Source organism: Tasmannia lanceolata, unplaced genomic scaffold (assembly GCF_043159265.1).
Source record: "Tasmannia lanceolata isolate RefF3 unplaced genomic scaffold, GAP_Taslan_0.1 ptg000015l, whole genome shotgun sequence".
Classification (NCBI taxonomy): Eukaryota; Viridiplantae; Streptophyta; class Magnoliopsida; order Canellales; family Winteraceae; genus Tasmannia; species Tasmannia lanceolata.
Window position 1 is genome coordinate 47,171,603 of NW_027518692.1, and position 264,901 is coordinate 47,436,503.

Genomic DNA, 264,901 nt, shown 5'->3' on the forward strand with positions numbered 1-264,901 from the left:
AAAATATGGTAGTGCGGATAACATTTTCCTATATTTATATGAGAAGAAAGTCGGTAGCATAAACCAACAACAAGAACAAATGCAATTCTATGAAGCAAATAAAGAAATGAAAGCAACATTGCCGTGGGAACCAAGGAAAAGAAAAAAACATGGCAAATGTGATGCCCAGATGTACTGCCTCCATGAAGGTTTGATCTTGTGCGGTGCTTCAACTTGGATGCGTTCACATCCACGTGACACATCTCGTACAGACGGGGTAGATGAACAATTCATATCTCTGATGTTCCCATATGCCCATTAATCACATTTTGTTTTCTTGTATGTGTTGTCTAAAGTTAGGGAATGAGTAATGGAGCATTGTGTGGGAGATAATGGGAGAATAAGACACGTGGCATGATGTCGGGTGATAGTAGACCATCCATTTTGGCAGGACCCACTCCAGTGGGCCCTATGAGAGAAAGTTCGGTGTGGGGCCACATGTAACATGTAATTTCCGACAGTAGGAAGCAGCTTTTTTGTGGTGGTTTGAAATTTTGAATAGAGTTGGGAACGTGCAAGTGACTCTGAATGAAATAAGATAAAAGTTTGAATTTGGTTGCAGAAAGAAAACCTAGCAAAGAATCACAAATGCTTGCCTCTTAAAACACAGGACTAGAAAAGGTTTAGAGGAATTCTAAATTGAAGGGCTCACTTGCAAAAAACAACTACTAGGGTGGCCCCCATTGGACCATCTCACAGAAGTACATATGTAATGGCACTTAAAATATAAAATTAATGCACTTTTGTGAGATGGAACAATGGGGTGCTCTTCAATTTAGCCTTCCTTTTTCATGAATGTAAATTTTCATATAGCTATTAAGAGGAATGATAAACTGCAGGACACCCTGCAAAAGACAGCCCCAAGGGAAACAGGCCCCTATTAGTCCACGGTATCTATTGGTAATCGGGATTACCACTTCATCCAATTTCTAGTTTACTTATATCACAAACACCTTATAATGCCTTGAACCTCTTTTAATTTGTTCTTGGGCTGGAGCCCAAAACCTCTATCTCAAGCCATTTTGGTTCCAGGAGGCTCATAATTATGGAAATAGGATCTTGGCAGCATAGATATGCCAAGAAAATCAGGCCAATGACTTGTCCTTTGAAAGAATGAAAGGAAGACTAAATACAGCAGGAAATTAATAGAAAGCAGATAATTTATCAACCAGCAATGTAAGATTGTATCCACCTTTCTGACCGAATCAAGTCTCATGTTTTGATCTGGTGAATGCAACTAATAACTTAGTTTATCATTCCTAAAATAAAATAAAGAGTATGGACATCATCTCCTTTTGTATATTAAACTTATTACAGTTGATGTTTCAATTTCCAACAATCTGTTTTAAAGATGTAGTGGTCAACGAAAGAAATCAAAACAAAGAGAAATATCAGCTCCCCTTTGCAGCTTTGTGAAACAAAAAGAAAAGGCTTTGTTGCATTTTCATAAAAGTGATGAGAAATGCGAAATGTTTTCTTTGTTGAGCTTTTGTTTTATTGGGTCTTGACTCCCTTAATACATGCACAAGTGGTTGCGAAATAGAAGTAGGGAGCTCCATACAACCAGGCCTGACCACGAAAAAATTGGATCTTTAACTAATGAAAGGAAAATTCTTGATTGCTACAAGATGAAAACATTCACAGCAACACCAACATAACAGAAAATCAAAAACTACTTTTTTCCATTATTTCTCCTAGCCACTTAGCTTTCTAACACAATACAATGTCACATATCTAATTATTTCAATGATCCCTCCTCCCAAAGGGATACAAAATAATAAAATTCTGTACATGTCTTGCATATACAAATTCAAAGATAGCCCACATCAAGAATTGAAAGAAAAAATGAAAAATAAGAAACCATACTAATAAGTCTTACAAAAATTTTCACTTATGAGAAAAATAGGGGTCCACTAATGTCCGACACCAGGGCTTGGAACCGATTTGAGAATCCTATCCATACGGGCGATATGCATAACGAAGAGCTTTTCGTTGACGATAATTGCATGGCCCTTCTTACTTGGGGCAGATGGGGGTACAGTTCCCTTGGGAAGGGCACTTAGGAACAAACTACTGTCAACTTTCTCCGGGGTATTTTGAAACTTTCGGGCATGTAGAGATGGGGCAAGCAAGAGGAATAGAGAACAAAAGAAGAAGATAAGCGGGCGAGAAGCCATTGTAGAAAGATTGAACAAGAGCAGGGCTTGTTTTTTTTCGAAGAGAGAAAATGAAAGAGAATTGGTATATGAGATTGAAATGGAATGAGTAGAGCAAGGGAAGGAGTATGGAGCTTTTTATAAGAGAGATGTGGGACCAAGTTGGTTTGAAATGGGGTACTTCTCTTTTTGCTAGGTCCATGCGATTCAGTGCAATTGCCACGGGGAGGGGTTAGTGGGTGATTTGAGCTAAGCACCACGTCATTTTGTCCCCTGCTCTCTCTCTCTCTCTCTCTCTCTCTCTCTCTCTCTCTCTCTCTCTCTCTCTCTCTCTCTCTCTAGCTCGCGTACAACATGAGCATGAGGATGATTGATCTATTTTGTTAGATTTTATACGGTGTAAGCCCTTACAGTCCCTTATTTTTTTAAAAGTACTGTACGGACCACACAATAGGATGATCCAAACCGTCCATATGATGGACAATAACGTAAATAGATTGTCCCCCAAAATTCATTTCCATAGGATGATCCTAGCCCTCCGATCTATAGAGGTTTCCATAATATGCAGTTCATCTATAGATCGGAGGGTTGGGATCATCCTATGTAAATATTTTTTGGGCATAATATAGTTACGTTATGGCCATCATATGGACGGTTTGGATCACCCTATAGTGTGGTCCATACAGTACTTTTTGAAAAATAAGTGACTATAAGAGCTTACACGGTATAAAATCTCATATTTTGTTTCCACAACTCGAGATTTTATGTGGTGTAATAGTCCCTTATTTTTCAAAAAGTACTGTATGGACCACCCTATAGGGTGATCCAAACCGTCCATGTGATGGGCCATAACGTAAATAGGTTGTGCCCAAAAAATCATTTCCACATGATGATGCCCTCCGTTCTTTTGAGGTTTCCATAATATGCCGTTCCTCTATAGATCAGAGGGTTGAGATCATCATGTGGAAATGAGTTTTGGGCACAACCTATTTACGTTATGGCCCATCACATGGACGGTTTGGATCATTCTATAGTGTGGTCCGTACATTACTTTTTGAAAAATAAGGGACTATATGCCGTTCTTCGATTTTGGTGGAAAACGAAATGAAATTCACAGTGAGTCGAAAAAGTACCAAACTTCGCCGAAACGTTTTGGAAATTTCGGCCGAAACGAGGGTAAAATTACGGTGAAATTTCAGAAATTTCGGTGAAACGTTTCGGAAATTTTGTACCGAAACCGAAACCGAAACGTTTCGGTTTCCCTGATGACCGAAACTGAAACCGAGATTTAAAACCTTGGTTAGGTCCCGTCAGTCTCTCAAGGATGACCGCCCTTTGGTGTGGTTCAGAAATACTCCAACAATCGAACAAGTCCAGTGAATCCTTGTGGTTCTGCCTCAAGCCTCCAATATATCTAAAAACCAATTGCTCGTCCAATTCTGACAAATCGTTTGGGGCAACCAATTGATGGAATTTCTCCATGTACTCATCCACTGAATTAGCCTCTTGTTTCAAGTTCTGCAATTGCTTAAACAATAGACGAGTATAATTGTAAGGAACTCCGACATCATCTTCTTCTTCAATTTATCCTAGGCAATGATCTTCTCCTTGCACTGCCTACGTCTGGTCACTTTCACCTGCTGCGAATATGCAGCGGCTCTTCCACGTAGTCGAGTAGTGATCAAAGGAACCACTTGATCTTCTGGAACCTCCTTGAACGTAAGTATCTCTTCTACGGTTAAAACCCAGTCCATGAAATCTTAGGACGTCAACCCTCCATGGAACTCGAGGATCTCAATCTTGAGACCTGATTCCCAACGCATAGAACCATCCCCGGTAGCCTCAGCCCTAGCTGGTCGTCCTGGCAGGTAACCTTGTCGCTGGCTCGCGGCGTCTATGTCTGGTCCGCCATCTCCTGCTATGGAAGAAGCACGAACTGATCTCAACAGTTCCGTGAGTTCCTCCACTTGCCTCCTTGGCGCTAAGAAGATTTCACACTCATTTCCAAGGAAAAAGTCATACAACGTTTATAGAAATCTCAAAACATTCTCAAAATCGTGCATGTGTGAAAACTCCTTCCCAATGCATCTTAACGAGTGGCGTTAGGATGATCCAAACAGTTAGGGCAATCGTTAGCAAAACCCTTTAAAAAATACTGGATTTCACCTCACCGGATGATCCAAACTGTTCATTTTTTGGGCCACAATGTAGATTCGTTGTGTGCATCGTGAGTCATCTCCATATTATGATCCTAGCCCTTCAATCGACCCCTGTAGATCGTCAGCTACAGATCGGAGGGTTAGGATCATACTCTTAAGGGGTTAAGCCTCTGTTCTACAACCTTGAGGAGGTTCAATCTCAGCTTACCTGCCAAAAAAATCATCTTTTGTAGACGATTTACATGTTACAGCCTATATATCTACATTGTGGCCCAACAACTGAACGATTTGTATCAACCTATGAAGTTGGCCCACATTTACTTTTTTGGAAAGCATATCGGGTCCCACTTTTGCTTCGTTTATGTGTCGAATCCAAACCCGGAAGGGTGTGGCTCTTTCGTGTAAAGTCATGGGTTTGCTCCCCAGTGACGAGCGTTCAAATCCCCCCTTGCTTACCCGATGCGCGTGGTTTCTGGGTGATTGTGCGCATCTGTAGGGAAATAGTCCTACCCCCGCAGGGGGTGGGGACACCCTTCGTTACAAAAAAAAAATAAAAATGTGTCGAATCCAATGACCACAATGGCAACCATAAGTCTGCAAAACGCCGGCGAGAGCACCTTGATCGGGTGCTCCTAGACCCTTGATCCAGCAAATCTCGTTAGGGTTCCACCAAGAAAACTAAACCGTCCTTTTTTTTACTCCATTATCATAGTGGATCTCCACATGGTAGTTCTACAGTATCAACGGTCTAGATTTCACATACATGCCCTTTTTGGAATCCAAAAATTCTTTGTCGGCAGTCCTCTATTTACACTCCTATATGTTTTACCGGATACAATCCTCTTTTTCTAGATCTTATATCATTACAGAAACATGATTTATGCAAAAAAAAATGACTAAGTTTTATTTTTTGAAATGATGAGATTTTATTAAACAGTAAAGCTACGACCGTGACAGCCATGGACACATCAAGGATATGCAAGAAAAGATAAAACAGTATAGAAAAAAACATAGCTCAAAGGGGAAGAAAATCGAAAATCGAAAATCTCTAATGCCGTTCTTGTCACTACTGCATGGGCAAGCTGGTCCGCCTCTCCGTTATGGGTCTCCTATTAAAATTATTTTCATAAAATATTATGTATTAACAGTTTTGTAAATAATTGTTACAAATAGTCTTACAAATAATAAACTTAATGTGGTTTTCAAAGAAAAATTAATGTCGCTTTTGTAAATAAGATAAAATTAAAATAATCTTATTTTCAAATAAGTACTAACTTTAGTAGTTAAAAGATAACTGATTTTCAAATAATTAAGTACCCAAAGGAGCCCTTAACTGATTTTTGGATCTCCGTGAGGAGACCTACCCTATCGTGGTTCCAAGCCACATGTGTACTCCATGTCTAAGACCAAACTTCACAAAGATATTAACATCTTTTTTCAAGTGGTTAAAAATAGATCTCTCTCTCTCTCTCTCATTGGATTTGGACAGCCCAACGTACCCATTACTTTTATACCTCTTCCTCTAGCGGAAATTTGGTGATTTGCGATGAATCCTAGGTCGCTCCGAGCATTTTCCTTCCGCCTGTTGCCTGCTGTCTAAAGTATAGAGAATGAGGTGCATTAAAGAAAAATGTTAAAGGCGGTGAATTTATCCTCAAGTAGTGAACCATTCTCAAAAACCGTTAAAGGGGGATTTTATCTGTTTAGTGTTTGGGGGAGAGGGGGATCATTTCCCAATATTTACTAGTCATCTGTAAAATAATATTGACAACTGCTATGAATAATATATCCCTTTTCTGCCAAGGATTTCCACAACAACCCTCCCTGTTCTGCCATGTTTTCAGTTATGCACTAGTAGCCATATTTTATATAACAGAGTATCCTTATTTTGAGGAATGCTAAATTAAAGGGCTGTGCCCCCATTGGATCTACATGCCTATCTACATTTATTATGGCAATGAAAAATATAAAACTATTGGCACCACCATATTTTAATAATTGCACAAGCTCAACTTGTTGTTTTTTTTAATTGGCTTGTGAGAGCTTTATAGGAACCCTAATAACAAGGGGACTGATAAATGGACTCCCAAATAACACATGGGGGTCGATTTAAGATATTTGGGAGTCCCAATAACAATGTTTAAAAAAGAAAAAAACAAATTGGGATTTTGCAATTATTACAACATGGTAGTGCCAACATCAGTACAGTGCTCCTAATTTGGCACATGTGGCAACAATATGCAATTTGGCTCGTGACCAGTTATTTTTTTACCTCATAATTACGTGCACATTTACCATTGTGGTTTTTACTCGTGCCGAATTATACTCTTACTTCAGTGATTGTTACAATTTCCAACGGTTAAGCCTTCCGTTGTTGAAGGAAATTTTATTTTAATCTCATTGGAAGAAGAAGCAGACATTCATGTCCCTGTTTATCTTAAATTTAAAAGTGTAACGCACAAAAAACATTGGGGAAATGATAAATGCGCCCCTTTTCATCACTTGGGACACCCTTCAATTGTTAATTACACCAGCCCCTTTGCAGTCAAAGATGCACTGTTGCTGGGTGTCCCATGTAATGAAAAGGGGCTTATTTCATTTCCCTTATGGTGACTGGTGAGTGTCTGGGAGAATCACGTTATAAAAATGGTTAGAGAGAGGGATAGAGAGAGAGAGAGAGAGAGAGACTCCTTATAAAAATGGTTTGATTAATGAAAGTGGAACAATTGGTGTGGAATCCCTCCATTTTCTTACACCAGGCTATGATGGTCTGATCAGAGGTTGGAACTTGAAACCAATAAAGTCTTGGGATTCATCACGAAGAGTTTTTATACTGTGTGCGGCCATGTATAGTTTCAAAAGGTACCATATAGCCCATCCCATAGGATGATCCGAACCAGCATGTGAAACAACCAGTTACTCCAGAAGCTTAAGCTGTTGGAGAAGGTGTTATTATTCTTTTATACTTTTAACATTATGGAAACCTCTATGGCGGTGAGTTCACTCCGTTTTCAAAACATGGTAGTGTTAATATCTGTAACCTAATTCAATTTATATAAATATTAACATGTTGCAATTAAGTTAGCGTTTAACTATAAAATTCATTATAAGATGCATCTGATTGAGAATGATCCAATGGTTGCGAACTCCCTAGAACATCTTGAGGTAATTAGCTTGCTAATTCCAAAGGCTGCTTACAGATTGAACGTGACAAATCTTTGAGGGGCTGTTTGGATCTAGGGTAACAATGTTAATTGGTTGTCATCTTTCATGGAATTTTTTCCAGAATAAAGAAGTTTCCTTGTTTTCTAGAAAAGGTGCAACCCTATTGGACCTCGGAATTTTCTATCCATGAAAACTTTCATTTTCCATGAATTTTTCATCACTAGATCCAAACGTTCTCTAATTGTCTTTAAATTTTGTGAAAATTTTCAATTTAGCGTTATATTAAAATGCAAGCAAACAGAAAAATCAGTGTAAGAAGGGATAAAAAAACACAAGATAATATGGTTCCCAAAAGGTGAAGATAGAAAGTAGACGATATACTAAGGCCGTGTTCATTTTGGATTCTGAGAATCGATTTTGAGTCCAAAATGAATTATAGAACTCAAAATTATTCTTAAGGCCTATTTGTTTGGGATTTTGAGAACATATTGTAAGTCCAAAATTTATTATTGGATGTAAATCTGAGTTTAATAATTAGTTTTGGATTCAGAATCGGTTCTCAAAATCCAAAACAAAAAGGGACTTAATTTTGACTCCCATCATCAGTTTTGACTCAAAATTCAAAATGAACAGGGCCTAAGAGGCTATTTGGATACAAGGTAAAAAATAATTGGAAAAATGAGTCTTCCAATATTTGTCTAATCTCATTTCTGTGGATTTTATTTTTATTTTTATAAAATAGTTAATTTTAATCGTTTTGTAAGAATAATTCAACCATATTGGGCCCTTACAATTTTTTTCCATAGAATTTTTCAATGAAAATTTATGGATTCATATGTCAAAATGGCCGATAAAGGTCTACCAACGAGACTTTCGGGGGGCCAAAACCGGGTAGAAATCACCCCTAAAAGCTAGTCTTTAGAAGGAGGGTGCCCATTCCCTTATAACCCATCCCATCACTTTATTGATGTGGGACTATTTGCTTTTGCGTGGAACCCTAACAATTTCCTCCTCCACACAGAAGCAACATGGACCATCTTGCCCCGTCACGTGGCGGCAACGTGGGAACCATGAGATACTACACTCGCCCCTCCACGTGGGGACAACGTGGGAACCACGAGATACTACACCTGGGTTTCCGAGATCTTCCCCGAAGGGCATTCCCGCCCTCAGAGGCAAACTGCGGTTACCACGTCCTGAGATTTGATACCATTTGTCGGGGGGCTAAAACCGGGTAGAACTCACCCCCCTAAAAGCTAGCCTATAGAGGGAGGGTGCCCATTCCCTTATAACCAGGGGCGATGGCACTTTAAAGGGAAGGGGGACAGTTGCCCCCCTTAATTTTTTTGTGAAAAAAAAGATATATCTTTATTTTTTAATATTTTTTTATACTCACCACCTTTTTAAAAAAATATGCCCTCCTTTCTAATCATCCCTAAGATAGAAAATAATTTGTGCCCCCCTTGTGCAAAATTTTTGGCATCGCCCCTGCTTATAACCCATCCCCATCACTTAACCGATGTGGGACATTTGCTTTTGCATGGGACCCCAACAGAGCCTTATATAAACTTTGTTTCTTAGAGACCCTAGAGCCCATCTGGCCAACAACTAAAAATTGAGGGAGCCACAGCCCATAGGAATATACGATGGATAGACATCCCGACATAAGAATGCTAAACTCTAGGGCTCGCGGTGCAAAACCCCAGCCATAAGGGCGCCCTATTGGATCCAAATCACCCAATAGCAATTTGTATTTATAGCCTGCACTGAAAAGACAAAAAAAATAAAAAATGATACATGTAGTTGGGTGACGTTGATCCAACAGAATGACCTTGCGGCTGGATTTTTCTAAGGTGCCCTTCATTTTAGCATTCCTCCACGACATAAATGTAACATCACATTATGTTACCACGGTGACCATTGGCTTGTTTTAGATTGCCCAGTCATTCCCTATACATGATGTGATCTCGGTGACCATTTCGTCCATAACGTAAATATTCAAATGCCGACACATTTATTTCCACATGTTAGTCGATGGGATTCCATTGAGCCGAGCCAGCTGGCCAGGCTCAGCTCGTTAAGGCTCGATAAGGATTATATATATATATATATATATATATATATATATATATATATATACACTAAAAGGGTTGTCCAGGGAGTGAAAGGGCAAGGCAAAATATGTCACTTTTTTTTGGAACCCCATTTGTTACTTGGACCACCTCCGTGGTGAAAAAGAGTAGTCAAATTATACTAGATAGGGCTGTCTAGGGAAGCTGAGGAGTGTGAATATATCATTGCCTTAATATATCCCGAGCTCGGTAAGGCTCGCGAGCTTGACCAAGCCAAGCCGAGCTAAGCTCGAGCCTGGTTGAAGCGCGAGCCCAGCCTCAGCTGAGCTGGGCCAAGCTCGGCTCAGGTCGGATTAGGATCAACCTGCGGAAATAATATAGAGGGTTAGGATCAACCCTCTAACATTCCTATCAGAGGGTTAGGATCAACATGTTGAAATAATATTTGGTGCACAACCTATTAGGCTGTGGCCCATCTAATGGACGGTTTGGATCATCCTATGGTGCGGTCCGTACCGTACTTTTAATAAAGTTAGGAGTGCTCTCATCAAAATATAGTAGTGCTGATAACATTTCCCTTTCTTTAATGCAATCGCACCGATATTGTGAAATATTGAAGATTTCCACTAACCTTTGCTTATCTTACAATCAAGCCTAATGAGTGTTTATATAGAACACTTAAGAGGATAAACATAGAAACTAGTATCACAAGATTTATGGAAAGAGATTTGACAAGATATGACAAGATAATCTCAATACATAATCGAGCCTCCCTGCATAATCCTCCTCAATTAATCCAAATCAAATATTTGAAGATGTGATTTTATTCTACCTAATCAAACCATAGTTGCCTAATCTAACCTATTGGTGAGATCTCACATATTCTAACATGCCCCCTCAAACGTATATGGATTGAAAATCGATATACGTTTGATTATAATGAATACCCAAAAAAAAAAGTAAAAATTTGCCAATTTTGTTGCACGTTGTCACGATTGATGTCTGCTTGATGTATGTTGCCAATATTGTTGAAGATGATGGATGATGGTAAAAATGAATAGAATAGTTGGCAATTTATCTGATATAGAACACTCATATCAATAAAATGATTTGAACCATTTATTGAAAAATGAAAAAAAAAAACCCAAGCTTCATCCTGGTCGTGGATAGATCACCCAGGTTCGGGTCCATAAGCAGTGACAATTGCCCTATGAAGACTCGCTTTCGCTACGGCTCCGGTGCCGCCTGTTGTTGAAGAATGTGTCGCATTAAAAAGGTGAGCCGCAAAAAGCATCAATGAACTGGATTGGACTCAAGCCTGAATGGGCGAGTCATTAGGCCGATTAGATTATCGAACCTTCTGAAAATGGGTCACAATGGACCAATGCCAGAATGGGCAAGAATGAGTCACAATGGACGAATGCCGGAATGGGCAAAAGAAAGCCCCAACGGGCAGACTTCACAGGTCAGCTTGAGATACTGATCCTTATGAAAGAGAGAAATTGCTCTATCAAGCACGAACCTCAAGGAGAGAGGCCCCTCAATTGAGTAGAGCTCCTATTTCAGGCAGGCACCACAAAGAGTTACCTCAACCGAAATAGTCGAAAGACAAAAATATAAAGAAAGAGAGGAAAGAAATAAAAGAGAAAGCGACAAATAGCGGCTAAGAATGGTGGCAACAATTATCGACAAAAAATTGGACATTGGAAAAAAGTGTGCAAATATCAAATATATGTTTTGAAAATGCAAATCCCTTCTTTCTTTCTTTTTTTTGGGTGAAGGTGTTGACAGCAAAATAAGGAGACCGTGTAATTGGCACAAGATGATGAGAGGGGCACATTCAAGAAGATGAGGGGTTATTGAAGGCAACTAAGAAAGTCTTGAAAATTAGATGGCAAAAAAATGCAAGGAGATCGAACAAGATTGCTAAGGAATTATGCTAAGGATGCAAGGAGATTGAAACTAATGAAGCTGGCAAGGAAGGCACTACTAGTGGTGTTAATTTGAGAAAGAGAATGTGGGAGCAATGGTGGCCGGGCGGACGGCTAGATCGGCCGTCCGCCGGAGAGAGAGAGACCAGCTATTTGTCTTGTGGTCACTCCAAGATAGGTGGCTCTGATACCATGTGAAATATTGAAGATTTTCACTAACCTTTGCTTATCTTACAATCAAGCCTAATGAGTGTTTATATAGAACACTTAAGAGGATAAACATAGAAACTAGTATCACAAGATTTATGGAAAGAGATTTGACAAGATATGAGAAGATAATCTCAATACCTAATCTAGCCTCCAAAAGCAAGAGAGATTAGAAAGTAGATTTGATTAGGATTATTTCCTTCCATAATTATCTTGATTTACTTTCTATGTTCATCATGTAAGTGCTCTATATAAGCACCATTAATTCTCTTTGTAAAGCATTCAAGTTTAGTGAAATCTCCTAAACTTATCATGGTATCAAAGCAGAACGATCCTACGCCCTAAGCACAACACTAGGAATATTTTCCTCCGGCGGACGGCGGAAAGAGATTTGACAAGATATGAGAAGATAATCTCAATACCTAATCTAGCCTCCAAAAGCAAGAGAGATTAGAAAGTAGATTTGATTAGGATTATTTCCTTCCACAATTATCTTGATTTACTTTCTATGTTCATCATGTAAGTGCTCTATATAAGCACCATTAATTCTCTTTGTAAAGCATTCAAGTTTAGTGAAATCTCCTAAACTTATCATGGTATCAAAGCAGAACGATCCTATGCCCTAAGCACAACACTAGGATGATTTTCCTCCGGCGGACGGCGGAAAGAGATTTGACAAGATATGAGAAGATAATCTCAATACCTAATCTAGCCTCCAAAAGCAAGAGAGATTAGAAAGTAGATTTGATTAGGATTATTTCCTTCCACAATTATCTTGATTTACTTTCTATGTTCATCATGTAAGTGCTCTATATAAGCACCATTAATTCTCTTTGTAAAGCATTCAAGTTTAGTGAAATCTCCTAAACTTATCATGGTATCAAAGCAGAACGATCCTACGCCCTAAGCACAACACTAGGAGTATTTTCCTCCGGCGGACGGCGGCGCGCCGTCCGCCCGGCCCGTTTCAATCAATAGGTATCTTGTTTCTTTCTTCTTTCCCATTTTGTTTCATCTAGCACCCACTACCACTATCTATCCTACCTCCATACAGACCCCTAATACCAATCAGTGAGCCAAGGCATTGGCGTCCACAGTCCACTCCAATGGCATTTCCACGCTGCCTCTACTTTTCAATGCCCCGATTGGATTTTGAAAAATTCCTCTTCTCGTATGAACATATGGAAGTCAAGCTGCTGGGTGGATGCACTCACGATGGCTACAATACAAGATGGAAGTTGATGGTTCATAAATGTTTCCTCTTCTCGTATGAACATATGGAAGTCAAGTTGCTGGGTGGATGCACTCACGATGGCTACAATACAAGATGGAAGTTGATGGTTCATAAATGTTTAATCTCCCGTTCAATATGGATGTAAATGAGGTTTGAATTCCAAAACAGAAAGTTTACTGCCATTTTACTCGATGTGACCTCCCTTCCATCTTTAAGACAAATAGCACTCCATTATTGCTCATGACATCCACCTCTTTTGGCTTAGGCAAAATATCTCCCTTCCTACGTATCGGAATAACACCTTTCCCTTTACCTCTAGCAAAACAGTACCCATCCAGTTGTCTTAAGAAGGATTTCACATCTAGTCATTGATAATGGCACCCTTTTCCATTTCTAGTGCCAATTTTCTTGCAAATATTCCTTTTGCATCATCCTTTGTGAAAGACCCCCCGAATTTGATATCAACACTCCTTTAAAAAAAAAATCGTCGCATTGTCCAAATTCTTATGATGTTCGTACTGCCATTGATAATTGTTGTGAGCCTTTTGTTGTCACTCATCTCATTCTCCTTTTCTCACAAATTTTTATTTCAGTTGAGGTGCCTTTCTTAAGGTGCGTGCCTGAAATTGATCGCTCTACTCAGTTGAGGGGCCTCGATTCTTTGAGGTTCGTGCCTGAGAATGTTTCAAATTCCATGAGGATCGACTCATGATGTCTCATTCCATGAGAATTGGTCCATGATGTCCTGCCCATCGAGGCTTCTTTTTGCCAATCAAGGCTTTGGTCCATAGTGACCCACTTTTATGAGGTTCGGTATTCCAAAACCGGCCCATAATAACTCGCCCATAGAGGCTTGAGTTCGATTCAGCCCACCGAGGCTTTTCGCAACATATCAACAAGCGGCATCTTATTCAGTAACCATCATCAATGATCATTGACAGCAACATCAGTCTTCATCAAAAGATCTTCGTCATCGACTTTTGGAAGTGTGCATCAAATCAGTTGATTTTGATTACATTTGTAATTTGGAGAATTCTATTGTATTGGGGAATTTTTGTTGTTGTTGTCAAACGTATATCGATTTTCAATCCATATACGTTTGAGGGGGCATGTTAGAATTTATGGGATCCAACGGTTAGATTGAGTTAGGATCTCACCGTTGGATCATCTTGGAGGTGGATTGGGTAAGTTGGCTAGATGAAGCAACTAAATAAATTAGGCAAGTAGATTAGAAGGGGAAAGCAAGAGAGATTAGAAAGTAGATTTAATTAGGATTATTTCCTTCCACAATTATCTTGATTTACTTTCTATGTTCATCATGTAAGTGCTCTATATAAGCACCATTAATTCTCTTTGTAAAGCATTCAAGTTTAGTGAAATCTCCTAAACTTATCAGATATACATTCCGATCGCACCCATCATTATTCCAAACGTACCTTACTTTGTACTCGTAGATTCCCGCCTCAACGGCAAAGATTATTTATGTCTTTACAATTACAGTCACAACGTTACATTCACAACGTCGACATTGACATGAAATGATTTTCATTCTTTGGCGGATTTCGAGGTATATTTAATACAAGTTGAAAAAGAGACGCAATGAGCAGGAAAAGTTGGATGTGATTTACGAAGGGTAAAATGGTCTATATTTAATCTGACACATGTCCTCTGGCTATGTCAGGTCGTAAAGTTGAAAACCCACCGCCTATGGAAGTTCAGAAAATAAACTAGCCTCCTTTGGTGTTTTCCTCCGGATGACAAGAAAAAAGCCAATCAAACGTGAAATTAGGGCTGGCAACGGGGCGGGTCGGGGCCGGATGTTGGGGTCCCCTACCCCTTCCCCTCTGCGGGGAATTCCCCCCCTCCCCTTCCCCTCCCCTCTGTGGGGATGGTGGGGAATCCCCCTCCCCTCCCCGCGGGGAATATCTAATCCCCTTCCCCTCCCCGCATCCTTCGGGGACAAAATCCCCGCCCCGCCCCGCCCCAACATCACCCCCTCTTTAGTCATTAATACAATAATGCTGGGTGTCCCTAATCAACTTGATGCAATTTCAATATATAAAAATAGTATAAACTAACAATCGATAGGCTAGCTGTTAATTAAATTAGCAAGAGATTGATATAAGGAGTTTGTCTTCTTTTCTTTATATATTGATTGAAATGCTGGGCAGCAACGAACATCCAGATTTCACTTGTTTACAGTGTTTTTTTACTTGAAGATTTAATAAGAGAGGGCAGATCCATATTCGGTATTTGTGTGTGGACGATGGATGGATGGACCCATTGGACTGACAGTAGCTGTTGTTGGATGATGGGATTTCCGCACATTGCTAATTGGATTCGATCCAACTTCAATTTTAGATCAAGTGGTATCATAGCCTGCCACTTAGAGTACCCAACATCCAAACCCCATTTTGGATAATTAATTTTGGGAAATGTTATGAGCACTACTGTATTCTGATGATCGCACTCCTGACTTTATTAAAAGTAAGGTATGGCCCGCACCATAGGATGATCCAAACCGTCCATTAGATGGTGCACACCCTAAATAGGTTGCGCCCAAAAAATCATTTCCTTAGGTTGATCCTAACCCTCCGATCTGTAGAGGTACTGAATGATCCTATTCCTCTATAGATCGGAGGGTTAGGATCAACCTATGGAAATGATTTTTGGGGCACAACCTATTTAGGGTGTGCCCCATCTAATGGATGGTTTGGATCATCGTATGGTGCGGGCCATACCATACTTTTAATAATAAAATGCAATTTATTTTGGCTACCGATGTTGGCACTACGATTTTTTGATAATTGCATACACTTACTCACTCAGCTTGTCTTTATTATTTCAACATCTGTCAAAAGGTTATTATAGTTCCCAAAATGCTCTCAGAAGCTAATTAAAAGGAAAAGACAAGCTAAGTCTATCTTTGGGGGAATCTTGTAGCCGATCCACAGAGTTTCTAGTAGTTTTCCTAAAAAAAAACACTTAAAAATATACAAAAAAATGGCATTGATTAACGGGGCGAGGCGGGGACAACTCCATCCCCTTCCCTTTCCCCTCCCCGCATCGGGGAATTTTTGAAATCCCCTTCCCCTTACCCTTCCCCTCTCAAATCGGGGAATCCCCGCCCCAAACGGGGCGGGACGGGGCAGATCCCCGCTTTTTCGGGTGAAATTGCCAGCCCTACGTGAAATTGAATACAGTAGTCGCCTAGATTGACATGATTTTTGATGGAAATCTTTGTCTTGTGTGCTTCCACTACTACCCTCCAAACAAACGTGATATTTAACTTTCTCACTGTGTTTCACCTAGTTTGTTTTCTTGCCGTGCCAGAACGTGGCTATGTTAGGTTGCAGGTATTCACCATAGATTAATGGAGTATATAATCAACAGGGAGGAAACCGGCATTGACTCTCGTTGGTTGGAGGTATTTACCTCGTAGTGGTACTGGGTGTCATTACAAATATAGTGAGAGAAGAGAGGAAGAGGGAAGAGGGAAAAAACTACATTCCCAAGAAATAAAAGCAAAATCCACCATTTATGTTGGTTTTGGATTGGATATTATAGGGAGAGGACAATGGTGACACATAAATGATACTATAGTAACCCCTCTCCAACATCAACTTGGTCAGCGTGTAGGTGATTTTAGATGGAGTTGGTGAGTAAATCTGAGTTAATTGTGAGAACAGATTGTAAGTCCAAAATTTATTATTGGATGTAAATCTGAGTCTAATAATCAGTTTTGGATTCAGAATAGGTTCTCAAAAATCAAAACAAAAAGGGACTTAATTTTGACTCCCATCATCAGTTTTGACTCAAAATTCAAAATGAACAGGGCCTAAGAGGCTATTTGGATGTAAGGTAAAAAATAATTGGAAAAATGAGTCTTCCAATATTTGTCTAACTCATTTCTAAGGGTTTTTTTTTAATAAAATAGTTAATTTTAATCGTTTTGTAAGAAGAATTCAACCATATTGGGACCTTAGAATTTTTTTTCCATAGAATTTTTTCAAAGAAAATTTATGGATTCATATGTCAAAATGGCCAATAAAGGTCTACCAACCAGGCCAAAACCGCGTAGAACTCACCCCTAAAAGCTAGTCTTTAGAAAGAGGGTGCCCATTCACTTATAACCCATCCCTATCCCCATCCCCATCACTTTACTGATGTGGGACTATTTGCTTTTACGTGGAACCCCAACAATTTCCCCCTCCACATGGAAGCAACGTGGACCATCTCACCCCTCCACGCGGCGGCAACGTGGGAACCACGAGATACTACTCAGAAACAGGACTATTTGCTTTTACGTGGAACCCCAACAATTTCCCCCTCCACACGGAAGCAACACAGACCAACTCACCCCTCCACGCGGCGGCAACGTGGGAACCACGAGATACTTCACCGGGTTTCCGAGATCTTCCCCGACGGACATTCCCGCACTCGAAGGCAAACCGAGGTTACCACGCCCTGAGATCTTATACCATTTGTCGGGGGGCCAAAACCAGGTAGAACTCACCCCCCTAAAAGCTAGACTTTAGAGGGAGGGTACCCATTTCCTTATAACCCATCCCCATCACTTTACTGATGTGGGACTATTTGCTTTTGCATGGAACCCCAACAGAGACCTTAAATAAACTTCGTTTCTTAGAGACCTTAGAGCCCATCTGACCAACACTAAAAACTGAGGCAGCTACTGCCCATAGGAATATACGATGGATAGGCATCCCGACATAAGAATGCTAAACTCTAGGGCTCGCCGTGCAAAATCCCAGCCATAAGGGCGCCCTATTGGATCCACATCACCCAATAGCAATTTGTATTTACAGCCAGCACTGAAAAGACAAAATTAAAAAAAATGATACATGTAGCTGGGTGACGTTGATCCAACAGAATGACCTTGCAGCTGGATTTTTCTAAGGTGCCCTTCATTTTAGCATTCCTCCACGACATAAATGTAACATTACATTATGTAACGATCACGGTGACCATTGGCTTGTTTTAGATTACCATGTCATTCCCCATACATGATGTGTACCCTACGATTCGTCCATATCGTAAATATTCAAATGCCGACACATTTATTTCCATATGTTAGTCGATGGGATTCCATTGCTATAAGGCTAAATCCCTGGAAACAGACTCCTTTTTTCTTGACAAGACCTTGACAAGACATAATACTGGTGCTCACTTGCTTTCCTGAGAAAATAACAAGCCTGGGTGGAATATGTCAAATAATGATATGGAATTGCCAAAAATGATGTGGAAATGTCTCTTTTCTCACTAGAGTGGGAAACCAAATCCCATTATTTTGGTCGGATTTGCTTTTCGGGAAAACTAGTGATAAAAGGTGGGCAAGCAGTTTCTCGGGAAACATTTTCCTGCATAGATCATGCGCACGTGAACAGGCGCGGGAAACCTTTTCCTACACAGTTTCCCTGGATTTCTTTTCCTAATGCCACGTCAGAATCCCGGGAAATGTGCAAAAATGGGACTCACATGCACTTCTTCCCTTACCTTCCGGTTGCTTCTTGTCTTAGTTTTCAAATTTACCTAAAATATTTATAACTCTGCCTGGAAGGTAGAAAAGTCCCTTCAGGTGGAACCGAGTCTAATCGAAGCAGTAAGACAAGAAAAAAAAGAAGGCAATCAGACATGAAAAGCGCCAAAAGGCCGGTAATAGGCCGCAGAAGACAAGAAAAAGGGCAATCAGACGTGAAATTGAACACAGTGGTTGCCTAAATTGACTTGATTTTTTTATGGAAATCTTTGTCTTGTGTGATTCCACTACCCTCCAAACAAAACGTGATATTTAACTTTCTCACTGTATTTCACCTAGTTTGTTTTCTTGCCGTGCCAGAACGTGGCTAGGTTAGGTTGCAGGTATTCACCATAGATTAATGGTGTATATAATCAACAGGGAGGAGACCGGCATTGACTCTCTTTGGCTGTAGGTATTTACCTTGTAGTGGTACTGGGTGTCATTACAAATATAGTGAGAGAAGAGATAAAGAGGGAAGAGACAAAGAGCTACATTCCCAAGATTCAAGCCAAATCCACCATTTTTGTTGGTATTGGACTGGATATTATAGGGAGAGGACAATGGTGACACATAAATGATACTATAGCAACCCCTCTCCAACATCAACTTGGTCAGTGTGCAGGTGATTTTAGATGGAGTTGGTGAGTTAATTGTGGGGACATGGACACCTTAGCCCTTATAAGCCTTACGACATCCATTCACTTCTCCAATGTGGGATCTTTTATATTATTTGAAGAAAATGGGCCCACTCTGACGTCCACTCAAGATGGACCCAGCATGCTTGATCTCACATGCATGACCCCCTATGCTCACTTCAGCAGCATTGATGGTAAAAGTGACGTTCGCGCTTTGGTTTTTGAGGAATTCTAGACTGAAGGGAGCCCTTGCAAAAACTGGTGAAAGGGCTCTCCTATTGGCCCCACATCACCATCATGCATTAATAAAGGCTGAAAAGTCAAACATGACAGTGGGGAGCCCTTTCACCCCTTTTTTGCAAGGGCTCCCTTAAGTTTAGACTTCCTCTTTTGTGAAAGGCTAAGATTAAAAAATAGAGTAATGCTTAGGGAGACCTAGAGTAGGACCTAAAAGGGGACGTAACAAGTTGTTTCACGAGCAATCCCTTAAGTTTAGGGAAACAATCAAAAAGTAAATTTTTCTTTAACACATGGCGTATTTTCATTGCAGGTCCCGTTTTAGGTCTTAGTCTAGGTCTCCACATCATTTTCCTAAAAACTATGCTTGTAGGAGAGATTAAACTTTGATATTTGCACAGACACAGCTTGCCTTTTCTTTTATGATTGGCTTTTTGGAAACTGTAGTAACCCCTTTTTATGTAGGTAGGACCCTTACCATTGTATTAATATATATATAAAAAAAGGAAGATATTAGAATCAATAGCATAAAGCACCACGCCTATTCCTACGTACAGATGATAACAAATATAACAGACAGGATGAGTTTGTGCAGTCATTAAAACATGGTTGTGCTGATATCATGTCACGGTTTTAGGGAGGAAAAGAAAAAGAAGCTACGGCACGACAAAAACAACCGAAACCCAGCTAGAAAAAAACAAATTAGAAAAAGCAAAAGCTAAGAGAAAGAAACTACATGATTCCTGTACCACATATAAGGTCTATAAATTGGGCGGAAAATATCAGTATCTAAGTCACATGATGTCTATGCCGCGCGTTTCTTTTGAAAGGAAACCCAAACCCAAACACACGTTCTCTCCTCGCCGATAACAACTCCTAACCGATTCCTAACTGCACAACTCTCTCTCTCTCTCTCTCTGAAAGAGAAGACTCTTAGCATTAGAAAGAGATGAGATGGAAAAGAGAGAAATCATCACCTGGCCTTTCAATCTCTCGTGTCTTGCCTCTTTCCTGGCTTTCAAAGCTCAAGCAGATGAGCGGAAAAAATCATTCCGAACCTGCAAAAAAGACAAAATCAAAGTCACCTTCGAGTTCTACCGTACCTGCTTGTTTCAGATCTTCTCCACTCTCAAACTCCCTCTCACCAAAGATCCTCCTCAATAGAAGAACTGACAGTAACCAGATCAGATATGAAGATCCTGAACATGCTTTCTGGAGCTTCTCTTTCAGAAAGAACAATTTCGATTGTAAGAAGAATGGAGCTTGCTCAGAAGATGAGCTTGAATTCGAGTTTTCCAATTCGGAAAATGGCAGATCGAACAGGAGAAATGCCAGAAACGAGCTCAATCAGGAGTTTTTAGAATCTCAAAAGTTCAAAAACATGCTCTTAGGCATCAGCAAAAGGCGTAACTCGACTGCGAAATTTGACATTTTGCAGAAAAATCAACAGACAATAAGTTCAAAAGAACCGAAAGGTGCGAATAGAAAATCAAGAAGAGCAGTTGGGAGAATTGAAGAAGAACACCAGATCTCGCGCAGAAAACCAGTTCGAGAAGATCAAAGATGTATAAAAGGAGATCAGAGAGTTTTGGATTTGATACCGGTAAAAACGGAGAGGAAATCGTACAAAATTCAAGATTACCACCTCCGAATCGTCTCTCCCAAATCAAGATCATCAGATCGAATGATACCAGAGGTAAATCACAAAATTTCGGGGAAAGATTCAAGAAATCCTGATCGATGCTCCATTTTGACGAATTCAGAGCAAAAAATAGAGAAAGATCCAATGATCGAAAATCTCCTATCAAGAAGCAAAAGAGCGAGCAGAGTAAGCAGAGATTTGCAACTGAGAAAAACAAGACAGAATACAAAAGGTGGAATGCATTCTCCGAGAACCGCTTCGAGAATCGAGATCTGCAAAATAAAAGCTCTGGAGAAGCTAAAGAAGAAGACGAAAGAGAAGGAAATAGAGAAATGGAGAGGTTTCGATAGCTTAGCTGTGATGAAGCGCTCGTTTAACCCTCAGAAGGATTTCAGAGATTCGATGGTGGAGATGATCGAGGAGAACAAGATCGGACGGCCAGAAGAGCTTGAGAGGTTGCTGGCTTGCTATCTAACTCTTAATTCGGAAGAATATCATGACATGATTGTAAAGGAATTCCGACAGGTGTGGTTCGATTTGAACAGAGATTGTTTCCTTTCCGAGATTGAAGGAGATAAGTATAATAATTAGGGTTTACATTGTCTTTATTCGTGTTTAACTGTCAATGTAAAAGTTTTAGTGTATGTTAATTTGAGATCTGTTTTATTTTTCTCAGCATTAAAATATCCAGCTTCCAATCAGGGGATTGGGTATACTTACAGTTGATCTTTGGTAGATACAAACACTTGCTAGGTTGGGCCCACACTGCAAGTAGTTTTAGATGGTGGTCCCTGCTTGTTATTATCACCTGATCTTTGATTATATTCTACTAGGTGGACAATCACTTCGAGATTAGTCCTAATGATCAATTTTTTGTGTCTTATTCATCGTGGGACATGTGTGTAATTGGGATTGTTCATCTAGTAGATCATCGTGATGTGATCTACATGATTTTTATCCTATGCCTAAGAAACATCCCATCTGTAAGATAAAGGGACTACGAAAATCTAGGTTTTCATTTTTCCTGATTCAACCATATAACAAGGTTTGATGCCTCAAAGGGCTAGGATCCTCCGATCAATGTGGGTTCAACGGTTATGGGCCAGGCTTGTGGTTGCTGGTTGGATCAATGCAGTTCTGATCACACCAACTTCGATCCCAGCTTACCAAAAAGTGGCTTGAGCAATCTTCTTTTAATGTATATATATTTTTTTGGTAGGTAAGCTGGGAACGAAGTTGAGAAACCAAGCGGCCAAGCCTCATTGAGCTACACATTGAGCTTCTGTTAAAAAAAATTTCAAAATTTGTTTTGACCACAAAATACTTGATTTTGAAAAAATTTTATGGGCACGATGTGACGGGCAAAATTCAAACCGAACTGGAAAGACACTATTCAGGGGTGCTTTTCACACTGAAAAGTCACGAGAGGCTCAATAAAAAGTGCAGAACCCAGCCATTTCAAGATAGAAACGAATTTACTTATTTCTAGTGCAATTCTCAAGACTTCCAGTGCAATTATACTCTCTTTTCTCAATCCCACCAGAGTTATTTTCTAATGTTGCATTCTTGTTTGTCTAATTACTGTTATACTGCAGAAACAATAATTAGATTGATTCTCTAAGGCTTGTTATTCTTTAAAGGGCATTTCGGATTTGACTCTGCTTGTGCATAGCGTCGTCAAATATAGTAGGACATTCCTACTGGCTTTATTGTATCTTGGAGGCAGTTTGCGGATCCCCTTTGCACACTTCTAGTGTGGGCGAAATCTGTCTTAAGGAAAGCGATTTTGCGCCTTGAAGCAAACTGGTTTCTATTCTTTCTTCTCCAACAGATACAAATAATCCCCAACAGCTTCATCATGGGACATTTGTTGTCGAACATCCCAAATGGACATCATTAAGATTAGGGCTGCAACTCGAGCCGGGTTTTACCCGACCCGCATCGACCCGACCCGAAAATAGCCTGGGTCGGGTTCAGGTTTCATGGGTTTCGGGTCGAGCCGGGTTCAGCATTCAAAAACCCGCATGAATCTCGGGTCGAGCCGGGTTTGAAGGGGCCCGACCCGACCCGAGTTACATAAGTTATAGTATGTACATTTTTTTCTATTGTTAGTTAAAAGTTAAAGGGATAATTACATTTATACCCCCTCTAGTTTCTGACACATCCACTTCCACCCCTATAGTTTAAAATGTGACAAATACACCCTTGTAGTTTCAATTTGTTTAAGGTAGGCCCCCTCAGCTGAAGGTTCGTCCATAGATTGAAGGGTTAGAATGATCCGATGGAGCTAATTTTTTGGGCACACCCTATCTATGTCAGGACCCATCAAATGAACCCTTTGGATCATCCAAACAATGTGGGCCCAGATTATTTGGATGATTTTTTGGTAGTGTTTGGATTCGGGCAGGGGCCCACATTATTTGGATGATCCAAAGCATTCATTTGATGGGTCCTGACATAGATATGGTGTGCCCAAAATATCAGCTCCATCGGATCATCCTAACCCTTCAATCTATGGACGAACCTTCAGCTGAGGGGGCAAACCTTAAACAAATTGAAACTACAGGGGTGTATTTGTCACGTTTTAAACTATAGGGGTGGAAGTGGATGTGTCAGAAACTAGAGAGGGTGTAAATGTAATTATCCCAAAGTTAAAAGTGAAAACCCACGCACCCACTGTTACTGTATGTGAGTGTAATTTGTGCTTCTATGAGTTGAGTTGATTCAAGTGTTTGATTCAGCATTGTTTGATTATAATTACAACATTGTTTGATTACAGCATTGTTTGATTCAAGTGTGATGTGAGTGTAATTACATCATTGTTTGATTCAAATGTAATGTGAGTGTAATTTCTGCTTCTATGAGTTGAGTTGCCTTGCCAAACAAGAATTTTCCTTAAAAATTTGCGTCAACGTGAAAAAACCCGACCCGACCCGAACCGACCCGAGATTTATCATGGGTAGGGCCGGGTTTGGGAATCGTGGGTTTTCCGAAAAAAAACCCGACCCGACCCGAGATATTTCTCGAGTAGGGTTGGGTTCTCCAAAACCCAACCCGAGTTGCAGCCCTAATTAAGATAAAAGGAAACGGTTTAACTTTCGTCGATTGTACACATTGATTTAGTGGGTCAACATGAGATCTACTATGCTTCCATGTCCAACAGTGAATGTGACACTCTTTTTTAGGGTTTTCCCCATGCGATCCTGTGAAGGCCCACCCGATCGACATGGATTTGGTCAACACACATGCGACACTTGAGCACATGCAAAAGAAACAAAACAATGGAAAATGTTTAGTATTGGGTGTCAGCTTTTATTTATCTCGAAGGGACATTTCCTTCCGTAGTGTGACGGTCCCCTACAGATGAAAATGAGAAGATTGAGAAGAGACAAACCGGCCATAAAGCAGGAGGTTTCAAGAAAATTCCGCGCTTTTTTAAGTTTGCGACCTGCTATCAAACACACTGGCGTCGCGAGGGTTCCTAACAGGGCTCTATGTTTTGCCCCGTGCTGAACACTAGATTAATAACTATTTTTATATGGGGTGGAGCTTAGTGCAGATCGCAACATTGTGATGGCTGTTTATGATCGCAACATTGGGTAAGCTACTATCCAGGGAAAAAAATCCATGGTAGCCAAACGTGTCCTAAATCATTTTCCTGACTCTAAATCATTTCCTCAGTTACCTGGAGAGCAGTTGGCGAGACAAGCTTTGTAGTTACCCCGTAGTTATCTAGTAGAATAGTGGTAAAAACTGTTTAGACTGTCAAGCCCCTACCACCTCACCTCATAAAGTAGTGGTAGAGGGTGTCATTACCAATATAGAAAGAGAAAAAGAGAAAGTATTGTTCCCTAAGAAAATCTAGCGGAGAAAGGTAATTTTTTGCTTGGATTTTGTTGAGAGTTTCATGAAGCAATCAAGAAACATTTATAGTAGTCTTTCGGGATTTCAATGCTATATTGGCAACCAAACAAAAGGTTTTTGATGACGTGGCACCAGAAAACCAAGCAGGACCACTAACACAGCACAGCTTTTGTCCAACCAAACAGACCCTAAGGCTCTATCTTCTTATTGCCCTCTCAACAGGGAGAAATTGTGATTTTGAAGCTAAGATCACTTTACCAGTCGGCTGAACTGAGCTGGCAGGAATCTCTTCCAGCTGCAAAACCTCCTGAAATCTGGGAGATATTGAGGATATCTTCTTCCTCCTCCAATACCATTTAAAACCTCATGGATGTAAATTTCAAGATTTTAAATACCCTATAAATGTAAATTTCTTCAAATATATATTTTTTGAAATGGTAAAATATTTATTGAAAAGAGGAAAAACCACGACCAAAGATGCCTATTAAATACTTAACAAACAACTATATTGGAGGAATATGCATATTATTATATACTGTAAAATAATATGGTTTAATATATGCACAGATACCACACAACCCAACAAAATTACCTTAAAAGAAAAAAGAATTGTCAATATAAAAAGAATAAAAATAAATCCATCTCACAATCTTAAGTTTTAAGTCCTCATGGGTACATAATTGAATCTGTAGAACCGGCGGATAGCCCTAAAGTTTAGTCCATTTCAGCTGGTCCCACCATAATTGGAGAACCCTAGAACCTTGATCAAATAAGACGCCTTTAATGGCATGTGAGAGGAAGCTAAATTTTTTATTTTGTCTGCATTGATCTTACAGACGAGATCTGCATGTTGCATGGTAACAGGATCACAAGGTCGAGATAGTGGTGGATGCAAGTTCAGGTGATCTAAGGACTACCTTTTCAGTTTTCCCCTATTCAAGAACTCAGAAAAGAGGGTACTAACTTAACAATAGCAACACTGACATAAAAATCAAGGGGTATTAACTATAAACAATGTTCCAACTGTTTTGATAACTAATCTTGAGAGTATTCCATAACGGCTAGAAGGATAGAATGTGATTGGTGGCCAGTGGATTTTACAATGGTGAGGGTTGAGCTATAGTCAGAAATAGTCCTCATTGTATGAGACAAATGGTCATAATCGAAGTGGTAGTTTCACTTGCAAATTGTAATATGTGGGTTCTCAAGTAAATGAATGTAAAGTGCTTTTTCCTTCATGCGAAGTAAGGTGTATGGAAGACTTTCAGTTACAAAAACTCTCTTGCCATCTAAATAGACTGAAGAAAGCTAGTTATGAGCTTAAATAAGCACTCTAAGTCATGGTTTAATATATTTGGAGATGGCCTGCTAGACCATGTTGATTTTCAAAGCCTACAACCCCAAGATAACACAAGAGATGACCAATTGGTTCAAAAACTCGTCCTCTTCATTGTGAACCTGATACCTCCAAGAACAAATGAATAATCAACTGTCAGGACTTTTTTTTCTCAGTATCAGTGAATCAGCAAAATGGAACAATTGTAGGAAAATGTAGTGGTCGGCCATAGCCTACTCATTTGAGGAAGACTTTCCCCTCCTCAACAACCGAGACTCGATAAAAAGGGCCAAGGATAAGCTGAAAGGATCTTAATTCCAAACCCTCCTGTTCCCCCCACTTCTACTTACAAGGATATTTGTTAATTTACCGAGCCAAAGTCTAAATTTTTTACTAAAAAGCAGTCATTCCATTTGAAATGATTCAATATCAGAGACCACAAAAATGGAACACTCCCAATATTTTGGTAAAGTTAGCGATTTGTTTCAGAATGCTTTGACCAAACATTCCACAACAACTCAGTTTTAAGCCCACCCGAGCATAACACTTCAACCAATCTATACACCTCATTAAAAACCAGTCTCCAGTCTACACAGGAAGGAGCATAACTAGAACATGGGTCTTTGTCCCAGTACCTGAAGTGTGATCTACCACACCCAACAAATCGCCACCCACGCCCCAACCTCACTTGCCTACTCATCCTCAGCAGCTTAACCCCTTACTAAACCCCATAATATATGATCGACGGACAGATTCACGTGTCATAGTGTCCACACAGGATGCAAGTAGCATGACACCGCAACCCCTAAAAATAAAAAAATTGCAACACGCCCGTACATACACATAAAATTATCAATAAATAATCATAATTTGCAACAAGATAAATGTGGTATACATTTAACAAACTGAGAAATCTTATGATTAAGCAACCACAACTGTAAAACAAACATGTGATAATCAGTTAATAATGCATTTGATTCAACAATCTAAGTTAAAATTATGGACTTCTCATCTTCTCTTAGACAAACCCCATGAGGGCACAACTTCTATAGTTCTCTTCAAAAAAAAAAAATGAATGGTCTATTCAATTTTTAATACACAGCGGGTAAAAGAGACCAACAAGCATGCGATGAATATAATATTTGAAGGTTTAGGGGGTAAACAATAAATATTAATTACAGAATAGTTAATAATAAAATAAGAGTTAATAACAAAAGAGGAGTTAAAATAGTATTCAATTAATAGGAGCGAATATAAATATCCACACTTGACATGGTACTGATGTAGGATTTAAGGGAAGATGCTACTTACTAGTTCTTATTGAATAAATATCCAATTAAACAGTGTAGTTCTGATATCAAATTGATGTAGGATTCATAGAGAAAGTTCAAATCAATCTGTAACTTTTATAAAAAAACCAAAATATGATAGAAATTTAGGATTTAGGTAGCTTTCAAAAAATATATGAGATCCAACCATGATTTCAGATCTAAAGTTAATAAAGCAATCTAACCATCCAGTCAAATGGTTCTTCATAATAGTCATAATAAATCCTAATCACCCACTAGAAATTTAGATCTCAAATTACAGAAAATAGAACATCGCTCAATTCTAACGATTGATAGTAGCCCAAATAATCCTCAGATTTATGATTTGGCCCATTCAGATTGTTATCCTTGAGGATCTTAATAAACCCTGCCAATCAAAAAAGGGATCCTAATCAAAAAAGGGAGAACCCCGCGACTGAGATGGTCAATACAAAAGAAAACAAAGCAAAGAAAAAGGACCAAACAGCATAAAACCAAAACCATAAGGAGGGAGAAAATAAAAAATCTCTGTCGACTCCTGACCAGGCTAATATATCAGTTTCACTATTAGCCGATCTTCAAACATCCTGGAAAGAAGTGGAGCAGCCCGTCACTTGATCCTGGATTTCGTCAAGCATATGAGCGAATCTCCAAGGATGGGGTGACTCTCATCCAGCCACCTGATTACATTGAACCTAATTACATTGAGGGAGTTTCACTCAACGATCAACCTACCCAAGTCACTGTTCTATGTAATAATGATATGAAAGAACCGCTCTCGCCTCTGCTTCATTAGAATCGGTGATCCTAATTAGTCCCGAAAAGACCCATCTAGTCAAATCCTCATATCTAAGAACGTAACCTACTGCTGGCCCAGGGTTCCCCATACTAGACCCATCAAAGTTGAGCTTCAATTAACTTGGACCAAGAGGATCCCCCTCAAGAGAACGAGTCTCTACCTGCTCACTTATAGCACAAGTCTCCCTCCAGCCCGCCAAAGGTCATAAGCAGAGACGAACATAAAACTAGGAAGGATCTTAACCCAAGATATGGTCAAAGCGATCAACTTTGAAAAGATGAAATGCAAACCCTTGATTGAGCCTTTAAAGACCTGATCATTCCTTCCATACCATAGAACCCAAATGGTGGCCAACAGGTCAGCATTCCAAAGGATCTTCCATTTCTTCCGCCAAAGGAGAAAGAATGAGAAGTCCAAAAGATTAACAAACGGAGATAGGAACCGAATCTCCTAACAGTAAGTTTGGAATGAATTTGAATAAAGAACACATTAAGAATCGGGTTAAGACCCTGAAACATCCTACAAGGCTCTGAGTACTTTACTTAACCAAAGTGGTTGTGGTTGGTGGGATAGCACGGGAAAGAAAATATCGGTCTCCCAAGAAGTGTACAAGAGTTATATAGTCGTTAGCACAATGTAGATACTATGTTTTCTTATGAATAATACTTATTAAAACCACAGTTGCATTGAAATTTGACACTTGTTTGATATAGACTCACTCGGATTCCAAGAGATTTTTTACTTAACGACATGAGCTATATGAAGAAATGAGACACGTTTTTGGTGAGGCTTATGCGACTGGATAATGTAGAGACAGATATTCGACTACTCAAGATGTTTAGAGTACGTTTCCTTCCATGCAAGAGATAGGCGATGATATTTTCGAGTACTACCTCAACGACCAGAATCCGTTGACCCCACAAGGCACTCAATCAATTCCAGAATTTCCTTTGGGAGAGACCAGCAGAGGGTTTACTAACTCATCTCCAATTGGAGCTTTCTCATAGACTGTAGGACAAAGGCGAAGAAAGTGACATACAACTCCATATATGGGTACCATGGGAGATCTTGCAGCGAGTATGAAAGAGGTCGCAACCGCCATCAAAGACCTTTCGAAGGACATCGTTCACCTTCCTCAATTTCAAGCGGTTGTTAAGGGAGTTGACAGTTATGAGTCATCCGGACTAATGAGAGCCTTGGAGGACCTCCACTTTAACCCTAGGGAGGTTCAATTCTTTATGCTCTTCGATGGTGAGGGGAGGAGGGAGTTCATTGGGAGGAACATGAGTTGGTGTATTAGTTTATTTGAGTGAGAATTGTGACTTTTTGACGAAAACTTGGTAGATTTATACATTTCACTGCCATGTGTGTTGGCTTTTATTTGTTGCATGAACTTATGAGGATTTTTATTTTGAATTTGACGAGTAATGAGATAGAAAGTTTGACTACTGCATGTTATGACGTTGTTATTGCATGTTAATAATGATCGCTCATTCATCTACAGGTAAATGATGGGCAGACAAGTAAGGTTATTTTACGCTTGGCCAGAGTGTCAAGTTCAAGTGCATGGTTATAGATTTATAGTGGAGCTCTTCACTGTTCGTATAACAATAAGGAGGCAGCAGAAAAACATTTCAACACATATATGCAACAAAATGTGGTACTCACATGAAGAAGTGTGTTTCCAGGCTATACCTACACCATGGAGTTTACTATCTCTTTGTCACAGTCATTTTTCTTATTTTTGTCATCGCATTTTTCTTAATTTAAATTTTAGATTCTAAAACATATATCTGGCCCACTTATTTTGGGAACATTTGGGGTGTATATTATATGTGGTCCCCATACAACATGCCTAGACTGCCACATTCGGTTCCAGATGATGGCTGGAATCAAGTTAGTAAAGGTTTTTTTTTTTTTTTCAATCTGGTGTCAGTAAAGTTTCTATGGAGTTTCAAAACATATGAACACATCATTTTATATTTTCTGCTTAGTTTATGTAAGGTTTCCTGACAACTGAATTCCCATCTGGCAGGTTTTCCATTATATTTCTTTTCCATTTTGCCATGTCAGTTTTTTCCCTTTCTTTTCCTTTCCTTTCCACAGAAACCAACCGAACGGACCCTAAGGGAATATTCTGCAACAATTCATCATTCATAAATAGAATGGTCACAAGGGCTTGTTGTTTAAGACATACAGGGTAGGCTCCAATACCAAGTGAAAAGAAAGAAACATTGAGCCACACACCTTTACATTCTTTTGTTTTGCCAAACGTATATTCTACACAAGCAACAACAAAGAAATGCCCTTACTTTAATTCCCATTTATCATTAGAAACTTCATAGACAACAAAGAAAGAAAATGTTAAAAGGAAATCACTGCTCTCAAATGCTGCTGACCAAACAACATGATATCCGCTGAAAGAGAAGGCAGACACATGTAATTGCAACATTCATGAGCGAATAACAACATCATGCATGACTGCACATTTCAAAATATAGAAGAAGCTCTAAATGCGCTTCCCATAGGTCAGTATAGAACTTGAGTAACAGAGAATGAAAGAAATTAACATTGGAAACACATCCAAACAACTGTGCCTTGTCAATTAGTGGAATCCATCTGCACGCGTTTGACATAAATCAACTTCATGTTCAAAATACGGTGGCAACAAGAGAACAATTATAAATATATTATCAGTGCAACATGAAAACAATCATAAATATAGGGAAATGATAGCAGCACAACCATGTTTTAATACATGTACGGTCCTAGCTTGTCTTTTCATTTTTAATTGGCTTGTAAGTGTTTTTTGGGAACCGTAATTACCTTTTTACAGCTCTTTCAATACTAAAAGACAAGCTAGGACCGCGCATGTATTAAAACATGGGGTGCTGATATCATTTCCCTAAATATATTATCAGTTTTAGGTCAAACAGGGCAGACCCCAAATTGCACGAAGCAGTAATATGTGATTTAATCTATCGAGGCACACAGGGAGTTGGATTTCTTTCCTTAGAGCAGGCAGTCCGTTGCATTTGGTTTTACTTAACCTTTAGAGTTTGGATAACAATCCCAAATTGCACAAACAGTAATATGTGATTTAATCTTTTGTGTCATAGAGTTGGATTTCTTTCCTTGAAGCACGTAGTCTGTGGGAAGTTACTGCAACAGAAAAAACTATATTTTTTCTACGGGTTCATTTCTACAGGTTTGCATTTGGTTTTACCTACCCGTCATAGTTTGGATAACTACAAGTTATTGACTGACACAGGTAACATCCCACAATTAACCTAGTAATTGTCACTTCTCATAGTCTTTCAGAGGGCATGATGAGTAACACGCATAGCTCTAAAACAGAACAGCATAGGACTAAATGAAAATTGGTAAAGAATCAAAGGAGTTGGGACAAATGTTTTGAACGAGGACGCAAAAAGCACCTCAGTACCAAGAATTCATAAATTAGTAAACAAAGAAAATCAGTAATTATAACATCAAAACCTGTTCCATTTACAGCAGAAGCAGCAAACTAATAAGCTCAAAACATGGAACATCTTTATATTACAAGATCTAGCCAGCCATACCTCTTTACTATGATCAATCAGACAACCAACACACCATCTCAAGAGTTGCAACAGAGAATTCAACCAATACTAGGTTCTTTCAGCTGGAGTGAGTTGCCCCATTTTCTTAGTAAGGTGATCTATCTTCTTCTTATTCCACCAAAAATTCCCATGACCAGCTAGCTCGGTTTCACTCTTTCCGACATAAGTGCCCCTTCTTTCTGATTGAACCTCCTGTGGAGACAAACCAGGGGACTCCGTTAGGAACTGTTCCCAGAACACATCGTTCATACCTGTCGGAGCGGCAGAACCAATGGTTATCTGTTCCTTTGGTGAGTGAACCTCAGCAGCAGCAGGTTTGGAATTCATGTCTATCCCCGACGCTTTAGGCTGAATATCTTCACGAGGTTGAACAGGAGAAGTAGACGGACTTTCCACATGACTTGTAATTTCCGACATCTCGGGAGAAGAAAGGATATCTCTTGAACGAGGGGAAGAGGAATATAACCCAGAAGGCTGCCCTTGAACATCATCAGTATATATTTCTTCACCGGAAGCACGAGTGACCCCACGGAAAAAAAATTCCCACGAATTTATGGATGATTCCATCTTATCAAATGGCTCGGTATTTAAAACCTGAACAGAAATAATAACAGGTTTCTGTCTCGCTACCGTCTGGAGTGTCATGATCCGGGTATCTTCCAGATCAACTTCATCATAGAGATAATCATGTTTCTGAAGTCTCCTCTTTTTGTTATGGTCTTCGAACGGTTGCACAAGGTTAGAGAGATACTCGGGTTTGTGTACAATTCGCGCCATGAAGGCCATCATTTGTCGTTGACGCTTTTCCATGTGTTGCAACCGCTCCTTCAAAGTCTGCATCTGCATATCCATTCCATGCTGGTTTTGTGTGTGCCTCTGTAGCTCCAAAAGAAGCTTATTCTTCTCTTCTGTCAACCTCTCTATTTCCTCCTCAAGCTCTTGTTTTTCTGCCTCAGGTAATGCTCCTGAAGAATTAACTTGTGATTGGAGATGCTGTTGCGAATGGCTGTGTATTGGCTTGCGTCTATGGATGTTTTTCAGAAGGTATTCCTGGCCTCTTAAAAACTCATCGTTTGCGAATTCCCACTGATCAGGATCGATTTTTCTGAAACCCTGATTTTTTTTTTTAAAAGAAAAAGAGGAGACACTTAAACTCAAATGACAGACAAAGGTGGAGAACTGAAAATTCGTCAAACGAGGAATTGCCCAGACGACAAAAACTAGTCTTTCAGAAGTGATATTATGAAGCACACAAAAACTTATCAATAGTAACTAACATCATCCCAGGTCAAACTGGGAAGTGGAGGGTGGTGATTCAATACAGCGTTGAAAAAACAGAGAAACAAGTGAGATTTTCAATGGGGCATGTTACATTCCCAATTGGCTGTAACACAAATAAACAAAGAAAAAGATATAAGAAGAGGAAGGCGGTGGGGTGGCGTAGGGTGATTTGAGGCAACCGGACCTCCTAACAGTTCAATTCAAGAGGAACCATAACTCTCTTGAAATAAAGTTTCTTTGTCACCAAATTCTCTACCTTTTCATTAAAATACAAGTCCTTAAATACAAAGGTGTGCTACATCACCAACCCATTTACCCACTTACACGACACTTAAGTAACTAACACCCACAAATCTAAAATGCAGGATCCAACAATAACTACATTATACCTACATCATATACACTATAATGTGTATGTATTATGGTATCAGTCCCAACACACCCTATACTGGCATGTTACTTATTTCTAGTACCCAACTAATGCAGAATCAGACACCAGACCTGTTAGACATTGGTGTGTCCTTTTTAGTCAATTTTACTTGGATATGGTTAACCATCGATCAATACCAGCAATTCCTCAAAGAGCATCAATAGAAAATCAATGAAAATTATAAATTAAAAAAGATGCCATTTAAAATCAAATAAACACCCATTTCTTTTCTTTTACTTACATATGTATTGAGCTGCCTGACGAAGCTGGAGAAATTGTTGTGCTTGAAGTACTTGGGCAGCAAATCCCTCGACAATTCTAGCAGATTCCACACAATGAAACTGTTATTAGAAGGACTCCAAGAGACTATAGAGTTGGTGGACTGGTCATCAACCATATCATACGTCTTAGTAAGAAAGGGCGGTGGCGAATTCGAACTGCCACCATGTGATTCATCCATCATAGAAACAGAACTCGAAATCTCAACCTCCCAAATCCAAAACGCAACAACATGATTCCATCTCCCTACACTTTGTTATCCTATAATTCAAAATTATCCCAAAAGATCAAAATTTAGGGTTGCTCACCTCTATGGAATCAAAAAATCAATGGAGAAAAGCCTCTCTTTTTTTAATCTTGAACTTAAATTCGATCATACAAAGCTGTTTCTGTATAAGAAAAAACTGTTTCTACAAAGAAGATAAGGTTATCTATCTAGGGTTTTAAGGCTTGCCATGAAAGAGAATGAAGGTATGATGTTTTAAAAGGCATTAAAGGAGAAAAGAGGAGGTCGAACTGAGCTTCGTAGAAGCAACAGAATAACTGAAAAAAAAAACGAAACGAATTCAAACGAACCTTCGTTTTGTTCGAAGGGGAAGACTTTTTAAGTGGGGTTTTCTTCTTCTTCTGGAAGGATTTTAGGGTTTGGTAGGTCGTAGAAGTTTCTAGATCACCCATCTAATATGAGGCTCAGGTAATGCTGAATTTTCTTTCTACAAGTGGAGGTGTCCATGGATCCACCTTCGTCTCTGTCACTATCCATTCGGATTCCGTACAATTCCACTATTTAACACCATTTCCGAAGTGTTATTTAACATTACATGTGACACAAATGAGGATTTGATCTGTGAAAAACAAATGCCTATTTTTCTAGCCGCCCTCTTTTTATTATAATGCACCCTTTTTTTTGGAGTATTCATTGAATCATACTTTCCAGGTGTGTCAAGGGATTGTTACAATCCATCTGAATCCCTTATTGGTCGGATCAGATTTGGAGTGTTCTTTAGATCCTACTCCTCACAATAATTTCATATCGGACCATCCATCATAGTGTCCTAGTAAGTCCTGCTTACATTTTACACGGTTAAAATTCTCAGAAGAGGGTGAGGGCAAGGTTAGCAACAGTGCAGGGTGCAAAACTTGGGTCTGGTCGCGTTGCCCTTTTGGTTAAAAATGAATTGTAATCAATCCGAACCAGACTCAATTTAAGGTAAAATCTCAAGCCAAATTCCCAAAAATCGACCCGAGTTGCACCCATAGACTGGGTGGGGGAGTTAGGGTCTAAGGTTAGAGAAAAAAGAAGAGATGGCGTGACCTCGAGTCGTAGAATGAGTATAATTTTTCCACTAAGCAATGGGTGTAAATTTTGTTTAGGTATGGGCACTACGCTGTAGTGGACGCGCCACATAGTATTACAATTAAGTCACCACTTTGACATAAACAAGCATAATATTTCCATTGAAAAGTGGGTCTAAAATTTGTTTTAAGCCGATTTTAACATTTTCAACCTCTTTTGTTCGTCTTTTCCTGTAACCAAGAATAAGATTGATTAGAGAAACCTTCAATCAGAATGCTCATGTGTATTAAAAGAAAGAAAAAAAGATGAGTGCTAGACTCAAGGCCATCCTTGCCAAAATCAACAAACTGCAATTATAATGGCTGCAAAGTCGAAGAGTTTGTTGACGTGCAGCCAATGGAGGCGTCCTTTCCCCTGAGTTTTGCAAGGGCACCACTACGTTAAGCATTCCTCATAAAAAAATATTTTACTGGTACTTTCCAAATGAAGGGGAAAAGGAAAGTTAAGAAATGTGAACCTGTTTTCCTTTCTTTCTACTAACAAGTTACTCAACTATAACCATAAAACGAATAATAGTAAAAATAACACTTACAAGAGCAACCTCTGCTTAAATTAGCATCTTATGTGGCATGAATAATTCTATACACATATAGCATGAGTTTTCTTCAGTAACTTAAATAGAAGTCTATTTATGAATGCCATAATTTCCTTGGATTTTTTTCACTGTACAACCGCTAATTACCAATTGCTATACAAAGAACCAAAGAATAGACAGAGATTGAACAATATAGCTGCTTGAAAGCTAACAACTAAGAGTGTTCAAAGACAGAGATGGGGACCACCTTCAGTTGTGATTATTATCCGGACATTATGCTTAAGTCTGACTATGGGTGCAACTCGGTTCAATTTTTGGAAATTCGGGTTGAGCTTTTACCATAAAATCGGGTTGAATTCGGGTTGATTCCAATACCTTTTTTTTTAGCAAAAGCTCGACCCAACCCGACCCAAGTTGCAGCCCTAAATCTTATGAATCAATTTTCATACTTCTGGAATAGATCTGAAAGTGCATGGTATAGCATGGCTGCGGCAGGGGGCTTAGGTAATGAACCCAGAAGAATCTCTGATGCTTCAATGGATGAACTACCATAGAATCGAGAGTTCTCTGTTGTTCGTGTTGTGACCATACTTCCTTCAAGCGAACATCCTACAAAGGCACCTGCAAAATAAACAAATAACATGACTGAACTTGTGGTGTTGGCATTACAAATGCAGATTGTTCTGCGTGAAGCTTGCAGACTACAAAATGTCTCTGAATGACTTGCTAGGCAATTTTCGTAGAAAGCCATTTTGCAGCTGACATTTGCATGAGAGAACAGCAACCTCAGCTTTCTCTTGTGCAAAATTCAGCCGCGAAATGGCTTTCTACAAAATTGCCTAGCAAATCCCTCTGAAGAATATTATTTGTATGGAGCTCCAAATTATGGATCAATAAGGAGAGGGGAGCGGAGGAAAAGGCGATTTCATCTCCCCGCTCCCTAGGTCGATGGAAACCCTAGGAAGGGAGGCAATCTCTCTCTCTCTCTCTCTCTCTCTCTCCTTTTTAGCTTTTTTTTTCTCGCCCCTTTCTCTGGTCTCTCTCTCTCTCCTTTTAGCATTTTTTATCCCCTCTCTCTCGCTCGTCTCTCTCTCCAATCGATCTCTCTTTCCCTCTCTTTCTCCCCTATCTCATTTCTTTCATTTTTCAGACCTCTCCCTGATCTCCCTCTTTCTGTTTTTTCTAATCCCCCTCTTTCTATCTCTTTGGTTTCTCTTTCTCTTAGATCTATCTCTCCTACTTTCTGATCTCTCCCTCTCTCCCTTAATGGGCAAAGGAGGTATTGGTGGCCGAATGATGCTCGGAGTCAAGCAGATCTCACAAGAGATGCAACAATGGTGGTTGGAGGTGCGGAATGGCCGGATCTGGGTCCGAGTGGGCTGGATTTAATGGGGAAAGGATCAAAACTGGATAGAGTTGACGGAGAAAGAGGGCTGGTGAGTCGTCAAAAGTGGTGGACGTGACAGAGTATGAAAAAGGGTGGCCGGATTCGGGGGGAAAAAGAGGAGGTTGGATGTGGAGGTGATGGTGGAGAAAAAGTATGATGAAGGATGCGGACGACGGTATTGAGACAGCCGATTATTTCAAACCCTCATCTTCCTCGTAAAACGCGGAAGGCACGTGGAATGTCGGAAATGGTGCGGCGGATGATCGGCGAAGGGCTTTGGGAAGCAGTGGGTCATCGGATCTGAGGGTCGTGTTGAGTTTTAGAAGCGATGGGTAGCCGGAGATAGCGTTGGGGTTGCCGTCTGGGGATTTGAGGGTAAAAGATGGATTTGATCGAGGTGTAAGGTTGGGGCTAAAAGAGCCGGGTTGTTAGGTTAGGGTAGATGTTTTGGGTTACAGGTAGTTAGTTGGAGTGGTGGAAGGCAGTGGCTGGAGAGGTAGTAGTTGAGGAAGGAAGTAAGATTAGGGCTAGCTGGAAGGTAGGGTAGGGTTAGGGATTTAGGGTTTGGTGAAAGTGAAGATGAAGATTTTTAGGGTGAACAATGGTGGTCTCCAGGGTTAGGTGGAAGGAAGGGTAGGGTTAGGATTTAAGTTCTGGTGGAGGTGACGAGGAAGAAGTTAAGGTGAACAATGGTGGTCTCTAGGGTTAGACCAGGGTTAGACCAGGGTTTTTTGGAATGGTGGTTTAATGGGGATCTCCTGGAGCAGGCGGTGGCACAAGGTGGAGGCCGCCGAAGATTAGATTCAATGGGTTGGCTATCGTGCACGGTTAGGGGCGCACCATAGCTTCAGGCCTTTGAGAGGGATTTTTGAAAATCGAATTCGCCAGCTAGAAAGTGGAGAAGTCTGTGTAACGTGGCAGGTCACACATATGACTTGACGGGGCCCACAAATATGGCACTTTTTGTTGGATTCGTTTCAATTGAGACCACTGAGCAGTGTAAAGGAATGGAAGGGGGAATGGTGAAGGCACTCTCGGCTGTGGTAGTAGATGAAGAATTCGAAAGGGAAGTGAAATAGTTATTCGGCATGGTGGCAGCGCATGGAAGTGTGGACCTCACTGTAGCGGTTGACCCAGAAGATCATTTCTTTTGGTTTTTACTGGCCTAGGAGTATTCTCCTGGCCACCCTTAATTGATTATGTGTGATGCAAGTAGGGACCCTGGTCCCCAATGTAATCTTCATAGTATCAATGAAATTGTCAATTTAAAAAAAAATATCATGAGCAATAGAAGCAAAAAAGGCTGGAAATTTCTAAGGAATATTAATTGTATGGAGTTTCAGGATGCCTAACGTACGGAGATGAAAATTCAGGAAAACTACCATGGAAGTAAATTATTGCTCAAAAAAAATGACCTAAAACATTCATAAAGTTAAAATGCCCTAAATCATTGAAAGGGAAAGGGAATGCAAATGGTATTGTTAACACACAAGATCGAATTGATTAAATATCAAGAAATAAAACGCTCACATCAGAATTATTATTGTGTGGAAATGAGACTTGAGATTTAATAAATTTCCAAATGTCGGAGAAATGCAAGTAGGCATTGTAAAATTTGGGAAGTGATATTTCTTCACAGTTACTGTACCAGTGGGAAAATGAGAAAACGAGTGCAGGCATAACAATTACAAAAAAACACACAATAGTGACTCACAGCTATAGATTTTTTATTTATTCGAAAAGATAATTGGATAGATGGAAATAAAGATCACAATATGGAAAAATTATTACATATGCACATCAACAGGCAAGAATGCCGGGAATATAAAATAGGTCCAGTGGCACCAACTTGGCAATACGATCAGTCAAGTTGCTAGCACTTCTAAGAATGTGAAGACAGAAAAGAAAAAAAAAAACTCTCCCAATAATTGAGTCGATAATGTCTTCAAAGCACTTGGCCAATTTTCAGGGCCCTCTCCTAGTACCACTAAACAAGGAAATAACATTGGAAAGTCACATTCCACAAATGAAGTCCCCTGCCAAAAAGTTGATGAAAATACAAATTCTCATGTGGAACGCTCGTATCTCCACCTCCGTCGAGCCAGTGATACCAATGGAGCTAGAAAAGAGTGAACAATGGCGCCACTATTATTCCTGAGAACTCCTCCAATACCAACTAGATCAGGGTTGCCAAGAGAGCAACTGGCAACTGTAAACTTAAGAACTATAAGAACAGCCGAGGGATGGGTTTGACAATTGGGCAAGCTTTCAATTTTGGAATTCTTGCCATTACAATGGTTTTCCAATTTCCAAAAATACCGTCAATAAAGTAACCCCAGAAATCTTTGGTAGTCAAAGCCCAATATATAATATTGAGATGAATATTCCAAAATAGCTGATTGAATTGAAATATACTTATCTTAGAAGGTACGATTATTTCTTTTCTTCCAAATCTCCCAAACAACTATGAAAGGAAGGAACCCAAAGAATCACACCTAGATCACCCAAACCTCCCCAACTGCCAACTCTGCAAAAGGGGTGAGATAGTATCCATCACTACCCAGTGATTTGATTATTAGAACCTCCTAGGGTTTGCACATTTGCATGGGCGGCAATTCTAGAAAGGATTCGGACAATCGACTTCTTGAGGAGGCAGAAGAAACTTATTATAGACCATTGTGCTCTCTGTTTAGAAGAAGGAGAAAATCCTATGGAAGGTATCCTTCCTGGCAACAATATGGTTTCTATGGAAGGAAAGAAATGCAAAGGTCTTTAAAGGCTTTTCAAAGAGACCCATGTTCCTATTCAATAAAATAATAGCAATCACTATTTCGTGGGTGATAGCTTTGCATTTGTGTCCTCTTATGACTTATGGTACGGTTGGCAAGTGACTTGCAATGGAGTAAGGCAAGAACCCAAATTGGACCAAGTTTGGGAACCACCTACTCAAGGTTTCTTGAAACCTAACTTTGATGGATCTAGCACGGGAAATACGGGCCCTTCAAGAATTGGGGATGTTTTAAGAGATGATTAAGGAAATTTCATTTGGGCCTACTCGGGTCCTATAGGAGTTTCTGATGCAAATGAGGTGGAAGTGCGGGCCATCCACTATGGTATTAAGCTTCTAACCAATATCGGGATGGAAAAGGTTGAGATGGAAGGAGATTCAAAGAATGTGATAAGCTGGCTTAATGGGACACTCAATACCATGGAGATTTGCGGCTTTTTTTAATGAAGTTCAAGATGGGGGGGGGCCATATTTAAATGTTTATCATGTGAAAGGGACTGCAAATGGCGTAGCGGATAAGCTAGCTAAAGATAGGGTATTTAGAGAAAGACTAGAGGAGTTTGATAATCTTCCCCCTTAGTTTTTTCCTTTTTGTTTTTCTTGTGGCTCTTCTTGTATTATCTATTCAGGGTTCCTCAGTCTTTGAACGCTTATATTAATACTATTCATCATTAAAAAAACGAACAAAGGGACTAATACTTCACTCTCGTACCTGATGCAGGTAGATCGAAGGAAGCATCAATACTTCGGTCTGATACCAAATCTGATGTAGGACCAAAGCCTATGAGAAAGATTTTGGACCTCAAAGAGGGCTTTGGAGACGCGTGCAGACACAAGTCAAGAAGTTGTGATTTACACTGGGATAGTATAGAGTATGTAAACTGTTGTGGTTGAGAATATGAGTGAAAATTAGGGGTTTGCTTCCTAAAACAGGGTATTAGATTAGGAAAATATTTCTACAGGGTTTATGATGGGCTTGGAGTGGTGAAAACATGTGACAGACAGGGACAATGTTACCGGGATCGCCCTCCCACCCTCCAACCTGTGATCAAACGCAGATCGCCAAAAATGGCAGCCCACAGGAAAGAAAGAGATGCATGCAGAGAGAGCAGAAGAGGCAAAGCGAACAAAAAAAAGAAGCTACTCTCCTTCCAAGCTTTAATCTAATCATACCTTATTGGAGACTGAAAAAAAGAAGAAACTGAGAAAAGGTAAAGAGACCTGAAACAGATGTTGTTCCAACAGAAACTTCTACTAAAGAACGCCAATTGAAATACAATCTATGTACAGTATTGTAAAACCTCCTTACCTGCTTCGTTGCTTTTGCAGAGAGTGGGGGTTTGTAAATGGCATTAGAGAGGAGTGAAAAGGGAAACCGTGGAAGGCATGTGGCCACTTAAAAACCCTAAACAAAAAATCCAACCACAAGCCTACCGATATTGGCACTACAAGTTTTAACCTCTTTTTTTAAACAGTTGTCAAAATTTACCGTCGTTCCCAAGAACTGATATTTGCACTACAAGTTTTAATCTCTTTTTAAAATAGATGGCAAATGTGATTACATTTCCCAAAAACTGTCAGCAGCCACCAATTGATATGATTGATTGACCGTCATATTTAAGATAAGGCCTGCCAATGCTTTAGCATCTCTTGGAATAATATTAAATGAGAGGGAGAGAGAGAGAGAGCGCAATAGAGCGGCCTGGATTGGCGCTCCAAACCGACCCGCGACCCCATACAGCGAACCAACTTAGCCTACCCTCATCGTACCACGTACTAGACAACCATCATACCCCGTTCTGTTCCCGTACCGCGTACCAGAACGAACCACGTTCCAGGTAACCTTGGCCAGGAAGCTGTCAAAGGATGCCTTGAGGGTGTAAAATTAGTTTTGGGACAAACCAAAAAGAACGCGGGATATGAACGGATTTGAATGATGTTTCTAAGGTTTGGGAAACTTTTTATTTTTTAGAATGGCAAAACGTGAATTATGATTTGGGAAACTTTTTAATAGATATTTTAGGGGTGTTGGGTAGAAGATAGGTGAAAAACAATGCAAGTTGGGTGGGATTAATTGAGGTTTGGGTTCCCGGAAAAGTGGTTTACAGGGGAAAAAAAACATGAAAGAGATAGATCAACGCATCACACCTTGGCAAGGAATAGGCATCACATCCACACAACAGAAGAAGCTCTCAAAATTTTTGTTCAATCATCATTATGGCTAGTGTCTTGAGGCTAAGAAAAGAAAGAGAACTAGAGAATTCTAAAACCCTAAACGAAAACTTAATTTTTTTGGAATAATATACCCACTAATGACTTGAAAACTTGCTCCCTGCTTAAAATTCCCGTAATACATGTGTGGGCCTATGTAAAAACTCATAATTAAATTTTATTTTTATTTTTTAAAAAAAAAACACTATAAAGAACTTGAGGAACTTAAAAAACACTTAAAAGACACTTAAAAATTAAAATATGAGCCCGATGATGGTCCCCATCACTAACTATAGTGTTATAGCATAAAAAAGGAAATTGGTTATCATATCTTGTTTAGAATGTAATGAACATAATAAAGTGGGGTATATTTATTTGTCATGCATAAGCTTTATTTGTCAAAAAATGTACCTTTGCTGCAGCTGTACGTATAGCAAGCTGCATAACCACCATCACCAATGCGAAAATCAGCTTCAGCAGCACGTCCAACAATGCCAGCAGCTGCACTGAAACCTGCACCGGCTGAGAAATGCACATTTCCACTAAATGTCTTGACAGCATCCTTTGTCCTCAACACAATGATGAAGTCGGTCAATTCTCCCCCACCCTGTAAAAAAAATAAAAAATAAAAAACAACTAGTATACCAAACAGTACATAGAGCACAAAAACAGTGGGATGGAGGGAGGGACGACAAAAACAAGAGAAGCATAGACGGTTGGATCTTACTAGTACCATGTATTTTTGAAGAAAATGCATATTCTGGTAATTTATTGGTAAATTTTGGGAGTATATCTAACACTGAAATATCAATGATTTCATTCTCTTCATGAGAGAAAAGAAGGTACAGCATATTACGTAATTATGATAATATCTTTTTGTAACTTCGAAAAAAGGTACTTCAGGTATTTCTGAGAGCACATGGGAATTCCAGACATATGGGGTAGCCACGCTCTTTAAAAATAAATAACTAAAATAATGGGCTTTAGTTGTTTCTGGAAAAACAGGGGATTGGTTCAAGATTTTCAAAATTACTTTACCAGTTCCCATAGAACCCAGGGCTAACTTTCTGGCCATTTCTTAGAAAGAGTGGAAGTATTATTCATCAATTCCCTACAAGTATACTCAGAAGCTTTAATTTTTAAATAACCGTGATAAAATTAAAAAAGGAAGTCTACTCTCAAATCCTAGAGCCAGATGAACTAACAGCCAGCAATACATAATTCAATATCTGTCTCTTCGGAGACATCTGATAAAATTGGAATGATACAGAGAAGATTAGCATGGCCCCTGCGGCAGGTTGACACGCACAAATTGAGAAACGGTCCAAATTTTTAGTTATAAAAAACATAATTCAATATAAATAAATGATTTACCTGAAGTCCCCATCCAAAACCAAAAGAAGATATGGCGGAGGGAGGGGACCATGATCCATCTTCCCTGCGAGCGATAACAAGCCCTGTTCCAACATTATAGGTAAACCCCAATCCCACCTTCACAACAGTAAGTATAGCAAGGCCTTTTGCTTGTGTTAGAATAGCATCTGGAATCGACCTTTCAGGTCCTAATGAACCCACCTGAACAATGGTTTTACATCAGCTGTGAATCTATTGCAAATGAGAACACATGCAGCTTATCAACGTATCATCACTCTTTTCCAGAACATAAAAGTATCTTTAATTCTTGAAAAACACACTAATTGAGTCAACGGATACCCAAAAACAATTTCAAAAACATCAAAAAAATCCTAGGAGAATTAAGGCTGTTACAACTTCTGTAAAAAGCTAAAGCTATTTTGCTGATTCTTTTGAGAAATTTAAAATCAAATAATCAATAGTATCTTGGTTCACATTTCTCGTTTTATGTCACAAAAGCATTTTGGTCAGTTCAGAAAAAATATGAAGTACCAAACAGACTGGCAAAACTTCTAAGAAATATAGAAAATATACAATTATAAGGGCACCAGTAGGTCTTGATATAAGCAGCAGTTAGGAGAGAAGGATTAGAACCCACAAATCTGCCAAGATATTTTCAAGATTTTGACAAAGGTAAGAAAGATGAGAAAGCTTTATCACATATTATTTTGAGAATTGGGTGCTGAAACATCTGGGATCTCAACTACTGAACTCAAATATTCTTTGGTGCCTTTGAATATTGTCCATCTCCCTTACACCAAAGGGACGCACCTATATTACTTGATTCATTAATTCTCTTGGTGGGTTTGTGTTTCACAATTTCTCATAAAAACAGGGTTCGTTAGGAGTAGATTTCTCCAGTTCGCTGGTGGAGTTCCCTCTTCCATTGTCGTTGGTTGTACTTAGAGAAACTAATCAAGTCCTCAAGTCCCTAAATCTATTGGAAGTGGAAAGTCGAGACGCAAATGTAGAAGTGAAAAAAAATAATGGGACCTGGAAATAAGAAATTTGAAAGTCAAAACTACGTGTCAAACTGCTTGCCTTTCATGCTGTTCCACAATTTGCTGATTTTGATGGATTATAGTGAACAGTATTGTGAATCATCAGTTGGCAATATGCTATGGCAAAGAATGAACCAAGTAACCAAAGTAGCCCACATAGAATACAAGGAAAATACATAAATAATTCAAAAGTAGCAAGCAGGTGTCTTCGAAAAAAGCTCAAGAAACATGCCCATAATCAGCTTAAGCAGCTCACGAGTTGGCTTACGACTTGATTGAGAATGAGGTTTGGCATGTGAACTCCAAATGTTGACAGAAAACGCACTTTCAAATACTCAAAAATTAAGTAGTCTTAGTCCCTGTTTGTTTTTTATTTTGAGAAGCAATTGAGAGCCCAAAACTGATTATTGGACAAATTTTGAGTCCAATAACTGATTATTGGACTCGCAATCGATTCTCAAAATCCAAAACAAACAGGGCCTTAATGATTCACTAATTCTTGTTAGGGTTCAAATTACAAAGAACTGGTACGAAATGGGAATATGCACAGGTGCAACTATTTGATAGGATAATATTGCACAGGGTACCATGCATAGTGTCAACAACCATATACACAAAAGCATTCTTAACCAAAACCAGAAACAAAATTTTTAAAAGATTTCACCGGGTAGGACCAAGAATCACGTCGATTACTACATAGAAGGAATAATAATTTGAGACCAAGGGCGTACCTTATTATATCCTCGAATTGTATTTGTTGCTTTGTAAATCTCATATTCCATCGACTGTCCCCATGGAAAGTTCACCCAAGATCTCAAAGTACTGAGGTCTGTCAAATCATGGGTCGGCAGCTGCGCCGCATGACTTACTTGATCCATTAAGTATGTCTGAACGGACTCAAGCCTCACACAACACACATCACAGACTCGTTGTGGATCGCTTGAGCGGAATTTCACTGGCAACAAACTCCTCCCTCTCGAACACTCACTACAAAATATCCCACCACAAAAGCGGCAATGATGCCTAGAGCACATGATTGGATGGAAACGGACACTACACAACATGCAGGCAGAAGCAGCACTATCAGCCAACCATTTTGGTGGCTCTGTTTCGAGAATTTCCTTCACGTTACCAATATTTGCCTCTGTGAGAGTCTGAGCCATCTCGTTCCAAGCTTGCTCAAGGAGATGGGTAGATATCCATGACATTCTACATCTTTGAAGCTCTCCAGAGGCAAGCGCACTCATTTTCCCTCGAGCAACAAGCAACATCTCGACTACCACATCCCACATAGTCAGCTCCTTATCTTCTCCAACAAATTGATTCCACGCCATTTCATCTTCAGGAAAGTACCCGCCGTTACACCCAAAGCCTCTGCTCCATTCCTGATGATCACTTTCCGACATGGGAGGAACAGAAACTGGTATCCACATGCCAGTTTCTTCATTGAGAGGCGAGTCATAATAAAAGTATCTGCCCGGTTTCTGAGGGCCCATGTCTCCCAGTCGGCAATTCTTCAACAAATCTAGAGGTGTTTCAGAATTTGATTCTGGGGCCGGGGTCGTTTCTTGAATTGACAAGTCATCAATCTTCATGGAAGGGCTTCCTTCTCCTTGTTCCTCAGCCTCAGACAACTAATTACAAGTTTCAGATAGTTGCATCCAATTTTATTATCAGTAAATATGCCTTGTTAATTCAGAAAAAGGCAACAATTCATTTTCCATTGCAGAGAAGTAAACAAAAAAAAAAACAGTCTAATAGCATATCAATAATCATCTCATATGTGGATATGGATTCAAGGGTGATATCGATTAATCATGTCTTTATTTATTTATTTTTTGAAATAGTAATCGTCTTAAAACTTTAAATATTAAGTATCCTTTGTGTTCGATTTATCATTCAGAATCAATTTTTAAAACCCTAGGCCGTTTGGATACAATGATTTTATAATCCTGGATTGTAAAACTTGGATATTATAAGCTAAAACCAGGATATTATAATCTAAAACCTGGATTTTGTAAGCTAAAACCTTGATTCTACATTTTCAGGATTGTAAAATCCAGGTTTTAGATTGTAAAATCATGGATTTTAGAAAATCCTTGTATAGTTACCCGTAATAGAAATTCCCCTCAGTTTGCTGTCAACAACAGACCAATTCAGAAATATGACATGATCGTTCTCGGTAAATACAATTAGAAAGATAAAGAAATTTAAAAAACAAAATTCGCATGAGGGAAGACAATAATAAAGAGAAACCCTAGGAATCAAGGCCGAAAAAGTTCACAAACCAAAGCTTATAAATCAATCAAATTCGCAATACAAATCGATTCCTAGAGAATAATCAAATTCACAAAACCTACATAGAGATGGCCTAGAAAAATATAAAAAAGTTACCGGTTGAGGAGGTGAAATTTCGATTTGGTTATCTTCTACGAGGGTTTGATGAGAAACCCTAAATTCGAAAGGCTCGAAATCTCCGGCTTCGATCTTGGGGTAGAGCTTGTTCTCCTCCATTGACGAGCGAGAGAGCGAGCTGACTAGCTAAGTTTCGATCTAGAAGATCAGATGATCAGAATCATGGTCATGAATCCTTTAATCTCTGCGTCTTTGGAGGAAAAAAGGGTTTGAGTGATAGAATAAGAAACCCAAACGAGAGGGGGTTACGTTTATCCCACTCGTAAAATACGATAGGGAGATTTCGGGGATATGAATTGGGGCTCGTCGGATGTTTCACTTTCGCACCTAAGAGGTGGTCAGACTAGGGGTGCAACTTGGGTTGGGCTCAACCCGGACCCGATGGGTTCGACCCCACTTTGGCTCGGGTTAGGTTGGGTTGGAAAAGGCCAACCTGGTTTTAATTTCGGATTGGGTCAGGGTTGAGGTCTTGGAGCCCAAGAATCTTTTAACTTTAATCAGAAGATTGTTTTTAATACAAGGCCACAAACAAGTTTAGGAAGTCTTAAACATAGAAACTTACAAGAAACAATTTCAAGAAAATAGGAGAGGCATAATCCGAAGTTTCATTTTCATTCCAGTTCATCTGACCAGGGCGGATTTTGGCACCAACAAAAATCAACAAGGATCATAAGGTTAGGATCATCTTATAATCCATGTATCGGAAAATTCAAGTTTTAGCTTATAAAATCTAGATTTCAGTCCCCATGTTACCAACCAAAAAAATTTCCTAAATTATAATATCCATGTATCCAGACTGCCCATGAAGCTTGCCTCAGTCAACCATTGACTTAAAATTTAATCTGATTGGACAATCATAATTCCTAACTATTCAATCAACTTCAATCTGAGGTATGCAAATAACAGATTCAGAAACAGAAAGAGAAAACAAAGTCCTCTAGTTGGACGGTTAAGATTGTCCGGTGAGAGAGCAAGAGCAAATCTATCGGTGACGGACGACCGTAGTCTTAACCAAAGGCCAAGAGGGGGCTGTCAAAGAAAATTATCTATAAAAGGATGATGCCGATACATATGTAATATCTTATTGCTTTCTCATACCTTCCAGACTTCCTAATATATATTTTAAGTAGGAGACTGATATCCACACTATCATATTTTGATAATGGCACTTTTCACATTTTTTTATTTTATGTTGATGACATCTTGATTCTTGAGGATTCTCACAGCCGTAGAAATTTAATCAAAACAGTGTAAAACAAAAGTAAGTAGTGCCATTATAAAAAATATGGTAGACCTGATATCAGTCCCCTTTAGAATAGATATTATGTTCGTCCACACCCACTTGATCCATATCAAATCTCGGGGGGGGGGAGGGGAGAATTCGGGAAGGGCTTCCAAGCTGGTTGGAATTTATCTGAGGAGGAAATTTTTTCAATTGTGGCTCCATTTCTTTCAAGGTTAAAAGATTGGTTTAAAAAAATTTACGACCATTTTTCTAATTAAAATTGGATGTAAATTTTGTTTTACACCCATTTTACTTTCGACAGAGCCTTGAAAAAAAAATGGAAAATAAGTAAACCAAATGTTGGGAAATTTATTTTCCATAAAAGATTTTCTTATTAAAAATTTCCCCAGGATCCAAACAAGGCAAACAAAATAAAATGTAATTGCGTAAAGATATACAAAAAGAAAATGATTGGCTCCCAGGGTATGCGTTTTTGGATGGGTTGCAGTTTTGGAAAGAATTCAGACAGTTGATTTCTTGAGAGCGCGCAATATGGTGATAATCGATCATTGCGCTCTCTGTATGGAAGATAGAGAATCGGCGAATCATATTCCCATTCACTGCAAGTTAGCGAGAGAGGTTTGGAGTAATTTTTTTCCAGGTTTGGCATCTTTTGGGTTTTCCCTGCAAAACTCATGGAATTATTAGAAAGTTGGTCGATGGCACCTCGGAGGAAGAAGAGAAAGATCATTCGGAAGATTTCTCTTCTAGCGACTATTTGGGTGTTATGAAAAGAAAGTAATGCTCTAGTTTTCAAAGGAGATTCCAAAAGCTCGCAATTCCTCTACAGCAAGGAGATTGCGTGTACCATTTATTGGGTGAGGATATTACCTAGCTTTCGGTTTGTGTCTGCTCATGACTTCTGGTATGGTTGGAAAGAAATTTGTTTTGATGTAGAGAGAATGCCTAAGATCAACCAAGTGTGGGAACCTCCTCCCCACGGGTTTCTTAATCTTAACTTTGATGGCTCTAGTCTGGGCAATCCGAGTCCAGCAGGAATTGGGGGCATTCTAAGATATGAGATTAGCAATGTGAGATGGGCTTTTAGAGGTCCCATTCGGGAGGTGGATGCCAATGAAGCTGAGGTGCGTGCTGCCCATAATGGAATTGAGCTTCTTCAGGTTGAGGAATTAAATAAGGTGGTCATCGAAGAGGACTCCCTTAATTTTATTAGACGGCTGCGTGGTTCTACATCGGTTCCTTGGAGATTTGCCCCTTTTTCGACGAAATAAAGGATCGTGTGGGCGCTGCTACAACATCTTTCATTCATGCTAGGAGGTCAGCTAATGAAGTGGCTGATAGATTGGCCAGGGAGAGTGTGGTAATGGCAGGAGTAGAACAATTTGACTTTCTCCCTCCTTGATCTGCCCGTTTCTTTTTTCTTTATTGTATTTTCTTTCATGGTTTCGATCTTGTACGCAGAAACTTTATTGGTCTTTTGTTTTTTTAATGGAATCTTTTGCCATTTCCCCAAAAAAAAATCCAAAAAGAAAATGAGAAAAACAAACTCTTCTCCTTGGAGTATTCTTTAATGGCCATTTACTATAAATAGTGGCTAAATCTCTTGCATGTGGCCATTTACATGCTTTCTATGATCTTGGAGTATGAAGGGTGACCATTGTCCACACCAAGAGATCGGATTCTGTGAATTACAGAGGCTTGAAGGGGGTGTTTATTTACTGAATTTTATTGGAAATTCTGATCATCGGTATTTTATCTATCTATATCTTTACTATACATAATATGGCTGTTCTTCACCAGGATAAAACCCCATATATGTGAAACCTCTCAACACCCAATTAGAATGATGGTTGATAGTTGTTGAGAGCATGCAAGAACATCAATTAGGTAGGGTTGCAAATTGGGTCGGGTGGGTCAGGTTTTCACGAACCCTACTCTACCTGCCTAAGAAATTATCTTGGACTGGGTCAAGGTTGAATTTTTTATGAGAATACCCGAGATTCATGAACCTGACCCTATTCGTGATAGTTATTAGTGTCAGGTAGGGTTTTTTAATGTTTAATTTAGAATAATGACTAATTTGAAAGATTGGAGAAAACAATGAATCTTCACACCAAAAATCTCTAGATTTAAGCAATAAAGTGCATGAATTTAAGAAAAAAACCACATCAGAAACCTGATCACCTCAATGAAAACAATTATACCCTTAATGAAAACAATTATACCAATATACTGAAAATTAATTTCTCATGTTATTCAATAGATATTTAAGAAAGCCACAGTACACCTTAAAGAGTCGGATCTTGTTTTAGGTTTTTTTTAAAAATCCCGACCCAAGTTGTAACCTTCTTCTTCTTCGTCGTCGTCGTCTTCTTCTTCTTAACTTGAGTATGACAGTAATGTTGATTATTGCTCTAACATTGGTTTTAAGGAATTTTTGTAAAACTTATAAGATTGCGTGATCAAATCATAAGCATTAGGTTCAAGAAATTAACCACAAGAAGAAATGGGACAAAAATACTTCTTTCGATGGGTTTTGAACTTTTGGGGAAGATGAATTCTAAGTCATTGGATGATTTTGATTCTCTGCAAAACAAAAACAAAAAACAATTTGAGGCAGTCTCTCAACTTTCTTATGTATATAGGAAGAAATAACAACCTTATATGTGAGAGCAAAGACCAATCTCGTATTTAAAATAACGATTATGGAAACCTTCGGATCTACCAATTACGAACTCTTATTTCTCAAATAAGCCCACTAACCTTGTCAGGTAAGGGTGTCAATTTTGGCTCGGGCTCGGAAGCTCGCTCAAGCTCGGCTCGAATCCTTAACGAGCCGAGCCGAGCCCGATTTAGGCCAGGCTCGGCTCGGCTCAGCTCGTTAAGAATTTAATATATTTAAATATATATATATACACACACACACACACACACACACACACACACTAAAAGGGTTGTCCAGGGAGTGAAAGGGGGAGACAAAATATGTCACTTCATTTTTGGAACCCCATTTGTCACTTGGACCACCCCCCATAGTGTAAAAAAAGTAGTCAAATTACGCTAGATAGGGCTGTCCATGGAAGATGAGGGGTGTGAACTTAATATAACCCGAGCTCGGTAAGGCTCGCGAGCCGAGCTTTTGAGCTTAACAAGCCGAGCCGAGCTTGGCCAAGCCAAGCTCGGCTCGTTTACACCCCTAATTATATCAGGCTTACATCGGGCCCACACAAACTATTAACCCATTACGATACCCCAACATTAACACACGTGGTTAAGGTGTTCTCAGCTCAAAACCTTATCGATCACCACAAGAGCCAAAACAAACATGTGCTATGCAAATCTAATAAAAGTCCTTACAATTTTTGCTTTATTGAAATTGATATTTATCCAGATATCCAGTGACGTGGGAGCATGTGCTTTGGTTACCACCAATCAGGTATAAATGCAGCCTTTACTTATGTGATATTATAATACTAGTAAAAAACCCGTGCGATGCACGGGCCGACAAAGAACTGTACGGACCACGTCATAGGTTGATCCAAACCGTCCATGTGATGAAACACAACACAAATAGGTTGTGCCCCAAAAATCATTTCCATAGGCTGATCTTAACCCTCCAATCTATAGATGTTTAATCGGATGGTTAAGATCACCCTATAGATTTTTATTAAAAAACCATAAAAAAGGGGGGTAAGATTGAAATTATATGGCTTTAATGGGTGCCTTTGTTAAAAGCATAAAGGAGGGGGTAGGATTGAAATTATATGATTTAATGGGTGCCTTTGTTAAAAGCATAAAAGAGGGGGTAGGATTGAAATTATATGAGTTGAATGGGTGCATTTGTTCAAAAAAGTAAAAAAATGTGATGTGTAATTCTCATGTAATTTTAAAAAAAATGGAAAAAACTCTATTCTTTTCATCGCAGCTTATTGTATTAGATAAGAAGGGAAACACTTGGCACAGATATCATTTCACTATAAGAAGCTCTTAATTAATATGTGAAGCCATAAGAAGCTTGACTGCTTCCAGCATGATCCAAATCCTTCATTGTGAGGGGGGCCATTGTAGATGAGACATTTCTAACCATTCATTGAATATGAACCAGTGTTCATTTTTTCTTCTTTACTATCCACCCACACACTATTGAACAAAACAATTAAGTACACTTTTAAGGCCCTGTTCTTTTTTGGATTTTGAGTCCAAAACTGATTATTGGACTCAAAATCAATTCTCATAATCCAAAAGGAGCATGGGGTCGCGTCACATCACGTCATTAGATGATAGAGCCTACGGAATGAAGGGTTTAGATCGTGCTGATGTAATGTGGGTGGGCTTGGATCAGAATTCTAGTAGTACTATGGTGGGGCCCAATAAATGAATGGTTTGGATCTGTGAACAAGGTCGGCTCTATTGCATTTTTTTAAAAAAAAATCACACACCTACTTGGATACACCATATAAAACTCTTTTGATACAGAAGAAAATTGAACAAAAAAAAGGCATCAGCTATGTTTGGCAGCTATGAAATTTTTTTTCATGGAATATTAGTTTATCAAGTTTCCAGCATAGGGAAGCTAATATTCCATGAAAAAAGCATGGTTGCCAAATATGGCCATTACTGTATTTTACATTATTTGCTTCCTATTTGCTTTCATGGGCTTAACCGATGAACCTAAATGATGTAAGTTATTACATATGCTTGTGGAATCAGGGGAAATTTTTCTCAAATGGGATGGACGTGAAATATTTAAGAGACGCTAGTAGAGATGGAGCCATGGTCAGTAGATATGCTAATTTCTTTTTCTTTTATAGAAAAATGCTAAAAAGAAAGTCACTTTTACGGTCTTTCATAAAATATATTTATTGGGGCCTGCTTTTGAGTCGTCTACGTGATCAAATCCGTTGATCTGAATGGCAACTATAAGGCCAGCCAAATGTTGCTGAGTCACGCTTTTGATTTCACATACACTCCCTCCCCTCAATACCCCCTTCACGTGAATCCTAACTGTCCATTTGTTGGGCCACAACGTAAATAGGTTGTGCCCAAAAATCATTTCCATAGGATGATCCTAACCCTCCGATCTATAGAAGATTTCGTGAATGATTTTTAAGGCAGTACCTCTATAAATCGGAGGGTTAGGATCATCCTATGGAAATGATTTTTAGGGCACAATCTATTTATATTGTGGCCCAACAAATGGACGGTTTGAATCATCGGATAGAGTGGGCCGTAACATACTTTTTAAACTTCACATGTTTTCACGGCCACCCATCATATAATTTCTTCTGTATGTGGATACTGGAGTTAGTTTTATATATTTTTGGCAGGAATATTTACTAATGTTTCATAGGCTTGTAAGCAAGATTTTGACTCTTTGCGTCCCTACCGTAGCAGTTATACGGTGAATTGTTTGGATCACCCAAACAATGTGGGCCCCCACTGTATTTTAAGGTAGTGTGTAGGTAACTTACCTACACAAGTGTGTAGGAAATGTTTTCTCTCTCTCTCTTTATATATATATATTTTGCTCATAAAATCTTACTCCTAATCAAAACTTTAAAACTAAAATTAACTATTAGTTAAATTAGGAAAAGCATCGCTAGCAAAATGGGATCCCATTTTGTGAAAAGAAACGGGCATCGACCATTGGAGCCACGTCCACTGAAAGACAAAGGAAGGGAGCTCAAATCCCCATAAAGCAATAAATAAATCTTGTAAAGGGTCAAGTCATCAGTCATATCACTCCCGTTTTTATTTTTTCACACAGGATCATGTTTTCAAATTGTTTTCCAATTGAGAAACAAGGCACGTGCCCAATAATCTTCACCGTCGCTTATTTTGGCGGTCACCCGGATGATTTAATGTTAGTCTCCACTTGTAGGTACAGACACTATTGAATCAGCTCAGGCTCTACTCGCACACGCGTAGTTGTCCCGAGTCAACTCATCTAGTCAGCTATAGAGATTATACAGATGTGCTTTTCATTTTATCTCTGTAACACACAACTTCTTTTCATTTTGTGCACATGGTTTCTAGCCACTCAACGAGCTCATAGCCTCATAGTTAAAATTTCAATCCTTGAAAAAATCTGTCAAGAGATGTTAAGCTAATTTAACATGGAGAAAGCTAGAAAAAAGTTAATGAGATCTTTTAAGACTAAATTTTATAATTAATACAAATTGCACATATATATATATATAAGTATGCATGAAACTTCCTGTGCGCCTGTAATTTATATATTGTTTAAAGCAAATACACAGATCATCTGAGATTTTTTTGTTTTTTACATTCTCCATCTGTACGATGTCATTATTGTAGGTTGATCTAGGCATGTCCTTAACACCGGGGAATGTAGCTGTTCTTCGATTCAAGTTACCCACAATTACTTGTCAGGAAGTCATGCTTACGGGGTATGAAAACAATGAAATTATCTAAATTAATTATAATTCACCCGTGGTTTTAAATTTGCAATAAAGTACTCAAATTAGAAATTTTCAATCAAATGTCCTTTTTTTACTGATATCCCAAAAAAATATATAGAGTGAAAATTCAAATTGTTTGAAATTTCAATTTTGAAAATGAAATATAATTATCAGTACTTAGCCAAGAAACTTTTGTTCAATAAATTTGGATTTATGGCATCGGCAGTGATAAGGTAGGTATCGGTCGAGATCCCGTGAAAGTTATTTGCATATAATCTTATATGCAGATAATGGTTCAATAGCTTAGTATCAACCATAGTGGCTTTCAAAGTGATCCAAGACTGTTTAACAATCATTTTCTGAGGCGCTTTTGTGCCTTTTATGTGAGGAGTGAGAAAAGGGAAAGAATAGCATTTGTCAAACTTGACTCGCTCCATCCATTCCAGAGAGTCACTTTGGGCCCTTAATGTCCGAGTAACAACTAGATTAGAGACGTGAAGTCCTAGCCCTGGTGGGTTCGGATCACCACATGGAGATGATTTAAGGGGTACAGCCATTGTGGCCCATCAAATGAATGGTTTGTATCATCTTAAGTGGGCCATCAAACGAATGGTTTGGATCATCTTAAGAAGTGGGCTGCATTGTACTTTAAAAAGGGCTTCACGCGGACACATCATGTAAAATCTCATGAGATTAACTTAAAGTAATCTTATTTGCAAAATAAGATATCATTTCCACAGTAACTAAAGAGTTCCTACTTGTTACCGGTGAGAAAATAAAATGGGATATGATAAATGCTCTCCTTTTCATTACTTGGGACACCCGGCTACAGTGTATCTCTAACTGTAAAAGGGCTGATATACTTCACATTTCCCAATAAAACATCTATCAAGCCCTGCTAATCTTTCTTTGTAATATAGGAAACGGTATAGCGGCAGAAGCGCAACTGCATGTGGCCTTGTTCACGCCACAGGTCTAAGCGCAAACCTCGTACAAGAGGGGATAAATAAAGGTTCATCTATCCCTATCGCTGTTGCACATTGCTTTGTCACTTCCTTTCTCAAAGGAGATTTGACTTTTGTGTTCTTTTAAAATCTCAGATGTACTGTACTTCTTTTAACCTAATTTTTCTATGTCATATGAAGCTACGGAGTACAAATATAGGAACTGGAAGGGAGATGTCTACCACGCACTCAAAGTAATTAGCTTTCTCTTTAGCAACTTGAAGTTAAAATTTCAATGGTAGTTTGTTTCTAGCCACTCTAACTTAAAATGCAAGTTTTAAGGTCTCAAACATGAAAAAAACATTCCATGGAATATTCGCGGGCCCAATTGTGAAAGATGGGCAGAGAAGTAAGAATAGGGAGAGACTTGGAGAGGAAGGAGTGAAGAGATAGTGAGAAATCCCCAAAAATGGGGAAAAAATGTCATACTTAATTTTTTTGTTTTTTTTTTGTTTTTTTCATATTTTCGGAAGCTTTTCATACTTCCCTCACACCCACCACCCTCCCAATCTCACACTCTGGCCTCACAAATAATTCATGGAATAATTTTTCATGGTTGTCAAGCATGTCCTTGCAGTGAAAAATAAGAGAAACCACTAAAAACAGTGAAAAAATATGCTACTTCAAATTGGGTTGTTTTTCCCTTAAGGGGCTTTCCATGCTCCCTTTGCTCCCACCCTCACAAGAACAAGTCTGTCCTTCTCAGCCCATCTCCCACAACTTGTCCCACTAATATCCCATGGAATCTTTTTTCTTTATTACCAAATATGCCCTTAATGTTTACACAAAAATTGAACCCAAAATGACACTTGGGCTAAGGAGATGGTATCATTCATGCTATGCCTTGTTGGGGGGTTTTGTAGATGGAGATGTTCAAGAGCAGTGTTAGAGCTTGAAAACGGGGGAGTGGGATTTGCTTCTATCTCATGTATGACTATACTTGCATACAATGACTAATCCCGTGTATAAACTGTAATAAAGTAGACCAAAACTTGGACAGTCCATACAAGTTTACGGGTAATGTCTGACATATGAAGTCTGGATTGGACGATTGGGATCATTTGATTGTTGGGAGTTCACCATTCATATGCTTTTACCAACAAAAAAATAATCTAAAATTATGGATGGTGGGAATCAAAGAAGAGATAGTTTGGGAGGGGATCAAGAAATGGCATGTTTAGGGTTACATTAAGAAGGGGTAGGTCTTATCCTTTTTATTTTATTTTTATGACGTAGGATGTCCCTACCCCTTCGGGAGTAGGACTAGTCCCTACGGATACACGCAGCGACACACACACCACGTGTATCAGGTAAGTCAGAGGCGGGTTCGAACACTCGTCAACGGGGAGCATACCCGTGACTTTATGCCGAAGAGCCAACTGCTTCGGTGTGGGTAGGTCTTATCCTGAAACCTCATGCATAAGATAAAAGACTACTAAAACGGTTTGACATTTCTAAATGTAACCCTAAACTAGTCATGATTGAGGCTTCATAGATTAAGGACTTAGAATCATCCAATCAAGGTCCTCTCAATGATGTTTGGCTACGCATACAACCATGTAAAGTGGGGCCCAATAAAAAACCAATGGCAAATGAGGTCTGATCGAGGCTAGCTGGATCAAGGGCTAGGATCATTCGATCAATGTGTTTTCATCAGCATTTTGCGGCCTTCTGGTTGACATTCAAATCAACGGATCTGATCACACAAATCAGAAGCCGGGCCCAATAATCTCTCTTCAGGAAGCAGCTTAAATGTAGACTTTCCATTTATATTTTCTCTCAAATCTAGAGTTCTTAACTTCTTATCCATGGACGCACCAACAACCCCGTACACGTGTTATATTGTCTAATAGTCGTCAGATTTTGATCTTACGGTCAGTTTCGTTCTCTATTCGTTACTTTATTTTATTTATTAGTTAGACTCAAATTATTACAATAAGTCTTCCCAATTACGATCTTGGCGGTTCCATGTTTTCTCGCCCCTGTTTTTCCTTTTTACCGCCATTTCTTGCCCCTGTTTTTCCTTCTCTTACCTTCTTAAAACTCTCCCAAACTCCCCGACATGAAATTCAGTGGGTTGACTTGAAACGTGAAATCGAAGTTACCCCAAATGGCATGTTATTATAAGCCCTGAACCCAGCTTGGCATATTTATAAAATTGTTAGGGTTTTGAGATTTCTAGGGTTTTGGAGCGGTGTCTTTATCCATGGCGACGAAGAGGGACGAGGGAATTCAGACAAGGGGGGCGAGGATGAAATGGGGATGGGCGATTGGGGCTCTGATTATTGTATTGGTAGCGACAGTAACAACATCAAGAAACGCTCCCAAGATCTCGTTTTTTGGGCATACGAATAAGCCTTGCCAGTGTTCGGTAAATTCCTCAATTCCAAGTCCCCTTTTTGTATTCATTAAAATTTGTTGCTTTCTGTTTTCTTTTTCTTTTTTCTCCTGGATTTGAGATAATTCAGTTTTTTCTGCTGAATGTTGGTGTTAGAATTAGGGCTTTTAAATTTCGGTTTCGGTGGAAATCTTGTAAAATGATGGATACATGATGAAAAATCTTGTAAAATGATGGAAACATGATGAAATTTTAAGATGAAACTTTTGGAAATGCTAGAATAAGCACAAATACATAATTTCGTTTCGGTGGGATGAAAATGGAAACATTTCTGTCATTTTGGGGAAATTTTAAATCATGTTTCTGATTAATGATCTAGAGATAGTCAATGGATCGATCAGATCATTGGTTAGTTTGAAAAAAAATGAGGAATTGAGTCTTTTATGTACAGTAGTGTTGCGGTGTGGTTTTGGTGTGTTTATCATTTTATTGTCGTTTAGAATGAGGGTGTCATTTAATTTGAGGGTTAAAAGAATCTAAGAGACCCTATTTTTTCTATGGTTAATGTGAATTTAGAATGATTCATTATCTTTTAGTGTGCCTATTTGATGAGCTGCTGATCTTTTCTGATGAAACTCGTACAGGATTCGCGTAAATACACTGGCATTGTGGAGGATTGTTGTTGTGATTATGAGACGGTTGACAACCTTGATAAGGAAGTGTTGCATCCCATACTCCAAGAACTTGTTACAACCCCATTTTTCCGGTATTTCAAGGTTACGTATGATCTACCAAATTGTGCTATTTTATCAAGTAGAAATGGGAGCCTTGAGAAACATTTAGATGTCTTCTATCTGATATTTTCAGGGTCTGGTTTATTGTTTCTTGCAATAGGTTAAGCTGTGGTGTGACTGCGAATTCTTTCCTGATGATGGGATGTGCCGTCTCAGGGATTGCAGTGTATGTGAATGTCCAGAAAATGAGTTCCCTGAGCCATTTAAGAAACCCTCTGGTAAATGTCTGGAGGGAAAACCAGAGGCCACGGTCGATCGTACGCTAGATAGTAAGGTTTTCAGAGGCTGGATCGAAACAGACAATCCCTGGACTTATGATGATGAAACTGATAATGGTAGGCCATTGGTTTTGGTTCTGATTGTTCTCGCCCTTTCTTTTTATTTTTTTTATTTGCTTGAAGAGTGCTGCTATAGTTCAGCCTAGAATTTCAACCTTGACAACAATAAGTGGTATTAGATAGCTAATTTCCTTTTTTTCCCCAGCTGAGATGACTTATGTGAATCTCCAACTAAACCCTGAACGCTACACGGGCTATACCGGCCCATCAGCCAGAAGAATATGGGATGCTATTTATGAAGAAAATTGTCCAGAATGTGAGTCCATCTATTTGTTTTAGATATTTTATGAGAACTTGAGTTGTTGGTTTTAGATGCAGAATCCTATTTCTTGGAGCGTAATAGCTAATTTGTAATTATCTTGTTTCATGGCATTCATTTGAGAGACGTTCCTACTCACTTTTTCATATTATTTTCTTGTTTTATAGCCTTTTCTCTATATTGTTGTCTCATCTATCTCTGAGTTGTAGGCTTTAGTTCATGGAAAGTGCTTCAATTAGGACACTGATGAGGTCAATTAACTTAATTCTATATTACTGCTTATAGGTATATTTTAATGTTATTGATTGTACCGTGTTATTTATGGCTCTTGATGGTTTCATTGGACGTCATTAACTTATAATTGGTTTCCATTGCATAGGGTTTACAATCATTTAGTGTAAATTGTTCCTTAGTCGTGTCCTTTTCTTGAACCTGTGACAGTATGACATTTTTCTACGAGTCTTCTTTTCTTGCTGTTGAGAGATTTTCTGAATTAGACATATCTTAATTAAATGTTTTCTGTCTCCAATATTGAACTTATATTTTAATGAGCTGAACATTGAAAAGTTCAAAAGACTAGTTTGAGGTACATCATGAGCAATGTTGGGCACCTGCATATCAGATCATTGCTTTCAACACCTCTTTTTAAATCTCAAATTTTCTCAGCTCTCCAATCAAGAACTGCGGTGAGGTACTGACTTTCCCTTTTTTGGTGTGTGTGTGTTTCATGGTTAATGATAACCGTAAAGGCCTTGTCCCTTTATTTCTTTCGCCGAGTAAAAAACGGCCATCCTTATCTAATTCATTGAGAAATTATGAGAGAAGGTTAGGGGAGTGGTGATTCAGAACCATTGCACCGAATATATATATATATATATATATATATATATATATATATATATATATATATATATATATATATATATATATATATAGAGAGAGAGAGAGAGAGAGAGAGAGAGAGAGAGAGAGAGAGAGAGGTTTCTACACTCTAGCTTAAAATACAGTGGGGCCACATTGTTTGGGTGATCCAAAGCATTCATTTGAAAGGCCCTTACCCAGATCGCGGGTCCACAAAAATTCAGATCCATAGGATCATCCTAACCCATCCAAAAGTGGAGGGAAAAATGGTCAGATTTGTGGCAAACAGTGTCTGTCCATTTTTTTCCATTTTTCCCTCCATTTTTGGATGGGTTAGGATGATCCTATGGATCTGATTCTTTGTGGATACCCTATCTAGGTAAGGGCCTTTCAAATGAATGGTTTGCATCACCCAAACAATGTGGCCCCCACTGTATTTTAAGCTAGTGTGTAGATAACTTATCTACACTAGTGTGTAGAAACTCTTTTCTATATATATATATATATATATATATATATATATATATATATATATAGAGAGAGAGAGAGAGAGAGAGAGAGAGAGAGAGAGAGAGAGAGAGAGAATGGTAGAATTCATTAAAAAAGACCGAGATGGACAAATAATACAGAAAAGAAATAAAACAGATACAACTAAAGAGAAAACACCCTCAAGGGGGAAGATAATCAAATTTCTCCAAAGACTCCAATGCAACCCCCTCCTAGCTTGAGAATCCGCCACTTCAATTGCCGACCTCCTAACATGATTGAACTCAACCTGAGAATCTCCGATAATATCTAGGATCTCATTAAATAAGTCCGCAAACCTCCGCGGAAGCCTGTGAGAACCCGATAACCATCTGATAATATTAATAGAATCACCTTCCACTACAACATTATTAAGATATTCCCCTTCAAGAAGCTTTATTCCTTGATGAGCCGCCCGCACTTCCGTCTCATTCGAATCGGCAATCACAATAGGACCGGCAAATGACCAAATCATCTCACCCTTATCATCCCTCAAATCCCCACCAATACCCGCCAGGCTGGGGTTACCTAAACTTGACCCATCAAAATTAAGCTTGCACGTGCCTTCCTTCGGAGGAACCCAAGCTTGAACAATATTACTACTCCTTTCCACAGTTGAGCACACCTCTAACCATCTACACCATAAATCAAATGCGGATACAAAATCAAATAGAGGCAATGACTTCGCCCAAAATATAGTTTAACGTCATAGCCTTTGAAGCAACAAAGATTGCACTTTTAGAAATGCCTCTAAAAGTTCTAGCATTTCTTTCTCTCCAAAACAACCATATAATGGCAAGAAAAGATAGCTTCTAGAGCACTTTCCCCTTCAATCCCCACGGAGCAAATTGCCAACTCTCGAGAGCCTAGGCAATGTCCCTCGGAAAAACCCAATGCACACCAAACTTTCCCAACACCATTCCCCACACTTTTCTTGTAAAACTACAATGAAGAAGCAAATGGTTCGCCGACTCCCCATCTTCTTGACAAAGGGTACATAAATTAATAATGATCATCTTTCTTTCTCTCAAAAAGTCAATCGTTTGAATTCTCCCTAAAATGGCCGCCCACCCAAAAACAACAACCGAAGGGGGGGTTGGGATAGACCACACTCTAACAATATCATGAGTAACAGGAGAGGGCAATAAATGGCTGTAAAAAGATTTAGCTATGAATTCCCCTGCAGTGTTCCAAATCCAAACCCTGGCATCCACCCCATCCCTCTTAATATAACAACTCTCAAGAACATCAAAAAGCCTGGAAACCGATATTATTTCTCTATCAGAGAAGTTACGCCTAAAAGCAGGTGCCCATATAACCCTTCCTTCCATCCGCAGAAAACAATCCCTAACCAAAGCACCCTTAGCCGACGCCACCAAAAATAAATCCGGAAATGCGTCTTTCAATAGATCCTTTCCACACCACAAATCCAACCAAAATCTCACGCGATCACCACTTTGCACCCTGAATCTAATAGCCTCTTGAAAATCCAAGGAAATGCCCAAAATGTCCCTCCATACCGTGCGTCCTTTCCTCGAGAAACTATCTTCAGACACCCAACAAGACAAATCCGAACCATACTTACTAACAATAACTCTCACCCAAAGAGCACTCACTTCTTCTCCAAACCTCCACAACCATTTGCCTAACAAAGATTGATTCACTATCCTAACTCTTCTAAAACCCAACCCACCTGCTTTGATCGGCATACAAACCTTTTTCCACCCCACTAACGAAATACCCTTCTTCTTCTCAGACCCCCCCCCCCCCCCCCCCCCCAAAGAAATCTCCGCTGAATCTGTTCAATTCTCTTCGAAATACTCATTGGGCATCTAAAACCCGACAATTGATAAATCAGAATACTTGCTAATACAGCTTTAATCAAGGTAATACGCCCACCCCGAGAGACGAGGTTCCTCTTCCAGGTATCTAATCTCCGCTCTCTATATGACAAAAGTGTTCCTACACGATTGTGTAGGAAAGTTTCCTACTCTGTCGGCTTAAAACACAGTGGGGGCCCACATTGTTTGGGTGATGCAAACCATTCATTTGATGGGCCCTCACATAGATAGGGTGTGCCCAAAAAATCAGCTCCACAGGATCATCCCAACCCTTCGATTTGTGGAGGTTAAAATGGACGGGTATAAATCTTCATAAAATTGTCCATTTTTACCTCCATAGCTCAAAGGGTTAGGATGATCCTATGGAGCTGATTTTTTGGGCACACCCTATGTATGTGAGGACCTGTCAAATGAATGGTTTGGATCACCCAAACAATGTGGGTCCACTGTGTTTTAAGCCGACAGAGTAGGATATATAAGAATAAAAGACACTAGTGACTGGTTCCATTATCCTACTTAATTCTTTATTGATTCTTGTGAAAGATGGTCCCCCCATCATATGCCATTCATACAAATGCACTCTTTGACATGAAATTGAATTTGATATATTGATGTTACTTGTGTACACTATGTACCCAAGTCCATGGACGTAACAATTTCTATTCCAGTCAGTAGATGGCATGATTTCATTGCACTGTTTTTTTTAAAAGTAGAGCCACTACAAATTCTGTGCATACTAACATATGGTTTCATATAAGAAGTTTTGAATGTGAACGACACATTTTGAATGCACATGCTTTCAAGTAGCTCATTTTCTGCTTATTCATCATTTGTCTGTATTGAGCTTCAGTCATGTTCTGCAGATTCATCTGGAGAAATTTGTCCTGAGAAAAGAGTATTGTACAAGTTGATTTCTGGATTGCATTCCTCTATTTCAGTCCACATAGCTGCTGATTATCTCCTTGATGAGGCAACCAATTTGGTTATTTTCTTAACTTGTGCTCTGGAACAACTAGCTAGTTATTTTAAGAAATTATCTGTATGCTATAATTGTAGTGACAGGATGTCTCACAGTTTGTTCTCTTCTCTGCATGATTACAGTGGGGTCAAAATCTTGAGATTATGTATGACCGTGTGTTAAGATATCCAGATCGTGTCAAAAACTTGTACTTCACTTTTCTCTTTGTTCTCCGAGCAGTGACTAAGGTGAGTATTGTCTGTTTATTATTATTATTATTTTTTAAACTGCTTTATTTTTTATAGCATACGTTTACCTACTCATTGATTCCGGTCTTGTAATCAATGCCTGCGCTCAAGTATCATTCATTGAAGGTTGGATTGACTGTGGTCCATTTGGTCTTATTTCCCAAAGTACAAATTGCTGATGTTAATTTCTTGAGAAGAATAAAGAATAATTGGTAAAACCGCTAAATTTTAATCATAAAAAGTTATCTGTGAATAATTTGACAAAAGAAAAAACTCGTAGCTAGGTCTATGCGATTAACTATGATACTAATACACAGCGTACGCACACACATATAGATCGATATAGATACAGACACACACACACATAGTATGTATGTAGATTTCAAATATGTAGGGGGTAATATTGCTACCTCAAAATTAGCCATGCACCCCAAAAAAACTGGTTTTGGGGGTTTTAGCTGGTAATCCATTAAAAAAACAGCAGCAAAAAGAGACAATACTTCTCCCCCACTTTCCATCACCCACCACCACAGGCTCTCAGCATCGTGGCAGTGATGGTGCCAGTCATTTTCTACTCTTAATCCCTAGCCGGGGAGCGGCATGATAATTCAGACAGTCACATCTACTCAGATTGTAGAAATGTACACTAGATGAAAGTCCCATTCAAATCAGAAGGTCACTCGTACATTGTCCCAGGCCTTTGAAACTGTGCAGTGGATATTACACCTACTATTCCTAGATTGTGAAATTGCACATGCTCTACAAATTTCACCCTGAAGGAGCTCCTCACTCCTTACTCCTGATCTCCCTACTCCCTCCATCTGTTCTTTGGCCAGTGAATAGTAAATAAATAAATAATTTCAAAATGGAGATAAGAAGCTGTGTTCAGGTTGGGCAAATGGAAGATTAGTAACTCATAATTTGCTTGTAGGATGCTAATGTGCGCAGTTGGTTAGTCTTACAATCGAAATTGAGAAGAAGATTAACATGATCAACACAAAACGTAGCATTTCCTTTATCTCTTCCAATCTCCTGCCTGCCTCTTCCTCTTGAACTTGGGTAAGCTTGAAGGAAACACCCAACAAACACACCTCTTCTCAAATAAATGAAACCCTCTGTATTTTTTTTGTTTTTTAATATTTTATGGAAAGTATTCGGAGTGTAAAACCATTCAAAAAAAAAGAGAGTATTCGGGGTGTTAAGATGCTAGAGAAAAAGGAATTGCAGTAGCTGCCGTGACATGCCTTGCTAATTGTCCAAGTTGGAAAGATGTTGCACATGTCAACTTGGAGAGATATGTTTAAGAGTTGGTATTGCTGATTGGCTATTGGTAGATTAAACCCTCAATAACAAAAGAATCTTTGGGCATTTGAACCAGTCGCTTGGGGTTTTCAACGGTCAAAAGCCTCAACTCAACTCAACTCAACTAAGCCTTTGTCCCAAACTAGTTGGGGTCGGCTAATGAATCCTTTAGAAAATTTTCATGAAGAAGGTGAAAGACTACCTGGCTGAAATTGACTAGGTCAAAAGCCTACTATAGAAATTTGAATGCCGTGAAATCCTTAGCTGTTGGGTTTTTTTTCTCATTCATGATGGAGAAGTTTACAAGACCGGTTTTGGATGTTTGGATGGTCGACACAAACTCCACCCTGTTCTAGCAATTTTTTCTTTTCTACATAACATCAAGTATCTAATCCAGTAGTATCAAAGCTTTCCACCGAGTTTAGTGAAAAGGTAAGGAAGATGTGCTTTTCTTGAAAGATCATAAACAGAAACCTTTGGAAAAAAATGGATGGGCGCGGCTTTTGAGAGTGGAATTAAATTGTAAGCACACTATTTGGCACCCTATATGGTGGAAAGGGATTTCCGCCATATGCCTCAACACATTCACAATTGTTGAAATTTCACACACATGGGGGGCTGTTATAGGAAGTTAGACTCCTCATTGAACAGGTTTGTTTATCTTGTGTTACCTTCATGTTTGAATTTAGCAAGTTAAATTGAGTTTGAAAGGTAGTACAAAATCAATGCTTGGCTGGTACTTGGTAAGGTCCCTTGAGTTCCTTTGTTGCATTTCCATCAATGTTGAATTCAGAAATCAGTAACATGTGTACTTATAGAGAAGACAGTGTTACCACGTATAATATATTCTTTCTTTTTTAAGAATTTTCTTGCTAGATACTGCTATGGAAACTTATTCTATCTTTTATTCTCGTTATTTAATTGGTCCGTTCTAGAAATTTGTTAGTTTTCAACTTGTGCTGCATCAACATTTCAGGTGGCTGTTTGCAGCCACCTGCTATTCACATGCAACCCTAACTCATGTTAGCATTCTTCGTGTGTCTAGCTGGTTGGTTGTTCTCATATACATATGAAAGACATGAAAAAGTGTGAATAAACAGTTGTTTGAAATTCAAGTCTTTCTTGGTAAATAGTGATGATTGGATTTCTTGGGTAACTCTTACTCGATTAAATAGTTGTTGATAATCAAAAGTCATGGTTTGTTTAAGTGTAACTAAACAGTCATTTTGAAATTCTTTTTCTTTATTTTGGTGGGATATTTGTCATGTGTTTCCAGGCAGCAGATTATCTAGAACAGGCCGAGTATGACACCGGTAACCCCACAGAGGACATGAAAACACAGTCATTGGTGAGACAGCTACTCTACAACCCCACGTTACAAGCCTCGTGTCCATTGCCATTTGACGAAGCCAAGATGTGGCAAGGACAAAGTGGACCTGAGCTAAAGCAGCAGGTTCAGAAACAATTCAGAAACATCAGGTTTGTCTCCCAACTCAAGACTGTTGGCATGCTTTCATTTCCATAAAGCATGTTGGCCTGGGCGGGTACTGGACCCAGATCGGAAGTTGGCCGTATGGTCCTAGGCCTTGTGCCGGCAATGCCCCGGCGCCACGACGGTGCTACTGAATAAAGATAATGGTTTGCGCCTTTCCCATCACCAATCGGTTTTGGGATAGTTGGTAGCGCCACGGTCAACTATTGCAAAGCTGAAGGCTTTAAAATAATTTGAGTTGCTCTACATATTGCAGTGCATTGATGGATTGTGTTGGATGTGAAAAGTGCCGACTTTGGGGGAAGCTACAGGTCCTTGGTCTAGGGACTGCATTGAAGATCCTTTTCTCTGTCAATGGCCACAACCACTTGGATCAGCCTGTAAATTACATCCTCTCACTAATCATTCTGAATTTTTCCGTTCCTGATTACTTCTCGCACATATGGGCTCTGCTTAATCTGAATCCCAAGTAGTTGACTATAATTTTTTGTACTGTTCTTGTATATTATATTAAAGTGTTATAATTGCTTTTCAGCTGCAGCTGCAACGGAATGAAGTGATTGCCCTGGTGAATCTTCTGAACAGACTCTCTGAGTCCATAAAAATAGTCCGTGAGATGGGTCCTTCAATCGAAGAGATCATGGAACAACCGGCTTCTGCGCCTGTTAGTAAGAGTCGCAGTAGTTAAGGATACAGGTATCTATCGCATTTGTGTATTCTACCCACAAAGCATTATTACTAATGCCCTGTTTGGATTGCAGGAATTTTCTCGAAAAGTTTGGAAAGGAAAAAATATTTCTAAAAGTTCCTACTGTTTTTACACACATTGGTCAATATCCATTTATGACAGTTATGGTTATAATTTTATGTGCTATTTTAAATGGATATTGTCCAATGGAGGTACCATTTTACCCGTTTTGCAAGGGCGTATAGTGTAGCATTCCTTTGATGATAATATCTCTCTAAATTAACCATAATTATATCATTTTCATCTAGATAGGGGAAAGAAAAAGAAATTTTTTCCTGTCAGAAATGTTTTTCTTGCAATCGAAACAAGGCCCAAGTTATCTTATCAGCCACAAGCTCACTGTTTTCTTGATCTACCAGAAACCGGATGTCTCAGTTTTGAAAAGCGAGCAGTTCACAGATGAAAGCAGTTCACATTTCATGCATTTTTGAGAATGTATTTGGCCTGTAACATGTTTCTTGACAGTTAGGGTGGGAATATTGCACCCCATTTGAGGAAATGTAAAGAGCATCACCAGTATATCATAATTATATTGATAGAATCAGATTAGTTCCCCAAATGCTCTTCCTAGAACAATTTCTGAATGGGTACTTTTGTTGGTATTTCTTCCTAAAGAACTCTTCACTCACTCTTCTGTGATTCACTACTAAGAGGCCTAATCTGCCCCCATCTCCACCGTTCAATCATGGTTGATACTGTGGGCCCAACAGGGATGCGCCGTTGAAACAAAAAATGGCATAGATTCAGTAAGCGTAGCCCGTTTCATTGTACAGTTGCAAACACCCGATTTGGAGTGATAATTGGATCGAGGCCCACAGATGGTGGGCCCTTTTGGATGATCTGATCAGCTATGGTAACTATTTAAAATTTAGGTGAACTGGAATTAAAATTAGTCTATGGTAGCTAAAATCCTTGAAGGTAGGGGTGCGGACAACATGGCGACACAACTCGGTTCCTCAACATCTTATAATCATAAAATGGATATGAAAGTAAGGCTCAATTTTGGAACATTGTTGACTTTTGTGTTTAAAATTGATTTCAAATTTCACGAATTATCTTTAGACTACAGAGTCTTAGATAAAATAAGTTTCGATGAGAACTCTGGAAAAGCAGGTAATTTTCCAAAGATGTTGAAGAATTTGAGAAATTTCATTAAACTCGCCGTTGGAGTGCCACCAAAACTAATCACCAATGCCAGGTCAGGTCGGAACAAAATAAGGTGTCTACATTAGTTCTCTAATGACATGTTCAGAAATGCCAATAGTTAGAAAATTTCGACTCAGAGCCATTAGATATAGATTTGAGTGAACTAATCCACTTGCACAAATAATTTTTTTTATCCGGAAAGCATCCAAAAATTAAAAAAAATCACAGCTGTAGAGTATCAAGCAAGAACCATTCAAAAGAATGCAAATTAGCATTAAGATAATGAAAAGGTCGAGGGAAGAAAATGTGTCCCGAGGAATTTAAAGAACACCCATTCATCCTAAAATTAGAATAGCCATATCTTATCATTATAGGGATTTACTAGGGACCATAGCAGAAAAGCATTTCCCGGCTGGTTGTTGCATGTGAGAGCAACCACACAAAGCTCACTTTTCAGCAGATTTCATCTTATTCATTTAACTCATCTGATGTGGCCGACCCCAACTAGTTTCGGACAAAGGCTTAGTTGAGTTGAGTTGAGCTGAGGTGACTGCTCTCACATGCAACAGCCAGCCGTGAAATGCCTTTCTGCTATGGTCCCTAGCAAATCTCATATTTATATATTGAAACCACCCTAACATTTAGATGTAGTAATTTTTATCTTGAGTAGCAGCTCTGGTTAACACCATAATGACCATTACTTGAAGTAAATCATTTTTACCAATTACTCAATTAAGATACCAGCTGAATATGACTAAATTACTCTGCCCTGAAGTTTTTTACTGTTATGTATTCAACACATACCAATGAGGATCAAACAACACAAAAACTAATTTTAACTAAACCTCAAGTATACTTTCTTTCATTGAGATAAAGCACCCATCTCTTCATTTTTGTCTGCTACTTGACTTCAACTTCAAGATTATCTTGTTGACTGTCTTTTATCTCAAGTGATTCAATTAGTGACCTTCTTCAATGAAATAGAAGACAACTACAAGGTATGTAGGATGATTCACTTGAAGGGCCGATCATTGAGGCTTTGAGAGGGTTAATTATCACGTCGGTGATGACCAGCTCGGTTCTCCTGAATACGACCAAGATGCCTAAGGACCTGTCAAGCATAGTAACAAAAGTTGATATTCAGTCACTGTCACAAGTGACTCAGGCAGAATTATTCCCACAAACATTCATACTACAAAACTTTTGAGTCTTGATGTGGTTCTTTTTATTACTTTATCTCGTGAATTATGATTTGAACCTAGATTTCTGATTGGTTGTTTACGGGCGTTATCAGCACTTAACATACTCTTCAGTCATCTGATGGTCATTTAGAAGGGTTTACATGGACAGCAAGCAAGACGCGAGAGCCACAAGATTTGGTCCTGCAGTGGCCGACACATACGTTGTCCAGCGAGAATACAAGGTTAAGGTGAAGAAAGGGGGGTTAGAGTCGAAACAAAAGCTCGAAGGTTTTAATTAAGCGGTGGAAGAGACAAGCAGGAAGAGATGCAACGGTGGGATCTACGATTTTTTAGTGGATGGCTAGATCAGCCGTCCACCGGAGGACGAGCTCCAGAATGTCGTGCTCATCGCAAGGTTGGATCGACCTGCTCTGATACCATTAGAGATTTTTCACTGCTCTTGGTTGATTACAATGAGTCCAATATTTAAATAGAACACTCAAATGATAAACACAGAAAGACAACAAGCCTTGATTATGGAATGAGATAAAGATAGAAAGATCATAATCTAATCTAATCTAATTTTCTAATAAGCCTACCATTTTAATTCCTCAAGGTTACCTCTTCTAATCTACTTGCCTAATCCACCTCCAAGATGAACCAACGGTGAGATCTTAACCCAATTCAACCGTTGGATCTCACATATTCTAATAAACATTGACTGTGAAATTAACATTTTTGTGAGGAAGTGATACATTCGCCCTGTTTTTTCACCAGGGACAGGCCCCTCTAGTGTACTTTTATCCTCAAGCAGTGAGCCATTCTCACAGAAACCGTTAGAGGGGGCATTTTATCCGTTTAGGGGGTGGATATCATTTCCCATTTTCTTCAAGAAACATTTTTCCGCAGTAGTATTCTTGGGGTGGAAGCAACGTGCTTTCGACTCCAGTTTCCAAAAAGATCTCTCGACACTTTTGATTTACAAAAGAGAATGGGAAAAAGAAATGTTCGAAAAAAAAGGTTAAAATCGTGTGGTAATCAACGCTCAATTCAAGGGTCCCGCGCCAGCAAATGAATGTGCAATCGAGACCGTTGATCTTGTAGAGCAACATTTCCCGTGGCTTTGAAGGGACCAAAGCCAAAATAGTTAGCTAGGTTCAAGACGGGTGTTGTTCTTTCCCAAAAATTTACTGTCTGTCTTTCAAAAAACAACAGAAAAGTCTCTCTCTCTCTCTCTGGCTTCAAAATCTAGGGATTTCTAATCTCCTTGTAGGTTTGGAATTTGTGTATTTTCATCCACACTCTTCTCGCCCTTGATTTTGTTTTCCTTATTCTTATACTGCATTAGGGTTCTGTAGTGTTTGACTCCGCGAAATTTTGTCAAATGATTTTGCAGAAGCATGGCGGTTGCAGTTCATCAATTTGCGCAATGCATCACTTGCCATGCTTGGAGCCCCGATCATACTAGTAATTTCTTTTTTTTTCTTTTTTCTTTTTATAATTTTGATCCTCGATTCACTTTCTTTCTTGATTTATTGAATTAAATGATCAATTTCGATTTTTTACTGTTTAATGTATCAATAAATTTTTTTTTTTAAAGGAATAGATCAATTTTTTCCTTGTCTGAGTTCTTCCTTTTGCATGATTGTCGTTGAAATCATATATTTTCTTGTTTTACCCTTTGGTTGATGTTATATTTTATAGGAAGATAAGTATGTGTGTCCTATATAGGATGTTTCTCTAATTCCAATTAACTTCAAGCATTTTCTTCCTTTGATTTTTTTTTCTCTCATAATTTATTTTCTTGCAAGTTTGTGACACGTGGAGTTTCCTTTTGTAGTGGTTGCAATTTGTCCAAACAACAATGAAGTTCATATCTATAGATCCTTGCTGGACAAGTGGGAGAGAGTACATGTTCTTCAGAAGGTACCTTACCCAATATTCATGTTTCATTTCTGTAATCTTTGATTGAGAAATGTCAAATTCTCTACTTGCTGATCCAGAGAGGTGCAAACCAGGGTCCACAGATCGTTTTTTTTATAACTTTGGAGCTTCTGCAGTTAGATTTTTCATAAGATTCAGAGCCTTAAAAATAGTTCATCAATATAAATGAACCCGTCCAAGCAAGTTCTAATCAATGGAAAAATCAACTAATTAATCAAAAGAACTCAGATCTCAATGTTTGTGTATCAAATAAATCAGATCTGCTAAACAATACGTGACTATGGCCAAAAGTATCTAGCCAGATATAGAAATATGGGAGGTTGATAGGTTCATTGTATAATGTAAGGAAAACAGAATGGGAATGATTGGGGTGTTAAGGTTGAGGGGAAAGATTCAAAGGGGAAAAATAAGTAGGCTAATGGGAAGAGAAATATAGGATTTATACCTGAGATGGCGTGCTGGGCCTTGGGCCTAGGTTGTCGTGCTGCAGCCTGCTACTAGTCTCCAAGAGATAAAAGAGGAATAGCTAGGGTAGAGATGCAAAGGGCTGAGCAGCCACAAGAGTGAAAGGAGGAGAACATAGGAAAAAATAAGGGGAGAAAATATGGGAGAAGTAGTAGAGAAAGAGAGAAAAGAGATTGAGAAAGGAGGGGAAAAGAGAGTATCCCTTCCACCCAATCGTGAATGGGAAGGGGGAGAAGGTGGAGGGAGAAAAGAGGAAGAGGGAATAGAAAGGAGGAGGGAAGTGAAGTGAGGGGGAGGGGGGGCTCCTTTTTTTAATTTCTTCAATGTGTTTAAGGTTAGGGGGTTGAGGGGTCTTTATAACAGGGTGGTGTTGGGCAAGTGGTGAACCCTATAGTTGAATCGATATGATAAAAGATAATATGAGCTTAGGTTTAAGTGATGTGGTAGACCATGGTATGGGCTTGGGTTTCAGTGATGGTAGGCCATGGTAAAAGGAAAAAAATAACAGTCCATGTGTGGTCTATCGGAAGAAAAGGAAAAGGGTAGGCATATGTGATGTGGATCACATCATAGAGTATGGGAAATGAAGCCAGTGATTTATTTCTTTGCTCCATCCCAATTTTATGATCATCTTATCATATTTGGAATTAAGAGAATAAAAGATAAAGAGAAATAATGCTTTATACTCAAGAATTTCCTTCAATTGTTATTATTATTCAATGTTATGTGTTTTATATATTTTGTATCAATATATTCTTTTTTGTCTACATTATATTGAAAAAAATGGAAATATTTTCTTCATTAGATAATGCAATTCTCAATATTTAGGTTCCCTCACTTCCTATGTAAAATTTAGGTTCGCGCGATTTCTATGACAAGTACTATACTATATGTTTACCTTTCAAAAAAAAAAAAATGACAAGTACTATACACTTATCCATGCGGCCCACAATTTCAGCAAAATGTTGATGTGGATATGGAAATGCAGGTGATACTCCGTAGCTTCCAAGACTTGATATGGAGTTGTGTATGGGATTCTTGTGGTCAATAAAAACTATAGTGTTCATATTAATTTGATGATGAGGAAACTTATTACGAGATGGAAAAAGTTATGTATTACTTTTTTGCATTGTTTTGGGATAGGGGGGAAGGGGATGGGGGAGGGAGGGAATTAGGTTTTGGGAAAACCTTTTGGGTTGGTGAGGTATCTATGTGGCATGCATACTTATGCTTTCTTCACTTGTTATTTTTCACTCATCATTTTGATGCTTTCTTCACTCGCCATTTCGTCACTCACAGATTATTTCCATTATAGTGCTAGATTTATACTTAACCACTTACTTTCACCCTTTGAATTCTCTATGAATTATTGCTCGAATGCATCCTGATCTTTTTTTTTTTTGAATGGCAATGTCTTCTGATCTGTTGATGATGTATTTATACTCTTGATTACATTTTATTTAACATGGATAAGAAATTTTATCATAGATATCTTAGCTTTTCTGAATTTATCCTCTCACAGCACGATCAGATTATTTCTGGGATAGACTGGAGTGTAAGGTCTAACAGGATTGTCACGGTGTCACATGATCGGAACTCGTGAGTATCTGCTTGGATATTTAATTGGATACTTTGAAATTTCTTTGTTGGATAAACTTTTTAAAGTGTGATAGTCTGGCTATTTTTTTGAAGAATATGAAAGTATGGGTATTTAAGTCTATATTTACAGGATTTTGATTTCATGTTATGATATCTTCTCATTTATGTTTGGAATTAGATGCACATGACTGGGAACTGACACTCATCATACATAACCATAATTCTATGTTTTTTATCTTTTTTTTTTTTTTTAAATTATGGATTTCATTCCAGATATGTTTGGAACCAAGAAGCATTGGAATGGGTACCCACCCTTGTTATTCTTAGGCTTAACCGTGCTGCTCTTTGTGTTCAGTGGAGTCCTAAAGGTAATGGAGTCCAACTGGTTTCACAGATTTAGCTTTTCCTCGAGCAATTGTCTTTATCTTTTCTGAATTTTCCATTATCTGGATGATCTAATGCAAATGGGTGTACCTTATAAGTCCTACAGTTTTTCTGTTTCCACAGTGAATCCTGTAACCTAGTACTCTTTTGTCCTGTTTATCACTGCTGGGACTACTGGGACCGCTGGGTTTTGTAAATTTTCATATTCAGAATAAAAGTTGCTAGTATAATAGCCTACTGTGGTCGGCGGCATGAAGATGTGAACTCTATTACACAATGGTTGAAGATACGTTCGCTCGAAGTTCTGTATTATGTTTTTAGGATTTTTTTATAAATTTATAGGATATTAATCATTCTTCTTCAATATTAATTGTTGTATTAAATAGAGTGTTGCTTGATCGGTATATATTCAAGATGTGTTTAGAAATGTAATGTTTATGATAGTTTGTACCTCATGGAGTAATTTAGTCACTGTTATTGCTTATTATTTCAAGGCATTTTTATTTTAGCTATTGTAACTTTCATGTGTTAAACTGTCTGTAGTTGGCGAGTTTGCCATGCCGTCATAGACAAAGTGCTTTAGAAATTATCTCATAGGTGGTTCAGCAGTGGACATTTTGCATGGAATTCATTGTTTGAAATTGGAAAATGCATGTTGTAATTTGAAACAAGTGGAAAGAAACCGAACAGGAAACTGACTAGGGTTGGTAGCTCGGGCATTTTCTTAACAGGACGTCTGGGAAGTCAGAACACAATGTCATTTAATCTCTCTTATAATCATACTAGCTTGTATTCCTTTAGTTTCATATCTGCCTATTATGGAAGGTTTTGTTTTTCTTTTCATTAAATTAAGATTTTGATGTGCTTATAGACTATAGAGATAGATTAGTTTTACTATTTGTAATATGTGCATTTGAAATTGCGCTTATAGAGATAGAATTCATTTTATTATTCAAATGCTTCGCATATAATTTTGATGAGTTAGTGACTCATTGTTCAGAAAACAAGTTTGCTGTTGGAAGCGGGTCTAAAACTGTTTGTATCTGCTATTATGAGCAGGAGAATAACTGGTAAATCCCTTACTGCCATTTTTACCATCTCCTTTTCAACTCTTTGTGCGTAAAGTTTGTTAAACATGTAACTGCTAAATTTTAATTTGTGTAGTGATGCACTTGTTTCGTTATGTTTTCGCCTTTTAGGACTTTTTCCCATCCACAACAGTTATAGAACATTCTCCCACTTGTCACGTCACTAGTGTCCATTAGAGTAACATGTCCTGTGAAAAGTCTATCTGCCCCTTAGCTCCCTGAAGTGCATGTTTACTTGTAAGTTGTGGAAGTAGACAAACATAATATACCTTCATTTTTGTGGTAGTGGCTTGGTGCACTAGTTTAGAATCTTAGATAACTAGTGGAGGCTAATTTACATGGTCTAGTCACATAAATGGGCATCCAGACTAGCACCAAGTACCCCGGGGATTGCCCCACCGCTAACCTACAACCAAAGCTGTGGCACTATCTCTAGTGTCAAGCAGCCTTTCGAGCACATCATACATATGTGGAGGAACAAGGACCTCACTTTATATGATGCCAATCCACATATCCTAACATGGCTCATGAAACATAGCAAATTTTAATTAAAAATGCGTTGCATGCCACAAATTTCCTGTTCAAAAGGCACTTTGTATCAGTCACAAATATTTTTCCTGTGAATTTCTCAGGAAGGGTATGTCTCGAGCTTAGTTATCAATTCTGTCCCGTTCTTTCCAGAATGTTCCATTATGGAGCAAAAACAAAACAAAACTAGAAACGAAACTTACAAGGCAAATTTTTGCCTTGTTCTGGTCATTCCGTCCATTTCAACTCAAACAAGCCACTCCACCCGAAGCAGTGCGAAAATTTTACCTATTTCCAATTTTCCAATTTTGCAATTTTCCCCCCTCTTTTTTGGGTTTTTCATTTTTACCCCCTTTTAGTGGTTTCTTTCTAATTATTTGAGGGGCATTTAATGTCTTAACCTTCCAAACGAATTGGCGGGTTAAAAATTAAAACACATCAAAACCCTTCATTTTCATGCTCAAGAATTCCATTAATTCCTAAAATCCTTCTTGAACTTGTAGATGACCGTTTTCGTGCCATTTTTTCTTGCAATTTTTTCCACCGGTCGTAGCGTTTTCTCCTAAATGGAACACTGGAATGTTTAGATGCAGGAGAAAAAGGGTACAAAATGTTAGGGATTTTCTTTCTCTTTTTTTTTCTTTTTTTTTCGGGTTTATATTTAAAAAAAAAAAAAACTGGAAAAAACCATCCCGAAGTTTTCATGGTAAAACACATGAAAATATCGTAATCATTTCTGTTTTTTGTGGTCTTATCAAAATGTCACAAAAAATCATAATATTTGGAAAAACCAGAGACATATGCTTGGTGTACACTCAAAAGATTCAGTTAAAAAAATGCTTCTCCCTTGACTATTACGATATTTTCTGTTTGTCATTGAAGGTAGTCAATTAGTCATGCTTTCACAATAGATCCATGATATGTTTTGTGATAACCATTGGGGACATGTAGTACTTCTATACATGGGCACGTGGGATTCACTGGCTAGCTGGAGATATTTGTGACTATGCTTTTCTATACACTCAAAAGATTCAGTCCCTCACGATTGCGATATTTTCTGTTTGTCGCTGAAGTTTGTCATGCTTTAACCATAAATCCATGATATTCCTAATCACAACTATTGAGGGACATGTAACACATCTATACTTGGGCATGTGGGATTCAACATTCTAGCAGACATCTCCAAAATTGTTCACTGGTTTATTTTCTATATTCCCAATGTTTGTGTTGTGTCTGTTATGATTCGTTACATTTTTACTTTGGCAGTTTAGAAGTCAGAGTCTTGTTAGAAAGTATCATGTAATTTCTTGATATTTGCTTTTGGTGTATTGACTGCTACACTAGTCTGTGCATGGAAGGATTTGCATGCTTTTCTTTTGAGCATGTTTATTTTCTTAATGCCTAAAGCATGTTGCAAATTGTGTGAATTTTGGGAAAACATTTTTTTTTGGTAACGCATGAGTCAAAAGAAGAGAGTGGCGTAGGTTGGGTATTATCCGTTCTCCCCCCCCCCCCCCCCCCCCCCCATCTCTCTCTCTCTCTCTCTCTCTCTCTCTCTCTCTCTCTCTCTCTCTCTCTCTCTCTCTCTCTCTCTCTCTCTCTCTCTCTGCGCGCGCGTGCGTGTGCATGCCTACCATTTTACACCTCAGGTTTTTATGGCGTGGGGCTCACTCTTTTACATCCATGCATAGCATGGGACCGGAATACTAGTTTATTTACACCCGCACCCACAAAAGAATGCTAAATTAAATTGGCTTTTGGGTATTTTCCTGACATCTACTTTTTGGGCCTGCTTGTGCCATGTGAATATGATCGAGACCAAAAGTTTGCCCATGCTAAAATTAAAGTGGCTTTTGGAATTTTTTCGCCTGCTTGTGCCATGTGAATATGATTGGATCCAACTAGAGACCGAAAGTCTGCCTAAATGCCGCTGAGAACACCTAGACTATATAATCCTAGCCCCTTGGTCTGTCAAGCCACATTTAGGATCCCGCAAAGCAAAGCTAAACCATTGATTTTTGTAGCCCTTTTATCTTATGCATGGGCTGTCTGTTCGGCATGAGACCAAGATCATGGGGTCGTCTCATGTTGTTCTACAAGATCAAAAGTTTTGATCACATACATTGACCCCAACAGTGAATGCACCCTAGTCATTCTCTATTTATTAGCCCGCCCTGTTTTTCAAACTCTTTGATGTTCTATTAGAATTCCCGTTGAACTGCAAACCAATAAATGATCTAAAAATAAAGAGAGGGGTGTATGGTACCTGAATAAGGTGTAAATATCAGCTTCTTATCAATATTCTATAATAAAAATGAGTGTGCACCATCTCAAAAAAAGAAAAAGAAAAAAGAGTGTGCTGTCATTCCAATAATTGTCCTGCATGGTAGTTAAAGTAGTCATGGATTCTAATGCAAATTGTAGTATCTGTATTCAATGATTATCATCCGGATGGTGTGTTTTCTCCAGGTGGGTGAGTAAACTTATCAGGAAAAGGCATAATTCATCTGTTACAAGTGTAGCATGGCATCCTAATAATGTACGTAGATTTCCTTTTCTCCTTAGTTTACACTTTACATTGTCTATCCTCTATATCCTTAAATATGGAAGAACATAGATACACGCAATTAGTATTGAAAGCATGGTCTGGAAGTGCACAACCCGGAATGTTTTTCATGGATGTGGTTATACTTATAAATGATCATTCATAACATGTCAAGGGTACATTCGTAATTATACTTGAACATAGTGCATACTTTCTTAAAAACGTCCAATTTCATAGGATTAGGAGGTTGATGGTCTTCACTTTCCTTTATAGTCCATGAAGTTGGATGCATGCAATTTTTCATCTTTAAAGTGATGCAATACAATTCAGTTCAAAGCTTCTTTTGCCAACTAATGATTCAGCATTCAATTCAGTTCAAGAGGTTCTTTTGACTTCTTTTGTCACATCTTCCATTTTTACACTGGCATTTGGGAATTTTCTTCTTTTAGCTGCCGTCATGATAGTGTGACTGAAATGTAGTTCTTATGTTACATCCTTTTGCTTTTGGTTTCGCTTTGTACCCTTACAAGTTTCAGATTCAGCACAGTGATCGGGCTTTATACTTATACCTTGTATACCCACGCAATTTCAAGAGGTTATTTTGATATCATTTGGCACATCTTACATATTTTACGCTGGTGATTGAAAGTTTTCTTTATTTTGTGGCATCTTGACAGACACACTGAATTGTAGTTCTTATTTTACAACCATCTGCTACCACTTCTGCATTTCATCATTCCAAGCTCCAAAGCGGTCATTGGGTTTGTTTTTTACCACGCAATATCAAGTAGTTCTTTTCAACTTGGATGTTCTCATCATAGAGCAGCTGTAACTGAAATTTTCTATCACAATCTGATTGGTTGCACATTAGAATTAGTAAAAGCATTATTTCATTGCTTCCGATTATAGTTTTGAAATATTCTAAAACTACGTAAGCATTGATCTATGTTGCAATTTCAGAAATTCTTCCTGTATTCACCATATGTCGGTATTTATCTTGTTCTTATTGCTCATTTCTCATTTTTGTTCACAGATTCTTCTAGCAACAACATCAACGGATGGAAAATGCAGAATTTTTTCCACTTTCATCAAGGGTGTTGATTCAAGGTATGTCGAAATAAACTGTGTGGGCATTTTAATTTGAATCTGACTATTTTCATTGTATATTTTGTAATGTAAGCATCTAATATTGGTATTTTCCTATTGATTCAGGGATTCAGGAAGAAGCCTGTCTTCTGATTTGAAATTTGGAGAGGTCCGATTATCAATAACCATTCCTTTTTACTATTAAAATGTTTTGTTTCTGTTCGTTATTTTGAATAAGATATTGAAATCCATGATCCTTGTTTATGAATTTTGTATTGTTTAAACTGCTTGCATATTTGGAGTCGTGTTTTCTAACTTAAAGAACAAAGGCAGGGGTATGAAAATAGTATGCTCTATTATTTCTGCTGCATTTGTCTTGTCATTTGTAGATGCCTTCTCTTGTTGTTTGGTTTTGCTCAAGATCATTCAAGAAAGAGTTCCAAAATGCATTAATTTCTCTAGCGATTTTAATTGTAAACTAAGTTAAAAGTGAAATTCTTTCCAATTCTTCTAACATCGTACTTGGTCTGAAGTCTCAGAACTTCTGAACTATTCTTTGTTTAAAGTCTTCAGTGCATTGGGCTTCATTCTATATACAATAATAAGTGATTTTAATTGTAAACTAAGTTAGAAAATGAAATTCATTCCAATTCTTCTAACATCGTACTTGGTCTGAAGACTCAGAGCTTCTGAACTATTCTTTGTTTAAAGTCCTCAGTGCCTTGGGCTTCATTCTATATACAATAATAGTTAGCATTTATGTCTTTCTGTTGTAACCAAACATTTGAGCTCAAAATTTGTGGTTCCGCCCATAATTAGGCATGCCAGCTCGTTGCATTCAGCTGGAGTTGGAGTAGTTGTGGGAGTTGGAAGCTTAACTGCAAACGAATTCAAACAATCTTTTGACTTGGATTTGGTGATTATTAACACCAAAATTTTGATATGTCTACTGGCCATTATGTGGTTACTGAATTTCTGGATCACTTTGCTTGCCGTGCTTATGCAATTTGCTGAGTTCTTAGTAAGATTAAGAGAAATATCTTATTAGGTGATCAATTCATCGTTCATGATGCTGGTGAATATCTTATATTTTCAAGTTGCTGGTTCAAGTTGTCAAACTTCATGCTTCCATATTTTTTTCAATGTACTTATCTTCTTTTTTATGATTGTGTGGTGTGCTTTTCAGCAATGAAGTATCTTATATATTCTTCTTTCAAGTCATGATTTGAAAGTCCAAAACCTCTCCTGTGTCTATATTTTTCCTTACGTATGATTAAGGCCGATGAAATTTTATTTTTGTTGAAGCAGCAAATTGTGCAACTTGACCTTTCATTTAGTTGGACATTTGGTGTAAAGTGGTCCCCAAGTGGCAATACTTTAGCTTATGCAGGTCAGATTTTTCATCCTGCTTCACCATGATGAATATTTACATATTTTCATTTATTCACAGGACACTTCTACAATCAAAACAGCTTAATGGTAGTTTATAGTATGAATTTTGGATTTAAAATTTTTGGCCTTCATATTGACTTTATGGAAGCCTTCGATTGGATTTAAATGCTTTGTGGGAAGTTTAACCATTGAGATAGGATGTGGTGCTTTTGCCTTCTTTGATTTTTTGTGTTTTCTTTCCTTTTTTTGTATTGCATTCCCTGGTTTCTAGTTCTCTCATTTCCCTATCAATAAAAATGCTTCTCTCTCTCTCTCTCTCTCTCTCTCTCTCTCTCTCTCTCTCTACACACACACACACACACACACACACACAAAGAGAGAGAGAGAGAGAGAGAGAGAGAGAGAGAGAGAGAGAGAGAGAGAGGTGCTGGAATGAACCTAAAATGACCATGTTATTTTTATAACTGTTCAGGTCACAATTCAATGATCTACTTTGTTGATGACATTGGTCCATCTCCTTCTGCTCAAAATGTAGCATTCCATGATTTGCCTCTTCGTGATGTGGGTCAGCATCCTCTCTTGCTAACTTTACATGTCTGAGCTTTTATGTTTTATCTTCTAATGCTTTTTTTTTCGAAACAACTTCATATATTGAAGAATTATGATTGCGTGGACATCATGTCACTATTTTCCAGGTCCTATTTGTTTCTGAGAGGATGGTTATAGGTGTGGGATTTGACTGCAACCCTATGGTTTTCACTGCAGATGAAAGAGGCATATGGTATGTTTTATGGTTCATTATATAAATAATCTCTTATTACTTAATGTGAAGACCGATGTTTTTTAAATAATAGTATGATCCACATATGAAATTGGATCCTCCTTACATCTTAGGTCAATGTGCAGATGAAGGAGGAATATGGCATGCTATATGGTTCATTATATAAATAATGTCTTATTGCATAATGTGAAGGCCATTTTTCAAATAATAATATGATCCACATATGAAATTTGATCCTCCTTATTATCTTAGGTGAATCTTTTGGGCTTATTAGTTCTTGGAGACAAATCAGGCCCACTTGGAGTGTCCTTCTATCCTAACAATTGTAGTACATCTCATTTTATAGTATTTTAAGATGAAATTGGAACTGTTTGTGTTACTTTCTTTTATTTTATTTTTTTCACTTATTGAGTGCCTAATTTAGGTCCAGGTAACATAGATTGGAAGCTGGTTTGCAGCTTTTATTACAGACAAGGGTCATGAATTTTTCTTCCAAAAAGAAAACAGTACACTTTCTCATTTTCATTTTTGTATGTTTTGTTGTCCCAGGAGCTTTGTCAAATTCCTTGATGAAAGGAAAATTAGACCATCAAGTTCAAAATATGGTTCACAGGTATGTATTTATTTTACAGGGTATGACTATTTTTCATGGATGTAAAAATAATGCAAGTGTAGGTAAAAATGCTTAGCTACCCTTATTTAGGGAAATATCGTGAAAGTAATGAGGAGTTTGCATTTTAGTTACTCTCCTACACGTTGCAAGAGCTTATTTACTTCTCGTTTTTCAGCATATTACTTCTGTAAAACCAACAAGAAGAAAATTGTTAGTAAAAAGGAGATTTGGGAGAATTTTCCCATCATTAATGCATTAGACACATCCATATAAAGATGGAACAGGAATATATGAGTTAAATTGAAGGAGAATGGTGCCTGGGAGGCTGCGCTCGAAGATGTCAATTTTTGAATGTTCAGAGTTTTAATTTTTTTAAATGTGTGGGTGTGTTATTGAGCGTACATGTATGACGATTCTTTGAAAGGGACGTTGGGATGAAAAAGATGGGCGAAAATAGGTTTTTTGCTCTTAAAATAGGTGATTGGGTTAGGGAGATAATTCTACTTGTGAGAGTGTGTGTGTGTGTTGGGGGGGGGGGGGGGGGGGGTGTATATTCCAGGAAGCTATCGAAGAATCCCAGGAAGGTGTAAAGTGAGTTTTGGGGCAAAGCAAGAGAGACATGGCATAGGGATGGGTTTGAAGATATTTCTAAGGTCGAAAGATTTTTTATGGATATTTTAGGGGTTTTGGGTGAAAAGTAGGTGGAAATAATGCAAGAGAGGTTTTGGGTGAGATCAATAGAGGTTTTGGGTGCCTAGGAAGGTGGTTTATGGGGAAAAACCAATTAAAAAAAATAGAAAAAAATTAGTAGAAACAATAAATGACAAGCAATAAAAGGTAATTTACTTATCTCCCCGTCCGCGTATCTCACACTCACATTATTTCATTTTCCCTCCCTTCATCGTTCTTTCTATTCATAGGTCGGTTTCATGCAGATCTCTTTTGATGTAAAGAGATTCCAATACCCCTCTCACTAAATAATGATGGGACCCATCTTCTTAAAACTAAATAAAACTCTTTTAACACTAATGATGGGACCCATCTTCTTAACTCATTAATTCTTCATGTCATCTTGGATGATCCCACACCATAGGGTTTATAAGAGACATGGAGATGTAGAAATTAACAAGTGAGGGTAGAAATCAAAGGAACTCACTATAAAGAAGGGAGAAACTACGTTGAGGTATTTTTTGATGGAAGGTAGGTTTTCATGACTTAATCTTGGTTATTATACCATGTAAAGTTGGAGGAATGCCCTTCCTCATAATGTGAGATATCTAGCATATGATTATTATAAGCACTTATTCAAGTTACAACTATAACCATGAATTTGACGACAGGATTAAAGAATGAGTAATGAATGTAAGACCCATCCCCTAACAAACCAAGATATCCTTTATTTGCGGGAGTTGGGAGAATGAAACCATCCCAGTTGTTCTGAATTAAATTGAAATAAAAACTGCAGAAATCTAAGTTAAACCCAAACTTTATTAATCATGGGATTTTGAATGGTAGGGTTCCTAATTTGAAACATAAGGCCATTTGGAATCCCCATCCGAACTTCGTCAAGCTAAAATTTGATTCTTGTCCACTCGGAAACCCCACGCTAGCAGGTATTGGACTTCTTAGGGATGATGGAGGCAATATATTATTATCGTCTTGTAATGTCTTTTTATCGATTTTATTTTCTGATTCCTAATTAAGCCCAGTTATCTTTTCTCAAATAAAAAAAACCCAACGTGCATTAATCCACCTGATTATTTCTTTAACAGTGAGCATTCATGTTGCAACATATTATGCTAATCCAGAACTTGGAAGAAATATCAACCATAAAATTTAATGAACATGAATCTCCAGTAAAACCCATTCCTTATGTCCATGCAATACTAAGCTTGTATCCATGTTTTCCAAGCCATCATTTCCATAGTTTCAATCATGAATTGGGACAAGGGCGGCTGTTGTAGACATAATTTTGGAAAGACTGATCCTTGGAAGTTCACAATGTGAGGCTTTTGTCTTTAAGACTCATGTAGGAGCTGGTAATCTGTTATTAAAATACACGTTCTTTCAGTTTTCTGGAGCATTTGGGAAGTTGTATGGTCAATCGAAACATGGAGTGAGCAATGATGCAGTTGAACCTTCGAGACCTCGCGGAGGTGCTCATGAAAATTGCATAACGTACGTTTCTTGACTCAAATCAATAACATGTCATTTTTTGCATGGCTACTATTTCATGTTGCATTCTTTTCTTTTCTATCACTTTAAGTGCAAATATTGAGACATAACAGATTGTTCTTTGTCTATTTTAGTTATATTGTGCCATTCAAGAAAGCAGGGGATGATACTGTGAAGAGTTTCAGCACTTCTGGTTAGTAGGAAGATGGTTCTGTTTTTGTTACTATTTTCCAAGTGTTTTAGATGTTTGCTTAATAAGAATTTCATTAACTCATTCACACAGGAATGGATGGTAAAGTGGTTATTTGGGAACTCGAAAACTAATCATACAACTGATAATGCCAACCAACATCCTTGGACCCTTGAAGCTTTGTAGAATTCCTTCTTTTTGGCCTTGGCTTATTTGCAAGCGATGCACATCTGGTGATTAGAAACAGAACCAGAGATTGTGTTAAAATCTCAAGCCTTGTATCATGTTTTGTGGCATTTTAGTTGTATTTAAAAGAAGATAGTTAATTGTAGAAGTTATTATCTGGGCAAGTCGTCACCCCTTATAATTCTTTTGTTGGTTTAAATTTTTTTATTTTTTCTCTTTTCCCCATTTGCTTCCTTCCAGGAGTTGTCTTAAAGCAGGATATGGCTTCCAAAGAGGGGTTTCTTGTGGTAAAATCCTGGGCTTTACCAATCCATTAGCAAATGCACCATCTGCTACTTCTCTTTTGCATTCTACTAGTTAAACCAAACAACACTTCGAAGAGCCTACTTGAAAAGTACTTAAAGACAGCACTATTAATTCAATAAGGGACTAATTTACTACTACTCTATGAGGACACAAGGTAACCAAACAGACCTAAGGAAGGAAACCTAGATGTGGAAAGCCACCCTTATGATTTTAAAGCTCCTTATGGATATGGTGAGAGTTACATCGCTGTCTGGTCTAATAATGTCATGAGATGATTATGGCAGTCTCTAATAAAGCGGCTGCCGATGGAGCTTAGTTGGGGATTAATTAAGGAACAAAGATTGTATGCTTAAAATAGAAGAGAATAGTGATTGGAGAAACAAATAGAATGAGTTTAACAGAGGATATGAGTTAATGCATATCATGCCACTAACTAGCCAAAGGCATCACACCAATGGCACCAAAGGCAACGTACCAATGGCCACAACTTTTCGTCTCTTTAGAAGAGAGGGCATTGTACATCTTTTTAAGAATGATATGTAATGAAATTAAAGATTGGACGCTTTTGCTCTCGGTAGATGTGACTTCCAATATTATTATTAGACATGGGTGTGTGTGATGCCCATGTTATAGCCATTGTTGTGTTGCCTTTGGCTAATTAGTGGTGGGATGCCCTAACTCCTATGCTCTCTTAAGTTCGTTCTATTTTTTTTCTTCAATCCCTATTTCTCTTCTATTCGAAGCATATAATCTTTGTTCTTTTATGATCCATTTACATCACTCCCCACTACTTTGGCACCCTGCATGTGGACTCTACAACGCACAAGGCGTACTAATACGGGGGATGCTGCCATCCTCGCTATCTTACTAGCATTCTTTTTCTCATTGAAGAATGATTTGAGGGTTTGCTGGGCTCCCTGCATTTCAGCAGTCGGGCAAGATCAGGGGGCCAGCTGCACGAGTAAAAGGACTAAACTCTAGCTGTTTGGATACAAGGATTTTAAAATCCTGGACTGACTTCAAATCCTGGATGGGAGACGAGAGAAGGAGACCCTCCGTTGTTTTCTGATTTCTCGCCTCTCATTTCGTTGAGCAAGAGATTGGGAGGTTGTCATCCGTCGTTTTCTAATTTCTCGCCCCTCTTTCTTACACTGCTTCCAAACTAAAACCTGGATTCATAAATCTACGTATCCAAACAGCCCCCAGATAAAGAGAATGGGGAGTGGGTATAAAGAACACAAGGTTCTTATATCAGCTCTCCATTACCATTGCTCCGGGAAAAGGACTAAACTATATTTGTTCAAGTCTCATCTTTGTCGACCTCATTTGAAAGGGAAATGCTAAGAAGGGCCTGTTTGGCAACCATGAAAAAATATTCCATAAAATATTCATGGGGCCAGTTGTGAGAAATGGGCCAAATAATTTTTAAGGATTTCTGATGGGCTATCCTTGCTCTCTCGACTCTTGCCCTCTTAAGTCTCCTAATCCCTCTCATATTTTATAAGTGGGCCAATGAATAATTTTTCATGGTTGAAGTCTACTTGGAGCTTGACATTTTGGGTCCAAGAGTCACTGAGCGTGTCACCCTACGAATTTCAATTGGGCTACAAGAGGAATGGTCCTGATGAAATCAATCACATGCTCCACATTTGCAGTTGTGTTGTTTTTGGTAGCTAAGCTGGGATTGAAACTCTGACCTCTAGTTTGAAGAACTGAGCCTTGACCATCGAACTAGAGGCTCATTCACTCATTTACAGTCTCTCTCTCTCTCTCTCACACACACACACACACACACACACTAGATAAACAATCCATGAAATATTTTTTTCCAGGTGGCCAAACATGCACTTGGGATTCCTTGAGTCATGATGAGGACGATCCAGTACGAGAATTCCTCTCTTACCATTCCTCACAGTGACTGACATTTATAGTCAAGCAGAATTTTGTCAAGATGGAAGGAGCAAAATCCTCCGCGATAAGCAAAAACTAAAACATAAATTTTGGATCTCACAAGGGGATCATGTGTGTAATCAAGACCGTTGATCTTACAAACCATCAGGACATGACCCACATTTCTTGGCAAAAGCCTCTGTTGAGACCCATATTTGCAGTACAATCGGGACTGTTGATTTGGCAAGCCATCAAAGCAATGTACAACCAGTCGAATATGGGGAGTTACCATTTTCTGAGCAATATTTTCTTAACTGTCCATTCAGATGATAAATATGAACCTACATTAGACAACCTCTTAAACCTGCACAGAAGAATCGAATCAAAGTGGCAACACAGAGCAATACAATTTGAATTAAGTTTCATGCACAATTGAACTCCATAACTCAGCATAAAAGCTCTGGACTTAAAAGAGAACTTGAAGAACAAGATGATGATTGTTTTTACAAATATCATTGAAAGGAAAATGTTGAGAAAGTGGATGTCAATGTTCATCTGGGAACACAAAAAGGAATCAAGAAAAGAAATCCCCACAACGTCCATACAACAACAGAATATGGAAGCACGAGGAAGGAGCATACTATGATACCTGAAAAAATTGCCTCTTATCTATTTCTCTACTTGTATTCTCTTGTCCCTTATAGGCAGGTCAATGGGCTGTTGGGCCTCATGTGGGTGGTCTGGCCCTTTGTATACCTTGAGGTGTGTGAAAAGCGCCCTACCCAGCTGCACAATGCAATACAAATGCAAAACTTCTCAAGTGGGGAAAGAAGCACATCATTTTTCTTTGTTGCTTGATAATAATCATAGAAAAGCAATAACATATGCAGAGACACTCAAATTTGGATACATCAGAGGTTTCAATGCTCCTAAATATAAATTATTTACCATCATTTTACCTCGTTTTTTGATGGGACAGGTGGGCCAAGAATATGTGTGTGTGTGTGCGTGTGTGTGAATATCGATTAGAATATCTCAAACTCAATCATTGACTCGACTGAGTCAACCCAACTTTGGCAATATTGAGTCATCAGAACTCATTTGACTCAGCCAAGTCATTTCCCTATTTTGCCTTGGGATAATTTGTAACTGACTGCATGCTTGATATATATAATCGATAATTATAACATGTGATGTAATATAGTAAAATTGTATCATATAAGATACTATAGTTCTATATAATTAAGTAAATGCTACTACTACTAGCCCCTATGAAAGTAGGATCCTTCAAAATGGGTAAAGTACCCTACTCAACGAGATACGATAAGGATATGGGTGTGGCATACGTGTCAGATATAGCCGATCCATATCCTCGTTTTTGGATTTTCTTTTTTCTTGCTTCTATTGGTTAGGTGACTAGTCTTTCATATATAGACAAAAGAAAAATGACCTTTTAAGCACAAATCTTCTTTGTTCTTTCTACATTCATCAATCATGAAAGAAATAAAAATCCTAAGAATCTCTCGTATGCTTTTCAAAATTTAAACCTTTTCTGGTTTAAACTGTTTAAACAATTTCTCAAAGGATCGTTACCCACATCCCACATTCACATAACAGATCCTTGTCGTATTTGTATCCTAAGATCTTGAAATTTGGAGGATCCTCATACCAGTTCCTCACATTGCCAAGTACTTTCAACCATATCCAGGTAAAATAGACTAGCAGAAACAATAGGAAAACACTAGCATGGGAATTGGTCCATGCAATGCTCCCCAACCCAGCTAAGATATTAGCCCACGTTGTAATCTCATTGACCACAATATCATTTGTGTCAAATGAAAGTCACAGATTTTTTTAGTGCCCTAGAAGTGATTGTGCATGGAAAGGAAAATGCATCCCCACCCCAGGCCCTTCTACAAGCCATGTTGCCTTGATTCTTGTCAGTGTTCTTCATGATCCCAAGTATAGATCATTTTTTTTGGGTTCAAACTTCAAACAACAATCAATCATCGAAATCATCCTAGGAAAGGTGAGCAAATTTATAGAGAGAAACTCAGAATGTAACTGCAGCCACAAGAAAGAAGGATCTAATCCATTATGATTTATGACCTTTTAGAGGGAGTTTATATTGATTCGAGAGAGGCATCCAATATTCTAAGAGCAGGATCCCACAAGCTATTTTTGATGAAATAGATGATTTAATCACGGGCTCTTCTATAGTTTTCAACCATGTGAGGAGATCTGCAAATGGGGAGGTGGACTCTTTGGCTAGGGGTGGGGTTAGTCGGTTGGAGTTGGAGTGGTTCGACTTTCTTCCTCCTTGAGAGTTGTCTTTTATATGTAATTGTTGTAATTGGTTGTTTTGTTTCTTGTAATTTTGGTAGCGGTCCATCTCGGCCCGCTCCTTTCTTAATGAAATTATCCTGCCATTTCATAAAATAAAAAAAAGGATCCCACTAGCTGTTTGGCCATTTCAACCAAAAGTCAGAAGTGCCTGAATCTGAATTTCATTTGATCTGCAAGAACTTAGTTTGCGTATCTTTGAGACCCTAGGACCCTTAAGGTAACAAATCATTTGTTTCTTACCATATTAATCACCTCTATGACACAGCAGATAGCATGTCAGCATTTTCTATAATATATCTTCTTCTTTTTTTAAGATTTTCTATAATATATCTTGGAAGTATTGATACTTCTATTTTTTTTAAATTAAGGATTTGCTCAGCCAACAGCCCTATTTTCCATTCAGTACTTTGTCACAAAAGTATTAGAAGTCTAACGGTGTTCTATAAACATGTATATTTGGAGAACTTATATGATGCCCGACCGTCAGGTTATCAGGGGCGGAGAGAGAAAACCATCTCTCCCTTGATTTTTAATCCAAGAGAAAGCCCTTTTTCTGACTTTTCCTTGGTTTTGTCTCTACCCGCCCTTTACATTCTCACAGTCGGGCATCATATAATTTCTCGTATATTTGATATCTTATGAAATTTTTCCAGTTAAATGGAAATTGCAATTCAACCTCAAAGTTTGGTAGCAACGTCGTAGCTTCATCTTCATGCCATTTTAATGAATTTATCAACATATAAAAGAAAATAAATGAACAATAAAAAATGATAAGAGCTTTTGCCTTACCCTCCCTTTAGGAAGCATGCCACGAACAGCATGTTCAATTATTCTTTCAGGAATTCTTTGTTGTAGCTGATCAAACGTTTCCACCGTCATGCCACCAGGTCTTCCTGAATGCCTCCTATAGAGCTTTTGGGTCCTCTTTTTACCGGATACTGCAACTTTTTCTGCATTCACCTTTGTGTTCATGTACAAAGGACATTAAGATTCCATAATTGTCAGCCATGCAACAATTTGTGAATGCACGCCATGAAAATTCATATTTGACATCAACAAATGATAAGTTAAACAAGTATAATATAATAATACCATTCAAAAAAGTCCTACTAGAATAATTCTTTAGCTATAGAACATGGGTCAAACAGGTAAAGCACTAAAAAATAAATCTTAACACAATAAGAAAAAACACAGAAGAGGTCAATAGAAGCCCTTATTGACGCAATTGTTTTGTCATTTGTGTTTCCTTCAAGGAAGTCAATCTCATTTGCTTTCCTATAAGCAGTATGCGTGTGCGCGTGCGTGTGCGTGTGCGTGTGTGTTTGGGGGGGGGGGGGGTGGGGGGTCGGGGGGGTGAGCCATAGCGGTAACAAGAATATTTTTAGTGGAACATCTTCCACAATCTTTGGAGAGAGAGTTCACCAATGGACGGCAGGGCATTTACTATCATCAATAATGATGTCATCAATATGATAACCTTTAGGCTTGTCGTTCAGGAACTTGTTCAGAACCATGGTCTGAAATTTCGGTTTCGGCATATATTTCAGACCTAGCCAAAACCGAAATTTCAGCCGAAATCCCGAAATTTCTGTCGAAATTGGGTAAATAGGCTCGAAATGTCGTTTTTTTGGGCCGAAATTTCGGTAATTTCGGCTGAAATTTTGTAAAGGAATAAAAAATTAATAGTTTATGTCATATTTCGCCAAAATTACCGAAATTTCCAAAAATTCGACCGAAATTTCCTTGTACATTTCGTAAATTTCGGATTTCGGTCGTTTTGGTGTCGGTGTTGACCGCAATCGAAAATTTCAGATTTCGGTCGAAATTTCAAACCATGTTCAGAACTATGCCACCTTATCTCACTAGCTTCCACCCCTTCCAGAGCGGGGAGAAATAGTAGAACCACATGTCCACATGAAGAAATTCCTCTCTCTTTGGAAGGAGATAGAAAAGGAGATCAAATTCATTGTAAACATGGGTATGGAAAAAAGACACAAGAAGCCATATCTGAAATACGACCTTTATAATGATCTAAGGATTGTTGGGGAGGATGAAGACTTATTAAAGGAATTCAGAGAAGGGGTAGAAAATTAGTGCATGAGTTTGGGGAATTGAATTGGGAAAGGGCGGGGATGATGGATGTTGCAACCGCTTTCCCCATCATCCTCCCAATAGGACCGTATCGGTTCTACTCAAGTAATGACATAACCCATTAGGTTCTTTTGTGGCTGCCTGGCTGGGTATAACCCGTGTAGCTGCCCTAGGGCAGGGGATCCTCTTTCACTCCAGAACCTAACCCAACACTGATTTGAATGTAAAAAGGGTCAGGCATGCAAGTTTCTGCTAATACTGGTTTCGGTCGGGGAAGCCTTTTGGAGTTAGTACGCATTGACTGCGTGTTATTACGGGCATGAGGGGTCAGATTTTTTTATTTTTTATTTTTATGACAAGCCCACTACCATGAATCCTCAATCTCGAGACTCAACTCCTAAATTGAAGCTTGAAACATAGTAGGGAAGCAAACCCATAATGTTGACATCTCACCCAAAGTTAGACAAAGGTTAGACATATACTTTTGGATATATATAACTTTCGAATTGTGTAGTCCACATAGCCATCTCTAGGAAAAAATCTCAAAAAGAGACAATCGCAAGAAAATCACATTTACCACCTACCACATTAAAGAATAAAGGTTCATAAGTTTCTATTTGAAAAGGCCCTTGTTAATAGGGGCCCCTCTTATGTTACTAGTTGACCAAAATGGTCTGGAGCTGGTTCTTAGAATAACTAACAGGCTGTTGGACCACGAAGAGGATTAGGGGAATACATAAGCAACATAGGTCCATGGTCTAAAATTTCTGCTGTTTTCCTAATATTATCTATTTTACATGAAAGGTCACAACTCAGTGAGCCCCACCACATCAATCGTGTGATAATAACAGTAGTAATTAAGTTGTGTTTTTCCATTGGTTACCATTCAAAAAAAAATAAAAATAGTAATTAAGTTCCCAGCAATGTACAATTACTGAGAAAAATGAATGACTTCATTGTATTAATAAAAGAAGGAAAAAAAATTCTTGGAGGAGATTGCGAAAACAAGAGACCTGAAACATGCTGAACATCACCATGACATGAATGTTTGAGTTAGCATTCTGCTCTCATCATCAAACAACAGGTATTCCACATTTCAAGAAGCAAAGAAAAATTCACCAGGTCCTATTCTTGCATCCTTTCATTGATAAATTATGGTGGTTGATATATTGATACTTCCCAAAATTTTATTAGTATATCATAGCCTATGGAGAGATAGTAATTAGTAAAAGCTTTTGTTTTCAAAATGTGAAAATATAAAGCATACACACAACAGTTCATTCTCTTGAGACCCATCAACAACATTTATATGTATGTGTGAAACTACCAGTTACTCCAAAATCTTAAGCCGTTGGAGAAGGTGTTATTAAATCTTTTATACTAGAGCAGTATGTAATGTTCTCTGAAGGCAATCTATAAGTACAAACATCAGATGATGAAGAGAAAGGTTTTGGGTGCATAATACATACAACGATAACATATGCTCCCATGTCCACACTAGGTGTATATGTTGCTAGATTCTTTCCACGGATATGAATTGCAATTGTTGATGCTAGCCTTCCCAAAATTTTGTCAGTTGCATCAACTATATACCATGTTTTCTCCGTGTTTACATGATCCGAAGCCTTAGGATACCAAGTTGTATTCCAGATATCCTGAAAGAATGAACACAGATTGTTTAAAGAGACCCCTAAGAACCAAGACAGAAAAGAAAAAGAGCAGCAAAAGTAATTTCAAAGATAAACTGAATAATGACAAGAAACTTCTTCTAGGAAAGAAAATAACAATAATAATAAATTTCTTCAGTGCAAGTTCCTCATTAATAGCCACAAGGCATTACTAGCAAAGTCCGACCTGATACGAACTTACGCAGACAAAACATTTTAAAAGTCATGAATACAATACAAAATAAAGAAATTAAAATTAAGGTTGAACATATAAAATTTTGCAATGCACTGGTTTCTGGGTTCCAACGAAAGCATGTGATGGGATGTAGGTAAAATAAAAATCAGCTGCCACGAGAAACACTTTTAGATAGTATAGCAAAATATCCTTCCATCTCTCACTAGATAATCCAGAGCATTGCACTTATTGTACACAGACCCAAATACAGAATGAAGGAGAGGATTTTGTTGATGAGAAAAAAAATACGAATAAATAAATAAATAAAAAGAGGCGAAACCCCGAAACACTAGGTAGGTATGCAAGGGTTTTGATTGAACTTCTTAAAGATTACAATATGATAAGTTGTAACATCCATGGGTTCATTGCTAAATATAACAAATTCCAACTCAAAACCTAATGGAAATATGCAAAATATTCTGTGAGCAACAAGACCCCTATTTCAGTTTGTTGAGAAATTAAAGATTGCCCAACAAAAACCCATGAACATTTTGGCAATATTTCCGTCTAATTGATGAAAGATTTGAACCAATGGAGCAACATATTTACAAATGTCTCCTACGAACTCGCTTCTAAATTGATTACAAATATAAATCTGTTGTCAGAACCCTAAATGTCTCCTCAAAACCCTAAGGGCATGTTTGGCTGCCACGAATTTGTTTTCATGATAAATCCGCAACTCCCAAGTAGAGAAGTGGCAGAAATCCCTAAAAATCAGGAAACCAAATCCTAGAAACATGATGAGTTGCTGCTAAAAATCAAGAGGAACAAATTCCTGGCATATTCATGTACATATTCATATCATTCCCACAAGTATGAGAGATATTAACAATTTATGAAAGAGAGATTACGGGTCCGTTGATTTCTGAATCTTCGAACATCCAACGCTGCTCTAGAGGGACAGTGGCCACTTCGCAACGAATCTGGAGTTGCTTTGTGACAAGAGTTGGAAGAGCAGGTTTCCTTGCAATGGGGAAAGTAGAAAATCCCAAGAACAAAGATCTCAAGGTGGGTTTCTTCAAAGAACATGATAAGGGTTTTGAGGAGGGAGATGAGAGAAGGGTAGAAGACATGCACAACATACCCATTTCTGATTTCTCTCGCTTCTGCTCCTAAAGCTTGAGAGACTTTGGATAAGGTGTTTTCGGGTAAAGGGTTTTTGTCACTAAAATTAGACCTGACAAACGGGTAACCCGCGCGGATACGGGTACAACCCGTCATTTTACATCATGTTTTGATAGGGGCAGAGCTCCCAGGATCTTCACCCAAGCCTATCTCACCGTTTTACAACCCAATGTTTTGATGGGGTGAGGCCCATTTCTTTTTAAGACCCATGGGCCAAGAATGCTAGTATATCCAGAAACGATATTCCCGCAGCCATGATTTATAACATTTAAGCTGACACCGAAACTCTTACCTCAAAGTTGCAAAACAAAGCCTCTGCCAATTGAGCTAGAGTCTCAAGACGATTTGTAAATTATCAAACTAGAACTGTTCTAGCAAATAAAAGAAAGTAGAACACTTCTTTTGCCAAAGCCCATTTAAGTATGGTCAGAGCAATATAGCCAAATTCCGCATTCGACCAATTCCATCAAGTAAAAATGAAGTAAAGCTCTTGAATCTACTAATAATGATGACGGTAATAGTGATGGACAACAATAATAAATGATAGTAACCCAATCCTTTTTTTTTTTCAGCAAAAACACTGATTCCATTTCATAATCAACCTCTTGTAACCATGCCATGGAAGGCTACATATGGGGCAAGGGCAACAAATTCCAAATTCTACCCAGAATAGCTGCTGAAGAAATGAATAGCATTTTAAGCCCAAGCAAAGCAACAAACAGAACTTAAGAAGTTAAAGCAGAACTTAAGAAGTTAAAGCAGCTAAGTAGAGGTAGAGACTAAGTTAAAGCAGCTAAGAAGTACAGGTAAAACTGTAGCGCAAACGTTAAAACTCGTGAATCAGTGGACCAACAGGTTTGATTCTCACTTATCCAACAAGAAGTGAATAAAGTAAAGATCACAAAATCCCAATTCAGATCACTTAAGTTCATTATGACAGGAAAGAGAGAACATAAAAGAAAAAATAAACTGATCTAATTGATTTCTTATTAACAATTAAGAGAGGATTTTGTCAGACAAGCATGGTTTCAATTCAAGATTACAGTGTTCGCCAAAATCCTGTCTTAATGATGTTCACCGAAATTTTGTTTTTCACCCTTATTTACAAAATTTCCACCGAAATTTTAAAAATTACCACCGCAATTCAATGATTTCCACTAAAATCGCCGAAATTTCCACATAAACTAAAATATTTCGGTTTCGGTGGTGGCCGAAACTGACATTTAAATGCTTGATTCATGGTAACCCACAACTTCAGGGATGAGGGCTTATATAGACCCCTACTAACCACACAATTGTATAAGAGGTAGCACATGTGCATCAACTGTCGTCAACCACCGACCACACTATGACTAGGTTTAGCTTCGGTTCGTCCTACTCCAACTTTGGTGACATGGGGCTAGTCCAGTGGCTACTCGGTCCAAGATAAACCAAAAATGGAAGATTTTTAGGCAGCTCAAAACGACATGAGTGAAGTGTGTACTACATAGTGTGTCTGAAGAGTCCTTGTGCCCGTATCCTCACATGCGTGCAAGCACATGCACAGACTCAGAGCAAAAAACCATGCCCAGAGCATACTGTTTGTGTGGCAGAGAGAGAATGAGAGGCTAACATGCATCACTCACCTTTTTTCGCAAACCGATGTGGGATTAAAAAAAAAAAAAGAGGATGCACTTCATGGAGTTCTCATTCGAGGTAAAAAACAAAAAGGAATAGGGCCAGGGCGTGCACAATTTTATATTTCTATGATGAATTTGTGGTACATTGTGATTTTCACTGTTGCTACTCGAATTCAGGGGCTCATATTTTCTATAGTTAACACAATTCTCATTACATCCGGACAAACTTGCAAGCTTGCAATAATATATTGGGGACGAGTATAATCCAAAGGTAGCAAGTCAACATTTCTGTGAATTTCCAATGGCACTTTATGCATTTTGCTTGTTTTTAACTTTGCTATGAAAATTTACAGTTTACAGTGTAAATTTCATCCATTAGGAGATGTTATTAGTTTTTGTTTATGTGGAACATTCTATGATGAAAAATTATTATGTGATGACTACAGAGAGTGCACTTGTGAAATGAAGAAAGCCAAACATAAGTTTCACATATTTCCATTCTAATAACTCAACCAAGCTTATGGAGTAGGTAGGGAGGGAGCCTCTAGCCTCTAGGGCGACCTTGATGAGATTTTGGATCAGGGAAATCTCTCCCATCCTTGGCAGTTTGCATGATGAGATTTTGGAATGAGTTGCGCCATTCTCCATTTCTTTTTCACTATCTAAGAAGATCGGCTACTAGTGAGGCCGGTAGACTAGCTATGGAGGGAGCCTCTAGGATGGCCTTGGAAATCTTTGATCTCCTTCTTCCTTGATAGGGTTATGTTTTGTTTTCTTTTTATGTTTCCTCTCTCCTAGAAGTAATGTTTTGATCTTCTCAAGTATCGGGGTCCTCCCAGGTTTCATTTCTTATTAATATAAATCTTTGCCGTTCAAAATTAGAAAGGAATATATATTTCTCTCTCTCTCTCTCTCTCTTTACCTTCCTTTTTTATCTTGATTTGAGTGGTATGTCAATTGCTCAATTAGTGTAAAACAACTTGAATTTGAAATTTTTTTTAGCCAACAAGTACTGACACGTGAACAGTAAATGCCAACCAAGCACTGCTCGCTTTAGATTGTGACAGGTCACCGATTATGAGTCTGTGACAACTGATGGTGAGGGGCCAACCAATTATTGGCCCAAAAATTTCAAGTTCAGTAAGGCCAAGTTTGGATACCCACAAGATTTAGATTTGGATTTCTCACATTTGCAATTGAGATTTGGAATTGGACTAGATCTTTAGGTATCCAAAACTCAAATCCAAATACAAAAACAAAAACATGAGTCATCTAAACGTGGCAACGGGATGTCAAAATCTAAAACAAACATCGCTAAATTATTTAGGGGCCGTTTGGATACACGGATTTTAGAATCCAGGTGTTAGTTTGAAAACAATGTAAAAGAGGGATCATGATCAAGCTGCTGTATGCTGTCCTGGTAGCGTTTATTGGATTTTAAGTAAGAAATCCAGGTTTTAGAAATCTCTCCCGCATCATGAGATTTCTAAAACCTGGAAATATGGGACGATTGTTGCTCTCTTGCTGTCGGAAAGAAGTGTAAGAAATCAGAAAACCACAGATGGTCTTTTTCTTCTCTAATCTCCCATCTACAATTTTGAGAAAATTCAAGATTCTAAAATCCGTATATCCAAATGGCCCCTTAGCGTTTGTGTTTAGATTGTTGGAATTAGGAATTGGATTCAACATCATATTCCAATTCTCCATTAAACAGAATTAGAAAAAATTTTAAATTTTAAATTTATAAAAATTCTTATTGATAGAACATTTTCCCTCTAATTCCGCCTGGTGTCTAATCGACTAATCCTCCCCCTTATTCCATTCTCTGTGACTGTTTGAACCAAACGCCCAATCGTAATCAGATACCGATTCCAGCAGCGCCGGCAATCCAGTGCATCCTCAATGAAAAGGAGCGCCTACTAAACTTTTTGGCCAACATAGTCTTATTGTTTAGCTGTCATGTGCATAAATCTTTTGCCCTTTTTCTGTCCGAATCGGATCTCCACCATTTTTGCTGTCTGGTTTTCCAGTCTGATCTCCACTCATCTGATTTGTCAACTTTCTTCCTTTGATTCTACAATCCGCCACAGATATAGGGAAATTAGGGTTTAGACAGTCACTTCGTTCAAAGAAATTAGGGTTTAAGACGTCACATACTCACAATTCTGGTTTACTATTTCCCTTTAAACCATAGATTGAAAATTAGGGTTTAAGCTTGTGGAATTCGACACTTGTTTTGTGGATTTCTTCTCTTGAGTTCTCTCTTGCGTATGGAACAGATTATGGTTTTTTCACCATAGATTGAAAATTAGGGTTTAAGTTTGTGAAATTCGACACTAGTTTCGTGGTTGTTTTTTCCTTGCGTTTTCTCTAGGGTATTATGGAATCCAAGGCTGTGGTACGGTTTCCTTTGGTCAGGCAATCATCACTTGCGCCTGATCAGAAGAAGGAATCTGATAACATCGATGAACTTGAATTTGCAGAAACAATCGATTCTACATTTCGGCTCATGAATCTTGCTAGCGAAGGGGACGTGAAAGGGATCAAAGAGCTCTTGGGTGCTGGAACTGATGTGAATTTCAGGGACATTGATGGACGGACGGCTCTACATGTTGCGGCTTGCCATGGTCGCACTGAGGTAGTTGATTTGCTGCTCCGGATGGGTGCTGAGGTGGATTCGGAAGATCGGTGGGGCAGTACAGTATGTTTAATTATCCATTTTATTTTAGTTAATGCATTTGTTTTTTCTCCTAAGGATTTTTAGGGTTCCTGATTATTTGCAAACAATTAGGAGGGAATTGGGTCAAACCAAAGTTTATCTAATACTGATAGATAGATAGTTTGAACGAAGTAATGGCGATTTTGGTAAGAATATTGCAAAGAGATAATGAATCTTATAGATCTATGAATATCAAACCGTGTAAACAAACTAGAATACAAAATAAGAATTATGAAACTCAACTTGATCTGCCATGCTGGTGATCTATCGGGCTAGATCACAAGCCATCTTGTGCCTCATGCCACTTGACATAGGGTGTGTTTGGCGTACTGTTTGAAATAGCGTTTAAAACGCCGTTTTGCAAAACGGTGTTTTGCCAAACGGCGTTTTCATGTTTGGTTGGCCAGATCAAAACGGCATATTAAATGGCAAACGGAGGTATTGTGTGTTTGGTTGCAAATGCCACAAAACAGAGTTTTAGTGGTAAAATGACCAAAAAGGGCATTGTTTTGGTTGGCCTCAATGTAACTCAACTACTCTCTCATTAGGCCCAATATTAAAAGGTCATTAGGATCTCATTCAAACACTACTAAAATTAAACATCATTGCCAAAAAAAAAATGGCTATACCTTTGGGGTTCTTCTCCTTCTTCTTCTTAACGGCTGGATTTGCCGGATTTGACGGACGAGTGGAGCCGCTGAGGCAGTGAGGCGTGAGAGGGTTTGCAACTTTGCAAAGTAGATGAAGAAAGTAAGAAACTAGGGTTTCTTTTAATTCTTTTGTCTTTAAAAAATCAAAATTAAGTGATCATATAATGATATCAGCAGCCCCTTGTTTTGAATTAAATATTAACAATTTAACAAATTTGTGTCCTCAAGAATGATATTAACACCCCCACTTTTTTGGTATTTGACGTAACGCATAAACTCGCAAGCATATACGTAAAAATGGGTTTTGGTGAGGGCAAACACGTAAAAACCCACAGCCCAAAAACTCCGTTCAAAACGGTGTTTCAAACGGTGGCTGCGCACCCAAACACTCCCAAACGGCCATTTGGCTCCAAAACGGTGTTTCAAACGCCAAACGGCGTTTTAAACGGTACGCCAAACACGCACATAGCCATTTTACAAAATGAATATGCACGGACATGTATTGTATGTTTGAAACATTATCTGGAAACAAGTATTTCTTTGTTTGAAGGGTTTTAAGAAGCTTTCATTGGATACTACTCTGTTCCTCCTAAAGTCTTACTCTAGACCACAATTTTAAAGCATAGGTTGCTTGAATCGAATGTTCCGTTTTTGGTCCAACTTCTACAAGTAGCTGCATACTATGGAATCTGCACTATTGTCATCTTAATCATTCAATAAAGGGAGCTGTAGATTTTCTTAATTATTTATTGCTGCTTAATCAGCCACTTGCAGATGCAATTCATTACAAAAATCATGATGTGATCAAGCTTTTGGAGAAACATGGTGCAAAGCCTCTGGTATGTCTGTATTCTATATCATCCTTTACTAATTATTTTTTGGATTGCATTTCCATTTCTGTTTGTTTCTTGCAGCCCACTGACAGTTATTCACAGGCTCTATTTTTTCTCTTTCTATCCCATATGTTGTAGATATATGTTTCTTATGATTCTACCACTTGCAGATCACTCCAATGCATGTCCAAAACGTTCGTGAAGTCCCAGAATATGAAATTGATCCAAATGAGCTTGATTTTAGCAATAGTGTTGATATAACTAAGGTACTTCAACCTTCCTTTCTTAGCAGTTCAATTTGAAATTTTCCAAAAAAATTCATTTTATTGAAATTTTTAATGCTATCATTTTTGCTTGGTTGATGTCCACATGGTTAAGCATCACAGCTGATGACAATGGCTTGCTTTGATTGATTTTAGTTGCAATTGAATGTTTTGTACTCATAAAATATGACATTCAGTCATTTTTGTTAATCTTCTTGAGTGCATATGGTTTTATTTATTTCACTGTGTCTTCTGATCTATTCTAGCTCGTGGTTAGTTTGAGACTATTTTATCCAATCAAAGTTTGCAAGGAACTCTTTGAATTATAAGCTATGAGCCAAGGTTTATTTATTGTTTTTAGGATTTTTTGAGTTAAGAAGTCTTTTATTGAAAGAAAAGCAATAGAACATCAAATGACCAAACAGGTGAAAATATTCAAGAAGAAAAAACAACAATGAAGAAGTGAAGGTGGATCCCTGAAAGGATAGTGATTGCAGACAATTAGGTCCTCTATAGACACTCCACCACATGCAAAATCATCAAAAGCCCATTAGCTAACGTACATGTTTGCCCAAAAGCATGGCAAGTAACCTCCGATATGGCATATAATCTCTTCACATTGGAAAATCTCGAAGGGAAGCCTTCCTTCTCCGATCCCTACTGGATCACGGATGACATTGAACGAGTCTGTGTCAATATTCAACTCATTGATGTCAGTGCCCTTCCGCTAAATTGGAACCAACAATACCAATGGGTCCTAAAATGCCCATCTCACAGTGCTATCATGGCTGCGAAGATTGGCTCTATCATGGCTTTGAAGAATCTGCCAATCCCAGAGGGAAAATCAGATACTATAATGATACACAAAAGAGAGGGAAGAGAGAAAAGATATGGAGAGAACCACATGCGGGGAGAGAGTAAATCATTAATTTCGAAAACGAATGCACAATTTTATATGAAATGACTAAACTGCCCTAGCATGTAATTTTTTAACACTCCCCCTCAAGCGGATATGTTCCAAGTTGGAATGAGGTGAGCAAGTTGAGGTGAGAAGAGAGGAAGAAGAGGAGAAAATAAGGTTTTGGGGGATAGAAGGAGAGTTAGATCAACTCCCCCTCCAAATGACATTGTATTAATGAAATATTTATCTTAATTTCAAGTATTGCCTTATGTCCCATTTACACACATTACACTATGATTCATTATTTTTGTAAAGAGCCTCCTTCTGACTAGTAAAGCTGTTCATAGAACTTGACAATATCATTTGAGATGCCACTGGGACAATCACACTTTGTTTTTTAATCAGACTGAATCCGATTGGATCTCTTTCTCGTAGTGACAATGCTGTGAAAGTATGTTGTATTATTGTCTCCTTTCAATCTTTGTTTCGTGCATGTTGCCTTCACTTAGTTTCCTCATGGATGATTACCCTAATATATAATGCTCCTTAAGCATCCTTCGCTCACGGATCTCCTCATCAGTAAGTGGTCCTTGCTTCTCTTTCCTATCAAGCTCGACAGTCTTCCCTAACAAACGTGCTTTCTTTTCATCCGCTTGACTCATGGATGCAGACTTAGGCATGCATGCTGCATTGAGAGATATTGTGACTATTTCTTTATCTTCTTCAGAGCTGGTTATTACTAGCCATTGACAACAAGTAGAGAAGCTTATGGGGTATGCTTTCTAGTAGTATTTACCTAGTTTAATATGTATATGGTATTGCCTGAAATATTTTTTCCACTAGCATTTACCTAGTTTATAATATTTTTGGCATGGCTTGTAGTTCACATGGTGCAACTTTCACATATTTCTAGGTTCTCTTGTAAATTAGGGTGTTCATTCGTAAATCAAATTGATTTTAATATTTCTAAGTTCTCTTGTAATGCAAATGTGAATTTAATTTTAGATAGCAAATTAATATATGACATCTACTGCGCTATGGTTTCATGTCTTCTTAAACATAAAAAAACCAGGGAACCTTTCGTATTGCGTTATGGCGTGGAACCCAAGTTGCTGTAAAGAAGCTTGGGGAGGATGTGTTTACTGATGAGGATAAAGTGTGGGTTGGTCATATACTATTAAGTGTTCCGATTTTTGTTTCCTTATTATTATGTGCATTTTTTGCCTTCACATTTTTCTTTGTCATATTTGGTCATATCTCTGCCTTCTGAGATATATTTTTCTGTACGTTGGATTTACAGGAGGGCGTTTAGGGACGAGCTTGCATTGCTACAGAAAATACGGCATCCGAACGTTGTCCAATTTTTGGGTGCCGTAACTCAAAGTAGTCCAATGATGATAGTCACTGAGTATTTGCCCAAGGTTTTTGTTGATCTTTGAATAATAACAGTTCTGGATATTTACATGATAAAAATGCTGTAAATTTCTCTGATTTCTCTTCTTTCAATCTAGGCTGGGTTTCCGCCTTTGTTGGTTGGCTTGATATAAAAATATGTTATTTATCTTGACAGATTATTATGGAATTGCCATCGTATTTTTAATTTTCATCTATCACTTATTACTCCTCTGAGAAGCTGTTAAAAAATCATGTATGAGTGACAATTTGAGCCAAAGGAACCGTGTTTCCCATTTACATAAGGACAAGTCATCAATCTTAACCTTGTTTGCTTGTTCTTCAAGGTACAAATGATATTGCCTTCTTTCTGATGGTTATGATGGTTACGATTTTATGCTGTACAAGTGGACTCAAATCTGACAATAAGAAGCTGTTTGTTGGGGTTGAGCCTCTAGCTCATTGGTAAAAGGATTTGCTCGTCAACCAAGAGGCCGGGGGTTTGGTCCCGGCTTACCTACCAAAAAAAAAAAAAAAAAAGACAAAAGAAGCTGTTTTTTCATGATCATCTTCAGCAAATTTGATCCACAGATATTAGTTTTCTAGCTGGCCTTTCATCTGTTAACAGAAGGGGGCGATAGATCTGTTGTCACTCGTGCTGCCAACCTTCAGCACATTCAAACAATTTTAATCTCTTTTCTTTCTAGATTCTAAGCCTCGCATCAGCTCTTCTATAATAAGTTCTTGGAGATACTTATTTTCCAGTTTCATCGACCCCAGTGTTGTTGACCTCACAAATCTGACAGTTCTTTGCCTAAAACATTGGATTTGGAGCATTTTATCAGATTTGTTAATACTCATTGATATCGACATGATACTTAAAGTGTATGAGATTATGAATATCTATCTATGTTGTACGAGTACGATACGAGTGTTGGAATCCGACACGGGTATCAAGTGTCAGATCGGCTAACCTACAAAAAGGATTCATGGATCCGGCCAATTTTAATTATTTAACATTATAATATGGTTATATATTGAGATTATTATTTCATGACATAGGGTATCCCAACCCTAATTTTTAGGACGGACTATTCCCTATGGATGCGCACAATCACCCGTAAACCACACACATCGGGTAAGCCCGGGGTGATTCAAATTCACGTCAGTGAGGAGCATACCCAAGACTTTAAGCCAAAGAGCCATACCCGTACGGGTTAAATATATGGAGAATTTTGGTAAGTTAAGTAAATATAATGTTTCATTTCCATATAAAAACCTTAATATTAGGGTAGATAAAACTGAAAACATGTATAATTGTAAATTTGTTATTGTAGATAGGAAAAAATAGATTAAAGAGATTTAGAAGTTTTGCGGTGAATCCTAAAGAATAATAATCCTAGACGTGTCCAACACGGACGTCATCGATTCAGAAGAATCCATGTAATGTAGATATCTATGCATAAACTGACAAAAGCCTTGAAACATGTCCCAATTTGATCCATTGTTCTCTAGATTGTAAAGCAATCATGATTTAACATTTAAATCTTCATTCAAGGAACTATTAATGAATCAAATAAGGTAAAAAAATCAGGTGTGATGAGGGATAACTTATATACTGATTACTTTGACCACCACATATTCTTTAAATTGCGTGCGTCTATCCGTCCGTGCATCCATCTCCGTCTCTTTCTCTGTCTCTGTCATTGTGCCTGTGCATCTGTACCTTCCCATTTTTGCCAAAGTGCTAAGAGCACATCTAGTGTAGGAAACTCAGTTTTGCATTTATTTGTTTAGTCAAATCTGAATGTCAGTATCTGGACATATAAGAGGACAGCATATTTACATTTATATTACTGGGTTGCTTTTTTTTCCTCCCAAGTGGGCAAATTCCATTAATGAACTTGATTTTCTTAGTTTTGGTTGATTCTGTATAGGGTGATCTTCGTGCATTCTTGAAACGGAGAGGTGCACTAAAGCCATCACTAGCTTTGAAATTGGCACTTGATATTGCAAGGTCTGCCAACTGCCTTATGTGTTTGAATTTTTTTTGTATTCTTGAAATACATGTAGAAAACTTAAGATTATGAGTAAGCATGCACTGATAGCCAGACTTCCTGTTTATTTCATGAATTTTGAATCTTACATATTTTTTCACTTCCGACTACGACATTAATTTTGTTTACGAAATATCCAGGGGAATGAATTACTTGCATGAGAATAAGCCTGAAGCTATTATTCACCTTGATCTTGAGCCTTCGTAAGTGATCTTATCAGTGTTGTATTTTCTTAGCTCCTCTAGTAGGGATTCAATTTTTGTACTAGTCTCAAGGCTCCATCTTCTTGAATAGTCCGAAACTGTTGGGACTCTTATGTTGCTTACTGCGTGTAAGATAACAGAAATATACTGCGGGATGATTCGGGGCATCTGAAAGTTGCAGACTTTGGAATTAGCAAGCTGCTTAAAGTAGCAAATACTGTTAACGAAGATAGAGCTGTATCACGTGAAGGCACTTCCTGTAAGTTCAGTATATGCTTTTTCTCTGGTGCCTTTTTCTTTCTTTATTGTGAGTTAATGCAAATGGCTCCCCATCTCTGTTGAATTTGCAGGATAGTTTTTTCACAGATTTTTAATTGACCAATAAAGGATTAAATATCTCATTGAGAATCTTGAAGCAGCAAAGAGATATAACAATCTAAAGAATCTTTATAAAGAATAGAGTTGGCAGTTACAGAGTAATAGAGTATACATCAGCAAATCCGTGTTCTTTTTTTTGTGTGTGTGTGTTTTGACATGATAATTTACAACACCATGTCTGATATTCTTTCTGATCAGTTATAGATTACAGAGGAATATCTTTGGGTAATGATATGTATTAAGAGAATTGCTAGTGTCCATCGCAAAAGTCTTTTCGTGGCTGGTCTGTCGCACTTCAGACCAGCCACCTCGTGAATGGAGACAACAGATCCCTATTATTAAATAGTGTCCAACTGGGACCTGAATCACTGCAATCAGGACACTGATAGGCTCTAAGCAGTGGAACCTTCATCAATTTAAAAAAAAAAACCTTTAATTGTAATGACTATTTCCTCTTACATTACAGAACGTATAACCATGATCTCCATTATTTTCAAAGTGGCATTATATAATGGGTAAACAGCTGTTATTTATACTGTTATTATTTTTATGCCTAGTCACAAACTATCAAGAATAAATGCCAAAACTTACCAATTTAATCACTCACTCAATCTGGGCCTTTATGAAACAAAACAATTATAGAGAAGTAATCGAACTCTTCATTGTGGTGCTTGATTTGGGTTGAATTAGTGAGGCATTGAGGAATTCGTAATGGAGAACACTACTTCAAACTATCCCAGCCTATATGTAGAGATCTGGGAAACAAGTGCTTTTTTTGTGATTGACATAAAAGACGAGGTAGATAGTGGTGACCACCTACTAGTTTCTTACCGAGTTTCATCAAGATAGTTTCATGCATCATTTTGTCTTTGAATTGCTATGGCATTGTTGTTGGATTATACCCAAGGAAAGGGACTCTTAATTCTTAAGATTATTTTTTGGCAAATGCAAGTCCTACGTTGGGCTTACCTTTTTGAATGATTGGGGTTACCTAGGTTTACAGAAGCACCATCCATAATAATGATTTGCATGGTTCTGATGTTTGTTGATACAGCCCCTAATCTATTAAACATTTATTAGTTGTGAAATTGTGAAGTATTTTTCCTGAAAAGTATCAAATTATATAGTGAAACTACCACTTACTCCAAAAGCTTAAGCTGATGGAGATGGCGTTATTTAATCTTTTATACTTTTAACAATTACAAAAGGAAATAAAGGGTACAGAGATAAGGAACATATCGATAACATCGCAAGACCACTATAGGGGTAGAGATTGCCCCTCAACAAGGTGATCCCTGCTTGCACGACTTTTAGCCAGCAAATCTGCCCTGTCATTGGCATTGTGATTCCCGGAGAACATGTTGAAAAGTTTAATTTCTTCCCTTTGTGAGGTCCCCCATCTCGTTGATTATGTGCCCCAAATGTTGCGGCCCCCTGACCTTGCCGGATCTGGAACCCCCAACCCACAATGTTATGAGAGTCACCTTTTCCAAGGTATCTCCAAAATCTGGAGCTAAAAATTTGCATTCAGGTCGTCCCTGCCCTAAGATATCCTGGCTAAATAAAGCTAGTCTTTTATTTTGCAATTAACAAAAATATAAAGAAAACAAAGGAAACATGTATTGGAAATTACCAAACCTATATTGTTCTTTATAAATTGATTAGATTTTAAAGAAAAGAATAGTAGCATTTTCTTGTTCAAAAAAAAAAAAAAGGATTTTAAAGAAAAGAAGAGGCATACAAAACCTAGTGAGTTCTGCTATTGAAAATTAGGCAAATAATTTTGGAAGATGGGTCGCTTATATCTTTCTAAAATTTCATCCAATAGTTTTAAAGACTAAGTTGTTCTTTATTCTTAAGAAATCATCATAGTTCCTTTACTTAAGCAACTCAAAGTTTTCATCTTAAAGCTCTCAAGATGTAACCGGAGTTATTGAATCAATGCAATTTTGATATTTGCAAAGGTTTTTGTCTGACATGACTTCTATTTAAACTTTGGATATAAACTTATTTCCTTATATAACTAGTAATGAATAGTCGTTGCATGATCGAAACACATTTTTATATGGATCCCCATTTATTATGTCTTATACGAGTTGGTGGTGGGAATTGGGGAAGAAAAGAAAAATAATCTGATATTGGATGTTGAGAGTAAAGGAACATATGAGGTTAGTTAAACTAGTTGGTGGCGGAGCCCAAAACACACTTTTCTATGAAGGGAAGGAGGGAAATATGTACGAGGAAGAGAAGAGGAGATGGGAGGAAGAAAAAAGAATGAAGAATGAAGAATGAAAAATCAAGGGGAGAGTAGTTACTTTCCCACATCCCATCTCTTTCATCGTTTGAGCCACTTAAAGAGAAATTATAATATATGCCACTAGGTCCATCCTAATGATGGGCCCTATCAAATTAAGTAAAGAAACTGAAGTAAATGCTTAAAGAAATATACATGAAATCAAGTAGACACACAAGAAATGGAGTAAATGCTTAAAGAAATATACATGAACTTGACAGCCTCTATAATGGCTTAACAACTATAGTTAACAAGGAAGGCTTGCAGCAACCCGTATAGAAGCTTTGCAACAATAAACAAAGGCTCCAAAGTAGCCCACAATAGCCCACATAAGGGCTACTTAGTAATCTGAAATGGCCCACGTAGAGTAGCACCAGCTCATAATGCATCAGGTCCACAAACAAGTGTTGAAGTAGTGCGTACTGCGTAGAACTTCCATACAACAAACACGCACAACATGATTGTAGGTCGCACGAATGCGTTGTGGAATTGTCCACTCTTGACGAACATACTGTCCTCACACAATGGCAAAGCAGCTACGATGAGGGAGAGGACAACAGCCTCATGAACATGCAACCCTCATGCAAGATAGTGTATCCGTCCACACAGGTACAACTCCATAAGCAGATGGCAAGGAGATATTGCATTTCATCCTTTTTGACTTTGATCAAACAAAGATAATCTAGGGCACAACAATCCAAGAAGATCCCCATAAGGTATTTGTGCAGAAAGGTAGATGATGCAGTCTTAGGGATTTAAAAAGGGGATTGATGGAGAAGATTAGTGTTGCTCGCAAATAGGATTTGGACTGGTTTTTTAGGAGAACTGGGGATTAGATCTAGGGTTCTAGGGTGTGGACCTAGGATTGTAGATTTCAGATCTAGAGGGTACTAAGGTTCAGATCTAGGATTTTAAGTTTCAGGTCTAGGATTCTCTGGTTCAAATCTAAGTTTCCAAGGTTTAAAAATTTCGAACAACTAGGGTTAGGGTTTTATGGTTTTTGTAGGTAGGATTTTGAACTTTGGGGGCTTTGAGATGTCTGAATGCCTGGATGATGAAGCTAGGGACTCAAATGGAAGAGATGATGAACTTAGGGTATTCAAAGTTGATCTAAGGTTACAGAAGGAAGAGTTAAGGTTATAGATGATACACATAACTTCTAGGATCTAGATCTTATGCTCCTAGATCTTGGGCAAGATATAAAATTCACGCTTTGATACCATGTTAAAGTTGCCGATGGAGCCCAAATACTCATTTTGTTAGGAGGGAGGGAGGAGGAAATCTCGGAGGAAGAGAAGGGAAGAGAGAAGGAAGGAGGGAGGAAAAAGAATTCATGGGGAGAGTAGTTGCTCTCCCACACACCTAAATTTGAGCAGGCACACTGAAACATAAGTAGATGGGGCCGACACTAATCTAACTCTCTAACAATTATAAGCAAACTTTTATTAGACTATTTCTGAAGAATATGGTATGAAGACATGGACATGCTGTGTGTCCAATTTTGATAAGATGCTTTACCTATTGCACATGTGGGAGATTGTTATGCCGTCATTGATCTGGTGGGACACCACTAGTCCAGGCCAAATTGCCTTTGGTCCCGCTGTGGTTGGATGATCCTAAGCTATTGATTGTCACCTTAGTAAAAAGGGATGTGATTTCTGACTTTTAAATCTAAAATCATGCCTTTTTTCAATCAAGGTGATCTATGGGTTAGGATCATCTGATTAAGGTGGGATCAGAGGCAATCAGTAATGCACGTATTACTGCCAACTGTTCGCACTTGTGTTTTCCTTAAGTAATTCTTTTTTTTTTTGAATGGTAACAAATTTCATTAAAGAAAAGGGGAAGATTGAGGAAGTCCGCCCAGGAGGTACAAAAGAACAACGCAAAAATAATCAATACAAATCATCCCACAAAAGCCGGAAAGACCTGTCACGGGGGTAAGAAATCAAAGAATTCTAAATCCTGCTTATGAACTCCATCCCTAGCAAGCTTGTTAGCAATCCCATTTGCAGATCTCCGCACGTGAACAAAATCAATGGAAGAGCTTGCTGATTTGTCCTTTATCTCGTCAAAGAAATGAGCAAATCTCCAAGGAGCGACCAAGGAGCCCCTAGCCACCTAATGACATTGAGAGAGTCTCCTTCTACAATAGTTTGGTTCATTATTTCCTTGTCCAAAAGCATAAGTCCCCGATGCACCGCCCTCACCTTAGCTTCACTAGCATCAGTTGATCCAATAGGACCAGAGAAGGCCCATAAAACCTCCCCCGATGAATCCCTCAATACACCCCCAATACCAGCGGGCCCCGGATTGCCAAAGCTAGAACCATTGAAATTTAACTTCAAAAGCCCAGCGGGAGGAGGTTGCCAATGTTGTACAACCAAAGGGCGGATGTCCTTGCTATTACAAATCACTTCCCATCCCTCCCACAACTCAAAAGCCGAGACAAAATGGAATAGAGGGAGTGACTTTGTCCAAGCAATAGTTAGCACTGATACTTTAATGAATAAACAGTAGGGAGATTTGGCTACTCCTTCAAAAACTCTTGTCATTTCTTTCTTTCCATAATACCCACCTGGTAGCCAGCAAAGATAACGACCACAACGCCCTTCCCTTTTTCCTCCATGGTTCAATTTGTCTAATTCTTGATTTGATTCCCTTGTGACCAAGTTGACTCATCTGAGTCCATCCTTGGTTCATTTGATTTGGAGACATTTTTCTTTACAGATGTTGTCTGTATATCCAGTTATTTAACAATTTTATCTTTGTAGGTGTTCCACACCCGTGGAAGTTTTTAAGGTAATTATTTGTGTGATAACAGAGGGCGAGCCTTGGCGCAACGGTAAGGTGGCTCCATTGTGACCTGGTGGTCACGGGTTCGAGTCACGGAAACAGCCTCTCTGCAAAGCAGGGGTAAGGCTGCATACATCTGGCCCTCCCTAGACCCCGCAATGGTGGGAGCCTCGTGCACCGGGCTGCCCTATTTGTGTGATAACAGAAATTACAAATGTATAGATTTCTTTGACGTGATTGCAATGTATTCTTGGTTCCAATTTTCTGTTTTATGTTTAACCTATTTCTTTCATCAATATTTATTGGCTTTCACTTAGTATTGATTTTGTTTCATCTGCAACACGGTTAGTCAATTTGATTGCTTCATCATCTGCAATTGTTTCTCAAATTATTTATGTTTGATGAACAGGCCGGTATATGGCTCCAGAAGTTTTCCGAAATGAGGAATATGATACCAAAGTGGATGTTTTTTCATTTTCTTTAATTCTGCAAGAGGTAATGGTCTCCATTTTTACCTTTTTTGGTATTTTCATGATGTCTCTCATTTTCTTCAAGGATCATGCATGTATGTTTTGATTCATAATTACATTCTTTGTACATCCTGTATTTTTTTCGTGGGAGTTGTTAGCCCTTCCTTCTGTTGATCTTAATATTGTTACACGATACAAAATATGGAACTCTTATATACATTGGGAGTTGTTAGACTTTCTTTTGTTTCTGTTTCATGAAGGTCTGTCTTCATTTTTTAAGGGTCTGTTAATGTGTTTCTCCAATTAAGTCATTTGGGAATAATTAAGGCAAGGATTATGATTAATGTGTTTAGAATTCTGCCATTTGATTATTATTTTTTTCTTTTCTATTCCTGATTTGATTTTTATGTTTTATCTTTTCCTTGAATCCAAGATGACCTTCTCAACTGAGCTAAATGAGCTCAAATACGGTCTTCTAATTATTGTATGAGTATGATTTGTTGAATGCTCTTTAAACAAGTTAGGAAGTGTAGTTTTTGTACTGAAAACTACCTGGATGTCACTTACAGATTTATCATTTTTTATTCTTTAACATGTGGTAAGAATGAAGTTTATTGGCACATATAAGGATTTTCGTATAAGCAGTCTAATAGTCTCCTAGGTGTACCTTAAGTACTTGAAAAGGAATGTTGAACTTATAAAATGGCGCTCCTGGTATTGAACTAACATATTCCGTTTATGTGATGTACTCCAGATGATTGAAGGATCTCCACCATTTTCGACAAAGCCAGAAAATGAAGTTCCAAAATCATATGCTGCTAAAGAGCGCCCTCCCTTTAGAGCTCCACTGAAGCTGTACTCATATGGTTTGAAAGAGTAAGTTCTTCATCAATGTTGTTCCAAATTCTTTTCCTTGAACAATGTTCCCTTTATTTTATTTTATTTTTGCATCTAAAAATTTTGGTTATACCTTGTAAGTCTTGTTAATTGCATTCTCACTGCTGCATCTGAAACTAAATGTGAGACTGAATTTTAATTTCATGCACATTTGGCATATTTTATTTTTGGCATGCAAACAAAGTGTAGACCCTATGTAGATATTAAGAATAAATTACAATAAGAATATAAACTTTGAATCAATTAGATCACCCCCTGTATGACTGGCAGAACACGTGTAGCCGTGTAGGTAAACCAATGCCAGCTTGCTGAGCAGATGAAATCAGTAATTTTCTTAGTTCTAGTTGAATCTTGATTTTTTTAATCATTGTTATTATTTATCTCAGTTAAAAGAAACAAAATAATATTTGATGACTAGTCCATATGGGCAAAACTCTTTGCAAAGCAGGGTAAGGCTGCGTACATCTAGCCCTCCTCAGACCCCACAATGGCGGGAGCCTCGTGCACTGGGCCGCCCTCCATATGGGGAAGACTGTTTGGTGCGGTAGAAAGAACTCCATCTTTTGGGCGTTTGGGAGGAGTTCAATGGGTAATCTATCCAAGATTTCCGTTGTAAGCAGGGTGAGATCATTGGGGATAGAGTAGGTAGTGGAAAAGTTCAGACCACCTTACCAATACCATCAAGGTCAACTTTGATAGCACGGCATTCGGCAGCCCAGGCTTCAAGTGTATAGTTTGTGTTTTCAAAAAACATTCAGGGCATGTTTGGCTACCATGAATTTTTTTAATGATAAATCGGTGTCTCCAAGTGGAAATGAGGGTGAAGTGGCTAAAAACCGGGAAACAAAAAACAGGAAACTAGTCTCCCAAGTGACGAGAAGTGCCAAAAAATCAGGAAACAAAAAACTCTACTCAAAATCGGATAGCCTTTTTCTTGATTTTTAGGGACTTCTCAGGCCCATCTTAATCGTGCCCTCTCATATCTCTCTCCTTCTCCCTACCCATCTCTCAACACTTGGAGACACCGATTTATCATGAAAAAAAATTCCTGGCAGCCAGACATGGCCTCAGGGGACACCTTTGGACACCTTTTGAGTGTTCTCCCGACCAATTGGTAGGGTTGACTCGAATGAGTTGGAAGCTAGAGCCTTCCTCGATAGCTTAAGACATCTCTTGTTTGAGCTGGGAGGATGCCTGCTGGTTGAGGTGATTCGTCTAATGACATATCATGGGCAGATAGGCGATTCACAGGCCCATGAAGATTAGAAGACATTATCAACGAAATATCTTATTTTTGTTAGTCCTTTTCCTTCTATCATACCCCCTGATGCGTGAATGAAGTTGTTGATTTGCTTTCTATGGGTTGACTGAGTAGAGAATTGTTGTATGCGGGGCAATCTCTGCCCCCTCTGTAATATGTACTCTGTTCTCTGTATTGTGTTTCTTTGCTTTGTTTTATTGAAGTTTTTATTCACCTGTAAAAGAAAAGTTTTTTTATCTCAGTTAAAGCACACAGTGTCCAAAGTATTTTCCAGGTGTATTGCACGGAAAGTATGCTCCGTGTAAGGACTGGGGAGTCCATTAAGTCCGAATGTTTTTGTTGGTTAGGAAGTGGAATACATTTACCATCCGACAAGAAAAAGGATGTGGAATAGATGAAGATTGGAGATTAAAATGGCATTGATAAAATAAATTAGTACAGTTTGTTGTTCTTCAAGTAATTTCGGATGTTTGTATCTTATTTTCCAGTCTGAATTGTTTTTTTTTCCCATTTTTAATAGCTTTGATTTTCGCAATTGGAGATTAAAATGGCATTGATAAAACAAATTAGTACAGTTTGTTGTTTTCAAGGAATTTTGGATCTTTGTATCTTCCAATCTAAGTTGGATTTTTTGTCATTTTTAATAGCCTTGATCTTAGCAATTGTATTTTGCATACAGGTTGATAGAAGAATGCTGGAGTGAGAACCCACTAAGGAGACCTACATTCAGAGAAATAATTGATCGGCTGTCGGCCATTAGTAACTGCCTTTCTCATAAGAGGCGTTGGAAGGTGCATTTCTCTCTCATAAGCATTTCTTAATATGCATTTACATGCAAATAGAACTTCTTGTCATATATAACATGTGTAGTTTTTACCATTAAAAAAAACCATGTGTTGTTTTTTTTCCCATTAGAGATGCTATTTAATGTTGGTTTCGACTGGAATATTAAATTCATTGGTAGGACATGAAAAACAGTATGTCCCACTGTCTATATATTTATGTTTTTAGCTATATATATCATTTTCCGTAAATCGATTAATTTAATAGTATATGTAGGTGCATACCTGTTCACCCACATATAATTTAATTGATCGATCTACACAGTTATATGCAGTTGGGGCTCTAATAATTAATATTGCCAGTGGGTGCATTTTATATATAGTCTTAGAGAGTATTTATTATCTGATAGGTGTTATCCATCACCCACATTCCTTACCCCTAGCTATGTGGAACTTGCTTCATCCAAACATTTGTCCTTGAGTATCCCTGCATGCATTTGCCATTGGTGCTGTTGCCACTTTCACATCAGAGTCTATGGCCATTGTAACCACAATGGATTCCACTTAAGAGACTTAAGAACATTTCCTATGTACCTACATAAAGCATGTACTTAATAGTTTCCTATGTACCTACATACATTTTGGCAGATGTAGGCAGGGAGTGGGGCATTTATGTCTGAATGTATAAGTAGTTGTTAACCTAATGCTAATGCTGTTTAAGACGGTTTTATGTATATCATGTGTGTTCTGCCCCCAAACTACACTTGTTGGGAAAACTACTAGAAACCCCTTGGATAAAAACGTATCTACAGGAATCCCCCTAAAAATTTCTTAATTACCAATCACACCATAAATATCTTTTAATTTTGCCTATTACCAATTTTACCCTTTCTTAAATCACCTGACAAATCCCTAGAATCATTCCATCCATTAATCTCTCTCTCTAAATAAGTATAGTTGAACTCGGCTCTCTTAATTGAGAAATTTTAGCCGTGCATGCAAGCCCAAAAATATAGTGGGCCCACATTACTTGGTTGATCCAAGCCATTCATTTGTTGGTCCCTGACGTGGATAGGAAGTGCCCAGAAAATCTCCTCTGTAGGATGATCCTAACCCTCCGATCCCCATTTAAACCTAAACAAATCGGAGGGTTAGGATCATCCTAAAGAGGAGATTTTCTGGGCACTTCCTATCCATGTCAGGGACCCACAAATGAATGGCTTGGATCACCCCAGTAATGTGGGCCCACTGTAGTTTTGGGCTACACATGCATGCACGGCTAAAATTTCTCAATTAAGAGAGCGGAGTTCAACTATACTTATTGATAGAGAGAGAGAGAGATTTATGGATGGAGTGATTTCAGGATTTGTCAGGTGATATAAGAAAGGGTAAAATTGGTAATAGGCAAAATTAAAAGATATTTATGGTGTGATTGGTAATTAAGAAAATTTTTGGGGGATTCCTGTAGTACCTGGGGGTTTTTAGTAGTTTTCCCAACTATATATGCTGATTAAAATTTCTTTGTTAATATTTTCTGTGCACCCTCTCCAGGTTAGGCCAGTAAAATTTTTCCAGAACCTTGAAACGATGTTTAAGAAGGATTCCAATCCAAGCAGTCGAGATGGATCATCTCGTTCATCTACTTCCTGATCAAAGGTCTTAAAGAGTTTTAACAACTTGGATTGGTTTGAGTTGCAGTCTTTCTATTTGAAGCAGCCATTCTCTACAAGAAATAATCCTCTCTCTATTCTTAGTATTTTTCATTGTTCTTCTCAGTACGTACATGACAAGAAAATTCAATAATTTTCGCTACCACTATGTTAGGTTAAGCTATGTTTGGGGAAAAAAATATGTATTGATAAGGAACTACGTTGCAGGGTAATGGATATGATAAAACTAGCTAACTTTTTATGACACATTTCTTATAGAATTTTCTGTCTAAATAATAAAAATTAAGTAAACCCACAGTTTTAAGAAATTAATACAGAAGTAAACTATGCATAGGACGTGAATGTTTATGTAATTCAAACTATGGCCCACCCAAGTTACTGATTTTAGGTTTTGATGTTGGACTTATGTAGGTTTTTAGTTTGTAGAAGTCTTGTCTTCTATACTTATCTTTGGTTAAAGATAGAATTCAGTATCTAATACTTAGGAATTTGGTTAAAGACAGATTTTATTTTTGGTGACTGTTTTTTATTTGTTAAAATAGAAGCAGCAAAAGATCACGTGAAGGAAAGACAGATTACCTTTATCTATACATGTTACTGAATGTAGCTCCATTACAAGAGGAAAATGAAACGAACAGGGAGAAGAAAAGCTCATGCGTACATTACATAAGCACGAGAAAACCGATAAGATAAAAAGAGGGAAATGATATCAGCACTTCAATGTTTTGATATCCACGCTCTCCTTGCTTGCCTTTTAGTATTTAACGGGCTTGGGTTGTTACTAAACCAATGCAGTTTTATTACCTTCCCTAACAGCCACATTTGTTGCATAAAACATCAATCTAGGATTTGATACAATCCAAACAGACAAATAGATAAAAAACCATAAATGGAGAATAGAAGAGATTTCGTCACATCGTGTGGTGCAAGTGTAATTCAAGAGCTTCCACTACAGTGAAAGTTACATATAAGACATCGAAAAGGCCTATGGCCTGGACCTTTTAAGAACAAAAAAAAAAGGGCGGCCCAGTGCATGAGGCTCTTGCCATTGCGGGGTCTGGGGAGGGCTAGTTGTACACAACCTTACTCCTGTTTTGCAGAGAGGGTGTTTCTGTGACTTGAACCCGTGACCAGGGTCACAATGGAGCAACCTTACCATTGCACCAAGGCTGCCTTCTTATAACCTAGACCTTATATAGAAATAAAATCCAAATTGTTCCTCGTGTGTTTGGCATTAAGAGAACAAGTTTCTTCTCATGAACCTTATCTTCTACCACGATCTAGTTTGTTTATTCCAACAAGATTGAGGGAAATTGCAATTTAACAATAATTCAGATCTATTTCAAAGAAAGATCTCAAGGTAAGTCTTCTATGAGGATCAGATCAAAATCCTTCCCTTTGAAGCAGATACTTTTCCGTTTCCACGTGAGTCGTGAGGTGATGTCAAATCTTCTAAGAAGGTTCGAAGCCCCTATGCATAGAATTCTATTCAATGCGGAAAAAACCCTACAGAATTCATATACTAGGAGCTCTAATAATGGATATCGCTGGTGGCTACATCTTACCCTTAGCAACGTGGCACTTCTTTCATTCAACTCTTTGTCATTGCTTTGCCCAATCTGTCTGGCAAGAAGAAATCCAATGACCTCATACTGCCAGGCGGGAGTCAAGAGCTGCCCCGCCTGCATTTGTAATTGGTGCTATCATTGATGTTGTTGCCACTACTGTATCAGAGTTCGTGTCTATTGTGACCATCATAATGGATTCCAATCAGAAGACTAAAGAAAGTCTCTTATGTGCCTATATAATATGTACTTACAAGTTACAATATATACTTTGAGCAGAACTTGCGAATACCATAAGGTTGCATCGATCGAGAATAACTAAGAAGTTATCAAATTTTAATTTTCCTTAACTATTAACTTTTCCATCGAATAATAAACTAATTTTTGTTCACTTTTTTGTAATATTTTGAAATATTTATCATCATTCTTGAAAAGAAACTCAAATTTTCATAGGGGAGTGATATCCCCAACCCTCCTAACAGAAATCGTTAACTTTTAATGCTTTTGGAGTTAACCACACTTCAAAAAAGTTAATGATAACCGTTAGAAAAGGAGGGGGGGGGATACCACTTCCTTTTTCTTAATATAATTTATTGATTTCCAAGATCGAACCAAACTCTTCTACTCTTGAAGAATAAAATTTATTAAAGACACGAAACTTTCTTCCTTGAATATTTTTTCTTCTATTGATCATACTTAATTTAGTAACATTTTTATTTCAATTTTTTTTTTTTTCAAAAATAGCAATTGACATTGCATTTACCTACATTCTTTCATTTGCATTATTCCATCTTCTATATTTCCTTTTTTGAAACCAAAATTTAACTAGGAACCCGCGCCAGAAGTTGAGTTTTATTAATAGAAATAAAGGAAATACAAGAGGAACCGAATTTCAACCGTCCAAATTATCTTTTGGGCAGTGTGGGAACCGAATTTCAACCATCATCAGATAATTTCAGAAATTTGATGCAATTACTGAGTGATTAATTTTTCCTATTCTATTTTACAATTTCCAAGTAGTCTCTTGTAAGTTGTAACACTGTCTCATAAGTTTATAAGATGATGTGGACATCACCTTTGTATGAGCAGGTTGTAAATGATTTCTACTTTCCTTCAACTCAGAAAGTTGAAGACCAACTCCAAGCTGATTTTAAAATTTTCAATCTCAATGAGCAAAAGTAGCAGGTGGGGTTCACTATCCTGAAACCAAGCTGGGGTTAATTATTCTACCTTTCAGCTTGTCATTTTAGATGTGGTATGACCTAAGTAAGGCATATACCTTGCGTCGTTTGTATCTGATAGAAGCTGAAACATTGTAGTTTGAAATATTTTATATGGCCGGTGGGGAAAAGAATATAAAGTAAAGCAATGAAAGGTCTTTCTTTTACCTTAGTCTGTGTATTTCTCCTTTCTTTTTCTTGTCCTTGGAGGAAAGAAGACTTTAACAAACTTCAATAGAAATGCCTTACTTCGTTGGTGCACCCCTCCTACTCTTTTAAACTGTCGAATTTCTTCTGTCTTTTTTGTCTCACAGAAATTTGTAGACTCCGCTGCCTGAAAACAGAAGTTTCTCCTCATGGGTATTCTAGCTGCCATTGCCAGACATCTCGATACTTTAGTCGGGTATGAATTAAAATACAGAAGTTCTGTTTTATATTCTACTTTTTACACAGTTTCTCCTAACGAAACAAGATTATTAAACACTTGAAAATAGACATGACATAAGGTTCATTCTCCCGTCAAGCTAGCCGATTATGTAATTCATGAGCATTGATACGTTCGAACTCTTAGGTTTAGAGTTCGTCTAAATACACTAGAGGGGTGGCCGAGGGAAGAAAATCAGGCGAATATGTCACTTCCCTATTAATATAACGAGAAATTATATGGTGAATGCGCATGTAATTGATACTTGATCCAGCTGCGGCACCTGAAAAAGCGATATGCTGCTGGGTCAAATATCTACAATGTTGTGGGTAGGCGTGGAAATGGTTCGGTTTGACCCCCAAACCGAACCGAACCGAAATTTGAATCGGTTTGGTCTAAGCAAACCGAAACCGAATTTTTGGTTCGGTTTCGGTTCATTTCGGCCAATTTTGCCACCCTTACTCATAATCATTGGAAATCGGAGGCAATGGTTAGGTTTGGGGGACCGAACCAAAATTTGGATCGGTTTGGTTTAACCAAATCGAAACCGAATTTTCGGTTCGGTTTTGGTTTGGTTCGGCCAATTTTGCCACCCCTAGGTGTGAGGTTGTGCTTATAGCTCAATGGTTGAGGAATTTGTTTCTCAACCTTGAGGTTGCAGGTACGATCCCACCTTACCAACCAACAAACAAATATCAACAGCGGTACCGACTGCATCGATCTACATGCCCATTCACCATTTAAAATCTCTAATATAACATGATACCCTTATATATAAGAGTGGGGAAGGCCATTTTCACTCCCTTTACTTTCCCGTATTTTCTTCTCCTTTTGTTTGTCTTTCCTAAGGCCCTTGTTTGGATTTCAGAATTTGGATTGCAAGATTTTTCAGGAAAAGTTTAGACAGGATTTTATATAATTTCATACTTTTTTGCACAAGAAAAAAGGATAACTTGAGCCAACCCTATTCAATTTTTACTTAGAGGGATCTTCAATTTATGATAGTATTCCTCTAAATTAACCATGCTCACCATTTCCCTAGAAAAAAATTTCCATCAAAAATGTTTTTCTTGCATTCCAAACAGGAAAGAAGACTTCAATTTCACAGCCTTAATCTATTTGTCTTTTTCGTGAAAGAGAAGTCATTTTCAGGAAAAGACAAACAAATGGATGTGGATATGTGGGGAAAGGAAGTGGACATCTCATTTCCCAAATGCTCTATGACAAGGAATGAGCAGTTTTAATTAGGGATTTATTTACATGTATATGTGTGACGTGATGAAATTCACACCTAACAAAATTCATTCGTTTGTTAACCAGGCCAGGAGTGATGCTACTCTATCCTGTGTAAGTGACAAATTATCTTCTATTCATTTGGTTTGCCTATACATTAAAATCAATATAATTTTTTCATCATGACGACGACAGGAAAGATTTTCATTTGTTTTTTGATGAACAGATATGCATCGATGCGAGCCATCGAGACCCCTTCAACCTTGGATGACCAGCAATGGCTAACATATTGGGTGTTATATTCATTAATCACACTGTTTGAGCTTTCTTCTTGGAAATTCCTTGCTTGGTAATTAGTAATTTAGTATTTCATATTTCATTATTATTTAATTTTGCGATATGAGAGAAATAAACATTCAGGGGGTATAGTATTTTCTTGTTTCCTTATTCTGCCAGGCTATTTTTAACAGGTTTCCTATTTGGCCTTACATGAAGCTCATGTTTTGCCTTTGGTTGGTGTTGCCCATTTTCAATGGAGCTGCATATGTCTATGAAAATTTGGTGAGGAAATACATCAAAATTGAGGGTCAAGTGAGCTCAAATTATACAGAAGGACAAAGGAAGATCTTGATGATGATGAGCTTAGACGCCAGGAAGTCGGTTGAGAGATACATCGGAAAATATGGACCCGACGCCTTTGAGAGGGTCGTTAAAGCTGTAAGTGATCACACCATGCTTGCACACATTCAATGAGAAAATAACCCCATTATCCCCCCGATATACAAGTACAATTGGGGCTCTAATAACTAATATTGTCACTGGCCGCATTTTATATAAGGTATTAGAGAGTGTTTTTTTTTACCAAACAGGTGTTGTCTATCCTCCTACCCCTAGCCACGTGTCACTTCCATCATCCAACTCTTTGTCCTTGCCCTACCTACAGTTCCTGTCCATCAAGTTTTATGCCTATGTTTGTCTAGCAAGAAGAAAACCCTACCCATTGGTGTCATTGTCATTGCCACCTAGTCCATGTATGGTTGCTGCGACTACCACAACGAATTCCACTGAAGAGATTGAGAAATGTTTCCTATGTACTTAAATATAGTAGTATGTACTTTGAAGAGCATTATTGTACATGTATGTGATTTGACCAACATCTCCTAAAATGTTACTATCTTATATCTTATATCAATAAAAATTTCTATTAATTATTACAAATACGAGAGTATAAATTACGAGCATAAGACCAATGCTGTTCCTGGTCTTATCAATAAGATATTTAAGATTATAAATTTATGAAGCATTAATTAATTATTAGAGCCCCAACATAGCTTTATCTTGAAAACCCACAGGATTGGCTACACTACTTTTATAATATACCCTAATGTGTCAAATGTGAATGAGAGTCAAAACGTGGCCAAAGCAAATCCAAGTTGGCTCGGCAGGGCACGGGGGCACTGTCAGAATACTCGGTCGATATGGGTGAGTACTTGGTTAATTTACGTGATCAGAACTTGGGAGAATCAAAGGAGTATTATTTAGATGCTATCTAGTAGAATGCATTAGAATTTTAGATCAGTGAACACATATTTCCCATCTTTATTTCTACGGGCTAGTAATTAATATTCCATAGAAAATAAGTCTATGTATCATATAAGAGCTCTGTATATTAAAGATTTTGAACTTTAAGGATACTTTGGTCTTTCTTCCCAAAATAACTAGGTATGTTTTAGGGATTCTACCAATTAAGAATTTGGAATATAACACACATGCCATGATTGGCAGCCATGAAATCTTCTTTCATGGAATATTTGTTTATCCATTGATGGGAGAAGCGTAGTGAGGGTGGGAGTGGGAGAGAATTGAGAGGGCATGAGGCCCACATGCAAAGGGCACAAGCAGAGGACATCCCGGCCCTCGTGTCCTGCAACATTATGCTAGCACTTCTCTTAAATTAAAGAAAAGAGTGCCAATATTAAAACAAGAGAGTGTAAATATAATCTCCATTTGTTTTTATCTAATTGCAAATGTTCCATTTATTTTGTGTCTAATCTTCTAAATTGAAATTTTTATATTCAGCACTTAATCCCTTCAAATTCCACATGGATTCTCATATAAGTTTGTTGGATTGTGCAGGCTGAAAAGGAAGCAAACAAACGCTAAGGCCATCTGCCTACTCTCAACGACCTCCCTTCTCTAACTCCATGTCTATCAAATTTGTCAAATAATACAAGATTTATTACTTAATATTTCAACTCTCTCTCTCTCTCTCTCGTCTATCTTAAACACAGCACAAGTAGTAATTGTTAGGTGCCTAACCAATAGGCCAAAAGCTCCAGCTGATGGAATGCTTTAACTACTATTATAGCCCGTCTGCCAAGATACGCTAAAGCGTGGTGAAGTTTTTGCAAGACAAAAAAAAGAAAGGGCGGTGATATATTCTCTGTTTCCAACATGAACTGTTGGGTAGGCCCAACAATTAATTTAGGGCGATGATTTATTCGCACCCCCTGTAGGATAATTCGCACCCTTGTTGCGTTAAAGTTTGCCCACAATTCCCGTTAAAGGGGGTGCGTATTATCATATAGCGGGTGCGAATTTATCGTATCCCTTAATTTAAAGGGAAATGATATTCCTCCTGAAACAGATAAAATCCTTGGGTAGGCCCAACAATTAATTTAGGGAAGTGACATCCTAAACGATGAAACCCCCTTAACGGTTTCTGCGAGAATGTTTCACTGCTGGAGGACCCTTTAACGTTTTTCTTTGCCTTAAAAATTTAAAACGTAACGTCGAAGGGAGATTTTATGGGAGAAATATCATTTCCCTTGTTAAACTACCAGTTACTCCAAAAGCTTAAGTTGTTGGAGAAATGTGTTTTTAATCTTTTATACTTTAACACTCCCCCTCACGTGTGGCCCCTCTTTCTTTGGGTTGGCCTACACGTGGCACATGTGGCCCCTATTTTGGGTTTGGCCATTTCATGTGGATTTTTGCTATCAAGGAGGTTTAAACTTAACCCAGCAAATGCCCGGGTTCAAACCTCCTTGCTAGCAAAAATCCACATGAAATGGCCAAAGCAAATGCTTGGGTACAGACCTCCTTGATAGCAAAAATCCACATGAAATAGCCAAATCCAAAAGAGGGGGCACATGTGCCACGTGTAGGCCAACCCAAAGAAAGAGGGGCCACACGTGAGAGGGAGTGTTAAAGTATAAAAGATTAAAAACGCTTTTCTCTAATAGCTTAAGCTTTTGGAGAAGTTGGTAAGTTAACATTCCTTAATTTATTTTAGGGTTTTGCTAAGGAGTAAGCATCATTTAATGACCATTGGGAACATGATTTTACACATACTTTGATGAAAAAAAAATCTCACGGGTGTAAAAGTATAACAATACTGTAAAATCATGTTCCTAATGGTCATTAAATGATGCCTAATAAGGGCACTCGTTAACAAAACCCTTCATTATAGTAGTAGAAGATATCACTTTCTTACAAAGAAATCAAAGAGACAGAACCCTAGACCAGCCGAACTCCCATCTTCGACAAGTTAATCCTCTTAAAATCCTGTAGAATTCGTTGCCTTGAAGCATATAAACACGGCTTAGCCTTGTTAGCCCGTCCACGCCCAAATCTCTCTTCCTCTCTCCACCGCCTCTTCTCCCTCCAAATTCAACAAACTCAAATTACAGTACCCAATTCACAGAATCCTCCCCCTCACCTTCTCAAAAAACTCAACAAATACAGTTCCCAAATCACCCAACCCAAATACCAGGGCGGCTCTTAGGCCATCCATGAGCAAACCCCATGTGGCATTCTCCTCCATCTGGTACGAGGGTAACACTTGTAACATGCACCTTTTGCGCCTTGAGTCAAAGCTGGGCTTGAGAAGGCTGGAATGTTGGGTTTTGCGTTTGACACGATTGGGTTTAATGATGCCATTTCTTCGGGGACTAGAGAATTAATTGCCAATAGTATTGAATTTGTTATGGGCGGACAGGGGATCCTTTTAAATGGTTCAAAAAAACTTTGAGTGAGCTTCTAGCGGATCCTTTTATATGGGGCAATATTTACCCCCAATGTGCACTTGTAATCAGTTATAGTTGATAAAAAATTGTTTAATAAAGCCATATGTAAGTTTTCTTATTAGCCTCGATGAGGATAGATTAGGGTAAGAATGTGAGCACCTGTAATATTCTGTTTGTTGTTAATTAACCTGTTAATTAGGTCCTATAACAGCCTATCTTACCTACCTGAGAAAAGAAAGAAAAAGACAAAGGACACATTCAATAGACTGTTAATTAACAGCCACATCCAAAACCATTCGGCATACGCTTTTTACTAGTAAACTTACACTAGAAATCCCAAGAAATTTCACGTTTCATGGTTGCCACATTTTGGGAGTTCTAAAGCTTCTAACATCCTATTTTATTGCAGGCAGTCAAGAGAGTTTGGGCTGTTCTGTCATTTTAGTGAAAGTAACATTAGACCCCTTTGTAAAAGGGACATATATTCACGTGGAGAGTGTTGTATGAGATTTTTCCAATGTCCACATCCCAAAGTTGTACTTATTCTACTTATTAGATATCGGTGTAACAGTTCAGTAATCTCTCCATTCTATCATTTTCTTCAAACAATTTACATGTCTCCATACAATCCGAGCACGAGGCTTGTCTTCCCAAGAAACAATCTGTAATGCACCATAATCATAGAGGGATTAGTAAAATATCTTCAATCAAGTAATATCACTAACAACATGTGTTATTTACTTATTTTCGGATGACTTCCGAAAATAATATCTCCTTCATGTGACCCACTACCAATCTAATCATTGGAAACTATGTGACCCTTAATATTTACATTTGTTATTCTCTCTCTTCTCTCTCTGTATTGGTAATGGCACCCCATACCATTACTTTACGAGGCTGATAACCAAGCACTACTTGCCACTATTCTACAAGGCTCGTCTCCTCTCTGTTGACTGCTTACACCATTCCTCTACGTGGAATCAAACCAACCCAAAGGAAATCAAATGGGGCAAAGGGGGGTCATCATTAATATGTTAATCCTAGAAACTGTATTAGTGGACGGCCAATTCCCTGCGTGCGTATTGGCAGCTTGTATTTCTCTCATAAAAAATTTCAAATAAAGTACATTTTAATGTCCTTCAAAACAATCTTAAAACCGCATAAAATTGAACACCAATTATTAACTTTTGTAACTTTAACAAAAACCCCGAACAAGCTGGGTGTTGGAAACATCCACTAGGAAATTGCAACTGTTCCCACCTGCATAAGTGGCAAGCAAGTCTTTAAGATAGAGCCTTAATTGGCTTGAATGCACGGAATATATTCACACATACTTTATATTGAGTAAAATGGTTATTGAATTCCTATAGAGAGAGCAAATATTGTGAAATTATATGATGTTTTACATTCATCCGTGTAATGCGGTACAGCATTGTCCGCCTTGATATTAGATCCAATAGCCCCTAAAAATGTTAGCTGTCGCTGGATCAAATATCAAGGGTGGCACCGATCCCAGTTAAGTGTGAACACTGTATAACAAATTCTCAAATATCTGTTAAGAGTAATTCTGGTTGTTCAATCATTCATGTCTGATAAAATATCAGATTGGCATAGATATACTATCAGTGTAAGAGCCTATCAAAGTAATCTGCTATTGGCGTAGTGTAACCATATAGAAATCAAAAGAATATTTTGTCTTGTCTTTTTTGTAATGGGGATCATGTTGGTGATTATTCAAAACTTAGTTCCTGCTAGATTATTTATGCAAAATTATTTATCGGTTTGGTAAAAAAATTCTGTATAGATCGATAGAAGAATATAGAAGAAATGGAGGGTTCTTTTCCATATGGATTGTTAAGTTTCCCTCAATGCCTGTGTGCTTGTCAACTTTAGGCTTTCTAAAGTGGGGTTAGAGTCTTCCAAATTCCTTCTTGCAAAACTCTACAGATCCAACAATAAACATTTTGAACAAATACTACTGAGAATAAAGCACTAAATCTAAGCAAATGAAATGATAAAGCTAGAGACGAATATATTGAAATTGAGGCAAATGATGTAAAAGATTGACTAGTTTGAACACAAAATGAGGCCTCAAAGTGCCATAAGCTCAAGCAACAATCACATTGAATTTGGTAAGAAAGCTATTTCGGGCCTCACTTTTTCAGGAGAGAACAGCCACCTCAAATGAATTAAATGAACAAAGTCAGAATCTGCTAGGAGCTGGCTGTTCTCCCCTGAAAAGGTAAGCCATTTGCCCTAAAATGTCTCTCTGCGAAATTGAAATATATTTTTTAATCCATTTCAAATCAAAGGGTGTTTCCATTTTTTGTACTATTGGCCAAGTTGGTTATTTTAAGTAGAGGAAAACAATGTATTATTTTAGCAGAAGAATAAGACCGGCCACTTCCAATAAAAACGACATGATTGATAGTCGTGGGAGATTCTCTTAATACCATTAGATGGACGGATTCACAGATTTGATAGATGAGATCTTTTTTTTTAATGGGCCAGTTGAGGCTTGGCGGGGCCCCCTACCGGTTTATTAAATAAAGAGAAAGATGATACAATATAGTCACAAAACCAATCCTAACTCGGAACGTGTGACAGAGGGAGAACCAAGGCTTAGCACATATGAGCGACAAACACTAAGCCTAAGAGATCTAAATGCTCAATACTTGATAGATGAGATTTGTGGCCAGGTTGATAGTCATCTTGTCTACTTTCAACATGTTCGTCACTCGGCTAATAGCGATGTTGATCGTTTGGCTAGGGATGGGGTGAATAGGGCGCCATTAGAGATATTTGATTTCCTTTCATTATGATTTGTATTATTTCTTTGGTTCCAATTTTTTTGTTGCTTGGCTTGTATTTCTTCCTTTCATTATGAATTGGGCACCATTGTGACCTGGTGGTCACGTGTTCGAGTCACGGAAACAGCCTCTCTGCAAAGCAGAGGTATAAGATTGTGTACATCTAGCCCTCCCTAGACCTTGCAATGGCGGGAGCCTCATGCACTGGGTCACCCTTTTTTTCTTTTTGCTTGTAATTCTTCCCTAGATCTCCCTGGCCTATGGGTTTGCTCCTCTCTTTAATATAATCTTATCATTTTAAAAAATGAATGTAATTCTTCTTATATTCTCGTATACATATTAAGGAGAGATGAAAAGAAGGAAAGCAGTAGGAAAACTTCCACCTCCAATAAAAACAACAGATATGGATTAATGCAATTAGAAGATCGGCAAATGATAAGGCGGATGCGCTAGCTAAGCGTGGTGTTTTTGGTGATACTATTATTTGGTTCGACCACCTTCCTCCTTGAGGAGGGGTTTTCTCTGTATTTGTTTTTTCTTCGTTCCTGTTTCTTTCTTGCTTCCTATTGTAGATTTGGGTGGTCCATCTCGGCCTCCTAAATTTGCTATGATATATAATTATTGCCATTTAAAAAAAAAAAGAAAAAAAAGAACGATGAATGCAGTTCTCCTTAAAAGAGTAAAAAGGACAAATTCACCCTTCATTCCCTTGCTCTTGTTAGTGATAACGACATCCCATGCACTTGTGGTTACACATGCAAAGGGAGAGGAATGTGCAGATATAAGATCTTATTCAAAGATTAGTGTTTTCTACTTTTTAACTTTCTATTTTATTTTTTAACCCCGAAGAATGAATCAATGTGGGGAAGAGAGGGAGAGAGAGAGAAATGAAGGGAAAAGAAAGATTCGTCTTCTTGTTCTTGTGGTCCTCTCCTTTTTCTCCATTGCCGAAAGGAGAATGTAGAAGCATTGGTGGCAGGAATTCCTAAAATGTGGAATATCTCTCTGTCAATTGCACATGCCGAGGAAGTGGGGGATCTACCCATAAGCCAAAACGCAGAGGAACCATCCAATAAAATTTCATTCTCTGTCTTTACAAAAAGTTGAATAGATTTTCAACACGAAATCTCCTTGGATTTTTTAATGATTTCTTCTTGTTATATACATGCGCTTTGATTGAGCTGATCTCTGATCTCCTTTTCCTCTAAGTCAAAGGAAGTTCCAGGAAATGATATATTCACCCTTTTTTCACTTGGGATATCTCCCTCTAGTGTAAAAGAGTAGGTGATAATACAAAAATGCACTAGACGAGGCTGTCCCAAGTTAAAAAAAAGGGCAAATTTATCACTTCCCGGAATTTTATGTGCAATTTTTTTCTTTTGAGTTTTTATCCCGGAATATATCTGCCTTGCCAAATACATCAAGTCAGTTGAGGGGCATTTGGCCACCACGGGAATTCAAATTGTGTTTAATTTTGAGTCAAACAATCAGTTTTGTTTCAAAATCAATTCACAATTTCCGAAATTAACAGGGCCTAGTTTTGAGTCCAATACTCAGTTTTCGATTCAAAATCATTTCTAAAAATAAAAAATGAACAGAGTCTTAAGGCTGTGTTGGGCCCTGATCAATGATCATATCATGGTCTTGCTTCATTATCATCTCTTAGGGTGCGATCATACCTAAACTTTGAAAAGAAAATCATCTCCACATCATATCATTGTCTTGCTTCATTATCAGCTTCACCATGGTCCCTTTTTTTTATCTACGAACCGAGGCAGTACCTACCTTATAATTTTATTAATAAGAAAAAATAGCTACAAGAGTAGGACAAAGAACCTTGCCTCTAACCTAACAAGATGCAAGAATGAGAAAAATAAAATCCCTTTACCCTTTACAAAGAAGCAACCAATATTCAGAGAAAAGGCTTTCATACCACTCACTCACCCTTTACCCGTCAAAAAAGAAGAAGCAACCAATATTTATTTAGTGCGAATATAAGGAATGCCTAATTGGTTGCATCTAACAGCTCCTATAGAATCTCAGCTCCACCATGTTGAAAATCGAACCATCAGATCAGTGGACTCTGTGTGTTATCTAAATTTGATATCGTGTTATCTTACCCACATAGAAAGTGACGTCCTAAAGTAAGAGGGCCCCCACTGATAAGAATGTGAAAGATGAGGAAGGCAAGAAGGAAAACTTCATCTGAGCACACGAGAAAGGGAAAGGAAACTGCCGTGGACCACACTAAAATCCAGCTTTTTCAGTAACTTGGAAGTATAAAAAAGCTAAGGAACCAAAACCAGAAAATCTTTCTTTTTTAATCTTCATAAAAGAACTAGTACTTTCTTTCCTTTTTTGTACTTGCCTCTAGTAATTCTCTCTCTCTCTCTCCTACTTTTCTTTTTTTTCCTCTTGGTGATGTTGATGAGAGTTTTGGGGTTGTTTAGGCCGAATGAAGCCATGTTTTCTTTGAAAATGAAATGTCTCAAAAGGGTTTTGTTAGGCCCAAAATTGGTAACAGATGAGGCCGTGACAAAAGAGGTGATTTGGCGAGTCCAAACTGCTGAATTGATTGAGAATTATGTCCTGCACAGAAGTACACGAGATCAGAAGACCAACCCAGAGTCGTAGCTCTGGACGAGCCCTTCGACACTCAAGTCAGTAATGGGCACAAAATTGGGAAAACCAAAGCTAGAGATGATGGCTTTTTTTAGGGATTCGGTCCCCTACCTTTGAGCCTTAGGAGGCCTTTTATAGTGAAGTTTTGGGTATTGGATTACCCTTTTGCCCTTGGGGACAGGTGTCAGCCTATTAGTGGATCAAACTTTACCCTTTCCTTCATACCCTTGGACAGGTGCAAGATTGTGGTTGGGCAAGGTTTACACTTGATCTTTCCTTTTTTAGGCTGTAATGACCCTATTACCCCTTGTTGGGTGATGAGCATGTGGGCTTGCCTTGGTGCCACGTGTTGATCCGTGAGTGGGGGATCTTTTTACACCCCATCAGGTTTTTATCTGTCAACATTCTTGGTCCTTTTCCCCTTTCTCTAAAACCATAATATTAGAATTCAACCTCCCCATCCCTCAGGTGGGTCCTACATGATCACGTGAACATGAGTTGTCAAAGGAGATCCACAAAAATGGCACAATATATTTCATTGGGTCCCACTAGAGAAAGCACTCACTAGAAGCTTTTGGGTTCTTTGTTTGTTTGTGGGTAAGGCTGCAGTTTGGTATGGTTTTGGGTCTGTTTCTTGCTCTTTGTTTGACTGCTTGGAAATTAGAAAAAGTCACATTTTTTGCTTCATGGGGCAAAGAAAACACTTCAACTACAATGATGAAACCATAACTACAATCATGGCTCATAAGACTTCTAGAATGGTGTTATACTATTAGCAAGAACCCTGTGTGGGTATGTGGGTACGAGAGAGAGAGAGAGATGGGTTTAACACATTCATAAAGGAGATGGTTTATTCCATTCACGAAGGAGAGAGCTCTAGGATGCATTTGATCCATACTTTAGGTGTATTTTGATTGCTTTAAGAAAGGTAAACAGGTTTAAGTGGAGTCCTTTAACCTTCCGTAAAATCATTTTTTTCGAACCAAAGAACTGTGGAATTGCATTCTCCGCCTACTTATTATAGTCATTACTTTCCGAAACCTTGGAACTAGTCTTGTTGCCTTATCCCCTGCCACCTTCCAGACACAGTATTTCCGTGATGTTTTTCAACACGGCTAATAAGACAAATCTCTTAACACACACAATTGCAAAGGACGGGCGAGACGCAGCCTTCAGAGAAGGTGGCTAGCAGATCATGACCGAAATCATGGGCGGAAAAACTTTTCCAAATTTTTTTTTCTTGGAATAGACGAATGACATTTTGGAATCCTACACGCATTTTGGAATCCTACACGCTTAGTGTTTGGATTCAGGTATGGGGTTTGGGCCCACTAACAAAAACACAGTGGGCCCACATTGTTTGGATGATCCAAAGTGTTTATTTGATGGGCCTTGACATAGATAGGGTGTGCCCAAAAAATCAGCTCCATAGGATCATCCTATCCCTTCAATCTGTGGATGAACCGTCAATTGAGGGGGTCGACCTTACACAAATTGAAACCACAGGGGGTCTAAGTGTATTTTTCCCTCATATTAATTTCTTGTCATTTAGTTTTCAATAAACTATTACGTATCTAAGATTTGCTGCTTGTTATTTACTTTTCTATCATTGTAAAGATGTGTAATTATTTCAGATCTCGAGATCAAACCTCTTGTAACAATTGTCTTCAAAGGAAATCTTGTACTCATCCCCACACGCAAGAGAGTGAAAACCAAAGTTACATAACTGCATCTCTTTAATTCTCAATACCATTTGGATACTTGGATTTTATAATCCAGGATTGTAAAATGCTGGATTTAACCTTGATTTTATAAGCTAAAACCTGGATTTTATGAGGTAAATCCAGGGTTTAGATTACAAAATCAAGTTAATTGGTTGTAAAATCCAGGATATCAAACGGCCTCAAATAGAATCATCTTTATGCTATATGAAAAAGTGAACTTGCTAATAAAGGAAAAAGGAAGAAATGAAAAAAACTTGTAGAAATCAGCATTATAATTAACCACTCACCGGAAAAATGTGATGCCTTTGATTGCTTTGTTACATTTGGAAGATATTATATTTGCTATAAAGACTAGGTTTTGTATGTATAATTTGAAAAGGTAAATTGTATCAGCACTCCCTTGTTTGCATAACGGCACTACTGATTTTATTAAACACTTCTTTGGAGGTAAATTGTATCAGCACTCCCTTGTCTAGATAATGGCACTACTGATTTTATTAAACACTTCTTTGATGGCTGAAAAGCCTTTTGTTTTGGGGGAACAGATAAATGTGAAAGAAAGTGAGGAGTGCCACTGCCAAAACAAGGGAGTGCAGATACAATTTTCCATTTCAAAATGGTACTTGGATAGGTTTGCACAAGAAGAAATTAATAGAAGTGATCAGATGCTGTGCCTTAAATTACTAACGTGTAAAAGGCTATAATACCTAGTTTTATCTCCCATTCATACAATGTGGCATTCTTTTTACTTCACTTTTCTTTGACCCTATAAAATTCCACCATTTCCTTCATAGATGAAGAAGAAGAAGACAAAGGTATGACATTTATGACATTAGGTCTTGCGTTGATACCCTCATCATTAGTGTTCTTTTTGAAATCCAGTGAAAATATAGCTGTTGCATGTGGTCCCTTTACATTAGTTTACAAAGAATAATAGATATAGCTCATAGCTTGTACTTGCTTGTTTTCATTTCTTCTACATCATGAAGCAATCTCTAATGTTGAGTGTGAAAGGAAAGGTATTTGGACCTCAAACTTATAAATTAATTGGCTAATATTCCTTTAGTTGAGAGTGATTGTTGGATTGAGTTGCTTGTGTTAATAATTTATGTGCGCGTGTAGAAGCATTCAAGTGCTTATTTTTGGCTATGCTTGTGAATATATATGCAAATATGATCAGGGGAGACAACTATTTATTATCATTACTGTATTTACTTGATCTTAATTCATTTCATTACGATTATTATATGAACCGTGTGACATATTTTGAGAGATTAATTATGCAATGGCTTTGAACTTAACTTCCTCAATGAAGAAAATATGATTAGACCATCAACGGATCCACTTTGGAATGGATCTACCTATGTCTTGGTCACCATCCATCCCGCATTCCTTATTGGTTGGATCCTATTTGGAGTGGTTTTCGGATCCTACTTTCTTGGTCAAGGTCACAATCCATTTCAAATTGGACCATCCATCTGTGAGTCCTAGCGCCTACTTGCGTTGTACACAGTTATGACCTAGGGTTAGGGGAGGGAAGAAGGAAAACTTGAGAAAAAGAGGAATATCGGGCAAGTTATCTTGTTTCCCACAGTTTAGTGGAGAGATGAATTAGAAACAAGTGTTTTTAAGAACCCAGTTTTATATGTAAGAGAGCAACCATGTCTCTTGGGTTTGTCGGGAGGCTCTTTGTGTGGAGGCTGCAAAGAGGTGTCAAGAAAGGGAAAGAAGAGAACGGGGAAAGAGAGAAGAAGAGAGTTTCTTCTCGGGTTTCTCTTATGTACAGTTTTTGTGAAGCAACCAATTACTCCAAAGCTTAAGTGGTTAGAGTTGGTGTTGTTCAATCATTTATACTTCAACACCCACCCCCACCCCCACCCCCTCTCACGTGTGGCCTCTCTGTTCTAGGTTAGCCATACTCGTGGATTTTAACTATCAAGGAGTTGTTGGGTTTTGAACCCAAGACCTTCAGTAAGGCAATTGCTCTGATTCCATGTGAAACAACCAATTGCCCCAAAAGCTTAAGCTTATAGAGCTGGTTTTATTTAATCATTTATACTTCAATAGTCCAGGTTGAGAGGATAAAAGAAAGGGTTGCAGTTTACGGGTTTGCAAGTTAATCTTGTTGTAAACCTTGTATATTATTTTATCATAGTGGAAGAATGTGTTATAGGCATCTTGGCCAAACCACACAAAATCTTGGTGTGAATCTTGTGGTTTGCTTCTTGTTTTTACTTTTCCGTTTATTTGTAGACGATCAGATCGGGTTTTGCTCAGTGGGTTTTCTCAGCAAAGAGAATAATCACCAGTAATGAAAAGCGACAAAATGAAATTTAAATATTTTCTTTTGAGTAGGGTTTTTAAATGTTACAAAAATACCCATCATGTATAGACATAAATGTAGAAAGATATGAAGGGTATTTCTTACATTGATGGCATTATTCGGATGTAGGATGCTCCATTGGATTTTTTCGCTATGCCGAGGTTAAAATCCAGAATAATTCTGAACCTTAGGATATGAATACATTGTGCCCAAATCCTGTCCATTAACGTTCGGATCCTTTGGATGCATCGAACTGTCTGGGTCCATGCATTGACACCTAAATATGGATCCTTGTACTTGCATGTTATTCCTCTTAGGATATGATAAATCTTTTTCTGCTGGGAGGGGGGAGAGAATTTTAATCCATGTACATACTCCCTCCTCCAAGATAGAATGCTTGTCGTTGTGGAAATGATGGATCTTCTCCTATTGGTATGGAGGAGGGAGTTCTAATCCACATATAGAATGAGATTCCTTTCTGCCCAAAACAATAAAGAAAACAAGATACAGGGGAATGATTGGCTAAATAGTTTACCATATATAGTAATCAACATAACTTTGGATGGAAGTTTTACCCCAGTAATAAAAACAAATTTGGATGGAACGATATATATCTAGTAGCTTGTTTGGTGTAATATTTACATGTACAAGCTTGCACACCATTGTTCACAAGACAAAATGGCATAATGGCTGTTGTAACTAGTACTGCCAAGGTGGATGCTCATGGGTGACCTGGCATTATGGCTCTAGTAACTAGTGATGCCAAGGTGGATGGACATGGGTGATGTGGCATCGCCAAATCAGCCATTTGTGGGGTGACAAGAAACAATGACTAGGCCCCTGCTCATGTGGACTGGGTGTGAATGCCAAGCTGGATCAGGGGGTTATTTCATTGGCCCTCACCTGAAAAGGGATGAGAAAAGGACTCCTTAGAAGGTCTACTGAGGATTCCCTACTTACAATAAATGAGACAAGGAATGGGGAAATGGAGGGCAGGGAGTCACATGGAGTAGATAGTGCGTAAACATATATGTAAGAAAATTTAAATAAAAAAGATAGGAGCAAAACGAAATAATAATTGGAAAAAAATTAGTAGGGATGTAAATGGACCACCGGTCCGAATGTGATGCAAGCTCTCCTAGGCTTTCTTGGACTAAGGATGAGTGACGTACACACACTCAATTGCTCAATAACTCGGATACAAGAAAAGCAGATTTGCGCAAGTTCTGTAAAATGAGCGTATCTCCTTCGATATAAGCGCGCAAATTGGCGTGTGCATGATCTTGAGCTGGGGCTGGCCTTTATGCTTGGTGGATTCAAGTTGGGCTTGGGCCTTGTATTGGGCTTAAATGCGGGTTAATCTTCTCACTTGCTTGGGATGGTTCATATGGGCTTCAAATTTGTCAGCCACATGGGTGTGGGCTGCATCAAAATGTTAATGGACAACATTTAGGTGCAACAACTGGATCCGAACCGTGCCCATTGGATCTATATCTTAAGGTCCAAAATTATTTTGGATCGTGGCCTAGACGTAGATACAAAATTTGATAGAACATACTAAATCAAAATGGACGGAACCAACTACGAAAAAAATACCCTTAATATTTCTTCATTTTGATTCAATTATGATACCCCCCCCCCTCTCTCTCTCTCTCTCTCTCTCTCTCTCTCTCCTGCTCTTATGACAGGCAACATGCGAACTCACTTGATATTAAGAAGGGCGTGATAGGCCTTACTACCTTTACGGTCCCATTAGTAAGGGTATTAGACCTAACAAGTACAGTACAAGTGTTGTCGCGTTGCGTCCTTAAACAACTTGTACAGCTGTCAACTTGTCTTATTGATTGAATCAAACTTGGGAGATTGACTCTTGTAGGTATTGATACAAAGAGAGGCATGCACTATACTAATAAGGGTATGATAGTTTGAACAATGTAACTAGGACCTAGGACACACACTATAGTGGGCTGTAAGATTAAAAATAGATCCTGGCCCACAATAAAAAGTATGATCCAAAAAGCACTTTGAAAAAAATCAGACCAATAAGGGATCTAAATGGATCATGTCAAAGACAATGGTGGATCCGATCCAAAATGGATCCGTTGACACTGCTAAAATGAGAAGGCATTGTTCACTGAGGGAGATGTCATATTCCTAATGAATTTCATCCTCCAACGAGATCAGAAGTAGGGCTGCAACTCGAGCCGGGTTTTACCCGACCCGCATCGACCCGACCCGAAAATAACCTGGGTTGGGTTCAGGTTTCATGGGTTTCGGGTCGAGCCGGGTTGAGCATCCAAAAGCCCGCATGAATCTCGGGTCGAGCCGGGTTTGAAGGGGCCCGACCCGACCCGACCCAAGTTACATAAGTTATAGTATGTACTTTTTTTTTTCTATTGTTAGTTAAAAGTTAAAAGTGAAAACCCACGCACCCACTGTTATAGTATGTGAGTGTAATTTCTGCTTCTATGAGTTGAGTTGATTCAAGTGTTTGATTCAGCATTGTTTGACTGTAATTACAACATTGTTTGATTACAACATTGTTTGATTCAAGTGTAATGTGAGTGTAATTACATCATTGTTTGATTCAAGTGTAATGTGAGTGTAATTACATCATTGTTTGATTCAAGTGTAATGTGAGTGTAATTTCTGCTTCTATGAGTTGAGTTGCCTTGCCAAACAAGAGTTTTCCTTAAAAAATTGCGTCAACGTGAAAAAACCCCACCCGACCCGAGATTTATCATGGGTAGGGCCGGGTTTGGGAATCGTGGGTTTTCCGAAAAAAAAAAACCCGACCCGACCCGACCCGAGATATTTCTCGGGTAGGGTTGGGTTCTCCAAAACCCGACCCGCCCGACCCGAGTTGCAGCCCTAATCAGAAGCCAAAGCTTGCAAAAAGCAACACAAAACCCAAAATTTAAATCAAAAGGACCACCTCTCCCCTTTATTTTTCCCTCTTTTCTGTTGGTATTAGCTTGAGTGCAACTTAGCCCAACGTCTTATTCAACCCATTAATAATCCTTTCCAGAAGTCCCTTTCCTTTCTTCCTATCCCAAAACCATCATTCATGAGAGATGGATGGTAATGGAGTCTGAGTAAATGACAAACCCTTGTGAAAGAGATATATATATATATAGAGAGAGTATTCCATTTCCTACATCTTTTAGAGTGCAGGGTTGCTCATAAAAAAAGGGGGAAAATAGAGTGAAATCCTTTCTTTTTTCCTAAGATTTCTCCCAAAACTTTCTTTCCTTTTGGAACCCAGTAAGTAGAACCAAAACAGAATCCTAAACCTCATGCCTTTCCCCACTCTTCTTCTATATACTGATAAACTGATCTATTCTAACAGATACATCTTTTTCAGCATCCACCCCAACTCAGGCCTAACTATTTTGCTAATTCAAACTATCTTTGTTTTTTCTTGTTTCCTCATTTCAGCTCTCAAACCCACCAACTGCTTCATTTCCGAATTGGGGAACGAAGAATAATCCGAGAAAGTTAAAATGGGGCGAGGAAAGATCGAGATCAAAAGGATCGAGAACACTACAAATAGGCAAGTGACCTTCTGCAAGCGTAGAAATGGCCTTCTCAAAAAGGCCTATGAATTATCAGTCCTTTGTGATGCCGAGGTCGCGTTGATCGTGTTCTCCAGCCGTGGACGCCTCTATGAGTATGCCAATAACAGGTATTTGTTATTTCTCATTACTATTCTTCATTATCTTATGTCATCTCTAGGCCTCCCCTTGTAGGTTGGAGATCTCTTTCTATATAATTTGTGCAGTTGGATATAAACCTAATTTTTTGCAGATTTCTAGTATTTTTACTCTCCATGGAAGATCTGAATAATGGCTAACCCTAACTGTTTGTTCTCTACATATAGATGATGTTAAAACTCTTGAGGTTTCTGAATCTGAATTTTCTCCTATAAAAAAACAAGGGTTATGAATTTTTCAAAAGCATGTCCTTTACTTTTTATTTTATTTTTTTGAATGATAAATTAGATTAAATGATTAAAGAACTACGGGATGAGCCCGACGATCCAGATGGTCAATCTAAAACCTGAGAATGAGAAAAAAAAAAAACATAAAGAACAACACAACCCAAATCAAGGGGGGAAAAAAATCAAACAATTCCAAAGCCGGCCTAGAGGCTCCGTCCCTCGCTAGCCTATATGGCTCACTCTTCACCGATCTTCTTACGCGATGGATGGAGATGGAGGATCCCTCTACTCAGATCCATAATCTAAACAATCCAGGGTGAAAAAATAATAGATTCTCTCTTGTAGATTTTTGAAGGAAAATCCAACTAAAAAGTAATAATTTTTCACTGTTTTAGATTATGTTTAACAAGTACTCACTTGGGTCTTTCTCTGTTTTTATTTATTTGTTTTTTCCGGGTCAGTCTTTTTTCTGGTATTATGTATATTTTTTTTCTTATTTCTTTCTTTGGGAGATGGGTAGATCTGATATGGTAGTAGAAGTAGAAGAAGTTGACATGACTAGGTTCAGGAATTAGCATTGTTTGTATATCTTCCATGGTTTTTATTTTTTTAACATTGCCATTTCTTCTCTTTTCTTCATCCTTTATTCCTCTCTCTCTCTTATTTCCATTCGTTCTCTTTTTTTCTTTCTTCTTCACGTCACCCATCAGGCATAAGAAAGCTGCTATAAAGCTGTTACCTTCTCATTGGCCTATTCCTAAACCGAGGTACTTTTCAATTTGACACTTCCTCAATAACTCGTCAGTTCTTTCAACAGAAAGAAAAAGAAAAAGAAAACCCAGATTAAGGTTTCGTCTTGGGACACAAGAAAATCCATAATAACCTCGATTTTATCCAACAAAATCCGATTAGGGTTTGTTAGGGTTCATGGGTTTCTCTCTAATGGGTCAGACAGAAAGGGTTGACGACTTCTATTTTCTTGTCCCATTTTTGCAACTTATACCGTTTTACCCTTATGGGTCTGGTTAGGTTTGAAGGAGGCATGGTATGAATGTATGAATTTTTTGCCCTAGTCACAAATCTTTGGTCACGTCACAAGAGATTTTTTGTTCTTTTCTGTCAGAAAAGGGGGCGGTATCATGATTTCCACTGTGTTATTTTGTTCTTTTGTTTCTTTTTTTTTTGTAAGTAATAGAAGTGAAAATGGTCTTCTTGGGATCCTTCTACTTGCATTGGTCAAGTACTTGAAGCCCTTGAACAACCTCTAGTAAAGACTTAAATAGTAATAAGTAGAACTCTCCTTTTGGCAGAGAATGGATAGAGAAAGAGAGGTAGCTAATAAAATTTGCTGATGTTGGGTAATGATAATCTCTCTGAACTATCATCCACCCAGTGCACGTTAGAAAGAGCAGGGAGTAGTTAGAAAGAAAAGGGAGAAAGGGAGAGAAAGGGTTTATCATTAACAAGGTGAGGTTGGGTACTATAGTGTAGTTTTATTGAATAAATCTAGCAAACAAAATCCAATATAGTGTAGTTAAATAGAGCTTCAAATCAAAGAAGGATTAAAAGGAAAAGAATGTAGAGAGAGAGAGAGAGAGAGAGAGAGAGAGAGAGAGAGAGAGAGAGAGAGAGAGAGAGAGAGAGTTTATAGACTTATACACGACCTGAATAAATCTAGCAACAACCAAAAAAACAAATATAGTGTATTTAAATAGAGCTTCAAATCAAAAAAGGGATTAAGAGGAAAAGAACGGTACGAGAAAGCTTTTATAGATTTATGTGTAGTTACATTAATAAAAAGAACGGTAAGAGAGTGGTTTTATAGATTTAGTGTAAATAGAGCTTCCAATCAGAGAATGGATTAAAAGGGAAAGAAAGTTAAGAGGGAAATAGAGAGTAAGATTTTATAGATTTACACAGTATACTTTAATTGCACTGAATAACTCCAGCAAAAAAAAAAACTAAATAAGATATTAAAAAGAAAAGAAAGGTCAGAGAGAGAGAGAGAGAGAGAGATTTTATATATTTATACACTTGTAGTTACACTGGAATAAATCTAGCAAAAAAATCCAATATAGTGTAAATAGAGCTTAAAATGAAAGAAGAGATTAAAAGGAGAGAGAGAGAGAGAGAGAGAGAGAGAGAGAGAGAGGGAGGGAGAGAGAGAGGGAGGGAGGTTTTATAGATTTATATACCATAGTGTAGTTACATTGAATAAATCTTTCAAACAAAATCCCATTAGTGTACTTAAACAGATCTTCAAATTAAGGAAGGGATTAGAAGAAAGTAGAAAGAGAGAGAGAGAAGTACGAAAACTGGTAGCCAATGAGAGTTTTGTACTTGTGTGGGTTTTACATGCATGGGGAGTGTGCGACTTTGGCTGTGACATGATAGATGCCCGTAGCCCTTACCTTCTGATGTTCGTACATGCACTCACAGTATAAAATATAATATTAAAAAAAAGGACATAGGCGTCAATTTCGTGATTTTGGAGTTAATCGAGGTGGGTAATGGAAGGTAGTTCTGGAGATTACACTCCGGGTAAAGACAAAAAAAGGTCTACGTGTCAGGGTTTTTCCATATCTAAAGGGAGAGCCAATCATATCGTGGGATCTCGTGCCAGCGTGGCAGTGCCGACCAATCAGTGTATCGAGGAAACTAAGGTAAGAGCGCATATACCGGAGAATAGAGACATACATGGCTTTGGAAATTGCTTGTAGGAAATAACCACGTTGAACGCAGAACCTGACTTTTTCTTTCAGGTGTTTTATTGCTTTTTCAGATTCATATATATGAGGGTTGAAACATGAAGAGACCAGAGGGTGTTTCTATCAAAACAAAGGGGGCATAAGAAGCTGCACTACCATATATGTTTTAATATTTGCACAAACTCACCTTATAATTGGCTTCTAAGAGCTTTTTGGGATCTGTAATAACTTTGAGATTTGTTTAAATAATAAAAGACAAGTTGAGTTAGTGTAATTATCAAAACATGGCAACAGGAAGGAAGGAGACAAGCATTTGATTTACCTATCACTTGCCGGGGAGAATAGTGATATATGTATTGTTTGGTTGTCAACCTCACAGATAGGGCTGCAACTTGAGCCGGGTTTTACCCGACCCGCATCGACCCGACCCGAAAATAACCTGGGTTGGGTTCAGGTTTCATGGGTTTCGGGTCGAGCTGGATTGAGCATTCAAAAGCCCGCATGAATCTCGGGTCGAGCCAGGTTTGAAGGGGCCCGACCCGACCCGACCCGACCCGACCCGAGTTACATAAGTTATAATATGTACATTTTTTTTCTATTGTTAGTTAAAAGTTAAAAGTGAAAACCCACGCACCCACTGTTATTGTATGTGAGTGTAATTTCTGCTTCTATTAGTTGAGTTGATTCAAGTGTTTGATTCAGCATTGTTTGATTGTAATTACAACATTGTTTGATTACAGATAGGGGTGGTTATTCGGTTATAACCGAACCAAAATAACCGAAATTTGATAACTGAAATAATTTCGGTTATCAAATTTCAGTAACCGAAACCGAACCGAAATTTTAAAAAACCGAACCGAAACCGAACCTATTAAAAATTCGGTTATAACCGAATAAATCGAATAACCGAATAGTGGGAGAAAAAGAGGGAAAAAAGCAAAATCTTTGTTTCGATCGGAGGGCTAGGATGATCCAATCGAAATGATTTTTTGAGCATAACCTAATTAAGTTGTGATCAATCAAATGGACGGTTTTGATCATCCTTTGGAGTGCCCATATCACATCTTTTTTTGAAAAAATAATGGTTTTTATCATTAATTCGGTTATTTCGGTTAACCGAATTTTTTTTGGAGATAACCGAAACCGAAACTGAATAACCGAATTGCCAAAAAAAAAAAACCGAAACCGAACCGAAATGGAAAAAAACCGAACCGAACTGACCGAACCAATTCGGTTCGGTTCGGTTATTCGGTTTTAACCGAATAATGAACACCCCTAATTACAGATTGTTTGATTCAAGTGTAATGTGAGTGTAATTACATCGTTGTTTGATTCAAGTGTACTGTGAGTGTAATTTCTACTTCTATGAGTTGAGTTGCCTTGCCAAACAAGAATTTTCCTTAAAAAATTGCGTCAACGTGAAAAAACCCTACCCGACCCGACCCAACCCGAGATTTATCATGGGTAGGGCCGGGTTTGGGAATCGTGGGTTTTCCGAAAAAAAACCCGACCCGAGATATTTCTCGGGTAGGGTTGGGTTCTCCAAAGCCCGACCCGAGTTGCAGCCCTACTCACAGAATAGGGGTCAGGGGTGTCATTACCAATTTACAGAGATAAGGTGACTTTGGAATTACCAATGCACAGCAATATTTTGATAATGAGCACGCCAAAGTCACCTTGTCTTATTGTTATACATTTGAAAAACTTTCCTAGCATTGTCTAGCTACTTTACCAATCAGATAAAGTTTCATGTTATTTGGGTATTTTTAAGAAAATACATGGGCTTTCAATCTAATGTATTGGTGATTTTGACAGATGAAACGTATTGTGGAGCACTTTGCACCTTACCTTAATGGAATAAGAATAGAAACCGCTCATCGTACAAAACTGAAAACAATAAAAAAAGGTTACAATATAATATTTTTTGTGTATAAATGTGAATATTGTAATAATATAATGATTTGATGTCCATGATTGTAAATTAATAGATTGAATTTTTTCGAAAAATATGTAAGCTAATCAAGCTAATGCAGAGATTATATAATATTTAAATAAATGACTGTAAACTAATTAAATGGATTAAATGAGTGCTTAGATAAATAATTTGATAATAAAACAAAAAATCTTGTATAACAATCACAACTAAATCAAGTGAGCATTTTCAACAAGCAAATTAGTTACATTCATCATAGAGATTTAAAACTAAGTAATCATTAATATAATTGATTAATAAATATATTACAAGGCAATGAGTAAAAGGAAATAATTAATTAAATAGAATAATTCAAATAAATACTTGATATGATAGTATACTTGTGGTGAGAGTTGGCCGAGGGGTCCTGTGTTTCTTTCTTTTTTCTTCTTTTTTTTGGAAAGGTTTCGAGGGATCCTGTATTAAGATCATGTGGATACTTAGGGTGCTAGTCGATTCCACGGTGTAAGGTGATTGTAAAATGTAAAGTACAAAAATGATAAAAAATATGCTAATCTTGTTCCTTTTGGTGGCTATAGAGAAGGAGAAGAGAAGAAAATGGTGAAAAGGAAAGTGATTTGCTTGTGTGACCTAATAAATCCACTTTTCCTTTTTGTGTCTGAACAAAGTGAGAAAGCAATTGCTTGAGAGATGTCTTGCTTGCTTTCTTCTTCTTTTTTTAAGTTAATAGCCCAAAATCAAAATTCACGAGCTATATTGCTAAGAAAAAAAAGTGAAAAGACTTCCTGTATTGTTTGCATAGGATACATAGAGATTTTTTTGTTAGCCAAGTTGTGTTAAGATATTAGTTTGTTTCTATATCTAAGTATTTTTTAATTTAGGTGTTTTTATCTGCTCTTTTTGTCACTTGAATGCAACAAGCGATAAAGAAGTAATTATGTGAATAAATGGAGGTCTCAATTTAGATGAAATAATTCGAATGGAAGAAAAGAACACCTATATGATATCCCTCGAAGTGCCTTATATGAAAACAGTTTTTTGGATAGGTAAGCTCCCCAAGGTTGAAGAATAACATCTTAACCAGTTGAGCAAGAGGCTCGACCCTTGCCTGTTTCTTTCTTGCTTCCTTTTGTAGATATGGGTGGTCCATCTCGGCCTCCTTAATTTGCTATGATATATAATTATTGCCATTTCAAAAAAAAAGAAGCAAGAGGCTCGACCCTTATGTGAAAGTATAGGATAAACAAGAAACTATAAGGACTGTCTATAATAAAAACAAAGTAAAATAGAAACAAAGTAATATATGTGTCGATAACATTCATCGACATCTAGTGAATTATGACAAGCATATTCATATGGCAAGTGTCGTAGTTAGGAATAATGAGAGTTTTGTCTCGATCTACTGCTGTACTTTTCATTCTAATATTATGATATTAATTAAAAATGAATAGAAAAATAATGTACATATATGAAAATATAAAATTATAAAAACAGATGATGAAAAGTTTGACAAATGTATATTTGCAATAAGGAGTTCAATTAAAGACAAAATGCAAGTAAATAACAAAGTAAAGTGCCGGAGGAAAGTAAGAGATTAGTGTGGATAAATGCATAGGATTAAATATTATAACTGGCTTGGCCGAAATTTATATGATAGATAAAAAAATATGAATTATTGGTTTCAAAGTACATGAAAAAGTAAATAAGTATATAGTGGTGTATTCTATAGTGTGTGAGAGTAAATAACCAAAAGTATCCAACGTAAAAACAAAATGAGATGAGTTGAACATGCAAGAATATTATTAAGAAAATAAAAAATTTAAAAATTAAATGAAATAACACTAGAGTGCAAAAAAGGGTTCAAAATGACGTGGTAGTTAAGGTCATACCAGATCATATTGAATACAATGTAGTATTTAAATTCATATCAAACCATATCAAGGGGCAAAAGGAGTGTACATTATATTTGTACGAGACCGACAAATAATAGTTTAAAGTCATTAGCGACTATGAATTGAGGTTTTAAGGACCTACCGAACCATGCTATCAAGACATAACAGTATTTTAATATCATAACACAGTACAAGAGAAGACAACATGATACGTTAGAGTTATACCAGAACATATGCAATATTTTAAAGTATATAATATTAAATAACGCCAACTCCAACAGCATAAGCATTTGGAGCAATTGGTTGTTTCACATGGTATCAGAGCTAAAGGTCCTTAGTTCAAACCTCATTGATAGCAACAATCCACATGCAATGGCCAAACCCAGAAGAGGGGCCACATGTGCCACGTGTAGGCAAACCTTAGAAAGTGGGGCCACACGTGAGGGGGAGTGTTAAAGTATAAAAGATTAAATAACGCCAACTCCAACAGTTTAAGCTTTTGAAGCAATTGGTTGTTTCACACAATATAATGGACATGTAGCAAGTAAATTTTCCTAGTATATTGTTTAAATCAATTAGTAGGATAATGCCCCCTAGTGTAGATGACGTAGTCATGAATACAAAAACACAAGATAAAATATGATACTACGAATGTAATGCAAAATAATGAGGATTGCCCTTATGAGTTTGTGGAGACATATGTAATGGATAAAGACTAAAGTTAGGGAATATGATTAGATATGAAGTAGAAGATATATTGGGAAACCTCAGCCGATATAAGGTGTTGCATAAAGGAGGTGGGAAGTGGGAGTGCTGAAAATTGTTTTGATGGTTGAGTTTTATTGTTGTTTATTAAATTTTTTCGGTATTACGAGAGTTAGTTTTAAGAGAAGTAGAGTTAATTGTGTATGATAGGGTTATTCTTAGATTTAATGTAGAGGTGGATTAAATATTTTATTGTCTGAAATATGAGGGATTAGGAGAGATTTAATGTAGAGGTGGATAAAATATTTTATTGATGTAGTTTCTTATTTTGATGTAGGCTGTGGTCATGTTTAATATTAAAGTAAAAGATTTGTAGAATGAATGGTGCAGATATTGAAATTCGAGAAGAAGATTTGTACATGCACTCTATATATTTTGGTTGCGACATAACTCGAATGTTGTTAATTGAAGGTCATACAAAAAAATCTTTTAAAGAGTGTGTGATGTTTTGTAAATCAAAAGGTAAGATGATGCGTGAAATTTTATTGAAGGAAGATCTATATGATAAAAAAGATTAGAATATAAAAATGAATGTACTTTTCAAAATGATCAACTTTCACATGATGTGCAATATTGTTATTGCCTCACCTACCTTTGAATTTGGAAGCATTAAAAATATAAATATTTAAAGTGGTCTAAATATTATTATTATTAGTTTATTACATGACTTCTGTGATACTTTGCTAAGTATGAATAGTTTATTGAACACAGCGTATTGGAGTAGGTTAGAGAGTTTCTAATATTTTGGGATGATATATCAGTCATTTATCTATGTATCTCCTAAGACTTAGGCACTTAATTAAGGATATATTGGCCAAAGGAAAGTTAAAGAGATGATTTACAATAACTATTACATTGTCCAAATTGCACAACTACTCTTTATTCAAGAAATTGCAGTAAGAACAAATGCAACAATTGTCGTGCCCTGAGTCACAAATATCATTCTCGGGAATTTCTCATAAAGTGAAAATCTCGGGATATATTAAATTTGATTTATTTTTTAGGGTATACATCAGGAAAAAAACGATAAAAATATAATTATTTGAAAATATAGAAATTAAGAAAAAATAAAAAATATTGTAAAATACCATATTATCATGATATTTATCGTGGTAAGTGAAAATATCGCTATTTTTTTTTAAATTCTTGAGATTATTTCAGGATTTTGTTGTTTTATCATAATGCAGCAATAAAAATTGCTATATTTTGAAAATATTGGAGATATTTCTTACATAAGTCGTGCTTATCCTCCCAAGGTGCAACTCAAGAAACTCCCTGGGATGCTTCCCAAAATATGAATAGTTCCATACATGTCAAGACCTAAGAATTTGATTGGCTATTGGACAACAACAGATCTAAATGCTCCACATGCAGTTCAAAAATTAAGTGATTACAGTCATTTGGTTGTCTGATATGGGTTACTTAGCATGTAATGCCACTAACAAATGGCTAAACTATTGAGACTAAAGTAGTCTACTCTTTTGCCTGTTGATATTTTGAAGTGCCATTATAAGTAAACATGACCAGAGTAGCAGACATTACAGAAAGCTAGTGATTGTTTTTTGCGTTGGCTCTTTATATAACACACTTCACAACCATCTATTTGATTTTGTTGCTTTTCCTCACTTATCTTGCTCAAATATTTTATGTAATCCTGAATCAAGAGTCTTGACCATGTTTCTGGTAAAGTATAAAAGATTGAATAATGCCATCTCCAACAGCTTAAGCTTTTAGAGTAATCGGCTGTTTCATATGGTATCAGGGCAAAGTTCCAGGGTTCAAAACTCCATGATATTAAAAAATCCACATGTACTGGCCAACCCAAAAGAGGGTCCACATCTGGCACGTGTAGGACAACCCTAAAAAGAAGAGACACAAGTAAGGAGGAGTGTTAAAGTATAAAAGCTTAAATAACATCATCTCCAACAGCTTAAGCTTTTGGAGTAGTTGGTTGTTTCACAGTTTCTACATATGGTATTTTCACGACTTTCTCCATGCAAATGCCTCTGTTTTCTCCTCTATGTCTTCTGATATTTCTGCTCAATCAATTCGATATTTATTCTTCACCTCAGCATTTACTGTTCCTTCCACCCTTCACATGTGGAATGACCCTTTCTTTGGTCGTGTTGTCGACTTCTCGTATGGAGTTGTTTTGGTTGGTCCATCGTAGTACACAATCCTTTATGTAACTAAGGAAACTAGCTGGAGTAGATAGTTCTTAGTTCTCACAACCTTAACATACTCAATATATAGTAAGTTCACTCACACATGTAATTATGCACCTAGCTACTCCCATATGTTAAGGACCCACAATCTAGAGTTGATGATCACTTGTTAAGATATGCTGAAACATTACATTTATTTTGGTTCTTTTTCTATCTTAGTGTAATAAAAAGAGTAGACTACACACTGACTTATGTCCTGGCATACCTAAGATATATTAAAAATGCTACCTTACTCTCCATAACAGCAGGTTTTCGTTTTTCTGGGAATGTATAAATCCACTTAGTTTGTTTACTCTAGAGTATCAAGTTAATGATTATTTTATTCAGCATTACAATTTAAATATTTTATGGCGGTTTTTGTTTTATTTTGGAATAAATTTTAATGTTATCACTCAAATTTAAAATAAATTTATGTTAAAGCATAAACATTTTTTCCAATTTCATATTCATTTCGTTCAATTTTGATTTATCTTCCCATTGATTATCTGAACATGAAGGTGGATGATTGATTACATCCTTTACAAATATTCTGTTTACTATAGTAGTGTAACAATTAAAAGTTTCAAAAAAGTTTTAGGTCCAGCCTATTGGTTTTCTTGATATTGTCTTAGAAGCCCTTGAAATATCATTTTACCCTAAAGAACACAAGTAAATTATGTTCTTGTTTATGTTTGCAATTCACACCTCCATACGTATACATTGTTAGTGATTTTGCATTTTCAAAATCATGTATATTACATGTTTTAGTGTTTTGGAAAATGTTTTATCAAAAGCGTTTGGGAAAAAGAAAATGTTTTCTTGGAAATATTTGCTTTTACAAAAGGATGTAGAAGTGTAGTTGAAAAAGATAGTTCCACATCGGATGAGAGAAAAGAAAGAGAAGGGCTTATAAAGCACTACCTTTTCTAACTCTTGTTGATTGCACATTGGGTTGAACCCATGGTTGGACCCGCGGGACGGTGCAACGCACCGTTCGCGCACGCGCGCGCGGCGGCGTGGGCAATGGGCTATAGGGCGCATAGTGGCGCTTTATTGGCGCTTTTTTAGGCGCACTTTGCTCTGCACCGTTGGATCAAGATGAAGGTGGACCGGTCGGATGGGTGGGTCAAATGGTTCGCAGGCCCATCAAGCCGAATGGTTCAGTTGGGTTGGGCTTCGGTTCGGGCCTAACGGTGGGCCCGTTTCAGTTCGGGCCTGACGGTCGGCCCAACGGGCCCATGACTCCAACGGTCAAAGGGTGTGATCAAATGGGTTGTGTCCCTTTCCCCAACGGTCATGTGCCAAGGGGGTGCGATCCACACCATAGATGGTTGATCTAACGATGACTGGGTTGGAGAGAGGTTTTACTCAAGCCAACAGTCACATCTAGGATCGATCAGGACCGTTCAATATCAATGGGTGCGATCTAACGGTCAGATTTCAAACATTCTGGAAAGGTGCCCTGTAGAGGTGTTTTTCACACTGAAAAGACACCAGATGGTCTATAAAAATGTGCAAACTTCAGTCATTTCATATAAAAATCGAATTGGCAATTCTGACTGACTTTACACTCTCTTCTACACTCCTACAAAAATCCCCAAGTATTTCTACATACTGTTTTTTCTTTTGTTTACTGTTCTAGATACTGTTTTTCTGCAGAAACAGAATCTAGAGATTTCTCTAAGGCTTGAAATTTCGGAAGGGCATTTCGGGTTTGATTCCGCTAGTGCTACGCGTCATCAAACATTAGTAGGGCTTCCCTACTAGGCTTCATTGTATCTTGGAGGCAATTCGCGGATCCCCTTTGCACACTACTAGTGGGGGCGAATCTTGTCTTAAGGAAAGTGATATCACGCCTTGAAGCAACAAGTTTCTGTTTTCTATCATCAACAGTACCCTCAACAAATTTTCCAACAATCTTAAGACAAGATTTTTCTATTGTTGTTTCAATGGCACTTTATTCAGTTCGTCAAATGACCCAAGACTTTGTCAAACTCGAACGTTTCGACAAAGGAAATTTCAAGCGCTGGCAGAAGAAGTTGCACTTCATTTTGACATCACTCAAAGTGGTCAATGTTCTCACCACTCTAAAGCCGTCAGCAAATGAAAATGAAACTTTGGCGGAGGCTCGTGCAAGGATGAAGTGGGAACAGGATGACTACATTTGCAAAGGGCACATCCTAAATGCTATGTCAGATACACTATTTGACATATATCAAGGCATGGGATCAGCAAGTGAAATCTGGAATGCACTTGAAGCCAAATACTTGGCGGAAGATGCCAGTAGCAAGAAATTCACTGTGAGTCAATTTTTAAATTTTAAAATGGTAGATGATAAGTCTGTTATTGATCAATTACATGAAATACAACATGTAATTAATCAAATTCATTTGCAAGGCATCCTTCTTGATGATTCCTTCATTGTCCCGTCAATTATTGACAAACTTCCACCAAATTGGAAAGACTTTAGAAAAAGTCTAAAACACAAGAAAGAGGAAATGTCTATTGAAGACTTGGCTCAATGCCTCAGGATTGAGGAAGAGTCAAGAATCAGAGACAAGAAAGAAAATGAAACAGTATCCTCTAAGATCCATTTGGTGGAAAATGTCAAGAATTCGAACCAACAAAGAAAAGGCAATTGGAAGAGAAACAAACACCCTGAAAAGAATACTAATAAGAATAAGAAAAGAAAGGGTGATTGTTTCAACTGTGGCAAACCAGGCCATTACAAGAGTGAGTGCCGACTTCTTAAGGATAAGAAGTCGGGTGCACCAACAGACAAAGAAAAGTTTGTCGCCATGATTTCAGAGGCAAATATGCTTGAAGATGGCAATGATTGGTGGATTGACTCTGGTGCGACGATGCATGTCTGTAAAGACAGGAACCTGTTTTCAACTTATGAAACAGTTGAAGATGGAAGCGTGTTATACATGGGAAATTCGTCAACAGCAGAAGTCAAAGGGAAGGGCAAGGTGGAACTTGAGTTCACATCCGGCAAGCGACTCACTCTAACCGGTGTCTACCATGTACCAGAAGTTAGAAAGAACTTAGTGTCTGGAAGCATTCTCAACAAGAATGGCTTCAAACTTGTATTTGAATCTGACAAGTTCATTCTTTCTAAGGGGGGTACTTTTGTTGGGAAGGGATATATGTATGAAGGGATGTTCAAACTTAATATCAATAAAGTGAATGTCTTTGCTTATGTTTTGGATTCTTCTTTATCTTTATGGCATAATCGTTTAGGACATGTAAATACTAGGAAAATGAATGATATGGTTAAGTTAACCTTAATTCCTAAATATGAAAATGACTTAGTAGATAGATGTAAAACATGCATGCAAACCAAGATAATCACTAAGTCATTTCCTAAAGTAGATAGAACTTCTAACTTGTTAGATTTAATTCATAGTGATGTATGTGACATACATAGTGTTCCCACAAAGGAAGGTAAAAAGTACTTTGTTACATTTATTGATGATTATTCTAAGTACTGTTATGTTTATCTACTTAGTCATAAAGATGAGGTTTTAGAAAAATTTAAGATTTATAAAACTGAAGTAGAAAACCAATGTATAACAAGCATTAAATGTCTCAGATCAGATAGAGGTGGTGAATATCACTTTCCTCATTTCTGTGAATCAGTAGGCATAGTCCATGAAACTTCTGCCCCTTATACACCACAACAAAATGGTGTAGCAGAAAGGAAGAATATGACACTTACTGAAATGATTAATGCTATGCTTGTTAATTCTGGTTTAAATAAAAGTTTTTGGGGTGAAGCCTTACTTACAGCTTGTCACATTTTGAATAGGGTACCAAGTAAGAAATCTGATATAACCCCTTATGAATTGTGGAAGAAAAGAAAACCAAACTTAAGTTACCTTAAAGTTTGGGGTTGTAGATCTATAGTTAAAGTCCCTAAACCTAAGTTAAGAAAATTATGTGAAAAGGGTATTGAGTGTATCTTTTTGGGATATGCTAGTCACAGTAAGGCCTATAGGTTCTTAGTTATAGAACCTAATGATTTCATAGATGTCAATACCATAATTGAATCTAGAGATGCATTTTTCTATGAAAATAGGTTCACTTCAATTCCTAAAGAAATTGAACCTACAACTTCTGTAGATCATCCTTTAGAATCACAAACAGAAGTTGGTGAACCTAGTGTACAACCTAGTAAAATAAGAAGAAGTTCAAGAGATAGAAGGGATAGGAGTTTTGGCCCTGACTTTGTAACCTACCTGGTAGAAGGGACAAGGGAAAAATTCCAAGGTTCTGTCTTGTTAAACTTTAGCATAGAAAGTGACCCTCAAACCTATGGAGAAGCCATAAAGTCACAAGATGTTGCTTTTTGGAAAGAAGCAATTAATGACGAAATGGATTCTATCATGGGTAATAAAACTTGGATTTTGATTGATCTACCACCTGGGTCTAAACCTATAGGATGTAAATGGATCTTCAAGAAGAAGATCAATGTAGATGGGACCATAGAAAAGTTTAAGGCAAGGTTAGTTGCCAAAGGGTTTACTCAAAAACCCGGTATTGATTACTTTGACACATATGCACCTGTTGCTAGGATTTCTACCATTAGAGTGTTGATTGCCCTTGCTTCTATATACAAACTTCACATTCACCAGATGGATGTTAAAACCGCATTCTTAAATGGTGAACTTGATGAAGAAGTGTATATGGAACAACCTGAGGGATTTATTCTGCCAGGCCAAGAGCATAAAGTATGTAAGCTTACCAAATCTTTGTATGGGCTTAAGCAAGCCCCTAAACAATGGCATGAAAGATTTGATAAAGTCTTAGTGTCAAATGGTTATAAGATACATGAATCAGATAAATGTATATACAGTAAATTTAAGGGCGGCAAAGGTGTTGTTATTTGTTTATATGTTGATGACATGTTAATTTTTGGTACTGATATTGCAAGCATTCAAAGTACTAAATCATATCTTTCTCAAAACTTTGATATGAAAGATATGGGTGAAGCTGATGTGATTTTGGGTATTAGAATCATAAGACAGGACAATGGTCTTATTCTAACACAATCACATTATATTGAGAAAGTTCTTAAAAAGTTTAACCATTTTGAATGTTCACCCATTTCATCACCTTTTGACCCAAATATAAAGTTGTATCTTAATACTGGCAGGACTATCTCTCAACTAGGGTATGCTAGTGTAATTGGTAGTCTTATGTATGCTATGACTTGTACTAGGCCAGACATAGCATATGCTGTAGGTAAACTTAGTAGGTTTACCAGTAATCCTAGTTTTTCTCATTGGAATGCAGTCTATAGAGTTTTAAAATATTTAAAGAAAACTATAGACTATGGTTTATGTTATAGTGGGTATCCAACTGTAATAGAAGGATACTCTGATGCTAGTTGGATAACTGAGCGTATAGACCATTTATCAACCAGTGGGTGGATTTTCACCCTTGGTTGGGGAGCAGTCTCCTGGGCCTCTAAGAAACAGACATGCATAACAACTTCAACTATGGAAGCAGAGTTTATAGCTCTGGCAGCATGCTGTAAAGAGGCGGAATGGCTTCGGAATTTGTTATTGGAAATTCCGTTATGGTCTAAACCAATGCCATCGATTTATGTCCATTGTGATAGTCAGGCCACACTATCAAGGGCATATAATCATGTTTATAATGGTAAGTCCAGACATATAGGACTTAGACATAGTGTTATAAGAGAGTTACTTACTAATGGAGTAGTAACTATTGATTTTGTGAGATCGAGCCAAAACTTGGCCGATCCATTCACTAAAGCTCTTGCAAGAGATCTGGTGTGTAAAACATCATTAGGGATGGGGTTAAAGCCATTAACCAATAGTCACCAATGATGGAACATCAACTCAACACTTGAATAAATATCAAGTCTTGAGTTCAATGAGTCCAAGTACATCATATGGAGTGATTGCAAGCACTATAATCTGTATTATTTGCCATCCCAAGGTAAAGTGCTTGGTACCTGTAATGTTTAAAAGGAGAAGGCTGAGTATTTAAACTCTTAATAGGCTTATAACATAATGTTGGAGTGTCTTAGTTACAGGGGCACTCTTGATAAGCCTACCTATGTGAGTGTGGGAGTGGTGCCGCTTCCTATGAGACCTGGCTAGTCTCTAGAGCGCTCATGAAACCAAGATATAGACACAAGGCCAGTTCATGTGTCGGTTTTAGAAATTGCCCAAAGAGGTGAAATCTTGTGTGTGAGATGTATCCGGTTAACCAAATAGAATAGCTAGTTCAAAGATACGTCTACTATGCAATTCTGGTTAACTTTGATATGTCCTCACTAAGTGAAGGTTCAAATCGAGAGATACCTTCATCTATGCATAAGATTTCCAAGCCTGATGAGAAAATTTTCTTTGATTTTGAAAATGGTGGGGGATTGTTAGTGATTTTGCATTTTCAAAATCATGTATATTACATGTTTTAGTGTTTTGGAAAATATTTTATCAAAAGCGTTTGGGAAAAAGAAAATGTTTTCTTGGAAATATTTGCTTTTACAAAAGGATGTAGAAGTGTAGTTGAAAAAGATAGTTCCACATCGGATGAGAGAAAAGAAAGAGAAGGGCTTATAAAGCACTACCTTTTCTAACTCTTGTTGATTGCACATTGGGTTGAACCCATGGTTGGACCCGCGGGACGGTGCAACGCACCGTTCGCGCACGCGCGCGCGCGGTGTGGGCAATGGGCTATAGGGCGCATAGTGGCGCTTTATTGGCGCTTTTTTAGGCGCACTTTGCACTTCGCACGTACGCAACGTCGCGAGGAGCGATTGGAGCCTTTAATTGTTCCAGATTTGATCTGCACCGTTGGATCAAGATGAAGGTGGACCGGTCGGATGGGTGGGTCAAATGGTTCGCAGGCCCATCAAGCCGAATGGTTCAGTTGGGTTGGGCTTCGGTTCGGGCCTAACGGTGGGCCCGTTTCGGTTCGGGCCTAACGGTGGGCCCAACGGGCCCATGACTCCAACGGTCAAAGGGTGTGATCAAATGGGTTGTCCCTTTCCCCAACGGTCATATGCCAAGGGGGTGCGATCCACACCATAGATGGTTGATCTAACGATGACTGGGTTGGAGAGAGGTTTTACTCATGCCAACAGTCACATCTAGGATCGATCAGGACCGTTCAATATCAATGGGTGCGATCTAACGGTCAGATTTCAAACATTCTAGAAAGGTGCCCTGTAGAGGTGTTTTTCACACTGAAAAGACACCAGATGGTCTATAAAAATGTGCAAACTTCAGTCATTTCATATAAAAATCGAATTGGCAATTCTGACTGACTTTACACTCTCTTCTACACTCCTACAAAAATCCCCAAGTATTTCTACATACTGTTTTTTCTTTTGTTTACTGTTCTAGATACTGTTTTTCTGCAGAAACAGAATCTAGAGATTTCTCTAAGGCTTGAAATTTCGGAAGGGCATTTCGGGTTTGATTCCGCTAGTGCTACGCGTCATCAAACATTAGTAGGGCTTCCCTACTAGGCTTCATTGTATCTTGGAGGCAATTCGCGGATCCCCTTTGCACACTACTAGTGGGGGCGAATCTTGTCTTAAGGAAAGTGATATCACGCCTTGAAGCAACAAGTTTCTGTTTTCTATCATCAACAGTACCCTCAACAAATTTTCCAACATACATGACCTTAACTTAATTTTAGGGGATTTGCTAGCGTCCATCGCAGAAGGCATTTCGCGGATGACCTGTTGCATGTGAGAGCAGCCACCTCGTGAATGAAGACAAAATCTGCTGAAAAGTGAGCCTATGTGGCGCTGCTCTCACATGCAACAGGCCATCCGTGAAATGCCTTCTGCCATGGACGCTAGCAAATCCCTAATTTCAAAATATGAACATTGAAAAGTTTAAGCGTTTAAATTGGAAGATGAGGTTCTTAAAAAACCTCTTAGGTTATATTTTCATCGTGATAGGTTATAATTGGTATCATGGAGAAACCCCTTCTTTAAACCAATAGGATACAACACAAAATAAACATTGATCTTAGTTTTTGCAGTACATATCAAATTAAATACAAACTCAAAATAAGGTTTCTATTGGAGCCACACACCCAAAGCGGAAGGAAACTCACTCACTGGGGAGGATTCATCGACTCTCAAAATGGTTATTTCACACCCGCTTCAGTAAGGAGATCATGATCAATACAGTTAGGGGTGAAAGGAAAAGATGCAACATATGACTCCTTACCTAGGTGACAACTATGATTCCAACTGGCAGGGATTGTGAGAAGAGATAGTGGTCTTGTCCTTCTCCATTCTAGAATAGACTTATAATTCGTAATTGCCTGCTTGACCATCCCATGTCTTCCTAGGTCCTCCCATTTGTATGTCCTCGACACAAAAACTGTTACGTAAGATCAAGAGAAAAGAAGAAAATAATGCCCTTAGGCAAATACACTATATCCAACAAAAACAAATTGGAGTATCCACTAAGGTAACGTACCTACCCTAAATAGTAGTCTTTGGGCTAGATAAATAGGCTATGGATTGAAAAAGTCATCCATGCTCACGAAATGCTTCTCAGTTGGAGGATGATAATATTTGTATCCCTCTAATATCACTTAGTAGCCCAAGAACATATGGTGAAAGGCCTTGGGATTAAGTTTCTCTCTTAATCATCCTTGAAAGCGAACACAACAAACACAAACAAACACAATAAGTGATAGGGAGAAAATAAAGGAAGCAACTGATAAAAATTCTGTTAGAGAATTGAAACCCCAATACCCGAGACGACATTTGATTAATTAGGTAGGTAGTAAGCGAGAAAGGCACCAGCAATATACACTCGGCAATTATCCGACTAGAGTACTTTGAGTTTGGTGTCGAATGGAGCAGATATTGATTTATTGAAATAAGTAAAATAAGAGAAATTTTTTCTTTCTGCATGCATCAAATACACCCATTTTACATGAGAGAAATCATCAATAAATATAATTAACAAAGTACCAATAACCAAATAGCATCAGATACAGCCATGTTACGAGAGAGAAATAATCGATAAATATAACAAATTACTGATACCCGAATAGAGAAGTAGAATAGGATAGTTCCCACACATTAGTATGCACAGTAGATGCACTACTTTTATTCAAACTAGGAGAGTAGGAGGCTCAACAATGTTTCACCGTTTCATAAATTGCACATTTAAACTCAAGGGTACCACAACTGTCTTATAAATATGATTTTTTTAACAAAAGCAAAAATGGAAGGATGGCCTAATCTATGTTGACAGAGAATTAACTTATCTTTTGAAAGTAGAACTCCTCGTCTTTTTTATTAGTAATCCTCCTGAACCACAATGTAGTTAAGGTAATTACCCAAAAAGTAAAGAGCACTCATCTCCATGTCTTAAAAACACAATGAGAAGGATAAAACGTAATCCAACAATTCAAGGACTAGTGGTGCTATTGATAGATAAAAGATTAGTAGAGATATTTAGAACATGTGACATGGAATGAACATAGAAAAAGAAACGGATATGAAAAATTTACCTGAAATAGAGGAAAGTGATCTATCAATAATACTAACTTTCTCCTTACCTAAGCAAGTGTTATATGAAGAAAACAAGGTTGGCAGACCCTTAATGTTGGAAATTGTAAATCAAAATTAGTATTTGTTGGTTTCGTGAAAAGTCAATGTGGTCTTATAGGGTAGTTATAATATGTGGAAAATGTAGAGAGTCTTTTGTGTTTTTTAGAGTTCTTAATGTCTAGCTAGATTGATTATCAAAGAGTCAAATGGTGAGTTCCTATGTTGTTGCTTAGGATACCTAAAAGTCTCATGGGAATTACAATTACGTGTTTAATGTATTTGTTATTTTATGTATGTCTTGAGTCTATGAGAATGGAGTCATTGCGCTGTAGAAATTTTAAAGCTTAAAGAGCTTCAAGGGAAAGCTTAGAAGCTTCAAGGATAAAGGTTGAAGCGAGAACAACTGTAGAGATTTCTTGTAAGTGTCTTTTGATTTATAAAGTCCTTTATATTTTGTGTTACACTGGTGTTTTGGGTGGAGCTCTACATGGGCCCTTTGAGCATGTATCTCCCAAGCTCCCTGTGCGGAAAAAGCCCTCTCGGATAGCAAATCCAATCCAATAATACAGTCAAAGCCAATATGGAAACAACCACAAGAATCACAAAAGAGAAACAAACAAAGAGTACACACAAATTTACGTGGTTCGGCATAATGGCCTGCTCCACGGGTGAGATCACTTCTTCCACTATTAGAGAAAAGATAACAAGATTGCAAAAGCGTGATTAACACAATCCCATAAACCCGTAACCCTCTTTGCTCTTCCTTGGAGACACCTTCTCTCTTAAACTACCCCTTTCTTCTCACAAGAAAGAAAACCCCTTTTATCTCTACAAAAGGAAACCACAAGAGAGAAAACTAAGAACAACTCACCTTCTTGTCTTCTTCATTTAAATGAAAACCCATCATCCTCTTCTTCACTTCACAAGAGGAAAAGCATAACCGTGTGTATCTTCTCCACCACACCTTTTTCCAAGAGATGGGACTTGTCTCTAATCTCTTTCCCTCTTTCATATCCCAAGAGAAAATCTGGAAAAATCCATATGTGCTCCTTCACCAAGAGATCAAACCGAACAACACTTGTGTTCTTCTTCCATTCCCCTTTTTCCAAAGAGATTGACCTTCATCCTCTTTTCCAAAGAGATAAAACTTGATCTCTTCACCTTTCTTCGAAACAGATAAACATTCTCTATATTTTCTTATGCTTTTAAGAAAACCCATGTTTCTAGAGAATAACCACCCACTCTCTTTTTGAAATTAAAACACAAACTTCCATATGTCTCATTTCCACTCACAAAACCGTATTCACTCTCTTTTTGAAATTAAAACACAAACTTCCATATGTCTCATTTCCACTCACAAAACCGTTTTTTAACTGTTTTAAACTGTTTGTGAAACAAGACATAACACAATACTCCCTTACCTTTCTCTTTTGATCACAACACGTCATATGATCCATCTAAGTGCGCCAACACTTCATGCATTCACCCGCTCTTAGAATCAATGATCCAAGAGGGATTAGGAACAAAAGAAATGCATTTCATGCAGTCAAAAGGATACTTGAGTGAAAATAGTAGTAATAGTCATTGCAGTGGGAGGCTCCATATGAGCCATGTGTTGTCTATGGGACTGCATCGTTGTCCAAGAAAGGATGATCGAATATGAAGTAATAGTAGATTGTGTCAAATAGGTCCACTGAAGAAGTATGATTGGATCTCAAAACACAACCTGGACGTCCACCTCACCCTCTCGTAGGTCTACCCTGGAGCTTCTAGTAGTTCGCCCTTTTATGCCTTGTCTTCTCACAATAGTCACATTTCAACTTATCTTGTTGGAAGTGATCTCTCCATGTTGTCCACTCTCACTTTTCTTACTTCTCCATTTTCATCTCTAGTAGAGAATGTAGCATTACATTACATCTATACTCGGCCCCCTAAAACATAATGTGCATATGTCTGAACAAGCCTGGGAAAAAGATCGGAGCTAATCATACTCAAGGTTGAGTCTTGCTAAGAAATCAAAGATAGACTCCTGGCCCACCATGCTTTTACACTCATGCGCATCCACAAGCCAATTTACATGAAAATTTTGATAGTGATCCAACACTTCCTAGAGATTTTGTAATGTATCATAGTATAAAGCAAGGGATACATATCCTTGCTTGATTTCATTGATTTTCCTCTTTAGTTCAAATAAATACTTGCTTGATACTCCCTCCTTTCATGGTTGTTTTGAGTAATTAATAATAAGTATGCTAACAGGTATCTGGGTATCCTTTTGATGACTAGTAGAGTAACAAGAAACTAGAAATAGAAACTCAAATCCAAGTTTTGTGGGAGTAAATACACATCACTTTATCATGATATATTTGAAGTTGATTTTCATGATTTATTTATTTGAATGCCATTTCCTAAAAATGGAGAAACTGATTTTCAATTACTTTGGTCACTTATCGTGGATGTAGTGTCAAAACAACAATTGAGAAGTACAAGAAGGCATCTGCGGATACATCGAATTCCAGATCTGTCTCGGAAGCCAATTCTCAAGTAAGTTTATTTACCTTTAGAGTATGCATTTTGTTCATGTTCCAACATATATAGAAGGTTTTCCATGCAAGAAAAGGGAATTATCAACTACCCAGGTAACATGAAACTCATACAAACTTTATTGTAACTTGTTCTGCACACAAGACATGAAACTCATATAACATTATTTGCAACTTGTTCCTTTTTGTGTGGTTGATCTAATGACATGAAATAACCTAACAGCCCAAGAAAAAGAAAATCCTTTACTACAATGTTGGATCATAGGGATGTCGAGCTTTGTAGAGAAATAACTTCAAGTTGTGTATGCCATACTACTGTTAAATAATTGGTGGTCCAGGTTTTCCTCTTGCCCATTTTCACAACAATTGCACTTCGACGCTATATGAATAAATCTTCTCCGAATGCAACTGTTAAAATGTATAAAATAATTAAATAACCACCACAAGAATCAACAAATCTTAGTTAGCATATGCTTCCAGATGAATCTCGCCCAAGCTTTTTCGCTATTTTTATAGTGTAGTGTATAGCAACAAGATTAAATTCATGATTTTTTCGTTTACATTTGAAATTATAAATTGATTGATATGAATGAATTTCAGTTCCAAATCCTTTCCTTCTTATAGAGATTTTCTAACCTCATTTTCTTCACAATGATCTTAGTATTACCAACAAGAAGCCAAAAAACTGCGCCAAGAAATCGAGAATTTACAGAATTCAAACAGGTAATTTGGTTAACATTTCATCTCATTCTATGGTTATCTACGACTGTAAATTATAATACAGGTTATATTCCAGGCAGTTGATGGGTGAGTCTCTTAGTTCTATGACTGTTAAGGACCTCAAGAGCCTGGAAAATAGATTGGAGAAAGGCATTAGTAGAATCAGATCTAAAAAGGTTTGAATATTTTACAAATTACCATTTCTTTCTACACTTTCCCTTGTCATTTTATCATGAGATTGCTGTATATGATCACAAGGTCTAACACTCTCTGTATTCTCTTACTAATGTGATTGAATTTTACCAGAACGAGTTGCTGTTTGCTGAGATTGAGTACACACAAAAGAGGGTAAATGACAGTCTTTAATACCTACCAGTCTTGCATTTCAGATATCCTCCAATATCACACATTCTTGTATTATACATGAAGTATCCGTGTTCTTTAATTCTTTATTTGATGATGACGTGGGTCCCTTTTATTAGTTATTTGACTAAGAAAAGATGGTTCAATAGTCATAGAACCACTTACACAGAGAGCATCCACGGTTAGAAAAAGGGTGAATTTATTATCACCCAATTTTCATACTGATTTGGTTACTTATGTTTGTTTTTAGAAGTTGTTTTAGGTAATACAAAAGCAGCACTAGCTTGATCATGCTCTTATATTTTCTAGCTGTTTGGCGTGCAGGAGATAGAATTGCAGAACGATAACCTGTATCTTCGAGCTAAGGTCTCTCTCTCTCTCTCTCTCTCTCTCTCTCTCTCTCTCTCTCTCTCTCTCCATACATATATCCTCACACATTATCCATATACATATCCTCACACATTATCCATATAAAGGGCTGATACCCGCACAGCCATATTTTGATAATGGCACAATTCAATTTATTTTACACATGATTGGATGTTGATAGCATCTTGAGTATTGTAACTGTTAAAAGCAAAATAAAAAAGTGAAACAAAGTGATAGATTCGTATAAGGTGAAAAAACATATGTGCTTTATGGTTAAATTTTATGACGAGGAATTGAGTTAAATCTTACAATGGTATATGGTATATAATCAATATATAAAGAAACTTACAACTATACGATATTTAGTAGCTATGGAGAAATATACTTGTATAAGATATTAATAGCCAGAGGAATGCTAAATTAAGCTATGCAAGAAATCAGCTACAAGGGCGCCGCCAATGGACCATCTCACCAAGGCATTTGTTATTTATTTGAATTTCTATTATCCGTGCCATTATAAATGCACTTTGGTGAGATGGTCCAATGTGGTTTTTGCAAGGGTGCTCTCCAGTATAGCATTCCTCTAATACCCATAAGGAAATTTACATTGATATTGTATTTAAAGAAAACTTTACATATAAAAGGTTTTAAATAACCTCTGATGCCACTAAGGTTTTCTATTATATATGTGATGTGAGTGATTAAGAGGGAAGAAGAAGAAAGTAGAACGCAAGAACACAACAAAGAAAATGAAATAGTAGCAATGCTCAACCAAATTGATATATTATCAATAATCTAGGTTTGTAAAAAATCTATTAACTCCATCTCATATAACACATTTTACAGAACTCTTACATCACTCTCCCCACAACATTAACTACTACAACTTTCAACAACACACCGTACTAGACTTACTTAGAGAGAGAAATTATATGATGCCCGAACGCCAAGTCATGTGAAGGTGGTACTTCAAAAGTACCATCCTTGATATTTGATCCAACAACAGCGTCTTAAAATGTGGGCTTCTGGTGGATCAAATATCTAGCATGGTACCGTTTTGACCGTACTTGACGGTTGGGCACCATATAAAAAACTCACTTAAAGAAACACAATTTACCAGAGCTAATGAAATACAACTTACTAGACACTAATTAATGACGTACACCTTACTAGGCCTCCTAATGAAATACAACTTATTATAACTAGGTAATTGAATGAGGTGGTTGCAGAAAAAGTCTTCCAAGCATTCATTTTAGAACAACTCTTCCTAATCAACCTAAGGCATGACATGGCTGCCAAGTTGGCACTGCATCAATACGGTCTATACATACACATGAATAATATTTGAGAGGTTTTTGTGCATCGTCAGATAGCAGAAAATGAGAGGACCCAACAGCAGATGAACATGTTGCCGCATGGGGAATACGAGGTGATGGCTCCATTTGATTCTCGAAACTTCCTACAAGTTAATCTATTGGAACCCCCTCACCACTACTCTCGCCATGAGCAAACTGCCCTCCAACTTGGGTAAACTTTCCCATGTTTATTTCACTAGGAAATTATATTCATCATTAGCATTCATGTGGCCTCCATCTTCAATATTGTTTTCTATGCTCTCTGATTGAAGACTACATACAGAACTTTCTATACTTTTTTTATTTATTTGCTTGTGTCTTTGAAGGTAAAATGCGGAGCGATCGATGTTCTCTAAAGGTGGAAATTCTAAATCGAGAGCTTCAGCGACCTTTATATTTTTAAATATTGTCATAACTCATAAGACATGCTATGTGGTTAGAGAACACCCAATTTCCACTTAGCTATATGTTGTACTCTCTATATCGAATCATTTCATGTATTTCCTTACACTCCTCATGCACGTACATATCTACGTGTTGATAGTCATGGCCCCCAAACGTGTGGCACAATGGTTGGTCATCCAGACCGTTCATCTAGTGGGGAGCACAATGAATACCCTAGTTAGATGTGTTTTGGAAGAAAAAAATTGACCCTATCATATAATTTCTCACAAGGAAAATGCCACGGGTAAATTATTCATGTTGCATGTTTGTACACAAATTGCACCTAAAATCTAATCAGCCCATGTTGCCTCAAGAGTTTCGTAAAATAGCTATCAAATACTTTATAAATAACTTCTTTGTATCTATTAAACACCTTGCATATGTAGCTATGATAGTGAAGGGATCTATCTATTAATCTATACTATTTTACAAGGCAGTTTAAATGAAGAAACTTGGCTACCGTGAGACTCAAAATCTAATCTCAAAATCTCGAGGTAAAGAATCTGGAGGTTCGTGTCCTCTTCGAGGCATAATATTATTGGGATGCTCACTGCCCGACAATTTAAGGCCTTTGCCACCAAATTGGTCCTTGTTTGGGCAAGATTATTATAATTTAATCATATTTGCAAATGGGACATTGAGGCCTTTTTGGAAGTCCTTTTAAGCATATCATTTCTATGACTGTGATAAACCCCATCTGTGAGTAATCATATTTAAGTTAAATACCATTTTGTGTAAGATCGTATGCAGGGGGCAAAGTATGATAATATATTTAATCCAAAAAAAACTACATTGTTAATGAAAAACTCACTACAGTTGTCCTCGATGAGTCGATCATGTTCTGAAAGCAATGCATGATTGTTTCATTATCTATGCTACAAAATATATCATTTTCAATATAAGTAATCAAACTATCAGTCATCCATTGATCTGCCATCCGATTCCGTAAATTTCTAGGGTTTTATCATAAATATCTAGGGCAAATCTTATCAATCAAATGGTTTAGTCTTCAGAAATACAAAAAATAAAACAAAAAAGGAAAAAAATCTGCCCTTACCTCCTCCTCCTCCTTATTCTTCTTCTTTACTTCTTAGATGAGAGTGGGAGGGGCAAAGTTGAATCGAACGGCTTGAGAGTTGCCGAGTTGGGATGGTGGGACCATGGGAGTGGGAGGGGCGAATAGTTTCCAGAGAAAGGAAAAAAGAACTCTATTTTTTTTAGTGTGAATTTCAAGTTATGGTTTATTTTTAGGCAGTGAAATTTTCCCAATTTCCCCGCTTGATGGATAAAATCACCCCCCTTGAGTCCTTGACGTTTTCCTTTAAGTTTCAAAGGTAAAGGAAATGGTCAAAAGTGGAGAATTTATCCTCGCGCAATGAACCAATCTCATGATCCACGAAAAGTATCATTATCCTACTTTATTATTATATTTTGCTACTTTTCAACTGTTGTTTTCTAGAAAAGCTACTTTCCAACGGTTGTTTTCTAGAAAAGCATAGAAAAACTTTTCCAAAACTTTTAAAACATATACTTTATTTAGTTTTTTTTTCAACTCATGGGGGGCAGCTGCCCCCCTTATTACATACGTGGCTCCGCCCTTGATTGTATGCCAATATTTTTTGGGAAACGCCCCTTTTCATTACTTGGGACACCCAGCTGCATTGTCCGTGGCAATCAGGTCACTTCATCCCTTCAAATGTGAAGTACATCAGCACCTTTTCAGTCATAGATACACCGTAGCTGGGTGTCCCAAGTAATGAAAATGGGCACATTCATCATTTCTCTATTTGTTTTAGAGGTATCCAAAGGGGCCCTAAATCTAAAGACATTAGAAAGTGGCTCTATGCCATGCATGTAACGTATCTGTAATTGGGTGATCCAAAATATTTGATTAATTAACAAGTCATTAGGAGTCCAACAAATGAAGATAAAAGTGTTCTTATTCTCATATATAATTTTTTCAATTTTCTTTCCTCTATCTGTTTATTGCTCCTGCTTTAAATTCCTAACGAATTACCCTGAAGGTATAGGACAATATAATGTTTTGCTATATTCCTTATCCTTGGAAAAGTAGTGGTTGCATATCAATTGTTCGATGAAACTTTCCAGAGAAAACTTGCGCCGATCCTAATGACATGCCCCAGTTAAGGCAACGTTATGGCAGCTCAAGTCTCCCTCCCAACTCCCAAGTGTGGTCTGCTCTACAAAACTCCAGCAAAATGACACCCTTATCTGACTGTTATTTGCCCTTCACCCTTCACTGATAAGGAGCCTGATGAGATTGCTTCAAAAACAGTTCTTTTTTGTTGCAAAGAAACAAAAGGTATTCAACATCAAACAAATGGAAATATTTTCCTACAAACAGAAATACGTGTCATAGTGGATGCAGAGATTGCCCCACATACAACAAAGATTTGATGACTCCCTTTGGCAAGGATGACCCCCAAGAATTTCAGGAGCCCAATCAGGAGTATGGGAAAAATACAAAGGTTGACGGTAGGGGTGCAACTTAGGTGGGACTCAGCTAGACTGGGAAAACACCATTAGGATACAATTAGCATAAGAACATGAAGGAACTCAAAATCACCATCCCTCATAAGTCTCCCACTTCTCACAGCCTCCCACCTAGCTCTATTTTAAAGATCATCTATGTTCCTTCAAACCCAATTCTAAGACACTAAAAGGCTGTATTCTATAACCATCCAAAGATTAAATTCTTAGCCTTCTATGCTTCGGTGATGAACAAAAACAAAGAAATGAGTTCAGCAATCCTGACCTGCTCGGCCTGATTATGCAATTTTCGACTTTCGAGAGGTAAAATATTTGGATTTTGTGCTGAATTCTCAAAGCAAAGTAAATCTAAGCTATTCTGTTCCGCTCATTTTACCCGCTCCAAAGAGAAGCATTGAAGAATGCAGCCTAGATATTCAGCTCATCAGATTTTTCAATCTCCCAACGCCCTGAAAACCCAAGTTCTGTCTGCTACAGGCCTCAATTGATTGGTACAACTACTACAATTGACATGTGAACTTCACCGACCCGAAGTTTCAGACCACCTGCAACCTTTCACATCCCATTGTTCTCTAATCTGTTTCAGCTCTTCTATGACTTGAATGTGAACAACTCCAACAACTTGATGGGTAAGCCCATATCAAACGCATGACCCCAGAGGTTGTGACTATTCTGTCCTTCAGCCTAGGCCAAGAGCCCAAGCCCCAGACAAGCTTAATATTTTACAAGTGGGACAAATTATTCAGATCAATTAAATAAATTGAAACCTCAAAAAAAAAAAAAAAAACCCACTGTACATCCAGATGTGTTTCATCTGTTAGAACTCAATGACATTAATATACATTACTCCTAAAAAATGTGAGCACATTCAGTCAAGTTTGCCGGTGTCACTAAGAAGGTGTTTTCAGAGATCTTCAGAAGTGTCAGAAGGCGTGGAGTAGATATACGAAGTGAAGATCTCTTTAGCTATTTGAAGCATGCTTTTCAAGTCAGAGGCACCTAGCTCCAAGCAGTCTCGAACCAACCCTCCCTCTGCTTCTTGTTGCAATATCAAAACCACCTCCCTCAACGGCCCCTGCATTATTATAGAACAATTTTAGCTGAAAATGCTTACATCTAAATGACGGAACATTTGGGGAAAATGATTCATGCCCAGTTCTTTTGTAACTGCCAATTTTATTTTGAATGGTAAATAGGTATATATTATATTAGTAAAAAGTAAACCCCTCGACCAAGAAGGTCAGAACAGGGCAGTTTCAGGGTGGATACACAGAATACAAAGAAAAAACTACTAAAAGATATACAACACACCCCCACAAAGAACAAAAGACCTCATGGTGGAAGAAAAAAAAAAAAAAAAACTTACAAGACCGCCCTCTCAACTCCTGTCCTGGCCAGACGATCAGCCTTCACATAGGCCGATCTTCCTGACATGTTGATTTAAAGCCCGTCACTCTATCCTAAATCTTATCAATCATGTGCACAAATCTCTAGGGAAAGGGGTGGCTGCCATCCATCCACCAGATCACACTGTAAATCACCCTCCACAATTAGGCTACTAATGGGTGGCTCACATCCATCCACCTGATCACACACTGTGAATCACCCTCCACAATTAGGCTACTAAGAACAGATGGATAGGAGAGCCTAATACCTTGTAGAACAGCCTTCAGCTCCACCTCATTAGAATCTGTAACCCCAATAGGGCCAGAAAAAACCCATCTCGTATTACCCAACTCACCCCAAGCACTCCCAACCACGACCCTAGTTTCCCAAGATAGACCCTTTGGAACTTAAGTTTATACATGCCAGGTCTGAGCGTGGACCAAGGGGGGGGGAAAAGGTCTCCCTCTGCCCCTGTCCTCGAGCTCGGGTCAGACACCACTCACTCCAAATGTAAAAAATTTCAGAAAACTATGGATCGGGCACTACTAGGAGCCTGGGATTTTTTGCCCATGGCGCACGCCAGAGAGATCAAGCAATTTTTTTTTTAAAAAATGAACCATTGGGAGGAGAAATAGCTGATACAACAACTTTCTTGTTATACATGACAAATGCCAGATAGACGTGCATACGTGGAGATGGGCTTCATCCAAATAATATGGGGTCTTCGTTGGCTACGTAGTTGCTTTCCTTTACCTTCTTTGTTGCTTTCTGTTATAACAATCATGTTGATAAGTTTTACTATTTGGTTGTCCTTTTTAGGAGTTATTTAGTACGTGTATTTGCAGTTGTATTAAGGAGTTATCAATAAAAGAGATTGCAGAGATTTTCTTCCTATTTTTCCTCTACCTTGGTGCCATCTTCCATACGAGATTTTCTTTCCTCTCCTCTTGAGAGGTGCCGGTGAGACACCATAGCTCGAGGACACTCACGGAGGGCATGCAATTGAACCAAATGGATGGTCAGGTGCGGAATCTTCAAGCTACTCACCAGGCGCTCAAGGAAACTACAGATAGCGATGGGCTATGATGGAAGAGGTGCTGGAAAAGCTGAATGCCTACAATGGACACCAAGGGACCCGGAAGGATCTACTGGCCAGCAGTGCACCCTTGGGTAGCAACGCAGCTGGGGCAATGGGCATTCCTTCGGGGCTAACGAGCATCCAAACTCGGTCTATGTGCTTGGATTTTCCTCGCTTCGATGGGACGCATCCAAATGCGTGGATCCTCAAGGCAAAACATTACTTTGGGTCCCATCAGGTACCGATGGAGCAATGGTTAACGGTGGCAGCGCTCAATATGGAAGGGGATGCACTTGAATAGTACCAGTGGTACACCAATTATAAGCCAGATGCGACGTGGGATGACTTTGTGGATGCTATAGTTTTGGACATGCACGCTGCACGCAGTGAGAAATACACAGGTCATCTATCCAAGCTTCGCCAAGTCTCCACCATCCTAGAATTTGAAAAAGAATTTCAAGTGCTATCCAATAAGGTTAAAGTTTTGTCTCAATCTTACGTTATTGAAGTTTTAATCAATGGCCTCAAGGAAGAGATACGAGTTGGTGTTCAAAAGATGAGACTAAAAACGCTACTTGAAACCTTCAACCGACTTCAGGAAGAAGAATAGGCTATTCATCTCTAGGTGATGAGACCAAATTTGCTGTATCGACCCCAGTCAGCAGTTGCCCCAAGCCGATCTTCAAGCGTAGTAGTACCAGTTATCAAGCGACTCACCCTTGTCAAAGCACATGAACAAAGGGAGAAGAGCTTGTGCCATCATTGTGATGAGAAATTTACTCCTTACCACAAGTGCAAGGCCCAGCAACTTCATTGGTCGGAAGGGATGCAACAAGAAGAGGAGGACATTGATAATCTAGAACCGGACTCAGAGATCGATGATGATGGTAAGGACGTGACACCCTAGATTTCGCTACAGCTATCACTGGCACACAAGTTCCACATACCATGAGGATCATGAGGTCATTACGGCAATGTCCCCCTTACCATGATCGATAGTAGGTCAACTGATAATTTTATTGATCCAATGTTGACTAGAAAGGCCCAATTACCCACCCAATCAGTTGCGACCTTAGAAGTGATGGTGGCTAATGGTGAAAATTTTTAAAAGGAATGGGAAATTTAAGGGAGTACTTATCCATCCACAAGGGGTTCCAATCAAGGCGGACTCCTACCTCTTATCTTTCAAGGATAAGGGAGAAGAATTTGTGTTGAAAAGGATTCCTGCTACGGAATCAAAGGTCATGGAACCGGCCAAGATAGTCGAAGATATGAGAAGCATTGTAAAGGCATATGCTCTGCAGTTGTTTAGCCTGGAAGTGAGTTCTAAATCGGACAAGCAGGCCCCATAAATTCAGCAACTATTAGGGAAGTAGTTCGAAGATGTTTTCAACCAACCACACTGCTTACCGCCCATCAGATCCCAGGACCATCAAATACCTTTTCTTTTTGGCACCAAACCGATCAGTGTAAGACCCTATAGGTACCCCTACATCCAGAAAACTAAAATAGAGAAAATTATTAAAGAATTGTTGAATTCTGGGGTTATCAGACCTAGTGTATCCCCATTTTCATATCCTGACCTCTTGATGAAAAACCAAGACAACTTTTGGAGAATGTGTGTGGATTACCGAGCATTGAATAAAGCCCACTATGAAGGGTAAATTTCCTATACTTGTGATTGATGAAGTCTTGGACGAGTTGAAAGGGGGTGAGATTTTCACCAAGCTAGATCTAAGATCTGGCTAGCTATCATCAGATAAGAGTAAGAAGGGAAGACGTTTGCAGTACCATAGTTCAAGAGTCCCAAGTGGTTTGTCCTGTTTTTAGGAGTTATTTGCAGTACGATAGCTCGAGGACGCAAGAAACACTTTCAGGAAAATTCCTCAATGAGGATTGAGGAATTTGTTTTACGAACATAACACAAATCAAGCTGTAAAAAAATCTAAAATGAGCTACAGGGAGGTCAGAGGTGAGTGGATTTTATTTATTGAGTTAAAAAAAAAAACCCTTACCGATTGGTAAAAGACGAGGAGGAGCCTTCGTAGGAGAGATCTCGAAACACCCAAAACCCTCTGGTAGTTTTGCAAAAGCCATCTAGCCTTATCCTTGTCCGATTCCATCCGGGTCAACTCGCTCAACGCGCCCAACAAATCGTTCATTTCCGAAACGGCACGAAACACCTCTGTCGGAGGCCAACCCGATATGACATCTCTCCACGCGTAGTTTCTGAGATAATCCCATCCAAAAGACCAAATCCCTCCCCATAAAGCTAACCCTCCTTCGAGTTTTTGGGCGATTTTTCTCGCCCTTTCTGCACCCGAAACATCACCTCTCGAAGCACGTACGTTTGCAACTCGGTTCATGAGAGAGTGGGCTAGTGAGAATAGGGTTCGCCATTCCGCGAATGGGACAGAATTGGCCGGCAACGGTGCCGGGAAAATCAGGAAAAGGAGGAGGAGAAGGTTAGAAGTTCTTCTCCAAATCATTGATTTCTTGTGACGGGGGATATCCAATCGTCGAAATGATTTGTTCGGAGAGGAAGAAAAAAATTTCGGTTACGAGGGTTTTAGGAAAGAAGACGTGAGACGCAATTTGATTCAATACTTAGGTGAGAAGCAATTTGAATTTTTTAACGGAAGGCTAACAAAAATCTAAAATGAAAGAGTGTGGCTGCTGGGATTCGAGCCCAGGTCTCCACGGCCACAACGTGGAATTCTCACCACTAAACTACAGCCACAATTTATTCTTAACTTTGCAGCTACTCTTTACTATTCAAGAATATTGTCTCATCATCAAATTGATAAATGCACTAACTCATCTTGTTTTTTATTATTTAAAGAGCTGTCAAAGGGTATTAAGTTCCCAAAAAAGCTCTCCGAAGCCAATTGAAAAGGAAACGACAATCTAAGTTTGTGCATTATTAAAGCATTGTAGTGCCAGTATCAGTAGCCTAAACTAATTGTCGAAGTCCATGTACTCAAAGTGGCAGACGGCCGGCACAGAACGAAAATTCTCAGCCGCTAGGCCTGAATGCCAGGCACGGCACAAATAGTTTAGGACGGTCGACACAGAACGAAAATTCTCAGCCACTAGGCCCGAAGGCCAGGCACTGCACGAATAGTTTAGGGTTAGGAACAGAATGGCCCGTGGCCTACTTTGAACCATGCCGGGCCACTTTTTTCATAAAAATTTAACTATTTAGACCCTATTTCTTAGTTGGGGCAGCCCCTTCTAGGGTAAAACAGCCGTAACATGATACTGTGTCCTGCCTTTTCATGTCATCGTGCAAGAAATCCAAACCCGGCATAGCACGCGTCTTCATGTCCTGGCACGGCCCATGTCATGAGTGCAGCATGCCTGCACGGCACGTTCGCCACCTTGAGGCCACATACAGTACCGGCCACATAATTAGATGATCAGCATTCATTTGTGTAGCCTCAATATTGATAGGTTATTGGCAAAATCTTCTTCATCAGATGATCCTAGACCTCCAAATTATGAATGTTTAGAATGTTTTACAACAGCCAATTATACGTCCAAAATAGGGGTTTGTCTTAATCCAGGTTTTCGAATCAATTAATACTTAGTGTTAAGTCAATAAAAAGAATAGACACTCGAGAGAGAAGAAAATCATCATCAAAAAGGAAAAAACAAAATATTATTTGTAGTTTTCTGCTGTGTTTAAATGCGACTTTTTTTTTAATGGAAGTGAAATTATATCTGTAAGTGAGTGTCAAAGACTGCGGTGGGTATTTTTGTACATTTATTCGTTATTTGGTTGCCCAAAATGTGGATGAATGATGGGGATTTGTGGAATTTGAAATGACAGACCTTGTTTGCTTGCTAAATTTGTGTTGAAACTCTACTGAATATGTGGGGCTAATGTTCGCTCTCCTCTTCCAACGAAATTTAACCAAAATGGAGAAATTTGAGTTGTAAGAAGAGTAGAAAAGGTCTTATCCTATTCTCTTTCTCTGTCTTGCAGGGATTTGCTAGTGTCCATCGCAAAAGGCATTCCGTTGATGGCTTGTTGCATGTCAGAGTAGCCACCTCATGAATGGAGACAAAATCTGCTGAAAAGTGAGCATGTGTGGCTGCTTTCGTAACAAGCCAACAGTGAAATGCCTTCTGCGATGGACACTGTAGCAAATCCCCACAATCCAATGTAGTTTCGGAACTAATTATATGGATCCAATGGATACATTCGAATCCAACTGTCATGCCCAAGACCTGTCCTGCTGTCTATTAATTTTTGAATCCTTTGGATAAATCCGACCCTCTAGGTCCATCGACACCCCTATTACTTTTGAATTAACTTTTGGATCCATCGGACTCTCTAGGTCCATTGACACTCTTACTCTTACACGGAGCAGCTTTTAATCAGCGTTTTACTCTTGGTTGCCATACGGCATCTTCGCATCGGCCCGTTCTTGAGGGTCCAAAACTAAAGCACATAACTCTCCTACTTAAAGGCCACGTGGCTCCGACATTTCTTTTTAAATTTATCGGGTCACCCAAAGGAAGAAAATACCACTTGTTAATGGAAAATTCTTATATCATATGCTCCTCATTTTGCTAGGGTCGCCCCTCCTGCTCTTTGCTTTTGGAACAAACCCTTCACTTTATTATAACAGTTTTTTATCCACTAATGAGCATTAGAATTTAGAAGTTCCCAGTAGGTGGGAATTGGAACAGCCTCTGAGAAAAGGGGGTGCGTCTATGAAATCAAATGGCGTAAGCACGAATTTTTTCTTTTCTTTCGTCTCCGTACTGGTTATTACTGAATCAGACCCATTATCTAAACACCAGCAAATCAAACCCAGAGAAAGCATATTTTAAATCAAGTTTGAATTTTTTCCAAATTAAAGGGCTATGAAAACCCCACGTTCCTATTCTTTTACAAATAATAGGAACCCCAAACTGAAAAACCAAAAAAAAAACTAAGGGAGAGGAAATTTAAGAATATATGAGGTGGGTTTATGTGTCATCCCTCCAAGAATCCGGTCATCCGGAGTACGGAATTCCGAACATGGCTGAGATCCCTTCCTTTGAGCTTCCTCCCATTGCCGCTGCGAACGGAGGATGCCATATTTCCGGTCATTCTCCGAGCCGCAAGAACGTGAGGCGGCGTCATCTCTCCGTCGTCATCGTCAGATTCCCGGCTAGATAAATCGGTCTTCCACGATTTTCCGGCGGGAATCTTGATCGGAACCGACTCCTTCCGTGGTCGCGGGGGAGTCCGAGTTTTCTTAGTAGGAGAGAAGGATATGTTCGGAAAGTCGCCTTCTTCTCTAGAGCGATCGACCCACAACACGTCGGCCTCTTGGAATTCCTCCATGGAACAAGGCTTGGATGTTTTAAGAAGAAAGAAATCCGTGTGAATTTAAGGACCTCATGAGGGACATTTCATTGTAAGATCAATGTCGTGGTAACTCGAAAGGCACTGAGTGCGCCCCCCGGCTCTTAGCCGAGCCACTGATACTGATGCCGGATAAAGTGCATTATTAGGGTTCGGTGTAAAACGGTGGGCCCCACCCCCCTCAAAATTAAAAAAAAAATTAGGTGTAAAATGGTGGGCCCCACAATGTCCAGGTTTGGATAGGGATGGTTGGCACCACCCCATAAAAAAAACATGAGGTGGTGGTGTGAAAAATGTGAAAAATGGTAGGAATTAAATGGACGGTTTGGATCATTCTATGGTGTGGGCCGTACAATCCTTTTTCGAAAAATACTGGCTACAAGGGCTTACACGGTTTCAACATTTAGAACCTCATATATATTATAGATAGGATCATGGAAATAACATATGGAGGACCCCCTTAGTTTATTTGAGCCGCCCCTCTTTAGCGGTTTCTTTAGTCTTTACTAGAAGTCTAGAAGACAAAGAAGCTCAACACTCGTAAGATCATTTATAATTAGGGAATTGCTAGTGTCCATCGCAAAAGGCTTTCCGCGGCTAGTCTGTTGCCACCTCGTGAATAGAGACAAAAGTCTCCATTCACGAGGTGGCTAGTCTGAATTGCTAAAGACCAGCTGCGAAAAGCCTTCTGCGATGGAGCTTAGCAAATCCCTTATAATTAAGGGGTACGGAAGTGAAAATGAGTGCATTTATCATGAGGGCCCGTTGAGGCAGCACTAAATTTAAGCATGACACCCCCTGTTAATTTGTCTCATGTGTAAGAAATTTTAAGAAAGCTCGCTTCATCAGTCTTAGTTTGACATCAACAGCCAATTAGCCATGTTCCAAAGGCTAAACTCCCACCGTTCGAAATGGCCTCAAAATATATTATATTGACAGCAAATTGTATCAGCGTATATTAATATTTTATACTAATGACATCCACTTAAAATAATTAAAACTCAAGATTTTGGTGACTTTAATTTATTCCCCTTGACTATAAGAAAACATATCAAATTGGGGTCTTTGCAAAAGAAGTCTTTTACTTTGCTTCGTTTGAAGAAGTAGCCTTCTAGTTTGTCAATTTGCAAATGGAGTAATCAAATTTCAGTGAACTTGGCAAATCAGGTCTTCTCATCAATTTGTAACCAAAATACCCACGGGTGGATTGTTTTCTACTCATAAAGATATGAAAATGTCCGATCCTTAGATGTAAAAGAAGAAAAATTACCTAGTAAGAAGACCAAAATACTCATAATGCTCAGTAATTTGTTTTGATACGGTGTGTCTCACCAACACAACTCAAACCCATGCATCAGGTGGGGCCGACCATTTTGTCTCATATTTCGATGTGTAGGTCCCCCGTTCTCCACCCAAGCCCATGCTTAGGGTGGCGCCCACCATTTTTCACCTCACGTTTTGATGGGGGGACCCAATGCTAGTATCTGGCAGTGTTGTGGCTGTTGTTTTCATTTTGCTGAAGCGGTTAGGTTTTTGTCTTTGCCGTTTTGTTGGGTGGCCTTTGGCTCCCTTTTGATAGTTTGTTTGCCCTTCTTCTGATGTGCGAGGGGCTTGCTTTTCTGTTTTCTTGTAGTATCTTTATTGATCTTTTTAATATATCTGGTCGGGGTCCGCCTAACCCTAGCTTACCTATTTCAAAAAAAAAAAAAACAAGTCATCGACCATCACGAGTATTTTGGTCTTTTTAATGAGATAAATTTTGTCTTCTCACATGAAAGGACATTTTAGTCTCTTTATGAGTAAAAAACAATCCACGGTGTGTATTTTGGTCACATTGATAGCATGACCTGATTTGCAAGATTCATAGATGTGATGATTCTATCTTCAAATTGTCAAACTATAAGCCTTGTTTTGCAAATAAAGAAAATCAGTGTACTTCCTTTGCTTTGTCATGTTTTCCCAGCCTAACCAAAGTCACTCAAGCCGAGTGCCAAAATTTTAAGAAGTCTGGCATCAATGATTGGCCAGGACCTTCCGGCTTGCATGGTTTTAAATTTCGATTTCGGCGGTCCAGGCCAAAACCAAAATTTTTGCCGAAATTCAGTAGCAAGTCCCAAAATTTCAATTTTTTGGGCTGACATTACCGAATTTCGGACGAAATTCGGTGAGGCCACGCTCGGATACCCACGAGATTAAGGTTTGGATTTAGTTCATAGTTTGAACTTGATCAGATCCTTTAGATTTCCAAATCAGCCACGACAGTGTAAAAAATTCCGATTTTGAAATCTGTTCTGCGAGACATTATTTGGAAATCAATATTTGTGGCAACTTCCTTCACCGTCGCTGCTCCTCGACGATGCTCCGGCAGCAGCGAGACATCCCCCCCCCCCCTCTCTCTCTCTCTAAACTCAAATCCAAATTAAAATACAAATGCATGAGGTATCCAAACGGGCCCTAAAGAAATAAAGAGGGCATTTAATTTCGGTTTGGGTAGGTTTCGGTTTCGGACTTGACCCAAATCTAAAATTTCGGCCAAAATTTAAAACCGTGGACCCATCAGCTGCAGGGTTGTGGGCCCATTTCTTCATATAGACTCAATGCGGGGAAGTAATATATTCGCCTCCTTTTCTTCCCGGGGCCACCCACCTTGATTTTATGACTGCTCTTTTTTACACTAGAAGGAGGTAGCCAGGGGAAGAAAAATGGGCGAATACATCATCCCCCCAATGCCAGATCATGATGTGGGCCCCTCTACTGCGTTACAAAACGGGAGTCGGGAGAGAGCTCAAGGTTAGTTAAAATGACAAAAATGCCGGTACCATAGGGTTGAATATCCAGCCGGAAGCTCTGGGACAAAGACTCAAATGCCCAATTCCTCTCTTTGATTTGATGAAGTCTGACCTATCTTTGGTAATGACATTAGTGGTGATGCCATATTTGAAATTTTGACCTGGGGAGGAGGGTATTCTGGTCACAGTAACCTTCATATTTTGGAAATGTTTCCTTTTTAATAAACTTTTTTAACTCGGAATTTATTTAGGAACTTGGTACGGCACCTTAAATTTTATTAGTTAAGAAAAAAATAATTACAAGAGTGAGACTTGGAACCTTGCCTCTAATCCAACAAGATAGAAGAGAAATATAAAATCCCTTTACCTTTTCCCAAAGAAATAATTAATAGGAAAAATTACAGTCACACCCCCTCAACTTTCTGACACATTCAACAATAACTCTGTATTTTCCAACTCATCAACTATACCCCCTGACTTTTCAATGTGTATAAAGGCACACCCCCTCTTTTGAAACACTATCAGTGCTAATTAAGATCTCCTCTCTAGTCAGCCGACCAGAGAACCTTCTCTAGTTTGCCGATCAAAAACACAGTGAACCCACATTGTTTGGATGATCCAAAGCATTCATTTGATAGGCCTTGACATAGATAGGATGTGCAAAAAAATCAGCTCCATAGGATCATCCTAGCCCTTTGATTTGTGGACAGACCGTCAACTGAGGGGGTCTACCTTATACACATTGAAAAGTCAGAGTGTGTAGTTGATGAGTTTGAAACTACAGAGTTATCGTTTAATGTGTCAGAAAGTTGAGGGGGCGTAACTGTATTTTTCTCCAATTAATATTTATTTAGTATGAATATAAGAAATACCTAATTCGTTGCATCTAACAACTCCTCTAGAGTTCTTTAGAGAGAGTAGCTCATTCCCCAAAAAACTGCATTATTAGTGTTGGTGTCACAAGCATGATTGGCCAAGCTGTCCGCAACATGATTACCTTCCTTGAAAATGTGAGTAATAATAATATCCATAGCAAATAATATATCCCCTATCTCGTTTCCTTTTTAATAAGTTGATAAAGACTTGTATGGCTTATAATCACGGTCTCTCTCATTACAATGGGATATCCATGTCAGGTCCAACTGCTAGTTAAGTGTTTAGTGCACAGTGGACCACCCAAGTGGGGGCCCACTAGATGAATGGTCTTGATCATTGGACCACGGATAATGTGCAATGTTGGTGATGTGAGGAACAGAATTTTTAAGTGCTTATGGGCTTACCTACAGCCTGGCCCATTAATCATGTCAAGGCCCATCTTTAGACCAAAAGAATAATGGGCTCTCATAATTACGCTCAAGCCCAATGTACAATTACATTTTTGAAGGTTCAGATTAAGATGGTGATAAAATTAAAGTACATGAACAGATAAAAGCAAACGGCTAAAGCTCAAGTCGATGGTGGTTGGGCCCTCTTGATCAAATTGTGATAACTTTTTCGCAGTTAATTCTTTACTCTTGGTCTTGGTGCGTCAAACCACAATATTCTCTTATATTAAGGCCGTGTTCGTTTTAGATTGTGACAACCGATTGTACCCACCCCCCCCCCCCCCCCCCCCCCCCCCCCCCCACACACACACATCTTGGACTCAAAATTACATTAGGGGCTGTTTGGATGATGAGAAGATTTTGATTTGGATTTCTCGCATTTGCAGCCCATTTTGCTTTGTGATTTGGATCCGGATCAATCCTTGGATTTCCAAATCAGTGATTGACAATGAAAAGAAATCTGATTTCCAAACATGCTGTGGAAATAATCAAATAAGTAATTGGAATCCACAGATCTGGCAGTTTCCTTCACCCTCTTTGCCCCTCAACCTCCCTCCTCTACTAGGAAATATCCCCTTCCCTCTATGTCTCCCTCAACATGAGCTGGCGGATCTATTCATTTTCTATTCAAAACTCAATTCCAAATCCAAATACAAAATATGAGGTATCCAAACGGGCCCTAATTGTAGAGAAAAATAGTACAAATGCATTCATCCAAATACTATTGTCTTATTGATATTATATCGGAAAAAAATAGAAAAAATAGTAACTTTTGTAATCCCAACTCTTAGGCCACATTTGGCAGCCATAATTTTTTTTCCATGGAATATTAGTTTATTTAGTATTGGGCCTTAGTACACTTGGGTTTTCTTCAAAACCAAATTCTCTCTCTCTCTCAAGTCTAACTATTCAAATCATCCAAGTCCAAGTGCATGTTTGGCAATCATGAAATTATATTTCATGGAATATTCTTTGGCCCAATTGTGAAAATAGAGCTGATATAGATGGTGGTGGAGGGACTTGAGAGGCCATTGGTGGAGGGAGTATGATAAATCCTTAAAAACAGTGAAAAAAATACCCTACTTCAGCTTTTGGTTTTCTGGAGATTTTCATGCTCCCTCACTCCCACCATCTCTAGCCTCTTCTCCTCTATCCCATCACTCACAACTGGTCTCACTAATTTTAGATACCCCCTGAAACGGATAAAATCCCCCCTCTTAACGGTTTCTGTGAGAATGGTTCACTGCTTGAGGATAAATTCACCCCCCGTAAAACTTAACGAAACTCCTTTAACGTTTTTCTTTGCCTTTAAAACTTAACAAATAACATTTGGGGTTATCATTTCCCTTATTTTTTTCATGGCTGCCAAAGCCAAACAGGCACCAAAACTCTCTCTCTCTCTCTCTCTCTCTCTCTCTCTCTCTCTCTCTCTCTCTCGTTTCCTTTTCAAATCTCTCTGTCTCTCTCGTTTCCTTTTCAAATAAAAGGAACCACTAGAAATTAAGAATCTCTAATTGAGTAGAAACAAGACACAATCAAAACCAAACAAATATGACCCAAGGTGTTAGATAGAAATATGACCTAAACCTGCCTACCCTCACACGTAGATATTTAGATAGAAACTAGCACAAGCTATTGCCATTTGAGATGAATATCCTAACGGACCTAACCTATGTGGTATTTTCGGGTGGCCGAATATAAGCTTTTTTGAGCAGTTTGTCAAATTCGAACAAAGAAGATGAAGCAAGTCTTGTCAATCAACATTTGAATAAAGGGGGATTTGATGTTGGAAAGCATTTCCATTTCCATTTCCACCATGTAAATGTGATTACAGCCTCAGGAATTGGGAAACACCGCAAAGATATCCAACTAAAGTAGAGCACATCCACTTAAGAGGCCTTCAAGAATAACAGGCAATCAATGATATCCACATTCCTAACGGTTTGGTCAAGAAAAAGATTTTACAGGAACATTTATAGATTCATATCATCTTTCTCAAGTATTTGACAAGTAACTGATTGGGTTTGCCACATTCGACGTTGAATGTTACTCAATGTTCCTCCACACGTCGGTGCAACAGTTTTATAGAGTATATATTGTAGGCTAGTGATATTTGCACTACCATGTTTTGATAATGAGACAAACTCACCTTGTCCTTTCCTTTTTAATTGGCTGTTGAGAGCTTTATCGGAATGGTAATAGCTTTTGAGAGTTGGTTAAATAACAAAAGACAAGGTAAGGAATATCTGCACCCTATATTGTATAATGCAAAGTGTAATGGATTTAAGACCCTTAACATTGTCTACAAATACGTATGTTATGCAAATGCTCTTATATACTTGGTGAAACTATTTTATCTATGGCGGATGCAATAGTTTGGATAAAATGTGATAATTGTGAAACAACCGATTACTTCAAACGCTTAAGCTATTAGCAATGGTGTTATTTTATCACATATACTTCAACACTCCCATCGTGTGTTCCCTCTTTTTTGGGTTGCCAGTACACGTGGATTTTTAACATCAAAGAGTTGTCACCAGGAGGCAATAGCCCTGATAACATGTGAAACGACCAATTACTCCAAAAGCTTAAGCTGTTAGATATGATGTTATTTAATGATATATACTTCATCACTAATGAGAGGCCTTTGGTGAATAAGTTTGTTGTCATATCAACATTAGACACAAAAGACATGACCAATTTTGCAACTTTATATCTTTCACTGAAATTAAAGCACAAACTGAAGAAACATTATGGAACAAAGAACATACTATATCCAAATCACATCACCAGCAAAGACAACATGTTAAAAACATGGTACTCTGCCTTAGCATTGGGATGAAACACAATGGTTGTCTTTTAGAACACCAAAAAACTAAAATCAAGCCAAGAAAGATGAAAAAATATGTACATGATCTGCATCATTTGGGTAACCAGCCCAATCAACATCAAAGAATACCCAATGTAAGGATGCATGTCAGTTATCTTTTCGATTGCTAGTTCAAAAATCGAATTTTCAATAGATGTGTAGAGTCGACAACTAGGTTGAAGGAACAAGGACCCCCTATTTATGATTATGTAAAACAAATCAAAGTCTCCAAGATAGAGAACATTATTTGGATACAAGATTGGAAGGGATTAGACGCCAATCTCACCCGATCTAGGTTCGGTCTTTACTGCTAATTATTGTTTTTAACCACAATCAATATGTTTGATTTGGTCATTGTAAACACGTGTTTTTTTTTTAAAATAAGAGACCAAACAATAACATGAAAGCCCTCACCTTTTCAAGGAATTACTCTTCTGCTTAGAGCCTTAGAAAAGCCCATCCTTTCATGGCTACTTACTACCTATGCCCTTCACTTTTTAAGTATAAAACCAACCAAAAAGCCATTCAAATTTACAATGGAATGCCACTCAACCCTAAATCCTAAATCAGCCCTTTCCTTGCCCTTTTTTTTTTAAACCACGCCCAAAATGTTCCCAAATTGCGTCTGAATCCCAAATCTTGCCCAAAAATCATGTAACCAACCCCAAATCTCTTATATCAGACCAGTTTTGCTAGGCTTCTCTTTTTTTTACACGAAATCTGTTTTGAACCTGAAAATCCCACCATTTTTTCTTCCCTAAAATGCCACACCCTGCCCAAATCCTCAATGACAACCAAAAACTTTGTTTTCATAAAAATAAAAAAAAATGAAATCAAGCGCAAACCTGATTTTCTTATATCCTCCTTTTTCAGCTACAACCCTTCAAACCGCGAAAATTTCAAGAGCAAAAGCTCTCTCTCTCTCTCTCTCTCTCTCTCTAGCCTTTTACATTTTTTTATGGGTAAGCTGGGGTTAGGCAGACCCCTACCAGTGATACAATAGCAGGAATGCCCAATCCTTAGAACAATGTCTAAGGAAGAGGCTTAACAACTAGGGTCATGATACCCTTGACGACAAACTCAAAATAAGCAAGAGAAAAGAAAGATATGAGCTGGATTTGGGTAGTTGGTGAGGCTTGGGACACACTTGATCCCTAGAACAAGACCCCACATTCAGGTGAAGCCATATTTACTGTGATCCAAGAGGTCTATCATCTTCTGGCTATACTTATTCTCTGGCTTTTCCTGAACTCCTGGATCTTTGGGGGTTCTGTTTTTCTTTGATAGAAGAGTTTTGTTTTCTCTTGTTGGGGAGTGCTCTTCTTCGCCAGCTTTCTATTTTCCTTTTTTCCGTTGGACTCTTTGCCACGAAACTTCCCCAGCGGGATTGGATTCCAATTGGATGGATGATACTTCCATATTCCGGATCATCACTCTCTCTCCATGACACAAGCTATTTTCTAAGAGGGAAAGTTCATGCACTCATGAATTTACCAAATGTAGAAGCTGTCCTTCAAAATCACATATATCATGGGGAACTAAAATTTTGTCTAAGTAGAGGATATCTATTGAGAGGAGAGAGGTTGTAATATTGAATCAAAAAGTGGTAATCTTAATATAGACCAGGAAGTTGAAGATCTCTTAAAACCAAAAGGATGCAACTAGACACAAGATCTTAGTTAGCAATATTTCATGTGTGTGCAACTTGCAGGAAAGCATGCTTTCATGCATTCTTCATGCTCCTCATACCTCCATTTATAAAATATCCCAAATCCATATCTCTCTAAGTGACATGTAGCTTACAAGAGCATTTCAGAGGTAGGGTACATGTCATGATGCCAGAAACCCATGATTTATAGATGAACCAAGGGGCTTGCCGTTTGTAATCTCCTGTTTCTGTTCATCTGAACTAATGACATATTTACGAGGAAATTACTAAGTCTCGGGAATTTAGCAGTGCCCATATCTTTTCATTGGTGCTCATCTTTTAGTTAGGAGCCATCATCATCAGTTATATAGTGCTGGTTTTGCCTATCCGTTCAGAATAGATCTTGGAAGGTTGTGATGTTCTTTTTTCTCAGAGGATTCATCAGTTGCTGGTTTTGGTTGTTCATGTGGACAAACCAGGAGAAAATAAAATTTGTAAGAAAGAACAATTGAAATATATTGTAAAAATTGGATCTCAGCCAAACATTATCTGAAGTTTCAATGCCTAATCATTTTTCCAGAAAAAACAGAGCTCTGAACCATATCAAGGCAATTCCCCAAACAGATGCTACAGAAAACAAACATCATTCTGTTACACCGCCTACAATTACTTTCTGCAGTTCCGCATCAAGACTGAAGAATCTCTTCTTTTCCTTCATTTTTCTTTTTTCCGCAGAAAATAGCCTTGTCCAATTGAGTTGCAAGCTCAACCTTGTGAATGGTAGGATCTCACACCCTCTTCACCACCTTCACTACTTCTCAACAAAGATCTTTTCACAACTTACATGTTTTGCTGCTCCCATTTGCCCCTAATGCATCAGTATCATTTTTTATTTTTTTTTGAAAATTTAAAAATATTTATTTCTGAAAATCAAGCAATTTACAATGGAACAGGCAAATTACAGATTACGGGAGAACCCCACAACAGGGGAAGAGGAAGAAAGAAACGAGCGAGTACAAATTATCTCCCCGAAGACCATCGTGTATGACAATGGTTTTCGACAACTGCATCCCGTCTTTGGCCAAGGTATCAGCCCGAGAATTAGCAGAGCGGCGCCGGTGCACTAATCTAGGACGGATGATACGGATCCGGTCACGGATCTTGTCCAACGTGAATGAGATACTCCATGGTCCCAAACACCGATTTGAAGCCCATGCAGTGGCGTTGGCTGCGTCCCCTCCACGATGAGCGGTCCCAAGTTATGGTCAACGTACCATTTTAGTCCAAATAAGAACACTTTAGCCTCAGCCTCATTCGCATCACAAATACCTATCGGACCAGAAAAGGACATGATCCCATCCCGGAGCTGTTACGAATGACCCCGTTGATACCAGCGGGTCCTTGGTTCCCCAACAAGCTGCCATCATAATTAAACTTAAACTACCCAGCCGGTGATGCTTCCCATTTAGGAGTAATACATTCCCGATTGTGCCGCTCCAATACAACCGAAGACCAATTGCATAAAATATCTCCGGTCGAGTAAGGAACCGTCACTTTGGACTTAAACCACGAAATGACAGCGAGCTTCGTGTCCAGGGCAATGTGCTCCCAAGTATTCTCTTTGTTTTGAAAAATCCAATTGCTCCTCTCATTCCATATGGACCACAAAATGGCATAAGGAATTGACATCCACATCGAGTTACCTTCGCAACCGTCATAGGCAAACCCCCATAATTTTGGCAACACGGTTCTGAAGTACCGTAGATATGCCGAAGAACCAAATTATGGACATCCATACAGCGTACGCGTAGGGGCATGACAGAAGTAAGTGAACAAGGGTTTCCTCCACATTCCGACATAGGACGCACCAACTTGCCAATCAAATGCTGCGTCTTTTAAGAAGATCGCAAGTATTAATACAAAAATAAGAGACCGTCCAAGAAAAGGCCAACACACGAGGAGGAATGAAAGAACGCCAAAGCCGAGCCCGACTGACTAGAGCGAGGACGAGATTTGTCACAGATGCATTGGAAAAAGGATTTCACAGAGAAGCCCCCTTCCGAATCCGGGATCCATATCCACTGATCCGGTACAAAGGACGAGCAGTAAGCAGCGCATAGTGTTTGTAGAAGGCTAGTGAGAAGCACTATCTCCCCATCCTTTAGTTGTCGACAAAGCTGGATATCCCAGAAATGGTTTCCGATTCTGTTCTCCCAAACAAGGTAATCGGATAAAGTAGCCTCTTGATTTACGGCGAGCAAAACAACTCCGATAATGTGGTAGGAAAAAGTGTCATACGCACCTAGGGATCCCTCCAGAAGCATACTGCATCCCCTAGGCCCACTTTAAATCTTACTAGTGGCCGAAAAAGATCCCAAGCGACTTCCACTGATCTCCAAACTCCGGATCCCATGCCAACTGATGGGCTGCGACTCTCCCAGTCTCCCCACCCACTTCCATACTTTTCCCCAATTATTTCATGGCATAATGCGTCTTTTTCGACCCCAAATCGCCATAACCATTTTCCGAGCAAGGTGGTGTTTCGTCTTCGCATATTGCCAATACCAATGCCATCTCGCTTCGTATAATGCATCAGTATCATTGATAGACAATTAAAAGGCCTAGGCTTGCATCACTACTTCTCAATCTCCTAACCCTCCTTAGCTCCTCTTGTGCCCTACAAAGATCTAATACACCATTGCACCAAGCCATCAGCAGCCCCTCACATGCTTCGATCAATTTACATCAGCATTAAGGAAGCTAAAGCCAATGTGGGAAGGGCCCAATATCCCATCTTGGGAGAAGCAAGGATTGGTCAATGATCCGACACAAGTCTAGGAAGCACACTCTCTAGAGCCCCCACGCAAAGATAACACCATGGAAGATAAATCAGGAACTTGTCCATCCAGTTCTTGCACTCACTTTCCATTTCCCACACAGAGAGTACGAAGAAATGATACTCCTACCAAATGTCCATAATCAGCTCAATGATGTCACCTAATCTCCCAGCAAACCTTTCCCCTCTTCTTACCCATCTAATAATGTTGAGAGAATCGCTCCCATTGTCAGTTGGCACTAAAAATTGGGGGCACCGCCAGTTATGAACCAACCCCCATTCTCTCTCTCTCTCTCTCTCTCTTTATATATTTACTACAATAAGCTGGGATGAAAATAAGAGAGTTTTTTTTATTTTTTTGAAAATTACATGAGAATTACACATCACATTTTTTGACTTTTTTCACAAATGCACCCATTCAACTCATATAATTTCAATCTTACCCCCCTCCTCTATCTATCCCGTAGTTTCAAAATTCGTTTTTTTCTCTTTCTTTTACTAATTTCAGGTTTTCTTCATATTCCACCCCTCCACTCCCGTAATTATTTATTGCCACGTTTCCTGCTAATAACTCCAAGATAGAAACTGCCTTTTCACCATTAATTCCATTTAGAACCTTTCCAATAATACTTCCCAAATCTGATTCCCTTCCAATTCCATATTCCCTTTCCTACCTCTAAATGAATTGCTTATGCGCTACATGCTTTCAAGTTTGACTACAATATTAAACCCATTTGGGATTCATGGCCTGATGGGAAGCCGATTTTCTCATTCTCTTCTTTCCTTTTGTTTTTTTCCAGTACAATTCCATTCTTCCACTATTTCTTTCCACAAGAGTCTCAGAAGGGCCTTTTTCTTTTGTCTAACTGCAATTTGGTTTTGTTGCAGATGAATAGCAATTAGTCTACTGACTCTACTCAGATGCTCAATTTTCATGAATGGCAGATGAATAAAACCACCCCTTCTATGGTAGATATCCATGTTTAATGCTACTAATTTAATTCATATTTCTATCTGTATCGTAGATATCCATGTCTTATCTTAGAGGGAAAATAGTTTTGATAAAAATAAATCTATGACTTTTGTTGTGTTCTGTTAGTGTTAGATGTTTTATCAGTTTGATCTCACAATTGTGAAGTTAACACCTTCCATGCTCATTTATTGTTTTAAGATTTTTGTGTGTGAACTTTAGGAATAACATCACCAGAAATTGCTCATGGTCATGCCCTATTCTCTAAAAATCCACCAACGAAAGTGTTCTCTATCAAATTTTCTTTTGCTATTGAATGAGTTGTATGTTGTCCATATTCTGAAATACATTTGGGTTTTGTTAGGATTTTGTTATGGAAGCTATATGGGTTGATTATTTTGATTGTGTGGGCTTATGCTGGGCTTTTGTTTATTTTCAGTTTTGGAAACGGATTGTTGTACATATCTCCAACCGTAGCCGCCCCTAACAACAACTCTATTAGTAATGGTAATATAGTTTTTCCTACATTTATTCTTCCGAATGTATCTTCTACTTTTCTTTTTTTTTGAAATGACTATCTTCTTTTTCTTTTTTCAAAGAATTTTCTTGAATGGAAGGACTGCATAATTAGATATAGCCTAAATTGAAATAATGGAAGATGTTCTTAACTCCCTTGGAGGCAATTGGTAATTAACCTTGCTTCGTCTTATTCCCATTCTGAGGAATAAATAGAGAGCTTCTTATTTTGAAAGTCTTAATGTTGAAATATCTTTTGATTGCATGTCTTTTGTTTGCACTTTGCAATGTTTTTTTTGTATTTGGTATTGATTAATTCATGCTATACTGATGCTTTCCAAATCCATTGGTTAGATTAAAGGAAGATTTTACTCTTTTTATGAGCTCTCTACACTATCTATTAGAGTATAGGCGTATAGCACAGCTTAGATTGGATTGAATTTTGGTGGAATTGGGAAAACGGTGGCTGCAACTGTCCTCTGGATAACGGCTCTGTTTTTTGTGGGACAACATAAACAAATATGGCAAATTGAGATATATGTAATATTTGTTTATGTTTTAGTAGTTAATGTTCTAGTAGCATTGTAATATTGCGATTGGGAGATATGTAATATTTCCGTTTTTTTAGATGAAACCCCTTATTGACATTTTTCCATTTCTCCCTCTGATGGTTGCTTCTTCATATTCTTTTAACTGTTATTTCTTGCAGGATCATGATATATATCGACTCCTGCTGTTTTTTTCTTATTTTTCATAACCCGAATTCTGGATTTTTTTTTCTTCAAAAAATTGTCTTATCTTAAGGATATGTTGGTGCCTTCTAAAGCTATTCCTTCTCATTCAATTTTTCCATGTAAATTTTTAAGAAGATTAGAATTATAATATTTTTTTGTACTATACCCGGTACTTTAGGGGTTTGATTTTCTTGAAACTTCTCCTTCTAAAAAAATCCCTCATCAAAAGAGTATAGGCTTTTGGAAAGGTGCTAAGAAAAAATCGCAACTGCTTTCTTTTATTGTTGTTTCTTTTTTTGGCTATATTTTTCTTTAATCAACAGTATTTTCTGTTTCATTTCCATATTTTTTCTGCACATTCTTATTACAAATACTTTCCAGTTGTAGCTATGTTCCTTAATATGCTCGCTCTAATCTCCTATAATTTCCTCCGGTGAATTATTTTTATGGGAAATGTTATATTGTCAGATTTTATAGATGGGGATGCTGTTATCAATGTTTCATGGGTGATTCAGACGATGAATGCTTATCGGCAATATGGGTAGCTAGCTTGCTCTGGGTTTTGGTTTTGATTGGTTTTTTATTTTGGTTTTTGTTAATTTTTGTTGTGAGGTTTGTTGGGGAGTTTACCTGTACTCTGAGTTTTATTTTTTGTTAGTTTTTTATTCATGTTTTTTGTTAATTTATGTTCTCTTTGACTGTATCTCTGTTCTAGATTTTGTTTTCTGTTCTCTTTGGTCGAGATGAGTTCTCCAGCTGCAGGACAGATATTAGGAATTGTTTACCCCAAAAAAATTGGAAAAAAGAGTATACCCAAAAGGTCATTCATTCAATAGGTTCCCCGTCGGCCAATGAATTACTACAAGGATTGTTCCACTTTGAGGGATTCTTGGTGTTTTACAGATTTAGTTTCAAGAAATCCCACTAATGACATTAACAAAAGCACCCATCGTTTCCACCCCATGTAGGAAATGCTGTCAGTGATCCATTATTTTGATAAGGTTTCTCCATTTTACGTACACTTCTATAATTGGATGATAATATTTCTGGGAATTTTAATGACGCATTCACCCAAAGGATGATCCTTCCCATCAGAGACCTAAGAAATATAAATCAGACTCAATGGGAATTCAGACAAGATCATCGAGTTAGTAACATACTAACATGTACTTAGGCAATGACATATTTGCATATGTTTGATTACCATACACAGGATAATTTGAGGCAAAATTCAGGCTGATTACCATCCTTGCTCCAATGAAAAAGTTTAAGCATTCCCTTAATTTCCTGTTTGGATTGCAGGAAGAGAACATATTGTTGGAGAAAATGGACTTACTTTATGCTTTGGCCTTCACATTGGTTGGTGATTTTTAGCTTTAATGAGGACCTGACAGGGGAATTTGAGGCAAAATTCAGGCAGATTACCATCCTTGCTCCCATGAAAAAGTTTAAGCATTCCCTTAATTTCCTGTTTGAATTGTAGAAAGAGAACATATTGTTGGAGAAAATGGACTTCTTTTTGCTTTGTCTCTCACATTGGTTGGTGATTTTTATCTTTAATGAGGACCTGAATTTCAAAATTTCAGAGTTTCTGAATTTCAAAAAGCCTTTAGAGTGGTTTTGTCTTATGTGGAAATTTGTTGGGTGCTGGGTATCAATGTCATTTTTGTTTCTACTTCTATTGCTCTTTGTTCAAGTGTATCCTGCATATGCCAGGTGAAATGGGGCTCTTTTTTAGAAAAAAAAATAGAAGAATATTAACATTTCACTAAAGAAATCATTGGAAAAGTAAAAAATTATTATTATGTTGTTGTTGTTGTTGTTGTTTTTAATTTTACCCAAAAAATATTATTCATATTGCATTCTACACTTTAGGACCATATCTAAACATTAATAAAAGCTGAAAGGTCAAACATCATTTACTTTTTTTGCAATGGCTCCTTTTCGTTTAGACCGCCTCTAACATCATTTCCTTTTTTCTCTCTCCCGTGCATCGCACGGGTTTTCTACTAGTATATATATATGAGGAAAGTGTTGGTGAGCTTAAGCTCACCAAACTTATGGTGAGCTTAAGTGCCCCAATCACATGGGTCCCACATTTTCTGTGGTGATCCAAACCATTCATTTGCAAGGCTCTATCATAGATAGGGTGTGTACCAAAAATCAGCTCCATAGGATCTAACCCCTCCATTTGTGGAGGACAAAAATGGGCATATTTGTGGACAAATAATGTCTGTCCATTTTGACCTCCACAAATGGATGGGTTAGGATGATCCTATGGAGCTAATTTTTGGTATACACCCCATCTATGTAAGGGGCTTTCAAATGAATAGTTCGGATCATCCTAACAAAGTGGGGCCCCCATGTGATTGGGCAAGCTAGCTCACCATAAGTTTGGTCAGTTACCTCTCTCTCTCTCTCTCTCTCTCTCTCTTTCTCTCTTTATATATATATATATGAGAGAACATTTCCTACACACTTGTGTAGGTAAGTTACCTACACACTAGCTTAAAATACAGTGGGGGCCCACATTGTTTGGGTGATCCAAACCATTCATTTGAATGATCCTCACATAGATAGGGTGTCCACAAAAAATCAGATCCATAGGATCATCCTAACCATTCAAACTATGGAGGCAAAAAATGGACTAATTTGTGAAGGTTTATACACGTCCATTTTACCTCCACAAATCGTAGGGTTGGGATGATCCTATGGATTTGATTTTTTGTGGACACCCTATCTATGTGAGGACCATTCAAATGAATTGTTTGGATCACCCAAATAATGTGGACCCCCACTGTATTTTAAGGTAGTGTGTAGGTAACTTACCTACACAAGTGTGTAGGAAATGTTCTCTCTCTCTCTCTCTATATATATATATATATAATCATAAAATCTCCAATGCCAAGAACATGCCAATCTCCAGATAAGAATAGGAATGTATATGTTGCGTCATTACATAGAGGTTAATCATCCATTATGCCGAGTTTCTCATGAACGTCAAACGCAAATAAAACACCAATGCGCTTCTCAACAAAATGGATCATTCCATAATCACCATATGATAGGCTAACATGAACGACAGCTAAAAGACAGAACACAAGAAAAGAATTAACGGGTAAACAGAGACAATTTTAGCACTCGGTGGTACGAACAATTTTAGCAATCGATCAAACTTTACTGCCAGTTTCATAGGTTCCAGCAATCTTGAAAATAGGAATATGATTTATTTATTTTTTGAGAAATTATCTTTGAAGATAGGAATTGAACACTAAGAATTTATTACCCAAAATAGGTTGGCATAGCACAAATGGGAAGAGCCATTGACCACTGGAAAAGAATGGCATTTCATGCATCAAATCATCGAAAGCCAACAAAGTGCACTGTAAGGACATTGGGTGGAGAGGGGGATGGCATCTAGAGTGTTTAGAATAGAATAACTCCGAAGAAAGCTAAGGTCAATAAACCAGTAAGGTTTGTCTTAACTCCCAAAAGAGTAAGACAAATGCAACTATTGTCAGTTATACGAAAATGAAGTTTACTAGTGTCTCATCCAGGAATAGCTCATTTTGCACATAAAATGCATCCACTCTTTCAAGGCAAGAAATTGATATTAACAACCCAAATGCAGATAGTTGCAAAACCATCAAAATATAGATAGTGACGCAGGTAGCAAAAAGTTCATTAATCAATGTTAATGCAGCTTTGAGAAACACATGGGTTCATAAATAAAAATTCAAAATGATTATATGCTTACAATCTACGTTTACAAGGAACCACAACCAAAAGTTCCTCATAGGAAACAAAAACAATAAGCAAGCCCGAATTAACAAAGAAAGAAGAAAGAATTAGAACTGCCTAGAGAAATTATTCTAGCTCCAATACAATAATAATAAGAAAGATGATAATGATAACGACAATTAAATGGATAGGTACAGGAGGGCTATGAAAAACCCATTAGCTAATGCAAAATTCACAGTTACTCTTGAGGCATAGAATCATCAACAGCTCAATTTGCTACTCCGTCAACCCTCACACCTTCTTGTTGGGTTCAAAAACATACTTGATCAGTGAGTCCTTGATGGAGAGCAACTCAGGAAACTCATTCTTCAACTTTGAAGCATCCATCTCATTGTTGCTTCGAGCGGCAACAATGACTTTGGCCTGCTCTTCTAAGGTAAAGTTAGTCCACTTAAAGTCAGGATTGATATACTTCTTATACATTTCTAGAATCTCGTTATGGCTCACGACACCAGGGTTTGTGAAGTTCCATATACCCCTGCAATTCCTTTTTGCCATCTCTACCGTAATGGGTAGGAGTTCATCCAACACAGTCATGCTGTTTGGAATGTTAACCACTTTGTCATAACGGGAAATCTTTGTAATGAAATTGCGGGGATTGCTAAGGTCAGACGATATTGGCATTCTGACTCTAAGGGTGCAGACATTGTCATATTCCTTCAAAAGCTCTTCAACCTGGTTCATGGAACAGGGAAAGATATAAAATATCATTGAGCTGTTCAAATTTAAAATATAGAAAAAAAGAATTCATTTATTGAGAATTTCAAATGTTACCATGGCCTTGGTCTTTGAATAGAAAGAACCAGCGAAATTGGGTGTGTCTTCTTCCTTGAATCCAATGCCTGACCGCTCAGCGTGTTCAGAATCATACTCAAATATACAACCAGTAGCAAAGTTCATCATTAGCAGCCCCTTCTCCCTGCAAATGTCAGCCAAATTCAAGGTACCAACAACATTGGTACGAATTGTCTCTGGTTTGTGAGACTCGCACCAATCAACATTAGGTCTACCGGTCACACCAGCTGCATTAAAAACATGGGTTGGCTCCACTCTTACAATATCTGCTAGGAGCTGTGAGCGCTCCTCCAAGCGCCCTTTTCCATACTCAAAAGGTATACCTTGTTTCTCACATATCTTTCCAAGAAGACCCCCAATCCATCCAGTCCTACCATAAATCAAGAACTTCAAACCTGGTTTTTGACCAGAGCTACTGCTTTTTGAAACTGGAACCACCATTCGGTTCTGACTAGAATTACTTGAGACATCCACAGCCACTCCACTGGCATCTTCGGACCCCTCAAATTGTCTTTCAATCCCAGCCATCATCAACATTCTTGGATGAGGCAACAAAGCCCCAGAAACATCGCCCCACCAATCGGGATGGGTTGTGTACCACTCCATGGTCTTCTTCAAGCCCTCTTCCCATGTGGTCCGTTCTGACCACCCCAAGTCCTTCAGCTTCTGATCCTCCAAGAAGTACCTCTGATCGTTAAATGGTCTGTTCTCAACAAACTTAATAACCGAGTCAGGATCCAATGAGAAAAGCTTACAAATATTCTTAGCCACATCGATCACTCTCCTTTCTTTCTTAGTCCCAATATTATAAACATGTCCAACTTCTCCTCTGTGTAGAACAACTTCAAAAGCCTCAGCAACATCCTCACAGTAGAGATAACTCCTTACATTCGATCCATCCCCGTGGATTGGAAGAGGCTTCCCTCGCATGGCCAAAAGAATGAATTTTGGAATTAATTTTTCAGGAAACTGATTGGGCCCATAAACATTGTTACCTCTAGTAGTTATGACAGGTAATCCATATGATCTTCCATATGCCATGACAAGCATTTCTGCCCCAGCTTTTGTTGCAGAGTATGGGTTTGTTGGGAGAAGCTGAGAGGCCTCGTGGTTCCCAACAACGGCGTCCTCATCAGTCTCTCCATAGACCTCGTCCGTGCTCACGTGAATGAACCTCCTGATCTGGCCAGTGACTTTGCAAGCTTCAAGAAGGACATGGGTGCCATAGATGTTATTCTTGGTAAACTCAAAGCTGTTACCAAAGGAGTTGTCAACATGGGTCTGGGCTGCAAAGTGCATTATAGTGTCGATGGACTCGGTGATAAGGAGAAAATTGACAAGGTCGGCACTGCCAATATCACCCTTAACGAACTTGAAGTTAGGTGATGATCGCGAGGGAAGAAGATTCTTCAAGTTAGAGCAATAGTCAAGCTTGTCAAGGACGACAATCTTGTACTCAGGGTAGTTTCGGATGAGCCGGTTCACAACATGGGACGCAATGAAACCGGCAGCCCCAGTGATGAGAATGTTCTTAGGTGTGTATGGCGTCATTTTTAATCCAGTTCTGCAGATTAAAATTTTAAATCAGATGCAGACAAGTAGTAACTGAGATCTCAAAGCAAACCCCAGACAAAAATACTGGTATATAATAATGGTATATAATAAAATCCAAATAAGGAAACAAATTCTTGAAGTGAGTTAATCCTAGAAAATGCAAAGTTAAGGAATAAATCGAAGCAAAGTACAATCAAGATACATACAGCTGATTAGATGCAAAATTAAACTAGATTTTGGAAAGAATTGAACTTTTGAATCAAACCCAGAAGAACAATACATGTCCGATAAGCAATAACACAAAGCTTATTTTATGAAATTAAATTAGAATTGTGGGCAAAAAATAAAATTTCAAGACCTGCACCAAAGAAATTAGACACATTAAAAAAAATATACAATGAGATCCAGATTTTTTGTGCAGATCTGACCATGAGCCACAAGCAAAATCAAATCAAGAAGGGATACTACAACATGTATGCATTCTACACCAATTTCGCAACTGAGATACAGATCTAAGCCTATCGATTATTTTCCTTTTATTTCCCGAGATCTGTTTTCAAAAAACGAAAAAAAAATCAGAAAAATAAGACAACGAAGGAAGGCCGATCAAAATAGCAACCAATTCAAGGTAATTAGGGTAAAAAGTGCGAAAAATCGAAATCTTAAGGTTTGCGTTATTGGATCTGGTAAAAAAAAAAAAAAAGTAAAGCAAAACGCGTTCATTCAAAGGAGACAAAAAAGAAAAGTAAGAAATTTCCGATTTTTATAACATGTTGCGATGAGATCTGAGTATGAAAAAACAAAACAGAAATCAGAGAGAGAGATTGACTTACAAGTATCAGATCGAGATGGCTCCGAGATGAGACTGAGTGAGAGAGAAACGAAAAAAAAGAAGAAACAGACAAGAACGAAGAGTTTCGGGCTGATGAGCTCTACTTATAAGTGCAGATCCCATGATTTTCTTGTTTTTTTAGAGAGAGAGGGGGGGCGGGGGGTGGCCTCGAACAATTGGGCCCAAAAAGATTTGTTTGACGACGGGATATGGCACGTGTAAGAACCTTCTATTTTTCAGGACATAGGAGACCGTGTAAGCGTGCTGTATTTAGTTGACGGAAATATCCCTACTCTTTCACCTAAATGACTTAGGTGATGAAGATAATTTAGCCGTCTATTATGGTGTTGTTAGCGGCAATCTTTTTATTTCTCATAAAAAATGTAATTACATTCCAATATTCCATCAATGTGGAGTAGATAAAGCCCCACATACAAGGTAAGGGGGAGGTAGTATTCTACGTATGTACAATACGAGAAATTATATAATTTGTAGCCGTATACCAACTAATCAAAGGCTTCTGTAAAGGGAAGCACTTCGTTTCACTTCCTTGAACTAGCCAAAGGAAAAGTACCAAGGTTCCGTTAGTGGTTTTATCGTTTATCGTAGTCTCACGGTTAACGGATTCAGCTTTGGTGCGGAGGGGGAGCTTAGCTTGCAGACATAGTCTGGATGAGCGGGGGGCCTTTATCCTTTTTTTAGGTTCGCTAGGATTCTTATTGGTTGGAACTTCCAGTTATCTTGGTAGGAATTTGATATCCTTATTCCCGTCTCAGCAAATAATTTTTTTTCCACAAGGGATCGTGATGTCTTTTTATGGGATCGCGGGTCTGTTCATTAGTTCCTATTTGTGGTGATTGCGGTGCAATAGAGTTGTAATTCACTAGTTATTCCAGACGCTCGCCAAATCTGAAAAAAACCAGAGGTTATTTGTATTCCTCGGAAACCACCCCCCACATCACCATTCAATATTTCTTGACCCACTATTGGCCAAACCACCTGGGCACTGGGTCCGATGTGAGTAGGATCGCTTAGCCACGCTTCATAGATTCATTTACTACCGATTTTACCAGATCGAAAATTGATAACGTTCAAAAAATTGATAGACACAATGTCACATTCAGTAAAGATTTATGATACATGTATAGGATGTACTCAATGTGTACGAGCCTGCCCCACAGATGTATTGGAAATGATTTTTGAAAAGCATGGTACGGTCCCACCATAGCATGATCCAAACCGTCCATTTGTTGCACCACAACGTAAATAGGTTGTGCCCTAAAGTTCATTTCAATAGGATGATCTTAGCCCTCCGATCTATAGAAGTTTCCATAATGTGTAGTCCCTCAATAGAATGGAGGGCTAGGATCATTTTATGGAAATGTTTTCTCTTTGAAACACAACGTTGTGGCCCATCAAATGTACGGTTTAGATCATCCTATGATGTGGGCCGTACCGTACTTTTTCAAAAATATGGGTTTATACGGCCACACGTCGTATAATTTCTCTGTACAATACAACCAACGACTCTATATTTTGGTTTTTTCTTTAGATCTGGTGGGACATACACAGAACAACGGAATAAGTACTCTCCACCGACAGAGTAAATGAGCTTTCGCTGTGTTTTTATGGAGGTAGATATGTAATCGATGCACCAAAGGATGGTAGGGTATAGCTAGTTTACGTGTATGCACAGCCAGCATTCACCTTCCATAGACTCTAAACGGCATCGGAAGTTGGTTTTTCTTTAGATCTGGTGGGACATACACAGAACAACGGAATAAGTACTCTCCACCGACAGAGTAAATGAGCTTTGCTGTGTTTTTATGGAGGTAGATATGTAATCGATGCACGAAAGGATGGTAGGGTATAGCTAGTTTACGTGTATGCACAACCAGCATTCACCTTCCATAGACTCTAAACGGCATCGGAAGTTGGTTGCCCCCTTCCTTGCAAATTCCCCGGGGGTTGGTAGCTAACACTTTTCAAAAACTACTGTACGGCTTACACTATAGGATGATCCAAGCCGTCCATTTTGTGGGCCACAGCCTAAATGGGTTTTGCCCCAAAAATCATTTCTATGGGATGATCCAAACCCTCCCATCTATAGATGATTCCATAATGAGCAGTTCTTTTATAGATCAGAGGGCTAGGATCATCCTATGAAATGATTTTGGGGTGTGGGGAATTTAACCGGGTAGAACTCACCCCTAAAAGCTAGCCATTAGAGCGAGGGTGACCATTCCCTTATAACCCATCCCCATCCATTTCACTTATCCAATGTGGGACTATTTGCTTTTGCATGGAACCCCAACAATCTTTCCCTCAACGCAGAACCAACGTGGATAATCTCGCCCCTCAATGTGGCAGCATCGTGGGACCACAAGATACTACACCGGGTTTTCAAGATCTTCCTTGAGGGACATTACTACCAACGGAGGCAAACCGGGAGCCAAGAGATGCTACACTGGGGTTTCCAAGATCTTCCCTAAGGGACATTCCCGCCAACGAAGGCAAACCGGGGTGACCGCGCCCTGAGCTTTCACACCATTTGTTGAGAAAATTTGCAGTGCAAAACGATCTGATCGTTCACAAATTTAACATAAAAAAATAAATAAAGTAATAAATCAAGCCGCAAGATGAACACTAAGATTTTACGTGGTTCGGCCACACCTATTCCACGGGCCAAAAACACGATCTTCCACTATGAGAAAAAACTATATACAAGATTACAATGGATTAACCCACAAACACGCAACCCTATCCTTGTTCTCCCAACTCAAGACATGACAGTGCTGATATCATTTCCCCTACAAAATATGTTTAAATTTTACTCAACAAACAGTTTGGCACTCACAATCGGTAACCGAATTAGGACAAGAGTGGCAAATCGCCTCTTCACAGGTTAGTAATCTTGTTTCCATTATTGCCAATAACCAGTACTAGGGGTGCAACTCGGGTCGATTTTTGGGAATTCGAGTTGAGCTTTTACCTTAAAATAAGGTCGGGTTTGGGATGATTCCTAGTCGTATTTTAGCAAAAGCTCAACCCGACCCGACTCAAGTTGCATCCCTTATAACCACCACCAACTAATTCACATGCTTGAACTTTTAGGACTATTCTTTTGGGATTTTGAGTCCAAAACAAATTACTAGATTTAGAATTGAAATCAATTTGTCTCGAATGATCTGGTTTGGACTCAAAATCAATTCTAAAACTCCAAAAAGAATCTGTTCTTTAACAAGCTAGCCAAAGCGACACGTCAATGTGTGTGTGTGAGAGAGAGAGAGAGTGAGAGATTTTAGAATTTTATTATGGCTTGAAGGTCTTCCCTTGACCCAAAACATATGAAATCAATACTAATTAGCCCCTTTTATCAAGTACGAGGGGTTAGCTTATCTATACTACTAGAAAAAGGCTCGCGAGGACATTTTTGTTAGGTACCTTATCGATACGCCAAAAGCCCTAGAGCTGATGGAACGCGTTAGGCATAGCCCTTTAAACCTGTCCCATACCAGGTTGGGTCCCACCCAGTCCCATACCTAGGCGGGCCCCCACTTAGGACCTTAACATACCAACACGCTTTTGCACCCGCCATCCTCGGTGGCCCACTCTGTGACGGCTTTCACTTTGGCCTTTTTTCCATGTAGCCCTTTTCACAGGTCACTCGAAGTAACGGCTTGCACTCTGGCCTTTTTTTCAGGTAGCTCTTTTCACAAGTCGCCCCTTCCGTGACTCAAACATGGGACGTGGTGGCTACTTTGATACCAAATGTTAGGTACCTTACCGATACGCCAAAAGCTCTAGCGCTGATGGAACGCGTTAGGCATGGCCCTTTAAACCTGTCCCATACTATGCTGGGTCTAAGGGTGTCAATTTTGGCTCGGGCACGGAGGCTCGCTCGAGCTCGGCTCGAATCCTTAACGAGCCGAGCCGAGCCTAATTTAGGCCAGGCTCGGCTCGTTAAGAATTTAATATATTTAAATATATATATTATATATTAATTTATACATTAAAAGGGTTGTCCAGAGAGTGAAAGGCGAGGGGGGCAAAATATGTCACTTCATTTTTGGAACCCCATTTGTTACTAGGACCACCCCCCATAGTGTAAAAAAAGTAGTCAAATTACACTAGAAGGGCTGTCCAGGGAAGATGAGGGGTGTGAACATAATATAACCCGAGCTCTGTAAGGCTCGTGAGCCGCTCGGGAGCCTGGCCGAGCCTGACCGAGCCCGAGCCTGGTTCGAGCCCGAGCTGAGCCGAGCCGAGCTTTTGAGCTTAACGAGCCGAGCCGAGCCTGGCCAAGCTCGGCTCTGCTCGGCTCGTTTACACCCCTAGCTGGGTCCCACCCAGACCCATACCTAGGCGGGGCCCCACTTAGGACCGTAACAGTTATCGACCCAAAACTATGGAAATCAATTTTAATTAGCCCACATAAAGAACCAGAAAAGGGCTCTTGATTTTATCTGCATGACTGCATCATTAAGTGCAACCGAATTTACTTTCTGAACCGATTTTAAAAGGTTACCGATGCAATAGATAGAGAGGGAGTTGGAAGGTTGTCTTCCAAAGGAAACTTCGGCCTAACTCCGGATTTGGAAGTGAGAATGGACCATCGGAAACCGTGGCAACCACGGGAAACGTACATAAAGTACAAATGGTTCTAATGCAAGATTTTTACCATGAGATAAGATTAAAGCTAATTGCAAATTGGCTTTAATAATCTTGCAGGACTTGGTACATAGAAGATATTTTGGGGGTCTAAAAAACAGCAAAAAATTCCTCACTATGAAATGGCAGACCAACGAGGCCAACGGTATCTAAGAGTGTTATGCACATAGCCCTGGCTCTAAAATGAAAACATTTGGTCGAACAAGACCAAAACGACCAGGCCGAAAACATTAATGGTACATTTAGGGGAAATGGAATTTTTGAAAACTGAATAGCCTCATAAATACTGATTTCTTTCCATGAATTGGCCTTCTATACACTAATTTACAACAATCAAAGTTCACCACATGTACCAAAAGTTACTTTTTGACAATTTCCCTTTCAAGTTAATGTGAGGGAAGTGACTGCTGGTCTCTCCCCACAAAAACTAATTTGCTTGGTTTTTTTTTTCCGGTTATAAAACCGGTTTCCATATCATTACTCAACATTTCTTGCAGTCCTCTGATCTATAGATGGTTCTCTTGCAATCCAAACAGGCTCTTATGACATATATTAGTCCAAATTGTATGGGACTCTGTAGTTCAGTATCTCCTGTTGTTATATGGTTACATTAGTTTGGCAGATTTTTTGGTTGGAAGAGATCATTGTTTAGAAACGGGATTTTTGTATCGCAGGTCTAGGACTGATGACGCGCATAACATTTGCATGCTGATTTAAAATTTTCTTATGGAGTTTTTATATGGTGTCCTCATACACCCAAAAAGGTCAGTTGTGCCAGCTTGAATAGGTGATCCGAACCATTGATAGGCCATGGCCTATCATATTGAAGGGTTTATGATCGTCCAACAACCCCTATTTTCAGGGCAGGAACAATCAAGGATGTGCCCACTAAAATAATGGTTTACATCATCAATGGAGTAGACAGGAGAAACAATTTGGGTAGAAACAGTGATGAAAGACTTGAGGGCTAGGAACATAACAGAGAACATGGCCTTGGATAGGAGAGGGTGTAGAAATGATCCATGTAGATGAACCCAACTAATGTCAGGATTAGACTTAGTCAATTTGAGCCGGATAAATTCTTTCTCCTTCATGAAAATTTAAAAGATTCAATAGCTCACCCAAACTAGTTTTGGAAAAGGCTTAGTTGAGTTGAGTTGGGTATCATCAATTCAAGTGGCCCCAACTGTTCAATTTGAGCGGCAAAAGCACTGCATTTGCATGCATCATATTATCTACTACGTCAAGGAGCTTAGGATATGCAACCAGGAGACGTAATCACAAATAAAAACTCGGTGTTCAAGCAAGAATACTAGGCCAAATGATATACACTCCTTTAACGATGCTAGATGGAAAAGTAGATAGATCACACTAATATCATTTGTGGACCTAGATTTGCTTACCATGCGCTTCTGCTTTACCTTAAATTTTTGCTGATTTAATGTAATTGTCGATTTGCCCCCACTTTTTGTTAGATTTAATCCCTAAAAGCCAGTATACTTTGTTTATGTTATGATTTCACTATCAATAAAAGGTTTCATTTCATGGCATCTTTAGGTATTATCTAATTGAATATGTGAATGTGCTTGTTATTTGACACATTTTCGTCCCTAGGTAGCAAAGTGGGATTGAACCTAAGACCTGGAGGATGAAGAACAAAGCTTGAACCATTGAGCTAGAGGCTCAATATGAGAGACGCCTTATTGATCATAGTTGGACCACCTTTTCTTTTTCATTTTTGCATATTTTTAAATTGGAGTGTTAAATTAAATGGCGCCTTTGAAAAAGCCCAACAAGAAGGATGCCCCATGAGATTAATGTCACCCAAGAAAAATGTAAAATTGAAGAAGATATAGATGCACTTGCATGACCAAGGGACTTATAGTCAATAGTCGCCGGAGAAGTGGGTGTTAGTAAAGGCCCCAACGACCAGTCTTGTGTCAAATTTTAATAGGATGGTTAAGATCATTTAGATGATGTGATTAAAAAATTAGATCCACGTACAACAACGGATCACACCTACCAAGAAAAAGTATTTTGTTTTGATTCGTAAGACCATAAGGGAGGAGAAAACACCCACAATCTTTCCTTCAGTTCGCAGTCCACCAATCCACCACAAACCATAGAGGTAATATCAAAGATAAGGCCTTATTCATTTTGGACTTTCAGAAGGGATTTGCTAGGGTCTATCGCAAAATGCCTTTTGCGATGGACGCCAGCAACTCCCCTTTCAGAAATATCTCCATTTAAAATGCAATGCAATTACCAAAGTAATGTCTGGATTTATAAAAATCTAGCATTAGATGCCTTGATCAAGCACATAGTAATTAACGTACTAGATCGACCCAAAAATCGCAACTCAATAATATGAAAATTTCTATGCATACACGATAGAAAACCAACCGTGCTCATAGCTTCTGCTCATCGTCGACTTTGTACGTAGAAGGTAGTGATGGTTCGAGATTATACATATAGGCTTCAGATCAAAAGTTTTAATGATGGACGGTCCAGATTTTGTTGAGAATTGCACACAAAAGGAGGCTAAAAGAACATTTTGGCCTCTTGGCCTCCGTCCTTCTCTAGTGTTTTTTTTTCATCAACACCTCCTGGAGTTGTATTCACTGCACTGCCGACCTCACCTCCGATTCAACTAGGGGTGCGTGCAACTCGGGTCGGATTCAACCTTAAAAAAGGCCGGATCGAGTCGGGTTCGGTTCGGGTTGACTTTTCCCAACCGGGGTTGAGTTCATGTCAAGTTCGGGTTGAGGGTTTGGCAACCCACCTGAGTGAAAGCCGGCATTTTTTTATGATTTTTTATTTTTTTTTAAGCTTAAAAACTCGGCTTGGATTGGGTTCGGGTTGGAAAAAAAAAAGGTGTTCCCGGGTCGGGGTCGGGTTGAACCTCATCGGGTTGGAAATCGGGTCGGGTCGGGTCGGATCGGGTTGGCCTCAACCCGACCCAGCCCGACCCATGTTGCACCCCGAGATTTCAACTCAGAAGAATATAAAGAGAGAGAGAGAGAGAGAGAGAAGAATCCATCACAAATTAGAAAAAAAATGGATAAAAATAAGGGAAAATGATTAATGGGACTTTTAACTGAAATTATGAAAAAAGGGATATGCTGGCTAAGTTATGAGAAACGGGTGAAACGCATCCCAAGGCATGTTTTAAGATAAGAATGCCATTTACTTGCTTTTCCCTCGACCTTTTTGAGAAACAGATCTCAATGCATTTCACAAACCCTATTCACCTTTTTAACCTTCTTCTTCCCCACGCCAAGTGTTGAAAGTCCATTGCATGCCTTCGGTAAAACTCCATTGTACAGCCCTCTTTGAGGATGAATTCAGCCCATATTTTTCAAAATGGACTATACAGCCCATACCACAGGATGATCCAAACCGCCCAATTAATGGGCCACAACGTAAATAGGTTGTGCCCCAAAAATCATTCCCATAGGATGATTCTAACCATCCGATCTAAAGTGGGACTCAGATTATGGAAACTTCTATAAATTGGACGGTTGGGATCATCTACGGAAATGATTTTTGGGGCGTGGCCTATTTATGTTGTGGCCCCTCAATTGGGTGGTTTGGATCATCCTATGGTGTGGGCTGTACAGTCCATTTTGAAAAATAGGGGTGAATTTATCACCGCCCTTCTAGAAACTGTGTTCAATTACATAAATATGCTTGGCTTTTGACTTGATGGTAGGGAAGACCTATTGTTTCTTCATGATAAAGAGTTTTTATATGGTTTAAACCTGTATACTCCAGCATTTTTCAAAAAGTATTGTCTGGGTCACACCATAGGATGATCCAAACCGTCCATTAGATGGGCTACAATGAAAATAGGTTGTGCCCAAAAAATCATTTCCATAGGGTGATCCTAGCCTTCCAATCAATAGATGAAATTCGGATTATGGAAACCTCTATAAATTGAAAGGCGAGGATCAGCCTATGGAAAACATACTCAAAACTTCAAACAACATTTTATGTTCCGTATTTTTTGTTGATTTGGATAAAAATTGTCCATCCTCTCGAGTTTCATTCCACTTTCTCTCGATCCCTAACTCTAAGCACTAACTATGTACAATATAAGTCGGACTTAGGACACTTTGATGGATGGTCCCACTCGACTCAAAATAGATTATGACCTGGACTCGGAAACTAAGATCCGAAAAGCACTCCAAAAAGGATAATGGATCTAATGAAATACTATTGGAATGTATGAACCGCTATTTATACCTTGGAACCACTATTTATACCTCGGAACCACTACATAGTGGTAAATAGTGGTTCTGAGGTATAAATAGTGGTTCTCACTGTATAATTAGTGGTTCTGAGTGTTTAAACCACTATGTATACACTCATTCTCATTTTTTATAGTGGTTTTGACTGTAATAGTATTTCATTGGGCATAAGAAGTGAGATTGAGTATATAAATAGTGGTTTAAACACTCCGAATGGTTGGGTATAAGAAGTCACAATTTATGGCCCGTAAGATTCAGAGGGCTAGGATCATCCTATGGAAGTGATTTTTTGGGCACAACCTATTTACGTTGTGTTCCATCACATGGACGATTTAGAACATCCTATGATTTGATCTGTACAGTACTTTCTGAAAAATACGGGACTATACGGGCACCCGCGGGTTTACCCAGCCCGGCTTAGTTTTGTTGGGACCCGTACTGGCTGGGTCAAATTTCAACCGGTCACTAATTTACTGATTCAGACCCGTAAATTACGAGCGGGTAGGGTGGACCCACGGGTCCAGGTCACTTTTTGCTAGGTCTATTTATGTTTGTTGGTAACTAATTAATTAATTATTATTATTTAACTAATAACTTAATTTATGTTTTTTTTGTGAAAGTCGAACAACTGTTGTGAGATTTTGGAGAGTTTAGCACCCTTGGAACCACTAGTTAGTGGTTCAAAGGGTTGTAATAGTGGTTCCAAGGGTTCTAACTGTGGTTCCAAGGCTTGCAAACTGATAATTTTTTTGAGATGTTTAAGAGTTTAGAACCCTTGAAATCACTAATTGTTGTTCCCGGGAATCTTGAAACTACAATTAGTGCTTGGAAGGATTTAATTGTTGTTCTTTTCTTCTAAATGTGGTTCCATGGACCCTTCAACCAAATAAATGTGGTTCTGAGTGTTTAAACCACTGTTTATAAATTCATGACAACTTTGAGACCCAATGAAATACTATTAGAATGTATGAACTAATAGTTATACCTCGGAACTACTACATAGTGTTAAATAGTGGTTCTGAGGTATAAATAATGGTTTTGACTGTATGAATAGTGGTTCTGAGTGTTTAAATCACTATTTATAACCTCATTCTCATTTTTTTATAGTGGTTTTGATTGTATAACGTTTTATTCTCACTATTTATACTCTCGGAACCACTATATAGTGGTTCATGGGTCTACATAGTGGTTCCTACTGTATAAATAGATTATGTAAGTGTTTAAATAGTGGTTCTGATCTTCTAGATAGGGTCGTGAGTGTATTTCTACAATCAGAACCATTATTCATACCATTGGAACCACTAGTTAGTGGTTGCGATGACTAAACACCGGTTCCCACATATAAACAGTGGTTCTGAGGTCTAAATATTAGTTCTAAACGATTAAATAGTGGTTCAGATTGTATACAGATAGGAGTTCCATCCGGGTTTTACTCTAAACAAAAACATAGAGGGCGAGAGAGAGATAGAGAAATAAAGACAGAGAGAGAAAAGACAAAAAACATAGCAAATCCCTAACAAATAAAGAGGATGATGACAATACACCATAACATTGTAAAATACATGTAAAACATAAGCAAATGGATGACAATGGACCTACCAGAGCTTCAGTTTAATAGCCAAAGAAAATAAAGAGAGCAAATAAAATCTACAAGTTCTCAAAGGCAATGGAGTTTCACCAGTCTTCAATGGGGTTTTACTAGAGGTAATGGAGTTATACCAAAGGCAATGGAGTTTCGCACTTGACATGGGGAAGAAGAAGCTAAAACAGGTGAAAAGGGTTAGTGAAATGCATTGAGATCTGTTTCTTAAAAAAGTGTGTGTGTGTGGGGGGGGGGGGGGGGGGGGGGGGGCAAAGTAAAGGGCATTCTTGTTTTAAAACATGCCTTGGGATCCATTTCACCCCTTTTCTCATAATTTACAAAAAGTGACCATTTTCTCGTAATTTCAGACAAAAGTTCTATATTTTTTATCATTTTCCCTAAAAACAAACACATCTGCATAAATATTGCAAGAATCAGGGAAAAAACAAGTTAAATCAGTTCAACTCAAATTTTCGTAATTTTTTTAATTTTTCTCCCAAGCCCGATTTTTTCAAATAGACCCGATATTGACAAGTTACACTTCTTCCTAAATGCAATTTATTAGGTCCCACTTCTGTCTCATATATACATGATCAGATCCATTGATCCGTACAACAATCACAAGATTGGCCAAATGTCATTGAGAACGCCTTGATGAATGATCTTTAGGCCAATGATCCTATTCATAAACCTTAGTTAGGCCTTGTTTGTTTTGGATTTTCAGAACCGATGGCGAGTCCAGAACTGATTATTGAACTCGATTATGCTTTAATTCAGGTTAGCCCAAGTAAAAAAAAAGAAAAAAATGCACGAAAAAAAATAAAAAATTCTAAGACTTAGAAAATCATAATAAAATTAGAGGGGGATAGAGGTTGGGTAACCCAAGGCCTCTGCCAACCTTAAATCGGGTTGGCTTTTCCCAATCCAATCCAACCAGTGGAAGCGCAAACCCAACCCGAGACAAAATCAGATTGAACCAGTCGGGTTCAGGTTGAGCCCGACCCAAGTTACACTCCTTAATGTCATAAGCAAGTAACCCTGTGATGGTCTACATGATCAATGTTTCGGATTAGTACGCATCTTCCCATGGGGGACCCAATATTAGTCATTAGGGTTGATCCCGTCCACCTAGTGACGTCAACGAGATTTTGCATTAGATACTCATTTTCATCTCTATAGAACTAAAAAAACAATACCAATTTTCAAATATGGATATTAAGATATTGAAATATGAGTACAAAAGATATTTAGGCATTCAATGAGCAGCATATGACCGTTGATAAGTCATCGCTTCAGACTCAAAACAAAATAGGAAGAAAGCTACACTAGGCATCTCCTAACGTATGCATTGGGATGAAAAAGGACTTGATATTTCCACCCATGCATCCTCTTGGTTTTAGCCTTTAATTAGGGGTGGCAAAATTGGCCGAACCAAACCGGAACCGAGCCGAAACCGAACCGAAAATTCGGTTTCGGTTTGGTTAAACCAAACCGATTCAAATTTCGGTTTGGTTCAGTTTGGGTATCAAACCGAACCGAAACCGAATATTTGCAATTATTATGAGTAAAGGGTGGCAAAATTGGCGGAACCGAACTGAAACCAAACCGAAAATTCAGTTTTGGTTCGGTTTTGGTTTGGTAAAACCAAACCGATTCAAATTTCGGTTTGGGGGTCAAACCGAACCGAAACCGAACCATTGCCACCCCTACCTTTAATCCCTTCCCCACATTCTAGACTCCTCTGTACGTATTGTATAATTCGGTTCCCGCATGGGCTGTGCATTGGTTGCACCAATAAAAGGGCTCAAAATAAAGAGAAGGGTGGAAGGTCCAAATATAGAGGGTGCGAAATGTGACCAAAAATTACTGATTATTACCGTTACCTCCCTCAAAACCTGCCACCTGTCCTTGCCGACACAGTATAGCGTATTCTAACAATAACATGAACTTATTACACACGTACGCGTAGTATCAGCGTAGTACGTTTTAAATTTTCTCCTTTCAACGGTCAGATCTTGCAAGGATATTATTACGCGTTTGAACTGTTCCACTATATCTAGCTCTCTCTATAAGAGTCTTTTCTCTCTCTCTCTCTCTCTTTTCTAACTTGACTTGTATGTTCTCCCTTTCTCCATTCTATTTTTACTCCCTTCTTTCCCATCCCTTTCAATAGCCATTTAACCCTCTTCTCATATCTATTTTACATAAGGAGATCTCTCCTATCTCACCCAATACACATCTTTCCATCTCTTCTTCTTAGTTTGGTTTTGGGTTCTCTTTAAAAAATGGAATCTAAAAGATTGTTTAGCTTTTTTATTGTAATTTTGATGGATTTGATGATGACTCAAGCTAATGATTACTATGTTGGGGGAAGAGATGGTTGGGTGTTAAGCCCTTCTCAGAACTACAATCATTGGGCTTCAAGAAACAGATTCAAAGTTAATGATTCTCTAGGTAACTATCCTTCCTTCGTTCTTCACCATCTATATTAACTATATTCTGCGAACCTTTGTTGATTTTTTACCTTTGTTTTGCAGTTTTCAAGTATAAGAAGGAAGAAGACTCTGTTTTGGTTGTGAAGAAAGAGGACTATGAAACGTGCAATAAAACGAATCCGATAAAGAGCTTCAATGATGGAAACTCAGTGTTTGGTTTTGATGGATCGGGTCCTTACTACTTCATCAGTGGAGCTCCAGGAAATTGTGAGAAGGGGCAGAAAATGATAGTTGTTGTAATGTCAGTGAAACACAAATACCCTGCACCACCTTTGTCGCCCTCTCTTTCTCCAAAATCACCCCCAATTTTGTCTCCAAAATCTTCACCATCTTCGTCGCCACCCCTATCTTTTCCTCCCAAATCATCTGCATCCCCCTCTTCTTCTCCAAAATCGTCTATAACTCCCTCTCCATCATCTTCACCCCCCTTGTCTTCTCCAAAATCATCTCTATCTCCTCCTCCATCATCTTCTTCGCCTTCTTATTCTCCAGAATCCTCTCCTTCATCCCCAACATCTTCCCCAAAATCATCTAATTTCCCTCCTATTACATCCCCTTCTTATTCCCCAGAATCCTCCTCACCTTATTCATCCCCAATTTCTTCACCAATATCGCCTCCATATTCCTCTCCATCCTCTTCATCTCCTTCTTATTCCCCAGAAACCTCACCTTCTTTGTCCCCAATTTCGTCTCCGTATCCTTCTCCATCATCTTCATTTCCTTCTTATGCCCCAGAATCCTCTCCTTCTCCATCATCTTCATCTCCATCATATTCCCCATTATCCTCTTCTCCATATCCATCCCCAACTTATTCTCCAAAATCCTCTCCATCTCCATCATATTCCCCATTATCCTCTTCTCCATATCCATCCCCAACTTATTCTCCAAAATCCTCTCCATCTCCATCCATTGTATCTATCTCCCCAATAACACCCCCTTCTTCTCCTCTAACTGCACCCTCGTCTGAAATTCCTTCCCCTCCCTCTGGATCCTCTCAATTGAATGCACCAGGACCATCTCTTTCCCCTCTTCCTGGGCCTCAGTCTTCTTCCACTTCTTTGACTTCAGGGGTTTCATTGGGAGTAGTGACTCTGGTGTTAAGTTGCTTTTTGGGGGCTTTTTAGATTGATCTCTGATTTGGGTTTATATATGTTTTGTCTGTAGATTACTCTATTGGATTTCAATGAGGTATAATAAGTTTAGTTATAGAGTTCTCAAATTCCAGTCTGATATAGTTTGGACTTTTGGTTTGCCCTTTTTAATAACTATACATTCTCATTGTTATGTAATTCATGGGATTTTGAGCAGTTCTTGGGATTATATATGGTTTCTCTCTTCAAATTTGTTACTTTATTTTCTTTCGTTCCTCTCTCATGGGGAGTCCACTGAATGATGAATTTACATTATGAATGAATCTCTTCTATTCATTAAAATTGAACAGGGTGATGACATGTTCATTATTTTTTCTAATTTTACGTCAAAGGGTTACCATGCATGGCTGTGTTTTTGCCTTAAGAAAATGGTTTCTTCTTTTTTCTTTGGCGAAAAAACCACCTTTGATGCACAGATTATAACGACTTTTTTCATTGAGATCTTTGCATAAATATCTACACTTTCACTTTGTGTTCATCTAGACTATCTAATCGAACCAACCCGAACTATGACAGTCAGGGGCGGAGCAAATGGGGTCCGGGGGGGGGGCAATTGCCCCCCCTGAAAATTGGGAAAATTTCCACAAGTTATAGGATTTTTTTAGCCTTTTTTTAGGCATATCCCAGGATTTTTATCCGTGATGTGAGTTTCATTTACTTTTTTTTTTTTTTTCCTTGAGCACCTATATTATAGCATTTTTTTTTCTTGACAGTGAGTTTTATTAAGCATTTTTTCCTTAAGCACCTATATTATAGCATTTTTTTTCTTACCTCTCTCTCTCTCTTAACAATAGAATATCTTGGAAATTTGAGGGCAAAAAGCGGAAATAATCAAGATTTTATATTGTGTGTGACGGTATGTGGTGTTCAAAAAGGACTGTACCCAATTTCATGGGACGATCCAAATCGTTCATTTGTTCGGCCACAATGTAAATAGTTTGTGTCCCATAAATCATTTTCATAGGATGATCCTAACCCCTCCGATCTAAAAGGGACAACCTCTTCAGATCAGAGGGTAAGGATCATCTTATGAAAATGAGTTTTGGGGCACAACCTATCTATGGTTGGCCCAACAAATGAACAGTTTTGGATCATTCCATGAAGTGGGCTGTACAATCCTCTTTATTAAATTGTGGACCATACATCCCAACACAAAACTCATAACTGAGATAGGTAATTAATGAAATTTTATATGTTGACTGCAAGTGAAGTCCAATGTTTTTCAAATACTATTGTGTGGCACTGTGGCCAACTTCATAGGATGATTCAAATAGTTTATTTGTTAGGCCACAATGTAATAGGCTGCATTCCTTCTTCTCCATAGGATGATACTAACCCTTTGATCTACAAAGTGATTGCCTTGATCATTTACGCGTTGCATCCCGTTTATGTTGTGGCCCAACAAATGAATGGTTTGGATCATCCTATGAAGTGGACTCATTGCTCATAGTATTTTTTGAAAAAATAATGGACTACATGTGCAGGCAACATATAAAATTTGGAGAATTATTACGATTTGAGCAATGATGGATACAAGGAGCCCTTGCATGAAGAGCGGCAAAAGGGCCCTTCATTAGATCCACACCATCATCAGTTACATTTTAAAATCATTTGAAAAAAAAAATCCGTTACATTTGATGGCGAGGCTATGTCCATCATAACATGAGGTGTAAATATTGCCCCTATTATGTCAAAATATGAGGTTTAATATTGTGGGCTCCACCTTATGCAGATAGGGGGAGATGGTGGCCCACCTATAAAAAATTGAAGTCTAAAATGGTGGGCCCCAACATTCTATAACACCATTCTTTGCCCCCTCGGAGCAATATCCTGGCTTCGTCCCTGATGACAGTGACTGGTATTGTCATCTACTGGCATAAGTCTATGAACTTGATAAGTGGATTTTTGTTTCTTGCGCTGTTTGGATAGATTACATGTAAGAAAGCTCCTGATAAACGGCTATGATCCTTTGCTCTAAACCGTGGCCCACTGTTTGGATGTCTTCTGTTCTGTGGGCCCACTGGAGGCAAAGTCACACATAGAGCGACTTCGGTTTCCCTTTCTTTAGTCTAATTTGTAAAAACGTGTCTTATTCTCATTTGTTGGACAATTAACGTAGGTAAGTAGAGAGAATTAAACACGTGTACGACCCCATTTACACCCCTACCAAATCCTCCAGACTGATGTCACGTCTGAAAATCCAACGAAAAGACATTAAAAAATGGGCGAATTAGACTGATGATGTGAAAAGACCAAAATAACCTTACATAAATTGTCATCGTCACTGGCAGCCAGCCAGCACCTACAACATTAGGGTTAATTTAGTCATTTCACTGAACGCAACAAATGGCCCGACCACCGACAACCTCATTCTTGTCGTTTTGTACACTCTGCGCTCGGTGGGGGGCCCAATCTTAGTTAAGAAAGCCAAAGTTTCCGTTTTACTAGGCGCCTCGTGTAATGAGGAACCGACAGTGGTTCCGCCCTTGATATTTGATCCAACGGCAGACTCTTATTTAAAGTCTGTCGGCAGATGTTATTAAAGGTTTTCAATAATTTTGGAATAAAATGACTCCCGTCCCGTGATATGAAAAAGATGAAGAAAATTCTATTGTTTGCAAAATAACAAATAAAAGGTTTGAGAAATGATATCCACAGACACAGACCATAGTCCGAAGTATAAAATAAACACAGGTGTGTCATTATTGGAACGAGGGAGTGTGATATCAATTCTCACATAATATTATCCAGGATAATACACCATTTTTTTCCCACCCGCTAATTTCATAATACAAAAAAAACTATGTAAGTATGTAACAATCATCCCAACGGGCTACCATTTCCACGCATTAACAATGTGAAAAACCCAAAAAAATCTAATCTAATCTAACTACTATATATAAAGGCAAAATGATGGGCTAAGTTCTTCCACTCTTTTGTGTTAATTCCAATTGAATCCCATTCATTCTTTACCTATCCTTTTTTACAAGAGTATATGAAATTATGTATTTCCATTAGGGTAATTTTGGCATTTCCTGCTCCTTTCAAAATTCAAAAAGCATTCATTGCTCTCTTTTGCAAGGATGTGCTAAGTTCTTCCACCCTTTTGTGTTAATTCTAATTGAATCCCATTCATTTTCTATCTATCCTTTTTAAAAGAGTATATGAAATTATGTATTTCTATTAGGGTAATTTTGGCATTTCCTGCTCCTTTCAAAAGTAAAAAAGGATTCATTGCTCTCTTTTGCAAGGATTTGCTAGCCACAACCGACAAAGGAATTTCGCCCTATGTATGTCGCATATGAGACCGGCCATATAAGCTCACTTTTCAGTAGCTTTTGTCACGTTTCGTTGGATAAGTTTCTTCATTTTGGGAAAAGCTATTGCTTCGGATGAAGGGCGATAACGAGTGGGACAAGCAGAATTCAAGTGAGGGGTGTGACGTGTTGAGTCGAGATGCTTTTATCGGATTGAAACTTTCCGAAAGCGCAAGCGATTAGAGTGGTTGGGAATAAATCTATCCAGTAAAGGAGTGTCATGTGACGATATTCCGTATCAATTGGTGCAACTTGTCCGGATCGTGTTTGAACTGGTCTTTATTTCTGTGGGGGCTGCTTGACTCTCTCACGATGGTTTGGCAATTTTATACTCAAGATGCTAGAAAGAAGCGCACGTGGCCACTTGTTCAGGCATTACTATCAATTGATGGGTCCCACAACAGGACATGGGTATCTAATAGAGACCGTCGATCTTGCAGATCATCATTAAGTGGTCCATATTCGCGTCATGAAATGTAGAACGGACATCCCATTTTGAGGTAAATACTTACCATTTAACTTTTCTTGGTGGAACTACCCCAAAGCAAGTGGTATTAATGAAGGAGTCACAATACGCTATCAAATTACTTGAGACTGCGGGTCAAATCAACGGATCAGAACACGTCCACGTGGCATTGAACCATCTAAAGTGATCGCCGGTCTTAGTGCTCTTATACAATCATATGAACGAGTGACGGGAGATTTTGCATGGATTGTCGATGCATAAATCGATAAAAATATCACAAAACATTCTGTTTACACCCGTTTGAAATTCTCCAACAAATGTTTGGCGGCAAGTATTCTCACACATAATGACCTTATCAAAGGCCAAGTTACAGGTAATTATTTTTTCAAAGTAAAAGTTACAAGTGATGGTAGTGGTCTTTGCAAGTTACAAGTAGTGGTGTGAAGCAGGGGTGGAACTACGTATAGCGTGGGGGGCCACAGCCCCCACAAAGATTTGCAAAATCGTTAACTTTAAAACCCATTACTTTATACTTCCGATAGGATTTTAAAAAATCGCAATTTTATCGGGAATTCATCGCTATAAAATAGGGATATTCTTAAAGGGAAGTGACATGCCCCCAAAACCGATAAAATCCCCCGTCAATGGTTAATTTTAAAACTTAACGAATAATGTTGGAATTTTATTAAGAAAGGGAAGTGATATTCCCCCTAAACCGATAAAATCCGCGCCCTTTACTATCCATCAGATGTCATTGCCCTTTATTAAAGGGAAATGTTATTAGCACTACTGTATTTTGGTGATCGCACTCCTCACTTTATTAAAATTTAAAAGTACTGTACAACCCGTACCATAGGATGATCCAAACCGTCCATTATATCGCCCACACCATAAATAGGTTGTGCCCCAAAAATAATTTCCATAGGATGATCCAAACCGTCCATTATATGCCATAAATAGGTTGTGCCCCAAAAATTATTTCCATAGGTTGATCCTAACCCTCCGATCTATTGAGGGTTAGGATTTTTTTTTTGGGGGGGGAATTCTTCACTACGCTTTTCCTTGATCGCTCAATAAGGGTTTCTGACTTTCTGGGAAAAACCGAACTTGACTTGCTTCAATCTCCGTCGCGGAAGAAGAAAAAGAAGGAGAAAGGTTAGTTCTATTCTTTTCTTTTTCCCCACTGTATTTCTACAGTTTCTGATTCTTTTCTGTTCTTTTTATTTAATATTTTTCTAGGGTTTATCAGTTTACACTTATGTTTTTTATAGGGTTCTTTCCTCTTATGATTTCCTTCTTTTCTTTTCTTTTGAGAGGGAGAAGGAGAGAGATTTGAGACTTGAGAGGGCGATTGAAATTAGAGGGGTTTGGACTCTGGACCATTAACACCATGTTTGGCGGCATGAAAATTTTCCCCATGGAAAAATAGTTTATAATTTTTTCCCATTAAAATTTTCACCCCCCCCCCCCCCCCCCCCACAATGACCCATGCGTGCAAAGTGTAAATTGGTCTGGCCCCCCAAGTGTAAATTCCTGGCTCCGCCCATAGTGTGAAGGTTACAAGTGGTGGTGGTCTTTGGAAGTTACAAGTAGTGGTCACGTGGTCTTCAAATATCAAAAAGGACGTTATTGGTGAGAATAAGTGCCGCAAGAAGTTTGCTATAAAAAGTGAAGGCTGCATCAAGAGAAGGCATCACACACAACATAAAGCAGATATCTTTATTTACTATATTATCTTAGTTAGTAGTCATGTTAGTTAATTCGTACTCACTTTCTTGTAATCGGTTTTCAGCAATATCAAAAACTTTTTTCGATAGTACCAAAACGCTGAAAGGAATCATCTTCTAAGGTGGGTTGTTCTTCCATGCAATGATGATTATGTTTGTGTTCTTCTATTACTTTTGAGCCCATTTTAATAGTGTATTGGTGGAGTCTAAGGAAGTAAGTGTCGTTCCCCTCTTCTTCTTAGTTGTCTAATATCATCTTCTAAGGTGGGTTGTTCTTCCATGCAATGATGATTATGTTTGTGTTCTTCTATTACTTTTGAGCCCATTTTAATAGTGTATTGGTGGAGTCTAAGGAAGTAAGTGTCGTTCCCCTCTTCTTCTTAGTTGTCTAATATCCTTTCCCGGGGATGAAAAGGCTCGACTATCGTATTCTTGACTCAATTTTGGTAAATGCATTTCCCTAGCACGCCCGCACCGACACCCGTCGGATGATTCGAGGCCAACCACATTCATAAAGTTTGAACTTCTATAAAATGGTTTCACAAGATTCAATAAATCATCTTGATCATGAGATATCATTGAGAAATAGGAATCAGTATTATCAAAGGATTTTCTATAATTATTTCTAGTACGAAATGAGTTGATCATCAACTTTGGTATCTTATTGAACAAAAATGGTGATATTCCAAAAATGTCTCATTTTGGTTATAAGAACCCATGTAGTTGTTCTACGTAAGGGTTCTTCACAAATCAATTGATTGAATCAAATCAATTAAGTATACATTTGAGACAAGGAGATCGCCTAATTGGTCAATACATTATGTTTACGTATCCATATTGAATCGATATAAACACTACTGCTATGATTTTTATTTTTTAACACATAAAATATATCAATCATGAGGATAGGAAGAAGCCATATTTATGCATCCCCATCGCAAGTAATAGGGGACTGGGAGATTCCCTATATATAATTACAAGACGCCTAAACCCGAATCATGTTATGTATTTGGGGATAGAGGAATTCTAGACTGAAGGGAGCCCTTGCAAAAAAGAGGTGAAAGGGCTCTCCTATTGGCCACACATCACCATCATGCAGGCTGAAGAGTCAAACATGATGGTGATGTGCAGATAATGGGGGAGCCCTTTCACCTCTTTTTTGCAAGGGCTCCCTTCACTTTAGACTTCCTCTTGGGGATATAGCAATTAGTAATTATCTAGGAGAAGAGTCTATGATGGACATATGTGCATTGTGATTGGATCGATTATCTGATGGGCCATCTATCACATAGCAATCCAGTGCGTGTGTAAGATTCAACGGCTTAAAGAGATATCTTTAGAAGATTTAATATGCTGCATGCCTGCACATGAAGTCCAGTATTTTTCAAAAAGTAAAGCGAGACCCACTTTATAGGATGATCCAAACCGTTCAACTATTGGGCTACAACATAAATAGGTTGTACGCTGTTGATCATCTCCATAGGATGATCCTAACCCTCCAATCTATAGAACTTTCTATAGTGTGCAGTCCCTCTACAGATGGGCCTCATCTTTCTATAATGTACAGGCCCACACAAACTCTATCGAAATCTACCACATGTGGGCCTCATCTAATCTGTTACAAGACATTGAGTTAGAATATGAAGCGGGTCCACAATTTGTGGTTGGAATGGGCCCGTTTTGTTGTTATTAATAGCTGAAAACCAGAAACTATATATAAGCAAGCGGGAGAAGGGGGATGGAATTAGGAAAAGAGAATTGGCCGTTTGTAATAAATGCGATAAATATGGACTGGTTTTTGTGGTTTTCAATAACCCAAAGCTAACGGCAAAAAAGGTACAAAAGCTCCAACCACAAGCCATGAAAACAAAGGCGCAAGAAACGGGCAGTCCCCAACACACACAAAAATAAAAAACAAAACATCCAAATGAGCCCTAAGCCCAACCACGTCTCCCTTTTCTCCAAAAACTTACACCAACCTCTGTCTCTCTCTATCGCTCTCTATATTTTTCTTACCCTTCATTTCTCCATCCCTCCTTTCTGAGAAAGCTCAGGGACCAGGCAAGCCATATAAGAAGAAATACCTCTTAAATTTCTCTCTCACTCTCTTTTTCTCTTCTTTAATACTATTCATTTAGTTGTCTTGGGGTTGGTGTTTCTAGAATGGTTTTCCACTCCACCATGGATCGAGGGGTGACTTTTCTCCTCTTCTTGTTGATCGCCACCTTCGTGGCAGAGTCATTGGCCGGTGACTCAGGAACCCATTGGGGCCTGACCCATTCCGGTATGTGAGACCATAGTTTTAAAACTCCCATGTCATTGTCAACTCATCCGATTCCCTTTTACCTTGGTGGTATTCTGGTTTGAGTCTGCATTTTGCCCTACAAAGTCAATCAAAACTCCTTTCTCTCTCTAGAGTTATTACCCTGTCTGCCAATTACTAAACCGCATCAACAGAGTACTCTATGAAGCGGCTCTGAGTTGACTAGGATTTACTTTGCCACATTTAGGCCCGCATCTGCATTTTAAAACACTGTGAAACAACCAATTAGTCCAAAAGCTTAAGCTATTAGAGATGATGTTATTTAATCGTTTATAATTTAACACTCCCCTTCACGTGTGGCCCCTCTTTTTTGGGTTGGCCATACATGTGGATTTTTAATATTAAGAAGTTGTTGAGTTTTGAACTCAAGACCTATCATGAGGCAATAGCTCTTGCACCATGTGAAACAACCACTTTCTCCAAAAACTTAAGCTATTAGAGATGGTGTTATTTAATCATTTACACTTCAACAGGTGATGGGCTCGAGCAGACCTGCAATGGACTCGTGGGCGAGTGTATCGACGAGTCTGCGGAGATGATGATGGACTCGGAGATAAGTCGAAGAGGGCTACAAGCGAGGAGGAGATACATCAGTTATGGTGCCCTTGCACGAAACAGGGTCCCGTGCAACCGTCGTGGTCACTCCTACTACAATTGCCAGGGAAGTGGGAGGGCTAATCCTTACAGGCGTGGTTGCAGCATCATCACAAGGTGCGCTAGGATCGTCGGATAAATCATCGAGGACAAAACAAAAGAAAACTGGGAGAAAAAGAAAAGCAACATCATATCATTTTAGTAACAATAAGCGGGAATCATAAATCTCTCATCCCAATCCTTGCCATCATTTCTCCATTAAATATCAATGCCACTGTTTTCTTTTTTTAATATTGCCATGTGCTATTCTGTTATTAGACGTGGGCGTAATGTATGCGAAGAGATGAGCTCGGCTTTTGGATGTGTCACCTCCTCTTATATGCGTGGGTGTAGGTGATAGTTAGATCAATTGCCGTGCCTTTTGTTTATCATTTGTGCTTGTTGGGGGTTACACATGTGAGTAAAGATCTCAAATCTGAAAAGTTAATGGATGCGGAAGGGCTTATAAGGACTTGGGCACCCTCGGGTGAGTTCTACCCAGATCCCAACAAGAGCCCGGGCAAGGAAACCCGGTGCACTCTTGAGCGTCGAGAAATCCCTCGGGGAAGATCATGGTAACGCCTAGTGTACCCTCGAGGATAGAAAAATCCTTGTGGTAGTTCTCACGTTGTTTACTCATGGAAAGTATTGTTGGGGTTGCATACGAAAGCAAAGATCCCACATCGGAAAAATGAATGGATGTGGATGGGCTTAAAAGGATCTGGGCTCGCACTCCTTAACGGTTAGCTTTCAACGGTGAGTTCTACTGCTTATATGATATTTTGTGTTTTGCAGCAAACTGAAGTATGTTAAAAGCACATGATGAAGGATTGGAGAAGAAAAATTATCTTCCCTTACAATTTGGCAAATATAATCTCATTTAAATATCTTTTAAACAATATATCCTTAATGCTTTGATTCAGGTTTGATTCCCTTACACTCTGGATTGCTATTAGAACCACATCAAAATTAAGTTTGACCCATCTGAAAGATGGTAGGGTCCACCTAGGCAACATTTTTAGTCTCTTTTCTCTCGAACATTATCATCAACCAATTTCTAAAAATCTCTCACAAAATATAGAAGTGCCCTTGCCACTTCTACTCTACGATATTGTTTCCCCATTCTCGTTATCAACCATGCTGCTTTTCATGGTGCTCAGTAATATGTAGTCAAATTCAGTCAAACACTTAAACTTGGCTGATTCTTAATCAAACCATTTACCACATATTTTGTTATCTGTCAACCGATGATTTTATGACCACCAATACATTGCAAGATTACCATTATAAAACAAAACAAAAATCGATAACAATTGAGTGTCAACAAAATTCGTCGCTCCAATCTGCTCAGCATCAGAAATAAGCAGAACAGAAAATTAAGAAAGAAAAGTACATGCATTTAGACTGCAAATATGTAGTTAATTGCTTTCTTCTATATGTTCTTATGAACTAGCTTGTAATTCAAACAATAGGGACTAGGGATGATGACATGCTCATAAAAGGAATAATGCACAGAACCAAAAATGTACATCTTACACATGACCAGTGTTCGGTACCTGCATTTCTTCATCAAAACAACCACCATCTACGTCGCCTCCCTTTCTGCATCATATAAGAGGACTACATAATATTTCAAGAGATGCCAAAGTAATTCAAAAATCTCAATGACCATGAGAAAACCCAACCTTATATTTATACTAACAAAACAAAGAAGGGAAAATCCGATGAACGAAATGCTCAATACTCAATACAAAGGGAAGAACAGGCACACTACAATGTAAAATATGACAAAAGTATGATGAACTCAAGGGGGGAGAAAGTCAAAAGTCTACAATTGAGCACTATCAACTCCCGATCGAGCTAATTGATCCGCATCACTATTGGCCAACCTTATAACATGCTCTAAATTATCAGGCCAAAGAAACCCCAAGTTTGAGTAAATCTTCTATAAGTTGAAATCATGGACAAAGCATTTAACCTGTAAATTAGCTATCAAAGGTAAAGAGTTGTTACCAAGCAGCAACTCTTGCAAAAAATTGACAATTTATTCAGGCCTACCACATTTTGTTCAAATCGTAACTAACAACTACGGCTCATTTTCTTTAGATTCCATATAGAAATAGATACAGGTGGTCTTTGAATAAACAAATCTTGATTCTCTTCTAGGACAGTGATAATGAATATAATATAGGTGAAAGCAATTGGATAAAGATCCAGAGAGAGCTCCAAAGATATGCGATGCTACCACACAAGAAACAGACTAGCAATAGCCGGTTGCCTGCAAAAGTAAATGCTTAACCAACCCTATTAAACACCATGTCAAGTAATTCCTGATTAGTTCCACACTAGATTAATTTTCTGATTCTGGAGTATATCTGGCTGTGACCAAATTAAGGTAACCTTGTAACAACAAAGAATAATGCTCAACTCACGGAGTAAGAAATAAGGTGCAGTGCTATCATATATGGTAATTATCCATTTGGTTAAGATTTAAGTGAAACAAAAAGATAAAAGTAAACAGGAAATGTAAATAGAAAGAGAAGAGAGAAACCTTTTGTCCTTCATGTTGGGACTGGATAATAATAGGCTGAGGAAGAACAGTGTCTACGGACCGGATGTACGGCCGTACCTTCTCTTCCAAAAGCTCGTTCAACTGAAATTGAGAACAGATCTAGAAATGCTTCATACAGTGTAGAAAATTTAAAACACAACCACCACCCTATGAACATTAAAACTGAAATTGAGAACAGATCCAGAAATGCTTCATAGTGTAGAAAATTTAAGACACAACCACGACCCTATGAACATTAAAAACATTAACACAACACACACACACACACACACACACACACACACACATGTATGTATGTATGTATTTATATAGGAAGCTGCTAACTCTCACCCTCAAGAGGTGGGACCTCTTACTTCTCATCTGAAGAGGATTTTGTTAACCCTTTGTCGGAAAAAGCTAAATCTCACCCTGATTAATCCCCACCACACCGTGATTTGTTGCCACACCACTAATTCCACCATATTTCGTGCATCTTGTCCCTCACCTGTGTGTAAAGAATCAAGTGTTGGACCTTTCTTTTTCCATTTCGGTGTAGGCGAATCTAATCTAGTACATGAGGCACATTTGTACGTGATCCAACAAATTCATCAAGTGAGCCACATCATAAGTAGATCATAGCAAGAAAGCCGTACCATCCAAATGATCTTCCATGCATCCAACTAGAGGGCTTCTGATGGTGTAGATGGATAGTTAAAAGAAAAGTAAACGTTGATCAATGGTCCACATTTAATGGGTAAAGGTCCTATCTTCAGAAACTTTGATCATCCGAAACCATGATTTTTTGAGTTACGACCCATCTATGAATGATGGGACTGGCCATATGAAAGGTCCCTATAATGTACATGTGTCAGACTAAAGCAGCCACCACCTAAAAAGGGTGACCCAGTGCACGAGGCTCCCGCCATTGTGGCGTCTGGGGAGGGCTAGCTGTACGCAGTCTTACCCCTGCTTTGCAGAGAGGCTGTTTCTAATTGGATGTCGGGTAGGGTAAAACACCAGATAAATAAATAAATATAATGTCTAACACCAGATACAACGATATCTGCACTTCTTTGTTTAGACAACGGCATTCTATACCTTATTAACTACTTTTCTAATTGGATGTCAGGTATGGTAAAAGCTTTTAAAAGTAAAATGTGCATATGACGAAGGAGTTAAGTGTATGCATATATGCTCTGTTTGGCTGCTTGTGGATGGGTGGGAGATTAGGAGAAGAAGAAGTCAACGGGAGATCAAAAGAAGATCAGTCAACGGGGAGATTAGGAGAGGATGTTTGGTTGCTTAAGATTTGTGGGAGATCTCCCAGACGTCTTCTCAACTCTATTTCCCTGAGATTTTCTCCTCAAATTTCTACATTTTGGTAAAATTTGGGGAGCAAATTTAGAGGGCGCCACATCACCCAACTGGCTCTCGACAACCCCGGTGGTCAAAGACCCCAAAATTGCTAAAATGGAGACCAAACAATCTTCGGCAAATTAGGAGAAGATCATTCCCCCATATTTTTCTCAAAAATAAGTAACCAAATAGAGCAGTAGGGTTCTTATATAATGCATGCACATGTATTCCAATGAAAATATGGGTGGATAGAAGTGAGACCCACTTGTTCAATGATCCAAACCATTAACGTCTTAGGCTCTAGTCCGGATGGCAATGCATCAAAACCTACTCCCATTGGACGATTCTAATCTTCCAATTTGTGGCCGTGAGTTTAGACTATTGCTTCTTTGTTTTCTCGCCATCCATTTAGTAGACATATATTGGAGGTTTAGACTTGTTCGATGAGGGAGCACTTCGCTCTATGGCCCATCGATAGAAAAGCCTAGGAAATAAATGGTGTGGATCATTGAGGTAGGGCCATCATTTGTACTTTGGCTTGATCATATTTTTCTATGTTAAAATATTTGCATCCATAAATATGTGTGTGTGTGTGTGTGTGTGTGTGTGTCAATTTTCACACACACACACATATAAAACAGAGAGTGTTCAACAACTGGGATAGTGCCCGTACAAATTAATTTGTACGGGTATGGCTCACAGCTGACTAGTCACTAGGTGTTAGATCAAGATCAGGGGAAATCCAAGTAGAAAGAATTTAAGCCCGAAGGTTTCAAATCGATTAGAGTGGTGGCATGGAGGATGACGATGATGGCCAGGATTTGGGTAGAGTACCTTTTTATAAAAAGAATTTTGCTCAAAATAAACACTAATAAAGATTTTTAATAAATATAAACAAAATAGTATCTCAAATATGGCATATGGCATTAGTATCATAATGTATGCTTGGATATGATTATGAATATTAAACAAAATCCAGTGTGCCATATTACACCTACTTAGATTTAAATTTGACCAAAACAATTTGTTCGATGAGAGTCAAGTTTGCCTATGGTCACCCAACTAGATCAAAAGTTGATTCGAAATTTGCATAAACTGCACGTTCTTCAGTTAAAAATAATAATAAAATTGCAATTTTCTGTCTGTAATATTGTGTAAGTGACAAAGTAATAGCTGGGTATTCCATACCTTATCTTGGCGCCATTTTGTTTCCCACTGTCCGTCCAAGATTTTATCAGCCATCTCTCTCTGGGCATTGAGAAGGATTGTCATCTCAGATAGTTTCTTCGGGTCTTTGAGCTCCTCCTCAGTCCAAGAGGACGCATTCAGTGGAAGGTTTAAGTCCTGCCAAACCTCTATCATAAGTAAAAAGGAACAAAAAAAGAGAAATAAAAAAGGAAAAAAAAAACCTCTATCATAATTTGAAATACTACAAGTAGAAAACAATGAGCATGTTCTAGATTTATATTAGTGTGCATGCAAATGACATGCTTGTGCACTTTCTCGCCCATTATTCATCTAAACCAGTCACTTATTTTGTATTAGAAGCATCGAGTTTTTTTTCTTGCTGCTGTCAAAATTGATATTCGAGAAAAAAGCCTGGCATTTTTTAAAAGTTAACAAGTCTCACACTACTGACTCGTAGTTGTCCTAAATATCAATATACGCCTATGGTTATTAGAAATTTTTGGGGCCTACCTGTGCCTTTTTATTTTATGTTTGCCTTCTAATAATATTTCAGTTTCAGATCATAAAAGAATCCGCCTTTGATGAAGCCAATCATGAACAGCAGAGAAGTAGAGACCAATACTGTATGCTTCTTTTTAATGGCAAACCAATACTGTATCTTATAACTCATCGGCAAGAACTTCTCTCACCAACTTTTTATTAACTCATACTATTTTTTGAATATGTATGCCCACCTATATCTCAGGATACACACATGGTGTTTCCAAAGATGGCTTGATGGTCGGAGACAAGTGTGATTGGATTCATTAAATGATAATAGTCTACAAAATAGATAACAATGTTAAGCATAAGGAAATGAATTTGAATTGGAGGATCTTGGAGGGAAAGGGTTCACATATAACTGTTGGAGGTAAATCCTTAAGATCCTGTTTAGTTGCAGGTGTTTGGTAAACTGAGAAGCTTAAAGAGTGTCAAATTTCATAGGCCTGCAACTAGTTTTTATAATAAAGAAAGCTCTTCCAAATCTTAAGAGTGATTTAATCATCTTGACTTTGACTTAAATATAGCACACAAAGCAGGGATGAAGAGAAGGAGTTCACTAGTTCTTGTTTTCTAATTTTAGCTGTTGTTCAAGCATTGTTTCTGACTGTCCACAAACTGTACTTTTGACAAATTATATAATAATAATAAAAATAAAAAAAGAATTTTTTTTGTGATGCTATTGAGAACCGTCTCCATATGTAATCATTAAAAATATCTGAAAAGCCCACACTGAGTCACTGCTTGCCTCAGTATGCTTGCAATAGCAGTGTCTAAGAATTTCAAAGGTAGAACAAACTAATAAAAACCATTCAAAAAAAAAAAAAAAAAAAAACTAATAAAAAGATATAAGAGAAGATCAAGTGTTCCTACACCCCAGCTGTGTGGTCGCGGTGGGACATCAAGCTCCATGACTTGTGCTTCTAATGCCTTCTTGGCCTTGAAATAAGGTATGCTTTTCACAATAACTGGATCGTCCCTTGCACGGGCTGGGTCTACAGAGATGAGGGCCTGTGAACATACAATATTTCAAAATTCAGAGTTCCCACTAAGATAAACACTTCCACACCTCTTCACGGACTAAAATGTTTTAGCCTTCTAAAAAAAAATCTCGACAACTGACTTCAGACTTGCCAACAACGTACAATAAAATAACTTGATAAGTATAAAAGTACTATGGCATAATGCAATAATATAACAATAATACTTAAAGCCTCAATGTAATGAGATAGTCGTCAATAGCGAATGCAGATTATGAGCAGAGGACATTTTTTAACAGCTGTTTGCTGCTATAGTAATGCACAAATTCATCAGAAAAGGGAGCTCAGACCTATTAAAGCTTACTTCAGGGTAAAGAACAAAGAAAGAGGAGCAAAAAGGACCCAAATTTGGTAACCATTTGCGCTTGGTCGTTTTTCCATGCTTTTATGATATTATAGCACTTTATTTACCATTACTTAGCCAAGTCAATTTACCCAAGCTGGTTCCATGTTAAAAGTGGAAAGTACCATTGCAATGTACATTCCTTTTTTAACGTACTTCTCCAACCTTCGAACGATGTTCATTCCATGTTTCAAATATTTCAACTAAAAATTATGTCAACTAAGGGGCACTCTTGCACTCACTTTTGGTATAATTTTTAAATAGCATGCCTAGTGGAATCAGGCAACAATACTTGTAAGAATTTTAAAATCATGTATTTTAAGAAACCAGAGACAAAAACACCGCCAGTCACACATGATATTTTAACGTGATTCAATGTTGAATGATAAAATAAGTATAAATTATATATCAGGCTTTGACAGTTACATAATTGCTCAATATGATTCAATGTTTAATGACAAGCACATTTCCTACAAAAAAAATGTTTAATGATAAGTATAAATTGTACATCAGGCTTCGGCACTCACTTCCTGTAGGTGCTCCCAGCCAGGTTTACGCTTGGCTACCACATCTCGAAGTTGATCGTACCGCATAGACTCCTAAAATGAGAAGTGCATCAAATCATTAAAGAATGAACCAAAACTCCATAAAAAAAAATCAGGTAGATAAAACTCAAATATAAAATGAAAAACAGAACTCACATTAAAATGTATTTTATATTAATTAAAAAACCATGAAATTATGAATTATCTAACAAGGGAAATAATCAAATTATGATAAGCATATATGATAGAATGTTTTATTCCTGATAGCCATGTTGAAGCATGTCCAACAAACGTGTCTTACAGTGTGTCAACAGAAATACTGTAACACTTAGGGCGTGAGCAAAAACAACGAAACATCTATAACGAAAGGGAAATGACATCAGCACAACCATGTTTTGATATTTTCACTAATGCATCTTGTCTTTTAGTATTTAAAGAGCTGTCAAAATGTTATCACAGTTCCCAAAAAGCTTTCAAAAGGGAATTAAAAAGGAAAAGACAAGCTGGGTCTGTGCGATTATCAAGACATGATTGACCGATATCATTTCCCTAACAGAAACCAATTTAACTAACAGAAGCAGTAGAGCCTGGACAAGGAGACATCTATAAAAAAAAACCAATTTAAAAAGCATGCATGTTCCTATAGAGAATAAGCCATAAGGCTAAATGTTTCCACGAATAGGGTGAATTCCCTGATGCAATGTGACACAAACCTTGTACTCCCACCAAATTTTCTGCTTGACATCCTCATCATAGTTGAATCCTCCCAATATCTGAGGCATGGTTATTAACCAAAATGCAGCAACTTTTGGGTCTCGCATGCTCTGAGCAATATTCTGAAAGAGAAAGGCAAAGACATGATAAAGATATTAGCAAGTAAAAGACAGTCATCCCAACGGCATAGTTAACTTGTTTCCTGTATCAGTATATAATTCATCTAGTTCAAAGATAAGAAAATCAATCCAATGTGCAAAAATGCCTACACAAGATTCCATTATTTGCATCAATAGTAACACTTATTTGCTTTCTGTTTGTTTAAAGTCTTTGGACTCGAAACATTTAATGAATCAAGTGCAGAGACTTTAAGGAGACCACAAAGCTCTTTGTGGAGGGATATCCCCTGTTATATTGATGGTATCTCATAAACCAGGTTGTGGCAACGAATTTTTTCACGGGATATTTTATTTTTTTTAATTAGGAAAGTTGGCAACTTTCCAAATATCATGTAGGATCACAAAAACTCTAAAGATACACGACAGTTTTCAGCCGAGAGCATGCATTTAGAGCAATCATCATATCACATGAAATTTTCTGGGAGCATGAAAAAAATATCAAGCTGCCACAAGCCCACAGCCACTAAACCTTGAGCCAAAAAATATCAGACGCTGCGAAAATTATCACTAACACAGCTGCAAGGAAAGAGAATTTTGACACTTGCCTCGTAGGGGTAGTCCATCTTTCTAATGACATTATATGCTTTCCATGGTGGCTCCATGATCTAAGGAAAAAAAACAATGGCATTCAATTTATTATACAAATTTAGTTGAGGTTCAAAGAGAAAGGATATATCTTCAGACAGGCTGAATAAGAACTTCAAAGTCACACTCAAGAATCATTTACCATAACAATAAAACAAGGATAATAAATGTGGATCTTTGCAAAACAATTTGAAGTTTTAAACGTATGAATGAAGAGTTCGAATAATTTTGTTGATTCCTAGTTTAAATTTTGTTGCTTGTGATACCATTAAATGATAGACATGCAAATCTTCTAAACATCAATGTTCTACATATTCTAAGAGTTTGAATAATTGGTGTATTGATCCATTTCGGTTAGTTCATTATAATATTTCGAGACCTGCTCTTATTACTTCATATGTTGAATATCATTAGTGTTTCTTCCACTAATGATGCTACCCATATGACATGGATCTACTTGATGAAAGATATAGATCAGAAGTTACAAATCTGTTCAAAATCTTTTACAAGTGGGTCCAAACTCCAAACACAGTTTCAACATAATATCATCCTTTCATTAGGATAATGGAGGTGAATATTGTTTGTTTTCTTTTGTTTTAAATTATAAATCTCTTGTTGTTTGTCTTGATGGTGGCCATTCGCCTTCTAGTATCGCTCTGTTTGTATTTAATTGTGTCTGTTTAGCACAAAACATTGATCCATCTAGATATAAGTTGTCTCCTGGATCCCTTAAGTGTGCATTTGTGGGATACTCCTCTTCTCAAAAAAGGGTATTAGTGTATCTATCATGTCACAAGAAGAGATATGTCTCCATGGATGTTACATTTTATGAAGATACACCATACTATTTAGTGAAGTGAAGACTCTTCCTAACTTTCCTCGGGAGGGAGTATAGCAGAGATGAGAATATTATTCCTCCTACTGTCTAAGAGGAAAGTTCAGGTCAAGAGACTCTCAACGAAGAGGTACAGTAGGTACATGGATTATTACCTATAAACGATAAATGAGGAAAGGAGAGATATAACCAAAGTCCATGCTCCGCAATCTGACTCTTCGATAGAAAGCATGAACAAGTTCGTTTCATTACGCATCTATTCGATTTTGCACTAATTTAAAAGACCTTTCCACATAGTTTAAATGTGAATTATATCGAATGAAGAGACAACGCAAGATAATCTAGACACAAATAAACATAGGATAAAAGCACTCAAGTAGCTAATTAGCAATGAGACTCACATCATCAGCAGAGATCCTAACTTGCAATTTATGTTTACATTCAGGACAACCCATCACACCCTGCAATATACAGTACTTCATCAATAAGATTAAAAAAAAACAATATGACATCATTGAAGTGATTGGTGAGATTTATACTGAAAAGGAACTGGTTCCAGAAGAAACATAATAATCATACTTTCCCATAGTTATTATATTTTCCCGGCATAATGAACAAAATCAAGGCATCCATGCAGCAATCATGAATTTTAGGCGTCAAATATCTTGGCATCACCATCAAATTTATCTTGGCCAAAATGCTTATCAGAGGTACTTTATAGAAATCATGGTTAAAAAAGTTGCTCAAAACACAAGCCAGAATAAAAATTATACTCCAAAATGTTTATCATAGGTACTTTGTAGATATCATTGTAGAAAATATAGCTCAAAACATAAGCCAGAATAAAATCATACAGAACAGAAATTTAGTGAAAAGTTACACAGGATAAGAGCACTGAAATTTCAGGAATGCCACTATAACTTTAAGTGACACATTCAAAATACCAAGAATATCCTTAGATGACAATGAAATAAAATAAGTCCCTTACACTTACTAGCACTTCCAACCAAAAATGGACACTTGCAAGCAAATGAAACGTTTGGCAAAGTGGAAATTCAGACAGTCATGGTAAGAGCGCTGAAAATAGATTTCTTAGAACAAGATATAACTTACAGATCCATTGCATGTAGGGCACTCTTTAGAGGGCAATGGTAAAGGAAGATCAATGGCAGAAGGAAGATGGACTAATTCAGCCCGATTATCCACAATGGCTTCAGCAATATTCTCAGCCGTTGCTCTCTCTCCACTGCAAGAGAATGTTAAAGAAAAAGAATGAGTTTGGTTACCAGTTGATTATGATTATGCAATCTAAAACCTGCGAAAAGATTTCATCCGCAGTCTGAAATGAACATCATATTATTTGAAGTATTTAAAACATCCACTCTAAGAAGGCCTAAAGAGGTAAGAGAACATTACACAGTTCATTACGAAATAATGACCCTTTCATAACAGACAACTTATGACTAATACTAAAAAAAAGAAGCAATAAGCCATCAATAAGACATATAACACATATGTGACATAGGCCAGGTCACAGATAAAGCATATAACACGTATGTGTGCTTCACTCTTCAACAGTTACACACAATGACAAAATGATCCCAAGCTGAATTATTAGGAAATATTAACTCTGGGATCTTGACGCAGGGGCAGATTGAATGTCAGATACCAAATGACGCAGGGCAGCATAGTAGCGGAAGCTCTGATTAACGTTAAGAGTAAACTGAAGGGAAAGGAAAAAGGAAAGGGAAAGAAAACTAAGAAAGAGGGAGGAAAAGGGATGTGGAAAAGGGTTGTTGAAAGGGTTGAAAAAGGACTCAAAAGGGCGTGAAACTGATGGAAATCTTTAATGAAGGGAAGGTTGTTGCGTGGAATCTTATAGGTGAGCTAATGGGATGTTAATCAAGGTGGAATAAGAAGATTTGGCTAGGATTAAAAGAAACAAAGGCGAAGAGGGAAAAGGAGATGAAAGCTATGAAATATGGTACCTTTATGGAGGAAGAATCACTTCCACCATTAGCTCTAATACCATTTTCAATTTCTACATGGTGGAATGGATTGTGGAAGAGGAGATGAAAGTAGAGAAGAGAGAGATGAAAAATGCGTCAAAGGGAAAGAAGAGAGTTGCGCATAGAAAGTTATGCACTCCCTTCCCACGATTATATATATATGTGTATATATATATATATATATATATATATATATATATATATATATATATATATATATATAAGAGGAAAGTGAAGCTACACCGCCGGTGTAGCTAACTTAGCTACACCGCCGGCTTAAAATACAATGGGCAGTGGAGGGTTGGGATGATCCTATGGAGCTGATTTTTGGTGGACACCCTATCTATGTGAGGGCCAATCAAATGAATGGTTTGGATCACCAAAACAATGTGGGCCCATTATATTTTAAGCCGGCGGTGTAGCTAAGTTAGCTACACAGAGAGAGAGAGAGAGAGAGAGAGAGAGAGAGAGAGAGAGAGAGAGAGAGGAGAAATGGTTTGGAAGGCCCCATCATGGATGGGGTGTGTACCAAAAATCAGCTACATTGGATCATCCTAACCCTTCCATTTGTGGAGGGAAAAAATGGGCAGATTTGTGGACAAACAATATCTGTCCACAAATCCCTCCACAAAGACAAAAATCCCTCCACAAATGGACACCCTAAGATGATCCAATGGAGCTGATTTTTGGTAACACCCCATCCGTGATGGGGCCTTCCAAATGAATGCTTAGGATCACCCCCAAAATGTGGGACCCGCTATGGTTTGTGAGCTCTGCTCAGATAAGCTTATCTAAGCAGCTGCTCACAAACCATTTCCTCACATATATAATATAATACAATCCATATATATATAATACAACCATTCTGCCCTTTAAGTGGCGTTAGTATATTTAACAATACAAATACCTTTTCAAGGTGTAGTTTTTGACTTGATAGTGCACCTTGCCTGTGCCTTTACAAATTGTGCAACGCAACGCCTGCCAACCGTTGCAGGTGCGACAATTCCTACACATCACAAAATCAACGTAATGTATAGATGTATCTCTTAGAAAACCTAACTTTCAAGAAAAATAAGCTTACATTCCAAAAACTTAAAGCTACAATTTGATTGTAGCTACATTGAGTTAGATTGTGCTTTCGAATTATCAGGTGAACTGACATTAAAAAGACAAGAAAGTAATGGATTGAATTCTTTTGTAAGGAAGATTTACAAATATGTGAATCACTAAACACTCTTCATGTTTTCAGTTCTTCAAACTAATGCCATGATGAAAGCACAAACTATAAAATTATATATGCTTCTGGCAAACAAAATATGACAACCAATATTCAACAAAGTTTTGTTCTGATTTCTATTACAGCACAAAAAAAATTTGAAAGATAATTCTCTCCAATCACATTGAGCTGGCATAATCACACACACATACATGAGTAATGTCAAATTTACTTGAATGTGCACAAGGGATGGAAATATATGAATGGCCTAAGGCAATAAATTCCACACAACATATTATTAGAAAGTGGTTTTTCAATGAAGCATAATGGGATTCCAAGTTCAAGAATTTAAAATATTGTTTCAACAACTCAAAATTTGTTTATTATCAAAAATAAAATTTAAAATTTCGGTGTGTGTGAGAAACACCATATACTTCTAATTTTTCGCCAGGTTAGTTTAAGTTTAACAAGAAAGCAGATCAAGACCAACAACTTCCATCGACCCAATTTCCACTTCTATTGAGATCTCTTCGAAAATCCCTTTCTTTTTTCTCTTTTTGGAAGAATTACAAGTGAAGATCTTAATCAAAGTAGAAAGAATATATAGAGGTACCATGGACGAGATTGTCAACAAAAAAACTTAAGATAAAGATAAGAACAATACGCATGTGGTCAGGAAGAAAAACAGTAAGATTGCCTTGTATATAAAAGAATCAGCTTTCAACCAACAAGCAGTACTTGATCGGTTGATCCACTAGTTCTCTCGCCAGGCCATCAGCCATCTCGTTACCACTATGGTTATGAATTTCCACCAAAACTAACATGAAACGACAGAAATGCTTCTGTTTCCATCCCCACTGAAAAACATACCGTAATACCGAAACTGAAATGCTTACCGAAACTAAAACCGTAAGTGTATTAGTGGTATACAATATCAATATGTGCTACATAATTATAGTTAAAATAATTACATGGGAAATGTGGCGTGCATAAATTTTTATATAAATTACATGTGAAATGTGATATATATTGGATTATCATACATCGCGCCGCCCCAGTGGTCCGCTCACCATGCAAGACTCATTATTACTTCATAACAGGCGCCATTATGGCGGCTGGCGCTGTAACAACCCGGATTTTCGGAAAGCTCGAAACCCGGCCCGTTAACTCAACTGAAGGGAACAATAACCACATAGCATAAAAATATCATAAATACTTTTTGTAATTAAGTGAACAAAAATACCACTACCTATAAATTGGATTATTTTGGTATATAATCTAATATATACCAATATGATGGTCCATTGCACCATTCAAAAAATATATATAACGGTACATATTGGATTATCAGACATTCGCGACGTCGCATGTCACTAGGTGTTCAATGTTATTTAATCATTATGAATGGTTCATTTTCAAAAAAAAAAATCATTATGAATGGTTGTCTTGCTTGTGTAATGGTCTCCAAGTGTGTATTTGCACTTCTTCTACCATTTCCTAAAGTTTCAACCTAAAAATTAATCATTTATGTATGTTTTCATACGTTTTCGTGATTTTACAAGATTCCTACCGAAATTTCCAGTAGAAACAGAAACGTTTCCATTATTGTGGCGACCGAAACCGAAATTTAATAGCTTTGTTAGCACTTCTTGGGATATATTTGAAAAGGGGGCCCCGCTTCCTTACTAATATATAAAATGAAGTTTGCTAATTTCCGCCTGGAGATAATCTCACTACCAATGTAATGGCCACTCTGGAATCTCCTACCCATAAACTACCAAATAATACCTGCTTGAAAATGCTTAATCCCGTAAGCAGTGTGTTGATTTTCGCCTCACCTGAATCCTGAGGCCAAAAAAAGCTTTGACAACTTCACTCAATGAATTCCTAAAGAACTCTCCACCCCTGCTAGGCCTGATCACCACCAGAGTTGGAGCGCCCATCTTCGCTCAATCCTATTTAACATCTCCCAACCCATTGAGAAAGCCCATCAACTTCTAAGGATATCACCAACTGAAAAGCCTCAAAACTCTCGCTTTCTCCTTATGCATGCCATCAAGGAATAGCTAATTTAACATCCAAAATGATTATTCCTGCTGGTTTTACATGATCATAAAAACCTCTCATATTCCTTTTAGCCAAATGAGCCATACCACTACAGTGTCACATTCCATAAAATTTTGCCTTAATCACCTAAGGGCCCATTGACAATCCAGAAAAGTAAATGGTTTCTTATTTTGAGCCATTTAATATGTAATCTCTAAGAATTAGCAGAAATTCATCACTGAAGTCCTTAGATGACACGATGAGGAATAGAAACCACCAAACTACGTCCAATGATCAATGGTGAGAAGGACAAGCAACAGGTGAATTTAAAGACCAAAACAAAGAAGATCCAAACAGCAATGGAGAAAACCAGATCTAGAAGAACCATCACCAAAAAAGGACTCTGGCAGCCATGAGAACACAAAGCTTCCAATACAGCCCAAATGTTGCCCCACCATCCCCAGATTCCTAACTCGCTTTCTTCAACAATAAAGTCAATCCCTTGGACAAAATGAACTTCCCTCCATTCCCCCCATCATCCAAATCTAAAGATTAGTTCGGGAAAACAATGTTGTGGACATGGCAAACTGCAAAGGAGTAAGCCAAATGCACTGAACTCTTAAAACAGGCATAACTCCATATATTGAGCAATTTAGATGAAAAAGTAGACTTCTACCATAAGACAAATAATTGGACTAAGCTTCAGGTACTTCCACACCAAAAACCCTCCCTTCATTGCTATACATTGGCCATTTGCTTACTAATCAAAGCTTTCCTAAATAGCACAGATGCTTTCTCAAACCAAAAAGTTCAAAACAATATTACCAGATTAACAAATACTTACTCAAAATAATTTCAAAAGGTCTTGTGTTAACGGCAAGAAAATGCAATGTTGAGAATGAGCGGTATAAATAATGTATGATGACTAAGATTACAGATGAGAAGATTTAAATCATAACTAGTGATGAAGATGATGTACAGTTTTATATTGATTGCTGCATTTGTTGAAGCTAACCAGGAAATCATTTATCCGTGAATAGATATCATATCCAAGACTCAAATGCATCTCCTGGGTAACCGAGACTATATAACTTGGCCAACTTGAAAAAATTGAATTAGTGAAGACGTGAAGTAATCTATGTCAATTGATTTTTAATATTATTTTACCCAACTCAGGAAAGCCCCTTCGACACAGTTCAACTACCCAAATCCCAGAAAAAATATGACTAGGCAATTTAACATCTTAAAGTTTTAAATCAATCAATATAATATAGCAAACAAACCATTTCAAAAAAAAAATATAGCAAACAAAGATGCAAGGTACAATAACATGATCATGAAAAAAAAGTAAAGAAAATGTATTATTGAACTGAAGAGAAACCCAAAAAGAATAACAAGGAAAGAACTGATGTTGGATAAAAAAGGGTTTCTACTATAGCTATAACAGTGAGCACCTCTGACATAGCACTTTCTTCCCAAGCTCCAAGGCAATATCATAAGTACCGAGTGTAGCAACAGCCTGCAATCAACCCATATCAGAAAAAAACAATGTTTCAAAACATAGATTCAAGCCAACATGCGGCCAATGTAAATCCTAGTCGACTCGGCGGGTCGCGATCAAGTGCTCTGTCAACACGGTGGAGTACTTGGTTAACGCGGTTGAGTACTCAATCAAAACCGTCATAACTCAAGAGAGTCAAAGGAGTTTTAATTGACTTTGTTGGGCAAACAAGAACATAGCCAAGGCAAAAGGTAATCGATGATGATGTGGTGAAGTTTCGAAACTACGGAAAAAAAGAAAAGAAAACAAACTGTCGTTGAGAAATACGTGTAATGTAAACAAACAAAAAAAAAAAAAAAAAAACAATTTTACATACGAAATGATTTTTTAACATTTACAAAGCTAGCAAATTTTTTTAAAAAAAGGTCCTAGCTATATATATATATATATATATATATGCAGTGAACTCCTAGCTACTCGGAAAGCGCATATATGTGAACTTAAATATCATGAAATTTATATAAGGCACCAAAATGTGAGACAAACTCACAGTAACCAGATTAGCTGGAAAGCGATTCCAGATAACCCACTTAACAGACTTTGGAAGGATTTAGAAAAAAACTCTTCCCATACCATTGATACGAGGGAAGAAGAAAAAAAACGCTCAACAGCTGCTGAACTATCTACTTGCGGACGCATGGCTGTGAATTGAACACCCAACATGCAATTGGATACAATTTGGGCCTTATGTCAGGTAACAAACCATTTCAAAAAAAAAAAAAAAACAGGTTGCACATTTACATGAACTGAAATCCAAGAAGACCCAAATTTCAAATTGGATGTACATTGCAATTTGGGTGCAATTTGGGCCTTTTCAGGTTACAATTTATGTTTAAAACAAAACCTAGGCTAAAACAAAACCTAGGCAAAACCTAGGCCAACACATAATCTATAAGTAGCCGCTCCTTAGATTTTTGTATATGGGTGTTATTCAATTCAACTAAAAAAAGTTACAAGTCATCAAACCCTAGGCTAACCAATTGTTTGAATTGAAATATTAAACAAACTAGTGGTATGATATACATAAAGAAAAGGGTTGAAAGAAAAAAAGGTGGGGCGATATAAATAAATGAAGAAAGGGTACTTACAAAGATTGCAGAGAAAGAGAGATGAGAAATGAATTGGGGGACACCAAAACCACGAGGGGCGGATCCAGCAATGTCGTATGCGAGTGTGAAAGGAGATAATACGATTTTGATTGGGAGCTCAAAAAGGTCGATCAGTTGTTGGCCATAACGGGCTACGAAGATTTTCTGATAAACGTCCGTATATTGCTTCACTAGCTTCACTAACCGGTCCGGGCCTCTAGCCATTGCCGGGGCAGAGAGAGAGAGATAGGGGAAAGGATAAGCTCCTTGTCGAGGGCACAGAGGTGAAAAAGAGCTTGTTAAATAGACGGTGCGTAGGGGGAGTATGGGGTGCAACTTGGGTCGGGCCTAGCCCGGACCCGACGGATTCGACCCGGTTTTGGATCTGGTTAGGTTGGCCTTCCCTCGAGTTTGGTTGGGTTATGGTTGGGAAAAGCCAATCTGATTGAATTCTAAGTTTCTAACCCAAACCAACAGGTTTAACCCGATTTTGGCTCAGTTTAGGTTGAGGTTGGCCTTCCCTGGAGTTGGGTTGGTAAAGCCAAGACGATTTAATTCTAGTTTGGGTTAGGGTTGTTGTGGCCTTGGATGACCCGACCCAACTTGAACTCGACGTTATACCATAATTTTATTTTTTATTTTATTGAGACCCAAACCTGACCTGACCCTAACCCATTGTCCATTCTTTTGTATTTTTTTATATTTTTATCTCGGGCCAGCCAAAACCTGACCTAAGCCCACTTGGAAAATTGGGTAATACGGGTTTGGTTAGGGTTGAGAGATTTAAAGCCGGGTTGGGTCAGGACTGACATTCCCCAACCGGAGGTTCGGGTTGCAGTCGGGTTTTGAGATAATATGCTACCTCGGGTTGAGTTTGGCTTGGCCTCAACCACCAACCTAGCTATAGTTTCACTTTCACCCCTAGGAGGAAGACTTGGGTGGACGACAGCTAAGAAATAACAGGTAGAAGAAACAAAGGAGGAAAGTTTTGACTTGGCAGCGGCATTTTGGGAATATAAATGATTATCAAGGATGAGGAGTGATTGATCCCAACCACCCTTTGTATTGCACTGGCTCTCTTTATGGCTAAAAATCATAGCAATCATTGGATGCATATTGGCCTTAACTAAACGTAAAGGTCACGTTTGGAGTAGTAGAATTGGCAAAAAGAATGGTGTGTTTCTCTATCTGTCTAAAGTGAAAGAGAAGAAAAGCAATCACACACAAGATGTACTTCAATATGTATGAAAGAAAAATAAAAAGAAACCTTCAAAAGATGGAGCAAATTTGGGGTAAGAGGCATTCACATCCCAAGCTTGCACACAAGAGCTTGAATGGAGGTCTTCCTAGTGGAGAATATCTACAAAAATACATAAAAGGAGACTAAGGTGGGGGTGGTGATCAATTCGCACCCCTTTAATTCTTTTTGATGTTAAAGTCTGCCACATCAATATACATTAAAGGCGTGCGAATTATCCAACAGGGGGTGTGAATTTATCATCACCCTTAAGGTGGTCATTGGAAAGTAGAGAATTAATGACTTAAGTGGTAGTGGTTATGAAAAAATGGTGACATAATAATGAATTGGGGGAGTGGTTGTGGGTTTAGAGTTCTAAGGAAGGATTTGAATTTGAAATATGAGGGAAGTAAGGGAAAAAGAAGGAGCAAACAAGGCTGACTCACACATTTATAAGGTAGGCCAACAAAACCATCAAAATACCCCTAGACACAAAATTACTTTTTTGTGCTCACTATAACTGTCAAGATAAAATAAAACTTAACAAAATCAACTGCTGAAAAATAAACTTTACCATTTAACAAGGGTGCACCCTAGAAACATGTCCAACCGACGATATCAGAATGTGTTCCATGTTTGAGTATTTATTCAGTGTGACAGGTGACGTGTAGAAAGATGTAGGGACTCTTTGGATACTTCTCAAAATTATCTGCATACAATCTCCTATGCAAATGGTTTTGAAGTTAAACATTTTTATTTGCAATAATTATTATAATATTGTTCTAGAAATGATTTAGGGTTTCCAAAGAAGGCTTAATGTCCAATTTACAAATAAGATTAAGTTAAGATAATTTTATTTTTGAGTAATGATCAATTTTGGTGGTATATATCAAAGAGGCCGTTAAAGTTTTGAAAGCCTATTTGGGAATGCTAAAGGTGATTTAGAAGTTAAGCACCATTTCCGTCCTCCGTGGGAAGAGAGGCTCCCAATTGTCAATTGGCCCATTCGATGGGAACTATGATGCTCTATAGATCGAGTTCCATTGATTGCTACAATCTGTGTTTTGGAATAGTGTCTTGTTCCCCACTCCACGTGGGATTCTCCTTGGGTTAGTTACCTTGTGTAACGAGGATTATGAGAGGAGAATTAGGTTATGTCTACTAATCATACTAGGGAAGTGTCCTCGATATTATCTTAGTTGGAGAGAGAGGGAGGGAGGGAGAGTTTCTTGTTCTTTTTTTTTTGTTCTTTTTGCTTTTTTTTTTCAAAATTTCTCATGTTCTGAGAAATTCAGGAGATGTTTTTATCTTTGTTTTTTGTGTACGGTCTTGGTTAAGAAGAGACGACGGTTCATGGGTCTTGGGTCAGTCTCGTTGTAATCTTTGTGTATCGTTTTCTCATATGGTGGAAGATCGTATTCTTGACATAGGCATTTTGGCTTAGAAACGGAAAATCTCCGTATGTTTGCATTGTGATTTATTTCTTTTCTATTACTTTCTGCACGATTCAGATCGAATAAAATTCGCCAAATTCTGCAACCCTAGGGGCTACATTTCTCCAACGGAGAACTGGTCTTTTTTTGTTGAGGTCATACAACATTAGTCTCTGCTTTTAAGGATAAGTCTTGTTGTTTTACTTCTTCTGGTTTGTATCCCTATTCTTGGAATAGGGTTAGAGTTTGTGTACTAACTGCTTCATCTTTCTAATTTTAATAAACCTGTAGGGGTCCCTGACAAACCCCAGCTTACCTATAAAAAAAAAACCTTTCTACCATTTTTGTTTGTTTATTCCTGAAAGAGATTGAAAATGACATCAGTTTTAGAAAAAGACTCGCAAAAGGGACTGAAAATGCCTGAAAAGGAGGCGTAAATATCATTTCCTTTTCTTTACAGTGGAGAGTGTAGAAGAATAAAGAACCATCCCTATACAAGTTCACAAATAATGCACTAGACATGACAGCTTCGGGTCAAGCTAATGGCTCCATTTGTGGAGTCTTGGATACCACACAACTACGAATAGGAGTGTAATATTTCTTCGAGTCTCTTTTAATCTCAACCATGGCAAGTGAGTGAGGGACCTCCGACCTCACTCTCTCTCTCTCTCTCTCTCTCTCTCTCTCTCTCTCTCTCTCTCTCTCTCTCTCTCTCTATTTATTGTCTGTTCTCGCTAAGTTTAAAGATAGTTGAATGTCAAGCTCTTTTGCAAAATACCTCCTTTCCACCTTTCTATAGTAGTAAAAGGAGGGTTTTTGCTATATGCAGATGAAGTGTAACTAGGCCTGCTACTCAACTTTTGTCCATAGATTCTTACAACATCCTTCCCTTCTGAATAACCCATTTGAATTGTGTTGGGCTGCAAACGAGCCGAGCCGAGCAGAACTTTGGGGTGTTTGGGCTCAGCTCGCTTAGTTTGAGCATCGGCTCGTGTTCATGACGAGCTTAATACTATGGGCTCGAGCTCCGCTCGCCAAAATTCAACAAAGCTCGAGCTTAGCTAGGCTCGACTCGTTTAGTACACACAGTCCAAGAACATGATACTATTAAGTTATATATAACGAACATAATCCAAGCTTCAAAGCTCGGCTCGGCTTGTTTATGAACCGAGCCTAAAAAGTTCACAAGCTTGTCCAAACCAAACTATACAAAACTCGAGTTCAGCTGGCTTATTTGACAAGCCTAATTTTTGGGCTCAAACTCGGCTCATTTAGTAAACGAACAAACCCGAGCCGAGCTTGTGATGAGCCGAACCCAAACATGTTCATGATCCGGCTCAGTTCGTTTGCAGCCCAAGTGTTGATGCATAAATGATCAAATAACACCAATTTAATAGCTTAAGCTTTTGACCGAAACCCAACAACTCCTTGATATTGAAAATCCACGTGTGAGCAATCCCAAAGATGGGCCATATGTGCCACGGCCAACCCAAAAAAGATGGGCCAATCGTGAGGGAGAATGTTGAAGTACAAATGATCAAATAACACGGAATCTAATAGCTTAAACTTTGGAGTAACTGGTTGTTTCACAAATTGAACGGAAATGTACGAGCCCAATACTAGTACAAGCTTCTTTTTTCCTTTCAAGAAAAATCCGTACCATGTTAAAGAAAGGGATTTCATCTCACGTTGATCTCTATCATAAAACAAGCAAAATAAGATACCTAAAAGATGGGGAAAAGAGATCAAATGTACAATTAGATCACAAGATCGCAGTAAATAATCCACAACGCATCTTCATCTAATCTAAATCTCAAGAAAAAGAACCCGATGACACCATGACTGGAAAGAGCGGCAAAAGCAAAATACGGAAACCAGTGTCTCCAAGTGGTGAGAAGGGGCTAAAAATCAAGAAACAAAAAACTACACTCAAAAGGGAAATGATATCCCCCGGTAACATTTTTCTTTGCCTTTCAAACTTAACGAATAACGTTAAAGGAGGGGATTTTATCTGTCAGAGGGGGGATATCATTCCCCTACTCAAAATTCAATCGACTTTTTCCTAATTTTTAGCCACTTTTCACCCTCGTCTCAATCGTGCGTATCAAATCTCTCTCCTTCTCCCACCGCCCTACTATTTGTTACCTCTAATGACTTGAGTGTCAAAGGGTTTTTCCAGGGTTCCGACTCCAGGCATGCCTAACCTTCGTTTGGCTGCAAATCACTCTGCCGACCGTTCCTTTGCCCCAACTAGACCCGGGAAGGACCATTTGATCGACCCCGAGCCGAATCTGAGCAGCAACATTGGCACTACCCTCTTTATTTAAAACTAGTTTAAAAGGTGTAAAAAATGGGAGTCGTGACATCATGAACTGATGAACATATGGTAGTGCAAAATATCAGTGCCCTATATTTTAGGAGGAAGTCTAAATTGAAGGGAGCCCTTGCAAAAAAGAGGTGAAAGGGCTCCCCCATTGGCTGCACATCGCCATCATGTTTGACTTTCCTTCCGGCCGCTATTAATGCATGAAGGTGATGTGTGGCCAATAGGAGAGCCCTTTCGCCTTTTTTTGCGAGGGCTCCCTTAAGTTTAGACTTGCTCATATTTTAGATCCTTTGACCTAGCTAGAAGAGAAGATAGGGGAGATCATTTATGTCTGGTGGAGCCGTGAGCATGAGGCTTATGCAGGTAAAAGGTCAGTTTAAATCGGACTGCTTCCCAACTGTTAACTTTCTAACCCATTAAAATTCAACGCACACGGTTATCCTCTGACGCGGCCTTTCAACTTCGTACACTATTTCTAAGCTACCGACATTGGCTATACGCCTATACCATCTTCTGATAACGGGCAACTAGGTTAAATAATAAAAGAGAAGTAAGTTTGGCCCGTTAGCAAAACATGGTAGTGCCAATATCAGTAGCCTATTTCTAACTACATTTTTTTTTTTGGTGAACTTGCAATGATAGGTTTCTACCCCCTTACCAATCCAATTAAATAAAGTTCACCAACTTTATTTCTATCCATTAAAGAATTTTTAATGTTAACCAATTAATCTCGTGACTCTAGCTAGAAGAAAAAGAAAAGAAAAGCTCTTCCAACCATGAAATTTTGTTTGGAAAATAAAGACAAAAGTGGAATTGACTAGCGAATTGGTCATTTGCACGGTGATTATTGCATTTCGTTTCGTGGGGATTCGATATCACTTCCTCATCTTCTTGCGCATGTGTCACAACATATGGTTTCATCTTTATTTTCCAAATAAAATCCAGTTTTGTTAGCAGCCCTCCAAAGAAAATATCAAAATCGTTATGTATAATGGTTGAGTCCACGGATTTTGTTGGCGATAGCAACACAGCCACATTGCACATGATTCCACCCTCACCAGATGATTCTATCACACTTGATCAAGCAAGCAGAAAAGAGTATCAGATTAAGATGTCTTGAAGCCATTGATTCTTTAAATTATTCTTCTATCTTTGGAGTCAAATCTTCGTTAAAGATGAGACTTATAATCATTTTGTCTCAGTGAGTGAAGGCTCGCTAGGTAAACTGTCCCAATAGCCAAATATGCACATTATTATTAGAGGAAAGTGTTCCTAAGCTATAGCTTAGATCGGAACACTTTCCTCTAATATCAAGGGCGGTACTTTTGACGTACGACGGTCGGGCACCATGTAATTTATGGAAAAATATAGTAGGTTGCTTTATTCTAAGTTGTTTGACATTTTAAAGTTGCTTTACTTAAAAGGCCGAAGGTATTGAGAAGAATAACGAAATACAGCACACAAATATCATAAACGCAGAGGTAGGGCATTTGAACCAAATGGTAGGAAGCTTTGGTTGGAATGTTGGATTGAAGGCTTTTCTATATAAAGGGACAATTCGACCATGTTCTTATTTTTTTGAAAGGGCAATTCGGCCATATCCCTTTTTTCGATGGCCAATTCAACCATATAACCTTAAAAAAGGGACAATTCGACCATGTTCTTATTTTTTGAAAGGGCAATTCGGCCGTATCCCTTTTTTCGATGGCCAATTCAACCATATAACCTTTAAAAGATAGTTGGAGGTCCGAAGATTAATTATGGGAAGAGTATCATGGAGAGCAACAAAATGGAGATGGATAGTTTGTCAGAGCATATTGTGAGCCTTTTTTAAGGGATTGGTTGGGGGTGTTGAGGGGATGTTGTTAATGATATAACCTTGAAAGGGTACGTTGGTGGTTTGAAGATTAGTGATGGGAAGAGTATCATGGCGAGCATCAATGTGGAGATAGATAGTTTATCCGAGCATGGGGTCGCTTTTGGATGCAAGGTGGGGTCTCTTCCTATGTCTTATCTTCGTTCTGCTACAATATTTCGATTAGGAAAACACTTTGAAAACGGGATTCTGTTTGGAAAATAAAAAAGCCCTGAAATGATCGTTGATTTGACCCTTTCCAATGTGAATTTATTGCTTTTATGGGGATTTGAGCTTCCTCCATTTGTCTTTTAGTGGACGTGGCTCCAATCTTTAGTGCCCATTTTTTTACACAAAACATAATCCCGTTTTCCTAGTAGTGCTCTTGTGATAATGGGTCATAAGTTGCTTTATTTTAAAGTAAGATAATGTAATCATTAATCATGGTCATTAATTAGCACCGATAAACAAGGAGTGTGGAACTAAACACATGAAAAAAAAAAAAGATATTTTGATTTGAGTAAACGATGAAGTCGATTCAAACAGTTTGTTGGTTGCACAAAAGCTGAGACGGTTTAGGAGTTTTGCTTGGTATTTTTGGGTGCCACATCAGCAGAACCGTACACCTTGTTTGGTTGCCAATACAACATTGAAATCCCTGGAAACTACCAAAGATGCTCCTTCTTAATCATTGTTTGTTTGTTGATGTGTCGTCCTTGTCTCATACCAAACAAAACTAAGCCATAAACCACAAAAACAAGGTATTTTGCTTGGATTTCTTGGGAATATATGCCTCTCTCTCTCTCTCTCTCTCTCTCTCTCTCTCTCTCTCTCTATATATATATATATATATATATATATATATATATATATATATATATATATATATATATATATATATTTATATTGGCGATGACACTCCCTACCACTACGAGGTTGAAAACCAAACACTACTTACTACTATTCTTCGATGTAAGTTCTAGGTAAATCCAATGCTTGTCTCCTCTCTATTGACTACTTACAAGACTGCGAGGTAAATAACTGCAGCCAAACATAGCCTTTGTCAAGTCTCCACCTTATGGAGCGACAACTCTTGCAGAGCCATCAAGTCATTCATAATGTGAACGCCTTTGTCAAGTCCCCACCTTATGGAGCGACAACTCATGCACAGTCATCAAGTCATTCATAATGTGAAGATGTCTTGCCTGTACATTTATGGGATTATATTGTCCAATATAACCATGAAATTTCAAAAGGCCTACTTTACCTGAGCAATGTAAAGGGATGTTCGGGGCAATTTGTATGTTAACTTGTAATCTAAGAAGGGAAGTGATATATTCATCCACATTTATTACCTGGGTCACCCCTTTAGTTTATTTATGACTACTCTTTTTTACAATAGAAGTGGTTGGCACAGTGAAGAACATGCGGGGTGAATATATAATTCCCCTCTTAAGAAATACTAAGGCAACTTCGTATTGCAATATGTCCTGAAAATCTTAACAAGTTGGGGGTTTTGAAGAGTACATAAAAGAAAGGGTCCTCTTGTGTCTCTTGAAAAAATTGAATGATATTTTGTGCACAAATCTGCTTATCTAGCTTGCCATAAATAAGAGTGGTGCATCTTAGGCATTGAATTTTGGTCATCAATGCCAACACTATTCACCACTAGGGTGATAGTTGGCGTATTAATAAGGATGCATTTTTTTCTTCTAGAATGGCAATTAATAAGGATTTATCCACCAGCATGCATATCCACTTATCATTTTATTAAACCACACCTTCTGAAGTCTAGGACAGTAAATGCCATCATCTTTATATGTACACTTGGAAGGAAGATTGAAGAGCTAGAGAAAAAGTCAAGAGCTAAAAAAAAAGTCGAAAGTGTGAAGAAGAAGAAGACTTCATATCTAAGTCTATCAATGGTTTTGAAGGTAGAAAGATCAATGGAAGAAGAAGAGGGCGTCGAGCCGGTAAGCCCAACTGGGCAATACTTCAATAGTTCGGCGCTCTCGGTCAGCATTCTCGGAGTTTTCGAATCGGAGATTCCGATCGAAGACTCTCTGACCATGGTGCTGCTCAGGGATGTCTTCCTTCTCATCAACCCACGCTTCTCTTCCATCATGGTAAACCTCTTTACCTCATCTTCACTGTAAAGCCTAAATTTTGGGAGTTCATATTTTCTCAGCCTTCTAGCTGTGATATTGGCACCCACTTAGGCCCTGAATAGATTGCAAGAAAAACATTCTGATGAAAGAAAAAAAGTTTCTTCGGAAAATTTTAATTTAGAGCATAAATTGAAGGTCACTAGTAAAAATTGAATAGGGTTGGTTCATGTTATCTTTCAAAGGGAGTAACTTATAGTAATATTTTTACTTTCTAAACTTTTCTAGAAAATTCGTGCAATCCAAGAAGGGGGCTTAGTTTAAACTTTTCCCATTGGCTATTGGAAATTGTGCGTTCTAAAATAAATACAGGGTTGCTAATATAGGGAATTGGTATTTGCACTCCATGTTTTCAATCATGGCATTCTCTCTTAAAGTTACTCTTTTTAATTAGTTATTAACTGCTGTTATAACCTATAAGTCCAAAAATTCTATTAACAGCCAATCAAATGTGTTCAATACATTGAGTAGTGCTATTGTCAAAGGAAGGGAGAGCATATATCATTTTAGGAGATATCATGCCACCCATGATATTTAATCCAACAGCAGCATCTTGAAAAGTGCGCTGCTCTTGGATCAAATATCAACGGTGGTACCGTTTTGACGGTACTTGACGGTCGGACACCATATAAAAAATCAGAAGAGAAATTATACAATGGGGCCGACCGTAAAGTCCCGTCAAGGTGGCACATCAAATGCACCACCCTTGATATTTAATCCAACAGCAGCATCTTGGTTTCAAGTGCGCTGCTCTTGGATCAAATTAATATCAAGGGTGGTACCGTTTTAACAGTATTTGACGGTCGGACACCATATAAAAACTCAGAAGAGAAATTATATAGTGGCCGGCCGTGAAGTCCTGTCATGGTGGCACGTCAAACGTATGGATCAAATATCAAGGGTGGTACCGTTTTGACGGTACTTGACGGTTGGACACCATATAAAAACTCTCATAAGAAGATGAGGATTCATAGGGGTGGCCAGAACCGAACCAGAACCGAAGAACCGAACCGGAACCGAAGAACCGAACCGGAACCGAACTGTAAAAAAATATTTTTGGCCCGGTTCGGTTCCACTGATGAAGAACCGAAAAATTTCGGTTCGGTTCCGGGTCTAATGTTCTCGGTTCGGTTCCGGAACCGAAGAACCGAACTTTGAATATATATATATATATATATAATATTTTTATATTCTATTATATATATACTTAATAATATAAACTACTTATAATATTAATAAGTAATAGTTAATACTATTCTTATAATAAGAAAGTAACTTATATTATAACTTTAATTAAAAGTTTTTATAAATTATAATTAATAATTAATAATTAGCCATTAGAACCGAAGAACCGAACCGGACCGAACCGATTATTTTCGGTCCGGTTCGGTTCGGTCCTACTGTGTACTACGGTTCGGTTCGGTTCTTACGGTTCATGGAACCGAGAACCGAGAACCGAAAAAAAATGAACCGAGAACCGAGAACCGAACCGGTTGGCCACCCCTAAGGATTCACATGGGCCCTAGCAAAATTCGGGGCAAAGGGCGGGCAAAGGGCGCCCCCATTGGTCAAATACCATTAAAGTTGGCACAGACAATTGCAGTCATAATTGTCATTAATGGTCTTTGACCAACAGGAGGTGCTCTTAGGGGCAACCTTTGTCCCTTATTTTGCAAGGGCGGCTGTGAATCTAGCATTCCTCTAAGAAAAATTAGAAAAAGTTCAGTAAATTTTTTGAAGAGAAATGCCAAAGTGAAGGTCACCCTTGCAAAATCCAACCACAAGGAAGTCATCAAAGTGCATTTATAAATGCATTGAAAAGTGACAAAGTAATGGAATAAATAATACACTCTCATGACGTGGATTCAACCGGCAGGGCGTAGTTTAGTTGAGATTTTATATGGTGGCCGGCCTTTACATGGAAAGGTCGGAGAGAGAAAACACCCCCTCCCTTGATTTGAAATCCATTAAAAGCCCCCCTTTTTTACTTTTCTTCGGATCTAAAATCAAGGTGGCAGGTTTTGTCTCTCTGCCCTTGTGATCTCATGGTCGGCTACCATATAATTTCTCCAGTTTAGCATTCCTTAAATTTTAAGCAGAACAAATTATCTAAGAATTATATTAAAATCTTGTTTAATGTACCAAATTTTCATTTTTTTAAAAAATACTGCAATTAATTAATGGCGATGATATTTTCACCCCCTACAGTACGCATTTACCCTCTTTACGTGATTTGACATCAAAAGCGTTAAAGTTGCCCACTGTTCACGTTATAAGGGGGGCGTATGCATACTCCGGGGGTGAAAATGACATCGCCCTTAATTAATTATTTGATAGGTTTAGAATTCAGAGTTTTTCTACAGTGTCCGCCTGTGAAGTCTCATGAGGACGGCACAGCCCTTGGTATTTGATCCAACAGCCTGCCTGTGAAGTCCTTTGTGCACTGTTGTTTGATCAAATATCAGGGGCGGTCGTACCGCCCACATGGGACTTCACGGGCGGGCACCATATAATTTCTCTAGAATTCATATGGAACTTAAAAGGGGGAAATGATATCAGCACAACCATGTTTTGTTATTTGCACTAATTCATTTTGTCTTTTAGTATTTAAAGAGCTGTCAAAACGTTATCACGGTTTCCAAAAGGGTCTCCATAGCCCGTTTAAAAAGGAAAGACAACGTAGGTCCGTGCAATTATTAAGACATGGTTATGCTGATATCATTTCCCTTAAAAAAATGTGATTTGATGTTTTTTTTTTTTAATCAATCACCGAATTTTGGAATCATGATTGTGCTTAGATGATAATAACTTCCAATTTCTTTCACATTTTTTAAAAAAAATCTTTATTTTGCAATAGAATCATTCCCATAAAATTTCAATGTATTGGAATTGGAATCAGGTCAAAGATGAAAACGGAGTGCCGCAATGGCGGAGAGTGAAAGTAAAGCTCGAAGACCACGTAAAGACGCCAATCTTCCCCGACGGCTTATCGCCTGAATCTTACGATGAGTACTTGGATGAATACCTCTCAAAAATAGCCTTAGAACAACTCCCACAAAGCCGGCCTTTGTGGGATGTACACATTATCAAGTACCCCTCAAGCAATGCGGCGGGGACACTGGTGATCAAGCTTCACCATGCCATGGGGGACGGTTTCTCGCTAATGGGCGCCATTTTTTCTTGTGTCAAAAGAGCAGATGATCCTTCTCTTCCTCTCACTTTTCCTCCTCAAATGAAAGTTCCACATGATAAGGGAGAACTGAACATTTTTCGAAGTGTGCCGCGTTTTCTCTCTGTGATCTCTAACACGGTATATGACTTTGTATGGAGCCTAATGAAGAGCAGTGTGGTAGAGGATGACAAGACGACGATACGATCGGCTGTGGACGGAGTCGAATTCTTGCCTATGACAATTTCTACCGTCAGTTTTTCGCTAGACCACATACAACAAATCAAGTCCAAACTTGGAGCGGTATGCTATTACAAGCTCTACTCTTTGAGGCAATTTTTTTTTTTTTGGTTTGGGTGTCAACAGTCAGAGGAATGCTACTCACATGTGCTCTTGCAAAAAAAAGGGTAAAAGTGCCCACCCATTGGTGAATATCCATTTATGATAGTTACGATCGTAATCTCCCTAAATGGATATTGACCAATGGGGACACCCTTCCACTACTTTTTTTGCAAGGGCACATGTGAGTCTAGCATTCCTCCATTATTAATTGTACTCTTACAAATTCTAGTTTGTCACTCATAAATTTAAAGGGATTTGTTAGGGACTTTCGCAGATGGTTGTTGCATGAGTGGGCATCCGCCTCAGATGAATTAAATTAACAAGTCAAAACCTGCTGAAAAGTGAGCCGGTGGCTGCTCTCTCATGCAAAAGCCAGCCGCGAAATGCCTTTCTGCAGAATTCCCTAGCGAATCACATTTATAAATGGGTTTTGCTAATGAAAGCCCTATGGGCACTCAAAAAAGTGCGTTGGAAACATAATTTTACACACATTTTGAGAATATTTTTGAAATTTTTACAGATATTTTAAGAATTTATATGGGAAACATGTGTAAATTATCTTTCCAATGCATCTTACCAAGTGTCTCACGGCACTTTTTAGCAAAATCCTTAGCGGCCATGTTACTTTGTTCTACATGTAGGGCATGTTTGACAACCATGAAAGATTATTCCATGAAGCATTCATTTTCCAAATTGTGAAAGAGGAGCTTAGAAGGGGAGAGGGGGAGAGACTTGAGAGGGAAGAATGGAGAGAGGACGATAAATCTCTAAAAACGGTGAAAAAATAGGCTACTTCACAGTTCACACTAGGGTTTTTTTTCCTGTTTTTTGGGGGTCCTTTTCACGCTCCCCTCACTCCTGTATCTCCCTCTCGATCCTCTCACAACTGGCCCTATCATTGATTATTTTTTCATGGTTGCCAAACATGCTAGTAAGTAAAACTGCATGCCTAGAATAAGGCAAAGTTAACTGGATGGGAGTGAACAAATTTATGGGGGACAATGGCAGTGGCCTAGCTCAAAATACATGTTCTTGGAAGTGACAATTTTCATCGGTTGGCCCCAGCACTTGAGTCCCATATGGAACCCACCAGCCTGATAGGTTGGTAGTCGAATCCAGATAGGAAGGTTAAGGAACCACCGTTTCGTGGACCCCACAAGACAGGTCCACGAAGACAACTGGCTACGAAACTATCCCAATAATTGCAAAATTCTTGAAAATATCCAAAATATTTTTTAGGGATTTGCTAGGGACTTCACACAGAAAGGCATTTCGAGGATGGCTATTGCATTTTAAAGCAACCACACAGGCTCAATTTTTCAGCAGATTTTGTCTTATTCCTTCATTCATCAGCCAGATGCGAAATACCTTTATACGAAAGTCCCTAGCAATTCCCAATTCCCAATATATCGAGCTGGGCACGGTCTTGGGTCTTCTACAAATTACAAAACATTAAACCCGTAGAGGTTTACTTGTGATAAGTTGGGTGGCTAGAAAGATGATTTATTTATGTTTCCATATCTGAATCAGATTCAATACATCATCTGATTGACGGATAAGACATGCAAACCTATCAGAAATATATTCACGCGGTACCAGAAATGGTCCAAAGCAAAATATTAAAGACTTCGGGCTCTCCGTTTCATGGACATAGTTTCAAAATTCTCGGTAGTTGAAAAAGATAAGATGGTTTCTACCCACGTGTGGATAAGTTATCTACACAGTAGCTTAAAATGCAATGGAGGGCATATTGTTCAGGTAATCCAAACCATTCATTTGATTGGCCCTCGTACAGATTGGGTGTCTATAAAAAATCAGATCCATAGGATCATCACAACCCTACGATTTGTGGAGGTAAAATGGACGTGTATAAACCTTCACAAATTTGTCCATTTTTTTGCCTCCACGGTTCGAAGGGTTAGGATGATCCCATGTAGCTCATTTTTTGTCGACACACTATCTATGTGAGGGCCAATCAAATGAATGGTTTGGATCACCCAAACAACGTGGACCTCCACTGTATTTTAAGCTAGTGTGTAGATAACTTATCTACACATGTGTGTAGAAACCGTTTTGATACAAGGGACTTATCTGCACATGTTGTAAAAACCACGATTAAACTTCAAAAGAAACTTGAATAATTAAAGAATTCTAGTATTTTTTGAATAAATGTAAATTTGATGAATGATTTGTCAATTTCTCATGGGAAATGATTTTAGCACAACCATGGTATTGATACATGCACTAACCTAGCTTGTCGTTTGCGATTTAATTGACTGTCTGTGATGTAACCACAAAATCCGATGGAGCTTCCTTGATCTGATTAATGTGCGTCAATGTACAAAAAAACCCTTCACTTTTTCATTCATTTGTCATTTATGTATATTGACTCTATTCATGAGGCTATTTTAGTAACATTCAATAACCCTGCTCAAAATCATAGACAACATTTCATTTTTCTGATTTTAGTTAGATGACAATTTTCTTCCTTCTCTAGGAGTTCTTCTCTCTTTTCTCTCTCTTCTTCTCAAACCTTAAATCCTAAATGGGTAGAACGTAAGTTAGGACCAAGGACACTATGATGGACAGTCTGATTCAAAATGGATCATGACCTAGACTCAAAAATTAAGATTAGAAAAGCACTTGGAAAAGGATCCGACCAATTAGCATCCAAATGGATCGCGCCAAGACATAGGTGGATCTGATCTGACGTGACCGTGAAACAACCAATTACTCTAAAAGCTAAAGCTGTTAGAGTTGGTGTTGTTTAATTAATCATTTATATTTCAACACTCCCCCTCGTGCCCCTCACGAATGGCCCTCTATTTTTTTGGGTTGGCCGTGCACGTGGCACATGTGACCCCTTTTAGGTTGGCCGTATTGTGGAGTTCTAATATCAAGGAGTTGTTGGGTTTTGAGCCCATGACCTGCCATGAGGCAATTGCTCCGATAACATTTGAAACAGCCAATTACTCTAAAACCTTAAGCTGTTAGAGTTAGTGTTACTTAATCACTACTTATAGTTCAACAGTGATACTCCTATCCTTCCATATACTTGTTCTGTTGTACCTAGAAAAATAGTATCATATATGATAGTAGATTAAATAGTAAAACACATGCAGTTTTTTTAAAACTTTCCCTGATCTTCTACTAAAAATTAATCAAGTTTTTGAACATCCACCTGACTCGGTCATTCCCGAATCCGAACTTTGTAACTACGTTCACATAGTTTAATCGGAGGAAAGATGGTCTCTCATGGATATCCATACAGGATCCGTCAAAATTCATTGGCTTCGAAATATCCCACTCAGATCAAATGTGGGTTTTTCATAATAGATCATTCCTCTAAAGAAAAGAAACTAATTACTTGTTTGGATTTTTTGATTGGCATGTGAAAGACGGTGAACGATGTCGTAAGTGGGATAGTATTCTACGGGATCCAACTGTATGTGCAAAGTGAGGGGAGCCCGTGTCATGCTTCGCGTGTAACTGCATTGGTGTTGCTTAGCACTAGGATGATCTCTGGATATCAATCAGTGGAGGAGATGACCAAACCCGACGCCAAGTCAGCATGGGGAAACCAGTTTGGATTCATACACGTGGCAGTTCCTCCTTGCGCCGATGTGGAGAAAGCAGATCCCTTAGGGTTTGTGTACTATGCAAAGGAAGTGGTCAAGAGGAAGAGAAGCTCTTTAGCTGTTTATCTCACAGGAAGATTGTTGGAGACAGTGAGGAGACTTAGAGGCTTCGAGGTCAGTATCACATAATAGTATGGCAGTGTGAAGATAAATGATTGTCACTTGGGCCTTGTTTGGATTGGAGGAATTTTCTGGAAATGTTTGGAAGAGAAAAACATTTCTAAAATTTCCTACTTTTTTACACACAAAAAAAGAGAACTTGAACCCACCCCACTCTGGAATAGTATAACATATAGTACTCAGTAGGTGCATTTTTGCATGACCCATATTGAAAAAGCTTCTAAACATTGTAGTTATGGTGATTTTACAGGTAACAGCTCAATACATGCATACAACTTTGAGGAACACAAGCATGACAATTTCAAATTTGGTAGGACCTATGGAGCAAATGGGAATAGCTAATCATCCTTGCAAGGGTTTATACTTCATGATGTGTGGTGTTCCCCAGGTAAATTTTCCCATTTATAGTAGACTTATTAAGTATTTTGAATTTTAATATAAATAGTATTTATAAGCTGAAATGGGATTGTTACTATATATGGGGATTGTACTCCTTCTACCTATCCCAAGACCCATCCTCTCTACCAATCCCAAGACTAACTCGGTTACAATGAGACTCAATGCCAAATACAAGCGCGCGTATACACACATAGAGGGCCTCATCATTTTGGATTTTAGAATTAATTTTTTTGTCCAAAACTGATTATTGGACTCAAAATTGCACTTAGTTTTGGGTCCGATAATCAGTTTGGGATTCATGAGATACAAAACAGAGAAAAAGGTACTAATTCTAGTACTAATTTTACTCTATTTTTTTTGTCCAAACTGATTATTGGACTCAAATTGAATTTAATTTTGAGTCCAATAATCAGTTTTGGGATTCTCAAGATACAAAACAGAGAGAGAGAGAGAGGTAGTAATTCTAGTACTAATTTTACTCTAATCGGTGCAGAGCCTTACAATAACGCTGATTAGTTACAATGGAACGTTGAGGATGGCATTAGGAATGGAGAAAGGATTTATAAACCCGAAGCTCCTCACCTCATGCATTGAAAGGGCGTTGGAGAGGATATCCGAAGCAGCTCTTGCCAAGTCCAGCTAAGTTGTTTTAGTGCAAAAATAAAAATTGAGCAGTGCTAATATCAGCAGCCAATGCTAATTATCAATAATGTGCCTCGCATTAAGATAAATAAAAGTACATGTTGGTCAATATAAATAAAGACTGATGGTAAGTACGTCTTTTTATTCTACTAAGTTTGATTCGGTGATCGGACGGCTGAGATAGGACCTCTTTCTAGGGTTTCAAAAGCATTTCTATAAAAATAAGCACATGATGCTTGGAGATCTCATTCACAAGAGTTGTTTTCGTTTCTCCTTGTACCCCTTTTCTCCGCTTTCTTCCCTTTATTCCTTTCTTTCGTTTGTTGATTGTTCTGGTTTTGGAGCTTTTGATTTTGCCTATAGGCTCATTGAGGGTATTTCCAGAGGGTTGCAGTCTTGTGTGTTTTGTGGGTAATGATGAAAGAAGGATATGATGTGATAATAGGTTTTATATGATCCATATACATCCATGTTTTCGCTACATTCTTTCTGAATCCCACTTATATTTATTTTTTGATGTTTAAAATCATATGCTGTTCTAATTTAATGTTTGTTTCTTTTTTATATTATTGAGTTGTTTGGGCATACCTTCATCAAATGATGAAAATGAGAAAAATCTTAGGACACCTTCCAACACAGTTTTAATAACTGTGGATGAGAAAGAAATTCTGTTCTGATGATGATGGTTTCCTATTCAACTTATTTCTGATTTTTCTCAATCAAATATATAATAGTTTCATTTTTTTTAATGTAGGAATAATCAATATAGTCAGGAATTTTTCTCAAAACAAAAAGAATTTTCCAGTTTTGTTTCCAAAATCGAAACATTTTTATTGTCCCGAATTTTAAATTGGGTTTGGAAATCTGGGTTGTGGGGTTTTTCCATTACCCTCTTTGGATTCCTATTCATTTTTTAACAAAGGGTTTTACAGATGATCGACTGGCAGTGCTACGCCCGTCCATCTAGTTACAATTTTTAGGTTAAATTGATTTGTGGGCAATCTATTTTATGTTTGATTTAAGCTTAATTTCCCTGTTTGGATTCCTATTCTTCAAGTCTTCTAATTTTCTGTCATCTTCTTCTTCCTTCTGCTCTGTTCTTCAATCTTTATGCGTTGATCCATGTATTTATATGAATTTCGTGTTGACCTTCAAGAAGAAAACATAAACAATAATTAAGCATTAGTGTTATAGCTAATATAAATTGGGGAGTGATAAATCGACTCCCCATGAGTCTTTCTCTCTCCTCTAGGTGAGAGAGAGAGAAAGAGGAGAGAGATAGACACATGGGGAGTCGATTTATCCATTTGGGGAGTCTATTTATCACCGCCCTATATAAATTGCGTATTGTGTTTGGAGTACTTAAAACATGATTTGAGAAAATTGCATCATCAAGAAAATGCTAAAGGATGATCAATGCCCTGGGGCTAACGTCATTAAGAAAATGCCCTTGCCTAAAAATAATGATGATCAATGCCCTGGGGCTAACGTCATTAAGAAAATGCCCTTGCCTAAAAATAATGATATAGATTGTTAATTTGGTGAAAAAAACAAGTACATATGTAATTGGAGATATGTGGAATTTGGTACTATTATTCATTTTTTGAATTATTTGGAAGGGAAGGACCACTATTGTTTTCAAAGGTGTTACTAAGTCTCTGTTTGGGTGCCATGATCCCGGTTTTGTCAGGGATTTCCTAGGCTTTTGGGCATTCAACATTAGCTCATGCATCGTTTGGCTGCAAAAAAAACAAAACCCAGGAGCTTCTAAGCCTTCTAGAGGAGGATTAAGGCTGGGCGACTCGCTATTCCCCTTCTTGTCATTGTCTAGTAAATAGGATATAACAAATTCGAAGGAGATTCTTGTGAGGAAGGGCATATGACAAGATAATGCAATAATCAGTGTGTTGGGAGGAGGATATGCAAACCCATGGCAGTAGTAGGGCTTGGGATAGTAAGAGTAAAGGAGGTGAATATGACACTTCTAGGTAAGTGGTTATGGAGGTTTGGGGAAGAAGTCATCACCTATGGGTAAAGTAATGGTGAAATATGAAGCGCTCCTAGGGAAATGGGAGTTATTGTATGGATGGACATCCCCAGTCACAAGATCAAATTCAATGAAGATGTCAGGTTTATACCAGATTTGAGGGAGAAAATTTTGGTCCCACCTGTTGTGGAGTGGTCCTTCAAAAGAGGTATTTCACGTTGATTTATTTCTGGTAGTAGAGGACCAATAGGCTTTGGGTTTAGGAGTGTATGAAGCTAGGGGGGCAAGGGATAACTTGGAAGATTATCTTTAGAACGAACCGTTTTGACAGGGAGATGTAGAGTGTAGTGAGGCTTCTACTGTTGCTAGCAACTAGTTACATTAAGATTGAAGATAAAAGAGATTGGATCTGGTGCTCTTGTGGTTGCGTTGTCAGTGCCTTTGGATGGACGATGTTATTAGAGAAGATCCTTACAGTGGATCATTTTGGAAACCAACATAATTGGATCATAGGTCATTGTGCATTAGTGAAATTTTCGCACATCTTTTACATTAAGATAAGTTTATCCACCATTGGCACGGTGTGATATTTGCTTTCATTTTGATTTGTCTCATGTGATTAAGGATGGTCAGAGGTCTCTGATAGTAGGGAGTCTAGGGATATGATCTCACAGAATTGGGAGCCTAAGTTTAGTGGCTTTTTGGAACTAAATTTTAACGGTTCAAGCTTAGGGAATTGTGGGCTGATGGGAGTAGGAGGTCTATGGAATGGGAGAGGAGTCACAAAATGAACGTTTTGAGGCCCTATTGGTATTAGACTCCAATGGGGTAGAGATTAGAGCGATGCATCAATGAATAAGGATGTTGGGACATAATACTCTAGATAAGATGAAAGTGGAAGGAGATTCCTTGAACGTGACTAGGTGGTTGAAGGGAAGCTCGTCCCATCCATGATAGTTTGTAAGATGGATCGACGGGATCTCTGTTTGAGTGGAGGGAACTTCAATCTCATATTAGCATGTAAGGAGATCAGCTAAGCTTTGTAGGGTGCAATTAGGGGGGAGTTGGAATAGTGAGGTCGATTGGCTAGCTTGGGATGTTGCATCTAGGGCGGAGTTGGAATAGCGGGCCGATCGGCTAGCCTGAGAGGGTGCATCTAGGGAGTTGGAAGTATTTGATTACCCTGCTCTGTTTGGTTGCCGGGTTTTTTTTGTTCCTGGGAGTTATGTGGGAGGAAAAAATACCCTGGGAGATAGGTGGGAAAAAAAAAGTCCTAGAAGTATCCTGGTAAAATAAAAATCCCATGTTTGGTTGACCGGATTATGGTAGGAAAAAAAAAAACCTTTGTTTGGTTGCTTGAATTGTTGGGTAGAAAAAAAATTCTTCTCAAGCTTATTTTTGGTTCATGAGTTTATTTTTGTTCCTGGGGTTATCTTTGGATGGGATGAAAAGGCAATCATTACAAAAGTGGAATTAAAAAATTCACCCCACAAGTAATTATTACAAGAGTGGGATTATAATAAACCTGGTGCTAAAAGGCAACCAAACATGAGATGGGACCAAAATTTAACTAACTCTCCCACAACTCCCAGGAACAAAAAAAACCCGGCAACCAAACAGAGCTTTGTTTTTGGCATATAGTGGTGTTTCCTTTTTTCTTGTTGTTTTATTGTGTTCATAGCAGGGCAAAGTGAGAAGGGAATGAAAACAAGGGAAAAAAATAACTCCACTCAAAATGCAATTTATTTTTTTCCCGTCTTCTGGCCACTTTCTCATTATCTCCTCACTCATACCCTCTAGTTTCTATTTCTCCCACGCTACCTAGTACCTACGCTACCTAGTACCTACGCTTCTCTCCCCACTTGATTAACAAATGTTCCATGGAATAAAATTTCATAGTTGCCAAACATGGCATTAATTTAAGGGAAAACATTCACTTAGACCCGCTGTGGTTTCTGACACATTCAACTTAACACCTAATGTTTAAAAAGTTACAAGTAGACCCCCTTTGGTTTCAATTTGTATATGGTAGGCCTCCTCTTTTGAAACACTATCAATGCTAATGAAGACCTCATACACCCCTCCAAACCCAATACCCCAATCCAAACACTACCAAAAACAAAGTGGGCCTACATTGTTTGGATGATCCAAATCGTTCATTTGATGGGTCCTGACATAGATAGGGTGTGCCCAAAAAATCAGCTCTATAGGATCATCCTAACCCTTCAATCTGTGGACGAACCGTCAACTGAGGGGGTCTACATTACACAAATTGAAACCAAGGGGGTCTACTTGTAACTTTTTAAACATTAGGGGTTAAGTTGAATGTGTCGGGTCGGAGTGTATTTTTCCCTTAATTTAAATCATATGAGCAAGTTCGGAGTTGTAAACTCCATTTTGGGTTCCGAAATCATTGAATTAATCAACTTGCTGTTGGTTCTTGGACTGTCAAAATTTGAATAAACTTAGCACTCAAACACCTTAGATACATGATTCAATATTTCAATTATGGATGCGTCCTAAACCTGGCCAGTTGAGAGCCCCACACAGAGCACGTTAATCCTCACCTTTTTGGTGGGTAAGCCGGGATCAAACCTGGTAGCTCAAGGTTGAGATACAAAGCATCTCCGTTTCTTTCGACTTAAAAATGGAAGTGAAATTTGTTCTATATTCTTTTTTACAACATAAAACAAATTTTACGTCCTTTTTTACATCGAAAGAACCCTCGAGCCCTTAATCCTCACACTTTACAGGCTTCCTTAATCCAGTTGTCTGCAGCCGTCGCCCTAGCACTCAGTTTTATATTATATGAGATTTTATATGGTGTGAGCGTGAAGTCCACTATTTTTTCAAAAAGTACAGTGGGGCCCGATTCATAGTATGATCCAAACCGTTCATTTGTTAGGCCACAATGTAAAGAGTTTGTACCCCGAAATTACTTCCGTACGATGATCCTAACTGTCTGATCTATAGAGGGAGTATTAGGATCATCCTATGGAGATGATTTATAGGCCGGGTAGAGCCTGTTCACGTAGTGACCCGGCAAATGAATGGCTTGGATCAGTCTATGAAGTGCAATGTACTTCTTAAAAAATACTGGACATCTCCATATAAATTCTTATTATTTCCATACGATGACCCTAACTGTCTGATCTATAGAAGGAGGATTAGGATCATCCTATGGAGATGATTTATAGAGTAGAGCCTGTTCATGTAAATGAATGGCTTGGATCAGCCTATGAAGTGGGCCCAATGTACTTTAAAAAAAATACTGGACATCCTCCATATAAATTCTCATATTATGTTGTATGTTGGGGCTGCTGCATACTGCACTTGTTTACCTATATTGCAACTAATCACGTGCATTTCACGTGCTCACTCGCATTTAATTTTGTGATTGACCTTGACCCTAGTTCCAAAGTCACTTAATTAAGTTTACTAATATTAGATGGAATCGAATAATGAGTGAGACCTACCTACCATAACAGATTGTCATTACTAATTATCCATTAGTTAATAGAAGACTATTAACTAATTAACCCGATCTCGAGAGGATCATAAAAGTACAACAGCTTGAACGTCTACTCCTGCACTGTTTACACACAAGGTTTTAATGTATTATTGCACGATCCCAAAGCCCTCATCTCCCCCCTCCATAAGAGGAAGATGTAAGGGTCAACTGTTGTGATGGTCACCAGTGGGGGCCACCCTAGGTAGGACCCAGCCTGGTATTCAAGGAATAATCTCAAATAAAATAAAACTATGGCTGTACAACTTGAGAAACAGTTGGAGAAATTTATTTAATGGTGGTGGAAAGAGTCAATACAGCGTAAGCGAGGGAGAGTTATTAGTCGAATGACAGGTGGGAGGTCGAGGCTAGGCATCGTGATTTGTTTATATCGTAGACTAAAAGCATTAGATATTGACAAAGTAAGCCTTCCCACGTTTGTTCTTTAACTCCGGCCATGAAATCCGGTATAGGGAAAAACGCACTCTCTCTCTATTTTTCAGTACGCTTTTCTCGCCGGGAAAGAAGATCGCCATGCTAACCCCCGGTACCTTCACGTTCAAGCCAAAATTTTACAACAATAAATTAACAAATCATACTAATGTTAATAATAATTACCAAAAGAAAAAAAAAGAAAAGGAAATGAGCTACCTAACTTAATGCCTAATATAAAAAGCTTATTCTATAGCATCATCTAGACCATTTATTTGATGGGCTCCATCGTGAAGATATACAAAACAAGTCCTTGATTAGGGTCTCCTAAACATCTAATGGAGGATATTTGGGCATTAAATCTGGACCGCTAGTCATATGCATGATAAGTTGTATGATCACGTACTGTGTTTTTCTGATCATATTCAGGGCCCACCATACATCAATCCCACGCAAGCCCTTTTATTTTTCTGATCAATGTATAATAATATCTTTTCTCAATTATAAATTCATCTAAGTTTCATAATTCTGTATTTTTATTTTTCTATTTGTTTGTAGAGAGAGAGAGAGAGAGAGAGATGGGATAAAGAGAACTAACTAATCAAAATTTAATGAATAATTAATTATGGCGGGTAATTAATTGTACGGGTAATTAATTGTACACGAGGTCTCATTCTACACCTATTAGATGTTTCCAAGTCCTTTCGGCACTACCTAAACTTACGGAATATTTAATCAATAACCAACGCTTCAAATACCCACTCCCACACAAGCCCTCTATCCCGGGGTACTTTCCTATAGAGAGAGAGAGAGAGAGAGAGAGAGAGAGAGAGAGAGAGAGAATGGCTACCACCTCCTCTTTCATCAAGCTTCCCACCATTCTCTCCATCTTCTTCATCACCATGGCTCTCGTCCAACACTCTGGCGGCCTGAATGTCCGTTCAGGACGCCGGTTCCTCGCAACTAATATCAATATTGGAGATAGTTGTGATGCCACCACTAACAACGTTTGTCCTGGAATTCCTGCTAGCAACGGAATCGGGCTTCTCCAGTGTTGCACTAAGCATTGTAGTGACGTGCTTTCGGACCATTACAACTGTGGACGCTGTGGCCAAATGTGTGGCTTTGGAGAGCTTTGTTGCAATGGGGCTTGCACTGACATTGCGTACAATGTTGATCACTGTGGTAGTTGTCATGCGAAGTGTGGTGTCAAATGTGAGTATGGTTCTTGTGGGTATGCTTGATTTGAGTAAGGATTCTAAGAGAGTATAAATGATAGGAGTGAGTGAGTAAAGGAGATAATAATTAGTAGTATTATAGTAGAGATAATAGATAAAATTATAGGAAATAGTTTGCGATGTTTTAATAGGAAATGGAAGTTCTATATTCTCGTAGAAGTCTTCCATATTCTTCCATGGGTATACCAGGACTGTAAACAAGATCTTTTATCAATAAAATAAATGGAATGGGTCATAGTCTTTTTATTTGTTTTGCCTTATGCAGCCTATATGATACGGGATGTGTGGTCTCTACTGTTTTTTTTGTCGCATATGATGTTAAACATTCACTTCTAGTATAATGTTGAACCTTCCTTCTAGTTAGAAGTTGTTCTACAGCCTCATTTTCTGTTCTTTTTTCATACCTGTTTCAAATGGAAGCCTTGAGTGTAAAAGTCATACCTGCACAAAGTGCTTATTTGTTGATATCAGTTAAATAAAATAATGACTCAAGTTTTATGAAATTAGTGGCCTCCCGCTTGTTTCAAAATACAATGATGGCTCTGTTGACTTGGGGAGCATTGGAGCTTGCTTCTTCTCCAGAGTTTTCTTGGCCATCAATACAACATGTCCTTAATAGAATCGATCTGATTCTCCGAACACTAGGAATTTAGATTGATTCAGTTTCTTCAAAAGTTTACAATGTTAATCCACCAATGGAAGCACTAGATTAAGCAGGAAAAAAAAAATCCCAAAATTAGAAAGGCACGCGCTTTATGTGATAGGGGCAAAGTCAAACAAGAGCTTCGGCGGTTAGAGCATAGGCGGATGCAGGCCGAAACACAGCCAAGGCAAAGTCGACTCAGCCCAACGCAATTGAATACTCATAGCTAGGGAGTCAAAAAAGTTTTGATTGACTTTGTAGGGCAAAATATGGAACCATGAATAGTATAATAAGATAAACACCACCTGATCCTAGAAGTATCGCATCGATCAGATTTTGCACCATGACCCATTGACATTAGGGCTCACCTTAATAGGTCGTCCGTATTATTCAACTGTACCACAGTGGTGTTTTGATTGCCCCAAAGAAGAATTAATTGAGAATTGCCTGGCACTCTAAAAAAGCTGTCTGACCGTAAATTTTAAATAATTCTGAACTTTGAATGTATAGCGTATGTTCAACTTGAAACAAGCTTCTTTGAATTGCCTTGCATGCAAAATCCAAAGTACATTTTATTAGCAACCCCTACTATAACTTCAATTTCCTTGTTTTGTGTACTTCCCATACAGTGCCCTAGGGCTGCAACAGGGTCGGGTCGGGTTGGGTCGGGCTTTTCAAAACCCTAGCCCAACCCTGGATCCCATCATCTCGGCCCTTGACCCGCCCTGACCCTGAGTCAGGGCCGAAAAACCTCAACCCATTGCCCGCCCTACAGGGCTCAGTGCGGCCCTAGCCCGCCCTGATTGGGCAGGGCCGAGCCGGCCCTGATTGACCCTAGTGCAAATACCTGTTAAGAGTACCAAAAATAAAGCAACCACATATCATATAGAACAAAATGATCAATAAACAAAGAAAGGGAACAAAATAAGACAACATGAATTCAACAACATGACGGGCAGCAGAGACCATTAATAATAATAATCTAAAGAAACATCAATCCAAGATAATAGAAAACATTAGCAAAAGAAACATAGGGTCGGGGTCAGGGTGACCCGAGGCATTAACCCATAACCCGACCCGACCTGAGTCAGGGTCTAAAAAATGAACCCTGACCCACCCTCAGGGTTGGAAAATCCAGCCCTGACCCTGTTCGGGCTCAGGGCGGGTTAGGGCTGACAGGGCCAAACTTGCACCCGTACAATGCCCTATGCAAGAAAAGTTTGTAGGCCAAGCCTGGGTCCATGGAAAATTTCCTCTGAAACGGGGAAAACAAGATCTTCATTTACGGCAATATATTCTAACTACAAGCGTGTCTTATATTATCTTGGAATAAGAATCAATGTTAGAATAGAGAGCTGACTTTTAGTAGGGCTGTGGAGGTGTTCCATGTTCTCCACGCCCAATCTTCTTGATATTTCCCTTCTCTTTATTTTAAACTTCTCAAATTCGTTGTTACAACTCCCTCTGAAAAAAAATGTTAGAATAATCAAAGTTTAATTAGCTGGCTTTATACATGTATTGTTGGGCCCACCATGAGTGAGCAAAGAACAAAATTTGCTCTGATTATTATATGATCTCAAACCCGGGACTTCGAAGACATGATTCATGAGTTTCTTCCCAGTTTATGGCTTACAGAGTTAGAGCTCCCTCACTTGAAGACACAATAGCAATGTTAATACTAAGAAACCAAGAGGCTCATAAGCTACATTTATATCATCTAATCCAACCCCAGATTGTTGTTTATATTTGGGTTGGAACTTGATTTGGGTCGGAATCAGATTTTCCCCATGTACTCATTTTACCTTGAGAATGGATGAAATGAAAGATGTGCCATTAAGCCATAGTGCAAGAAATGATTCAACTCACAGGTTTTGGAAATGCTTCTCCTATGAAGTGATCTTTGATGGGTGTATTATGATTGCTGGATTTAACCATTGGAATTAGGGGCGGAATTGATACCTGGACAGAATTAAAGGAGGGAAAAAAATGTCAGAGTCTCAATCAGAATGAAATATTTATGAGATATTTTTAAAAAATGCTTTTATTCTTATTTTTATTTTCCATTTCAATTACGAGAAAATAAGATATCGATTATATTATCTGATATGGTTTTTGTTATTCATGAAAGAATGCAGAGAGAAGAACAAACGAAAATGAACATGTAAAAAATGAGAGAATGGAGAGGAAAGGGCTATGTATTTCTTCCAATAGGAAATAGATCGTCTGACAGTGGCAGAAAGCTGATATATACCATCGATTGAATGAAATGTTGTAGAAAATTAGGTTTAAGCAAGGTTGCTTAAAGCAATACACCCTAGGTATCTAGATTGGAATACCTAGGCTGCTGCCTCAAGCCTCTATATATAGAGATACACTAGAGTTATAACAAGTTAATGGGCTCTAGCTCATGTAAGCCGACTCCACCGGTTCATTATCCATGTGGGCTTATATTAGAACATAATCAGGGTTATATTATATACCCAACATGAAATGTTAGAAGAGGGACTGCTTTTATAGAAGTTCATACATGACCTTTCAGCCATCATGCCCTTTCTCCCAAGGCGACCGCTGCATCCCTTCTCTCTCACACCTTTTCACTTGAACGGTCATCGATTCACACTAACGGTCACAAAGACCGTTCATTCGGTTACAATTGCTCACATTTTTAGGGAAGGTAATCATGTTGCAAACAGCTTGGCCAATTATGCTTGTGACACCAACATTAATGCGGTTTTTTGGGGAATGGGTGACTCTCCCCAAGAACTTTAGAGGAGCTATTAGATGCAACCAGTTAGGTAGGTATTCATTATATTTGCTCTAATTAAATAAATTTTGGTTGTTTCTTTTTCAAAGGGTGAAGGGCTTTTATTTTTCCTCTTCTTGTATCTTGTTGGGTTAGAAGCAATGTTTTATGTCATCTTGTAACTATTTTTTCTTAGTAATAATATTTAAGGTGCTGCTATGGGCTCTAAATAAATTCCGGGTTAAAAATAGAATAGGACGTTGATTCTGATTCCTAATTTTGGCAATCCAAATACAATAGAACAATTTTCAGTATAAAGTTTGGAGGAATGACACAAATATAAGATAAAAAATGAAATAGATGGTCGAGTTCTCTGCCTACTGGGTAAACGAGGAGAGGTACCTGGTGAATTTTCTTCTTCTTCTTCTTCTTCTTTGCTGGCCACCACCAAGAAGAACTCAAGGAGGAAGGAGAGGGCTGCAAGATCGATAAGCAGACAAGAAAGATGTCCCAAGTAGAAGAAGATCCATGGGCCTGAAATACATGTAATGTATTGTAAGATAAGAGGCAAATAGATATCCTTCAGAATTCTAATATGTAAGTTCTATCTTTACTTACTCCTTTGTTCCTTTGGCGTAGGGTTTCTATTCGTTATTCATCATTCAAACCCTAGGGTTTCTGATTTGGGGTTTTAGAGAATGGGGAGAAAGGCAAAATTCGAGTTGAAGGGAATGAGAAAAAAGGATTAGGGTTTTCCAATTTGAGGTTTTGAGAAATCTGGGGGAAATGGATCCTCCCCACTAACTCAAGCCTTGGGGAAAACGCAAAGATAGACACTCCTTGGAGTTCTCTCCTCCACGAGCACCCTTCCAACAAATTCTCACCTGACTCATGTTAAACTTTGAAGTCTCCTAGATGGAAAGAAGAATATTCATGTCCCCGATGATGCAATAGAAGAAGCAGAAATGAAGTGGGCTCGCTGCCTTGTGGGATAGGATGATCCTAACCCGTGGATCCAATGAAGTTGTTTTTATTTTTTAATATATATATATATATATACTACTATATAGCAGAAGAGAAAATGAGAGAATTTTGTTCATTTAACACGTCAATGTGGATGATTTTTACCGTTTTTTGCCCTCCCCACATATCTGTACATATTAGCTATGTGAGGGTAAAAAAGGTATGAATGTTCAGAATTATTTGCAAAATCTGTGGCATTAACACATCGCTGGTAATTTTGAATCTTGATTTGCTAGCCACCTTCTTCAAACGCTACGTCTCGCCCATCATTTGCAATTGTATGTATTCAGAGATTTGTCTTATTAGATGTGATGAAAAACTAGACCGAAAGACTATTTCTTAAAAGGTGCTAGCAATGATAAGTAAAGAAAGAAGCTAGCAACAATAATAATCATTACATAGTAAAGTTTGGGAGGGAAATTACGGACAACGGGTACCTGGATATGACAATTTCTGAAAAACTACAAATAAGAGGTATCAAAATATGACAATTACGAAAAAATTGCTTTGCCTTCTTAATTTTTTGAAGATATTACGAATTCAGCACACCTTTAAAAATATTTATAAATTCCTTGCACCTTCAGAGGACACAACAGATTATGGAAACCTCTATAGATTGGAGGGCTAGGATCAGGCTATGGAAATGATTTTACGAGCACAACCTATTGATGTTGTGTTCCATTACATGGATGGTTTGGATCAACCTATGATGTGGTCCGTACAGTTCTTTGTCAGCCCGATACACAGCGTTTTTTACTAGAGTATATATATATATATATATATATATATATATATATATATATATATAAATAAATAAATATATATATGGGGAAACGTTTTCTGAGCGATACCTCAGATAAGTTATTTGAGCAAGAGCTCAAAAAATCATGTGGGCCCACATTGTTTGGATCATCCAAAGCATTCATTTGATAGGCCCTTACGTAGACAGGGTATGCCCAATAAAACAGCTCCATAGGATCATCCTAACCGTTCGATTTTTGGAGGTTAAAAATGGACAGATTTGTGGAGGTTTATACCCATCCACTTTAACCTCCACAAATCGAAGGGTTAGGATAATCATGTGGACCAGATTTTGTGTACACACTCTATCTATCTTTGGACTATCCAAATGAATGCTTTGGATCATCCATAGGCTGATCCTAGCACTTCAATCTATAGAGGTTTCCATAATTCCTTTTAAATCAGATGGTTAAGATTACCCTATAGATTTTTTATTAAAAAACCATAAAGGAGGAGGGTAAGATTGAAATTATGTGGCTTTAATGAGTGTCTTTGTTAAAAAGCATAAAGGAGGGGGTAGGATTGAAAATATGTGGGTTGAATGGGTGCATTTGTTAAAAAAAGTCAAAAAAAGTGATGCGTAATTCTCCTAAAATTTTCAAAAAATTAAAAAAACTCTCTTCTTTTCTCTTATGCTATATATATATATATATATAGAGCATGCATTTGTTGCGCTCTGCGCTCGAGCACAGAAATAGGGTGGGGCCACATTTTGGGTGGGATCCAAAGCACTCATTTGATGGGCCCTTTCATGCGTAGGGTGTCCACAAAAAATCAGCTCCATTGGATCACCTTAGGGTGTCCATTTGTGATCCAATGGAGCTGATTTTTGGTAGGCCCCCCATCCATGATGGGACCTTCCAAATGAATGCTTAGGATCACCCCCCAATGGCCCCACCCTCCTGTTTCTGTGCTAGCTGCGCTTGAGCGCAGCAACCCTTATATATATATATATATATATATATATATATATATAGAGGAATATGTTCGTGCACTCAAGCTCTAATAAGGAATGGTGCGCTTGAGTGCACCAATCACATGGGTCCCACAATTTCTGTGAGGATCCAAACCATTCATTTGCAAGGGCCTATCATAGATAGGGTGTGTACCAAAAATCAGCTCCATTGAATCATCCTAACTCCTCCAAAAGTGGAGGGAAAAAATGAGCAGATTTGTGGTATGTCCATTTTGACCTCCACAAATGGATGGGTTAGGATGATCCTATGGAGCTGATTTTTTGTACACACCCTATCTATGTTAGTCCCTTTCTAGTGAATGCTTTGGATCATCCTAACAATGTGGGCCTCAATGGTTTTTGAGCTCAAGCTCACGAATATGTTCCAACGCTCAAGCTCACAATCCTTTTCCTCATATATATATATATATATATATATATATATATATATATATATATATATATATAATGTGCCGTCCATTTTAAACCTTCACGGATCCAAGGGATAGGATCATTAAGATTTTCTGGGCA

The 264,901-nt window shown here is 38.3% G+C and overlaps 14 protein-coding genes, 4 non-coding genes and 1 pseudogene across 24 annotated transcripts; 11 read left to right on the forward strand and 8 right to left on the reverse strand.

Moving 5' to 3' along the window:
* Nucleotides 1-20,150: 20,150 nt before the first annotated feature.
* Nucleotides 20,151-21,735, forward strand: OFP5 (ovate family protein 5). Its single transcript, XM_077354136.1, has one exon. It carries the CDS (start codon nt 20,324-20,326, stop codon nt 21,605-21,607), a length of 1,284 nt encoding a protein of 427 aa, XP_077210251.1. The 5' UTR covers nt 20,151-20,323; the 3' UTR covers nt 21,608-21,735.
* Nucleotides 21,736-30,615: 8,880 nt separating this feature from the next.
* LOC143891615 (heat stress transcription factor A-4c-like) lies at nt 30,616-34,736 on the reverse strand. Of its 3 annotated transcripts, none has more exons than XR_013255412.1 (3): nt 33,877-34,736; nt 31,904-33,037; nt 30,616-30,941 (listed from the first exon to the last, which is right to left on the reverse strand). XR_013255412.1 is itself a non-coding variant. In XM_077396142.1 (3 exons), the coding sequence occupies exons 2-3, from the start codon at nt 34,096-34,098 to the stop codon at nt 31,973-31,975; spliced, it is 1,287 nt and encodes a 428-aa protein (XP_077252257.1). In that variant the 5' UTR covers nt 34,099-34,175; nt 34,491-34,735; the 3' UTR covers nt 31,703-31,972. The 3 variants fall into 3 exon arrangements, 2 of the variants coding, with proteins under 2 accessions (XP_077252257.1, XP_077252256.1); XM_077396142.1 differs by lacking the exon at nt 30,616-30,941 and having other exon boundaries at nt 31,703-33,037; nt 33,877-34,175; nt 34,491-34,735; XM_077396141.1 differs by lacking the exon at nt 30,616-30,941 and having other exon boundaries at nt 31,703-33,037; nt 33,877-34,735.
* Nucleotides 34,737-35,779: 1,043 nt separating this feature from the next.
* Nucleotides 35,780-47,318, reverse strand: LOC143891614 (uncharacterized). The gene is made up of 5 exons (XM_077396140.1): nt 47,001-47,318; nt 45,338-46,240; nt 43,567-43,767; nt 42,604-42,799; nt 35,780-36,427 (listed from the first exon to the last, which is right to left on the reverse strand). The coding sequence occupies exons 1-5, from the start codon at nt 47,118-47,120 to the stop codon at nt 36,243-36,245; spliced, it is 1,605 nt and encodes a 534-aa protein (XP_077252255.1). The 5' UTR covers nt 47,121-47,318; the 3' UTR covers nt 35,780-36,242.
* On the forward strand, nt 43,424-43,526 carry LOC143847693 (U6 spliceosomal RNA). Its single transcript, XR_013235211.1, has one exon. It is a non-coding gene; the product is annotated as a U6 spliceosomal RNA (small nuclear RNA).
* Nucleotides 47,319-57,623: 10,305 nt separating the features above from the next.
* On the forward strand, nt 57,624-67,956 carry LOC143891616 (endoplasmic reticulum oxidoreductin-1-like). The gene is made up of 10 exons (XM_077396143.1): nt 57,624-58,064; nt 58,676-58,807; nt 58,926-59,160; nt 59,309-59,419; nt 63,513-63,631; nt 63,751-63,855; nt 66,434-66,636; nt 66,906-67,029; nt 67,185-67,345; nt 67,757-67,956. The coding sequence occupies exons 1-9, from the start codon at nt 57,900-57,902 to the stop codon at nt 67,335-67,337; spliced, it is 1,347 nt and encodes a 448-aa protein (XP_077252258.1). The 5' UTR covers nt 57,624-57,899; the 3' UTR covers nt 67,338-67,345; nt 67,757-67,956.
* A 2,972-nt stretch (nt 67,957-70,928) lies between these two features.
* Nucleotides 70,929-84,885, forward strand: LOC143891617 (actin-related protein 2/3 complex subunit 1A-like). Its single transcript, XM_077396144.1, has 16 exons — nt 70,929-70,993; nt 71,121-71,191; nt 71,565-71,650; nt 73,656-73,732; nt 74,006-74,100; nt 75,117-75,186; nt 78,202-78,271; nt 79,311-79,384; nt 79,490-79,532; nt 80,672-80,753; nt 81,228-81,316; nt 81,451-81,536; nt 82,086-82,149; nt 84,221-84,327; nt 84,459-84,517; nt 84,608-84,885. The coding sequence occupies exons 2-16, from the start codon at nt 71,125-71,127 to the stop codon at nt 84,646-84,648; spliced, it is 1,110 nt and encodes a 369-aa protein (XP_077252259.1). The 5' UTR covers nt 70,929-70,993; nt 71,121-71,124; the 3' UTR covers nt 84,649-84,885.
* Nucleotides 84,886-86,889: 2,004 nt separating this feature from the next.
* Nucleotides 86,890-94,389, reverse strand: LOC143891618 (large ribosomal subunit protein uL13c-like). Of its 2 annotated transcripts, none has more exons than XM_077396146.1 (5): nt 94,087-94,389; nt 92,803-92,988; nt 90,032-90,202; nt 87,546-87,682; nt 86,890-87,210 (listed from the first exon to the last, which is right to left on the reverse strand). In XM_077396146.1, the coding sequence occupies exons 1-4, from the start codon at nt 94,321-94,323 to the stop codon at nt 87,566-87,568; spliced, it is 711 nt and encodes a 236-aa protein (XP_077252261.1). In that variant the 5' UTR covers nt 94,324-94,389; the 3' UTR covers nt 86,890-87,210; nt 87,546-87,565. The 2 variants fall into 2 exon arrangements, with proteins under 2 accessions (XP_077252261.1, XP_077252260.1); XM_077396145.1 differs by having other exon boundaries at nt 86,890-87,260.
* A 3,419-nt stretch (nt 94,390-97,808) lies between these two features.
* Nucleotides 97,809-115,788, forward strand: LOC143891619 (serine/threonine-protein kinase 12-like). Its single transcript, XM_077396147.1, has 12 exons — nt 97,809-98,680; nt 100,113-100,187; nt 100,352-100,447; nt 102,418-102,503; nt 102,646-102,766; nt 104,675-104,754; nt 104,935-104,997; nt 105,138-105,256; nt 110,874-110,959; nt 111,689-111,810; nt 113,772-113,883; nt 115,426-115,788. Exons 1-12 carry the CDS (start codon nt 98,360-98,362, stop codon nt 115,522-115,524), a joined length of 1,380 nt encoding a protein of 459 aa, XP_077252262.1. The 5' UTR covers nt 97,809-98,359; the 3' UTR covers nt 115,525-115,788.
* A 2,774-nt stretch (nt 115,789-118,562) lies between these two features.
* On the forward strand, nt 118,563-122,246 carry HVA22F (HVA22-like protein F). Its single transcript, XM_077354736.1, has 5 exons — nt 118,563-118,732; nt 120,074-120,100; nt 120,213-120,335; nt 120,457-120,703; nt 122,123-122,246. Exons 1-5 carry the CDS (start codon nt 118,686-118,688, stop codon nt 122,147-122,149), a joined length of 471 nt encoding a protein of 156 aa, XP_077210851.1. The 5' UTR covers nt 118,563-118,685; the 3' UTR covers nt 122,150-122,246.
* Nucleotides 122,247-136,488: 14,242 nt separating this feature from the next.
* LOC143891621 (agamous-like MADS-box protein MADS1) lies at nt 136,489-162,450 on the forward strand. The gene is made up of 9 exons (XM_077396149.1): nt 136,489-136,757; nt 136,932-137,178; nt 158,966-159,047; nt 159,708-159,769; nt 159,843-159,942; nt 160,073-160,114; nt 160,454-160,495; nt 161,868-162,025; nt 162,180-162,450. Exons 2-9 carry the CDS (start codon nt 136,997-136,999, stop codon nt 162,181-162,183), a joined length of 672 nt encoding a protein of 223 aa, XP_077252264.1. The 5' UTR covers nt 136,489-136,757; nt 136,932-136,996; the 3' UTR covers nt 162,184-162,450.
* A 1,727-nt stretch (nt 162,451-164,177) lies between these two features.
* On the reverse strand, nt 164,178-169,984 carry LOC143891622 (adenine phosphoribosyltransferase). The gene is made up of 2 exons (XM_077396150.1): nt 169,288-169,984; nt 164,178-165,883 (listed from the first exon to the last, which is right to left on the reverse strand). Exons 1-2 carry the CDS (start codon nt 169,759-169,761, stop codon nt 165,713-165,715), a joined length of 645 nt encoding a protein of 214 aa, XP_077252265.1. The 5' UTR covers nt 169,762-169,984; the 3' UTR covers nt 164,178-165,712.
* TRNAH-GUG (transfer RNA histidin (anticodon GUG)) lies at nt 169,941-170,012 on the reverse strand. The gene has a single exon. It is a non-coding gene; the product is annotated as a tRNA-His (tRNA).
* Nucleotides 170,013-172,259: 2,247 nt separating this feature from the next.
* LOC143892032 (protein S40-1 pseudogene) lies at nt 172,260-172,613 on the reverse strand (annotated as a pseudogene).
* A 17,362-nt stretch (nt 172,614-189,975) lies between these two features.
* Nucleotides 189,976-193,462, reverse strand: LOC143891623 (trifunctional UDP-glucose 4,6-dehydratase/UDP-4-keto-6-deoxy-D-glucose 3,5-epimerase/UDP-4-keto-L-rhamnose-reductase RHM1-like). Its single transcript, XM_077396151.1, has 3 exons — nt 193,305-193,462; nt 190,897-192,481; nt 189,976-190,797 (listed from the first exon to the last, which is right to left on the reverse strand). Exons 2-3 carry the CDS (start codon nt 192,466-192,468, stop codon nt 190,354-190,356), a joined length of 2,016 nt encoding a protein of 671 aa, XP_077252266.1. The 5' UTR covers nt 192,469-192,481; nt 193,305-193,462; the 3' UTR covers nt 189,976-190,353.
* Nucleotides 193,463-205,898: 12,436 nt separating this feature from the next.
* Nucleotides 205,899-207,520, forward strand: LOC143891624 (uncharacterized). Its single transcript, XM_077396152.1, has 2 exons — nt 205,899-206,260; nt 206,344-207,520. The coding sequence occupies exons 1-2, from the start codon at nt 206,092-206,094 to the stop codon at nt 207,423-207,425; spliced, it is 1,251 nt and encodes a 416-aa protein (XP_077252267.1). The 5' UTR covers nt 205,899-206,091; the 3' UTR covers nt 207,426-207,520.
* A 9,682-nt stretch (nt 207,521-217,202) lies between these two features.
* EMB2737 (embryo defective 2737) lies at nt 217,203-234,102 on the reverse strand. Of its 4 annotated transcripts, none has more exons than XM_077396154.1 (13): nt 233,715-234,102; nt 232,520-232,584; nt 228,711-228,809; nt 226,908-227,040; nt 226,196-226,255; nt 224,920-224,979; nt 224,195-224,317; nt 223,464-223,535; nt 222,427-222,564; nt 221,014-221,169; nt 218,470-218,571; nt 217,475-217,538; nt 217,203-217,261 (listed from the first exon to the last, which is right to left on the reverse strand). In XM_077396154.1, exons 1-12 carry the CDS (start codon nt 233,937-233,939, stop codon nt 217,488-217,490), a joined length of 1,284 nt encoding a protein of 427 aa, XP_077252269.1. In that variant the 5' UTR covers nt 233,940-234,102; the 3' UTR covers nt 217,203-217,261; nt 217,475-217,487. The 4 variants fall into 4 exon arrangements, with proteins under 4 accessions (XP_077252269.1, XP_077252271.1, XP_077252268.1 ...); XM_077396156.1 differs by having other exon boundaries at nt 217,475-217,520; nt 233,715-234,099; XM_077396153.1 differs by having other exon boundaries at nt 217,203-217,538.
* An 8,241-nt stretch (nt 234,103-242,343) lies between these two features.
* Nucleotides 242,344-251,189, forward strand: LOC143891626 (wax ester synthase/diacylglycerol acyltransferase 4-like). The gene is made up of 5 exons (XM_077396157.1): nt 242,344-242,691; nt 245,630-246,202; nt 249,640-249,993; nt 250,250-250,387; nt 250,892-251,189. The coding sequence occupies exons 1-5, from the start codon at nt 242,488-242,490 to the stop codon at nt 251,039-251,041; spliced, it is 1,419 nt and encodes a 472-aa protein (XP_077252272.1). The 5' UTR covers nt 242,344-242,487; the 3' UTR covers nt 251,042-251,189.
* A 257-nt stretch (nt 251,190-251,446) lies between these two features.
* Nucleotides 251,447-251,540, forward strand: LOC143847636 (small nucleolar RNA R32/R81/Z41). Its single transcript, XR_013235162.1, has one exon. It is a non-coding gene; the product is annotated as a small nucleolar RNA R32/R81/Z41 (small nucleolar RNA).
* Nucleotides 251,541-251,629: 89 nt separating this feature from the next.
* On the forward strand, nt 251,630-251,724 carry LOC143847633 (small nucleolar RNA snoR31/Z110/Z27). The gene has a single exon (XR_013235160.1). It is a non-coding gene; the product is annotated as a small nucleolar RNA snoR31/Z110/Z27 (small nucleolar RNA).
* Nucleotides 251,725-264,901: the final 13,177 nt, after the last annotated feature.

What these genes read in the sequence shown, in the direction of transcription:
- OFP5 (XM_077354136.1), top strand. Translation starts at nt 20,324, where the DNA reads ATGAGATGGAAAAGAGAGAAATCATCACCTGGCCTTTCAATCTCTCGT.
- LOC143891615 (XM_077396142.1), bottom strand. Translation starts at nt 34,098, where the DNA reads ATGATGGATGAATCACATGGTGGCAGTTCGAATTCGCCACCGCCCTTT. An exon ending in TCAGGCAGCTCAATACATAT is followed by an intron (nt 33,038 to 33,876) that starts GTAAGTAAAAGA and finishes AAAAAAAATCAG; the next exon opens with GGTTTCAGAAAAATCGATCC.
- LOC143891614 (XM_077396140.1), bottom strand. Translation starts at nt 47,120, where the DNA reads ATGGAGGAGAACAAGCTCTACCCCAAGATCGAAGCCGGAGATTTCGAG. An exon ending in AAATTTCACCTCCTCAACCG is followed by an intron (nt 46,241 to 47,000) that starts GTAACTTTTTTA and finishes ACTTGTAATTAG; the next exon opens with TTGTCTGAGGCTGAGGAACA. An exon ending in GTTTTGGATGGGGACTTCAG is followed by an intron (nt 42,800 to 43,566) that starts GTAAATCATTTA and finishes TTTTTTTTACAG; the next exon opens with GGTGGGGGAGAATTGACCGA.
- LOC143891616 (XM_077396143.1), top strand. Translation starts at nt 57,900, where the DNA reads ATGGCGACGAAGAGGGACGAGGGAATTCAGACAAGGGGGGCGAGGATG. An exon ending in CATTTTTCCGGTATTTCAAG is followed by an intron (nt 58,808 to 58,925) that starts GTTACGTATGAT and finishes TTCTTGCAATAG; the next exon opens with GTTAAGCTGTGGTGTGACTG. An exon ending in ACAACCACTTGGATCAGCCT is followed by an intron (nt 67,030 to 67,184) that starts GTAAATTACATC and finishes ATTGCTTTTCAG; the next exon opens with CTGCAGCTGCAACGGAATGA.
- LOC143891617 (XM_077396144.1), top strand. Translation starts at nt 71,125, where the DNA reads ATGGCGGTTGCAGTTCATCAATTTGCGCAATGCATCACTTGCCATGCT. An exon ending in CAATACTTTAGCTTATGCAG is followed by an intron (nt 80,754 to 81,227) that starts GTCAGATTTTTC and finishes ATAACTGTTCAG; the next exon opens with GTCACAATTCAATGATCTAC. An exon ending in GAAGAGTTTCAGCACTTCTG is followed by an intron (nt 84,518 to 84,607) that starts GTTAGTAGGAAG and finishes TCATTCACACAG; the next exon opens with GAATGGATGGTAAAGTGGTT.
- LOC143891618 (XM_077396146.1), bottom strand. Translation starts at nt 94,323, where the DNA reads ATGGGTATGTTGTGCATGTCTTCTACCCTTCTCTCATCTCCCTCCTCA. An exon ending in TGGGAGCATATGTTATCGTT is followed by an intron (nt 90,203 to 92,802) that starts GTATGTATTATG and finishes ATGAACACAAAG; the next exon opens with GTGAATGCAGAAAAAGTTGC. An exon ending in GCATGCTTCCTAAAGGGAGG is followed by an intron (nt 87,683 to 90,031) that starts GTAAGGCAAAAG and finishes TGCATTGTGCAG; the next exon opens with CTGGGTAGGGCGCTTTTCAC.
- LOC143891619 (XM_077396147.1), top strand. Translation starts at nt 98,360, where the DNA reads ATGGAATCCAAGGCTGTGGTACGGTTTCCTTTGGTCAGGCAATCATCA. An exon ending in AACATGGTGCAAAGCCTCTG is followed by an intron (nt 100,188 to 100,351) that starts GTATGTCTGTAT and finishes TACCACTTGCAG; the next exon opens with ATCACTCCAATGCATGTCCA. An exon ending in ATCACGTGAAGGCACTTCCT is followed by an intron (nt 105,257 to 110,873) that starts GTAAGTTCAGTA and finishes TTTGATGAACAG; the next exon opens with GCCGGTATATGGCTCCAGAA.
- HVA22F (XM_077354736.1), top strand. Translation starts at nt 118,686, where the DNA reads ATGGGTATTCTAGCTGCCATTGCCAGACATCTCGATACTTTAGTCGG. An exon ending in CATCTCGATACTTTAGTCGG is followed by an intron (nt 118,733 to 120,073) that starts GTATGAATTAAA and finishes TTTGTTAACCAG; the next exon opens with GCCAGGAGTGATGCTACTCT. An exon ending in TCTTGGAAATTCCTTGCTTG is followed by an intron (nt 120,336 to 120,456) that starts GTAATTAGTAAT and finishes TATTTTTAACAG; the next exon opens with GTTTCCTATTTGGCCTTACA.
- LOC143891621 (XM_077396149.1), top strand. Translation starts at nt 136,997, where the DNA reads ATGGGGCGAGGAAAGATCGAGATCAAAAGGATCGAGAACACTACAAAT. An exon ending in TCTCGGAAGCCAATTCTCAA is followed by an intron (nt 159,048 to 159,707) that starts GTAAGTTTATTT and finishes CAATGATCTTAG; the next exon opens with TATTACCAACAAGAAGCCAA. An exon ending in GTAGAATCAGATCTAAAAAG is followed by an intron (nt 159,943 to 160,072) that starts GTTTGAATATTT and finishes GAATTTTACCAG; the next exon opens with AACGAGTTGCTGTTTGCTGA.
- LOC143891622 (XM_077396150.1), bottom strand. Translation starts at nt 169,761, where the DNA reads ATGATTTGGAGAAGAACTTCTAACCTTCTCCTCCTCCTTTTCCTGATT. An exon ending in TCCTCGTCTTTTACCAATCG is followed by an intron (nt 165,884 to 169,287) that starts GTAAGGGTTTTT and finishes ATAATAATGCAG; the next exon opens with GGGCCGTTGAGGGAGGTGGT.
- LOC143891623 (XM_077396151.1), bottom strand. Translation starts at nt 192,468, where the DNA reads ATGACGCCATACACACCTAAGAACATTCTCATCACTGGGGCTGCCGGT. An exon ending in ATTCAAAGACCAAGGCCATG is followed by an intron (nt 190,798 to 190,896) that starts GTAACATTTGAA and finishes TCCATGAACCAG; the next exon opens with GTTGAAGAGCTTTTGAAGGA.
- LOC143891624 (XM_077396152.1), top strand. Translation starts at nt 206,092, where the DNA reads ATGGAATCTAAAAGATTGTTTAGCTTTTTTATTGTAATTTTGATGGAT. An exon ending in CAAAGTTAATGATTCTCTAG is followed by an intron (nt 206,261 to 206,343) that starts GTAACTATCCTT and finishes TTTGTTTTGCAG; the next exon opens with TTTTCAAGTATAAGAAGGAA.
- EMB2737 (XM_077396154.1), bottom strand. Translation starts at nt 233,939, where the DNA reads ATGGCTAGAGGCCCGGACCGGTTAGTGAAGCTAGTGAAGCAATATACG. An exon ending in AGATGGACTACCCCTACGAG is followed by an intron (nt 224,318 to 224,919) that starts GCAAGTGTCAAA and finishes TTTCTCTTTCAG; the next exon opens with AATATTGCTCAGAGCATGCG. An exon ending in CAAAATGGCGCCAAGATAAG is followed by an intron (nt 218,572 to 221,013) that starts GTATGGAATACC and finishes TCTCAATTTCAG; the next exon opens with TTGAACGAGCTTTTGGAAGA.
- LOC143891626 (XM_077396157.1), top strand. Translation starts at nt 242,488, where the DNA reads ATGGTTTTGAAGGTAGAAAGATCAATGGAAGAAGAAGAGGGCGTCGAG. An exon ending in CACGCTTCTCTTCCATCATG is followed by an intron (nt 242,692 to 245,629) that starts GTAAACCTCTTT and finishes AATTGGAATCAG; the next exon opens with GTCAAAGATGAAAACGGAGT. An exon ending in GGAGACTTAGAGGCTTCGAG is followed by an intron (nt 249,994 to 250,249) that starts GTCAGTATCACA and finishes GTGATTTTACAG; the next exon opens with GTAACAGCTCAATACATGCA.